Source organism: Theropithecus gelada, chromosome 11 (genome assembly GCF_003255815.1).
Source record: "Theropithecus gelada isolate Dixy chromosome 11, Tgel_1.0, whole genome shotgun sequence".
NCBI classification, from domain to species: Eukaryota; Metazoa; Chordata; class Mammalia; order Primates; family Cercopithecidae; genus Theropithecus; species Theropithecus gelada.
In genome coordinates, this window is record NC_037679.1 from 101095069 (window position 1) to 101366646 (window position 271578).

General features: G+C 47.2%; 1 protein-coding gene, 2 long non-coding RNA genes and 1 pseudogene across 4 annotated transcripts; 2 read left to right on the plus strand and 2 right to left on the minus strand.

Moving 5' to 3' along the window:
* Window positions 1-15039: 15039 nt before the first annotated feature.
* Window positions 15040-224576, minus strand: PRMT8 (protein arginine methyltransferase 8). 2 transcript variants are annotated; one of them, XM_025402041.1, is made up of 10 exons: window positions 224483-224576; window positions 70294-70479; window positions 61015-61170; window positions 57397-57460; window positions 41361-41503; window positions 40650-40737; window positions 32316-32431; window positions 25760-25910; window positions 16684-16805; window positions 15040-15915 (listed from the first exon to the last, which is right to left on the minus strand). In XM_025402041.1, exons 2-10 carry the CDS (start codon window positions 70372-70374, stop codon window positions 15832-15834), a joined length of 1005 nt encoding a protein of 334 aa, XP_025257826.1. In that variant the 5' UTR covers window positions 70375-70479; window positions 224483-224576; the 3' UTR covers window positions 15040-15831. The 2 variants fall into 2 exon arrangements, with proteins under 2 accessions (XP_025257826.1, XP_025257825.1); XM_025402040.1 differs by lacking the exon at window positions 224483-224576 and adding an exon at window positions 113605-114101.
* LOC112634507 lies at window positions 112483-116374 on the plus strand. The gene is made up of 2 exons (XR_003121783.1): window positions 112483-112570; window positions 115657-116374. It is a non-coding gene; the product is annotated as an uncharacterized LOC112634507 (long non-coding RNA).
* LOC112634506 lies at window positions 136064-136411 on the minus strand (annotated as a pseudogene).
* Window positions 224577-263867: 39291 nt separating the features above from the next.
* LOC112635174 lies at window positions 263868-264666 on the plus strand. Its single transcript, XR_003121868.1, has 2 exons — window positions 263868-264440; window positions 264534-264666. It is a non-coding gene; the product is annotated as an uncharacterized LOC112635174 (long non-coding RNA).
* The last annotated feature ends 6912 nt before the right edge of the window (window positions 264667-271578 follow it).

Consider the following 271578-nt stretch of genomic DNA (forward strand, 5'->3'; position numbering starts at 1 on the left):
CTTCCTCTGGGGAGCAGAAAGAGGCTGCACACATTCCAACAAAGTTTAGTCAAAAGCCATAGGATTTTACTGGATTGCTTATTCTCTCCCTTCTTATCTGGCTAAGGAGAGGGTTAACAGAACACAACCACCTTCTAAACCTCCTCCCCCACTTCCTAACTCTGTTGATGTTTCTATTAATAGACATATTAATTACTAACAATAGCAGTGACAAAGAACATCATAACTCCACCTTTTACACAATTCAGTGGAACCAATTTAATCAAAGTGCCCTACTTAGGGAGAACATTGCTAGAAATGACAGGGATTGGGAAACCATATGGTGCTTGGCAGAGGACCTGAAATCAATGTAGAAACTGAAGAGCTTGGGCAAAGTGTGTCACCATTTATCATTCTGGGGCTAGGGCTGAGTCAGATCCAAGAACTGACCCCTGGCTCTGGTTTGAATGTGGTACTTGCAGGCTCTTGTCATAGGACCAGGAGACTCCTCCCCCAACAGATAAGGACTCCTAGGACCAGTGAGGCCTGTGCTATCATAATGAATTATGAGTGGATCCATCTGACCTATAAAAATAAATACCACCCCTAAACAACACTGCAATGCTAAGCAAAAAGGCCTGAAGAACATAGAGAGAATGGGATTTCTTTTTTAAAAAATTAGAAATCAAAACATGTGAAGCTCAGAATGAATTTGGGAAACATAATTGGAACTGGGATTCATTGAGCACGTGTCTCACAAGGTCAAGGGCAGAGTGTTCGGGTGTGGACCAACATCAGGTGCATGGGCTCCCCAGGCCACTCTGGGCTGAAGCAAGTTGCGCCATTCGGTATGGTGCTTATTCATACACACTGCCCACAGGGCTCTAATGATTTAGATGCACAGGACTGAGCTGAGGGCAGGAGCATTCACCTCTGCAGCCACATGTTCGGTACAGTGTCTCACAAATAACATTTCCCTTGTAGGAACGATTGAGAGCAGAGCATCCTTTCTCAGGAACAAGGCCCACCCCCTGGTCAGCCGCTCCACTGGAGTCCCAGGTCCCTAACCTGTGGCCTAGGTAGACCTTAGGATTTGCCTCACTGGTGCAAATGAGTTGCTGCTTCTTGCTTTTGAAACAAAGTGTTGGCGTGTTCCAGCTGCTGCGATGCAGTTGCCTTTCAGACAGCGTGGTGCCCAACAAAGCATCCGTCTCAACACCCCGCGGCCTCCCCGGCTGCCACTAGTAGCAGTCCATTACCCTCAGGCAGCTCAACAACTCAATTTCCCTTGGGCTCCACGCCTCCACACAAAAGATGCTTCCCTGCCCTGTTCTCCTCCCTCCTGTTGTGAAAACAGCCTTCCTTGCCCTTACCCAGCTGTGGCTCTCTCAGCCGCTTCCTCTAGCCCCAGAGGCCCACTCAGAATAAGGACCTGCACACAAGTTGTGCGGCCCTGGGCAAAACCTGGAACTGCTTGATGTTCTGAGCCTGCTTTCAAATCTGCAAAATAGTGCTCTCTGCCTTACTCCCTCCCAGGCTAGTGTGAAGGTCCAAAGAGAATGCCTGGGAAAGAGCTTAGTCAGCTGAAAGGCTCTAAACAAATGATAGTTATTACATCGTCCTCTGTCTCCCCATGCAAGAGACCAAAACAAAGCAATATACAAAAGGGAGAGAAAATTCCACATTTCTTGGTAACTGGAAGAGCTGAGGCCATGGGTGAGAGCACCTCCCATTTCCCTGGGAAAGGAGAATAAGTAAAACTTGAATCCTTTCAATTAGAGACTCATCTAAGAAGAGTTTCTATCTTCCCACTCTACTTTGAAGTAGGACAGGGACCCAGCATTACAGACTACAGGGTTCTTACCTTGTAGTCCTGGTCTCATTCATTTCTGTATTTATCAAGCCTGGTACATAAACACAGTAGCAGGTGGATGGATGAATTTGCTGTCCAGTCAAGACTTCAGATAGCACATTCCTAATTGACCTGCCTTTACATATGTGGTTTCTAAAACACTTTCACACTGGGATGATGACAGAGTTCTGGAGATGGATAGTGGTGATGGTTGTACACACTATTGGGAATATATTTAATGACATTGAATTGTACATTTTTAAAATGTTAAAATTGTAAATTTTACATTATGTATATTTTACCACAATAAAAAAAATTTAAGAAGAAACGCTGTCACAAACATTTACGTTCCATGAATGAAGGAAGGATTCAATTCTCTTTGATCCCCAGCAACTGAAGCTGTAAGACACTCAGTGTTTGTCTCAGGTTATACTAAGAGATGAGAGAGCTAGAAAGGAAGACAAGCTCACGTACAGCCTTTGGTGCTTCACTGTGCTTGAGGGGAAGAAACAGCTAGAAATGCACAAGCATAAATTAACATGCCGTACAAATGCCTCTGCCATAACTCCTGCCTTCCTTCCCCCGAGGGCCTCACCCCACCTCACCCGACTCTCAGCTCCGCAGCGAGGGTGCTCAGTGCTCCTGGGCCTTCTACCCCTGCCTATGAACACGCCTCTCTGTGTGACCCGGCACTTGTAGACGAGCTTCTGGTTGACAGACCCTCACATCCTGTATGCCGACAGGAGCCCCTCGCCTAGCCCGAGTAGATCGCCAGTGTGTTGAATGACGACAACAACAAAAACAAGTGACAAAACTCTTTTGTGGTTCCTGGAATTTTGTTGCATTGACTATAGCAGGAAATACATTAATTAACACCCAGAAATGTGTTGCTTTTGCGTTGTGATAATTGACGGTAAAGACTAGAAATCAGCATAGAAGGATTGGCATTGAAGAGGGAACCTGAATATGCAGTTCAAGGATGAAGGGCTGACTTCGGCTTTAAGCTGATTCTGAGGGCCGGATTAGAACTGGGGATGGCAGAGCGAATCCCAAGGGAGGAGTTTATCTCCAACAGCGCTGTCCAGCAAGAAGACAGGCTGCCTCACAGGATGAACTTTCTGAAGCTCTGCTCTTAGAAATGCAGGTGGGAAATTAGGTGCAAAGGATTAAAAGGCCCCCGTCTACACCCCACAGCCCTGGACCTGAGGGCGAACTGAGAGGATATAGCACCGGCAGTACAGGGAGTCAGGATGGCCTGAGCTAGGAAGCTTTCCAGGCTCAAGAGGACAGGGGGCTAGTTCATTTCTCAAGTTCAGTTTCCCTCCTTCAACGCGTCTCTTCGCTTTCCCCCCTGCCCTACTTCTTCCCCCGCTTCCCCGCCATCCCTCCTCCTCTCTCTGCGTCCCCATCAGGGAGGGGAAAGCACCTGGCTTGGAAGTCTATCTAGCCCAGAGCGATTTGCTCGGCAGCTTCCCTGGCGAGGAGGGAGGTGCTGGATCCTGGCCAGAGCCCTGCCAGCTTCCCTATTGTGGCAAGTGAAATCATCAGCTTCACACTGCGGGTCTATTTAAATCAGCCTTTCATGTCTGATGGATTTAAAAATATGCTAGGAGTCGGCATCTTAAATACAAGAAACACAAACAAGCAGATGAAGCTGCATTTTTCCTTCCTCTGTGCCCTCCCCGCTCCCTCTCCCCTTCTTTCCCCTTCTCTCCTTGCCCCTCCCAAAGCAACTTTCATTCATAAGGCCCATCTCCCCTGCTCTCCCCTTCCCTGCAGCCCACTCAGTGGCCAGGAAGCCTTTAGTCTGAGGAGTGGCTGGGAGCACAGGGGTCTGGGTTCCCTCAACTCTGCCAGAGACCAGTAAGTACCCCTAACCTCTGCTGAGAGAGTGAATGCTGGGCGCCCTCACTCTAGCCAGTCCTCCCCTCACCCCCACCCCCAGCCAACAGGGTCCTCTGCATTGACTAGTGTGTACAAACAAGCGCTAGGCTGGCTGCGAACTGGCTCACTACGCTTACTACGCTCCCTTCTCAAATCACAGACAGGAAGGAGACTATGGCCCAGGCAGGAGGAGGGACGCGCCCAGGCTTTGAGGTCAGTGAGCGGCCAAGCTGGTCCCTGGCCCGTTGCCCTTGCTGTCCACAGCTGGCTCCACACAAGCCTTGCAACATCTTCCCCCTCAGTGCTGGGAAGGGGGTTCACTGCACCCCGAACCCTGCAACTCCAGTAATGCATCTGTGAGCGTTCCACAGCTTCCATGGCAGCAGGGTTCCTACTCTGTCCCCACATCACAAAGGATGGATATTCACTGGGAACCCTTCTGGGGCTTTGATCTAACCCAGTCTTCTCCTGCTGTAAATTAAGCCACATCCCCTCTAATCCCCACGCATCATCCCTTTGAGACTTGCTAAGTGGCCTCTCGTATGCCCCATCTCCTGGCAGGTGGCCGGCTGCCTGGCCAGCACTGCAGTCACTGGAATCATGTTTAGGAGCAGCTCCCCAGACACGGCAGTACTGCCCTGGCCCAACTGCACTGTGTCCCAGCCCACATGAGCCCCGGTGAGGGGCTACCTCGGGTTCTCAACCGTGGATGCAGGTTCAAATCACGTGCAGGGCTTTTCTTTATTTTTGGCAGTTTATTTTATTTTACTTTTATTTTATGTTTTAAAAGCAGGTCAGGTGCAGTGGCTCACACTTGTCATTCCTGGCCCAGATGGTAGGATCACTCGAGGCCAGGAGTTCAAGGCTACAGTAAGCTATGATTGCACCATTGCAGTCCAGCCTGGGTGACAGAATGAGATCCTGTCCCTAAAAATAATAATATCAACTCTTGCCCCCGCTCCCCAACTGCTGCTGGAAATTGTGATTTAATTAGAAGCTGGAAGACCTTTATTTTTCAATTGTTTAACATTACTATTATTAGTACCAACAGCAATGGAATGGAATAATAGCAAAACATCTCACAAGCTTGCAAGCGTTTTCTTGACCTTAGATCTGCTCTTTGGTGCCTCTTCCTCTTTGACCGCACAGCCTGCACTCTCTGAATCCTTTAAGAGAACGTTGATGACTTGCTTAGGGCCACACAGCAGGTCATTAGTAAAGCAGAGATCCCAATAGGGTGCTGAGGCCTCCCCAGTACTGCCAGACCCTCTCAGTGGCCCAGACAGCAGTCAGTGCTGATTGTCTACACCCAAGAAGGAGGTGGGCTCAGGGGCTACAGTGACTCATCCTGTGTCTGTGGGTGTACAACACACACATACACACACACACTGATGAAACCACACACACTACCCATTCTGATTTCATCCCTGACTCTCCTCTTTAGTCCTACTGTTAAAGGCCTGAAATACTTTCCACCCAAGTTTCAATAGGTGCTGAGGTGCCATGCCATACCCTATGCTCTTAGAACATGAAAATAAAGAAATCAAGAATCAAGGAGCTCCAAGTTGGTGAAGGATCTATATCAGCAAACAGGTAGAAAACAATGAGAGAAGGGTGATGCAGAATACAGGATGAGCATCCCTAGCTGGAAAATCCACAATCCTCCAAAGTCTGAAACGTTTTGAGCATTGACTGGCATGATGCCACAGGTGGAAATTCCATGCCTGACCTCAGGCGATGAGCCACAGTCAAAACACAGCCAAAACTTTGTTTCATTCACGAAATTATCAAACTATATAAAATCACCTTCAGGCTATGTGCGTAAGGTGTATAGGAAACACAAATAAATTTCATTTTTAGACTTGGGTCCCATCCCCAAGATATCTCATTATGTGTATGCAAATATTCCAAAATCCAAAAACATCCAAAATCCAAAAAAATCCGAAACCTAAAATGCTTCTGGTCGCGAGCGTTTTAGATCAGGAATATTCACGCTGTGCTATGGACATTGAGAATTGAGTGGGACTCTGGGTGGGGGCACGGGGTTGGGGGGACTCCTAGTTCTAACAAAGGGGTTCATGATTCGTGGGGGAAATAACAGAAGGAAATCAGGGAAGCAGGAGAGTGAAAGCTGACGGGGTCCAGGCGTGCGGGACACACGGCTTGTATGGCCAGGGGACTGCATAGGATGAGGACTCTGGGGGTGGGGGACATAGCTGGGACTTTGACAATGAATGGGACATGGGAGACCAGAGCTAGACAGCCTACCCCAGGCGAGCAGGAGTTTCAGTATCGGCCTGTAGATCACAAGGAGTCACTGGTCGGTCGTGGTGGTGGTGGGGTGAGGGGGTGGGGTTTAAACAGGACAGCGACATGAGCAGATTTGCAGTTGTGCCTGAAGAAAGAGGAGTGGAAGGATGGGGCGGGATGGAAGGCCGGAGGCGCTTCGAGCATCACCCTCAGGCCAGCACAGAGTAGTGGGTGCGGCCAGGGTGTGTGAGGATGGAGGTAAAGCAAGAAACTGCATAAGCAACAACCTCAGCTCTAACACGTACGCGTTTGTCTGCCCGCCAGGCCATATCTTCAATCTCAGTCTTCCCACAGTCCAGCGTGCTTCCAGGCTCCTCAGTTGTACGTCCCCCATCCCAGACTTCAAGTCATTAAATCTCAAACACTGAGTTTTTGAAACTGAAATCCAGACAGCCTCAGATTTCTGAAAATGGGATTTCTCAGAATGAGGTGAGGGCATGGGGATTGCACACTACAAGCTTCAAGTCAAATTAAATTTTTAGATTATTCATTACTTGAAATTCTCCAGGCCATAGTTTTCTCCACGAACGTGAATATTTGAGGCCAACTGTGGCTTGTGGACTGGGAGGGAATAACACAAAAAGCTACGTGTGTACAGCCGTGTAGAGTTCACAGGTCACTTCTGCAGCACGCCCTGTGGAAACAGACCCAGGCAGACGGACGACCAGGGCAAGGTTGGGGGTGGCAGGGCCAGGGCTTATCTGGCCGCAAGACCCCTGGATTCACTTTGTGCAGACGTGGAACGAGGTTTGCCTTCTCGATTGGCCATTGCTCCCCAGGCCTCCCTTGATCCTAGACACCACCCAGCTCTGCTCCCCACTCCTCTTCCCTCACAGAGCCCCCAGAAACCACATTTCCAGAGGCCCACTCAATAGAAACACTTTGCAGAGAAACACCTGAAAGAAAATCTTATCAGAGATCATCAATAGGCAACATCAGAAGAGACAAAGTAACTCCCCGTGTGGATGAGAGCCAAGCGGTCCTGGCCAGGCGCCAGCCAGCATCCTTAATCCCGTTTGCTCTCAGTTATTAAAACGGTTTTCCAAGAAATGGGCCATCTCTGTAGGGTCGCACACTGACGAACGGCAGTCAAGCGCCGGAGAAACCTCCCATCGTGGCGGTTCAGCCTCCATTCCTCCGGCGACTCACTGGCAAAGCCTCCACGGTGTCTGTCTGCAGCCCGGGCAGGAACTTCTTTTCTTCTTCGAGTGTTTACTTCTCACTCCTACCCCCAACTTCCACCAAAAATAAGCCATTCTACTCTCCTCCACTACACAGTTGGGGGCGGGATCTTCTTAGAAAGCTCTGAGCCCAGGGTCACAAAATAAGAGCTGTCGAATCGCAAAAATCACCGTTTCTTTAAGCCGAGTGGGGACCTGAAGATCATTCTAGGCGAATACCTTCCTCCCATAAATGAGAATACCGAGGCCCAGGGCAGGGCAGTGAATAGCCCCAGGTGAGAGAGTAGGTTCGGAGATTAGGAGCAGTAGGCAGGTTGGAGACTGCCGTGGGCACCATGGCATCCAGTCAGCATTCACTCATTTGGAAAGATGTATTAAGCACCTGTGATGGGCTAGGGACTTGCACTTGCCACTGACAGTCGGCACAAGTGGGATGCAGAGCCTGCTCTCAAGGAGATCACAGTCTCCCGGGGAGACAGACACAAAAACAGATACTGAAAACGCAGCCTGGCGAGTGTGGGGCACAGATGGTGGGCTTCGTCCACCTCCAGAGAGCACGGGAGCCAGGCTGTGGGGCTCAGAAGAGCCAATGTGCCCGAGTCCTGGAGGTGTGCAAAGCCTGGCAGAGTTCCCAGGAGGAGCAGCTAGTCTCTGTATTGCTCATCTCATACCTGGCATGCTTCTCATTTAACTCCTACCCAGTGCCACAGGGTAGATAACAGGATTCCCACCGTTTGTAGGAAAGGAAACTGAGGCAGAGAGAGGCTGAATGAGTTGCTCAAGGTTACACAGCCAGAAGTGGGAGAATCAGGGTTTGCATAGGCTCCTCCGGCTCCAGGGTCCACACTCCTAACCACTGCCCTGTGCTGCTTCTTATCTCAGGTCATTCTGGGTCCTCAGTCTAGGACACCATGGGAAAGCTCCTGCCGACTGGCCCGTTCCACACTCTGCAATAGGCAGCCTCAGGCCCCGAGTCTCGTTTAATGACCTCAGATGCCTGGAAGTCCTGGCCCTGCTCTGAATTCCCCTTGCATTTCTTTTTTTTCTTTTTTCTTTTCTTTTTTTTTTTGTTTGAGATGGAGTCTCGCTCTGTCGCCCAGGCTGGAGTGCAGTGGCGTGATCTCGGCTCACTGCAAGCTCCGCCTCCCGGGTTCACGCCATTCTCCTGCCTCAGCCTCCCGAGTAGCTGGGACTGCAGGCGCCCGCCACCTCACCTGGCTAATTTTTTGTATTTTTAGTAGAGACGGAGTTTCACCGTGTTAGCCAGGATGGTCTTGATCTCCTAACCTCGTGATCCGCCCGCCTTGGCCTCCCAAAGTGCTGGGATTACAGGCTTGAGCCACCGCGCCCGGCCTTCCCCTGGCATTTCTAATCTAGGTATCTCCAAAGCCACCTTTGGAATCATTCGCAAGCAACACAGGATCCTATGCCTTCTTTCTTTGGCCACATGAAGCCAGCACTCCGACCCACTGTGGAGAGAGACTCTGCTTGCACTTGTTTTTCCTTCTCTCCCTGGGAGAGCCCAGAGTCATCTGCATGTTCTTGTCTGGAGCCCTCAGTTCCAAGAAGAGAAAGAGCTGCCGTTTATAAGCAGCTGCCTGTGCCCCGGGGTGCATTACCATGTGATCTCACATGATCTCATTTAAATCCTTCAGTGTCATTTGACACTGGCAGCAACCCTGGGAGAAAGGTGTTATTATCCTCCCCATCTAACAGGGAAAGAATTCACACAGAAGCAGCCAATTCCAGTAACTCGCTGCCAGTCTCAGCTACTCACTGGGGGAGCCAGGCTCAACCCCAGGCCTGTTCGTCTCCATGGCTGGCTGGAGTTCAAGACATCTTCCATGCCCATGCAACAGAGCTGCGTGTCTATGAAGCCTGTGCCTTTGGCTTGAAGTTCGATGCTCTATCCAACAGAGGTAACCAGCCATGGCCAAAAAGCAGTTGTCATGATATCAGAAACCCATTACAACCCACGGAGCCTCTGAAAGATGCTTCAAGAATATGTGCTGTGAGTTGAAAGTGATGCCAAGCATTCTGCTCCCCTGGAAACAGCTGCCCAGGGCTTGAAGCAACAAGAGCAATCCCCAAACGCAGATCCAGCCTTGCACCGACCCTTCCACCTGCCTTCCCCCTCCCAGAAGATGACATACTCTGAGCCAAGAGGAGGCTGTCCTCCTGGGAACAACAGTATGACATGACACCAGACAGGATGATGCAAATGATCTCAGAGTTGCACAAACTGGCCGGCTGCAGATTCCCTCTGGGTGAACAAGGCAATCCTAAAACGAAGCGATCTGTATTCAAGCCACTGTCAACAACAGCAACCAAAAGAAGCCTCAGTCCCCATCCTTCACTCGTGGTTCCTAGAGGTTCTGCCGGTGCTACAGATGACCTGCTCTGTGGTTGATTTTCTGAAGTAGGCAATGGGTTAAGCGTATTACCATTTTTCCAGGGAAACAATTGCCAAATTGAGCTCGTTAGATGGTGAGCATGTGTGGCATGCAAATCTGGTCCTGTCACTTTCAGGACTAAAAAGCCTTTAGTGTTTTCTCATTGATTAAAAGCCTTCAGTGTTTTCTCACTGCCTAAGGAAAATATGTCCTTGACATGGTTTGCAAGGCCCTTGACCATGGAGCCCAGACTGTATCTCAGGCCTCCCTTCTCTGGGTTCTCCCCTGGTCCTCTGCGGGCTCCTCTTTTTCAGTTGTGCCAAGCTCTCTGGACTCCTTTGGGCTGGGCCCCGGCACTGGCTATTTTTGCTGGATCCTTCCTCCATCTCCCCCTCCTCTCCCAGTTTTTAAGGCCTGTTTAAAGTCCTATCTTCAGGGAAGCTCTGTTGTTCTCAGGCTCTAAATAGCAGTCTCTTAACTCCCTCAGCCTCTGCTTCCTTTTCATAATATTTATCCGTCTTGTTTAGTGTCTGCTCCTCCAGCAGCCAGTAAATTCCAAGAGAGCAGGCTGGCATCTCTTTTGTTCAGTGCTGTATTCCCAGCACCTAGCAAGAAGTCTGCTACACAGGAGGCACCCAAGAAGTATGTATGGAGTGGAGGATGTCAGGAGAGACCACTCATGTAGTGCTCCTAGTTCCAACTGGGTGCAGAACCGGGGCCTCGTGCCGAAAAAGAAGTAGCACCCCAAGTTTCATCTGCACGCCGTGCCCAGCATGCAGGTAACAGGTGCTGAGTGAGTGTACCTCCCTCCTGCCTCCTAACAGATCTTCCATGTTTCGTGGTGACACCGTATTCCCAGACCACAGAGCTGGGAATATACCAGCAGAGAACATACCGTTTCCACGTCTCTAAGTTCTGCTGCCCGTTCCTGCACAGATGTTTTCTCGGGAGGCCCGGTCCTTCCCTGGGCACAGAGAAGGACCCTTACAGTTCTGTTCTTCTGTTGCCTTCTGACTCAACGCCGTAGTGGAACGTGCCTCTGACACAGTAATGGCAAAATTTCTGACAGTGGGGAGTTGGTTGGTAATTTCTTGATAAGTGTAGCCAAACTAGTCTTAAGCATTGATGTGGCTGTTGCTGTCATCAAGATTAGGCTCTCAGTCTAGTCCCCACCCCGTTCCCCTTGCTGGTCCCCAGAATGTGCTTCCAAGCCGCTAACTCCGGCCATCAAAGAGAATAGGTACTCCAAGGATACACATTCAATAGATTATTAACTAAAACTAAATATGCTAAAGGAATAATTCTCCCAGGAAAAGCAGCATGTGTTGAATTCCAAAGTAAAATAACACTTTGGATTATCTCCTGCTCTTCTCCCTGGTATGCAAAGCAGGCACTGGGCTTAGTACGCTAGGCGCAGTCTCAAGGTCACCAGCAAGTTCTCGTGATTAGAAACGGATGCGGAGGCAGCCAGAAGGTGAGGCCCTGCCCAAGTGCCCCAGGTGCGTCTGTGGCTTCTCTGCAACTGAGGATCTTTTCATTCTAATGGAAAGACATACACCTATTGGTGCCATGGAGGGACATACTTGGATGCCAGTTAGTCCCAGCGTGCCAGAGGGCTAGGAGATGGGTTTTAAGATCTCCACAGGCCACTCTTGAAGCACTTAAAGAGCCAGTGAACCGGACCCCTGAAGCAGGCCACTTCCGCCCAGGGCTTTTGGAAAGCTCTGCAAGCCTGTCACCTGAAGTGCTGCCCCAAACTGACTGTGGTGCCTGCTGCCCTCAGGGCCTTTGCAGATACATGGGGTTCCACTCGGTCATCTAAATGTGCCTCTCAAGAGCAGAATTGCAATCCAGAGCAGAACGGCTATTGAAGCAGCAGTTATCACTAGAATCTCATTGTGCTTTGCATTTTTCAAACACATTTTATATTCATTTCATTCTGAGTTGTCTCCTTTTCAGCAGAAGAAGCTATCGAGTCTCATAGTGACTTGCCCAAGGTCACATCGTCAGTAAGCAGCTGTGCTGGGAGGTGACTAGGTTCCTTGGCTCTAAAACTCCTGTCATGCAGCAGAGCTGTGCGGCGGCTGATGGCTGCCTTTGGAAATGGGGACAGCAGGGGCCTGGGTCTGGTGACCCGCATGCTACGGCTTTCTCTGCCCCGTTTGCTCCAGCTGCTCTCCAGCCTTAGGTGCCAGCTAATGGTTGGCACACTCCCTTTGGCACTTCTATTGTGAGAAATGACCTACTGCCAGCTTTAAAAAGGGCCCTGGGCCTCCCGGAGCACTGTCATTCTCTGAACATGACAGGCTGCCCCCCGCCTCACCATGGAATTCACAGAGAGCAGAAAATTCAAGCATGTTCTCTTTCTGTTTCTAGGGCTTAGTGACTGAGATAAGCCAACCAGCAACATAGCTCACCACCTCCTCTGACAGAGGTTGGGTTGCAGAGCTGGGCTAAGAACGGTGGCTGGCCCTCGGGGTGAGATGGGTAGAGCTAGAGCTGGTAGGCAATGGCAGAGGGACCTTATTTTCTTGAGATCTGGACAAGAGCAGGCCCAGCCTAGCTAGACACTAACAATCGCCAAGTTCCATTATGCCTGCTGTCTCTGCTATATTGCTGCTTCCTAGGTCAGTGCCTGGAGCCTCGTAAGTATCCAGTACTGGGATATGTTGTGTCTGAGCCTTGGCTGCATATGAACTAATTGCTTCCAATGGGACGGGGACATTGGAGGCTCCAGACCTGGAGCTCAGCACATCCACCGTGAGTTAGACACGTGCTGAGGAGACAGATCACCTGTCTTCGGGAAGTCAGACTTAGGTTGGAAGTCACCAGACGACAAAATAAGGGTCTGGGTAAAATATGCCACAGCCTAGGGTTCTAAGGAAATCTAGATGCCCCTAGGTAGGGCTGTGCTCAGAAACAAGGTATCCAGAGAGATGCTAGTCAGAACCCCAGGCAGGTAGCAGGGATCCTGAAAATTGTTTCTTCAGGAAGAGGGCTCCAAAAACAGGGCTGGGGCCCTCGGTGTGGTAGGGAGGGGGATTTGCAAGAGCAAGACAGAGTCCTCATACTATGTGAGACCAAGGAGATCAAGGCAGGGCACATGCCGGGTAATCAGAACTGCCACTAGGCCGGGGACAGACTCCAGGCCAGGTGAGCACGGTGCAGAGACGGGCCAAGATGTCTGGCTTAATTTCATGCCACTACTGAGGTCTGGAGTGAGGTGGAGTCTGTAGGTGGGATTGCAGGTATGACGTCAACGGGAGAGGGAGGCTTCAGAGATGGGTTCAGGGAGGGCCTGGCTAAGACCTCATTTCCGCCCATAGAGTTTACAGAGGCTTGTGTCTGTCTAGGGCAGATGGCCTCCATGGGGTGGTTTTTATGAAGTAGAAAAAAATATTGGCATCTCCCAAGGAGCACAAATAGAAGAGGCCGGAGCCTGCAGGTCCTGGGTGGGGGGCAGGGGCTCATGGGCACATATCCATGGGAGTCAAGCAAGTGCTGGGTCAGCTGCCACTCTCTTCCCAGCCACCCTCACTCTGCTCTCTTCAGGCAGGTCCCCGCCCTTGGAGCTTGTGGTTTAGGAAGGGAGAGAAACCATGCCTCCATGGACTTCAGAACAAGCACAGAGAGGCCTCTGTACAGACAAGCCCAGATGCAGTCACAAAAGAGGACCACGTTTTGGGAGAAGCGAGTTGGGAATGGAAGGGCAAAGTTCCCCGGAGCAGGAGAAGAGTGACAGGCGAGAAAGTCTCTAAAGGGTTTTGTACAATCTCAAAAACGAAAAAGAGGCAAAGAGTCAAGGAAAAAACAGGTTCCATCAGTGAAGTCATCTTCATAGCATCTCTGTTGTCGTCCGAGACCTCATCTGAAGCACTGACTTCCATTCAGAGGCTGTGGGAAGCGGAGATTGCTTATTTCCCACTGAATCGGAGGGAGATAAATGACAATTCCCACTGGAGCATTCCCCTGAGCAGGCGGGAGGAGGCTGCTGTGAAATTGATCCCTTATGCATTGCAGGCTTCCCTTCTGCAGCCCAGGGGCAGGGAGGGGTGACGGTGCGGCACCCCAGGGGTTGCACCGCTCCAGAAAGCTAAAGATGGGGGTGGGTGCAGCATAGGCCCCTGGGATGACCCTCTTCTCCTGATGGCCAGAGAGGCCCAAAAGATTACTGGGCCTTTGCTCAGTCTGGTCCTCCCCCAAGCCTCTTGCCCCAGCAGCCTCCCCAGGTCCTGGGGTGTCAGGGATGCCTGCAGACCCCAAATGCCTGGAGCACCCAGAAGGCCATCATTCTGACTGCTCCACTGGGCTCCTGACAGTGTGGGATTTTGCTGGTTGACCATGGATGGGATCCTGCACCAGGCTGAATCCGCTTCCTGCCCAAGGCTAGACCAGGTCAGTAGGCAGAATCCAGGGGACCCCAACTCTCACCACAATGGAAACCTACTCCTGAGCTCTCCTCGAACGCCCCCCGAGGAAGCCCCCACTCCAATGTCCTCCTTCAATCTCCTCTCTCCTCTAGCACACTTGCTTCTGTCCCCTCTTAAGTTTCTCTATTTTTCTTGCCCGATACATCTACACAGAAAGCATTAAATAATTTTCACTGTGTTTTTCTCTAAGTATAAAAAAGACAGTCTTAGCCTCTGGGCCCGAGGCTCGGAAGAATCAGTGCAGGGCAGGGGAGGGCACATTAACTGGGAATTGAGACCTTGGCCCAGCTCACCTCAGCTACCAAATGGCTGGGGTAAGGCCTCTGTGTGTAACTCCCAAGGCTTCACGGAATTGACAAAGTCCATGGACATCAGAAGGTTATGGAACTGCAGAGGCCATTGCCATTGGGTTCAGTTGTCATTATCCAGGGGCCCTGCCATCACCAGCACTCCCCACCCATGTAAAGCCAGGCCCGAGGTCTCCCCTGCACCTCCCCATTCCTGGATCCCATCAACTCCACCCATCATCTCTAAATGGCCCCTTTTCCTTCCCCCACCTGGAATGTCTCTTTCCGGGGAGGTGACATAGATGAGACTCATGGTCTTGGAAGCTAAAGCATAACTCAAGACCAGACCAAACCAAAACACTCCACCACGCCCTGCAAAGTACATTGTATTTCCATCCTTCATAGATTCCACTGTTACCTCGCCTGGACCAAGGCTGGGCGTTTTCCTAACAGGTCTCCAGGCTATGCATAGCCGCCAATTCTGGTGCACTCTTGGTTAGCTCCTGTCCCCAGTCCCAGCTCCATGACTTTCTTCTCACCCTCTAAAGCAGGACCCCTCAGAGACCATGGGAGAGATGCTCTTAGGCCAGCCTTGACCTCTCTGCTGAGGAGCAAACGTGAACCCACGTAGGTGCTGCTGCCCTTGAGTCTCTACACCATGGTGGCCTCTGGCTTTCCCCCAGCCCTCCCACTTCACAGCACAAGGAACCAGCCATCCCACGGTTTTGTTCTCATGTGTGTTTATTGAGCGCCCACGGAGTCCGTGGTATATGCTCAGGGTTCAGAGCCACAGTCCAGTCAAAAGGAGACCAGAGCTAGTACAGAGAATGTTTCATAGCTGCTTAACATCTGGTAAGGGGTGGGGAAGGGGCGAACTAATCACAAAACAAATTCCTATTCAAAAGCAACAGAATCTCCTCTGAGAGTAATATATATTCTAGGCACACGCGCACGCACACACGCACACACCCTTCTGAGTGAACACCTAGGTCTACCCACTTGGTTGTTGTATATGCATGCATATACAGGTATCTGTGGGTAAACATCAGCTCTGCTGCTCGCATTCACACGTGCACGCACACACACGCCACCGCACACAGATAGTCTGGCTTATGCTATCAAAGATGCTATGTCTCCAGGTTCTAGTAGAAGCAGTCTGTCCTAGACACCCGCAGCATGCAAAACTCGGAAGACCCGGAGAGTCACAGTTAAGGAGGAGACGGGGAGACGCGAATACGTTTCCACCCTCGGGGCCCAGCCACAGCACGCGAGGTCGCTCTTTGTTGGCAACACAAAGCCTTCGTGAAGGGCTCCCAGGGCAGAGCGGAGGGGCTGGAGGCCTTCTGTCCAGTGGCGGAGTCCGCGGGAGCCCTGGGGAGTTCACCAGTCTTCAAGGCAGAGTTGAAAACTCTGGTTTTCAGGTGTGTAGTCCTGCAAACGGTATTCTTTGGGACGGCACGGCAGATCGAGGCTAGAGTTCCTTTTCTCCTTGCTCTCTGCAGCTTCCCACGTGTGCTAACGCATTTTGTAGTCATTAGATACAGATGTTTCACACAGCTGTCCCTTAAAATCCAAGTCTACTGTGAAATCGAGGTCTCGCTGCAAGGCAAAGAGAGAGCGAAGGGTCAGGCAGCCGTCTGGGTACGAGGCCACAGCCCCACTCTCTGGCACCGCCTGCCCCCGGCACCATCGGGATGGGTAGCACCGGCGTCTTAAAGCTTTCTGGCTAAGGGGTTCCCCTGAACAGCCCACAGGAATTCATTCTGCTCCCTCCTTGTCTTCACAGGAAGTTCTTCCATTTCTCCCTAAATCCTTCCTGCTCTGATAAAAAAAAAAAAATGTTCCGAGTTCATCCTGGAAGTAAACTGATGGGTGGTTGAGTGTTCTGTGAGGTGACCTTCCCAGCATTTTGCAGATACTTTTAGCGCACGTGCCCACACGTGGGGCTGCCCAGAAAGCGCCAGCCGGTCTCCCTCGCTCTAGGCCAGCTGAAGAGATGCACGCCAAACATCCTCCAGCCACCAGGAGCTTATCTCCTGGCCCAGCTCATGCTAAATGAGGTAGGACCCATTTATTTGAAAGCCTCTCACAGAAAGAGCTGGAAGCGGTCTTCAAAGCCAAGACAGTCCAGAATTGGACCCAGGGAAAACCTCTATTTGCGGAGTTTGAGGGATCAAGCCTGAGTCCCTCAATGAGGCCCAGTCACGTCCACATGTGGCTACCAACTGCCTCCCTCAGTAAGTTTCTGATTGTTCACGAGACACTTAAGAACCTGGGCAAGTGGGTCCTGAGTGAGCCAGCTCCGTGGGGCCCTTCTCCCCTATGTCCCTGGCCCCACTCTGTGACACAGGTGGCCTCGGCACTTACCACATTTTTGGCATTTGGCTTCATGGATATGGTCCCGTAGATTTCCTCCCCCCTCCGGACAGTGAGGTAATCTTCCAAATAGAAGACGGTCTGCTTCCAGTGGGTGTAAGGAGCGTCGGGGGCTGAGGGGTCAAAGAACAGGGGAGGTGGGAAGAAAGAGTCAAAGATGATGTCTCCAAAGGGATGAGGCTGGGACCCTGCATAGAAGTTACTGGGCTTCCCCTGGGACTCACTGAAACCACCCGCCCCAGCACTCTTGTTGGGTCAGGTGCATAGTCCTTATAGCCCGCCTCCAAGCCCCATCAGAACTCCCACTCAGCCCCAGTGGCCTCTCCTCCCATCACATCTCCATCCCCTCAGTACTGATCTTAGCTGGGGATCAGAAGACAGACAACCTGATACTACAAGTTCATAGCAAGGGATGGATGATGAATGCCTTGTCACCCACTCAATGCATCAACATACATGTGTCTGAACATGCTGCTGTTTTTAATTAGTTCAACAGAATGAAGATGTTCAGACAGTGTGGGGAAGGGATTTGTAGAGTAGGCCCTCCTATCTCCCCTTAAATGTCATCGTTCATGCAAACCCCACAGCTAAACCAGTTTCCCCAGATCCACTGATAATGGCAGGTACTTGGTCCTCAATCTTGCAAATAGCTTTCCCTGCTGGGCACACATAGTGGCTCATAGCTGTAATTCCAGCTACTCAGGAAGCTGAGGCAGGAGGACTGGTTGAGCCTGGGAGTTCAAGACCAGCCTGGGCAACATAATGAGAAAACTAGCTGAGTGTGGTAGCTCACATCTGTGGTCCCAGCTACTCAGGAGGCTGAGGCAGGAGGATCCATTGAGCCTGGGAGTTCAAGGTTGCAGTGAGCTATGACTGTACCACCGCACTCTAGCCTGGGTGACAGAGTGAGACCCTGTCTCAAAAAAAAAAAAAAAAAAAAAAAGCTTTCCCTGCCTGCTTCTCTATGCATGGGGAGCTAAACCTAGCACCTTGGCCCAGGGTTTCAAATGTATCTTCCTAACTGGATCAGAAAGAAATGAGGGATGGTTCTTGTCCCACAGCCCTAATGCTGGCCCACAGCTCATTCATCCTGCATGACCCAAAGCCATAGTGGTACTTGCACCTCCCCCATGTCTGCCATTGAGTCTCTTCCCTTCCCTCTCAGCACACGACATATTCTCCCATTAAATGTGACGGATCCTGCCTCACAGGCCATCATCCTCGCCAGCAGCTGTCTCTGAAATTCTTCCTCTCCCTCCTTTCCAGCCTCTCACTTCCTCATCCTTTCTCTGGGAAGCCTTGCCTGACCCGCAAAACCTGGATTGAGAGCTCCCAAGGCACCCTGACCTTCTGTTATTGCAGAGTGTGTATCACACAAGATAAATGTCTTTCCCCCACCCCCATTTGTCTGCACCCTCCATGGACTGCAAGCTCCATGAGGGCAGGGACGGGGTCAGCCTTGCTTCCTCGTGCCTGCCTCTGTGCGTGGTAGATCTATGAGTATTGAATACATGAATGATGGTAAGAACCCAAAGAGCAAGTGTCTATGGTGTTTCAATGTACTCGTACGTGTCCGGTTACACTGGGGCCCTTTGGAATCTAGACTGTAGAAGAACCCATCTTATTACAGGAAGTTCCTCTTGGTTTGGGCTGTTGCATTCCTCTACCAGAATTTCCCTTTTTTTTTTTTTAGGACCAATGATAAAGATGAGAAGACTTGGGGATAAGATAAGGGTCTCCAAAATACTTCAAAAGCTGTCACATGGAAAGACTTACATGTGGCCTTATCATGGCTTTGGGGGCAGAACAAAGGCTAGTCACTAGGAATCATTAGAAGGCAGATTTTTAATTTACCAAGAAGAATTAGAGCTGTCCCACAATCGTATGAGCCACCTGAGGTCCATCCTGGCAGGTGTTCACACAGCACCGACTGGGGCTTTATCATGCACTGACTCAGACCTGGTGACCTCTAAGAGCTTTCAAAACCCCAAGGCCTATTTTAGCAGCACTGAAGAGTCTGTGTTTCTCTGCCCTTCACAATGAACTGGCTTGATCAAATGTCAGTGGTTTGGAGAGAGACTCAAGTAGCCCTCCATGTGTGCATTTGGGAAATCGATGCAAACTCAAGGTCACGGGGAGAAAGTGCAGCCTGCACATTTGGAAGGGGAAGGAGGATCATGAAGGTGCAGTCTGTCCCTTTCAGACCCTGCCTGGGTTCCTGAACACATCGAGCCTTTCTGGCCTCCAGGGCATACTGCTGTCTGCAGACAAAGTCCACCTGCTCCCAACAACCTTCTCTGCCAGCTACCTCTAAATAGTCAAAAGATAGTTTCTGGTTATGTGTGGAGACTGTCAGTGTATGACTGACAGCACTCTCGCCCCCACTTCCACCTACACCAGCTCAGACAGGTGTCTCTCTCCTGTTCCTAAAGAACTTCAGGCAAGGGAATTCAAGCAGCCTCCTTCTGTCACCTAATCCGATGCCTTATGAGACCCCCAGAGACTTCCTGGCCCAGATTTGCCAGCCACTGGGTCTGCCTCCGATGGTAGTCCCCAAAACATGCCGGCTTTGAGCTGGAGGAAGATGATTATTTTCCTTGATATCAGCATCAAAGGGTTAAGAACATCCATAAACATCTCATTTCCATGATGGGTCCATTAGCCATGAAGTAATTGTCTAAACCCGTTTTCCCAATCCTGGTTCTCCATCAAAGTGTCCAGGAGAAACTTAGTAAAAGTCAGTATTTTGATTCTACTCCAAGAGATTTGAAGTCAGCAATTCTGGGGGGCGTGGAGGGGCAGGTGATGTAGACACACAGCCATGGCTGAATCCCAGTACATCTCCTGACCTCCTTTGGGAAGGTAGAGTGGGAAAGACATTTAATTAGGTGACAATAGCCCAGTGTCCAGTCTCCGCTTTGCCACTGACTAGTGGTGTGACCTGGGGCTCCTTTTCTGCATCTGCAGAATATGGGTCATGATATTTATCTCCTGAGGCATTATGAGGATGAGATGAGATGAGAAGGGGAAAGGATTATAGACTAAGGATGACCAGACCTCCTGCTGTGCCCAGGACAGTTCCAGTTCACATCTGTTTTCCTGGCATAATGATTAACAGCTCTTCCCTTCACCTGCAAACGTGTCCTTAATGGAAAGAAGAGTTACACAGCCACCCTACCTAAAACATATTAGGCCCGTGTTAGCGACATACCAAGCCATTGCATCAGGCAAGTCTTTGGTCATTACAGTGGTATATGATTTTATTAGTTCATCAACTATGGCTCTGGCCTGCAAAGGTATGCCGCCTCTCTCTAGTGGTGGAGAATGTACTGAAAAAGATCCAGAATGTCACCATGCACAAGGGTGGGCACTCAACAAAGGGTTGTGGGCAACATCTAGAGTTCTCCTTGTCAGGGAGGAAGGCTTTCCCTTCCTCCACCCCACGCCCACCTATGACCATCCAGATTGTACAACCGGCTCTCAGCCTTCCCTATTCTGAAGATGCCTCCCTGCTCTTAGCACTCCGGCCCCACATACCCCTTTTCTCCCCCCCCCCCACAAGTCCCTTCCCCATCACAATCTCTCTGATTCTAGGCTTTAGGCAGCTTTTCTTCTACATTTTGAAGTGAGCATGACCAGTACCGCCTGCGGCATTCCCAGTGCCGTGCATCCATTCACCATTCCACAGACTTCCACTTAGGATGCCTGCCACAGGCCAGGTATGGCTCTAGAATTGGGGAACAGCAAATGGGATGAACACCACGTTGTCCCCTCCTCCCCCGATCATACAGCCTCAGTGAGAAGACATTCAGGCAAATAGTGAGAAGTAGGGTGGGTGCTATGACCAAGGATGGGGCTTGGGAATACAGGGAGCTGAGGGTGCGAATGGCAGGGCCTGGCCTCTCACCAGAGTTTTCCTGGTGCTTTTGGGAAGGGAATGGAATCCTGCGTCCCACCTCACTGATCAATGACTAAGTGCCTGGTCATCCTTTCTGGGATATAATTTTTCTAGCTGTAACTTTGGAATTATGTTCCTTAGAGAATTCACAGGCCTTTTGGAGAATGGAGGACTATGCACCAAGAAGCTTCTTCAATGTGGGAAAATGACTCAATGTCATGGGATGTCAATGGCAGAAAGGGGCCACCTGAGCCCAAGGCCCAGAAAGTAACTTGCTCAAACTCATCTCCAATGTCTGATCTGCCTACCTTGATGATACCTGAAAAAACTAGGGCTTGCACCCAGGCCTGCGTCTGCTGGGGCTCCTGCCCTTCCACCGGCTACCTGACTTTCCTGGATTACACAGCAGCCCCAGAGGCCCCTGTTCCCACTTCTACTCCCACCCCACTGAGGATGTGTTGTGGTCGGGGGGCACTGTGCCCACGGCCTGCCACGGCCTGGAACCCTGGGTGTCTGTGCCTATTTGTGACAGATTCTGCCTGGAGCTGCAGAGATGTCAGAGTCATTAGAAGGGATCATTTTTCAGGTTGTGTGGTATGGAATGTGCTTCTAACTGGCCCGCAGAGCGTGCTACTGCTGGGCTGAGACAGAAAACTCAGTTGGGAGTTGATATGGAGGGACCACACACAGCAGGCTACACTTTGCATCAAGTTCAAAAACAGCTGAGACCAAACAATACCTTGGTTAGGCACACACATCCATGTGATCAAACTTTTCATAAATAGCAAGGGAATAAGGGACACAAAATTCAGGATCATGCTCATCTATACGGGAGGTGGGATGGGGTGGGGCATCCAGGAAGATGCAGAGGTGTAGCAGCATTTCAGTCATTGAGTCAGGGCATGGCTCAAATTAATAAGTGTAAGCAAATTAATGTGAATATGCATTAATTTATTTATACTTAATTATAATTGTAATCATTACAGTTATTACCATGGTCTTTCTAGTTAATATTTATATTTTAGTGAAAAACTATTTATTTTTAATATTAACTGATGTATTTCCCTTCTAATAGTAATACTAATACCTTTATTTTATTTATTAGTTTTTATTAATTTATTTTGTTAGTATTTATTAATTTATTCTAGTTACTATTTTATGTTCTAGTTAATAGTAATTAATTTATAATCTGGTTGCTGAGTTACATGGTGAGTTCATGGATATTCATTGTATTAATATATAAATTAGCAAAAAGTGAACCATGAATGGTCCAATGATGACATATGGCATGAGCCAAGAATTAGATTAAGTCTGTTCCTCTGAGATCCACAAAAACAGAAAGCGTTACTCAGTCGGTTGTCAGAGTCTAGATGGTCTGAGTATACCCCACTGCTCCCCCACATTAACTGGGAAAGAAGTTGGCTACCTGCTAGAAACAGAGCCCCCATGCTGATATAGGAAGGTGGCTGAGAAAGCAACTCAACACATTATTCTCCCACCCCCATTGCTACCCATATAGGCATGTGCCAAGAAGAGGGATCTACATCAGCCAGAAAGCAAAGAGTCTTGGTGAGGCCTGAGGGTATACCTGAGTGAGGAGATGGAATAGCCTTTCCGGAAGAAAGTCAACATTGGTCAAATTCTCAGCCCTCTGGTTCAGGGCGGTCTTGCACAGAGGCAGTGGGCCTCAAGCTGGAACATGCATCGCCATCACCTGGAGGTCTTGTTAAGACACAGACTGCTGGCCCCCACCCTCAGAGTTTCTGATTCAGGAGGTCCAGGGTGAGGCTTGAGAATCTGCAACCCTAACAATTTCCCAGGTGATACTGATGATGTTACCCGTCCAGCGACCACACTTTGAAAACCACTTCCCTAAGGCATGACAAACTGGAGACTGGAGGACCTCCAAATGTCTTCAGATCCTAAGCATGTGGAATTCTGTGCAAAAGGGAGGAGGCATAACACCATAACTGCAGAAAGACAGAGGAGCATGCTCACAGCTGGGTTTAGATCTGTGGTCTTTGAGCCACGTGGGACTGTGGTGGGAGTGTGACCAAAGACTAGGAAGGAAAGCCACTGGGTTAGAGCCTTCAGCACTCAGGGCAAATCCTCACCATCTTTCAGGCAGCCTAGAGCTGATGTCTTGATTCTGGATGTGAGCTTAATCCAGGCTCCTCCACATGGGACCATGAAGAATGTCATCCCTGACACCACAGAGCCAGGGAGCCATCTCTTGTCCAGGAGCTGTTTGCTTGATTTTGGGGGCTAGAAATATTAATAGATCATCTCAAGGAAAATAAAACTCTGGCTGAGAGCTGCAGGGATGGAGCCTGGGCTTTGGAAACTTAGAACTTTTTCCAGAGTATCCTTGCCCACCGACTTTCTCATCACCTACAGCAGGGCAGGCCCTGGGTTAGACATCATCCTGGTGATTGAATAGGCAGAGCCAGCTCCTGTGATTTCACCCCTAGCTTCCAATCACAGCCACTGTCCCCAAGAAGGCTTCTCCCCAGCTCCCTCACTACCCCCACTCTCACCATTGCTAGGCATAGTCCTCTCAATCCTTCAAGATCAAAGTGAAACCCGCCTTCAGCCTCCTGCCCTGCTCCTGCCCACTGGGAAGACATGTACTGCCCCTGTGAGGAGGGCAGCAGCGGATAATGACCCAGATCAAGGCAGGAAAGCACCAGCACTGCCTGGCTGACGGAAACCAGAAAATCCAATCTCAGTAGTCAAGAGGCACTGGTTCTGGGAAAAGCCTTTCTGTGAAGAGATTAATCTGTCTCTTGCCTCTCTTTCCATAGGTAAAAGGGAATCATTGAGACCAGCCTGGACAATGAGGCAAGACCCCATCTCTACAAAGAAAAAGAAAATTAAAAATTATCCAGGCATGGTAACATGTGCCTGTAGTCCCAGCTACTTGGGTGGCTAAGGCAGGAGGATCACTTGAGCCCAGGAGGTGAAGGCTGCAGTGAGCTATGATTGCGCCACTGCACTCCAGCCTGGGAGACAGAGTGAGACCTCATCTCTGAAAAAAAATGAAAAAAAGCATCATTGTCATCATGGCTTCTGGAAGTAAAGAATCATGTCCTCGATTTCTGGTAGAACTCACCTCCCCACTCCCGCTGCTAGACATGCAACTACTCACCTCCTCACCCCCTGATGACATGCTCCCAATTCCCAGGAAGACTCAATAGGAACACATTCTCAAGGGCAGGGTTCGTATCATCATACACATCTTAGAGCCATTTGTTAAGAACTGTGCTTTAGAAGCCTAGAATGCAGAGATCACTGAGATCTGATCCCTACTCATGCAGGAGACTGACAGTTGCAAGAAAGAGTGAAAATGCTGAATAAACAGTGGCATAGGCCCTGTGTTGGAATCCTGTGTGGTTGTTTAGAAAAAGAAGCTAGGTATCTCTGTGAGGCTATGAGAGTATCACCAAGATAACATTGTTAAATAAAGAAAAGGTAGCCGAGGGCAGTGCGGAGGGTAGGATCCAATCTAAGTTTTAAAAAATCGTGTAGTTTTGATACTGTACTACGCTTACATAAGACACCATCAATGGGGCAGCTGGGCAAAGGGTTCACACAACTCTGTGTACTATTTTTACAACTTCCTGTGAATCTATAATTATTTCAAAATAAAAAGCCAAAAAAAGAGGCGTCTATGGATATGCATGTGCTTGTGCACCCACTGAAATCTGGTGGAATGATACAAAAGAAATCATTAATAACAATATTTGCCTCTGAAGAGTGGGAGTGGGATGGGTTGGGAGTGAGAATGTTTTCTTTGACTTTTTATGCCCTTTTGTCCTGATTTCTTCTTGCTGTTGTGCATGTGTCTCACTTGAAACATCACCATGACAGGCACATGCACGGGATGTCAGGGAGCCCTGAGGACATCGAACCTTGACCCAAAGGGAAGGTGGGGATCAGGTAACCCCTGAGCTGAGACAGGAAACCAGGTGAAGAGATGGGGCAGGGGTGGTGTTACCACCTGAATTGTAACCCCCTTCCAAATTCATGTTGAAGTCCTAATCCCCAGTACCTGAGAATGTGACTGTATTTGGAAAAAGGGCTTTAAAAGAGGTGACTACTTTCATCCAGTCTGACTGGTGTCCTTAGAAGAGGCAATTAGGACACACATGGAGCCGCCAAGGGTTCATGAGCCTAGAGGAAAGACTACGTGAGGACACAGCGAGAAGGTGGCCAACTACAAGGCAAGAGGAGATCCTTCACCAGAAATCCACCCTGCTGACACCTTGCCCTTGGACTTCCACCCTCCAGAACTGCATGTGTGGTTAATCCCCCAAACCTGGGTAATTTGTTATGGCTGCCCTCGCAGACTGACCCAGGAGAAGAGGGGATGATGAGAGCCTCTGACAAAGGCCCCTCCCACCTCCAGGACACACCTGGATGGACAAGGACTGGTGTGTGCAGAAGCCATGGCCCAGAGGATGAAGAGGCCTCACTGAGTTGAGAAGTCAGCAAGGAGCTCAGTGAAGCTGGGCCATCTGTGGGGTAGATGGGACAGGGCTCGGCCAAGAGGGGTGGTAAGGAATGAGGCTGGAGAGTGGACCAGGGCCAGGCCATGGGATCCCCATTTGCCGGGCTTATCTACTGCAGGCATCGAGGTACCTCGGAAGTGGGGCTGGGATTTGGGAGTGGGGTGATCTTGGGGGAACACCATCAGAGATTTAATGAAGGATGGGTTGGTGTGAAAATAAGGGAGAAGGGAAGGAGACATAGAGACCAGTGTGCAGGCTGCTGCAAGACAGGCTGTGTCCTGCACAGAGGCATGGCAGTGCAGACTAGGCTTATTCAACTCTATCCACACCCACCACACAGAATGTGCTCAGAAAATGCTATCTGAACAAATATGCATTTGAAGGGTCTCAGGACCCCTTCATGAGCCCTACCTCCTGCCTCTCCCTCATCCAACACACTCTCAACTTGGGCTGTAACAACCACGACATTATTTACCTTCCCCTCGGACAGCACAAGTGTAAGGATGCACAGTTCCTCCATGGTAGGAGAGGTTGATGGGTGTCACCCAGCTAACACCCAGCTCCTTCTCCCCAAGTCAAGGCCAGCTCTGGTCACCCCACAAAGACTTGAGGAAGCATGGGAGAGGGAGGAGGCTCTGGGAAGCAACAAACAGCTCACCTGTGGAAAACCCCATTTTCTTGTGGCACTTGGTAAATTCAATATTAAAATAGGTGACCAGGGCGTGGACGTAGTCGTTGCGCTGTATCTGCAGGCAGAATGCAGATGTGAACGAGAGCTCTTCCGTCTTCACTGTGTAAATGTCCACCTCCTGCAGCCCAGAGAAGAGAGAATGCCGGGAACTTATCGCCTCCACCAAGTCTGGGTCCTGGTCAGCAGCCTCGTTCTATGAGAGACTGTGGTCTGTCGGCTCTCTGAGGGATCTTGGGGTAATTTCTCAGGCTCCCCACCACCCTCCCAATCACCTCCTCCATCCTTTCTAGGGTAGAGTATGCTCAAGCAATGATGCAAATGGATTTGAATCAAAACCTGAGGGGAGCAGGATTCAGAAGGTAAATCTGCGGGGGTTTGTGGTGACAGGGGGATGATGGGGAAGGGAGAGAACAGGAGGATTAATTAGACAATGCATCCCTTCACCTGTCAGAGCAGCCTCGAGTGGTCCACCCAGGCACTGCTCCATCCATCGTTCTTAAAATGTGGTCCCTGAAAGATCAGCACCAACAGTACCTGGGGGAAAATTCTGAGGGGGTCAGACCTGCTGGATCAAAATGGCAATCTGTGTTTTATCAGGCCCTCCAGTGATGTGGATGAACCAGACTACCCCTTCCCCAATTTTTTGATACTCAAGTTCCCAGCAATAGGAGGTCTCAAGGATGACTTTAGGAGTAAGGACCTGAGCCTACAAAGTCACAGACTGAGCTTAGGAAAGTTCTGCTGGCCATTTTTCACAAGGCTGGACTGTTTTCAAAAATAAATAAAAGGGGAAAATAAGAAGTGAGAATTTTCAGTTCTGACCGGGGAACGTGGAACATGAAGAACTAATAACTCTAAGAATTTCAACTGGAAAATGGCTGAAAATCAATCTCGCATGGGGAGCAGGTGGAATTGAAAGACGTCCGCATTGTGCTGTTCTTTTCTATAGAAGAATGCTGACCTGCTGCTTGCTGGCCCCGTGAGGCAGGGCAAACCTACCAGAGCCCAAGATGCATCCCGACAGATTCTAGGGAGGCCCAAGGAAGAACTTCCCATTAGTCAAGGTTGCGTGGCAAGGACCTCTGTCCTGAAAACTCTGTAAGAGCCAGAAGGCCATCTGTGTGCCTGGATGGTTCCACAGGGACCTCCTGAGGCCCAGAAGATGGAATTGTTAGCAGGAATTAGGAGAGAGGGACCAGAGGGTAGGAAAACAAGACCAACAAAGCGATTAAAAGGCTTTTGTCTCGATGTATTTCTAAGATAAATAAAGGAAAAACAGATGCAAAGTATCCTGGGGCCTTCAAAGAGAAGTCCTAACTCCACCAGGGTGGACAGAGAAAAAGTGGTTAAGGGAACCAATCAGACGAGAGTCCTGCTGGGATCTGGGGTGTGCAGCCATGACATCCTCTGTGGAAGCTGAAGCTCTCTGACTGTTGATTGGGAAGAAGGTGAGATTACAGGTTTAGGGGAATGTGGGAGGCCCTTGGTGAGGTCACATTCAAATGCCAATTACACTGTGTGTCTACAGCCCAAAGATAGGGAACAAGAAGAAATTGAATGGTGAGCCCTTGGTCAAGCATGCAGAATTTGATGGGATTAAAAAGCCCATCTTCTTAAGCTGAGCCTTTTATCCAAGGCAAGAACCTCCTCTCTAGTGGCCATCTAGAGCTTGCTGAGCACCCATCTAGAGCTTGCTGAACACTCATCTAGTGCTTGCTGAACACCCATCTAGTGCTTGCTGAACACCCTTCTAGTGATTGCTGAACACCCTTCTAGTGCTTGCTGAACACCCGTCTAGTGCTTGCTGAACACCCTTCTAGTGCTTGCTGAACACCTATCTAGTGCTTGCTGAACACCCGTCTAGTGCTTGCTGAACACCCATCTAGTGATTGCTGAACACCCGTCTAGTGCTTGCTGAACACCCGTCTAGTGCTTGCTGGACACCCGTCTAGTGCTTGCTGAACACCCGTCTAGTGCTTGCTGAACACCTATCTAGTGCTTGCTGAACACCCATCTAGTGCTTGCTGAACACCCTTCTAGTGCTTGCTGAACACCTATCTAGTGCTTGCTGAACACCCTTCTAGTGCTTGCTGAACACCCATCTAGTGCTTGCTGAGCACCTTTAGGGATGGAGAATTCACTATCTGCCAGGCAGATCAGTCCATGTCCTGGCATGTCTAGTCATTAGATCCTTCTTCAAAACTAATGAAGAAAGTTCACACTCATCCCTCTGTAATTTCCACCCACAGAAGAAGCCAAATATCCGTTCCAACTCACACAGTTCCCTTAAACCTTTTCTTCTCCAATACGAGCTTTCTCTGGCTTTTTATTCATTCCTCATAAGTCATGATGTCTGACCCCTCATCACCCGGGCCTTTCTCCTCCAGGTGGGTCCTGCTACTTGCAAAACTGAGATTTACACTGACCACACCAGGTCCTCCATTTCCCTCCATTGGCACATACTTATAGCAGCCTGTATTCCCAAAGAGCACACTGCTGGCTCAGCCTGCATTTAGGTCTGCCAAGCCCCTTCCTCCACCACAGCCCTCAAGGGTAGGGGTCCTTCATTACATGTCATCTGTTAGTGTGGGCCATTGCTCAAATCTAGGAAACTTTTATACTGAGTATCTGTCAGCTTTCATAATGCTCATTATCCTTCCCAGCCACATGGCCACATGGTGTCCACAGGTTTTCCTCCAGCTCAAAAACTCTTAGGACAAGACTTGGTTTCCTGTATTGTTATTAATGGCATCACAGTGTCTTACCCTTACTGACTTTTCCATCACCTTCTCAGGGCCAATCAGCCAGGCTCCAGGCCCTTTCCAAGATCCCTGGTATCTTTCTTTCTTGGTTCCCTTGGTCACCAGTGTAGCACAGGCTTCCGATCTCATCTCAGCAGCCTCACCACCTTCATGCTTGCCCTGGCCGGTGCACTGGAGCCCTTCAGTGGCAGAAGCTACACCTCATTGGCTTGTATCCTCAGTGCACAGCAACACCTGATACACAGCAATATGTGTTGACTCATCAATCATCTTCTCAGAACAGGTCTCCCTGCTTGAAGACTTCCTTCTTTGCTCAGGCCCCTCTTTCATAACTAAGGTTCATCCAGACAGTGTCACTCTCTGGATCTATAACCTTCAATGACTCCTTATGGCTTACAGTCTAGACGTGGTTACTTTCTCCTTCTATCACGTGTGTGCGTGCACACACACACACACACACACCCCTCAACCCATCTGGCAGGAATTCCACCTCTAAAGGATCTTGCTGTCAGATGTCCATCAACCAAATGTCAGCTATCAACTCTTATAGCTGACAGCGTTCAATAGATCTCTGAGACATTTGCATCTTAATAGAGGCCTCTGATGGAACAAAAGCCTTTAGGACCAAAAGTATTGAAGCCGCACATTATAATGGCAACAATAAAGGCAGGTGGTCTTTTGGAGCGGGGGTCCAGGCCATCTGTGAGGAGGGGATCAGCTGTAGCTAGGCTTCAAAGACAAAAAGGTCCTCTGGGCTTAGGTCTCCCAACCCCCAACCAAAGTCTACATATCAGCTCCAGTTACCCTGACTCCCCAGAGCCCGGCCCCTCGACTAGGAGGCTTCCTCTTTTCTGCAGCAGAAACAGCAGCTCTGAGACCCAGGGAGACCCACTGACTTGGCCTCAGGTGACCCGCTTGAAACAGAGGGCTCTGCCAGCATAAATTACTCAGAAGTACCCCTGGCCGCTGCGATCCCCACCACTAAATAATGTTACAAATGGATGTCTCGGAGCAGAAGTCTGGTCAAAATAGAGTCTTAATTATAATAAAGTGTCACACTCTGCAATGTTAATAGCGATGAAAATAGCAATTAAGTGTGTGAAGAAGGGCAAGTGTTTTCCCAACAGACTCGGCAAGACGTAGCTTAGCACATTAGCAGGAGAGAGCTGGTGGAAGGGCTCTCCTGGAGGCAGAAGCAAACACAGACAATCGTTCTCCTTCTCAGGAACACGGAGGAAGAAAGGGACCAGCGTGGGACAGGAAATCATCACAGGTCGCGAGTCCTAAGACAGAACCAGAGCCCCGGGAATTTTCATAAGGAGTGTACAGAACACGCACCCCTCCAGCCACTCCTTGGCTGCTTTGTGCCTGGATACACTCAGGTCTAACCAAGTGAAAGGCCCTGCTAGTTCTTGCCTGGGGAGTGGAGAGCCAGGATGGTGGCTGACGTGTCCGGCAATGCAAACAGAAATGCAGTGGCCAGCACTGCCAGTGGGGGCTGGGTCGGGGCAGAGAGCAACCTGGGTCCAAGAACATTGAAGGAATTTTATCCCCAAGCTGAAGCCATTACATGCAGATGCCTACTGGTAAATGTCACTGCCACATGTCATTTCGGCAAATTCAGTTGCTCCAGTAGACTTCTATCTATTCTACATTTACAGAAGTGCCTTGCACTATGGGTGAACTTCTTGTTGGGGGCATACTTCCCTTGCTCTTGTTTAGGATGACAAAGAGGAAGAGGCTTCAGGGACAGAGGGACTGGTATGGAGAAACAAAAGGACACATTTGCTCACAATTAATCCTGCCTGGACCCAGAAAAAAGGCTGAATGAAATAGTGAGAACCCTGTGAATGGAGAGTCTGAGGCTTAGACTCAAAGCCAAACCTCTCAGGCAGGATGTTACTAAAGAGAGGGGGCATCTGATGGGGTCTGATGAGGTTCATTCTAGGTTTATTTGCCCTGTGAGGTCCTTACTGAAGGCCACAGTGACACTCCATCCCAACGGGTGCAGTTCTTCCTAGCAAGGCTTGTGTCCAGGACAAAGGACAGTTTCCATGTGGGCAAAGCAGCAGTTGTACCAGTCTTTCAGAAACCTCCCCACATCCTTAGAGGCCCTGAACTCCAATTCCTTTATCCTACTCTAAATATTCCAGCTCAGTACCCTGCCCCGACACTTTCAGCAAAAGAATGATGCGTGCAGGAGCATAGTAGGCCAGCATGTTAGCAAATGAGACTCAGGTGGGCTGATTTTTAAATTTAAAAACTAACCTGGGCTGGGCGTGGTGGCACATGCCTGTCATCCCAGCACTTGGGAAGCTGAGATGGGTGGATCGCTTAAGCTCAGGAGTTTGAGACCAGCCTGGGCAACATGGCCAAACCCCATCACTACAAAAACAAAACAAAACAAAACAAAAAACAAAAACAAAGCAAAACAAAAAACCATGCCTGGTGGCACGTAGCTATAGCTTCAGCTACTCAGGAGGCTAAGACAGGAAGATCACCTGAGCCTCAGTGAGGCTGCAGTGAGCCATTATCACACCACTGCACTTCAACCTGGGTGACAGGGAGAGACCCTGTCTCAAAAAAAAAAAAAAAAAAAATAGCTTGAGCTACATGAAACTGTTCAGTTAGTCGAGACTGCAGCGAGCTGTGATTGTGCCACTGCACTCCGGTCTGGGTGACAGAATGAGATTCTGTCTCAAAAAAATTTTTTTTGGTTTGAATTATATGAAATTGATGTCTCTCTTTATTTTAAAAAAAACTGTCAAATATCAATAGTTTTATATTGTTCAACATAATATATTAGCATATATAATGCAAATGCATACAAAAAGGACTGGCAGAGGCAACCCAGCCCGTGAGCAGTGGTTACCTCTGGAGGAGGATGGGGCTGGAGGGGCAGAGGGCACCTTTCACCTTTACTCTATCTAACTGGACATGTTTGAATTTTTAATAAAAAGCATGTACTAGGGATTGGTGTGGCAAAGATGCTGACTAGCTCTTCTTCATCTGCACTGAAGGAAGCCTTGGGAAAAGGTGTTTAGAGCAGGGATGTCTAGTCTTTTGGCTACCCTGGGTCACACTGGAAGAACTGTCTTGGGCCACACATAAAATACACTAACACTAACGATAGCTAATGAGCTAAAAAAAAAATCCCACAAAAAAGTCTCATAATGTTTTAAGTCTACGAATTTGTGTTGGGTTGCATTCAAAGCCATCCTGGACCACATGTGGCCCAGAGGACGCAGGTTGGACACACTTGGTTTAGAGCTTGTGCAAACAGGGACGCTCAGGAAGGGGCAGCTGGAAGCTCTATCTGACAGGCCACCAGGGCAGAGGTGTGCTTGGAGGCGGGAGCATGATGATGACTACACAGCATATTGAGGTCCTGGATTTCTTTCCTAAGAGAGACGTCTGCCTCTGAATGGGCCAACTGCCCCAAACCTGAGCATGCTCTTCTCTTCCAGGTGTCCTCTCCTCCATGCCCCTTCCCTCCCTGCACCCCCACCCTCCTGCACGCCACCGGGGCCCCTGTGCTGGGGCCCTCCCTCATCCGTGCCACCATGAAGCCACTCTCTCAGTGGCTGTGTCCAGGCGGACTGCCAGCTTTTGACTTGTGCTTCTGGAGCACCGCAGGCTCTGGCCAAGGCGGCCTTGCCTCACCAGGTGGGGGCTGTGCAGGAGCCGGCATTGCCTGGACTCCAGGGTGGCACAGCGGGGCTCCCAGCACACCCAGGTCCACCCCGGATGAGTGTCCAGACCTTTATTAAACAGGCATTGGTCACCACTTGCTTTGGATCCACGATGTCCACTAGAGGCTCCTTCATGGCCACGTCCCGGATGCAGGTCATGTCAAAGCCATAGACATTCTCCCACCCTGTGGGAGCAGAGCAAGACGTGAAGGCAGGCGCAGGACCCCCAGAAGCTCACCCAACCCCCCGAGTCCTAGAGCACAGCGTGCCTGAGGGCTGAGTGGCAGCTCGAGTTCCCTTGCATCAAAATTGAGGCAGAACTGCTCAGCGGGGGGCACTTTGCAATGTGCCAAATGCTCACCCCCATTTCCCATTTCGACCATGGGAAAACGTAAGTCCCACTTTGTTGTTAGGTAAACTAGAGCTCAGAGAGGCTGGGAAACTGCTCCAAGCTCCTACAGCTAGAGTGCGGCAGGGCAAAGACTAGAACCCAGGCTAGCTGACTCTTCCTTTTCCTGTCCCCAAGCCGGCAGCGTCTCCTATGAACTCCCTTATCTGTCTTCTACGTTCTTATTCCTATGCTGGCTCCAGCTGTTCTCCACACCTAGAAGACCTAGAAGGCCCATCTCTCTCCCTTTTCCTGTCCCCGTCCACTGAACCTTTAAGGCAGCACAGAGAATCATGGGCTCTTACAGTGAAATCAACTACAGTTGAAATTCCAGCACCACCACTTACTGGTCAGCCTTTGTACAAACGACCTAACCTCTCTGAACCTCAGTTTTCTCACCTGGGTGGGTCCAGGAGCATCTCTGCCTTCCTCATATGCCAAGATCCACCCCATGAGAAACTACCCCAAGTGGAACACAAACCCTCTCAGCCGTGCTCCTTGTCCTCTTTGGGCTACTCGTAAGATACTTTGTTGGGGAGGGAGAAAGATTTAGGAGTTGGTGAGAAATTAATTCAAGTCTGATGACCCAGGATCACCCTTAATATGGTAATAATTGCTCTTTTATTTATTTATTTATTTATTTATTTTGAGACTAGTCTGGCTCCATCGCCCAGGCTGGAGTGCAGTGGCCCAATCTGGGCTCACTGCAACCTCCACCTCCCGGGTTCAAGCGATTCTCCTGCCTCAGCCTCCCAAGTAGCTGGGATTACTGGCACCCACCACCACGCCCGGCTAATTTTTATATTTTTAGTAGAGACCAGGTTTCGCCACGTTGGCCAGGCTGGTCTTGAACTCCTGACCTCAGGTGATCTGCCCGCCTCGGCCTCCCAAAGTGCTGGGATTACAGGCATGAGTCACCATGCCTGGCCAATAATTGCAATCATTGATTGATCATTCAGTCCAGGCTAGGTTTTTCATTTAATCTACCCGGCAACCACATGAGGCTATTGCTATGCTACAGATAAGAAAACTGTGGCTGGGAGAAGTTGGCATCTGGCTCACATATAATATCTGGCCCATGATCACACATCAGGGAAACAGAGGGGCAAGGGCTCAAGCCCAGCATGTCCCCTAAATCCTTCACCTGCCATGGCCCATCCGTGACAGCAACCAGGAATGCAAGTTTTCTCCCCCTACAGTGCAGAGAGGATGCCCTAGCAGACTCTTTAGTTTCTGGGCACCTGAATCTCATTCATCTGTTTTCTCAACGGGTTTCAAAATACCTTGAAGTAGAAATGCTTTTCTCTAAAATCTTACAGGATTAAATTGTATTTTAAAACATTCATCAAACAAACAGGACCTTAGGGAATGTATGTCCCTGTGTGTGTTTAGGAGAGTGGGTGCGTGCGGCAGGAGGTGTGGATGGTCAGTGACAGCTTGCTCCTTTGACTCTGATTCTTTTATACCGCACACAAAGAGCTTCTTTCTTGGGAAAAGAAGGCAGAGAAAATAATCCCAGAGGATGAGTGCTTGTGAAATTCCGGTTTGAGGAAAAGATGCCCATCGAATCCCATTAAATCACCCGAGGCTGGTGCCAAACTCCCAATTAAAACCTACTTTGTGGGGAGGAGGCTGCTTCGTTGGCAACAGGGCAGGTTTCAGAGAAGACTTCCCTCTAGAATGTGGAAATAGCTGTCCACCCTCTGTGTATGTGTATAGCTATCCACACACACACTGAAACACATTGCCTTCTGTGTCTTTCTCAAGAGACTTGCAGCTATGCACCTGCTCTTTCCTCCCTGGACTCTGCCTGGAGTTTGAGTTCACTGCTAGTGCTAAGCAGAAGCCTGAGAGTCAATGTGTGTCATGGTTAAAGGCCTAGGCTTTGGAGTTCAAATCTGAGCTCTGCCACTTCTTTGCTGTGTGATCTTAGGCACAAATGTAACCTTTCTAAGCCTTGGTTTCTAAGGATTCTTTAAAGTGGAAATGATGATAATGATGGTGATCCCATAAGATTGTTATGAGGATTAAATGTGATAATATATGTAAAGTGCATAAGACAGGGCCTGGCACACAGAAAGCACTTGACACATAACAGTGGTTATCATTATGTGGTTTGAGCTCTGGCTTTGCTGCCATGCAAGCTGTGTGGCCATGTGCAAATCAATCCCTTTTTCTGGGCTGACTTATAAAATAAGGACTTGGGTTCGGTGGTTCTGTGTTCTAGAATCACCTGCAGCAGTTTTTAAAATGCAGACTCCAGGGCCCACGCCAGACCTACTAAATCAGATTTTCCAGATTTGAGAGCCAGGGAGCTGGAGTTTTACAAATCTATACAGACAATTCCAACCAGTTTGGAAACCTGTGAGGTACATGATCTTTAGCGTCTTCAAGTCCCAAAATGGTGATCTTAATGTCTCATGGCCTTTGTGAGACCTTCTCTAAACGCTCCTGACCATACAACCTCTCCTGCACCCTCAACACCCACAGTACAGCATTTGGCACGGAATAGGCCCACAGATAATGCTTTCTGAATTGAGAGTCATTCCCAGACATTTAATGCCTGCACTGTTTTGCAATGCCTGGTGTCTTAGTTACCTTTATATGGGTTAATTTGGGTCTCATCTCCTCAGCTGGACTGCCCCACCTTCAGTCATTCAGAACACAGATCACCCAAGGCATTAGATGTTTTTCCTCCTTTCTGCTAGCCACTGATTTCCCAGTAGCCCTTTTTACCAGAAGTGGAGCAGAGATGGAGTAGGATACAAATCAATCACATTAATTATTTGTTGCAATTGTATACCGTATGCCAAGTAAGTGTATGTGGGGTAAGAGCCATTGGTCATCAAGAAATATAATGATTATCTAGAAATTTAAAAAATTCTATCAGAGAGACCTGTGAAGCTTTTGTTAGTGGATGAAAACAGACTCCTGAAAGGGACTATACTATGGCATAATGTGTATAATTAAAGCAACAGCAAAGCCCAAATCTGCTATTACTACAGGCTGGATTGACTCACACCCTCATTCTAATAGCCTGGCAGAGGCAATGCTCTCTTCTGGGCATAGATGTGATTCGCCTGTCTCTGCTGGTCCTTTGACCCACAATGTCCAGCATTAATGAAAAATTATAAGACACAGGAAAAAGGGGCCGGGCGCGGTGGCTCAAGCCTGTCATCCCAGCACTTTGGGAGGCCGAGACGGGCGGATCACGAGGTCAGGAGATCGAGACCATCCTGGCTAACATGGTGAAACCCCGTCTCTATTAAGAAATACAAAAAACTAGCCGGGCGAGGTGGCGGGCGCCTGTAGTCCCAGCTACTCGGGAGGCTGAGGCCGGAGAATGGCGGGAACCCGGGAGGCGGAGCTTGCAGTGAGCTGAGATCCGGCCACTGCAGTCCAGCCTGGGTGACAGAGCGAGACTCCGTCTCAAAAAAAAAAAAAAAAAAAAAACAAAGACACAGGAAAAAGGGAAAAATATGACCTATTTTCGTAAGAAAAAAGTCACAGAACAAATTTAGAGATGCTCAGATGTTAGAATTATCCAACAAGATTTTAAAGTATCTATACTAAGTATGTTAAAGAAGCTAGTGGAAAAGGTGGACAGTGTGTGTAAATGACTGGAGAATTTCATTAATGAGATGGAAACTTTTTCAAAAAGCCAATGGAGATGCTAGAAATCAAAATAACAATGTAAGAAAAGAAGACTTTTTAAAATGAACTTATTAGCAGAATGAATATATCAGGAAATAACCAATGAAGTTGAAAACAGGGCAATAAAAATGATCCAAACTTAAACACAAAGAGAAAAAAAAGAGTGAAAAAAGTAGAGGATCCAAGCTTCATGGGATAATATCAAACAATATTTCATATAATGGGAGTTCCTGAAGAAACAGAGAAGGATAAACAGGCAGAAAAAAAAATTGTAGAAATACCGGCTGAAATTTTTCTAAACTAACGAAACAATCAATCTACAGATGGAAGAATTCCATGTAACCCCAAGCAGGATAAATAAAAAGAAAAACACACCTAGACACATCAGAATCAAACTGCAGAAAATCAATAAAGAGAGAAATCTGAAAAACAGCCTGAGGAAAAAAAATTAAGTACCAGGGGAGAAATGTGATTTCTGATTGGAGAGAACTGTAGCTGCATCCTCCCTCACCACCCCAGCCCCAACCATCTGAGTTTCTCTGTTGAGGCTAATGGGACTGCCTCACAATGAGGTCAGGGGAAAATAGAACAAGTGCCACCAGATGCTACTTACAGATTCTTCTCTGGGCAGAAGGGAAAGTGTTTACAATAGATCGACACATTTTAGGCTCTCAGGAACAAAGTGGAATCCTTGCATAAAATGGGCTGGAGCCAGAGGAAACTCTGGATGTCATGAGTGGAAGTGAAGCCCACAGACAGCGGCTGAGCCATCCAAGAGGGCTGCCCTTCAATCATCAAGCTGTAAGCACTGCCACCTCTGCGTGAGGTCTTTCTTCCAGTCTTCTCATCAGCCAAGAAACTGGTGCCCATCTCTCTCATTCTCTACGGGGTGTAGATTCATGCACTGGGTGCAATTCATGTATTGTGCATGAAATTGAATAGAATATCCACCAAGTTGCCTTCCATTTTTGAAATTCTGTGTATCTCCTTTATAGTAGAAAATGTTCGTAAAATGATTGCTCCTCTCTAAGAGTTAAATACTACACCTTGCACATCCCTCTGCTGGTTCTCCTTCCTCCTTCCCTCCCTCCCTCCCTCCCTTCCTTCCTTCCTTCCTTCCATCCTTCCTTCCTTCCTCCCTCCCTCCCTCCCCCCCTTCTTTCCTTCCATCCTTCCTCCCTCCCTACTTCCCTCCCTCCCTCCTTCCTTCCCTCCCTCCCTCCCTCCATTCCTTCCTTCCTTCCTTCCTTCCTTCCTTCCTTCCTTCCTTCCTTCCATCCTTCCTTCCTTCCTTCCTCCCTCCCTCCCTCCCTTCCTTCCTTCCTTCCTTCCTTCCTTCCTTCCTTCCTTCCTTCCTTCCTCCCTTCCTCCCTCCCTCCCTTCTTTCAACAATATTATGTATTGTGAGCCTAGTATACACCAGACATGCATCTCTCTCTCCATGTGGTCTCTATTCATTGGTGAGCAAATGGAGGGCGGGTTCTGCATTGTGCTCATTCTTACACTTCCATGTTGCTGTGTGTGGTTGAGAAAGAAGAAGAAAGGAGGAGAGGGAAGGGAGGCGGGAAGGAAGGAAATAAAAGAAAAGGAAAGGAAAGAAAGCTCTCCCTCTAACAATTTACTTTCTGAAAGGGACTGAATGTGTCTCACTCTCCTGCCTCATTTCAAAATGTTTCCTTCTTAGCTGGTTCTTGAGCCAATAGAAAATTGCTTACAATTGTTGCCTTAGCAACCAGCAACCTTTGTGCTTTACTTCTGATTTAGAACTCATAGTAACCAAAATCTCCATGTATTTGAAATGAATTTGTAAGTGGGTTTGCTTCCTTTACAAAAAAAAAAAAAAAAAAAAAAAAAGATTGTTTTTAAACATGTAAATAGAAAACAGTATTTTAAATACATTTTAAGTGTCTGTTTCTTAGTGTTCTTTTGGGGTGGGGAGGAGGTTGGTATTTTTCAGAGACTCTAGAATAGGCACAAGAAAAGATGGTGCTAACCTTCAGATTTTTTTCCTTTTCCAGAAGGTATGAACACCGCAATGAGAATCAAAGAAATAAATCACATGATCTCCAGTCTGGGGCCAGTGCCTTAGGAGCCCCTCCCGGCCCCAGGCTGGCTCATTGCAATGTGCAAACCTGCAGCGGTTCCCGACACAGGCATCTTTTGTTGTGGAAATCATGAGAAAGTTTGTTAAAGAGGTGTGCCTCAGGTTGGAGCTCAATAAATATTTAAGTGAACGTGAGAATGAAGAATGTACCTAGAACTTTTCCTCCTCAAAACACTGTTCAGTACAATTGCACAGCAAGAACTCCAAATTGCAGCTCCAGGGCAAAATATGTCCTATTTATACATGCATTTGATCAACACTCACTGTTGAGTTGTGTCTGCAATCTTCCATGAGAGTATATCTGTCCTAGATTCTGAGCCACCAGGGGCTTGGCAGTCAGGCTCACTTGCCAGAGCCCGTGGCAGAAAGGGGCTTAGCTACAGTCAGAGACTAGATCCCATCTAGTCCCATTATAGGACCAAGAACTGTCATGTCCTTTAATATACGTCATCTCACTTAATCCTCATGACAAGTCTGTGGGATTGAGAAGATTATCCCTTAACTGAGGCTCAAAGATATTAGATAATTTGCTCAAGGTTACCCAGTTAGGAAATGGCAAAGCCAAGATTTAAACTCAGGGCTGGCGGTGTGCAAAGCATTTAACCTGGGCCCCCCTACCTCTCACTGTCCTCATTTGGTATTTTGCCTCCTTCCCCCAGGAGGTCAAATAGTAGAAATCATACCAGATTGGCTGGAGGCAGACAGCAACCAGAGAGGGTTTCCAGGTCACAGAGCTTCAAACAGCCGTCCCACTTTTGTCTTCTTCTGAACCTGGCTCTGAACTTCGCACTTTGATTTTGTATTTCCAGAAAGGGATGAACCCAGACAAATACACACAACCATAGCAGAGTCCAGCTGAGTTTTCATCAGTGCCACTAACAACGATTAGATGGCAATTGTTTAAATCCACGGAGCCTCAATTTGTTGAACTGTGGATGGAGTCTTAGCCTCTTGGAGGCATTTATTCTTCTGTTCTATCTGTGAGCGCCTCCACAGTAATCTGCCAAATAGGAATGGACCGCCCTGTTGGGGCAGGAACCCCAGATGTGCCCAGTCTGATGGACAGGTTGGAGCTGCTGCCTCTTGCTTTAATTTGGAGTTTTGGGGGTTTGCCTGTTTGAGGGGCGCTTTTCTCCTTTGTTGTATTTGGTTCTGGTTGAGGAGACACAGCCATGTCCAACTTTACAAAAACATGTTTGGTTTAATCTCATTAAGGATCAGGCCTGTGTCACAGAGAAGTGTTACCCTTTACGAGAAATAGGAAAACAGCCCTTTTCAGACCAGGTTTTTTGGCTTTATTGTTCTCGGAGAACCACACGCTCCTAGCTGATAAGGCATTAAGAATACACATTTAGATATGAGCCCCTGCCTTGTGCACACATGCACATGCACACTCGCCTTTTGTCTGATTGTTCAAAGCAAAATCTCCACTCTTTCCCACCCCCTCTGCTACCTATTCCTCAAAAGAACCTCACATGATATGTATTTGAATATGAAGGAGAATCAGTATTATTTTGATAAGTTGGAGTGGAATCAAGGCAGGATTCGAAACAATTGGCCTGGCAAGAGACCTGCCACTCCTGACCTCTGCAGTGGACTTCTGGGCTAACGGAATCTTCCCAGGTTTCAAGCCACTTGCCCCGCTGATCTCTGCAAAAACTCAGCTTCTGCTGCCTCAGTCCAATTTTTTTTTTTTTTTGAGACGGAGTCTCGCTCTGTCGCCCAGGCTGGAGTGCAGTGGCCGGAACTCAGCTCACTGCAAGCTCCGCCTCCCGGGTTTACGCCATTCTCCTGCCTCAGCCTCCCGAGTAGCTGGGACTACAGGCGCCCGCCACCACACCCGGCTAGTTTTTTGTATTTTTTAGTAGAGACGGGGTTTCACCGGGTTAGCCAGGATGGTCTCGATCTCCTGACCTCGTGATCCGCCCGTCTCGGCCTCCCAAAGTGCTGGGATTACAGGCTTGAGCCACCGTGCCCGGCCCTCAGTCCAATTTTTAATTCACATTGCATTCATGCTTTCACCCCAGGACATTTCTCTCATCCTAGCCATATGGCTTATTTTCTCTCGGTAAACCTCGCACCCTCGGGACTAGATAGAAACATTTGGAGAGCAGGCTCCAGAAACGGTCCCAGATAAGCTCCTCCTCAGGGACAGCAATGGTGTTCATGCCACTGCCTGCTCATCTTGGGCCCACTGGAGTGCCTCCCACCCCAACTGTGCGGTGGAAGTCCACAGGAGAAGCAAGAGGGGACTTACAGTGGATTTTGAAGTCCTTGTACTGTCTGTCTTCAATCGCTACCACGTACAAAGCTGCCCGGTCTGGAAACATAAGCCCTCCAGGTTTCTGTTGATGAATTGTGGGGAAATGGGTCTCGTAATCTATTCACCTGACAAAGACATCACATTTTGAACCGCACATAGAGTCACCAGACAAGCACCCCCTTGCCAGCATCTCTCATGCAGTGGACTGCCACCTTGTCTGGGGCGAGGGCTGGGACAGCAATGCTCAATTTTTATTTTGGAGCAAGGAGAATTTAAGGGACCTAAGTGGAGTCAATGGGACAAGTGAGGTGGGGTGAAGGTAAACCCAGTGAGGAGCAGTGAGAGATGTTATGACTTTGGCCTTGAGAAGCCCAGATGACTAGCACACCTGGTTCTGGCAGCCATGCAAGTCCTAAGTACTTCTTGACCAAAACGGACCTTTAACTTGGGAGAATGAATGTCTATTATTGCAAAAGAGGCCGAGGTGAGACCCACAGAAGTCCACTCTGATGGTTACACATGCTGGACCCAAGATGACCATTCTAGTCCCTGATACAGATCTGCTCTAAAGAGAGGGGCCTGGGGCAGTGACCTCCTAGCCTTAGTCTTCTCTGAAGTCCTCGTATGCCCCCTAGGCTGCAGGCCTTGGGTAGAGCAGCAGGATAGCCAGCCGACCAATGCAGGGACAGCATGCAGGACACTTACCAGCCACTTGTCCCTGGCAAAGATCACCGTGTTGAGCATGGACTCATAGAACAGACAGTAGCCCATCCACTCGCTGATGATGATGTCCACCTTCTCCACAGGCAGCTCCACCTCTTCCACTTTACCCTTAAATATGGTGATGACTGGAAAATAAGAACCCCAGGGCCATGCTTTGCAAGGACCCCACCCAGGAACCACAGGCACCTCACTTCAGGGCCAGAGATCCAGATTTCAGCCCTATTCCGATTCTACTTTTAGGATGTGACATAGCTCACCCTTCACCAAGCTAGTTTATACCAACATAATTGAAAACTACCTGCATGTTTTCCCTGTAAAATAAATCGAGCCATTACTATGTGCCTGGCATAGCTCTAAGCCTGTTACATGCACAGTATTACATCATCCTTCCAACAGCCCTGTGAGGTAAGCACATTACAGTTGACCCTTAACAACTCGGGTTTGAACTGCACAGGTTCACTCATACACAGATTTTTTTTTTTTTTTTTTAATTTACACCAAGTGTGCCTACCTCCCCTTCCACCTCTTCCACCTTGGTCACCTCTGTCACTCCTGAGACAGCAAGGCCAGCCCTTCCTCTCCCTCCTCCTCAGCCTATTCCATGTGAAGGCAATGAGGACAGAGACCTTCATGCTGATCCACCTCCACTCAATGAGTAGTAAATATATTTCCTCTTCCTTAGGATTTTCCTAACAATTTTCTTTTCTCTGGCTTACTTTATGATAAGAATACAGTCTATAATACATATACGAAATATATGTTAATTTTTTTTTTTTTGAGACGGAGTTTCACTCTTGTTTCCCAGGCTGGAGTACAATGGCAAGATCTTGACTCACCACAACCTCCGCCTCCCAGGTTCAAGCGATTCTCCTGCCTCAGCCTCCCAAGTAGCTGGGATTATAGGCATGTGCCACCATGCCCGGCTAATTTTGTATTTTTAGTAGAGATGGGGTTTCATCATGTTGGCCAGGGTGGTCTCAAACTCCTGACCTCAGGTGATCCACCTGCCTTGGCCTCCCAAAGTGCTGGGATTACAGGGATGAGCCACCACACCCAGCCAATATGTGTTAACTGACTATGTGATCAGCAAGACTGCTGGTCAGCACTAGGCTGATAGTAGCTTAGTTTTGTGGGAGTAAAAAGTTACACTTGGATTTTCAACTGTGTGGGGGATTGGCACCCCTAACCCCTGTGGTGTTCAGGGTCAACTGTTACTTTTGTTTACAATTAAGGAAACTGAGGCTTAGAGAGGTTGAGTAGCAGTAGTGGAAACAGAGCCCAGATCCGATAAGACATGACTCTAAAACTCTTCTCAAGGCCCCCACCCTATGTTAGGTTACCGTGACCATTCAAACCCAAAGAAAGCATAGATGCCTCCTCTATTGCTTTTGCATCTGTTCACAGCCAGGCTCAGTACCAAATGGGTGCCCTTCTAGTGTTTGTGAGGGAGACAATTGATATTTGATGAGAGCATGGGCTCTGCAGTCAGGGAAACCTAGGTTTAAGAGCCAGACCTTCTCACCATTAGCTGTATGACTTTAGACAAGTTACTTGACCTAACTAAACTCCAATTCCCAAGTGAAGAACCAGGAAAAGCAATATCTATTAGAGAGTGATTGTATTGATTAAATGAAATAACACATGTGGAGTGCCAGGCCCACAGCTGAAGCTCAACAGAAGGTGGAGATCATCTGACATATTCCTGCTTGTTGATCCACAGATGGAAAGGGAAGCAGATAGGGTCAGGGTCAAAGCCCCTGTCCCGTGGCTTCTGCTTATGAATCATCTCCAAGAGCTTCAGGTTCCTCTGTGGGAGGAGACACTTTTAGTTGAGGTTTTGATCAACTGACATAAACATATACAAAATTTTGAGGTCCCTTTTTATATTTGTTGCTGTAAAGATCTGAGCAAGCTAGCTTCGAGACCACGGTGAAATTGGCGGGCCGATGTACTGGTCGGCTTGTTCTTCCTGAACTTTTCCTTTGACAGGTTACATATATTCATGCTCTGAAACTCTCATTCTGCAATATCCTCTGAAAAAAAACCTCACGCCATGCCCGAGCTTTGCTGGGAAAAATGAACAATGGCCTGTACTTAGGAGTAGAAATCAAAAGAACCACATCTGCTTAGAATCTGAGTTTCATGAAAATTAATTTGGACTGCAGGCTCCTGGATGGCAAAGGACACACCGTTTGCTGGCTTTACTTAGTGTCTTCACAGTGAATAATGCAGGTGATGGAGTGTCCATTAGCAGCTTCTGATGACAGTTTACTCTCCACTATGTGGTATTTAATCAAGCTTTAATCAGATACAGCCTGTTCTACAAGGAGTAAGGTACTTTGTACACGTGCATTGACCCTGATCACTCTACAGTGAGGCTCAGGCTTGTGTGGCCCTCCCGATTGGTTACTACTCATCAGCCCCTACCATTAAAAAGTAGGAGCAGGAAGAGCTATTCTCCAAAAGGTCTGGAGGGACTGGGAGGGGTAGGTGTCGAAGTTTCTCTGGGCCTCAGAGACCCCAGAGCAGGAGGTCACCTGAGAGCAGGGCCCAGGTTGCACTAAGAAAATTCAGAGTGGGGTAAAGGATTTTTAAACATGCAAACATTGTGCCTAATTTACTTCCTATTTTGAAAGAGAACTGACAAATATATGCATGACTCACCTGCCGAATCATTTGCACGCAAAGCCTGGCTTGTCTTAGTTTTGTAAACTTAAAAATTGTCTTTAATGGCCTCCCTTATTTTTTTTTCTTTGTACATTTCTTGAAGGTTCCTCCCTAATGTCTGCCTGTGTCTGTGTGGCTATGGGTCAGGTATCCCTTATTTTTTTTTTCTTTGTACATTTCTTGAAGGTTCCGCCCTAATGTCTGCCTGTGTCTGTGTGGCTATGGGTCAGGTCCTCCTCCTGCATTTATATCATGACCTCCCTGCAGCCCTGGAAGATGTTTTCTCCTGCCTCTGGGGCCTCATGACCTCCACCCTGAGTATTTAGAACAAGGCTCCACCCTTGACAGGTTTTTAGGACAGGACTCCATTAGGAGCTGCAGGAAACAGACAGGCAGTAATCCATTATCTAGTCTAACAACAGGTACGTGTGAAATATTCCTCGGGTGTCCCCCAAAGACAGTTACTGCTGCTCATGTTCTCTGTGTTAGCCCTCTTATCCATTAGTTGCTGTATCCTCATCAATATGGATTACAAGAGATTATTGATAGATGGACAGATGATACACATAGATGATATAGAAGACAGATGGATGATAGATAGATACAGTGGTCACAGAATAGCAAAAATCACAATCTCTGCTTGCAAAAAGGAAGAATCAGTTAACCCTATAAAATGCTCAACAGTCTGGACTTCTGTTCTCTTAGCATCACCCTTCTACATCTATTCAAGTGCAAACATTTCTCAGTGTGGACATGGCCCCACAGTTGCCTTGGTGAGGAGATGAGCCCTTTGTCAAAGGAAAAGGAGACATCTCCCTTCAATCCAGTGCTGGACTGGCTTTCAGACTCCAGTTATTCCCTTTCGCCGGTGCTTTTGTGCTCAACCTGCACAACTTTATCCTGGAATCCTAAAAGGCAGCAACTTATGCTCTTGTTCCCACTGACAGCTAATCTCGATCAACTATCTCCTCTCTTTTATTTTCCTCGTTAGGAAAATAAAAAAGAAGGGAGGTTGAATCTGAAATTCTTTGCAGTGTCAGAAAGCTGTGGTTCTTCAAATATGTACTGAACACTTGCTCTGTGTCAGGCATTCTGCGAGATTCAGTGGTGGAGACAGCTGGCATCAATAAAAAGATGGTGCCCGCGAGTTCCGGTGTGACTGTCATTTTCAACACTTCCTGGGTCCTTTTATTTTTATTTTTAAGAGGTCACATTGTTTCTGTGCAGCCAAATACAACTGTCCAGCTGAATCACCATGGATATTCTTCCTGTAGTCTGTAGTCACCACCAGCAACCACTTAAACTTCCAGATGCAATTTCCAAACCTACAAAATGCTACCTCTCATGTTGGGGCTTATGCCAGCTCACTAGGGGCTATTGGCCAACATAGGGCATTAGGCTGGTTCAAGGAACTGTGTGGGCACACACAGCAGCAGTCTTCCCTTCTCCTCCATGCAAAGGATGTTCAAGGGAGTCTAAGCTATTGATATTAAGATTCTGAGCAGCCATAGGCTGCAGAGCTCCATGCCCAATCTGGACCCCACGTCACTCAAACTGCCTCAGCTCAAGGTTGCATTGCTGTCACTGTCCGGATCCATGTTTTTATTCCATAAAGATGATGGAAAGTTCGTTCAACGAACTGTGACAGGACCCTGGCTGGTAAATTTTAGAATGATTAATCATAACTAAATGCACAACGGGGAGCAATCGACTCCAAAATGGGAAAATTTCCCCTGGAGCTTCAAGTTTGTAAATTAGACATCCAGGATTTTAATAAATGGTTTTGAGTGGAATTTTTTTTTTTCTTTGTGGTGTGAGTGGTTCTTACAGAAATCTAGTCATTCTCATTAATGGTCTTTTTTGTTTTTAAACAAATCAGGCCAGCTCAACCTCATTTGAGCCTCCAGTGCGTCCATCAGGGTCAGCTGGTGCCCGTAGGATCTGCAGTGAGTGATCATTTTTAGGGTCCTCACAGATCCTGTCCCACAGAAGAGGAGGAAAGAGGGTCATATGCGTGGGAACAGGGAACACATTATGAGCCTGTGAAGCCCCCTGAACCCCCCGCCAGCCCCACTGCAGCAAAGCCCCTTGCTCGCCCTCCCCACTCCCTTGGTCCTGGCTCACACACCTATTTTGGTGACACCCACGCTGGCTGCCTTGCACCTGCGGAGGGCCCGGCTCACCTCCAGCGTATGCACTCCTTCTCTTCGTTGTCTATTTTAGCTTCCTATTTCCAGGATATAGTGGAGCACTTGACTCCTCACAAACAGTCAAAGTCATTACTGAATGAACGGATGGATGAATGAGCAATTAAAAAAAAAAAAAGGGCATCGGGTTAAGAGACAAAAGATATTCAAACTAGTCCTAATTGTGACAGTAAAAAATTACTAGCATTTGAATAGCAGCTTGCAGAGTGATGTTCCGTGTGTTACTTCAGTAATCCTCCTAGGAACTTGTGTGTTTGGTTTCGTTATTCTTTGAGCCTAAGGAGAGAACTGGAGTTTAGAGAAGTCAGGTGGAACCTAGGCCTGTTGCGCACGTTTGTGCCTCCCCGTGGTTCCTTTCCTCACCCGGCGAATGGGTGACCATCTGACCTCCCTACTACCTGGGATTCTTATGGACACAGAGCAACTCCTTGGGATGTTGAGAGAAAAGAAGTCAGAGAAGGCAAAGGACTGACCTACCCTTCTCCTGCAGCTGGTCAGGTTCGTTGGCAGGCTGAGGGGAGATCCAGCCATGGAGAGCAGCCAGGGTGGGGCCAGATCCCATCCATCTCCCTTGATGTCAGCCCCTGCCTTGCCCCACTGCCCTCTCCTTCTCCGGCACCCAGGTGCATGGATAAGCCTCTCTCATGAGGTCAGAACCTGCCCATTCTGGAGCCCATGGTGATGGGAAAAAGGATGTCCGTATCTCTACCCTCAATGTCTGGTGGGACTGGGACTATGTCCCACAGCAAACTGACCCTGTTGCCGGAGTGGCGTAAGGGAGCCTTGGGTGTCATGGAGCCTCAATGTGGTCGCTTCCACAATATAGTACTCCTCTCCCTGCCCAAATCCCCCATTCACCCACGAACATGGGACTCGAGGATCTGCCTTGTGCCCACTGTGTCTTCTGCCTGGCTTCATGTTCTAGCCTGCTCTGACTCCCTTGAGGTCTCAGGGCTCAGTGTGCTTGGCTGGAGCTCTAAAGCCATGCTAGCTTTGCCAGAGCCATTCCCTAGCCAGAGACCCTGCCTGGTTTCTCTCCTCTCTTAGGCAGTGGCTGGAGTACTCAGTTAATCAGAACAATACCAGGACTCCTCCCACCCCAAATCATCGCCCACCACTTAGAACAACACCTGTGGTCCAGCCTGGCAGATACCCGACACCGTGGCCACAGGCAGATGATCATGTGGGCTTGGCCGAAGGGAAGCAGGGGTTATCAAGAATGCACTGGTACTGGGTGAAGTGGGTGACGTCCACGGGAATGTAAAGGGCAACCAAAGCTTCCCCAGGGCTCAGGTATCACTCTCTCCCTGCAGGAGAAGCTTCCATGGGACAGAAAGTATCTCCCACCTGAGGGAATGTGTACAGGTGGGTAAAACACTCTTCCCACTGCTCTCAGCATGGCCCTGTCTTCACCTTTAGGTCTCCAGAAGGGAAAACAAAACAGCTCTGGTTTGTAGCACCTGCCCATGTCCGTGGTGTAAATACTTCCACTACAGCCAATTTTAAGCTAACGCCACCAATGATGCCATTCAAGGCAGAGTTGAGAAGAGATGAGTGCATGCACTCGACTCTTGGCAGGCAGCACATGACAGTAGCATGCCCCTGCGACCACCCAACTGGAAAAAGCACATCCCCATTTTCTCAATTACTCCATGCTGTTTTTTTCTAAGCACTTTCACAATTTGTGATTATGTCGTGATTTTGTTTGTTCGCTTGCCTTCACGTCTGTCTTCTCCTTGAGACTGTAAGCTTTATGAGAGCAAAGATTTTGTCTGTGCTAGTCACGCCACAAACACAGGACCCAGTACGTGGCTCAATAATACTCAAAGGGATGAATACATGAAACTCACTTTGAAGATTAGTAATGGGTTGTTTCTTGAGCAGTTAGGGAAGGAAGTAGCAGTTGCCAGCAGTCACTAGTACAGGCTCATTAAAAATAATTATGTATGATTGGTCTCATTTCTTTTTTTGACATGGTTATTAGTCAAGGTAATAAACGGAATAATCGTAACAACCGCTAACGTTTATCTGTTACTCAGTGCCTACCGGATGCTGTTGTGCTTTATACAGTGGTGTGCTGGTGATACTTAACAACTGGCTCCCCAGGAGGCAGAAGCCTGGTTTGTCACCTTTGCTGATTTCTGTGGTATAAATACTTCCACCGTGGCCAATGACTGCATCCATTCTGCAGATTTACTGAAACTTTCACAATCAGCTCTCAGGATCCCGTCAGGGGCTGGCTCCAGAGTGCCACAGTTTTACAAACAGCAACTAGGCAATCCCTACAGTGGCCCTGGGAGGTATGAACCACTATTCCCATCTCATAGATGAGGAAACTAAGGCACATAAACTAAGTCATCCAAGAGCACAGTCTACTTCCGGCAGAGCTGGGTGTGAGTCAGAAAGTTTGACTCCAGAGCCCGCGCTTGCAGGATGTCACGTGGGACTTCACCAAGGACGTTGACAAGGCCCCACCGCCATGGCATCCTAGGAGAGAAGATGACAAAGTACTGTGTGGATTCATGAGTTGGCTGCATGGCCCTATTCCAAAGAGCTGGTTAAGAGCCTAGTGTAGAGCAGCCTACAGGAGCTTCCACCCTCACCACAGGACACCCATCACAAAGCCAACAGCAATGACTCCCAGGAGAGTGATCATCTGTAGGGCGTCTTAGTCATTTGTGATAGAAGACCAACTCTAACAACATGGTGTTGAATACGAATAAAAACATGTGACTCTCAGTGTGGATTGATTCAAAACATCCACCAACCAGATATAGGTTAGGAGGCATCACTTGGCAGCAGCATGTGGATAGACAACAGATTGTAGTTGATCTCCAGCTAGGAATAGTGTGACATGGTGTTTTCCACAACTGCTGGCAGGCAGAAACTGGAGCTGCATTGCCACAAGTGCAGCATCTGGGCCCCTCCCATGGACTGGCTGTGTTTATTTCTTAGCACAACCCTCTGCTGGTGAAAGAGATGCTAAAACATGGCCAGAGGAGAATGCTCCAACCACAGCCCTCCTGAGCAAAAGGGGAAGGAACTGGGGATGTGTAGCAGTTGTGGAAATCCCACCAGGAGAATCATCCCAGGACTGGGTGGCTGCAAAGCACAGAGGATTACTGTCAGAGCACCGAACTTATTGTCACCTATATAAGGCTGGGAGTGTGCGGCCAAGAATCATCAAGGTGTAGGGCATTACACCTGAAATGACCTGTAGCTGACATTTGAGCACCTACTGTATGTGAGGCCCTATATCAGGCACTTGACCTCCACAATCCCTAAGCCCCTCATAACCCTACAAGCTGTGCACTGGTCTATCTCCTCTAAAGGGGGCAAAAAGAGGCTCAGAAAGGGGAAGTGATTTGACAAAGTCCTCTCTACCATTAAGTTGCGGAGGCCCAGCTGTCCCTTGCCACTGCCTCGTGTCAGGCTACCTTAAAGTCTCTTCTAGCTAGGACACTGATGCTTTAGGTCATGCAAAAGTAGGAGAAGGACAAGGAAGAGGGCACGCTTTTTTCCTTGAATTTTCTAGGAAGTAAACGGGTTATACATTTTTTGTTTCTAGAGTTATACCGATGCAATCAACCTCTGAGCTCCTATGTCAACCTTCGCAATGGATCTACCTTTTTCGGCATCTCGGCAGCCCACTGGTTTCCTCATCAGATGGAGAGGAAATAATAGTCGTTAGTGCTGAAGTCAAAGAGGAGTCACTGAAGCGTGCGTGTGGGCCACACGTGTGGAAGAAGCCATGTGAAGGCTGCGTGCCTGCTGCAGGTGGCTTCCTGTGGGTGTGTGTCTACATGTGAATAACTTCATCACGTACGGAGGTGGAGAGGGAGAGAGGCTGATTGCTTCTGGGAAGCAGGTATTCTATGCCCCGTGTTGTTATTTATGTCTCTACACCTACGCTCCTGAGACCCACATGGCTGGCTGTTGCAGCATTTCAAAAGCATTTCCATGGAAGCATCCGTGCAGCCAAGCTGTCCTCCTCTGAGTACACACCCGCTGCTGCGAGCGGGTGCAGCAGCCAGGGCTCTGGGTGGCCTCGGTGGCTCCACCCACCTGTTGCAAACCCTGGGAGGAAGAAGTAAAGACCACTTGGCTCTATGGAGGCCCCTGGACCTGGAGTTCCCTCCTCTCTGGAACAGGTGTGTTAAGGGAGGAATGGGCACGAGGGCAGCTATTCCCTTGGGGACAATGGTTTGCCCTCTTCAAGCCTTTGCCTCGGTAGCATAGAATCAAGTCTGAGCCATCAAAACCCAGAGGATGAACGATTCTATGCTAAAGCCATGAGGTGGGGCTGAGCAAACCCAGGAAATGGTGGGGGTGTGGATGCCACAACGGGTCAGCATGGACCATGGCAGTCCGGCTCCCCAAGCAGAGGAGGGTGCCCAGGTGGGACGCTGCCCAGCAAGGGTGTCAGATCCCAGCACGGGGTGACAGACATCTGCCTGGGGCAGGAGGTGGTGACAATGGGAGATTGGTTACATTCAGGGGTATGTAAACATATTATAAATGAGTAGTAAGCCAACATATTACCAATAATGAGAGTCTGGTTTTTCTGCTAGAGAAAGGAGTTAGAAATGTGGAAAGGGAGGAAATGAGAGGAAACTCCATGGTACTGGTTAACACTGGAGTGAGTTAATCATGTGAGTTCCTACTTGATTGACAATACGTATAAATAGATACAGTAATCGAGACCATCCTGGCTAACACAGTGAAACCCCATCTCTACTAAAAATACAAAAAAATTAGCCGGGTGTGGTGGCGGGCGCCTGTAGTCCCAGCTACTCGGGAGGCTGAGGCAGGAGAATGGCGTAAGCCCAGGAGGCGGAGCTTGCAGTGAGCCGAGATCGCGCCACTGCACTCCAGGCTGGGTGACAGAGTGAGACTCTGTCTCTAAAAAAAGGAAAAAAAAATAGATACAGTAATAAAGATTGTGTAAATGTGTCCACTCACACAGAGACACACACTCCCCAGCTTTCCCCAGTGAAACAGCCTGGTAGCATCAACATTCTAAAATCAATGAGCATCTAGCCCCCACCTTAGTTTCTAAATGCTGTGGTCCACTAATTAGAATCAGGCAGAAATGACTGATTCTAGAACAGAGGCGTGGAGACACAAGACAAGCCTGGAATGTCTTGTGCTGGAAAGTAAGGAGGCTTGGGAAAAGGGAAAGAGGCATTTCAAAGGGACACAGAAGCCAGCTGGAAGGGCATCAGAGACGAAATCAGGGACAATTTGAGTATCGGAGCCAGTAGTGATAACAGCTGTAATCTATTAAATAAAATAGGAATCTATAGTGAAATGAATGGACAGATCAGTAGATGGATGAACACTAGGTGGCTGATTGGATGGATGGATGGATGGACAGAAAGATAGCTAGATTAGATAGATCAGATAGATAGGATGGATAGATAGATAGATAGATAGATAGATAGATAGATAGATAGATTAGATAGACAAGATACAGAGAGAGAGAGAGAGAGCGCTGGATTAGTTAGGTAGGTAAGTAGATAGGTAGCTAGCTAGCTAGCTAGATAGCTAGATAGATAGATAGATAGACAGACAGACAGATAGATAGATAAGGTAGGTAGGCAGGCAGACAGACCAACAGACAGATGGATGGACTGACAGACGGATGGATGGATGGATAGATAGATAGATAGATAGATAGATAGATAGATAGATAGATAGATTAGATAGACAAGATAGAGAGAGATGGATTAGTTAGGTAGGTAAGTAGATAGATAGATAGATAGATAGATAGATAGATAGATAGATAGATTAGATAGACAAGATAGAGAGAGAGAGAGATGGATTAGTTAGGTAGTTAAGTAGGTAGGTAGGTAGATAGATAGATAGACAGACAGATAGATAGATAGGTAAGGTAGGTAGGCAGGCAGACAGACCAACAGACAAATGGATGGACACTGACGGACAGATGGACGGATAGATAGATAGATAGATAGATAGATAGATAGATAGATAGATAGATGGGTATATAGATAGATAGATGTTAGTTTGATGAGGAATGAAATATTTACACGGTGTCAAAGTACCTCCCCCAGAAAATCTTACTAATTACAAAGGGAAAAGAGCAGCTTTCCCAGCAGACACTGCCTTCCCCAAGTGGTCTAAGTGATGCTATCTGTAACGAGACAGGCCGAAATTGCATGCAATGAGAACACAGCATCCTGTCTGTGATATTTCTACCCAAGATGCAGAACCTGAATTCAATCGTGAGGAAGCATCGCACAGTCTCAAACTGGGGAACATCCTAAAAACACTGGCCTGTAGATCTTCCAGTGTGTCAAGACCATGAAAGTCAAGGAAAGTCTGAGTCGGCCAGCTTGAAGGGAACCAGTCACAACAACTAAATGCAACGTGTCATTCTGAACGAAATCCTCGTGCTACAAATGATGTTGCTTAGACAATTGACAAAACATGAAAAGGATCTGGGCATTAGGTAATGATGACGTGTTACTTTCCTGACGTTGATGGTTGCATGTGGCTGGTAGAAAATGTCCTCGATGGTTTGAAATGCACATTAATGTATTCAGGGATGACGGAGCATCACATCAACCACTTTCTCTCAAAGGATTCCATAAAAAACCCAGCTGTATGTGCGCTTTTTCTGTACGTTGAGTATTTCAAAGGTTAAAATGAAGAAGGGAAAAGGGAGGAGAAGGGGAGGAGAAGGAAGGGGAGGAAAGGGAGAGCCCTATGGTGTGAAGTAAAGCAGGATGATGAGGGGGCTGTGTGGTTCCTTTCCCGGCAAGCAGGTAGGAGATGCCTCAGCTGGAGTTAGCCACCTCCCCTGCCGGCCCGCCCCACACTCTGCTATGAATGGCTGCAGGGCAGTAGCCCCTGCAAGCCTGGGGAGGAGGGACACCAGGGAGGCTGTGTTTCCAGAGCCCCAGACACTTACTGGGGTGGGCTGGCACTGAGAAGGAGATGAAGAGTCAGAGGCTGGGTCAGAGGTCAGGAATTATGGCGCAGATGAAACCTGTGCAGAGGGAGGGGAATGGTCGAGGTGTTGTTTGAAAGCCCCTCAGGGTTCACGGATGAGACTCAGGACCACTGAGAGGACATCTGATCCTGCTGTGCCCGCACACAGCCTCCCCTCCCAACAGACTTTCAGGCTCAGCAGCACTCCTGGTGCTTCTGCATCCACACAAACACACCTTAGCAAAGGGCACCGGAACCAAGCCCAGGCTCACTCAGCCACCTCTCCTAGCCTCAGTTTCCACACCTGTTAATGGGGAAAACCATTTGCCCTATTTCACAGGCTGGGGAGAAGGATGCCAGGCTGTGTCACCCTCACAGAGAAAGAATCGACCAGTTTTCTTTATCCATCTTTAGTAAGCAGATAGGGAGCCGGGTCAAGCACTTCTCTGAGGAGGGCGCAGAATAGACCCAGCTCTGCTTGGTGAGCCAAGAGAGGCTGGACACCAAGCCAGAAGTCAAGGGGTCTGAGCAGCATTCCCCTACTTGGGCCTCAGGATCGCAGCTCCACTTGTGGCCACTACAGATGTTGCCCGCCCATTGCCTCAGCCTTTGTCACAACCACCACTGCCCTTCCCCGCTTCCTTCCTGGCCCAGCTTAGATCCCACGGTCCATCACTATTGTCAGCTTCTGGCTCCCCCTCCCTCCGCTGCATGTTCCCAGCAAAGCCCTGATCCAGGCAACCTTCCTCTCCAACCACACCCAAGCTCCTGAGAGTGGTAAGACAAAGATCACACAACAGGGAGGATGGGACACACTGCGCCTCTATGGTCATGCATCTCTACAGGCATCAGACGGTGTCGCAGCAGTCCTCACTCCCCCAGCCTGTCTGCTGCCCTCCCTCCTTCCCTCCCATTCCAGGACTCACTTCCCTCACCTTCTGTCTTTTTGACATGCAACTGCCTCATTCTTCACTGAGCAAATGAAAGCAGCAAAACTGAGGCTTCCCGCCACTGGCACCTCCATCTGGACCCACACTCCCCACTTTCCCCCACTTCTACGGCTAAACTATCCCTACCCTAAGGCAAAGGCCGCCACTCCACCTCTGCAAGGCAAAGAACGCCCCACAACCTGTGCAAGGCAAAGACCACCCCTCCACCTGTGCCAGCAAAGACCACCCATCCACCTAGGCAGGGCAAAGGCCACCCCTCCACCTGTGCTCTGGAACCCACCCCCGACACACACACCTTTGCTGCTGAATTTACTTTTTCCTGCATCTGCAATTTTTCTGTCCCTCTACTACACCAGTGAATCACATACACATTTTCATATCTCCTATTCTTAAAAAACAAACAAACAAACAAAAAAACTTCTTCCCTTGATGCCACCTTCCTTTACAGCTACTGTTCCATTTTTCTATTCCCATCGTTTCTGGTCCTTGCCTCACAGTCCCTCCTGAACCTACTCTGAATAGATTTCTCTCCCAGCCCCACACTGAGCCTGTGCTTGTTAAGAACACTGGTAACCTCCATGTGGCCAGAGTCAATGGTGGTCACTTCTCTGTTCTTACCAGAGCTGATCCCTCCACATTCCCTAGAGTTGAGCTTGCTGCCTCCCTGGGCTTCATGGTCCTCCTCTCTCCTGAATGCTCTTCAACCTCACCAACTGCATCTTCTCTGCCTCTTTGCTGCCCTTCTCCCCTGCTTGACCTCTGAATGTTGCATTGTAGTGCCCTAGAGCCCCATCTTTGGTCCATTTCTTTCTTCTAGCTACACACCATCCCTAAGTGACCACATCCTGTGGCTTCAAATACTACCTATAGGTTGATGACGCCCAAGTGGAGGTCTCCTGGTCTGGCTCTTCCTGAAATTCTAGACTCACATATCCAAATCTGACTCAACGCATCTACCTGGATGTCCGACGGGCATCTCGGACCTAACGCATGCAAAAAGGAGCTCTTGATTTCCTTCTCACTCCTGCCACCCCTATGAGTACTTTGCCTCCATCCACCCAGCATCCACCCAGTTGCCCAAGTCAAAAACAATCCTTGCTTCTCTCTTTTTTCTCATCCCCACACTCAATCCATCTTCAGGTCCTGTGCCTCCATCTCCAAGCATATCCACAGGGGTCACTTCTCTTCATCTCCACTGCCGCCCCAGTCCCTGCTGCAGCCCCTCTCACTGGAGCACTGCAATAGCTTCTTCCCTTCTGTCTGCTCACACTCTTCCTGCTTGCAACGTATTCCAATCCATCCTCCATAGAGAAGCCACCTCCCTTGCTTGAAATCCTCCAATAGACTGCAGCACCTGGAGCATAAAATCTAACCTTGTTTTCCTGGTTACAAATCCTATGTGATCTGGTCCCCTCCTCCCTCTCTGATCCCTGTGTTTCCATGCTCTGGTCACGTGGTATGATCTTCTTTGTGTTTCTGGGGCATGCCAAGCTCAGTCCATCCCGGAGGCCTTTGTACTGGCTGTAACTTCTGTCGGAGATTCTCTTCCCCTCACCTTTGTCAGCCTGGCTCCTGCCTGTCATTCAGATCTGAGCTTCACTGTGACCTGCTCAGAGAGCAGCTAACCTAACGCAACCATGGGGCCTCTCTCCATTCTGTCAGCTGACTTTGTGATCTGCAAAGCACTTATCACCACCTGATATTTTTCTTTGAGTGTCTGCTTCTTTATTTTTTATCTGTAACCCCTGCCCCTAAATGGAATGTGGATTCCATGAGGTCAGGGACTTTACCTGTCTGGTTCCCTGCTCTGTCCCCACAACCTGGTTCATGGTGGTTTGCAGAGAAGTTTGTTGAGTCAGTAAGGCTCCTGCCTTTGCAAAGAGTCTGCAGCAAGTGGGTCAAGCACCAGACAGGACAGGTGGCAGGGCTGAAGCCACACGGACACAGGTTTGTAGTGGTGTGTGCAGGCAGGTACCACCTGGGCCTGGGGACTCAGGTCAGACCCAGAGGGGTGACAGGGCAGCAGGCACCCTCTAGGAGGGCAGAGGAATTCTGGCAGATCAGCAGGGAGCATGGCAAGGGCTGCATCCATAGGGCAGAGGCTCACACAGCACAGACAGGGGAGGCTGAGCTGACTCCTCGGTGCCTGGGATTTGACAAAGCCCATCTGCCGGACCTCCCTGCCCAGGCTCCCTCAGGAGGGACACTGAAATCAGATTTCTTCTCAACCTCGCCTCTTTTTCCCCTGCCCCAGACTCCTCAAGGGAACGTCCTTCCCTCCCAGCTCCAGCCTTCCCTTTCGGAAGGGAAGAGTTCCCTTTCGGAACTCTGCAGTGAGCTCTGTCTTTTGGAGCTGACCCTTCGCAGCCCTCTGCTGCAGGCGGCCTCTGTCCCACTGCTCCTGCCAGCCCTGTCTGGCTCCAGCTGTCTCTCTGTATTGCAACTTTCTGTCTACCAGTTCCTCTCCCGGCCTCACTGCAGCCCCAGCGCAGTAGGACAGGATGCCCACACAGAGCTGGTACCCTGTCTGCCTTTCCGATGCTCTCCCCAGCACTGAGTACAGGGCCGGGGACTGCTTCTAATCCTGCTGTCAGATGCAAGCTCCAAGGACGTCTCCTGATCAGGGACCCTTGCGGGTCTGTTTCCAAGATGGGCTCCAGAGAGGAGGGGCTGGGAAATGTCACTGTCCGTGGGAAAGGTGGGAGGGGAGGAAGGGAAGGGACACCCCTCTGTATAATCAGACTCCAGCTGAAGAAGGGCCCACTCCCAAAAGCAGCCTCATTCCCAAAAAAGCCCGGCAGTAACAGGGCTTGTGGGCAGTGGAGGACCACATCCTGGGGTCTGCCAGGATGCCCCTGGGCAGATGGCAGGGAAAGATTGGGCTGGGGCTCATGGAGAGGGAAGAGGAGGAAGAGGAGGAGGAGGAGGAATGTGGCCATTTTGCAGAACGCAGTAGGTTGCCCACAGCTGGGGACAAGCAAAGAGTATGGCAACTCAGGATTTAGCCACAAGCAGGACTTGCCAAAAACTGAGAGGAGACGGCCGCGATCCTTAACTTGCCTGGTGGGGGTGGGAACATCAGCACCCATGGCCGCAATCCTGCTGGCAGGGGCCTCAGCTGGGTGCACCACCTCCCCAAGTCCAAGTGCTCTGTGCTCCTCCCGCTGTGCCATCCCAACAAGCAAGTGTGAACCTCCCGTCCCCTCCACCCAGGAGAAAATACTCAGAGGTAGGTCTTACTGTTGTCCAGGTGGTTGGCCTTAATGATCTTCTCTGAGTAGTCAGAAATACTGGAGCATTCGATCTGGAAAGGGCACAGGACAAAGGAGCAAGGCGTCAAAAAAAAAATCACGGCAACACCGATGCAATGGATAGAGACACTGAGTCCCAGACAGGGGTGGTGACTTGCCCACGGCTGCATCACAACTTTGCGGCAGATTGAAAACCGAAACCCAGCCCTCCCACCTCCAGGCCAGCGGCTTTCCATGAAATTGGGCTGCCTTTGCAAAAAGCCTGAGATCCAGCCGCCCTCTGTGATGGAGGGATTGATCTCTGTGCTGGAGACTCAGAAGGGGCTGGCAGACCTCATGCTCCCGGCCAGCAGAGAATGGCAGGAGGCAGCACGTCCTCACTCTGTGGGGGACCTAGGTAGGCAGATCCAAGCCAGAGTGGCGACCCTCCCTCAACATGATCCTCCCCACCGCAGCCCAGCCCTTCCAGGGTAAACGAGGCGCGTGCCAGGACGGGACCATCTGGAAAAAGCCAGGTCAGGACCTCACGGCTGGTTTAAGATCTTTCTCTTCCCCTCCCACCCCCTACATTAGCTCTCGCCGCTTCATCTTTGAAAGAAATTATTCCTTTTAATCCAGACGTCTTTCCAGGCTCTCCAGACCTCCTAAGCAAAGGGCCAAGGTACTTGAGAGATGAGTGGACCTTCCCTGAGTGCAGGCCCTCGTGGGAATGGTTGGAAGCCAAGCTCCAGCCCAGGGTTAGCATCTCAGGCACACTGCCAGGGGTTCTGGACACGGAGGGGCAGCTGCCGAGAGCCGTCCTCACCTCCGGAGCTGGCCCTCTTACGGAGGCTGGCCTGTGCTGAGGTCCTGGGCTCTACTCACCTCCACACCTGGGGGCCCCTCAGACTACCCCCGGGCCTCGGGCAGGGACCATTCCCTTGAGAAGTACTCGCAAAGGGGCACTGAGGGAGTTTCTGACGCCTCTGGCCACGCCTTGAGGAAGGGTGAGGGCACCTACGGGGTCAGAAGGGGTCACTTGGTTAGAGCTGCATCCAAGGAGCCGACTCCGGCCAGGCTGCAGGACCCAGGAGAACCGGCCCTTTCCCGGGCTGCCAGGTCCCGGGCCTTCAGGCCGCACTGTCTGTAGGGGTGGGATTCCCTCCTCTTCTTCTCCCCCTCTGGCCATGTCATCATCTGATTTGCAAGAGGTGACCACGTTGAGTGATGAGGAGCATGAGACCTGGAGCCGGCAGCCCGGATTTATGCCTGGCCTCTGCCCTTCCTAACTGTGCCTCAGTGTCCTCCCGAGAGAAGCCGAAGCCCCCGATGCATACGAGTGTGTGAGGGTGAACTCAGCCGAAGCTTGCTCAACCCTCAGAGTGCGGGGCGGAGTCCTTCCCACCTTGTTTTCCTTTCTTCCATCTTCTCCTCTTCCATTTCTTCCCTCTTCTGTCTTTACCACCTCTCTTCACTTTCCTGATTTTTTTTTTTTTTTTTTTTTTGAGACAAAGTCTCGCTTTGCTGCCCAGGCTGGAGTGCAATGACGCGATCTGGACTCACTGCAACCTCCGCCTCCTGGGTTCAAGCGATTCTCCAGTCTCAGTCTCCCAAGTAGCTGGAATTACAGGCGCCTGCCATCATGCCCAGCTAATTTTTGTATTTTTAGTAGAGACAGGGTTTCGCCATGTTGGCCAGGCTGGTCTTGAACTCCTGACCTCAGGTGATCTGCCTGCCTCTGCCGATTCTTTTCTTTTGTGCTTTCCCGTCTTCTTTCTGCTTTTCTAGGCCCCTCTCCCATTTTTCTAGCTTTTCTCTGCACCTTTCTCTCTCTCTCTCTCTCCTCTCCATTGCTCTTGTCACATCTGTCTCTTTCTCTGTGCCCGTCTCCACTCTGGGACGATGGTCTTCCTCCCTCCCTCTTTCTCTGTCTCTCTCTCCCGCCATCTCATCTCCCCACTGGAGGACAGCAGTGGGTGGAAGGGGGTCTGGAACAGGAGAAACTGCGAAATGAGCCATCCGGAAAGGAGCCCAGCTAAATGTGGTGGAGCCATTTATAAAAGAGCTGTTAGAGAAAAGGGCGGGAGGCAGACAGATCGCGCCAAGTCACCGCAGCTGGAAGGCGCCAAGTGGGAGCCTCCTTCTGACAGCTCCTTGGCTGGAGCCCCCGGATGACTCAGGCGCCAGGGACACCATGCTCAGCCCTGTCCCCCACCAAGGCCGGCGCTGAGACGGGGCCTCCGTGCTGCGAAAGAAAGCACGTGGGGGTCACCAGAGGCCTCAAGTCCAGCTCTGATGCCCTGTGACCTCACTAAGACCCTTGCCCGAGGTCTCCATCCTGGAGAACCAGCAGTTATACCAGTGTTGATGACATGACCTGCCCGGCATCCGGGTGGGCCGCTGCCCTCAGCAAGTGCCTCGGCTGAGAACGTCACAGCTTTTCCTGGTCAAAGTTGCACCGGAGGCAGCTTGAGGGCAGCCCAAGCTTCCAGAAGACCCTGGGCAGTCGTGGCCCAAGGGTTTTCCAAGTCAGGCTTGGAGGAGGAATGCTGCCCTGCTGGGCGACTTAGGAGCAGGCCCCTGGAGGCAGCAGGTGGCCGGGGGGATCTAGCCAACCTGGGAGTCAGTGGGTGGGGGAGTCCCCAGGGCTGGCTATGGGATGGCTCAACCAAATGCTTGGGAGCAAAGACCCACTGAATGCTGCTCAGGTCGCTGCGGCCTCTGCAAATGGGCCAGCTCACATGCAGGCTGGGAATCTCATTGTGGTTTGCCTTTCATTTTGACCAAGATGAATGCTTGTGCTCCAGCCCTGGGCCCACTGCATTTTTCAAATGTCAGCCACATCTCGCAGCTCTTCTTTTTTAGTTTCTTTCCAGCTCTGGACCCTCCCAGGCCCTCTGTCATCAGGCTGTGCAAAGCTGCCTTGGGAGAGCCGGGGGATAGGTAGGACGCTTCCCAGAGGGTCAGCCTCCACATCTAGCCTGGAAATGCTGCCACAGCCAAAGCAACAAAATTTAAGTTGACCGACCGATTTGCCTTTTAAAGAAAACAAGAAGGAGATTTTCCCATTATCTCTAGGGCCCCATCTCAACTATAATAATAAAAACCCAGCATTTGCCATATGCTGGGCACTGTTTTAAGCAGTTCACATGTGTATTAAACTCGTTTAATCCTCACAAGCACCCTATGGGCAAGGGACTGCTATTATGCTCATTTTATAGATGGAGAAAAAGTGAGGTACAGGGAAGTGAATAGTCCAAGGTCACACGTCTAGTGAATGGAAATGCAGAGATTCAAACCAGAGCTCCCCCACGTAACCACCTGCACTGCCTCTGAAGCTGACCTTGGGGTTAAGCACTGAAAGGTCATGATGACATTGGAATGGCCTCAGGAAAGCCACAATTCCTCTGCAAATGTCAGTGGTCGCAAGGATCCAGGAGCCATGTGCGGGGGACAGGCAGCCTGCCCTCCTTCCTGAGAGTCACACCTGATTTCTTCTACTCCTCGAAGGTGTGACCCCAGCAAAAGAGATGGACCAAATTTTGTACTTCTAGGAGGGCAGGTGGAGGCAGAGGGCAAGGGGCTGGCTCTGTGGAAGCCAGTGTGTGGGAGGAAGTGGCGTGCTCACCCCAAACACCTTCTTGGCCCCTGCCTTGGCAGCGAACATGGAAAGGATCCCAGTACCACTCCCCACGTCCAGTACCACTTTGTCCTTGAACACGTGCTTGTTGTGGTACATGGAGTTCCGGTAAGTGAGCGTCCGCACCTCATCCTTCAGCATTTCCTGTGGTGGAGGGAAAAGAAACATCAGTGAACTCAAGATACCTGGGAGTACACCATGGCTATGGGCCCCTGGACCACCCCTGGTGACCCTTCAGGAGACCCAATAATATCATCAGGCAGAGCCACAGAGGACAACAGTGGGGCAGCTGGGCCAAGTGCTACCAGCATCATTCCAAACTTCCCCTGCCTTAAAACTCTACTCAGAAAGATAGCTATGCACCATTAGAAGAGAAACTCATGTCCAGACCCGGGAAAGCTCCAATTTACTAAAGGACCAAAGGAAAGATCAGTACAACACACCATAAGAGATTTAAGTTAAACCCGAAGCAGAACTTTCTGTCATGGTGAGAGAATTGTCATTGAACAAGTCATTCAAAGAGGTTTTTGTGAGTGTATATTTTGTTTTGTTTGCTTTTTTTTTTAAGACTAGAAAATGTGTTTCTCTGTCCAGCATAAGGGATTTTTAGTGAGAGAGAAACAAGGTTACTTGTTACAATGGACTCTGACCCAAGGAGAAGATGCTAATTCTGTGTATGGTAGTGAGGTAGGGATCTTTGGCCATTCAACGTATCAGCAAATGCTTTTAACTAATTTATCATCAAAAGTATTGGGGTGATTTTTTTTTTAGAAATCAACACTATTAAAGTATAATTTGCACACAACAAAAAGCCCAGGTTTTAAGCTTCTGGATCAGTAAAAGGGCTTTGACAAATGTACACCTGTGTAAGCACCACCATAACCAAAGTCTAGAACATTTCTATAACCCCAGAAAGTCCTTCGTGCCCTTTTGTAGTCAAATTTCAGCTTCTCCCAAGATGACAAATGATCTGATTTCTATCACCAAAGCTTCCTTATGCCTATTTTAGAACTTTATATAAATTGTGCAACAAAAAGTTTTTGAGATTCATGTATGCTATTACACAGATCCAAGGTTTGTTCTTTTGTTATTATTGTTGTATGGTATTCCATTGTATGACCATATCACAATGTATTTTTCCATTCACTTGTTTGTGGGATATCAGGATTGCTTCCAGTTGTTTGCTATTTATTCATAATAGCAAAGGATATGTTTTCATTTCCCTTGAGTAGACACCTAGAAGTAAGTTTGCTGGGTCTTAGCGTAGGTACACGTTTAACTTCGTAAGAAATTGCCAGAGAGTTTTCCAAACTAGTTGTACCATTTTACACTCCAACCAACAATGTGAGAGAGTTCAAGGGGCTTCACAGCCAGGCAACTTAGTGTTATCCATCTTTTAATTTAGCCATTCTAGTGGATGCAAACTGATGTCTCATTGCAATTTTAATTGCATTTCCCTGATTATTACTGAAGTAGATAATTTTTTTCATGTGCTTATTGGCTATTCATATATATCATCTTTTGTAAAGTGCTTATTCAAGTCCTCTGTTCATTTTTGTCTTGAGCTGTTTGTCTTGTTCTTACTGAATTGCAGGAGTTTATACATTCTGGAAGCCAGTCCTTCATCAGACATACTGCATATATATTGTGAATGTCTTCTCCCAATCTGAGATTTGCCTTTTCATTTTCTTTTTTTTCTTTTTTTTTAAAGCGGTTTTTAATTTTGATAAAGACCAGTTTTTCCATTTTTTCATTTATGATTGGTGCTTTCTGTGCCATGTCTGATCTTTGTCTACCCAAGTCACAAAGACACTCTCCTTTGTTTCTTACCAGAGGCTTTATGGCTGTGGCTTTTACACATCAAATTAATTTTTGTGTATACTGTAAGTTAGGGGTATGAGCTCATTTTTTCTTGCAAATAAATGGTCCAAGCACCATTTCCTCCATTGATTACCTTGTCACCTTTACCAAAAATCAATTGACTCCACATGTGTGGCCTCTCTGATCTATTCCGCTGATATACAAAGTCAACACTGACTTGACTGCTGCTCCTTCTTATTAACTTTGAAATAAAATAGTGAGAGTCTGCCAGTGTAGTTCTTTAACAAGATTATTTTTTGTTTTTGTAGGCCCTTTGCATTTCCGTATAAATTTTAGAATCAACTTATTAATTCATACAGAATAGCCTCCTGGCATCTATCAGAATTGCATTAAATCTATAGATCAATTTGGGGAGATCTGACATCTTAGCAATTTTGAGTTTTATAATCCAAGAACATATTGCAGCTCTCCATTTATGTAGATCTTTCATTTATCTCTGGAATGTTGTATAGATTTTGGTATAAAGGTCTTACATTTCCATTAAATTGTTTTATTTAGTTTTTCAACAAATTTTATCTTTTTATTTATTTTGAGACTGGGTTATGAGACTGACTAATTTTTGTATTTTGGGGGTAGAGATGGTGTTTTACCATGTTGCTCAGGCCGGTCTTGAACTCCTGGGCTCAAGCAATCTGCCCATCTTGGCCTCCCAAAGTGCTGGGATTACAGGTGTGAGCCACCATGCCTGGCCCCATTCAACTACTTTATTTTGTGATGCTGTATATGGTCTTTAAAAATTTTTGTTTTGCAATGGGTTGGTGTCCTTGTATTTTGCAGCCTTGTTCCCTTCACATATTAATTCCAGTAGGGTTTTTTTTTTTTTTTGAGATTTCTTTATTTTTCTATGTAAGAAATCTTGTCACTTGTGAATAAAGACAATTTCACTTCTTTTTTCCTGTCTGTATGCCTTTTATTTTTTGGTTCTTTCCTCTTGCTTTATTGCCCTGGCAAAGACTGCCAGTAAAATGTTGAATAGAATTACAGAGGACAGACATCCTTCCTTTGTTCCAATAATATATCCATTAAGTATAATTTAGACTTTCTATAAATGTCTTTTATCAGACTGAAGAAGTTCCCTTCTATTTTTAACTTGGTGAGAGATTTTACCATGAATTGGTATTTAATTTTGTCACATGCTTTTTCATTTATTTAGATGGTATATGACTTTTCTCCTTTATTTTGTTAATGAGGTGAACTTCACAGATCGGTTTTTAATGTTAAATGAACAGTTTGTCATGATGTATTACCCTTTTAAAATATTACTGGGTTATTTTTTGCTAATATTTTGTTGCATATTCATAATTATGAGAAACATAGATCTGTAACTTTGTCTTACCTTTTCTTTCATAATCAAAGTTATACTGGGCTCATCACATAAGTTAGGAAGTGTTCTCTGCTCATATATTTTCTGCAAAAGTTTGTTAAGTTTATTTCTTCTTTAAATGTTTACTATAATTCACCAGTAAAACCATATATGCCTGGAGTTCTCTTATAGGAAGTTTTATATGAATTCAATTTCCCTAATTAGTAAAGGGCTATTTTAGTTTTCAATGCATTTTTTGTTGGTTTTGACAAGGTATTTTTTCAAGGCATGTATCCATTTTATGTAAAATGTCAAATTTATCAGCATGACATTGTCATAATATTCTCCCATTGCCTGTTGAGTATCTGCATGATCGTCATGAGGTCCTTGCTTCCATTTATGGTATTACAATTTGTGTTTTCTCTTTTTTTCTTGATTAGTCTAGCTAGATATTATCAATTTAATTAGTCTTTTCAAAAGGCAACTTTTGGCTTTGTTGATTTTCTCCACTGTTTGGTTACTATTTCATTGACTTCTGCTTTCATCTTAATTATTTCCTTTCTTCAACTTACTTGAGTTTGATTTATTCTTTCTCTGGCTTCATAAGGTAGAAGCTTTGATCATTGATTTTATGCCTTTTTTTTCCAACATAAGCATTTGAAGCTATAATTTTCCCTCTAAATATTGCTTGAATTTCCGCCCCCAAATTTTAATATGTTGTATTTTCACTATCATTTCGTTTGGGATAGTTTCTCTTTCCTTCTGTGACCTCTTCTCTGACCCATCGGCTATTTAGCAGAGTGCTGCCTACTTTCCAGTTATTTGGAGATTTTCTGGATAGTTGATTGTTTTCAGTTTCTAATTCAAATCATTGTGATCAAAAAACATACTCTGCATGATTTAATCTTTGTTTTGTGACCCAGCAGAGGATCTATCTAGTGAATGTTCCCACGTGCACTTGAAAAGAACATGTCTTCTGTAGTTTGGGGATGAAATGTTCTAAAAATGTCAATTAGCTCATGTTGTTTGATTGCATTATTCAAATTTTCTACATTCTTACTGTTTTTTTTTTGTGTGTGTGTGTGTATTTGTGTGATCACTTACCAAGAGAGAAGTGTTAAAAATATTCAACTATGAGTGGGGATTTGCCTTTTTCTTCCTTTTTGTTCTGTAGGTTTGGCTTCATGGTTTCTGGAGTTTCTGTGTACCACCTTGGGAGGCTTTGTAACGTGTCACCTTAGCCACGTGTTGCTACATTTCCCAAATTCACTTTCTCTTATGTTTCCAGTTAGGGCGTCACAGAGGAGATTCAGGTGAGATATGGACGGTGAAAAGGAGGCAAGAACCATTCTGAAGCCCAGCCATCACTTCCTGTGCTGCCCCGGGGCTGATGTCTTTGATCTTATTAGAAGTTGAATAAGGTGAGGGTTTGGCTGGATTGAGTTCAATTCTGGCTTTACATACTTTGAAGGTGAGCCGAAGCCTTTCCCTTTAGGAGATCTCGGACCAAAGACGACAAGACAGATGGTATATCCGGAACCAGGCATGGGGCATGGCACATAACAGGTGCTCAGTAAGCCAGAAAACCATGCAGCACAGTGGTTAAACACACAGACTCTAGAGCATTCAAGTCCCAGATTCCCGCATTCAGATCACACCTCCACTGTTTGTGAGCTCTCCGACCCAGACCAGCTTTCAGCTGTCTGTGCCTCAGTTCCCTCATCTGGAAACTGGTAAAAACATCATCTGCTTCCTAGGGTTTGTTATGATGGTTACACAAATGGAGTAAGTTTCCCAAAAATGCTAGTTCTGGCTCTTTGTGATAACTACAACCCTTTTCTTCATCCATGCAAGGAAATAGCTGAAGTGAGCAGGGAATGGAGGCAAAATAACGACAAAGGCTGCAGAGATGTTTCAATCACAACCACGATTACAAGTCTGAACTGCCTTTAGTGGATGGAAGTGGATTGGCTGAGTACCTGTTTGTCCAAACTGCACCATTTTGTAAGCTCCCAGCTATTTTGCAGACCTTGGTCAAAGTGAAACATTTCACGGGGGTTCGGGCCACAAGAGACGTCCTGCCTAACCACTTGACTGCAAGGCAGACAAAGGCCCAACTAAAGAAACATCCCTATCGTATCTTGCTGGACAAGGGTCCAAGGAACACTAGGACGACATTCTGCCAGAACAAGGGCCAGGACCGCCTCATCACGGGAACACTTTAATATCCTGCCGGGCAGAGAGCCAAACTGCCCAGACCCCTCCCGCCCGTACCTGTAAGTACCCCCAGCCTGTAAGTAGCGGGGAGCTCTGACATTAGGCCGGTTCCCCACTTCTGTAGATTTTAGGCTGTACATAAAGCCTGTATTTGCTGTCGAACTGCACTCTTTCTGTGGGTGTGTCTTTCTTTAACCCTTGCCTTCCCTTCAAAACCTAACAGAGCCTATGTTTGCTAATGGGAAGGCCCCCCCAGCGGCCACCCTTTAGTTGATTGCCTTTGTCGCTTTTTTGGCCGATTCTCCTTTCCTGAAGGTCCCAGACCCCAGGAGTTAGGTTGGAAGGTACAAGTTCTGGGAGAACAGAAGTTGTGACTTAGCAAGGCTTCCCCTACCTGACTTGCCAAAAGAAGAGATCCTCTCTCCCCTTCCTGGGAGAATAACCCAAAGAACTCCCAAGACACTTCAGACAGGAACATGCCACCCTGTTGCAGACAGTTCCCAGCCTCTAGCTGTGGATTCATGTGTGTCCCAGCTTTCCTACCTATTGAATACATGATGGCCCCTTGACGAATTGTTGGGAAATGAGGCCCGGAAGAGTCTGTTTCAACAGAACCTGCAGCAAGAGCATCAAAGGAAGGGAGCCGGCCGGGAGTGGGACTGGCACCCAGAGCTCAGGGTGCTGCAGGGACGGCCACATTGGCACGTTCTTCTCGTGGCTGAGGCACCAAGCCCAGCGCCGACTGTTAGAGAGGCTGAGATTTCAGAACTGGGATCTGGGGGGTCATGGAGCCTACCACCTCCTCTCTAGGTGGTGGCCTCAGGAAGCAGACATCTTCCACTCCAGCTCCTTTTCAAGATTCCATTCTTCTCAGAGAGGCCTAAATTGGAAGGCCAGGGTCTTCCTCTCGCTGGCCCCTGCCCTCTGGAGGCTGGGAACTTGTTGGAGCCATGAAAGGAACCATGGGATGAGAACAGAAATGTCCAGAGTCACCCCCTGCTGTCTCTCCAGCCCCAACAGTCCCCTGTACTCAGCACTTCTTGTTTGTATTTACAGACTAATCAAACCCAATCCATCCGCACCGTGTTTCCTCAACACTCACTGATGGCTATTAATCAGCAGGCCAGTGGTGCTGCTCCCCACTGTGTGAGCGTCTTGTTAATGATGGGGAGAAGACTGCCAAATGACCAGCGTGGCTCCAGATGGACGGAGAAATATGGGTCTTGCCCAGACCAAGGAGGCAAGGGCATCACCACCATCCGTCTGGCATGGAACAGAGATCCCTGGTGCTTGATAACAAGAACTGGGCGGACCTTCTCTCTGCAAAGAACAGTGTTAAGAGTTCTTCCACGTGCCCCCCACCTCCCTTCGTGCAGATGATCTGGGAAACTGAAAACAGGGTAAAAGGAGACCTCGGTGGGGAGGGAAGGTTACCTAGCTGTTCCTGCATTAAAGGACCTATGAGATGGTCTATAGCAGCGGCAGGAGGGATTTAAGCTAGATGTCCAGAAGTATTTCCCGATGAGAAGGCTGCTAAGCACTCTCCCAGGACAGGAATGTGATCTATGACTCGCAGATCTTCTACTCTAAGTCCCCTGCTCAACTTGCTCTATGTTTATATACATGCATGCACAAGCTTGACTTTTCCATCAGTACACACCATTGAAGGAACCTGGTCTAGTATTTATTTGGTGAAACTTGGTGTCCTCTCCCCTGGGTGCTGGGTCATGCTGCTGACCGGGCATCGCCTGAACTAGCTGGATTAGCACACATGTCAACAAGCCTTTGCTATCCAGACAATGTGCCAAGCTGTAGGTAACAGGCTGGGGACGCCAAGTCCCAAAGGAATTATCAAGATCAGTAATAGCCTAGTGGAGCACACTCTAAATGCCAAAGGTGTGGCTCAGCAGGAACCTAGCAACTCAAAGGGAGGTGTCCAAGAAGCCGATCACGGAGGCTCCGAGTGAGGAGGGAGCTTGCAGACCCGGCTTGAGGTGCACTTCATAGTTGTTTGGTTTCTAATGGAGGAGTTTTGGGCAGGCCCAAGAGGGGGCATTTTGGGGTCCCTGGAACTGCTCTCTTGTCCCCAGAATCTGTCCTGAAATGGGTACCCAGAGCCACAGGTTTGTTAGAACTTGTCACATGGAGAACATGTAGGGACAAGGTCTTGAGGAAGGGGCGTTCGCAGAGTCTCTTTTGCCCCCCAGAGCCTCTCACAGGCCAAGGACAGGGCTCCGGGGATCCCTACCCCAGTGGAAAGCAGGGTCGAGGAAGGTATAAGAGTTCACCCATCGGCCCTGAGATGGCATTTTATCTCCCAAGAGCTGCAGGCTCCGCTGCCCAGGCCCTCCTAGGCCAGGACCTTCTGGACTGAACACAGGCCCCAGTCCTCCTCCCCTGCAGGCCCAGGCTTAAGGGTTTTACATAGTGAGCAGTTCTCAGGGACCCAAACCTTGAGCCTCCCTGGATTAAATGAGGCTGAGTCCCTGAGTCTAGAAGTAACTGAGGGGCCTCCTTCCACCCTCTACCTCCATGTGGGGCTGCGGAAAAACCAGCAGGAACAAACACGGCAATTTAATTTTTACGGTTTCCAGATGGAAAGAAAGGAAATTTGTTTTAAGGGCTGTGTGGCATGATGGTTAGGAACAATAGGTGAAGGTTTGATTGCTAGCTCAACCATCTACTAGCCTGTGGCCTTTCACACACAAAAAAAAAAAAAAAAAAGAAAGAAAAACAACAACAGGGATGAATGAGGGTTGATTTGATTCTTTAGGGCCTAAATCATCTGGAGAATGGGGACAAGCAATAACACCAACCTCACAGGGTTGACCTGAAGAATAAATGAACCAATAATATAAAATGCTTGGAATAACACCAGCGTGTAGTAAGCGCTAAAAAGAAAGAAAGAAACAAACAAAGAGCTGGCTATTATTACTCAACACCCTTCCGGCAATGGCAGGGTCATCATTTCCACATAGGAAGAGATTACAGCAGTGCGTACGTGGAAGGAAGATCTTCAAGACTTGTTTTGAAAACAGATTTGCATAGCAGGCAAACTTTTGTTCCTTTTTCAATGTTTTTTTTTTACACTGTAAGAGGATCAGGGACATAGTTTCTTCATAGAGTTTACATGAAATGATATGTATAATGTGCTTAGAACTGTGCCTGACACTTAGCAAGCACTCAGTAAATGCCACTTGTTTATTTGGGGTGGCTGGAGAGAGTGCTGGAGATTATAGTGAAAGATATACAGTAAGGGCACCATTAGGCCCCCACTATAGACAGGATGCCTCTTCTTAGGAGGCTCTGCTCTGTTCCATAGGCAACATTAGTCTTCCCTGCTATGGTGTAAGACTGGCATTTAGACATAAGAATTTCCAGACAATCAATCAGGGTGTCAGACCTGGGCCAACATCCCAAGAAAGCTTCCTGCAGCTCTTCCTCCGGAGGTGCTCATTGGTCTAAAGAATGCACATCGTGACCTCTGAAAGGTCCTTGCTGCCTCAGGACTCTGACTGCAAGCATTTGAGCTCCTGGTCCAAAGACCAGCGCTATCCAGCCCACACTGGATGAGCTGGGTTTATGGCTGGGGAGCGACACGGGAGCTGGAATGTAAAACAAACAGACCGTAAGCACCTCATGTGCTGTCTCTGGCCGTGGAGCTTACAGACACACACTTTCCCCTGCTCCCCTGCTCCAGGCCTGGCCCGGCCTCCCCCGGATTGGAGAAAGGGTCAGAGGACTCAGGGACACTGGGAGCACTCACTTTACCATGGTAAGGAGTTGAACGCACTATGCTGCCTCTGAAAACAATGTAACAGCAGAGTCAAACTCGCCCCATTAACCACCCACTCGGGACACTTTACCTCGTGGATCCCAAAGTGGGCGTAGGAGTCGAAGTAATAATCTCTCGAGGTCATCTCCTCCGGGTTCAGCAGCTTGGACATCTTGCCCCGTCCCGGGCAACTGGGTTGAGTGGACACATGATGGACGCATTGCACTGGCTTAGCAGGGACGATGGGCTGAGGGGGCTGGGAGGGGGGGCTGTTCACCTGAGGGGAAGAGAAGGGGGTCTGGTGTTAGGAGAGACAATGAGGTCCTGCCCTTGGGGCTTGTGGTCCTCTTTCCTTCCCCCTCCCTGAGCCCAGCCTCAAGCAGCCACAGCAGCCCTTCCTGAAAGACAGGCAGGTGAGCCCTTCCAGCTCCCGGCTCCTGGGCTCACGGCTGTGATCTGCCCAGAGCTGGCAGGCCACTGAGGAGCCACGCAGATCCAGATTTCACCCACTTTCATCTCTTATGAGCTACTTGACCTGAGCAAATGCAGGCCTCAGTTTCCGTATCTGTGAAATGGGGAAAACAGTACCTTCCTTTGGAGGCAAATAGGAAACATTCAGTAAAGGGAAATGCACAGCACAGCATGGTGCCTGAGAGTGTAGATTCCGGAGCTGAATCCCAGCTCTGCCATTTCCTAGCTATACAACTTTGGGCAAACTTATGCACTGCTCAGTGCCTCAGTTTCCTTGTCTCTAAAATGGGAATAAAATAGTCCCTGCCTCCTAGAGTTGTCCTGAGGATTAGACAAGTTTGTATTTCAAAGTGCTTAGAAAAGGGCCAGGTATATAGTAAGAGTTTGTTAGAGGAAACGAAGTCCCACCTGCATCCTCAGGAATGTGAACCCATGGGCTTCTCTTCACTCAGCAGGCAGCATCAAGCTACAAGAGGATATGGCTCCCAAAATGCAGATGCCTTAGGTTCTGCTGTCTCCTACCTGTTGTCTTGCCCCCTAGTTTCTGATTCACAGTTCTACCCTGAATTCAGCACTGTGGATACCCACACTGATGGCCTCCACATGACCAATTCTTGCTATTTCTGGGTGCCCCAATCCTGAGGCCCAGCCCAGCTCTATACCCACTGCTGCTGCCCATCACTGTCGGTTCCCTGGTCCTCCACAGGCTAGGAGGAGCAGGGAGAAGGAGATGGGGATCCACAGAGCTTCTGGAGCCCAGAGACAGCAATTGGAGCCCAGAAGCTCAAACGCTGCAACAGAAGCAGTTAGGCCAGGAGACCTCCTCTGCCTGGAGTGCAGAAGACCCAGATGTGCAAGGCACAGTGAAGGCCTCAAAGCTGGGTAGAATTAGAAAAATCAGAAAAGGAGTATTATCTAGTAGTCAGTCCTCTAGGACTGGGAATCTGGGCTTCTGGGTCCTATCCTGGCTCTAGTAACATTGAAAATAGGTTCTAGGAGGCAGATAGCAAAGTGGCTGAAAGTACAAACCTGGAGCCACTGCCTGACTCTGAAACCCAGCACTTGTTGGCTGTGTGACCTTGGGCAATCAGTTGTCATCACTGTGCCTCAGCTCTTCCTCCTCTAGAGAACGCAAATCATAATGAAACCTACCTGGAAAATGCGTCCACACGTTTGGAGGAGTTAATATATGGAAAGACGTTAGAACAGGCTGGCACGTAGTAACTGCTTATCATTACATAAATCATGTCCTTATTCTACATCTCGATTTTCTTGTCCGTGAGCTGGGTCAGCTCAGACTTACTGTCTCCTTTCTAGCAAGGGAAACAGGGGGACCCTAGGACACAGCGAGATCAAAAAAGTCAAGTGATTTCATCCCCTCTGTGAAATCATTCAGCACAGCCCCCAGACTGTCCTGTGTCCAGGGCTGCAGGGGGGTGAGCTGGGGGCAGTGGGATGGTCCCATTTTCCCAGTGTATCTAGGCTACCGCCCTTGAGAAATAAACACACTTCCCAGTTTAGCAACATCAGATTTCAGGTCGGTGAGATCCCGGGCGGGCTGGCAGAGGCGAGTGGGGCTGCCTCATTAGAATGCAGCAGGTGTGCCCACCCTCAGCTTGGGATGTTGGTCACGGTCTCTGAGAGGCTATAAATAGACTGTGTCAATTGCACACTCCTGTGCAGGCTGCAGAATCACCTCTAAAGCCGACGAAGGCTCTGTGTGTGAAGCTGACCCCAATATTGACTCCATTTAAATATGTTAAGGAGACGATAAAGTCCTAGCTGGTCTGGGCATTGTGCACGGTCAAGGTCACAGGGGCCTCCCGCACCCCTTAGCTGTCACTCCACTCTGGTTCCAAGGCTCCCTTTTCCATGTGCTTCCTGAGACTCCACAGGCTAAGACTCCCAGGAGGCTGGGAGTGGGTGGGAAGCAGCCGTGGCCTGTGATCCCTGAACATACAGCTACATGGGGTGATGTTTTTAATTCCACAACTGCCTACTGAGAGTCTGTAACAGCAAGGCACCGTGCAGGTCCTGTGGAAGAAACAGACGTATGGGAACTGCCCTCCCAGGACCCTGTTTTCTAGATTCTAAGACCCTTATTGTCTCTGATAGATGCTGGAATAAGGTTTGTTCTACCAGGGAAGTTCAAGCAAATTGTTCTGGAGGTTCACAGGAAAGAGAATTCACTTTAATGCAGAGTCAGGAAGCCCTCGGATGGCAGGAGGTGGGGTGAGGTGGGAGCTTTTTGAACAGATTTTGGCAGGTGGAGGAAGGGACGGCTTGAGCAACAGAGGCGGGAGAGCAGTGACTTTGTTTGGGAGCAGCTTGACTGAGATAGTGAGAGAGTCAGTTGAAAGGAAATTATGGCCAGGCTAAGAGGTTGTAATTAAATACAAAAGACAACGGGGAGCTATTGCCAGTTTGTAACCAGGGAACCAGCTACTTCTGTGCTTGGGCTCTTCTTTAGGAAGATAAATGTGATAGCAGCACACAGGAGGGGCCAAGGAAAATAAGGGAATGGAAGAGAAACAAGGTATGAACGTTGGAGGCTATTTTCAAAGTCCAGTCAAGAAATAACGAGAGCCTGAACTACTGGGGTGTCCGAGGGGCTGCCTGACAGAGAAAGTGCAGAAATAGACTTTACAGGCTTTGGCAACTGACAAAATGTAGGGGAAGAGAGAGGAGCTGGAATCAAAGATGACTTCAACATTTCAAGCCTGGGTGACTAGGGAAATGGTGGTGACATTAACAAAAATAAGCCAGTCAGCAGGCAGAGCAGGTTGGGGTGGGGGGAAATAATGAATTTCAATTTGGATATGCAGAATTTGAAATGTCGTTGAGTCATATAAGAAAAGATGTTTAGCAAGAAGACATTAATGCAGTTCCAGACAATAAATATCATAAACAAAATTAAAAGGCAAATGATAAACCGAGAAGTACATTTTAACATATATGGCAGACAAAGGTTAATGCCCTTCATACGTAGAAAGCTCTTACAAGCCAATACAAAAATAGATGAACACCCACAATGTAATATTGGGGAAAGGATTTGAGAGTCTGTTCACATGAGGCAAGTACATGTGAAATACAAATGGCAAGTTAATGTGCAGGAACAATGTTTCACCTCCCTCGAAATCAGGTAAATTCAAATTAAAATAAAAAACTTACAGCTTTTAAATACCAGATAAGCTCTTCTCCCACCAAAACTGCCAAAGCTCTGCATATGTAAGAGCTGCAGAGAAACTGATTCTTTCACACATTTCTAGCGGGAATGAAAATAGGTCAAGACTTTTAGAAAGGCCGTGTGGTAAAATGTACTTAAAGTGTTAAAGAGCACAAACCCATTCACCCAGCAATTAAAGTTTCGTGGACTTTATCATAAAGAGACAATCATGGATAATCATGATGATGTATCTGTTAAGAATTTCATGACAGTGCTGTCCTCAGTGACAAAAGATTGGAGTCAACTTAAATGTTCCACAACGTGAAACACTAAACTGTGGTGTAGCCACACGACGGAATACTACGCAGCCATTAAAGGTATTATGGGAAGAGTGTTTGATAACACAAAAATATGATCGTGACAAATTGTTCCGCCACTTCCAAGCTGCCCTTCCTCCGAGGATGTGTGGCCCGAGCATCGCACTCCAGTGTCCAAGCAAGGGTTCTGGAACAAAGTCAACCTCCATCCAGCTTGGCTGGGGCCCTCCGAACTTCAGCCACCGGGGAGGACACTGCTCGAGAAGCTGTGCAGATCACCTCACTGCTGGGGCTGAAGAAGGCTCTGTGCATGAAGCTGACCCCAGTATTGACTCCATTTAAATATATTAAGGAGAGCAAAAAGTCCTAGCTGGCTTGGGCATTGTGCACGGTCAAGGTCCCAGGGGTCTCCAGTACCCGTAAGCTGTCATTCAACTCTGATTCCAAGGTTCCCTTTTCCATGGGGCTCCCTCAGACTTTCCCCAACAGCCAACTTAGGAAGCGTCTGCCACGTGCCACGCAGGAGGCAAAAGGATGCATGGATTTGGGGGCATTCATTTCAACAGCCACAGGTCATGGGGACAAATAAATGACTGGCCCAGACGCTGGTCCACAGCCTGGCACTCTGCCCATTGACTGACAGGCGTGCCATCTCCCTGAAGGCTGGGAGTGGGTGGGAAGCAGCCGTGGCCTGTGATCCCTGAACATTCAGCTACATGGGGTGATGCTTTTAAATTCTACAATTACCTACTGACTTCTACAACAGTGGGGCACTGTGCCAGCCCTGTGAAAGAAACAAGAGACATATGGGCATTCTATGGATCCCATGCAGGCAAATTGGAACCCTTATAGGAATCCAGATGCATCTCCGAGAGATACAGATGATTGTTCAGCTGCAACTGAAGGCTCTTGAGACTTGAGGAGCACAGGGGATGGGTCTTGGGAGATGACAGTGGTCTCCTCCATAAAGTCAGAAGGCTCAACTCCTCCCTAAGCCACACTGGGCAAGCAGAGTCTCTGAGTGAAGGTAACTTGCAAACTCCAATCTTGTACACATAGGCTGAGAAGTCAGCAAAAGGATTTGGAATCACACTCGGATGGGCAGCTGGACTCTCAACGTCAGCGCCTTGGTCTGCCCATGGCTGCAGCTATCTCAGCTCCAATTCGCTCCCTGTGCCCAAGTCCCTCCCCACTGGACATTCCAGTGCCCCCAGTCACCTCCAGGGTGACTGTGCCCACATCACCCTGGAGGTCTGGCCCTGCCTGCTCTGCCCTGGAGTCGGTTCTGGTACCTGTTTCTGAACCATTGCCTCCAACCTTGTCCTGCCAGGTTCTTGGGCCCCAGGGCAGAGAAAGCGCCCTGCCTTGCTGTTTCCCCACCTCCACCCAAAGGCCCAGGCCCAGGGCCCTGCTACTTGCTGGAGGTCTCCTGATGTTGTCTGCCTCCCTGAGATGCTGAGAATCACCCTCCACTGTCAATACTTGTGATTTGCCTTCCACTCTCCATGCCAGCAGTTGATCAGGACTCTCCCAACACAGTGTTCTACCTCCGGACTGACCTTACCCAGGGCAGCTTCAGCAGCTTTTCTCCCTAATAAATAAAGTGCGATCGTCTTAATCTACCCACTCTACTAGGGTGAACAGGCCCTGGCCCCACTAAATGCAGAGATGGAAGGTTGTGGAAGCAGCAGAGCTGGAGACAGGAGGAACCTGGCTTCCTGACGAAGGGGCATGTGAGCTTGCGAGCTGGTCCTTAAAGGGCGGGTCGCATTTCCACAAGCAGGGGTGGGGATTCGGGGGAGCACGTGTGACCTAACCCACATCCCTTGAAAATGCAGGTAGATGGCAGATGGTGATGATGGTGATGAGACCTAACATTGACTAAGGGCCCACTGCACCCCAGGCACTGCTCCAAGCACTTCACAGATAGACACCATCTCATGAAATCCTCGTAGTAACTGACATTTACAGATAAGGAAACTAAAGCTCACAACATCCAGTCATTTGCCAGGGCCCAGAGATAGCAAGCAGCACAGCCAAGATGTCAACCAGTATCGGTTTTATGCCAAAACCTGTGCTCTTGAAACTGATGCCATGGTTAGCTCAGTTCAGCCCAACCAAGCTTAACTGAGCTACTGCCAGGAGCCAGGCCCTGTGCTCAGAAAAGGGTAACACAGCTGGCCCAGGCAGAAAACCCAGTCTTGAGGGCAGAAAAACAGTCAACAGGCAATAACTAGACAGAGGAGAGCGCTTCTGTGGAGGTAGGCACAGGCAGGCACCTCTGCAAGGTGACAGAGTTTAAAGAGAGCAGACAATAGGTGTCAGGGTGCAGATGGAGAGACTGAGGCCCACAGAAGGAAAGGAATTTGTTTAGGCTCACCTAGGGGAATCTAGGTCCAGAGGTGGATCTGGAACTGGAACCTCCAAGAGAATAGGAAAGAGGTGGTGGAGGGGAGGAGAAAGAAGCTTTAAGGGAGGAGAGTGAAGGTGCTGGACATCTAAAGCAAGGAGGCAGCCTACAGAGGGCAGAGGGAAGCCAGCGCTCTCTGCACTAGGCAGCCAAAGCGAACCTAAGCCCTCTGGGCTATAAATGGCTCCTGCTGGCACCAGCCCAAGCTTTAAAATGATTTTCCTGAGAACAAGCGGCTCCACTAGAGGAGCCAGATCCTGCTCTGTTCTCCAAATGTCAAGAGAGCTTTTTCTAACCTGAGTCGTCTGTCCTCAGCAGCCACCTGCCTGGCCTGGAGGGCCCATGGAGGGAAGAAAGAGGATCGCAGTGGGAGGGGACACAGTAGGGGTGGCCGGAGGTGGCTTCCAGCCTGGGCCTCACCCCACTCTTTTGCCCACCGCCTTCACCTTCTTCCCTCCTTGCCCATCTTCGCGCCAGCCCCTCGGCCCAGTGTCGCCCTTAGGTACTCACCACACCTCTCTTCAACCTGTGTTTACTCACCAGGCTGTGATCTAAGCTGTGGCTCCTGTTGAGGATAATCACACAAAGGGTTAGCTCTTCTAGCACCATCTGCCTGCCTTTAGATAGGGGCCAGAGGTTTGCAGAAAAAAAGAACATTCTTATGTGAAATGTCGGGCAGCAGCAAGACAAGCAAGGGCTCTGCTGGGCATTGGGACCTCTCCTATCGCCTAAGAAAGTAAAAGTACAGCTTTATTGTCTGCCTTTGGCCAGGATGGCCCTACATACCCCCTCTCTCTACTCTCCTGCACCCCTGTGTCTTATGGTCGGGGCTGGAAGATGAAGTCAGCCCCCTCAGAGGGGTGTGCTGTGCTAGGGTAGCTAGCTCTAGCTTGCTGCTTCTTACCCTAGGGGCTGGAAGCCCAGAGTCTGGGGGCAAAGGGGAGGAGTGTCAGGGTTGTCCAGGCTTCCCTGGACCACCCTGGAAGAAGAAGAATTGTCTCGGGCCACCCAAAAATACACTAATAATTGCTGATGAACTGAAAAATAAAAATCAAAACAAAATCTCATACTATTTTAAGAAAGTTTGTGGGTTTGTGTTGGGCCACGTTCAAAGCCACCCTGGGCTGTGTGCAGGCCGCAGGTTGGACAGACTTGGTCTAGGTGTTGCCAGTCCTGTGAGATGGTGTTGCCTTCTGCACGTGGACTTCCGGGCTCCCCGGCTGGCTCCGGTTTATTCTTCAGTAGTCTGCCTCATGCCCTTCACAAGACTTGGTTTCTTAGGCACAGACACTCTTCAGATCTGCCTTTTCCAGGCCTGGATGTTGGGGGCAAGCCACTGATGCCTGTCACAGAGGGTCGGCTGTCCCCTATTTGGAACGCCCTGTTTTATAGTATCTCTGACTCTAACTCTGGGATCTTGGCAGAGCTCATCCTCACACAGGGTTTTCTTACCTTAAAGTCAAGCCCCCTCAAGGCTGTGTTTCCTGGAAACCCTTTCTCTTAGCTCCTGCTGCCCACTGCTCTCAGTCTCCACCCTCCCACTCTGGGAGGCCTCCCAGGACCCTCAGCTGAGCCAGGGTTTACAGAGGGGTCTAGGGCAGTGGTTCTTGAAGTGTGGTCTCCAGACCACCAGCATCACCAGGGTGCTTGTAAGAAATGCAAATTCCCAGACCTTGCAGGACAGAAACCCATGAATCAGAAATTTTGGGATGGGACCCAGCAGGTGATTCTGATACACCATAAAGCTTGAAAACCACTGGTCTAGAGTAACACTTTCCCACACTGTATACCACAGAATTGGTACTCCTAGCAAAGGGTTCCATGGCAAATAGGTTTGGGCAGATAAGCTAAAGAGAGAGCTCTTTTTCTTTTTAGATGGAGTCTCACTCTGTTGCCCAGGCTGGAGTGCAGTGGTGTGATCTCGGCTCACTGCAAGCTCCACCTCCTGAGTTGACGCCATCCTCTTGCCTCAGCCTCCCAGGTAGCTAGGACTACAGGTTCCCGCCACCACGTCCAGCTAATTTTTTTGTATTTTTTAGTAGAGATGGAGTTTCACCATGTTGGTCAGGCTGGTCTCAAACTCCTGACCTCAGGTGATCCACCTGCCTCGGCCTCCCAAAGCACTGGGATTACATAAAGAGAGTTCTTAATTGCAATACTTTTAAGCCTTTACAATGCTAAAACAAATGATTTTATTATAGTATACATATTAAATATATTATATAAATATTATATAACATACATCTTCTAAAAGGAATTAGGACATCTACTACTATCACATTTATGGCTGTGACACACTTTTTTTCTGAGATCTATAAACATCTCTAGAAATTAACGTTCTGAGAGAAACAAGCTGGGCTCCGATTTCAAACAGTATTTCTGTTTTATATCCATCTCGGCCATTGCTGGTGGATCTCCAGTCCACCGCAGACCGATGAAATCAGGGTGGGGCTGAGACCCAATGCTGTGCATGTTAACAAGCTCTCCAGCTGGTGCCTAGGAACCCTGTCCTGACAGTGCTGAGGACAGCTTCAGGCCTTCTCTCTTCCTCTCTGAAGCCCGGAGCTCTGTCGTAGCTCTCAGATGGTGCTGCTTCAGAGCCAACCGAGATTCCCAGAGCCGGGCCAAGGACATCTGGAAGACAGGCACCCAAGGCCACAGAGAGCACTTTAGCTCTAACAGTAGAGGGACTGGGATTGGGTGTGGGTACTGCCACCTTCAGGCTTTGTGACCTTGGGCCAGTCACTGGTAGGGACTTGCAGTCCTGACCAGAGTCACTGAGAGGCTGCACGTGAAGGCCGCCTTCAGCAGCTGCACACTGTGCACGGGCGCCTCCTGCCAGCCCTGGCTGTCTCTTTGTGGTACAACAGCAATGTCTGCTTCAAATCAAAATGGCATTGCACCCACACAGCACTCCCTGTGTCTCCTGGATCTGTAAGTGCTGAGAGGGAATCTATCGGATTTGTTGGGCCTGACCTATTTTTTAAATAAACTAGGGCTGTTTTCCACTATTAGTCACTTGCCTCCCAAGCCTCCACATATTAAATTCACTTCTTGTATCCTCAGATATTTTGGCTGCAAGAGATGTCAGGTTAATTGGATGCTTGGTTCTTCCTCTTTAATGGGCTTAAAAGCAGACTTCCCTGTGCATTCCCCTCCTCTTCCTCCCTCTTCCCTCCCCAAGACAAGGGAGCCTCTGCCCCTCCTTTGACTTGAAGAGAGTTACGGAGCCCTGGCTTCCCTCTCCACTCTCTTTTCCAGGCAGATGTGCAGAAAGACACAGCCAGTGTCCTCTCTTACCCTCACCTTGCCTGCAGTTAGACTACACTTTTAGTCCCAGATTCGGATCAAATCATCCCTGTGGGACCTGTGCTACGTTCATGACTCTCTTCACCCCAGGCAGGAGTCCTCAGAGGAGTTTTTCCTGTACCTGCTTCATAGGCACACAGCCAGAGACAGCACCGGTGGGTTCTGGACTTACTTCTCTCCTTCCCTGTTCATGTCACTGTGCAAAGGCCATTGAGCCTTCCCTATCCTCAGTTTCCTCTTCTACAAATGGCAAAGATTTTCTGACCCGCCTCTTTTGTGGGGCTTTGGTGATGACTGGAAGACGCTGAGTGTGTAAATATTCAGAGGAAATTCTAGCGTGTGGTACAGGAGTACGAGGCTTCCTGCTCTCGCCAGTCTGATTCTATGCCAGGGTGCTATCTTTAGTTGCTCTCTGGGCCCTTTCCTGGCGTAGGACATGGTGGCTTTGGCTGCCCGTAGAGCCCTGTTCTGTTGGCTGCTTGGCCCTGGCCCCTGTCCTTACACATTGTGCACTCTCAAGCCTTTGGTTCTGCCCTTTCTCTTCTGAGCTTTCTGGGCATTATGGGATTGTTATCTTTAGGAAGGTAGCCATCATGGAAAATCAGTCATTTTCTCCAGCCCCTGATGCTTGGGTCTCTCCTGCTCCTATTTTGACCTCCTATGGCATCTGCTTATCTGAAACTATGGGCTATGTTCCCATTTATTTTGTTGGCAGATTGTCTCCTGAAGATTACCTCCCAATTGTAGGTGTTACTTCTACAACAAGAAGTGAATTCCTTAAGACTAGTAACCAGATTTTAAATGTCTGCGCTTCTTGCTTAATACTTAGTATAAAGCTAGATAATAAAGATGTGATAATGGCACCCTTACACTTCAACTGGGTCAATGTTGCCCTTCGTACACTTCAACTGGGTCAATGTTGCCCTTCGTACATTTATTATGGAAGTCAAGTGATGGAGGCCCTTTCCCACCATATGAGCAGAGAGCATTCACTTCCCTTGAGAGGGCAGAGAGGTGGCAGGAAGAAAGACAAAATTGGGAAGAATAATCTTCAGAATCCCAATAATACTCAATACTCTTTGGAGGGTTCAATGGTACTCTAAATGTCTTTACCAAGAAGTGTCTTTTCTCCTGGGAAATAAGGAGATTTCTAGGAGAAGAAAATATCTTGCAAACATAGAATGCAATTATTAAGCACCCACAATCCCACACACTACCAGTGGCTTCAAATATAGATCTAGGTGTATTTGTTAGACATTTTCCAACCATCTCTTTGCACCAGTGTAGTACAAGTACTCTCTGCAGGTAATGATGCCACGGTTCAGAGAAGCTGACTGACCGATTCAGCCCATATAGCACAACTGGTGAGGAGCCAGGAGCTGACTCCTCATAGAGTCTCAGGCCTCATGATCTGGCCATTGAGCTGATGGTGGAGAAAAATAAACTATAAAATCATGTTACAAGACAGAAAGAAAATCACAAGTTGCTGGCCAACATCATAGCCATGGCAACTCAATCTAGATTCTCACCTGGTTTCCACAGACTCTTTCTAGACACCTTCCACCTAATTCTAGCAAATCCATCTACTCCAAATAAATATATTTCCACTCATATTTTTAGAAGAAGTGACTGACTACTTTAACTAGAAATTCCAATGTACATACTCGCTGAAAATATTGGCATTCCAGCTAGAGAGGGAATAACGTCAGGCACTGGGTAATATGCAGGTCTGCTCCAAAGGTGGCCTCATATTAGCCAATACAGATTCCAAGAAACTGGATTTTTTAAAGCAGTCTCAAGCAATCCAACAATGAGTTAAAAAGCCAGATAAAAGATAACAAATAATAGGTTTTGAGATACTGAACATCAGGCAATAGAAAACCATGATCCCTGAGAGATAACAAATAAATGAGGTAAACCCTAAGATTACCCCAGCTTACTGCTTAGAAGGATTATCCGGGCTACCATACAGAGAATAGGAACCCAGGCAGAACCAGTAATCTCTCTCAGTTGAAGGTGGGAATCTGCGAACAGCAAGACAGATAAAGTTTGCAATGCAGAGTTTTGTAGATTAAAATACTATACAGAGAAGAGCCTTCAGAGATCTGTAAAGAGTTCCCTGCAAGTCTTCAGCTGAGACTGATCAAACCATGGATGTGAAAAAACTACCAGAGCCTGGGAAAAGAACTACTGAAAAGACAGAGGGACTTCTCTGTGGTGCTCACAGAACCAGAAATAGTTCTTGTCCTCCCCAGCCAGAGTAAAAACTTCATAATTCGTGAATACTCAGAAGAGGTATTTTGTTGTTGTTCTCCTCAACAGTGGAAAATTAGCTCCAAAGACAGCTCTAATCCCACCAAAGCTTAAAAGCAAGATCTAAAAGGATTGAACTGTCTAAATTAACTGCATCTCAAAACAAAGCTTAGGAGCATAAAATATCTAAAAATATCCACCACCCAATGAGGTAAAATTTAAAATGTCTGGCATCTAGTCAAAAATTACTAGGCTTGCAAAGAAGCAAGAAAATACTACCTGTAAAGAAGAAAAAAAAAATCAATCATACAAAACTGAACCCAGAAATGATACAAATGATGAAATTAGTATGTAAAGACATTAAAGTACTTATTATAACTGTATTTTATGTATCCAGGAAACTGGAGGAAAGATTGAGCATGTTAAGTAGAGGTATGGAAGATATTTAAGTGACCCAAATCGAACTTCTAGAGATGAAAACTATATGAAACAAAAAGGAAACACACTGAATGAGGTTAATAGCAGATTAGATATTACAGAAGAAAATATTAGTGAACTTGACACAAGGCAATAAAGATTATCCAAAAAACACACAGAGAAAAAATACTGAACAAAAGTTAAACAGAGTATCATTGAGCTGAGGGACAACTTCAAATAGCCTAATATGCATGTAATTGTAGTATCTGAGGGAAGAGGAGACACAAAAATATTTAAAGAAATATGGCTTTAGAGTTTCATCTTCCAAATTGATGAAAATAATAAACCCACAGATCTGAAAACCCCAACAAACCCTGAACACAAGAAGCAGCATGAGGTAAGGGAGGAGACCACCCCTCATATTGTCTTATGCCCAATTTCTGCCTCCAAAGAAAGAAGAAGTAAAAACTAAAAGTTAGAAATGAAATCCACAGGCAGACAGCCCAGCGCCGCACCCTGGGCCTGGTAGTTAAAGATCAACCCCAGACCTAATTGGTTCTGTTATCTATAGATTACAGACATTGTATAGAAATGCACTGTGAAAATCCCTATCTTGTTTTGTTCCGATCTAATTACCGGTGCATGCAGCCCCCAGTCACGTACCGCCTGCTTGCTCAATCAATCACGACCCTCTCACATGCACCCCCTTAGAGTTGTGAGCCCTTAAAAGGGACAGGAATTGCTCACTAAGGGAGCTCGGCTCTTGAGACAGAAGTCTTGCCGATGCCCCCAGCCAAATAAACCCCTTCCTTCTATAACTTGGTGTCTGAGGAGTTTTGTCTGCCACTCGTCCTGCTACGGAGGGAGTAAAAATACTATACCAAGGTACATAATCAAATTGCTCTAAAGCACTGATAAATGGAAAATCTTAAAAGTGGCAGGGGTAGAGGGGGATGGGGAAGATATTTTACAAAGGAACTAAGATAAGAATAACAGTCAGCTTCCCATAAGAAACAACACAAGCTAGAAGACAAGGTAGCAACATCTTCAAAGGAGTGAAAAGATAAAAGAAAAAACTGTCAACTTAGAATTCTATACCCAGTGAAAATATCTTTCAGAAGTGAAGGCAAAGTAAAGTATTTTAGAGACATACAAAAACTGAAAGATTTTATCATTCACAGGCACATACTACAGAAGGAAAACAACACCACGTGGAAATCTGGGTATGCACTAAGAATGAAGTGCTCTGGAAATGGTAACTATATGTGTAAATATAGAAGGCTTTTTTTTATTATTTAAATCCTTTTAGAAGATCATTAACTATTTAAATTTTTTAAAAATCTTGTAAGAATTATAAATATGTAGGAATAAAATCAATGACAGCAATAGCACAAAAGCCAAAAGGGGAGGAATGGGGATATAACATTGAAGGTTTCTATACAGTAGTCTCCCTTTATCTATGGCTTTGCTTTCCATGGTTTCAGTTACCAGATATCAATCATGGTCTGAAAATATTAAATGGAAAATTCCAGAAATCAACAATTCATAAGTTTGAAATTACACACTATTCTCAGTAGTAAGATGAAATCTTGCATCATCTCACTTTCCACCTACTGAGGAAATGAATCATCCCTTTGTCCAGCATATTCATGCTGTATATACTACCCGCCCATTAGTCACTTAATAGCTTAGCTGTCTTGGTTATCAGATAAAAAAAAAATAGTACCTATCTGGTTCAGTGCTATCTCTGATTTCAGGGATCCACTAGAGGTCTTGGATTGTATCCCCTGCAGCTAAGAGGGATTACTATATAAAAAGTGCTGTAATATTACTTGAAGGTAGATGATGATGGTAAGTTCAATACACATACCATAAGCCCTAACATGGCCACTTTGTAAAAGTGCAAAAGGTTATAGATTGCCCCCAAAATGCAGAAAAAGAAGATAGATATAACAAAGAACAGATAAGTAATAGAGAAACAAAGAGCAAGATGGTAGGTTTGAACCCAACTGCATCAATAATTACATTAAATGTAAATGGTCTATACACTTCAATTAAAAGGCAGGGGTTAGAGGTTATCACTTTAGATTTTACAAACAGCCATATGCCACTCTATTTAAAACTTACTTTAACGTAATAAAAGCTTAAAAGTAAAAAGATGACAAAAGATATATACCATGTTAATTCTGATGAAAGGAAAGCTAGAATAGCTATATTAATATCAAACAATGTATATTTCAGAACAAATAATATTACTAGGAAAAAGATCATTTCATAATGATAAAGGAGTCAATCAAGAGGATATAACAATTCCAATTGTTATGTTTCACATTATGTTTATTCATCTAATGAAAGAGCTGCAAAATATATGAAACAAAAACAGATAGAACGAATAATTAGGAAAATGCAAATCCAAACTTCAGTGAGATACCACTTCACACCCAGAAGGTGGTTAATATATATTTTTTAAAAGAAAGACAATAACAAGTGTTTGTAAGACAGTGGAGAAATTGGAACTCTTGTGTACTGTTGGTGAGAATGTAAAATGGCACAGCTGCTGTGGAAAACAGTATAATCGTTCCTCAAAAAATTAAGGATAGTATTACCATGTGATCCCGTAATTCCATTTCTAGATATATACTCAAAATAATTGAAAGCACATTCTTAAAGAGATGTTTGTACACCCACGTTCACAGTAGCATTTTTCACAATAGCTAAAACGTGAAAGCAAACCAAGTGTCCATTGATAGGTGAAAAGATAAAACATGGTATATACACACACTTTAATATTATTCTTTCTTAAAAAGGAAGAAAAACCTGACATATGCTACAAATGAATGAGCCTTGAGGACATATGCTAAGTGAAATAAGCCAGACATGAAAAGACAAAGACTGTAATACTTTACCTATAAAAGGTAGCATAGTCAGTATCATACAGATAGAAAGCAGAACAGTAGTTGCCAGGGACTGGGAGGAAGAGGGAATGGAGATTGGTTGTGTTTAATGGATAGGATTTCAGTTTTGCAAGATGAAAAGAGTTCTGGAGATGGGTGGTGGTGATGGTTGCACTGCAATGTGAATGCAATTAACACCACTGAATGGTGTATCTAAAAACGGTTAAGATGGAAAATTTATGTTATGTGTATTTTATCAAAATAAAACAATTGGAGAAAAAATCTGATAGAATCACAAGGAGAAATAGACAAATTCATTTATTTTGGTGGTTTTAAACCACTGAAATCAGCAATCCTTAGACTTAAGGCCTACGAAATCTAGACACAGCATTTCCCTTTCCATTCTTTCTATCACTTCCCAAACTCTCAGATCAAAGACTTTTAAGCATTTACTTGTCATATAAACACTTTTAATGATGGTTTTGCAAGACTGGGTGTTCAATAGGCAGGCACACCCAGCACAGTTTTAACAAGCAATTTATCCCCTGGTGTGCAGGTCTCTCCCCCGTTTCCTTATAGACTGAATACATGGGGTCACAATTTTCCCGGATGTCACCTATTGATTGTTGGGTAGGGGCTTTAGGTGTTTTTTTGTTTGTTTTGTTTTGTTTTAGGGTTGTCTTGCTGCATTTTGTTGTAGCCCACAACGCATTGCAATCCTAGTTAGCTCAGGGGCTCTTCAAGGATTTGATTTATGACCTAAGTAGCTGGGCAGGCTGGTAAGAACAGACAAAACAAGCTATTTTGTAGGCTAGTAAACTCATCTTAGACTAAACTTCTTTGGTTCCAGTGAGGGCAAATAAGGGGCGGGGAAGAGGGGGAAGGTGGGGAGGCTGACAAGCAAGCATAGGCTATCGAAGCAGGTGCCTAGTATATCCTGTTTCTTCTGTAGTTTGTTGACCTAAGCCAATTTAAGGCACTTTGTCTTGGAAACGGACCACTGTATACATTATTTCCTTGTAATCCCAGCACTTTGGGAGGCCGAGACGGGCGGATCACGAGGTCAGGAGATCGAGACCATCCTGGCTAACACGGTGAAACCCCGTCTCTACTAAAAATACAAAAAACTAGCCGGGCGAGGTGACGGGCGCCTGTAGTCCCAGCTACTCGGGAGGCTGAGGCAGGAGAATGGCGGGAACCCGGGAGGCGGAGCTTGCAGTGAGCTGAGATCCGGCCACTGCACTCCAGCCTGGGTGACAGAGCCAGACTCTGTCTCAAAAAAAAAAAAAAAAAAAAAAAAAAAAAAAAAAAAAAATAATAATTCCCTCTTCTTTTTCTTTTTACTCCTATTGTTTCCATTTCCACATTTATTTTTGTATTATTTGGTTTTTAAATTTATTAGGTACTCCTTTAGGAACTCCTATTGAGTTAATATAAATGTTGGGATTAAAAGAATTTGTTAGATTTTTCCAACTTTGGTGGCCATGTGGATTCTTGGGGATTTTATGGAATGCCAAGGTGAATGGAACGGCCAATTCAACTAAGGCACAAGTTCCAGTCCAATTGGACAGTAACAGGTTACAGACATTTCTCACAGCACCACCAGACATTAACCCAGGGTATGTGAAGAGCCGAGTAGTTGCCTTTGTTTGACTCATCAGTAACGTTTAGGATGTGTGTACAAGTTGGGAGTTTTCTCATTGGCTTATTGAACTTTGCCCCTGCCTAGAGAGGCAGGAGGAGCAGTTTGTATTCCCTGTGGAGAATGAGGGGATTGCTCTAGAATTTGACCTGCGAAGGTGGGAAAGAGCAATGATAGACATTTGTAAGTCTTATTTCCCATGCATTTCTGTTTTAGTATGGAGCCAACATGCAATGCATTCCTTTGGGATTGGCATTCCATTTTAGGGGAAACAGAACTACCCTGTGCCTGAGGCCGCCCAGCAGAACATGTGTAACAGTTGCTCTTATTAAGAGCTAGTATTGAAAATTTGACCCATTTAACCCAAGCAAGCATTTACACCCCCATGTTTAGTCTTAACTTAAAATTTGCCTTAAGTTAGTTATTTTATTTATTTTTACTCTCTTAGGGTTACTGTCTGGTGGGTTAAAGGTACTAGTGGGATGGGGAGTTATAGTAATCCTGGGAGGGCTTGTGGGGGAGTTGGTGACTTGCCTAAAAGCTAACTATCCTACAGGATCCCTTCCTGAGGAAGGGATTTATTCCTAATCCATACCTCCAAGGTTCCTGGTTTAGAGTAGCTAGGTTGTTTATGGTAATTAATATAGGATTGCATTCTAAATTTTTACAGTTAGGTGGCGTAGGGCCCTTATACAAATGTATTTTATTTTTTAAGGGTTAGTTTTTGGAAGAGTGACTCACCCAGCCTTGAAATTGGGTGGTTTACCAGACTTCATTTCAGCTAGCACAAGGCTTTTCCCAATAGAGACCTGTGTTAGGACATAGGTATTTGTTTGCTTGTGACAGCTGCCTTTGGTTTTCTAAGTTTTCACAATGTAAGACTTGGCAGGCATTAAACTTTATGGTTTTGGGGGGTGGAGGTTCTAATTATGCTATTAGTTTGATTGGATATTTCTTTTTCTATCAGGCTCCATTTAATAATTGTGAACTCCCTTACCCCTAGTAGTAGAATGAACTCTAACCACATCCACCCCCAATGATGGAGCCTGCTTATAGCTTCCTTTTAGGTTTTCCTTTGAGTCAGCTTTAAGAGTTTCTTAGGTGATGTGTACACTTCCCACTTACCCTTTTCCCTTTCTTTCGTTTTGTTTGTTTTTTCCAGTTTTTTGACCGAAGTGTAATGTATTTACCCTTGTTTAGCTCTTTGCACGGTGTTCTGGTGGTTAGGAGCACTTGATGGGGACCTTCCCAGTTTGGGTGGAGCTTGTCTTTTTTTCCCCTGAAACCGAGTCTCACTCTGTAGCCCAGGCTGGAGTGCAGAGGCGCAATCTCTGCTCACTGCAAGCTCCGCCTCCCAGGTTCCAGCAATTCTCTGCCTCAGCCTCCCGAGTTGCTGGGATGACAGGCGCCCACCACCACGCCTGGCTAATTTTTGTATTTTCAGTAGAAACAGGGTTTCACCATCTTGGCCAGGCTGGTCTCGAGCTCCTGACCTTGTGATCCACCCGCCTCCGCCTCCCGAAGAGCTGGGATTACAGACATGAGCCACCGCGCCGGCTGGAGCTTGTTTTCTTTTTAAGTTGTAATTAGCACTGAGCTGCCAGGCTGGAAGTGGTGAACCCTGAACTTAAGAGGCAGTGTTTGAGTTAGAAGTCGTTTTAACTTAAGGAATGACAGGGTGGAGGATGTGGCCAGTATATCATTTTTTTAAATTGGTTTTTGGGTTTTATAGTAGGAAAGTTAGTAGTCCTACATAACTACGGGAGTGCATATAACAACTTGTAAGGGGACAATTTCAAGTTTTTGGGGAGGGCTGTCTTAATCCCAAGGAGTGTTATTGGGAGACATTTGGTCTAAGGCGTTTTAGTTTCTAAGATTAGTTTAGTAAAATACGCTTTTTGAGAGTTTGATTTATTCTTTTAACTTTTTCAGAGGAAGGGGGATGCCAAGGGGTGTGGTAATCCCATTTAATGTGTAAACTTTCCGTAATTTCCCTTAGTACCCTGGAGGTAAAGTCGCTCCCATTGTTTGAATTAATATTTTCTACCAGGCCAAATTTAGGTATAATTTGTTTTAAGACTATTTTGACCACATTCAGGGCGGTGGCAGTTGGGAAGGGGAAGACCACCCAGCTGAAGAGGTTGCCCACCATTACCAGTAGGTACTTTACTCTCCCTATTTTGAGCATTTTTGTAAAATTAACTTGAACGATTTGAAATGGCCTTAACTCAGGGGGTCTTTCTCCGGTAGTTTGTTTTCTAACCACCTTTTTGTTTATTTTTTGGCAGGTTACACAATTTTCACACACTCGTTTAGCAAGGGTATAAATTCCTCTACCCCTATAATTCTTGTTTTTGTTTTTTTGAGACGGAGTTTCGCTCTTGTTGCCCAGGCTGGAGTGCAATGGTGCGATCTCAGCTGACTGCAGCCTCCACCTCCCGGGTTCAAGTGATTCTCCTGCCTCAGCCTCCTGAGTAGCTGGGATTACAGTTACCCGCCACCGGGCCTGGCTACTTTTTTCTATTTTTAGTAGAGACGGGGTTTCACCATGTTGGCCAGGCTGGTCTTGAACTCCTGACCTCAAGTGATCCGCCTGCCTCGGCCTCCCAAAGTGCTGGGATTACAAGCATGAGTCACCATGCCTGGCCCAGCCATAATTCTTGAGTATTGCCTCACACGTGTCCTGGCGACCCCAGTGACTTCCCTTATGCAGTGTGGATGTTAGTTCTCTTAATATGGGTTTGCTTACTAGTTCTGTCCCATCAGGGAGCACCCACATCCCATCCTCAGTTTGAGTGGCCCCTATTTTGCCCAGCTTTTCCTTTTCCTCTTTAGACAATTGGGGTTTTAACACCACTTTAGGGATATCTGGGGTTAGGCTAAACAGTTTAACTTCTTCCTCCAGGGAGGCTTGCTTAGCAACTTTATCTGCAAGCCTGTTCCCTACAGCTTTTATAATGTTTCCTTTTTGATGGCCGTTTACATGAACTATGGCTATCTTTGCTGGGAGCAGGAGGCTTTCTAGAACTTGTTTGACCAGTTTCCCGTATACCAATCTTTTCCCCCTGCTATTTATTAGGCCTTGCTTTGTCCAGATTTTTCCAAAGGTGTGTACTACTCCACAGGCATATTTGGGATTAATACATATAGTGTCATTGTGGCCTTATAGGAGCTTCAGGGCCTGGCTAAGAGCATGTAGTTTACAGATTTGGGCTGACCAGTTACTAATTTACCTTTTTTACATAAGGATTGTTTGTTTTCACTGATGACAGCATAGCCATTGTGTTTTTCACCATCTATTACTTGGGATGACCCGTTTACAAACAGCCTTATTCCGTTATGCAGTCGAGTTTTTTAAGGTTTGGTTTAACTTTAGTTTGATATTTTATGATATTTAAACAGTTACAGTTTGATGCCTTTTTATTCTCCTCTCCTTTTTATAAGAAACTGGCTGGAGTTAGGTTAGGCACCTTCCCAGGGCCCACTGGGAAACGTGGGGAGGCAAGGGACTGACCAGCTGGGCTCCCAGGGTGCCTTTGGCTGGGTCCTGCTAGGTCTGGCTTTGGGCCAAGAGCTGCTGATTTGAAGAGCTGTCAGCCTGTGGCTCCTTCCCTGATGGGCAGTCTCATCAGCAAAGGCATCCCTGGCTTCGCTCTCCCTTCCCCATTCTTTGCTTCAAAGGCACCGTTGGTTTTCCTGGCAGGCCAAGAGATGCACTGTTTGTTTTACGTCGCCCCTTCTGGTGACCTAGCAACTGCAAAGGGTCTCCGGTTTGTCCCCACTCTGGGAGGGGACTCAGTGGCTTTTCCTCCTCCTCAGCTGCAAGGATCCTCCCCTGGCCCAGCCTGGCCCACCTCAAAGCGTCTTGGCAGACTTTTCCCCAGCATGGGCTCTCTCTCTTTCAGAGATTGCAAAGTGGCATCCTCTTTTGCCTGTATTGGGTCTTTAAGTTTTTTGAACTGATGACCAGCATTTAAAAATTATATTTTGCATAACAAATTAGATTTTTTTGCCAAATTTTGTTGACAATTTGGCAACACAGGGCTGCACGGAAAGAGCAGCCGAGCAGCCATGGCCCCTGTGACAGGGTGTGCCCTCTTCAGTTGGTCAGTCCCCAGCCAGCCCTGCAGCCCTCTTTCTCACCATTTGCTGGCCCTGTAGTCCTTGGAGTTTACAACCCTAATTTGGATCTTCCTTATGTAGCCCCCAAGCCTGTCTGCAGCCTTACTGACAGCTGCCCCTGGTGGACTCACAGCTTCTCAGTAAAACAACAAAACCTTGGAATGGTCATCTCATCCATTTCCACATCCTGAGTCCTTTCTACCCGCTCCTGACAAACAGCCGTAGGCAACCCACTACTCCTCAAGCAGCCTGATCCTAAATTCTCCTCCACATCCCTTTCTCACTTGCATCCCCCAGTTCCCGGGCCCTGTCCCTCCTCAGTGGCCGCACTGCACCCTTTCCCGGCACCTCCTTGTTGCTTGAGCCTCTAGAACCTTCCCCCAGCCCCGCCAACCTCTTTGCATCCTCTCACTTCCTCTTGTACTCTTTCTTCCTTTTGCATTATTTTTCTCCCCATTCTCACCTTCAGTGTCTCTCTTTGATCTCTGTCTTTTCCAGTCTCTATCTTGCTCATTTTCTTTTTCTATCTCTCTCTGTCATTCTGTTTCCTTTTTCCCTTACGCTTAGTTTTTTCCTCTTTCTCTGGCCACGGGCTGAGCCGTGCTGGGCCCTGGCTCCTCTCTGTCCCTCTGCAAAGATGAATAGTTCTGCCAAAATGACAAAGATTTAGCAGTAACTTTTACTAACAGCTTTTTTTTTTTTTTTTTTTTGAGACGGAGTCTCGCTCTGTCGCCCAGGCTGGAGTGCAGTGGTGCAATCTCGGCTCACTGCAAGCTCCGCCTCCCGGGTTCACGCCATTCTCCGGCCTCAGCCTCCCGAGTAGCTGGGACTACAGGCGCCCGCCACCTCGCCCGGCTAGTTTTTTGTATTTCTTAATAGAGACGGGGTTTCACCGTGTTAGCCAGGATGGTCTCGATCTCCTGACCTCGTGATCCGCCCGTCTCGGCCTCCCAAAGTGCTGGGATTACAGGCTTGAGCCACCGCGCCCGGCCACTAACAGCTTTTTAACAGCCAGCTTCCATATACAGCTGTGTGGCCGGCTCTCCCCTGTCTTCAGGGTCTGCAGCTAAACTCTTTTTTTCTCTTCTTATAAAAACCTTTTGAGCTTCCTTTAGTAATTTTTAATTTTTTAAACTTTATTTGTTCATTTTTTTGGAGTTCCTCAGTAACATCAGGCCAGCTTTTAGTCACAAGGCCTTTAAAAGGCTTTGCCCTACCGGGTTTTCTGGATTTAATCCTGAATATTTTCTTATTTGATCCCCGAGCCTCTGCAGAAACACAGAGGGAGTCTCCTCTTTTTCTTATTGGAGTTTGAATGTTTTTGAGACATTCTGTGTTTTAGGAGAGGACTCTTTAATCCCTTTAATTATTATGAGCTTTCTAGGGTCCTGCATTTGGGCCCAATCTCTGAGGTTATTGTTATCCCATCTGGGATTTGCATTTGGGAATTTCTGCTCAGCTGGCAGGACTCCTTGCCTGGGAGGATGCCATTTTTCCCAAATGGTTATGGCTGCCCTTTTCATTATTCCCCTCTCTTCTCTTCCCCAGCAAACAAAATATTCATAATTGACATTACCGTAGCACAGGTATAAAAATTGGGTTCTAAAAGTTGATTTCGCTGCTTTGTTAAACTGAGGGGATTATCCAAGAGTGGCCTTTTATTTGTTTGTTTATTTTTTAATTCCTAACCCTAGTACTTGTTAAAGGCACACTCACAAAGTTAACTTTTGGCCGGGCGCGGTGGCTCAAGCCTGTAATCCCAGCACTTTGGGAGGCCGAGATGGGCGGATCACGAGGTCAGGAGATCGAGACCATCCTGGCTAACATGGTGAAACCCCGTCTCTACTAAGAAATACAAAAAATAGCCGGGCGAGGTGGCGGGCGCCTGTAGTCCCAGCTACTCGGGAGGCTGAGGCAGGAGAATGGCGTGAACCCGGGAGGCGGCGCTTGCAGTGAGCTGAGATCCGGCCACTGCACTCCAGCCTGGGCTACAGAGCGAGACTCCGTCTCAAAAAAAAAAAAAAAAAAACAAAGTTAACTTTTCCCCGTCCCATAGAGAATTCTCTAAGAGGGCACACATTAGATGCCTGCTGTTTAGAAGGAATAGGGAAATTCTTAATGTCCTTCTTGCATTGTTCTAATTCTTGCGTCAAGTTTAGATAAGGATTTAAGGGAGCATTGGGTTTAGCTTCTTCATGCCCACCCCCCCGATTCCTCTCCCTCTGACCTTCCTGTTGCCCCCTGATCCCCCTGTCCTCTACTTTGTGAGATGTGTGGCGAGGGGGCAAGCGTGTTAGGGAATCCCAGGGCTTTTCACAGGACAAGGGCTTTTTACTACGCTTTTTTTTCTCTCTTTAAGGGGGAAACATGAGGGTTAGTTCACTAATCCAACAAAGAGCATAACCCGTCTCCTCCTGTGAGGATGCGATTTTATTATTCACATAGAAAATTAAAGCTGGGCACACACAACCCTGATCTGAGCCGAACTTAGGCCAAAAGACTGAAGGCTGACAAATAGGCTCTTTGGGCCAGATAAAATGGCGATACTTTATTTTTTTGCTTTTCTTTGCCCCTGGTTTGAGGATTATCCCTTTAAATCTGCAACATTCTCCCCAGCAGACTATCTGGGAGAATGTTAGAAGGTGTTTTTTAGTTCCCTCTTTCCCTTGTTCCCTAGGCCTAGAATTTCAATTTCTCATTTTCAGCTGGTTTCTGTGTTTGAGCTTTTCCCTGTGTACTCAGCCTCCCTAACTGGAGGTTTCTTGCACAGCCCTGTGTACTCAACCCCCCTTACTGGAGGTTTCTTGCACCCCCAAGACCTCCAATGATGCCCAACCACCAAGGCAGTACTTATAGTTCAATTTTCCTACCTTAGCTCATGCATGAGGTTACCTGGTTGCCGCAGTGCCTGCTTTTCTCCCTGTGTCACTTTCACTGTCTCCTGAATAACAGTGTTGGGTTTGTCTATGGCTTCTGCAGGGAACCAGGACACCTGGACAGAGTGGGCCACGTAAATCAAGTGGGACGTGTCTCCCCTCTTGGCCAGAGACTCACTCCATGCGGGCACAGAGATCCCTGTACAGGCCACCAGGTTGTGAGAAACAAACTCACCCATCCAAACCCAAAGAATGGACTCAGAGACCCGGAGAACAGCGAAAGTGAGACTTTTAATGACGATTTTACAAGATCAAGTGTCTGATGAGCAGGCACACCCAAAACAGTTTCAACAAGCAATTGATTCCCTAGTGCACAGGTCCTCATAGGCTGAGTACTATGGGGTTACAGTCTTCCCAGATGATGCCTATCGATTGTTGGGTAGGGGCGTTAGGTGTTTTTTTATTTTGCTTTGTTTTGTTTTGTTGTTGTTGTTTAGGTTGTCTTGCTGCATTTTGTTGCAGCCCACAATGCATTGCAATCCTAGTTAGCTCAGGGGCTCTTAAAGGATTTGACTTATGATCTAAGTAGCTGGGCAGGCTGATAAGAACAGACAGAAGTGAGCTGTTTTGCAGACTGGTAAATTTTTATTTTAGACAAAATTTTTTTGGTTTAGGTGAGGGCAACTGAGGGGCGAGGGGGAAGGTGGAGAGGGGTAGGCTAACAAACAAGCATCGGCTATCGGCTATTGAAGCGGGGCCTAGTATATCCTCTTTCTTCTGTGGTTTGCTGACCTAGGCCAAATCAAGGCCTTTTGTCTTGGAAATGGACCACGGTATACATTATTTCCTTTAACCTCACTCAAGTCTTTATTCAAATGTCACCTTTTAAGAACGCCCTCTCCAGACTACCCTCTCTGCCAACGCCGCCCCCTCTATCACATTCCATTTTCTTACTTGCTTTAGTTTTCTTCAGAACTCTCTTCAGCACCTGACACCATTTCATATACTTGCTTATTGTCTGTTTCCCCCATAAAATGAAAGCTCTGTAAATGCTGGTAGCATCAGGCTCCTCAGTACTATAATCCCAGTTTCTAGAACTGTCTCTTACACCGAGTGAATGTTCATTACATATTTGTTGAATGCAGTGCATGAGTAAATGAACAAATGAATGAATGGATGAATGAACCCCTTAACAAATCACTGAGAGGGGACAGGCAAAGAAAACAGCAGAGAAGCACAGTGACAGAGCAGCCGCAGTCAATCCTGGAGACCCGGTCTGCCACATGCCAGGCAGCTCCACACCAGAGAGGCCTAGGGCCCATGGTAAAGAGAGGTGTTTCCTCAACTGCCCAAGCATGGCCCTGGCCCCATTCAATGCTGCGCTGAGATGCTCCCCCACGTGAACGGCCCACCCTGACTTGCTTTATCTCAGAAGGAGGTTGGGCACTCCAGAGTCCAAGAAAGCTGGGTCAGCTGTTGGCGGATACTTTATCCACGAGGCCAAAATATAAGCTGGAGCTCCCAGAGACCTTACAGGTAAAGTTCAATTCATCAGGGAGAGACCAGTGAACGGCAGAGCCAGGACAAACAGGTACACAGACCTGAGAAGCCAACCACCGGGAGAGTCCGGGCTTCTGGCTGGCCGCAGTCACCAGAAGATGGGAAATAGGGACCGCCACAGCCAAGGGCAATGCGTGGGTGCCGAGGCAGCCTGTTTCCCAGAGCCAGCTAGAGAATGGGGCCCGCGCTGCTAGTTCAACCACACCAGGCTCAGAGTGCAGAGACCATGAATGCCCCTGCGGGAAAGCAATGTGCTTCTACTCATAGGGCATGTGGGTGGGTTCTGTGCAGTGTGGTGGCTGTCAAGCCAGCATGTCCACAATCACCTGGACAACAGATTGCCGCCCCCCCCCCCCCCCACCCCAGAGGTTCTGATTCAGCAGGTCTGGGATGGGCAGACAGTTTGCATTTCTAACAAGTTCCCAGGTGACGCCAGGGACCTGGCGTCCCAGGGACCACACCAGTGAGCAGGTGGAGGGTGGACCTAACTTTGCCAACCAGGCCTGCTTTTCTGAATTCATGCAGAACATGTGAGCAGATAACAACCCTAATGAGCAGTCGCCACCACAATCGAAACAGCAGCCACCATGTGTTGACCAGACCCTGTGCTGAGTGCCCTCTGGAACAGGACTGCTTTTGTTTGAAACCTTGTTATCCTGGGAAATTTACTGAACCCGTCTGTGTCTTGGTTTCCCCATTGTAAACTGGAGATATTAGTATATCCTTAGGGGATTTTTTTTTAGGACATAAATGGGAGAATTCATGTAGAAAGCTCTGAAAAGTGCCTGGCACATAGCAAGTGCTTGATGAATGGCATCCATAATTTTTGACAACATAGCTTAGAGGAAGCAAACCGGCAGTCGCCTGGGATTGGTAAGAGAGGAGCTCCGGGATGAGCCCTAGGTGTAGGAGGCAAGAGGGGAGAAGTTACTGGAACTCAGAGGCCGTGAGGGAGTATGGGGGCTGCTACACGAAAGTTTCAGGTCAGGGAAAGAGCAGGTCGACAGTGACCGCCCCCCCCCATAGGGAGGGGCTGAGGGAATCAATGCCCCTCCCTTCCCCACCCTCCCACTGGTGCTCCTGTTGTAGCTGCCCACAGGCAGAACCCAGCCGGAAGGGACAGCTTTGCAAGGAAAGCTCTCCAGAGTGCAGGGTGCAGACAGGTGCAGAGTGAACAGAAGGGCAAATGTGGGATGCCGGCATGTTCAGAAAAAAGTCTCCACGTGTTATTTATTTACACTCCACTTGGAGGCAGAGTGACCCTGACCCACTTATACTGGACATCTTCAGTGGAAGTACGGATGGATTTGGAGAGGCTCTGCAGGCCTGGGTGAGCAACCCCTCTCTAAACCACATCTTGGAGCCTGAATGCCAGCCACACCCCAACAGCAGTCTGGTGCTGACAACCCCCACAAGGTGAGCCAGAGGGTCCTGGTGCCAGCCCAGCCAGGGCTCTGACACTGAGCCAACTGGATACCAACCTCAGAGGAACCAGAACTGCTCAGTGTTCCGTGGTGAACAAAAGAGCACCTTAGGGGTAACAGAAAAAGGAAAGGTAGGAAGAATTCAGAGAGACCAGAAAATCTGCACAGCGGCCTGGCACATGGAACAGTCAGGGCTCACAGGCTGACTTTGGCCCTGCGGCCAACTCTCGGACCCTGACAAAGTCCCCTCCTTGGAGCTTCCCTCTCCAAAGGACAGTCACAATCACTCCTGCCCCTGCCCCCTGCCTCTGCCCAGATCTGCCTGATCCTTCAGTATCCGGGGGTTCAAGAAGGATTCCAAGATGTGCTAAGTCACTGTAGGCTCCTAGGAGGAAGTCACTAGAGCGTACCTGGTATAATTTTTATTACTCATTATCTAAACTCGAACAGGATAAAGTACCACAAAATAACATACTGTAGGGAATGGATCTGCTGAGGCAATGAACTGAACTAAAATGGTTGTTATTAAACATTTTTCCATGACTGGTAACTTCTGATGCTCTCTATCCCCACATTCTGGCTCCCATCTCCAGAACTCTTGAAAGAGGCTGAGGACGGGAAAAGTGACATGAAAGAGCCACATAGCTGGCTTTCCAGAAAGATCCAGATGCAACGAAGTAGAGAAGATTTGGCAGGGAACTCACCACAGACAGAGAAGACTGCACTCTCCCTTCACTCACTTTAGGGAGCGCACACATTCCCTAAAAACTACAATCGGAAGGGTAGAAGTAACAGAAGGAAGCCCAGAAAGGAACACATTCCAAGATGTGCTAGAATCTTGGGCCCCAGCCCCTGTCTTCAGGTAAGATGTCATTACGCAGGCTCGAAGGATCTAAGGGACTTACTGGAGGCCACACAGTCAGCTACTCAAACTAGACATAAAATCCCTGTTCAAGCCAAAATGTAAGGGAAACTGAAATAGGAGTTATCTGTTCAGCAGGTACATCCTATATTTGGTTTAGGTGTCCGGGCTCTGCAAAGAGGCTTCCAGAATCCCCAAGACCAAGCCCTCTTTGTCGTGAGGAAAAGAGGAACAGAGAACTTTCTGAGAGGACTGGGTGACGCTGGGGGATTGAACAACGTTGTGCGTTAAGAAACTAGCAAGATACCGCCTTACAGATTCCGCCGCTTCTCCAGCTTCACTCTCTCTCTCTCTCTCTTTGTCCTTCTTCCTTTCCAAGGAGAGTGCTACATGGTAGACACAGAGCCACTGAGACACTCAAACCCTTTGATCCCTGGTGTTGCAGTTCTCTCGGGGACAAAAATAGTCTCAAAAAGGACCTGCCACATGATGAGCGAGTTACAGAGCCTGGACAACAGCTTCGGTCTCCTGAATCCTACAAACCTTGTTCTAAAGTGGATTCATTCACAAGCAACTCACTGAGGGTAAATGAGATGAAGAACGGTGACCCCTGAGGGTAACTCACAAAGCCAAGCAGCTGCGGAACGACCACCCTGCATTATTCCCTGGAGCAGGCAATTGCTACCCATAGTTCATTTGCTTATTCATTTATTCATTCCACCAACATCCACTAAGTCGTCCTGTTGCCCAGGCATTGTGCTGCAGTGCGGGGAAGAGACAGGCACAGAGCAAGAGCTGGGAAGAAGTTAATGAGTGCTGACCTAGGGCAACGGGGATAGAGAGAAGGAGATGGACGTAAACCGTGTTAAGAAAGTAGAATTAGCAGGATTTTGTCATAAATCATCTGAGATTGGGGCAAGGGAGGTGAGAGTAAGGGAGTCCTCTGGTCTGATTCCTGACTTCTGGCTGGGGTGAAGGGGAGAATGGCAGTGCCCTTCGTGAGACAGGCAGACAAGGAGAGAAACAGATGAGCAAATCGGAAGGAAAGGTGAGGAACTCAGTTTGGGTCATGCTGAATTTAAAGTGCCTGCAAAACACAAAGGAAGAGAAATCCAGCCAGAAGTGCAGAGCTGGATGTCCCAAGATGCAGAAGAGGATGAGATCACCCAGGGACAGTAGGCTGGAGGCAACATCCCTGGGTGAGAAAGAAGAATCCACATGAAAGCTTGAGAGAGAACAGTCAGGGAGGTGGGAGAGGCAGGAGAAAGCAGAGCTTAGAAGCCCAAAGAGCAGTGGGTATCAAGTCAAATACAACAAGCAGCAGTGTCTATTGTAGCTGGCTGACTGGCCAGGTGAGATGAGACCAAGGAGAGTCCACTGCAGTGGATCGCAAGGGGGTCTCCAAGGCCACTGTCAAGAGCCACATCAAAGGAGAGTGACTGCAGGGATGGCCATGGCATCACTTCCCACTGCCCCCGCCCCCCACACTCCCAAGGCCCCAGTGTGAAGCTCAGCTGCTGGCACCAGCCATGGTACCCAAAGGAATACAGCATCCTGGCTCAGGCCTATGTCCTGGGAGATAAGCCAGGCCCCAGCACTTCAGCAATAGTGGCCCAGCACTACACACTTAGGAAGCCAAAGAAGGATGGCTTTAATTGATTTGAAACTCAAATCTTCCCCCCTCCTTTTTTCCCCCTTTAGCCCTTTTCATATTCAGAACAGGCTAGATCCTTGACACCTATGTAAGGTTGCCCAGTCAAGCAGGCACCAATGGAACAGCTGCCTGGGGCTGGATTCTCTCCAACACCCAACACCCAGGCTCACACAGCCCAGAGCCGAGAAGCTGGGGCTGCCACTTGGATAGTGAGCCCCTCACAGTTTCTCCTGCTTGGAAAATGAAGAGCTCTTGCTCTTAGATGCATAGAAACCCAGGCTTGGGCAGGGAAGAGAAAAAGGAGAAGACTGAGCCAGCAGGTGAGAAACAAAAATGAAGGCAGAGGTTTCTGGAGCAAGGTTTCTTCCCCAGACAAGCAATTGCCAGCAGGCTGCCTGCAGTGAGTCACGTCCTTTGTCCCAGTCACAGACCCAGAAAGTTCAGCTTTGTCCAAGTCCTTTGTCCAAGTCACAGCCCGTTACATTCTCTGTCCAAGTCTTCCTGCTGTTCCCCAAACCTCCACCTTCTATGCTATTTGCTGCCTAACGGGAAAACGTCTCTCCATTTTCAACAGCACAGACTCAGCACCCATGGGCATGTCTGGAAGGGGCAGCCATGTGGAGCTGGCATCCAGCTCCATCAACGGCACGATAAGGGAAGACAGGCATGGAGCTGCCTGGAGGCCCCTGAGAGAGCAGGGTTATAACAAGCAAAGTGTAAGGTTATAAGAGCAAAGTGTAAGACCTGCACACAACCTCCTACCTCTTAAAGTCCTCATGCCCATTGTCTCCGTGTATTTATGGGGGCAAGCCTACAGACTGAGATAGAGGGGGATCATTTCATCCACTTTTCAACTCTCTGCAGCAGGGTCAGGATCCCGGGTTCTGGCTCTTGATTCTTGACTTTTTCTATGGTACTTGGTATCAGCCGAGGGCCCGAGGAACGGGAGCGAATGTGTCAGGAAAGTTGAGGCAGCTGCTCCTTGGGGCTCAGGATAGGTCCCTGCTGCCTTGAGTGTATTACGTGGAGTGCATTCCCGAGGTGGGGGTGGACCTGAAGAGCTCTGAAAACTCTGATTTCTGCCGCTGAGGCAAAGCTGTAAGAAGAAAGTGGGGTGGGGTACAGGCTTGCAGCCCTTCAGTGAAGCCTCCAAGGAAAGCCACCAGAGCTGACCTTGTGGACAAGGCCCCAGGCCCTGCAGTACTGGCAGTCCAAGCCATTGGTTTGGTTTTCTTTACATCGTGGAGTAGGGAGCAACTTATTTTTATCTATTTTTAAAATTCAATTTATTTTTTTCATTGACAAATCGTAACTGTACATATTCATAGTGAATATAGTAATATTTCAATACATAGGATGTATAGTGACCAGGTCAGGGGAATTAGTACATCCATCATCCCAAACAGTTGTCGTTGCTTTGTGCTGGGAACATTCAATATCTTCCATCTAGTTATTTGAAACTATATAGTATATTGTTGCTCACTGTAGTCATCCTACAGTGCTATATATAGAACCCTAAACCTTATTATAAATAGAAGAGTGCATGGCTGTGTTGGACCCACAGTACACATGAGACAAGGCCCCTGGACCAAGCTGGGAGCAGGGGTCATGTCCACTCTGCAGAGCCACCCCACCCCAGAGCAGGACCCCAGGTCCCTGAGTGCTCGCAATTAGGAGCCTTGGCCTCAGGACCGTTCAGATCTCTGGTCTGAGAACATCCCCCACTGCATCTTCTGCTCAGAGCAGCCAGTGATGGTGGATCAGGGAAAATATATTGGCTGCTCCAAACCCGAAAACACTCCTGCCTCAAGCAAGGTTTTTCAGGCTCTCTGCTGCCACTGCCTAAGCATAAGGCATTCTTGATTGTCTCAGGCAAAGCCCTCCCTCCCCTAGCCCTTTCGGAGACTTATGTCGTGCCGGTTACACTTGTCTATGCGAAAATCTCCTCTTACTCAGTTTGCATTGATTATAAACCTCTGCAACTCTGACTTTGCCTGACTTTGCTCTTCAGCAGTGAACATCTAACTGGGACAGCTTAACTGCGGACTTGCTTTCGGTCAGGTGGACGGTGGCTTTGACCTCAGAGGTATACTCTTCTAATGGGATCCTCTGTGACTGACAGAGCCTCAATCGGTGAATCAGGAAGGGAACCAACAAATATTCATTTAATTGCTAGCATCCATAGAACATTTTTTTCATACAGGAAAGGTACATGTGGCCAATGATAGTTCACTGAACAAACAGTTTTAAGTCACTAGCAGGCACCGGCTATCGTGGTAGATGCTGGGGTTCAGTGGTGAAGAGCATGAACAGTGTCTACTCTCACAAAGTTGATGGTTGACTTCTAGATGAGGAAATAGGGAAGTAAAGCACAGGGTGATACATGCTGAGATAGCAGGCATTGGTGCTATAGGATAACATAGGAGGAGACTTGGATCTGAAGGTGGTGGCAGGAAAGCCTTCTTGGAAGAAATGACATCCACACTGAGACCTGAAGACAGAGTAGGAGCAATGAATTGAGGAGGGGAGGTAGGCAGCTGAGTGTGGCTGGAGCAGACGGAAGGGCTTGTAAGAAATGAGGATGGAAGAGGGCTCAGGGGCCTGATTACACAGGGGCTCCTGAGCCTGGGTGAGGAGTAGGTCATGATCTTAAGAATAATGGAAAAGCCACTGATGGGGTTTAAGGAAGGGAGAAGCATTATCGGGTTTCTATTCTAGAATGCGCACTCACGCTGCCGTGAGAGGAGAACCAAGCAAGTAAAGGGAGGGTGCGCAGAGAACATCCAGAAGATCACTGCAGAGATCCAGCTCAGAGGTGAAGAGACACGAACAAGGACGGCCACAGTGGGCCTGGAATGTGGAGGACAGATTCAGCACAAAGAGGAGAAACATTTCAGATGTAGAATCTCCAGGTCTTGTTGTGGAGAAAGGAGACAGCAGAGTCCAGGCTTGTGATTTTGGTGACTTATTACTAAGAAAAGTGAGAACGGCAGGAGCTGGGAAGAGGGCAGGATTCTGGAGGCAACCCAGTGAACCTGAGGTGCCTATGACATCTCAGTGAAGATGTCCTGCAGGCAGGCGGACACGCCACGCCAATCTCAGAAGAGAGATGTAGGCTGCAGTCTGAGGATGGAAACTGGTCATGATGCTGAGAGAGCGGATGGGGTCACCTGGAGACGGCACGCAGAGAAGGCGACCACAACCCTGCCCGGAACAAGCCCACAGCACCACAAGTCACAGAATCAACGAAGCATATCAGCTGCAAAGTCAAGGCTGCGTAACGTCTCTGACCCTAAAACTCAGATCTGTCTTTACAAGACTCTCCCTCAACTATTCCCACGCCCGGCCTCACCTTAACATGTTTCTCACAGGAAACACGCTCTCCCGCATTGACATGTCAGACCCTGCGTGTAGCTCAGAAGCTCCAGGCCAGTAATTAAATGTGTACCTCATGTCTCACATATTATGAACTATAAATCACACAGGACGTGTATGTTTGTGGATGAGCGTGTTCTCCTGCATGACGGACCTACTGACTCAGAAGCGTGTGCACATCCTCACATAGAAACATCGCGACACCTTGCAGTCTGTCTGGAATAGGTCATTTGTATCTACTTTCAGCGAACATCAGAGTTGACTATTCCCATTTTGAACTCTAAATTTTCTCCTAAAAGTGAAACAACAACTGGGCAGAAAAAAAAAATCTTAAAAGTTGTAACAGTAGGAAAAAGAAGAAGACATCTGCCAGCTTTATGTCGTATCCCATTATCAAATTTAATCCTCATGGCCAGCCTATGAAATGGGTTTTACAATCCCACAGGGATGAAAGTGAGATCCAAAATCAGATCTGACTACCAAACTCCCCCCTACACCATTCTGGGTCAACAACTTTAATTTGAGAAAAAAGGGGAAAGAATACAAAAATTAGCAGGGCGTGGTGGCACACGCCTATAATCCCAGCCACTCAGCAGGCTGAGGCCGGCGAATCGCATGAACCCGGGAGGCGGAGGTTGCAGTGATCCGAGATCGCGCCGCTGCACTCCAGCCTGGGCCACAGGGCAAGACTCTATCTCAAAAAAAAAAAAAAAAAAAAGGCCGGGCGCGGTGGCTTACGCCTATAATCCCAGCACTTTGGGAGGCCGAGGCAGGCGGATCACGAGGTCAGGAGATCGAGACCATCCTGGCTAACACGGTGAAACCCCGTCTCTACTAAAAAATACAAAAAACTAGCCGGGCGAGGTGGCGGGCGCCTGTAGTCCCAGCTACTCGGGAGGCTGAGGCGGGAGAATGGCATGAACCCGGGAGGCGGAGCTTGCAGTGAGCCGAGACTGCACCACTGCTCTCCAGCCTGGGCGACAGAGCGAGACTCCATCTCAAAAAAAAAAAAAAAAAAAAAGGAGAAGAAAAAGAATTCTTACAAAAGGAATAGCATGTGCTATATACAGGTTTATTTTCCTGACTCATTCAATAAGAGTAGTCATCAATTTTCTACTATGTACCTGTGGGCAAAAACTGAACTAATGCATGTTAATAGAGAACATGCCTTAATTAGGGCCCTATCTACACTTCTGATGGGCTATAATCGTTTGTGGAATTCTTTGACTGAGCCTCCCCAGAGAATTACTGTCATAACTGCTTGTCAGAGAGAGATGAAATCCTTGAATTTAATGTGACTATGGGAATTAGAGTCTTTCATTTTCTGGGAGACCCAGGCTTGAAAGGCCACCACTTTACTTTAGCTAACAAGAGATGGTCTTTCACAATAGAGTGACAAATGGGGCCCTAATTGAGGAATTTGTTAACAGCCTTCCCTTTATAGTGGCATTAGCCCCATTTGGCCTTAGCTGTGCCACTCACACAGCTTATATTCTGTGGGATTTAGTGCCAAGAAGACAGGAAATTTAACTCAATAATTAAACCTCCAATGTGTCATGTCAGCCTGGGCATCTCTCTCTCCTATCTCCTATCCATGCCTCAGTTTCCCTCAGTAGGAACGCAGGGGAAAGTCACCAATCAGTCCGGTAATCAACATGTAGGAACTGAGCAAGGCTTGAGGGGGCGTCAAGCCCAAGAGAAGCCTGAGTTAGCATTGTCTACCCCCAGGGAGCCTCCCGTAGAGCATGACCACTTCTCTTCCATACCCCAATTCCCTCACACCTGTAGGAACTCCATCAGGCTTCATTTTCATCTGATAGGTGTGGACAAACACCTGAGTTCTACATCCCAAAGCTGAGAGTGAGCCTGGAGAGTGGCAGGCAGCCTGTGGGTCACAAAGGCTCCCTGTTCCTCCTATAACTGGGGCCCTTCACATGGCACAGTGGACCTCTGGGCAGGGAAGCTAAAGAGCCCTGCCTTCAGCTGCTTTCTTGACTCTACCTAGCTGACCCGAGAATGAATTCCCTGAATCAAAGGTGCTTTCCCTCAACTGCTCTGCTCTCACCCCTCCCAGTGTCGATTCCACAATGTCACCAAAAAGGCCCTGTACTTATCTGTTCTCCTTTCATACACTGTTGGGTAAGCCCAGATTACTGATAAAGCTAATCTTTCTCGAGTATTTACCATGTGCCAGACATGTGCTTTATGTGAAATAACTCACTTAGTCCCTGTGATAACCCTATGGGATAATGCACCATTACCCATACGTAGCATAGGGGATGAGTCCCACACACAGGTAACTGCAGTAAGTGGTACAAGCTGGGAAGCAGCAGAGTTGAGCTTGGACCCAACTAGTAACCCCACGCTAACCCCAGAGCCTACACAATTAACCCCCACACAAAACTGCTGCAGGCTGAGAAGTCGGTGGCCTACACGGCTTATTCATTGTCCTTCCTACCCTCCAGAATAGCCCTTCAAATACGTTGCTGATCAGTGCCCAAGTCTACCACTAAAGTAATTCCTCTGACAACTACAAAGCAAAACCGCTGGGAGGATGAGGGGATCTAACCCAGGGAGCCTATTACAGAGCCACAAGCTTCAGTCAGTTACAGGCTCATTTCCACACCTGGAAGTGTATCTTCCAAATCTCCAGGTGGGTCGGAGCTGGTGTGGAGCAAAGGTTAGGACAAGCTTGGGGTTGGGAGTGTGGACAAAAGAGAGGAAGAAGGCCATGTCAACAGCAGAGAGCATTCCAGCTCTGCTACTTACTGGCTCCATAATGTTCATCAGGATAATTAAACTCTGAAAATTTCCATTTCCTTAATTGCAAAACAGAATTAATAAGAGCTGCTTTGTAATATTGTTGAGTAAATGAAAGAAGGCAATGTTTACAAAGTTTACACGGCACCCAACGCTAATATGTATGTTAAAACGGTAACTCTTGCTATAGTGATTGCTACTGCCCAAGGAAAAAGCCATGATAAAGACCCTGGGAAGCCAGTGGGTACAGTGTGCAGCTAAATGAGAAGCAGGAAAGGGATAAGGGAGAGAGATCACTTTCTCGGACTTTGCAACTCTTCTGAGGCCATTCATCAGCCATTTGCTATATGGCAGGCACTGTGCTGGGTAACGTCATGGGTTGAATTGTGTCATCCAAAAAGATGCATTGAAGTCCTAAACCCCCAGTACCTGTGACTGTGACCTCATTTAAAATAGGGTCTTTGCAGATGTTATCAAGATGAAGTCATATTGGATTAGAGTGGCCCCTAATCCAACAAGACTGTTGTCCTTATAAGAAGATGTATAGACACACACAGGAAAGAATGCCCTGTGAAGATGAAGGCAGAGACCAGGTGATGTGTCTACAGCCAAGGAATGCTGAGCATCGTTGGCCACCATGGGAAGCCAGAAGAAAGGCAAGGAACAGATTCTCCATGAAGACTTTGAGAGGAACCAACGCTGCTGGTGTCTGGATTTCAGACTTCTGCCTTCCAGAACTGTGGAAGAAGACATTTCTCTTGGGTTAAAGCCACCCAGTTTGTGGCATTTTATTACAGCAGCCCTGGGAGGGTAACACAGGTGATGAAACTACAAAGATAAATTTTAAGAAGCAAAGTGCCTGTCCCAGAGCCTTCAGTATTCATTTTATCCCAGTAAAGTAGCTGGATGAGAGTCCAGACCTAAGACTGATGGCCTAGGGTCAAGCTTCCAAAGAGCTATACTTTGTTAGACCAGTACATTGTCTACTGGGTCCAGCTAGGAACCCAGGCCTAGGGATAGTTTAGATGCACAGGGAGAGTGAGGTGACGGCTGTCCCTGCCACAATTATGTCAGACCCCTGTCACCCACACGGCATAGTATTGGAGACTGTGAAAGTGAGGATGGCAAGATGGCGGTGGAAGCAAGAAAAGAAGTCCTGGAAAAAGGAAGGCGGGGCTGGTGTCTCTTCCTAGGTTTCTTCCAAATTCACCATTCCACATTCTTCCTCCTGTTAATTTCTCCACCCTTTCTCTTCACATTTTAAGTTTCTACTCTGGTTCTTCTCATGCCTTCACAGCCTAGCGGATGAGAAAAAGCATTTTGGCGATTAGAAAACCAGACTTTGAGCTCCAGCCTCATCATTTACCAGCTGTGGGATTTTGAGCCAATAACAGTAACTCTCTGTGCTTCAGTTTATTAATCCAGCAATGGGGATATATGTAATTCACAGCATTACACACAATGCAATGTATTAAGCGAGCGTTTTAAGTTCTACAAGAAGGAGAGAGCTCTCACTATGCACGATTCCTAGACCTTATGGAGAGAAACACTGGTCTTAGACAGTACAGATCAGGATATACCAGAAAGTTGGCACAAAAAATAAAAACAATAGATGAGATGCTACGTTTAAAGGAGGTCTAAAGAGCACAGACCCAGGAGTCCACAGGGTCTCGACCCCAACACGGAAGAGCTCTGTGATATTGGACAAGTAGTTCCTATCTCCTGATTAAATGATTTGAGTTTCCGCCCAGCTTTAAGATTCTATGACTTTATGAAAACATGCACATCAAGCTGTTTGCTCAATATAAAATTACACTTTAAAAAGAGATCTTTACTTATGGGCTACTCATTACAAATATGGGAAAAACTGTGATGCTTGAGGGAATTCTTATAACAAGTGAAGTAAGAAAAGACATTTGATGTGTGAAATATCCAGTGGCTATTTTGGCTGGATAATACTGGAGAGGCAAATCTCAAACACTCCTCTCTTAGCTATTCCTATTAGAAGTCTAATATCAGAATATCAGAAAAAGGGGTTGGAATCAATTGGAACAAAAACTAGTAAAAAGGGTGGGACAACCCCAAATGGAAAGGTAACCAGCCAGTTTTCATCTCTTTTCAGAATAACATAAACGAAGGTGACTCAGATTGCAATTGAAGAGTTTGAGCTCAGACGTCAGGGAGAACTTCCCACTACTGAGACACTGCAGGGGTTTGGGGAAATTCCCTTCTCTGAAGCTTTTGAACAAGAGACCGAGTGGCCAACAATGCATCTTGGGTTTGGTTCTCAGAGACAGAGGCATGGACAGAATGACCTTTCAGAGGTCCCTTCTAGGCTGTGCTCACTCTATCTTGTGACTAAGCCAGTTCACAACAGCACCACCTGCTTGCTTCTCACACACAGAGGCTGCTTTCAATTACCTTGGCTGTTCACATATTTTCAGGCTGCCCATTTTCCCCCTGCTGGCAGAGTAGACTCCAAGGTGTAAGGACTGTTTTTACAGATTTTTGCATGTTCCACACTGGTATGTGATAATCACTTCACGTCGCAGTTAGCAAAGAGGAAATGAAACCCACTCCTGAATTGGAGGCAGGAGTGCTGTGTTTCACCGTCTTTGACAGCCAAAAGCCAATTTAGGACTCTCCGAAAAGCCAAATTCGCCAGGCAAAAAAAAAAAAAAAAAAGTGGGTATCTTCTTAATTCTCCTGAGCTCACTTAAGGACTGAAATCGGTGTTTGCAGAAGGAGGAAAAAGTGACATGGACTGGGGCTTTATGGATCATTTCAGCTACAGAAATGAGAAAGTGGGAGAATACTTTCAGTTTGCACTTTTTTGGCAAGACTCCTAAAAGCTAACAGGATAATAATCATAAACGCTTATTGAGAACTCACCATGTAGAAGGCAATGTTCTAATTCCTTTGCATGAATTAACCCTTTTCATCATCACAGCAGTCTTAAAAGGCCCAGAGACGATAAGCAACTTCCTCAGTGTAGCAACACATCTACTAGGTCCAGAGCTGCATTGAAAACCAGGAAGTCTGTCTCCATAGTCTACTAGTTAGTGTACACACTCTGCAGAAACAGACATAGATGAAGACCATCCTCAAAGAACTGGGCCTGATTCTTCCTCTTCCTCAATTCCCTGACCCCTGTAATAATGGGGCCACGTTCTTCAGCTGAAAGCACCTTCCTGAGGAGAAAGATCTATTAGCCAAAACCACCAAGATACACCATGCCAGAAGTCAGCTCAGTTATCCCCATAACTCACTGCAACCCCTAATCTCACTGTCACATTGTAGGATTTTTTCCAACCTGTAATTATTCCCTCTCCCTGGGCCAGCAAGTCAACAGAACATTAAAAAAAAAAAAAAAAAAGTCTCCAAAGTGACTCTTTGCTAAAACTGTTTCCTGACTCCTGGGGGCTCTTCTTTGAGATGATAAAACCCTAATCAGGGAGTCATCACCATAAATAATGCATCATGCATCAGACTTTCACCAAGAATCAGTAAAGCAAGCAGTAGCTCAGGAGGGTCCATTATCCCCCATGGTTCATAGTTAGGAATTGTGATTAATCCATTTATCTGCTATTCAGATGACTACTCCATAGTAAGAGTCAATCATTACTGAATATTGAATAGGTACATGAATAACCAAAATGTACCCGTGATTTGACTGGCTTCAGCACCTTGATTCCCAGAATATTTACCCATTTTGAGTTTCAAAAGTCCACAGCAACACAAGTACAGCAGACGGGTGGGGTGGTGGGAGATAGGAATCCCAATTTCCAGAAAGCCATGAGTGACTAAAGCCCAGAAGCCTCAACAGTTTGTTTACAATCACAAACATCAATTCAGTCAACATTTATTAACATTTATTACTTACTGTGTGTGAGGCCCAGTACTAAGAACAGGATATTCAAAAAAAAAAAAAAGTGCATTATCTAATAGACATATAAATAGACACACAAAAAGCCAATTATCTTGCAATAGGAAAAGTGAGAGACAGGCGTTAGGAACACATAAGAAAGAGTAATCACCCTCCCTGGGGAGAGAGGATAAATGGCAGATCTGGGAAGCCTGCCCAGAGGAGGTAACATTTGAGCTGGGTCTTGCAGGTTGAAAAAGATTGTTTTCCAGAGAGAAGAGGGAAAGAGTGGCACAGGCAGAGGGAAAAGCATGCACAAAAGCATTCAGGTATGCAGTCAGAGGTCTTTTCCGAGATTTGCATGATGCAGGTATTAATGGGCTATGCGCACCATGCTAAGGAAACTGGGCTTTATTCAGTGTCCTGTAGGCAATAGGACAACTTCCTAAGCTTTTAAAGAGCTGCCTGATCATGAGCAGATTTGTGCTTCCAAAAGCTGATCCAGTACGGTAGGATTATGAGGCTGGATTTGAGAAGAGGACCAGCAGTTCAGAGGCAAGTGCCTTAGTGAGGGCAGAGGTGAGATGACCTGTCTTGGGCACTGACAATGGGCTGAAGAGGAGAGTGGGACTGGAGGCTTTGCAAATATTCCAGAAGGCCACAGAGGAGGTTTCTGATGACACCCAAGGAACAGGGGAGAAGGAGAAGAGGCTGGCAGGAGAATGGTGATTCCCTTAGCTGAGGAAGAGAAGCATAGCTGAGTGATCAGGAGAAAGCATACATGGAATTAACACTACTGCGTGTTTGTCATGTGCCGGGGGCTCTCCTGGCATTTCCTTACACCCATACCTGCCCTATTCCATGAGGAGAATCAGCTCAAGTTAACAGAGAAGGGAACTGAGGTCAGAGTGGTTGAAGAGTGCCTCCGGGGCCACCCATTGCCAATAGTGCCCAGCAAGCATGTGAAGTTGATGCTCTCATGCCCTAGCTGGCTACTTCACTTTGTGGAGGGAGGCTCTGGTCACAATGTAAGTAGTTTTATTCTTCACTTGCTCCCTTCCTGCCCAATGGTTGGAGTATCTCTCTGTATCTTTACCTTGTGAACGAATACCTCCTCCCATCCTTGCCCACCCCCATCACTGCATCTCTCCCTTCCAAAGTATTCCTCTCCGCCCACTCCTCATCTACTCCCATTCACACATGGCATCTTGTTAGAAATAGCAAGGGTAGGGCAAACAGCAATGAATCAGAAGTGGGGGCAATCTGTGTTTCAGGGCTGACTTAACCCACCAGATGACTTTCAGCTACTGCTTGACCTCAGCCTCGGTGTCCTCAACTATAAAATGGGGATAAGAAATGAATACTAATCTTTGCTTATCTCGCAGGATTGTTGTGAGGATGGAATGAGATAAACAACAAAAAGGAAAAGGTGGCTACAGGATTATCCATCAGAGTTGTCCATGAGAGTGTGAGCCCCTCCAGAGCAGGGACCAGGTGGTCCTCATGGTACCTAGCTTTCCTGGTACAGAGCCGGCGCTTGATAAAGAGATGTGCAATTCAGAACTAGGACCACTACCACGCTCCGCACCACCCACTGACACACATGGAGGCGTGCTCCTGCCGCTCTCATCCACCATAAATGCAGGCAAGCCCACAACACCCCACTTTTGGAAGTGCTGCTCTAGTCCTGGCTTATTCCAAAAACAGCCAGTTCCTGGAGGGAAACCAAGTGATTGTCACGCTGCCTGGATGCCTCCGCTAGGCACGTTTGACCAAGTCTGGGTTCTACCCCTTCTGCAGGGAAGTTGCTAAGAACTGATCCGCCAACCTGGCTCACACCCCTCCAAGGAGCCCCAGCTGGGTGCTTCCCTCCCCGCACTGCCTTGGTGGCCCGCACGCGACGTGGTTTTTTGTTTGTTTGTTTTGTTGTTGTTCGCAGGAGCCCGGCCGCCCCTACTGCTGTTTTCATTGATGCCTTGAGCAGAGCTGGCATGTGCAACTGCTGAGAAGGGGGAGCGCGGAGCGGCGGGGGAAGCAAGTAAAAATAGCCTGGCGCGCGGCGCTCTGCCTGCTCCGGACGCCTTTAACCCTCGCCGAGGTTGGGAGAGCGCAGCAGCCGCCGCTGCACACTGCGGAACCTGGCAGGGGTCTGCACCCAGACCCCAAGCGGCAGCGGGGGTACGAGGCAAAGGGGCCAGCCAAAACTTTTTTTTTTTTTAGAAAAATGAGCCGGGCGTGGGGCGAGGTGGAAATGCAGGGAGGGAGCGCCTTCTCGCTTCCAGGGCTCCAGCCACCTGGCAGAGACCGCTACGTGCCCGCTCGCTCCACATTTCACAGAAGCGCGGCCTTGAAACCCTGGGCTATTTTTAGAAACCCTTTCGGCGGGTGGGCGATCAGAGCGCGGAGGGTGAGGGGACTGGTAAGGATGGCTTTCTTCTGGGAGGCTAGCCGCCTCGCACTGCACATCATTCCGAACGTCTGCTCTCAGGTGGGGGCTGGGGAGGAGGAAGTGGTGAGGGGACGGCAGGCATGCAGGCTTTGCCCTAACTCAAGGAGACAGCACTCGCTACTGAATGCCCCACTGCTTTCAAGTCCCGGAGCGTGTTTGTTTTGAAATCGACAGTTGCCAGATGCATGCTGCTTCTAGTCTCTCAGAGGATGGGGATTGATAAAGCGTTGCTGCCTACGCGGTGGGGCAGGGGTTTTAGCAGCAGAGTTAAGACCTCAAGGGAAGAAGACCAGGAAGGGTCTCTCTACCTTTTTGCATTCCGGCAAGACAGAGGGACAATCCCCGCGCCACACCCCCGTCCCCGCCCCCCGCTGCATATGGGTAACCATATGTGAAATGTGCGGCAGCCCCACCAGACACCCAGCTATTAATAGAGCCCGGGAGTTTGCTCTCTGTGTCTTTTTCCTGCCACTGAGTAAGGGATGATCTTCACACACATGCCCCACTCCGCCCCCACCTCGGCGCACCGTTTCTCCAGGAAGGTAAGGGGCCTGCCCACGCTGATCCCCTTCGTGACTACAGGTGCCCAGAGCCTACGGAATAGTCCGGTTGTTGTAATGACAGCGGGGTCAGGGCGAGGCGAGGGATCACAGCCTCGAGTCTTGGGACACAACGCCCAGCAGGGCTCTCTGCGGCTCAGGGCCAGCTGGAGAGTAGAGAAAAAGGCCGCCGAAGGCGGGGGCCAAGAACGCAATTTGCGGAGCTACAGCGACCTCCTCAAAAGCCCTTGCGGGACGGGCGGCTGCAGACCCGTTTCTCACTGCAGCCGGCGGCGCGCAGCCCCCACAGTCCGCGCAGGCTCGGCTGCGGCAGGGGCGGACGCTGTCCCTGGTGCTGAAGGTGGCCGCGGCCCGTGTGCCCTGCCGGGTTAAGCGCCCCAGAGGCGGCTCTGACATCTGACGATTGCAGACTTCTCTCTGGCCCAGATCTGGGCCGGAGGGTCTGTAGGAGGTGCTCAAGCCCTCCCGCCGGCTCGGCCCCCGCGGCCGGGAGCTCTCCGCGCTGCTGCGGGGACGGAGAGCTCGGGGACCGACTCGAGCTTGAAGGGTAAAGCTGAGGCAGCGGCAGGAGATGGTCAAGACACTGCAGGGAGCAGACCTGGCCCCAGGATTACCCACCCCAGCTCTGCACAAAGCCGGGACCCGGGAGCCCTCACGGAGCCCAAAGGAGAGGGCAGGGGAGCGCGGCTGCCCAGGGTTTGGGACTTGGGGGCAGGAGAAGGGAGCAGCGGGCGGCAGGAGAGGGTGATGGGGTGAGAGTGACTGTTTTGCATTTTCAAGAGGGAGGGGACCTGAGACATGAACTTCCCCCCCACCCCCCACCAACACACACACACACGCGCACACACACACACACACACGCGCACACACACACACACACACACGGAGGCCGGCAGAAGCAAGCGGGATGAAGCTGGGGAAAGTTTGGCACTCGGTGCTGAGCGGCGGCGGCGGCGGCGCGGTGGTCCGGGTGGGCGGCGGGGTCTCCGAGAGCCCCTGCTCGCTCGCCTCCTTACCTCGGTGTTCTCGGCCGCGTTCTCCGCCATTTTCCTCCTTAGGAGCAGGCAGCGGGAGGAGTGTTTCATGCCCATAAGAGCCAGCAAGGATTTGGTGATACAGAGATAGTAGAGAAAGAGAGAGAGCTGGTGTAGCTTTAAAAGAGAGAGCGAGAGAATGGGAGAAAAAATTCCAACCCAGCCCCTCTGCTGGAGCGTCAGCCGGCACAGTCAGCCACAGTGGAGTCTGTTCTGCAGTCTCCACTTTGTTTTATTTTCCTCCTTTCTCATCTGCTCCGGATTCCTTCACACAGTTTCAAGTTCTTCTCGTGCCCCCGACCCCCCTCCCCGCCCCTCTCCACCCGCGCTGCGGGCTAAGCGCGAGGGAAGCCGCCCTGAAGGCTCCGCGGCGGCGGCGGCGGTCGCGGATCCTCTCCAGGCTGCTCGCAAAGTCCGGCCGGCCAGAGGCAGCCGCCAACTCCTCTCAACTTCTGCCGATCCGCTGGGCGAAGCAACACGCTTCCTGCGCGTCTCTCCTAGGGGCTGAGCCGGGTGAGTGGGGGCGGGGTAGGAGGTTCGGTGGAGCAGGCGGCGGCTGGGCGCAGACCGAGGGCCCCCAGCGCCCCCGGGCCCGCCCCCTCCCCTAGTCTCCGAGGGTCTTGGCCGCCTCCACTCCCTGGCGCTGCGCACAACTTGCGCGGAGACCAGGCCCGCGCTGGGGGCCCAGAGAAAGCAGGCGCCGGGCAAGGCTCTTGCAGGTTCTCAGACCCGGTGCGCGTGCTCCCACCTAGGGCGAGCTCCGGGCGAGACCGGGCCACAGTTAACTCGCACCCTACCCACCCCGTCCCACCCCAGCTCTCCCGCTCCTCTGCCAGTTCCTGGATCCTTCCTTGGCGAATTATGGTTTGGGGAATGAAAGGGTGGGTGTCTGGATGGGGGAGGGTCCTTAACTCCTTCAACTCTAGGGGTAAGTGTGGTGTCATTCTTTATCCTTCTCTCCCATTCTCTGTACCCAAAGCCCTTGGGACTCCAAGCCCCTTTCAGGCTGAGAGGCAGGGGCAAAGGTGGCGGCCAGGGTGGCTTGGGAAAGAGGGTGGGAGAAAGTCAAATGCGAGACTGCAGTGCCCGCCGCCCCCCCAACTCCAGTCTTCCCTGGCAGCCCCCTGCCCACGCATTTCTCTTCTCCCTCCTCACCCTTCCCCCACCATCGCCAGATTTTGAAGTCCCTTTTATGGGAGAGAGGGAGGATGTCACGCACCCATCAGGATTCTCTTGATCCTTTTTTAAGGGAGTTTAGGCGGCAGCAGGGGGTGTGAATTTTTATACAATGCATTCCTGTCTTCACTTTGAGAGCTGCTTTTTCTCTGTCTTACTGGCCATCTGTCGGGCAGTGGGAGATAGAACAAAAGCGGGGGACCCCACTCTGCCTCTCCCTTTGCAGCAGGACACTCAGGCTGACTCCTTAAAGCAGCTGCACTTTTAAGCTTTCAGCCTACAAGTCAGGGACTGAGACCTAGAAGATGCTGCCTGAGCACCCGGCTGTCTTCACGTCATCTCTGTACTTGTTTGGGGAGGTCCCTCCCAAATGCCCTATTTGCTTTTATCATCACCTTTGATAACTGGGAAGTGTGAGCCTGACTGTCCTCAACTAACCCCAGAGTCCATTGAAGAAAAGGGCTAGAATCTTTCTCAGTACGAAATATGCCTCCATCATCTGGTCCTCGGGGAAAGAGAGGATACATTGCACTAAGTAGAGGTGAGAAGTGAGGGATAGAGGAGAGGATGAAGAATGAGAAGGATGAAAATGTAGCAAGAGGCTTGAGTTAATGAGACTGTGTGTGTGTGCATGTGTGTGTGAGAGAACTTGAATAAAAATATGGCCTTAACCTCCTTAACCTTTTCCCTTCTCAGAACACAGACCTGGGTTAGAGCTGGGGGTGAGTGCGCAGAGTCCTTGACAACACCCAGTCGTTCTTCCCGTTCACATCCTGCCAACGTGCAGAGAGTGGTAGGGAAACAAATGATGTGAATCTGGAGGATGACTTTTACCCTATTGAATTCCTTTTTCTCTAGGCATCTTCTCAGAGACAAAAGATTCTGAGAGACATCTAATCCCCTACCAAAAGTGTCTCGGTGTTTGTGCAATCAAAGGAAATCAGAAAAGAAACGATTCTCACCGCTCTGTGGTCCAATCCTCTCATTTTACAAATAAGGACCCCAAGATTGGACAGAGGAGGACATTTGTCCATGGTCCATCAGCAAGCCGAGGACCCAGCTCCCCAGCCTCCTGACTTTCAGTCCGACACTCTGCCCCCACCCGGCACTGCTTCTGCTTGTGCATCCCTTCTGTGACTAACCAGGGAGGAGGGGAGCTGAAACAAGCTCCCACCGGAATAGGCTGCTGCCTGTGCGTGATTATGTTGCTATGAGAACCTCAGTGGGTGTGTTTCCTCCTTTCGCTGTTGAAATCTTTTGCTTTGCTTGGCTTCTCCCCAAGCACAGACACGTCTCCCTTTGGAATGGGGAGTGGAGAGGCTGAGATGAAGAGCTATATTCTCATGGCAAGAGTTTTCTATCCCAACCCATCCAACCCAGAGCCAGCCTGGGGCTGGGAGTGAGGAGCCTATGCCACTAGGGTGGTTCCATAAAGGCTGGAGTCCAGGAAGGAACTGTTTTGAAAGTGGATACTCTAGCCCCCTGGCGAGCTGTCTTAGAACAAAGAGGTGCTGTTCCTGCTATGTAATCACCTAAGAACAAAGTCACAAGCAAGCTAATTATCACTTTAAGAGACTAAGTTTGGGGTGATTTGTTATACACCAAGAGATGACCTGAACATTCACTTCTTATGATGGTGAAAAGTGCCTAGCACAGAGTAGGTACTTTGTAGAACCCTTTTCTCAGCATCCCCACCATTCATGTGAATTCAGTCTTTCTCCATCTCTTCTGCAAAAATACATTAGCGTAGTCTTTTACCAGGTTCATTAGTTTAGTCATGCCACAAACAATTTACTAGGCATCTCTTAAATGCCTAGCTCATTAATAGGCACTAGACTTAACAAGAGGCAACAAAACATATTGAATTGACCATTGATGATCTCTTAATTTAGTCATGTTGGATACTTTTAAGGGTACACATCTTCTGTAGAATTCTTAAGGAGATTTTCATGGGAGGCAAGAAAACACGTGGGATGATAAGGGGTTCAGAGAGTTCACTAGGGTATGAGTTAAATGGGTAGTTTGAAACAATAGACCCTACCAGGTAAAGAGGTTCTGAAGACGCATTTTATTTACATAATTTTTCTTATACGAGATCTTCAACGCAACAAAAATAAAGTGCATAGAACAATGCCTATCTTATGGCAAGTGCACAAATATTATGTCAACATTCGCTAGGCCCTGTCCTAGGCACATGAGTTAAATTTTATATAACACTTACTAAATTTTATAGAACACTTACTATATGCCAGAGACTATTCTTGACCTACATGTGTTCTCATGTAGCTGGTTCAACAGCTCTTTGAGGTAGATACTATTATCCCTATATAACAGATGAGAAAACAAAAACACAAGAAATTGCCCAAGTGGTAGAGGCAAGATTCAAATCTAGGATGCTTGATTCCATAGCATAAACCCCAAGAAGTTGACCAGGTTCAGGGAGCAAGACAGTGGTTCTCAACCTTGGCTATACAGTGGAATCACCTGGAGAGCTTTAAAAATACCAGTGCTTTGGTTCTACCCCCAGAGAGTACGATTTAGTGAGGTTTGGGCATCAGGATTCTTTAAGTCTCTAATTCTAAGGGACAGTGATGGTTGGAGGACAACTGGACAAGAATATCTGTTGACAAAAAGACCTACAGAGGAAGAAGATCTCTAAGTTACAGAAGATCCAAAACAAGAACCCCACGCTGTAAAGAGGTCTATCTCTAACTCAGAGGTTCTTCAGAGGCCTGGACTGGAGGAAAGCTGTGTTGGTGGTTGAGATGAGACTCTTGGGGAGGGTTACAATTAGAAAGGTTATCCAGCTTTGTGAGATGCTGCAGAAGTGAGTTTCCTATTACTGGAAAGGCTCAGATTAATTGTGGGCATAGATGATGTAGAGGCCCCACAAACACCAGAACCAGAAGGTTGAGCAAGCCCTCTGAGTTTCCACCTGCCTTGTGTTGGGACTCTGCTTTTCTGTCTCTTGCCAACTCTGAGCCCTTGCTGGAACCCCAGAAGGTGAAGATTGTACCATACTTCATCTCTAGGGGCCAACCAACCCTTCCTTTTGCTGTTGCCCAAAATTAAAGGCCCCTAGAATCAGGAAGCAGTATTCCTAACCTGTGGACCATGCTGCCTGGAAAATCTCAGGCTCTAGCTTGTTCCAATGCTGGTTGCTGCTAAAAGGGGGGATGTATTATGTGGTTTTCTCCTCCTCCTCCCAGGGGACCTCACACATGGCCAGGGTTCACATATGGCCACGGCACACTGCAGTGAATCCATGGCTCCTCAAGAATCAGGCCACAGCCGTGATCCATCACCACCTCATGGCAGCTAACCCAGCAGTGTTCTTAGTGTCTTCCACACCAGATGGGAGCCACACCAAGGCTGCAGCAGCCAGCTACCTGGCTGAACCTCCAGGCAGCCCCATACCTGGGCCGTTCTCTTACACAAAAGCCTCTGTGGTCCTATTCCTCCCTAACCCAAGGCCCAATATTCCAAAGAACAACTTGCTGAGTGCCACCAGTACCGGCAAAGCAATTTGAGGTGGGATTTTTTTTTTTTTTTTTGTACCAGAACCAGAATGTTATTTCTTCCTTGCTCTGATAATGTCTGATTAAATCAATTCACTGTGGTTTTGTGCTGAATATGATACTATTTGCTTTAACAATATCTGGGAGGCATTTTCTTAGTATAATACTTCTGCATTTATAGCTCAATCCTTGCTGTTTTATTCTAAAAAGTTGAACTCTCTTCTTACCTACCTTTCTCTAAGGATGAGAAAGACCCAAAAGATTCTGTTGTGCTGCCACAACAGAATTAGCTTTTTCTACTGAGTGGAGGTTGTACACTCCACCCATTTCCTCCTTTTTAAATCTTTCACAAAGGCTTACCTTTTTATGGGAAATCTCTCCAGAATCCCTGAAAGCCACTGGAAGCCCTTCAATCTATCCAGTGCAATAACTTAATACATATTTTTTTCTATTAACCTTATGTGACTGTGGGCCAAGCATGTGCTAAGTATTCTGTACTAAAAGGTGAAGAGACTTATCTCTGCATTGGTGACCCTTATCTTCTGGGAAGAGTTGGTTAAATGACTAACTGTGATATACTAAGCGTTATAATAGATTTAGGTACTACTGGGGGTCTTATGCATTGGTTCTCATAGGTTAAATATAGCTATAATCAATGGCTTATAGTCAGGTAGGTCCTGCAAGCAGTATCTATTGATATGGACAGGGAGACCCTGGAGGCTACAGGGCCTCAACCAGAAGCCTGGTAGATTCCAAGTGTGGCTGGAGACATATTCTTTTTATCAAGATACCAAAGTTCTTGTATGTGTTGGAAACTTTCACAGATGAGAAGTTTTATAGCCTTGACTCTCTAAATACCCTGTTTACCAATATCACTTGTGGCATAACACATTGTGATCTGCTTTAGCATAGGGCTGATCTCTGGTGCGTCAGGGCAACCCGACGTGAAAATGCACAATGAGTGGAGGTGGTAGAACAAAGCTGTGATTGAGTCCACCTTTTCCTTTCTGGACCACGTAACCATTCTGATCCCTTTCTTCTCAGGGGATTTTATTTTAATTTAAACTTTGTTAGATTTTTCTTTCATTTAAAACTTCACCCTCTTAAGGTAATATTAACATTTTACTGTGTACTCTTCTCTATTTTTTGCTCATGCAAATATATATAAGACCTAAGTTATATATATATATATAAAAGTGTGTGCTGTTGGTGTATGCTGTATATAAATGGAATCATGTTATATACATTACTCAGAAACTTGCTTTCTTCATTAAACACTGTATAATGGGCCTCTTTCCAGGTTACTACATGTAGATCCAAGTTATTTTTAAAAGCGTATAACATCTCACTGTATGGATAAACCATACTTTTCAAACAATTCACCTATTGATGAATTTTCAAATTCTAAGCAATATTTTAATAAATGATTTTAAAATATATCCTTATGAACAGAAGCTTTTATTTTCATATAATAGTTTCCCCCGAAGTGATATTACTTTAATATCCATTGCCAGTTCCTCACCAAATTGTAATTTCTAAGACTGTAGCTGCAACAATCGGAAGGGGCAAATCTAATTTTCCTTCCCTTTCCTACCCTACATCAAGTGCAAAAATACCTGCTGCATTCAAAGCCCTGGATTACACACTTGAGAAGGAAGATCCATGAAATAAAAGACGTAATCTTGTTTTAAATGTGTTTCTACAGCAAGAGCCTTCCAATGCCTGGGGAAAGGCTAGTGAGAGATGCTGAGACCTGGGGCATTCTTTCCTAGAGGTCTTTACAGAGAACAGATCGCTTCCAATTGCAGGACAACAGAGCATGGATTTAATGCATGAATTTAATGTCAATACATGAATGACGAAGAAGTACTGTGATCTGAAACACTTAAGATTTTCTTAATTGGCATCAGTTACCTGTCTCTTGGGTAGAACTACCACAAAGGATACTCAGGCCTGAGATGCACCCTCTGTTTCCTTTCCTTCCAGAGGCTGTGCCTGCAGGAAAGCCTGGATTGATAGCAGCCTGCCACCCCTGCCATACCAGTGCCTAGTAGAAGTCCACTCCCTCAAAAACCACACTCCCCACTTCCCAGAAGGCCTTGTTTGACTCTCTTTCAGACCAACATTTTCTGTATTCAGACTTGCCTGTAACAAATGACCTACCCATTGCCCTCAACCCAGGGAAGCCTTGCCATTTAAAACCTCCCAATGGAGCCTATCAAAGGGTGCTTCAAAGTGTGAGGGAGGCTGAGGGAGGAAGTAAGTGAGATGAAGGAGGCATTTAACAGAGCCTAGCAGAAAGAACTTTGTGGTCTTAAAAGAACAGTAAGTTAACCTCTCCATCTGTGTACAAACAGCTTAACGGTGATCACTGCCTGGCTAAGGGGTTGTGAGGATAAAATGAGCCAATGCAGATGAAGCATCTGGCACCGTTCCTGGGACATAGTGTTGTTAACACAGGTGAGTTTCCTTTTCTTCAGCTCTTCCTAAAAGACCGTATCTAACCGTAGCAGACAAAGACACAGAGTAATAAGGAGAAAGAGCGTGGCGGCAGGGGTCAGCGTGCCTGTGCACTACTAGTCCCAGCTCTGTCTTTCAGCAGCCGGGTGGCCTTAGGAAAGTCACTGAACCTTTCCGGGCCTGTTGCCTCCTCTTTAAGGGATTTGCCTGAGAAAAACCCTACATCCTCCTTCCGTTTGCCGTTTCATTCATGGTGGGGATTATGATGCTAACCACCTCCAAATGATGGCAAAGACTGGTCAGAGGCGTCTCAAACCAAATTTCAACTCTGATGGCCAAAACAAAGGCTGAAGAGCAGAACGCCCTGTCCCTCCCACTGTAAAACTGATGGGAAGGGAAGTTAGCCTGCCATCAGGTCAGGGGTTTACAAAGGAGGCCTGTAAGTAACGTTAATTACTGTGTTCACTCCAGCACTGGGCTCTAGTTTGGCTTTTCCACAGGTCAAAAGAGGTGCCATTTTTTAAGAGCCCCATTGGACTCCAGCAGCCTCAAAAGTAGTAACCAAGCAGCCATTATAAGTAGGCATCGCTTGATTTCCTCATCACTTGTCAGGAGGCAGAGCTTGATGGGGACATCAATGAATTTCTCAGCATTACAAGCTACTGGGCTGTAAGTCAGCATAACCCCATATCTCTCAACGATCCATGTCGATACATGAATCACACAAATCAGCAGATTATTGGAAAAAAATTGCTCTTTGACTCATTGTATGTATTATGTATTTTACATGCAAATAACGTTTCTACCTGTCGATTCTTGACTACAAAATATATTCAAATTAACGTGCTGCTCAGACATACACAGTGATGGCGACAGACCATAGTCCCTAAAGCAGGGGGCCAGGTTGCTGGGGAAGCCAGCCAGAGTCCTCATCTTACCAGGCACAATCTATTCTGTGGCTAACTCACCTACGGAGAAACAAAAATCCATGTTTATCCCAGCGTAGCTCTCAACCTCAAGTCTAAATAAAGTGGGGTTAAGGACCATTCAAGTTATTCCACAGGAAAAAAAAAAAAAAACCATAATGGTTAAGTGACATTTTAAAATCACACAGCAGGAGAAGAGTGGTTTCCGTTTCTTGGATCTTCCAGGTATCCATTTATTTCCCACACAGCTGTCATTTACAAAGGGAAGGGCTTCCTTCTCCAGGGATGGAAACTCTGCAGGCAAGTCTGAGAGCTGTCTCCTGGGCTGTGGTTCTTTCCGCGCAGGGCCTCACAGAAGGGAGAGGGAGCCTGGTGTCATCAGGAGAGTGACCACTGGCCACCTACCCACTGCGGACCAGCTGCTGTGCTAAGTGTGTTCCCCATGGAGCACACCCACCGATCCCCACACCAGACCCAGGCGTTAGTTACATGGTTACCCCCATTTTGCAGATCAGGGAAGGATGGCTCAGAAAGGTTACTGAACTTGTCCAGGTCACACAGCAAGGTGCAGGTCGGAACCCTGCTTCAAAACCTTGTCTCCTTGACACCATCAATGGCACAGACCTCAGAGCCACGCAGACCTGGCCTTAAATCCAGACTCTGACATTTAACTAACTCTATGATCTTGGACATGTTGCTCAACCTCTCTGAGCTCCAAAATTCCCATTTGCCAAGAGAGATGGGCCTGGTAAAACCTACTATTCTGGGCTGCTGTAAAGTTCCTAACCCAAAACCAGGCTCATTGTGGACCTCAATAAATGGGAGTGATGACATGTGGCGTGTGGCTGGATGTGACAGGCTCAACCCAGCAAAACTGCATGTGTTGTTCAACTCTCAGGCACACATTCAAGTGTAAAAAGGACACCCCAGCCCCAGAGGCCAGAGTCTCTGTCAACCTGACAATGGCTGTCGTCAGGGCAACTCCACTTAAGTGACACCTGTCAGCCTGTGTTCTCGCTGTAGCTCTTTCTGTCACATCCACTTAGTAACTTCTCTAAGTGGTGTCACTCCAGCTTGCATACCATATTTGCAGGTGTTGAAGACATAGCTTTTTATTTTTTAACTTCTAGAACACTGAGCTTACATGTAGACCAGATATGCTATGCAACGACATCAGGACTTAGTTAATGCATCCTGAGCAAATGTGGGCTTAATCACAGGAAGGAAGGAAAGATCCAGCACCTTGGCAAGTGGCTGGTGGAGGAAGGAGGAGGAGAATGGTATTAGAATGACTTTGCATATATGCCCCAACGCTTTTCCAACCTACAAAGATGGTCTTTTCTTTTCTTCCTTTCGCCTTCTCTTTAAAAACCTATCTATAGTCATCTCCTGCAGGATAGTCCATGCTACACTGGGATTAATTTAAACTGAACATCTGTACCTTTTCCTCCTGGCCTGTAAAACAAGCCCTGGAGGGTTCAAGTCAGAGTTTGTGACTGGAGGACTCTGAGCAAATCTTGCCCTTTTCCTTCAGCCTCATTTCATCTCAAGTTAGCTAAGGCAAAGATTGGGCCTCTCCCTTCCTTCCCCTGATTGGATAACAGAGTCCCTGAAGCCATTCTCATCACTATCCTTTTGCAGACAGAGTTTGGCACAGACTTTCTAGTCCTGTAAAATCATAGCCTAAATTTGGTTGCATTTGAAGGGAAGAGCTTGGGCCCGTGAGCTTCTGGGCCACTTTTGTCCATCAGCATCTCAGGCGAGCTTCTAAGGATCTAAGAGGAGCTCCAGTATCACCAGGCCATGACAGCTAGTGTCACACCATGTACCAATTGTCCAAAGTTCCTCTTCTGGGCCCCTCTTGAGACACAGAAGCCTTTACCACCCTTCTCTCCCTGTAAAGCTCCCTGCTACCAAGGATTTCCAGGAGACTCTGCAGGACCACATCATAGGTTCACGTCTTCTTCACCTCTGGCTGCCCTCAGTCAATATTCCATAACCTCGAGGTTGCTTTCAGAAGCCCTGCTGTTGCCTGCATTGACAGTGTCCCTCATGAGGTGGCTGAGGGCTATGCCAGGGCTGCTGCATCCCAGCACTCCCAGAGCTGGATGTTGTGCGGAATCAGATGAGCCCCAACCTCCACTCCTTGTGTTCAGAGTTCCAAGGCTTCTGGAGAAGCGCCCTTTCAGTTTCTGGCCCTAACTCTTCCATTCCTCTGTAAGGGCACAAAAGCCAGTGTCAGGGTGGAGTGCGGCTGACATCCTCTCCCCTCTGTTGTCTAGGTCTTTTGCCCCATCTTCCACTCATAGGATAATAAGACACACTTCTCCCCGCTTGAGTCATAGACAAAAGTGCCCATAACGGTCAATCCATGTAAGTGAAGCCTTGGGAGAGGAGAGAGGGCACCTGTTACAGAGAAAGCACTGGGCTGGCTGCTCTTCGATAGTATGTGGGGTGGGCAGCCCTGCCTCTCCCTCTGGGTTTCCTTGGGAAGAGGATTTCCCAGCCACGTGCCTGGGTCATGGTCTGTCTTCTGTATTTGGCCAGGCAGGTAGTAGCATTTATCAAACATCTACAAAAGAGCGGACCCACCTTCACATCAGTCGCACATGCATCCTCCCATGTGAGCTCTCTGTCCCGGCCCCCGCTCTAGACAGCCATCACCCCTTGTGGGTATCAACTCTCAGAGGAACAGCCCTTCCCGTTTATTAACTATCAACACTTAGCTTTCCCAAAGGGATTTCTGTTTCCAAAGGAGATTCTGGAAGAAAGCCTCCTAAGCTCAAGTTACTAGAGAATGAATCTCTAATGGTAGAAGGTCAAGCACCAGTTACAGGCTGGTGTGAGCATGATTTTTGGGGGCAGAAGTTCACCCTGCACTCTTTAAAATCATGTTATACTGGTGTTTAATTCTGCCTGCCAGTAAGTTATGCCCTGGACTATAGGAATCGGAGAAAGCAAGAAGCTATAGGAAAGGGGGGGTGGGAAAGCACTGAACTAAAGTCAAGAGAATCCAATTCTAGTCCCAGCTCTGCCACAAGTTACTGGAGACCTCAGGGAAAGTGGGTGTCAAGAAAAAGACCCCTGAGAAATGGGGGTGGGGAGTGGTTAAGGTATGCTTCTGCCCTTAAAGTCCCTCACATTCCTGGTTTTCATTTCTTCCTCTATAATGTAAGAAGTTTGGACAAGTGGAATTTGTCACTTTCAACTCTTCCATTCTAAGAGTGTGAACCCTGTGACTGGTATTCAGAGTACAGATACTGTACCCAGTTCTCGGAACAAGCAAGAGGGAAGGAGGAAGAAGCGTTGGGAAAGCGTCTGCTCTGGGGCTCAGGCATTGGGCCTCGAAAATAACCGACCCTACCTATCTTCCAGGTTGTTTTTCTTTAAACACAAATTTTTAAGCTTTAGTATAAACACTGCCTTTTCCCCATGAGGAGCTCAAATGCCCATGGTCTTTGGGCAGAAATCATCTGTTTTAAAATATGGCATTCAAGCCAGACTTGCAGAGAAGGTCTTTCTAAATAAACATTTAAAAGAAATATGCCCATCAGGGTTTATCCGTTATCCACGTCCACGGAAGAGGCTTGCTGATGAAACGCATCTGTGGGCTGCTACTTCTGGGTATCATTTTGCAAGGCGACCCCAAACAACAGCCTGTTCCTCTCCCACCCTCCCCTTCACACCTCTTAACCTTCTCTACTTCTACCATAGTTTCCCCTCGTTCTGCTCAGCTGGTTTTAAGCGGGTATATAGTGCCTGAGGCATGAAAAAAAAAATCTGAGAGTAGAAACTGTCACTAACATTTAACAAATAAAAATTCTCTACAGCAGGTTCTAGAACCAAGAGGCCTTCTCATTCCTAGGCAAAGATGGCGTGAGGCCAAGTGCATTCGGTGCCCTTTATGGGGTGGGGAAGATTCTCAGGCTGGCCCTTTCCATGAGTCATAGTGGGTCTGCAGAGGAGTGACTTCACTGTTCTTGGTCCACAGCAAGAAATGCAGGAAAGCCTTCCCAAGAGATGCTACAGTAGCCGTTTCTTTAGGGGAGTACTTTTTTTTCTTAAAAAACTGAGACGATGGCTATCTGAGGAAACTGGTTCAAACTCCATCCTCTCCAGAGCCAAGAGACAGGACATAACAGCTTCAAGGGCTTCTAGGCTGTACAGCTTATGATGACAATAAAAGGACTAAAAAAACATTAGCCAACTCCATGGGGCTTTTTTGAACACAATTAGGCACAGTGTCCAGTCTCCTTCCTATCTGGAGAGCCAAGGGGGTAATGGCAGAAGAGCAAAGGGACAGATGCCCACCCAGGTGAAGGAAGATCGAGGGGGCTCTGCTCCAGAGAGGGTCAGGCCTGAGTGAGACCTGGGGAGCCATGGGGAGGCATGAACCTGTGCTGGGAACATTAGCCCCACTTGGTTTTCTCAAACCCAGTTAGGCAGAGGACAGAAATTTGAGGGGGAAGAATTACTTTAATAACCTACAAATTTTTAAGGAGCCTCCAAACTATCCTCTGTGCAGAAGCCTGCCAGGGAATCCAGGCCATTTCCCAGTCAGAGCCTGCTGGACCCTGACTCTGACTCTGGTCACCTGTGAGGCCGCCCCATGGCCTCCTCTCTCACGCACCTGCCCAGGAGGCTTACCCAGGTGCTTACAGCAGCAGGCACAGCCTCCGACAGCAACTTTTATTTTCTTCCTAATGCTTCCCTGTAACTTTTATTTTTAAAATTTGAAAACTGTGGAATCATTGACCAAGTGACTGATTTCAAGTAGATGCTGACCTTGGCATCTGATGGTGATCTCAGGCCCCAGGAGGGCAGCTTGCACTTTCCCCTCTCTATTGCTTCAGATTCCCCAAGGATTGATAAGCTGGAGAAAGACCCTAATATTTTCCATTAATAACAGGTGCCCACATGAGCTAACACCCATTGGTGGCTCCTGACTTCAACTTTTTAACCCTTCTGAAATAGTAGGAAAATTCAGATTCTAGGGAATGGAATAGGCCCTTGTCAGTGCAAGAAGAAAGTGAATCTTCTTCCTCTGCTGCCTTAGAAGCACCTAAAGAAACTCAGGAATATACGGTCTCCTTTCCTGTCGTCTGAGGGAAAGCCAAGGTACAAGGTTCTCTTCTGCAATTCACCCTTTTACCATCAAGGAAGCAGTCACAACCAGAAATGAACCACAGCTTCCTTCAGAAGGTGGAGGGGCCCAAGCCAAGCCAAGGTTCTGTAGAACAAACCCCTGCATGGCCTGGCAGGGTGGACCACAGGGTATCATCTACAACTTCTTGATTAGATAGACAGATAGATAGATAGATAGATAGATAGATAGATAGATAGATAGATGATAGATAGATAGATAGATGATAGATAGATAGATAATAGGTGGATCAATAGATACAAATATATGATAGATAGGATGAAGACTCCATTTGTTTCCATTGAAGAGTTCAGTCTACTCCTTTTCATTAATTATGTGACTACTTCCTCTCAATTCACCCAAGCCCTGTCCTGTCCTCAAAGTCCAATTAAGTTTCCAAACCTTTCCTGGAGCCTCCCAACCCATAGGATATCTTCTTTTTCTTCTTTGCACTCTTAGAGCATTATAGATGGTGCCACCCATTCTGACACCTCATCTTATAGAGTACCATCCTCCCCTAGCCAGAAATTACATCCAACTATCCAACTACTGTGATTATACAGAATGCAACCTGAGAGAAAGGAAGGAAAACACCCTCCGAAAGGTAGGAGAATATTTATTCCATTATTCATGCAACACTCAACCACCAAACCAGAGCTTATTAACCTTGAGCTGGATATAAAGGTAAGCTTGCTCATAAAACAGTTCTCTTCTTCCTCCAAGTCAAGCTTCAGTCTCAATGGTTACAGCCCATTCGGGCACAGGAGCAGTGGGAACTTCATGTAATGAGAAATGACTGCCAGTGGTTTGGAAGGAAAAAGTGCCAACAGTTCGAAAAGGTTGAGGGATATTCAAGGAAGGGCGGGTTTGGCCCAAACCATCAAAAAGAGATAAAATTGTGTTCTGTGAATTCTTTTTTAGGAGGCGGAGGAGGGTATCTTTTTAAAAATCTCTATCAGAAGTGTTCAAATAAAACGTTTCAGAACTCAACGTCAATAAGACTACACGATGCAAGAAAATCCAGGTGCTTGAGGCACCTCACGTCCAAGCCAAGATAAAGAAAACTCAAGCCACCTCCCCCTTCCTTGCTATACAGGTGCTTGGCTATTTCAGGTTATGCCTCTTGGTTTCTCACTGTAGGCTCCAAAGGAAGGGCCATGCCTTCTGTTACACTTCCCCCTCAATGCCCAGTCCAGTACGGAGCACTTAGAAGGTGCCTACACACTCGTTAAGTGAATAAATGAGTGAATGAACACGTCTCAGTTCTGATTCCTTCCTCTAATATTTTAGTCCCACTGGCTTTTATTACTTTGGAGAATGACCAGGAAACAGATTTCTAAAAATAATTTTTGAACTAGGTAGCCTTGTTACTAGACCACAGTTTTAAGAGCGTCCGTTGGTCTGCAGCCCCCCCAGTCCTCATCACCCCAACCTTATGCTTCTCCTCATTCCCATCACAACAATAAAGAAAATTAGGTCTCGCCTGTAGTCAATCACACTCCAGGCTGACCCTACAAAAAGAAGTTCCCTAACAAAACAGTGCAAGATATTGATTCTCTCTAAAATGCTTCCCAATTTCTCCATGACCTGGACCTTGTGGGCCCAGTTCTTGAGGGGCTCTCCTCTCTCCAGCACCCACTAAGTGGACAGACTCGGAGCTCAGTGCCTACTTAGCTCACAGTCTTGCTGCACGCATAGATGCTGACATCCAAACACACAAATGTAGCTGCAGACACTTTGACAGGTAGACCAGGAGAAAGAATACAAGAGGCTGCTGTTGAAGTTCCCAGGGAAGGCCTCCTTCCACTGGCTATTCTGATTTAGCCCAACCTGAAGAGAACTCTGCCTGAGAAAGCTTTTTGTGCAACGACTCATCCAGTTCGCCTTGTCTCATGACCTTTCTGCAGAGCGAGGAGCAAACCTCCCACCTCAAGAGAGAGAGATGGGAGAGGCAGAGGGAACACATGCACGCTAATGAGCCAGGGATGAGGCTCTTGTTGAGAGGCCTAGAGCACCTGTGGGCCTTCCGGACAGATGCAGACCAGCTCGCAGGCACTTCCCTGGTTCACTGTTTATGTACCTGCCAATAACAAAACCTAATTCAAGCAGAAAATCAGATTCCTTGAAAGAAATGGTCTGTCTGAGACCAGCAGACGCAGGCTCCCAGTACCCAGCAAGCCCACATGTCTGGCATCCTACCTAGATGAGAGCTCATCCTGTTTTAAAGACCTCTGGGGAAAGGTTACAAACTCTCAGATTTCCAAAAACGTCTTGACTCCTAGCAAGAAGTGTTGATGTGTGTCTGGCCTAAACCACTCCCACTTAGAGCTGAAGTGCCTTTTCAGATTGCTTGGTTCCCAGTAGGGCTAGAAAGTGTCTGGCTCTCTGCTCTGGAAACTCAGTGTTCAAAGGGAAAATGAAGTCATTTTTATTATCAGTCTTAGAACCTGTAACTCAAATGAGATCGTCCCTCTATAAAGGTGTCCAGATCCTAAAGACTGCTGAGTTTCCAACCCAACTTATTTCTTAGCAAATTATAAGAAAGGCAACTTTGAAAGCTCTGACATGGAAAAGGTGTCTGAGGCATAGAATTCCTGACTCCTCAGCCCCTTCGTTCTCCACATACATCATACACCCACAGGATGTAGAAGAGAATGAGCATAACAAACAAGAGTGTTCTGAGACACCAGGTGGCCCTCCCCTTCCCTCCCCGAGAATCAGCAGCCAAGGGCCCCCATCCCTACCCTCCCCCTCCACACCCCACGGTACTGGAAGGGAGGCCCTGCTCAAGCCCTTTCAGGACAAGGAATGGGAAGCTATCTGCAGAGAGAGGCCTTGCAATCTGCCTCCACTTCTGTGAGAGACCAAAAGTGGCGAATACCCCAGTGATGTCTAACAACTCAGGAGGCAGAAGCATTCTCTAGACATGAGGACACTGCGGGCAGAGGGCTGGTGAGCCAGACTGACCCGGATCTCCCAAGGCAGAAGAAATCCCCAGAGCTCCCTCCAACTAAAAACAGGCAGGCTCCCTTGCCAACTGCTGGAAAGTGATGTTCTGAGACTCTCTGACCTGCCTGAAAACTGATTTAAAAACAAAATCTAAAACCAGTTTGGTGGTAAAAGTCGGTCCTTATCTGACAGTCCCCGGGGCAAATGTCCACAATTATCCCAGCCAGCCAGAATAAGAAATCGTGCATTTCCTGTGGGACTTTGCTCTGCCCTTCCCCTCCCACACTTCCCTGCCCACAGTGTGCTCCCCTCCTTTCACAACCGCCACCATTCCAGGACCTCCAAGCTAACCCAAGATGCTCCACAGCCACTGGGTTTGGTTTGCACTAGGCTACATGAGGACCCAGCCTCCTGTTAGACTTCCCTTCTTTCAGCGGCCAGGCAGGCAGCCACAAGATATATGATGAGAGTCACCTGTCTGCTAATTCTACAGGTCACCACGCTGCTAGGAGCCTGCCCTCAGGGAGCCTCACAGTGTGAGGGGGGGCTGGATGACAGCCACTGTGCCTGAGAAGAGCAGAACAATAACCAAGAAACAACAAGAGCAAGAGCGTTTGAATGCCATCTGGATTTGAATTCCACATTTGTTTGTCCATCCAGCAAATGTTAACTGACAGCCTACTATGTCAGGTCCTATGCTAGGTACTGGGGATATGAAGATAAGTAAGACATGATTCCTACCCTTGAGGAGATTCCTTGCAAGGGGAAGAGCACTAGAGAGGGAAAGTAATCGCAAGATGAGAAAGTGAGGGCCTTATGGGGACGTGCAGACTGCTTTGGAAAAGTTAGGAGCAGCAGCTCATCTTGCTGTGCTTAGGAGAAACTTCGAGCAGGTAATTCCCGAAGGGAACCTTCAATGACCGTGAGGAGTTAGTCAAGCAAAGAGGAGGAAGGCCAGGGGAGAGCATGGGGGCTGCGCAGTGTCAGCAGGTGGATATGAGGCAAGGCTTCTCTGGGGAGGACGAGTCCCTCAGGATGGCTGGAGCAGAGAGCATCGGGTGAAAAGCCAACAGCAAGAGACGGGGGGGACGGGCTGGGAGCAGAAACCATGGGTCCTGCCTGCCAGGTGGCTGCAACGGAGCAAAAGGCAAATGCAAGAACAAAGGTGCAAAAGTGTGCATTTTATCTTCTCTACACTCGTGAAGCAGGCAGGGCACCCCCATTATATACAAAGGAACACGGAAGCTTACAGAGGCTAAGTAACTTACTCAAAGTCACACAGCAAAAACGCTGCCAGGATCTGAACCTGGGCCTATCTGAGCCCCTCTCTCCAAGTGCAAGCCCCTCACCGTATGATGTGAAGGGACTTGGATGCCCCACTAAGGAGTCTGGACTTTATCCTGAAGGCAGCGGGGTTACCTTGAAGAATCTCAAGCAGGAGGAGGGCAGGGCATGAGCCATTGTGCATTTGTAGAAGCTCATTCAGGCAGCTGTGTGGAGAATGGACTGGAGGAATCCACAAACCCAGGAGAAGAAGAGTTGAGTGGCCATTGTGTTAACCCCAGCAAGTGATGGCAGGGTCTGGAGTGGATGGGAGCAGGAGGGATGAAGAGAAGGGTGACCTCCACAGAGAGTGGGCCGATGGGATGATGACACAAGGATCAGGTGTCAGCCTGAAGGAGAAGGAACCACCCAGGATGAGAGGAAGAAACAGGGAAAGTGCCCAGCTAAACTGAGGCAGGGCTGGGACTCATGTGATGATTGATTTGGCCAACTGGGTGGTTGGAGACAATGTTTACCAAGATAGGGAATAAGGGAACAGAATGAAGGAGAGGATTTGGGGGTGAGAGATGGAACTTTGTTGTGGGAGGGGCCACAAGGAGATGCCCAGGTGACAGGTGGCTGTGCAGACCTGGTCCTTAAGAAACACACCTGGACTTTAGATCCCAGTGGGGAGTTGTCAGCAACACAGGGGTTGTTGGAGAATCAGCTCACCCAAGGAGAAAGTATTGACTGGGAATTGCAGAGAGCACAGGACTCTGGAAAACCCCAATCTTTAAGTGAGGTGGGCAGAGGTAGAGGCTCTCAGGAAGAAGGCTGAAGAAGACCAGCTAGAGAGGCAGAGGAGAACCAGAGGCAGCACCATTGGGGAAGTCGAGACAGGAGACCCTTCGGGGTGGAGCGATCAGCGGCATCCCATGGAGAAGCCTGGAGGTCCGTGAGGCCTCAGAAGCCGTGTCCATTGGGCTTTATGATCCGAAGGTCAGCAGGGATTTCAGCCCAAGGGGTTGCATGGAATGTTCTTGGGGGGAGGGAGGCTGTGAAAGTCAGATTGTGAGGGCTGAGAAGTGAGGGAGGGGAACACAAAGACAGTGCATGCAGGTGATGCTTTCAAGAACTTTCTACTGTATATAGAAGTGCTGATGAGGCTACAGTTTCATAGGGACAAAGGGCTGAGAGGAGGTCTTGTTATAATTCCATTGAAAGAACCTGGAGCATGTTTGAATGTCAGTGGGGAAGAGCTGGAGGCGGGGTGGGAGAGGGGTGGTGAGGGAGCTATAAAAATATGAGAACTGGTTGGTTCGGGCACCACTGGTAGAATTCGCCTCGTATTGGATCCTGGTCCTTCCCAGAGCTTCCCCAAGACCTGGCTTCTGGAACACAGCCCCTGCCTGCCAGACATTTTAGTTTGGTCCTGGCTCCACAGCCTCCCTAGTTCCCTGGTTGGTGAAGAGAAGACATGGAGCTTTGGACCTCCCATTTATTTCCCTCTCTCCACCACAGTCAAGCAGCTAAATGTCCCAGGCTCATCCACGCACCCCACATACGGGGACCGAGATGCTCTGACCCTCCTATCCCCTTGAGCCAGCCTAATAATTACAGCCATCGAAGCTCACTGGGTCAGGCCCTGTGCTAGAAAATACAGAATCACTTGGACTTCCCAAAGAACTTCGAGGTGGGCATTATCCTAGCCTTGCAGTTGAGGGAAAGGAGGCTCAGAGAAGTTAAGTAACTTGTCCCAATGTCACACAGTTTGCAAGCAGCAGAGCCGGGATTCAAAGTGAGGCCTTTCTCACACCAAAGCCAGGGACCTTTACCCACTCCTGTCCTGCCTTCAGTGAAGGACTGCTGACAAATTCGTGTTTCATTTATTCATCCATCCATTCATTCATTTATCAAACAGTTAAGCATTTACCATGCTCACAACACTACTTGGAAATTTAGAAATGTAAAGTTTAGCATAACAAGGGAAAGGCTGAGGCCAGCCGGAATGTCAAGCAAACAGAAACCCTGGGGAAGCCATTTTCACAGGGTCATCTGTGGATCACCTCCTGTAGCCAGAAGGAACACCACACACCTGTCCCATCACCTTTTCTTGTTCTCAGCTACAGAACCGCCTGACATTGGCTGCAACCTGGTGGGGAGATCTGACTCAAGAAACACTACGATGGCCATTGATGTCTCACCCACGCACTCTGTAGAAGCCTTCAGAATCTTTTCAAAGCACTGCCCCCACCCACCTCCCGAGAGCATCATGACTTCTGTTACTGGGACAAAGGTTCAGACAGGCCAAGTCTTGGGAGACCCGCTTTTCCCTCATTCAACATTCCCCTACCTTCACCCCTCTACCTTACCATCAGTGTAAGCAGAGAAAGCCCCTCCACAGGGCAAAGAAGGCCATCCTTGGCAAGCCCACCATCCCAGCTGCAGCTGATTCCACCAGGGACGGGCGCCTGCCTCCAGCACGGTTGTGTCTTGGCGGCCCAGCATGGAAGTGGGTACTTACAAGGGCCATGGTGACCAATCGGTATCATTAAATTATCTCAGTAAGTGTGAATGTGAGAGAAAAGGCAGCTGCTAGTGTGACTAGAGGCTGAAAGTCACACAGAGCAGAGCCATGAACAAGCGGAAGTCGGGGTGAGCAGACGCCCCCACGCTGGTGGAGGGAACCCAGGGGTTGGGGGGCTCAGGGCCAAGTCGGGTGACTGAGGAGGCATCGTGCTGGGAAGATGGGGAGACGACCAGATCCCCGGAGCCCTGAAGACCCAGAGTCCTGGTCCAGGCTCTGAAAACAAATCTGCCCTTGGTGTTTATGGAAACCTGAGGATTGGTGGCCTCCTAATTTCCAGAAATATCCTTAGCATAAATCCCCACTGCTGACAGTAGCTTGGGAGGGCCTCTGTGGCCCTGAGGGAGTCTGACTGATACTTAGGCTCTAAGCACCTGGGGTTTGCAGAGAGAGTAGGGGAGAGCTGGGAGCAGAGCAAGCCACCACACTCCCACTCTTGACTGTTTTCATTCCACTCTGCCCTTCTCATTCCTGCCACAGTGACAGACTGCACCCACCCAGAAGGAAGCCCTGGGTCAAGGATTTGGGTCTCAGCCCAACCTCTTAAAGCGAAACCATTGAGACGGGCACCTCGGTCACTACCACTTGCTGCTCCATGAAGAGCCCACCGCTCCTTCTGCTCCTCTGAGCCCTGTGTCACTTGGTTCCAGGCCCCTAGAGTTTAAGACACGGTCACCATCTCTTCATTTTCAGCCCCCAGGTTCTGCCCAGGGTGGCCTGATGGAAAGCCCCACTATCAGAGTGGGAGTCGTCTCATTCAGCCTGTCTTTTGCAGGAGCAGGTTTGAATTGTCATCTTTAAAAACTCCAAAATACTTATTTTACAAAGCAGGCCCTGTGTCCCTGAGCTTGCAGCCAGTGGGGACGTTAGATGACGTTGTCTGAGTGTGGAAGTGGAGATGCAGGGCTGAAAAGATCATCTGAATTCACCAGGCTGGTGTGGAATTGAAAGCGGGCCCCGGTTCTGTCCCTCCCTCCCTGAGACCCCTCCCATCCCCCCTGGACACCCTGACCAAACAGGCAGTGCTGTGTGCCAGCCTCACTCCTGCATATTCTGGAGACACACTGTTCCAGGAAGGAGGTTTCCCCACACCTGCCCCATGCCTCCCAGCCAGCAAACTCAAGTGGGCAAAACCACAGCAGCAACGGCTTCACAGCCAGGCCCCGGAGGGACGGAGCTCACAGACCTCCCACTTACTGAGAAAAACATGGTAGACAGCCTGGGGGAGGGCGGCAGGTTCCAACAGAGCTCCCACCACATCCCCTGCCCAGCCCCCACCATCCGACCCCTTCCTCCGCCTGGACTCAGCACCGTCCTGAGTCCCAGTGTAAGAGAACGTTGAGTCCTATGGAAAAATAGCAACAATGAGAACAATTGGTGCAGTTGCCACGAGGCCATGGATGCCCAGAGGACTGGAGGCTTTGACGCCCTCTGACTCGGCCCCTCTCAGGGCATCCTGAGGACTATGGGGATGTTTGCCTCTCCACACACACAGAGGATCCCATTCCCTGGCTGCCACTCCACATGGATTACCTTCCTACACCAGAGGTTTCAATATTTCTTTAAAAGGTTGGCAATTTTGAAATCGTTTTTTGTACATGTATTTCTTAGAATCCACTCCACTGCTTTCTTATAATTGAGCATTTTGAAAATAATTTAACCTTTTCATCATGACTCGCGGTCCTGATGACGAACACCATTATTGTGTGGAGGTGTCATTTCCCCCAGAGTGCAGGGACCACGTCTCAGTCCTCTGCGTGCTCCTGGGCTCCTTGGCCAGCACGTGGAGATACTGTGTGTGCGTCTGTGGCTTTACTCTGGCAGAAGCCCACAGAGGCTCTGGCATGGAGGCCGACAGAGCCCTGCTGCTCTAGGCGGCTCTGCTTTGTGAATACACATTCCTTAGTGTCTTCCGGATCCTCTCTTGCTATCAGGATATGAACTTCTCAGATCCTGAGGCCCTTCTTCTTTTTTCCACTTTTTAAAAATTGAGATATAATTCATGTATCATAAAAATCACCCTTTTAAGGTGGTTTTTGTATATATTCACCAAGGTGTGCATTCATTACCACTATCTCATTCTAAACATTTTCAACAGCTCCAAAAGGAAATTTCTGGCCCTGGTCACTCCCCACTCTCCCTTCCCCTAACCCCTGACAACCACAGATCTACCTTCTGTCTCTCTGGATTTACCTGTTCTGCCCGTTTTCATGGAAATGGAATCCTGGGCCATGCGGTCCCTTGAACCTGGCTTCTCTCATTTGGATCATGTCTGCAGGGTGCACCTGTGCTGTAGCGTGAACCAGCACTGGAAGCTCTTCTTGCTCCTGCCCCTAAGCCTTCCTTCACTTCTAAGGACAATTTCCACTTTATCTTTCTCCAGAGGATAGTCTGCCTTCAATCTTAAGGACTCAGCTCCTTACATGGGCTTTGGTGGGGGTCGTGAGGCAGCATCTGAAGGTCTAAATTGGGATGGGGGTGTTTGGTCCTTGCTGGCTTCACTGGATGGATTCCTGACTACTTTGCTGTGAATTGCACACTCACACAGGAATGTAGCTTCCCCTACAGCTTGGGAAGCACATAGGCATAGAAGACACTCGCTTCAGAAATGTCCCTGACTGCTGCGGCCTCCGCTACGTTTCAAATGATGAATTTCTTAATGGCCTTGTCCTCAGGCACGCATCGGGCACAGTTCATGCAGCGAATAGACAGCGCGTGGCCATGGCCCCTTTTTGGCACAACACTAGTTCCTTCTTTTGTTTGTCATCTTGGAGGCACGGACTGGAGAGAGGAGCCTTCCTTTATTTCTAATATTCTATGAGCAGGATGCCAAGGCAAGCGAGAAATGCGTGCAAAGCAGCATACATAGCGCTTGTGTAAAACTTTGAGTTCTTGTAAAAATGTGGGGCACTGGGGGACTTTTATTTCGGGTGTTTCAGAGACATAGCCTGCTTGCTGACCATTTCTTGCCCATTTTCTCAATGGCTAAGGTTTCTGGATAAGTGGGCCCCAGGTAAGAAAAGTATCAATCTAAGACTCACTCATTTCATCTCCCTTGTGCTCTACATTTTTACAAATCAACTTTCATAATTATTCTCTATTTTGAGTCTTCCATCAGGACTCAAGAGTCGGTGTAAGGAAGACACAGAAAAGCAGCCTCTAACGTCCAGGAACTGGTCCAATGCCAACGACTGGGCCTCAGTGTTGGGAGGAGCTGGCGTGGGCACTGGACCTTGGTGTTCTGGGGCACATACACAATCCCGTGGGACCCATATCAGAGATGGGCACTCTGTGATGACAAAGTGAGAGAAAAAGCAAGACTATAATCTCGTCTCAGCACAGACAAAAACAAGGTCTCTGTGCACATCGCAGAACCGTCTAGCATCTCCTCCTCCTGGTTGATGGGAATGGCTGCTGCATCTTTCCCATCCACATCTTCGGTCTTGCTTCATTTTTTCACGTCTTCTAGGTAAGAATCATGAGGATACACGATCACAGTAGTGCACCTGCTTACACACACTATCCAGCCCAGAGAAGGCCCCGCTTCCTAAGCCCTCCTGAGACCAGCTACGAGCTCACATCTATTCTAAGTTCTTTCGAAGGCCCTCTTTACTGCTGGACATTCTTCCTTTGTGCAACAAGTCAATAAGCCCAACTTGGTTCAGCTACAGGGGAGTTCTTGATGGTTTTTAACTTAGGAGGATTGGCAGAAATAGAGGTTCCGAGTCAGCCGAAGGCCTCCCTCCTTGGACAAGAGCCCCTGCCTCAGCTGAGACACACAGGTTGTCTCTGCCTGTCTGAGGCACCGGGTGGCCCACAGCTGGGAGGCAGCTCGGGCTGAATGGAGTCTGATGTTTCTTTGAGGTCCCTTCGCTTCACTTCAGGTGCGTTCTGTTCTAGGAATGAGGTGCTGTGAGACTTGTCCTGGTGATCTGATCAGATTTGCCCCGCTCCTCGGTGAAACTGCTTTCTAGCCTTCTGAGAAATGCTCCTATGTCCATCTGCTGGTTGAATGTTATACGTGTTGTGTCTGAGTGGAAAAGTCCACGGTCGACAGGGGCCTGGATATTCTGTCCTTAAGCTGGTCTCGGAGGCCACAGCACTCAGGAGCTCTCCTCAGACCAGCATCCATTGGAACGAGCTTTGCTGGGGATCACCAAAGGGTTTCCACACCTAAGGGTGGATTTCCCTCCACCTTGTCTCTGTGCGATTCCTGAGAACGGCTCGCTTTAAACTCCCTCTGCCTGGAATCAGGAGGATTGGGGACAATCAGCCTGTGGCTTCTGACTAAGCTCCGGAGGCAAGAAGTCTCTTCTCAGACTGCTCGGGTGCCCGTGTGACCTTCCTCATCGGAAGTGGCTCTTCCCCGGGCCAAACACCTGCTGCTTCTAGATTTCCTCACTGTCGTGTGAACTCATCCTGTGTCTCTGACACAATTTCTTTTTTTTTCTTTTTTGAGACGGAGTCTTGCTCTGTCGCCTAGGCTGGAGTCTGGAGTGCAGTGGCACAATCTCGGCTCACTGTAAGCTCCGCCTCCCGGGTTCACGCCATTCTCCTGCCTCAGCCTCCCGAGTAGCTGGGACTACAGGCGCCCGCCGCCACCGCCACGCCCGGATAATTTTTTTGTATTTTTGGTAGAGACGGGGTTTCACCCTGTGTTAGCCAGGATGGTCTCGATCTCCTGACCTCATCATCCACCTGCCTTGGCCTCCCAAAGTGCTGGGATTACAGGCGTGAGCCACCGCGCCCGGCCGTCTCTGACACAATTTCTTAAGAGACCATTTGAAATGACAGTGGCCACTCGGGGGAGTTTTCACATGAATGAGGTTATTCATTTGAGAGGTTCCGCACAGCAAAAAGTGAAGGAGCCCAGTGAAGAGCTTGTCTTGTAGAAAGGAGACATCGATTTGCTTAACGCAGGAGACATTAAACAAACTTCTTCCTTTGTTTCTACGCCTCAGGGATTAGTAAGTGCTGCTTTCTTGACAGATTGATAAAACTGTCAAGGGCCCAAGCTATTCTCCAAAACAGGGTAATGTCACTAACTGTTGAACGTATTTGCCAAAATCTGTTATTCTAACTTTTCTTTTTTCACAAAATGAACCCAATTAGCCTGAGAGTGATAATGTCATACTTATTGGAAGCCAGGTCCCTCTAATTTTTTGTTTCTATCCCTCCATTTTTCTTGGGCTAGAGAACATGGACTCATTATCTATTTTTTCAGAAAAGAAAACAGAGGCTCAGAGAGGTTAAGTGACTTGCCCAAGTTCACACTGCTAACCTACAGCAGGACCAGGACTCAGCGCCGACTGTGAGACCTGGCCGGGGCTCCAAACAAACGCACATCTCATCGTGTTGCCTCCCTCAGCACCAAAGAGAAAGGAGAGAAATGTGGGCATCGTCAGACCGGCCACACCAGAGCTCTCAGTAGTCTCATTCAGTCCCACAAGCCCACAGGATGTCAGCACTCAGATGGATTTTGGAAACCATCCAGTCTCACCTCTCAGTTTACAGACGCAGAGACTAAGGCCCACAGAAGAAATGTGACTTGGTCAAGGTCACACAGCAAATTAGTGGCAATGCCCAGACTTAAACCGAGATTGGCAGAGCTAGGCACAGTGCGACATCAGCCTCCTCCTCCACAGCAGGTGCAGGGAGGGTCCATCCTTCTGGTCACTACAGCATGTTACAGTTTCCTGTGTCAGTGCCCTTCCTCCTAGGAAGAAACCTCTGGGCTAAGTGGCTTGCTCCCCACTTTCAGCTATGTAGAATTTCTCTCTGGGCATTTGAGGCAGGAGTGTTGACTACATTTCTTAGGTGTCTGAGGCTATCTCAGTTAGAGAGATGAATTACGAAAAAATCAACCCTCCTGCGTATGTGTGCAGAGTTCTCCATGCAAAATAAAGTGTGAGTGAGAAGCAACAAATGCTATTAGCAGGAGGGCAAGCCAAACCTGCTATGCCCTTTGAAATGTCCTCAAGTCGTCCTCAAACCCACCCATGTAATTTATAAGTTCGTTTCAAAAAATGAGATTCTAAATTTCAGTGTCTATTTACAGCCAGGTGACCATGGCTCTCCCCTGCTCAATAAGCCTCGATGACTCCCTATGCCTTCAAAATAAAGTCACAAATCCCTAACCCATCATCCAGGGCCACTTGTGATCTGGCTCAAATCTACCTCCAGTAGAACTGCCCACTCTTTCCCTTCCAGGCACTCATCGGATTTCCTAGAAATAACTGCTTCTCTTTCTAAACCCCACCAACAAAAGTTCCTGAAAAAAGAATTTGGAGCAAAGAGATTTTATTCCAGTGGACAGTTTGCACACTCGGGAAACCCAGCCTTAAGTGTAAAATGTAGGTGTGTTCAAGGGAACGAAGAGAGGAGTAGGGTTTATTTTATTTTTATTTTCTATATATATATATATATATATATATTTGAGACTGAGTTTCACTCTTGTTGCCCAGGCCGGAGTGCAATGGGGCAATCTCGGCTCACTGCAACCTCTGCCTCCTGGGTTCAAGTGATTCTCCTGCCTCAGCCTCCGGAGGAGCTGGGATTACAGACGCCCACCACCACGCCCGGCTAACTGTGTATTTTTAATAGAGACGGGGTTTCTCCATGTTGGTCAGGCTGGTCTGGAACTCCAGACCTCAGGTGATCCACCCACCTCGGCCTCCTGAAGTGCTGGGATTACAGGCGTGAGCAGGAGTCGGCTTTGGTAGCAAAATTTCCTGCCCATGTTTCCCATGAGGTCTATTTATGCAAATGAAAGATGGAAACTTGCTTAGTTCTGATTGGTTGATACAGTTGAGCCCTGATTGGCCAGGGCAGATGAGATCTGATTAGCCAGTATCCAAGCTCCAAACCATATAAGTCTGTTAGATGTTTTCTTTCAGGGGTAGAGGCTACAGATAGCGGGGTATGCGTCTTTCCTTCCCTTAAGGGCAGGGATTTATTTTTGTTAGCCCCATCTAGCAGACAACTTGGCACACGATAAGTAATAAATATTGAGTAAATGAATGCATGTGTACTTGGAAAATTTACATTTACCCTCCCCCACTCTATACCTGAAAAAAACCAGCTACTACTGAGGAGAAAACGAGTCATGTCTTGAGATTTTCTCGAAAGAATATAAACATGAAACTCAAATTAGATAGCAAGTTGAAGAAAGTGTGACACTGCTTTATTTTCAGGGTTTTTTTTTTTTTTTTTTTTTTTTTTAAGGAAACGCAGCACATTAGGAGTTGAGGTGAAGGTACTGGCTGCCTTTGTAGTTAGGGTGCAGTTGTTTTGTTTTGTTTTTTTACCAGGATTCATAACTGGGGAAATAAAAGCACCTCTTTGCCTGCATAACTTTGTTCCCTTCCTTTATTGCTTTAAATAGGCAAGAGGTGGTTTGCCTTCCTTTCACTGCTAATGTTTGCTTTGTGTTCCTTAACAAAAATAACTTGCCGTTCATATTGCTCTTAAAGGTCGCTAAAGATCCCCTCCCCCCTTACTCATTCCACTCATAAGATCCTCAGTGCTGCTCACGGGAGGCTCCCTCAGCCCGGTATCTTCTGTGCATAATAAAAGCAGTAGATGGTGGGTCCAGTTACATTAAACATCAGGTAATATTGGTACTTTTAACTTTGCTATGAGAGTCCTCAAGATTGAAGCATTATCCTCTGCTTACAATTGCTGTAGGCAAGAATGTGCACCAACCCTCCCAGGGGTATAAGGATCATCACCATCACCATCACCATTGTAAGACGACAGCTTTTTACAGTTCACATATCTTTGTCCTGGTTATTTTCCCTCTTAATCGTTGAGAGTCTTGTGGCCAGGTGTGGTGGTTCATGCCTGTAATTCTAGCGCTTGGAGAGGCCAAGGCAGCAGGATTGCTTGAGAGGAGGTGGAGAATGCAGTGAGCTATGATCTCGCCACCACTGCGCTCCAGCCTAGGTGACAGAGCAAGAGCCTGTCTCGAAAATTATTTTAAAGGAGTCCTGCAAGATAGGTGTGAATTCTTCTAGAGCGCAGCTGAAAAGTTAAATGGCTTGTCCTAGAGTACACAGCTCAGCAGAGCCCAGAGTAAAATTGAAATCCAATGCTTTTCCATCTATGCTGCATGAACCTCCACTAGAGTTTTATGAAAGTCCAGCTTCCTGGCAATAGGGAGAAAAAGCAATTATAGCCTTTCTTGATATTTAACCTAGCTAACAACTTCAGCCCAGAGAAAATCTTCCAAAAGTCCAAGACAGACAGGTCTGGATGTGTATACTTTCACCCATCAACCATAACCTTAAATCCGAAGCCAGGAATTAGAAAGAAATTCTCAGGGTAACATGATTATTTCAGTCATGAAGTCTCGCTTCCAGCACCCGTGAGACTAGCCGTGAGACTTGGGCAAATTACTTAACCTTAATTTCTTCAGTCTGTAAAATGGGGATATAATATTGGGTAACACACTAAGCATCATGTCAGGGATATAATTTGGGTGTTTGTCTCCATCCTCCCAGATGTCTTTGATCCCACCGTAACCAAATCCCAAATTGGCCTTCCTCTGCCAATTTCACAGTTTCCGTACATATTTTCCAGGCACTTCTACCACTCACCACCCCCCAAAAGGGACTGAGCCCTAAGCTTGTGCAGTGATTAATGCTTTCTAAGTCTTTTCCATCCGCCTGCAGTTATGCTACAAGATCTCTGGGTAAAGGACTAGCCAGGTCTGTCTAACACATACTTTGGTGTCACTTAACAAACTGGTTTCTACCACTTTCAGCCGGAAGTGACAGTGCTTTTTAATGTTGGTTGCAGGCGGGAGACTGTTGCCCCCTCGCAAGAGCTTCAGCTTCCTTGCACGGCCTCTCCTTGGCTTCTGTCTGTCCCTGCCAGCAGCTCTTCATGGGACCTATCCCGACACGCCAAGAAAGCAGAAAACGGAGTTCCTGATGCAAAAAGTAAAGAGCTTTCATCTGAGGAAGGTGAGTCCTTTTAAATCATCAGGCCTGGAAAGACAGTAAAATGAGAGCAATCATATCCCACTCCTTCTTTTGAGCTATATATTCATTTTTAAAAACTGCTTGCTTTTGCCATAGGTAGCTATAATAATGCCACACTGGACACTATCACTTATAGTTTCATAATGAGTAGCCAGTCATTCATTTAAGTTATTTCTGTAAACCAGTAAGAATTCTTGACAAACAACCCTGTACCAGCCCACTCTGTCCCCTTCTTTTGCCTTTAAAATCCTTCTTGTATCGTACATATACCGTATTTTCTGTATCCCATCTGTCAATGAAGGGCATTTAGGTTGGTTCCATGTCTTTGCTATTGTAAATAGTGCTGCAATGAACATTCGTGGCATAAAAAGGAATGAGAGCATGTCTTTTGCAGGAACATGAATGGAGCTGGAGGCTACCATCCTTAGCAAACTGACACAAGAACAGAAAATCAAATACAACATATTCTCACTTATAAGTGGGAACTAAATGATGAGAACACATGGACACAAAGAGAGGAACAACACACACTGGGGCCTCTCAGAGGGTGGAGGTTGGGAGGAGGGAGAGGAGGAAAAAACTCTATTGGGTACTAGGCTTTGTGCGTGAGTGATGAACTAATCTGTGCAATAAACCCTCGTGACATGAGTTTATCTGTATAACCTACACATGTACTCCTGAACCTAAAATAAAAGTTATTTTTGTTTTGGTTTGGTTTGGTTTTCTAAAAAACCTGCTCTTAACAAAGGCTGTAGGAAGCTCACAGCCAAGGGTACCTGGGTCTGAGTCTTCCCAGCAGCTGTCCTCACTTTGGTTCAAGTAAACTTTAAATTATACTTTGTGTCTCAGCCTCTTCCCTTTAGGTTGACGCTGGGCAGAGTAAATGACTGAATAGCCCCTGCTTCTCTGTCTGAAGCTTGGAGTCCTCATAAGAGGACTTCCTGCTCTGAGATAGGAGGGAGCCTCGCTCAGAAGAAGGAGCTTGTGTCTGCTGAGGACACAGTTCCATCCAATGAGGTCAGCAGGGCTGTTGGCAGCTTCCGTTAATTCCGCTGGGGCAGGCAAGTGGCAAGTGGCAGTTACTTGAGCTGAGGATGCTGGGATGGATTTTTACATGAGAAGTTGGCCCTTAAATCAGCAGCCCAACTTAAGTACCCAAGGAAATGGAACAGCGGGGAGAGGGACATCACACACACCACCAAATCCTCTTGTTAGTCTCTGGTTTCCACATCCTTTTCCAAAACTTCAGGCCAGCTCACAGCCTCACTTTTCCATCTCTTCGCCATTCCTCCAAAGTAGAGCTTCCTGCTGCTACAGGAATAGCTGAGAAGTGGGAAAGATCAAGGGTTGTAAAAGCTGCCCCAGACAATCTACAAAAAGCTTTGCTGGAATTAGGTTGTGCATCTCTGAACCTGAGCTAGATCTGTTGGGTCAGGGACCACGCTTACTTACTGGCTCAAGAATTGACAGAGGAGGTGTCTAAGAAATGCTTGTTGGATGAATAAATAAACCGCTGAGTGAGTGTTTATATGAGCCTGAAAACTGCCTGCACCAGCACAAAAGTAAAACCCCAACACCCTCAGGCCACATCTACCGGAAAAATATATGTCAGCCCCAGAGAAATGTGGGCAACATGAGGCAAGTCTGGAACAACACAGGACACTGCTCTCCTCCTCTTCTGGCCCCTCTTCCCCTGTGATGCTCAAAATCCCATCAAGGCTGGACATCCAATCAGCGGGATGTAAGAGGGTCATTCTTCACTGTGGCCATTCAGAAGTTTCCCGGAAACCTGGCTTTCTCTTGTCCATTGCCCCATGAGCATGGTGGTGACAAGCTTGGGCTCTGAAATCAGACAGCCCCAAGTTTGAAACCTACAGCTTCTTCCTTGCTAGCTGTGAGACTTGGGCAAATTACTTAACCTTAATTTCCTCAGTCTGTAAAATCGGGATAATATTGGGTAACACCCTAAGCATAAAGTCAGGGATATAATTAGTGCTCAATAAATGTATCTCTATTACCCCCACATCCCATTCTGCCATTCCCTTCTTTCTCTTCCTCCCACAAGCCTTCAAATTCATCATTGCCTATGAACAGCCAAAGGGTAAAACAATCACAAAACTGGGCAGTTTTGGACAGCCCAGAAGTTATTTACAAGTCTACGAGTAACCACTGCAGTCTGCCCAACTGCCTGGCCTTTTGAAAAGCACACTTAGAAGCTGGTGATGTCCATGATCCCACAGAATTTCCTAGGAATGACAGGGACGTGTATTTACAAAGTTACTCTTGACTTTTTAAAAGAAGACAACCGTGTTTTGCTCCCATGGTGTCTCAAGGGGCACCTAGATTGCTGGGGGCCTGTTGTCCAATAAGGAATGCCACCTGGAAAAGGAGGTGTGACCGGTTTAGAGTCCAGATCTGAGAACTGGGGGAAGCCACTTCGTGTCTTAGTTCCCTTACTTGTAAAACAGAGGGATTGGACCAGATGATCCGTAAAGAAACTTCCGGGCCGGGCGCGGTGGCCCACGCCTGTAATCCCAGCACTTGGGGAGGCCGAGGCAGGCAAACTACCTGAGGTCAGGAGTTCGAGACCAGCTTGGCCAACATGGTGAAAACCCATCTCTATTAAAAATATAAAATTAGGCCCGGCGCGGTGGCTCACGCCTGTAATCCCAGCACTTTGGGAGGCCGAGACGGGCAGATCACGAGGTCAGGAGATCGAGACCATCCTGGCTAACACGGTGAAACCCCGTCTCTACTAAAAAATACAAAAAATTGGCCGGGCGTGGTGGCGGGCGCCTGTAGTCCCAGCTACTCAGGAGGCTGAGACAGGAGAATGGCGTGAACCCGGGAGGCGGAGCTTGCAGTGAGCCGAGATCGCGCCACCGCACTCCAGCCTGGGTGACAGAGCGAGACTCCATCTCAAAAAAAAAAAAAAAAAGAAACTTTCAATGTTAAGACTTAAAGGGTAAATGGCTCTTTGATAGAGAGGGACCATAGAAAAGAAGATCCACACAGCTTAACCTCCCAGGGGACAATTAAAATGCTTTAATGTGAAGTGAATGACGGTGTGGTAGGGTTTGAGGTGAATGTAATGGCATAGGAAGGCTGGAGGGCTCGGGGGTCCCTCAACCTCATTCTCAGCACCAGATGTGGTGTCTGGAGCATCTGAAGAGGGGCTAAGAGACTCCTCCGTCCTCACCCCAGCTCTGAAGATGCCTCCACCATAAGAAAGAGACAGGGAGCCCCTGACTCTCTCTGCTCCCACGTGGGAAGACAGGGGAGGAGGAAGGCCCCAGCATCTTCCATCACTGCTGCAGACACCACCCAACCCCCTGCCCTTCTCCCTGTTCCTCCTTTTCAACTCTCACCTGGGCCCCAAACAGCTCTCTGCTCCCCTTTAGGTGTTAGCTGCACTTCACCGGCAAAACATCTTTCTTTGCCAATTTTTGTCAAAAATTTTGGCATAGTGTTTGCATACATTTGCAGTTAGGATTCAAGAGACCCTGACTCCAATGGTGTAAGAGAAAATAATCATGATGACTGCACTTGCAATCAAAGGAGGCTTTCAGGAGGCACACTTGATTTGCTACACAGGGCTGGGAGAGGCACTCAGTATGTGAGGCTGGGATGCCGTGACAGGAGCTTCCCCACGATCCAGGAAATCGGAACTTTTTCAATGTTGGCTTCAAATCATGGCTAATAGGCAGAAAAAAGGCTCTTCTCACCATGAAGGAAGACTGGGGAGGTGGGAAGGGGGACAGGGCCCATCTATTCCATCCAAGAGGGGGCAAGGAAGGACAGTGGCAAGTTGAAGTCTGGAGCTGTTTCCTCCCAATAGTGAATGTCTGGTAACTTCACCCAGAAGTTCTGATTTTTCTAGTTAGCCAAACAGGGCTCTGATTTCTAAGATTAGGTTAAATCCAGAACAGTTTGGGGGATGAAGGAATCTGGTTGAATGCTGGGAGCTGGAACCATGGCCCCACCACCAGCAACACCTTAACAGAAACAAATGTCTCTGACCGCTCATCATATCCACAAACAGTTTCAGAGAAGAGAATGTCCCAGCTAGAAAAGCAAGTGGACGAGTGCCAGCCCGATGAGGCCACGGATTTGTGAGTGGAGACCTCTGAGCAACTTGGTAAAGAAAACAGGGTTCAGCCTCCCCCCGAGAAGTGGGGCGCTTGGGAAAACCTCCCCAGATGAACAGACAGGAAGGAGGAGCTCAGTGACAGCCCTCAGAAGGGAGTGTCTATCCACCGGCCACAGTGATGACTGGGGTGACACCCATGCCACAGAAAAACACGAAGTCCACCAAAGCCAGTTAAAGCAGACATTGAGTTTATCATTTGCCAAAGAAGAGGAGGGTCCCATTTCATTAAGAAAGGTCAGGACCGTTCTCCAAATTGAAAGTGAACGGGACAGATATACTGTGGAAAAGTTTTGTTCAAAGGTCTGATTGGCTCAAAAAGCAAGATGTAAACTCTTGGGACTGGCTGCTGTTCTGATTTTGTGTCACAGAGGCACAAGCATGGCTCACAGGAGATCCTGGATGGCTATGACCTGTGGTGCATGGCCCTGGCAGGCTGGTGTCTGTGCCTCCTCTCATCGAGGTGGGATTTTTCTCTGACATCCACTTGGGTTAAGAGTGAGGAGCCTTGGGGCCCTTGGGCCTGCTGCATGGCTCTGTGCCCATCATCACCCGGCTTTCTAATCCTCACTGCCTAGGATGGAGAGATATGCAGCCCTCCTGGCCACAGGGATGAGGAAACCTCATGAAAGCAGTTGGAGAATTTTGTTAGCATGTAGCCATCATATTTTCTAACCATGAAAACTGAGTCACAGGACAGCCAAGCCCCGGTAAGTTGGAGGATACAGGATTAAAACACTGCTGAATGGGTGGGGGGGAACGGCAAACTGGGCCAGGCATGCTCATGCTTATAATCCCAGTACTTTGGGAGGCCGAGGTAGGTGGATCACAAGGTCAAGAAATCGAGACCAGCCTGGCCAACATGGTGAAACCTCATCTCTACTAAAAATACAAAAATTAGCTGGGCATGGTGGTGAGCGCCTGTAGTCCCAGCTACTCGGGAGGCTGAGGCAGGAGAATTGCTTGAATCCAGGAGGTGGAGGTTGCAGCGAGGGAGCCAAGATCCACTGCACTCCAGCCTGGCAACAGAACGCCATCTAAAAAAAGAAAGAAAGAAAGAAAAAAAGCAAACTGCAAAGGCCTAAACCAAAATTAATCACGTCCAAATCTGGGTGGGAGGGTTGCAGATTTTTATTTTATTTTCTTCTTTTTTGAATGGGTTTCCTACGTTATCCTTTGCTATATTGATATTCTGTATTATCCAAATTTTCGACTATGTGTGGTTTTGAAACTACATTTTTAAAAATGTTTTTGATGCAGCAAGGATGAGCTCAAGGTCAAGGTACTATAGACACAAAGGTGTGCACAGGTCAGACGTGGCAGCTCACACCTGCAATCCCGCACTTTGGGAGGCTGAGGTGGGAGGGTCGCTTGAAGCCAGGAGTTTGAGACCAGCCTAGGAAACACAGGGACACCCCGTTTCTACAAAAATTAAAAATTAGCTGGATGTGGTGGCACATGCACCTGTAGCCCCAGCTACTCAGGAGGCTGAGGTGGGAGGAGCACTAGAGCCGGGAGTTTAAGGTTACAGGGAGCTATGATCCCTCCACTGCAGTCCAGTCTGGGTGACAAGGTGAGACCCTGTCTATAAAAAGACAGAAAAAAATGTGCTCAGCAAAGTCAGGACAATTCTCCCAGAAGAGGAGTTGAGAATTGAGAGCTTGTGGCTAAGCCTGGCAGCCCAGATAGGCCTGCCTCTGCCCTCCCACAGCTCTGAGAGCCCAGCAGTGCTCAAGGGCACCAAGCCTGCCCTCATGGAGCTCACTCAGACACTGCTGCTGCAAAGACACCAAACAGCACCTCCCCTTTAGGAGACGCCTCTTCTGCAAACAAAACAAAACAAAACAAAACAACAGCGCTCTTCTGTTCACTCAAACCAGTGGTGGCACAGTAGTCCCAGTGATGGCGCTGGGACTCTATTCCTCCGGCCTTAGAGTTACCGTGGCAGGTGAGGTCAGCCAGGCCAGAGCCTCCACCTCCTTAACACTGCTAGGACATCAGTCACAACAAGAAGAGACACATCCGTCCTCTGTGTTTAAAGTCTTTAAGGGAGCCCCAGCTGCTGTTCTGTTGTTCATCTGCTTTCCTGGCTAGAGGGTTTCGATTCTCTCTGTGTGGTGACGTTTGTTTTTTTTTTCTCTTGTTCAATCTTAGTCAAGGGGGTAAGAAACGGTGGTTGCTCAGGGCGTTTGGCCCCTTCTCACAAGTTCCTCACTGCGCTCCCCTCCAGGCCAAGCCAGCTCACCCCTGCACTGTCCCGCTCAAGGTCAGCTTCCCCACTGTCCACTCATTCCCTCGCCTTTCATCCTTAGCCTGTGGATAATTCAGAAAGATGGTCCCGGGCGTTGGGCGAGGAGAAGGCTGTTGGTGAACTGGGGGATAATCGGGCTGCACAACAAATCGCTCGTGATGCCAGTGTGTGCTCGTGGGCCCTGCCCTCCCACCTGGGAGAGGAGCTTTGCTTGTGGTTTCAGAGTTTCTGGGAGTTCCTTGAAATTCCGTGGAAAACAGTGTGGGTGATGGATATGTGGGTGCTAGGTTTTTTCCCTTGGGAGGGGGATCCACGATCCAGAAGAATGTCGTGAACACGTTATTTAACAGCTCCATTTTCTCATGAACCACTCCCAGAGAAATTGTAGTTTGGGCCATCGAGAACGGTGAGGCTGGAAAAGCTGCAGGCAAAGGGAGGCCGCCACTTCCCTCTCAGAGGTGGCGCTTGGTGTGGTAGCCCTGGCATACCTGGATGTGGTCATTGGAAATGTGGTTTAAGTGAGCAAGAAAAGCACTCTTAGCACCTAGCTCATGCCAGGAGTTGGGCTAAATAGTTTGCATTTGTCTTCCTGCGTGAGCGTCACAGTTTCCCTGTGAGGTGGGACTTATTATCCTCATTTTAGAGATGAGAACGCAGGCGCAGAGAAGTTAAGGGACTTCCCCTGTGTCACATAGCTAGCAAAGAGACAGAGACAGATAGAGAACTAGGACCACGTGGTCAAAGGAATGTGCTGTTTTCACAGCATCCTGCAGCCCTGTCCCATCTATGGTGTGTCACTGAGGGGTGTGCTGGGGGCACTGGCACAGACATGTCACCTGCCCTCTTGGAGCTTCAAGTTCTTATACCTTGAACATGGAAATAAAGTCCACCTTCCTTGCCTCCACTTTCTGGCTATTTGTCAAAGAGCAATTAAGAGAGCCACGAGGACCAAGCCAAATTCAGTTTAGCAGGCTCAACCCTGCCTCCCGCTGACCCTCCAATTCCAGCAGAGGGTGCGGACGTGAAGGCCCTTGGCCAGGTCTCCCAGGACCGAGCCCAGAGAGCAGGCTGGCGTGGTGCCTCCCCCATGCACACACTTACTCCCATGCGTGTGTGAAGAGCTTGCATCACAGGTCAGTGAGTGGCATTTCTTTGTTCAGGGTGGCAGGGGGAAAGGGCATGAGTCAATTCACCTTAGGGAGAAGGAGGGCAGAGCGTAAGTGAGGGCAGCATCCGCGCCTGAAGCAGCTCACCCCTCCCTCCATCCTGTCTGTGGGTTCTCTTGCCCTCCTGCCTTCCACACCCCCAGCCCAGGTTAGAAGGCACCTCCCCTCACCCTCATCCTCCACGTCCAATCTGCAGCCACAAAGCGTGCGAAAATTAATCTGGTGCTTTCGTGAGGGACTGGTGTCATAGGACCAACAGGTTTGTATGCCCACTGCACAGTGGCAGACCAGGTAGCAGACCAGTTACACAGTAACAGACCTGTTATGCTCACTGCACAGTAACAGACCAGTTACCAGTTAGGGCTGCAACAGATAGAGTCTGATGGTCACAGGGCACTGAGCCAAGAGATGGGAGGAGCCCCTAAACTCCATCTCCCCCAGGATTTCTGGGCTGGAGTCTTTAAGGGGATGGTGGAGGACAAGGGACTGGAGAATGGAGCTGTTGATTGGCTGGGGTAAGGGGGATGAATTCATCAGAATGTAGAAACTGCATTCTTTGGTGAGTCAGCTCCTATGGGGTCCTTTAGACAAGCTGACATGGTAATTTCACAGGTATGCAGGACCTGAAGGAATATCTCAAAGGGAAGACTTAGCATTTCGAACTGTTCCAGTTGTTATCTGTAGGACCCCTAGGGTGACTATAACCTTGTAGTGGGGTCTGTGGGATTCTAGGTCAATAGGCAGCAAACAACACGAGGAAGCAGGTGGGAGCACAGGCCGACCTTCGATGGACACGAAGTGCACTGCAAGCTGGATTTAGTTTCCCTTCTCCCCTTCCTCTGTTCCTGATCCATTTTATAAAATTTGTAGGGGTGCTTTCACTGGGAGCGCTGTGCTGCCTTTGAACTTGGTCTCCCACTTGAGAAATGCCACATGTCGCTTTTGCCCGCCCTCTCTTCCCTGGCTCCTGCTCCTCCTCTCTCCTCGAGGGCTGGGCATGAAGGGCTTCTTTTGTGGCTTAGTTTCCCTTCCTTCCTAGACATCCCCCTCCCCTAGAGTGCTTTTACATCACGTGGCCTTTCGTTAATGTCAGTGATTCAAACCTTAAATGTTCTCCCTCTGAAGTGAGTGATTCTTAGAGGGGAGCCCAGGTAGCCGCCTGCCCTCTTGCTCCCTATCGCACCAACACCCTGGTCAGGGACGTCTGAGCCAACAGCAGCTGCCTTGAGGAATCTGGTCCTGGGAATCCATCCACACGCTCCCTCTCAGGGAGTCAGAAGAAGCAGCTTCAGGAGAAAGCAAAATAGAAGCCAAAAGACACACGGCGTGGGGTGGGTGGGGGGTGGCATTAAGCTGCCAGATATTGAAGGGACAGCAGAGGCTAGGAGCAGAGACAGAGCCGAGTCAGATGGGCCTCAGGGTTTGGCCCAAGCCCCTTTGAGCCCTGTGGTGCTCCAGTTCTCTAGAGGCTGGGCTAGGCTGATGCCTGCATTGCTGTGCCTGGCCTTCCTGCAAGCCCTCCGCCCTGAGGTGACCCGAGCACCTCACTGCTTCTTGAAACCTGAAACAGCCCATGGTAAATATGCCATGAGGAACACACGAGGCGCCCGTGTTGAATGCTCAGGACAAGGCTGCACCCAAGGCTGCAGTCATTTTCAATCGCCAGAGCGGGGCTGGTGTCGGAAGCCCAGACCCAGCAGGAGCTGATAAATAGACACAGCGGGCAGGACACGGGGCCACATCAGGACACAGACCCCAGGGTGCCGCAGGAGATGTGCGGGCAGAACAGACGAGGAGATGGCCAGCATGGCTGCACCCCAACATTTGCCCTGGCTGCGAAGGGCAGGCTCCCCTCCTAAGGGTGTCCCCTGACCGCGCTCACCGGTTCCTGACCCAGACACCTCATTCTCAGCCCTACTTCAAGGTCACAATGGCATGCGGAATGCAGCGTCTGGCTTCCCCAGTAGAAAGCAGGGCCTCTGAGGTCAGAAATCATGTCCAACAGCACCGCACAGTCCCAGCAGCAGTAGCCTCCAGGGGACTCACGCAGACTTGGCAGGGCTGGCCTGAGAATCTGCATTCCCCATGCGCTCCCTCACCTGCTAATGTTGACACCCAGCCTCCAGTGCAAACTGTAGCCCTTGGGGATCTGCTGCCAGACTCAACACTCAGGTCCGAGGCCCAGGAGTCCTAAGGGTGGTGTTTGGTCATACTAGGCCTGTTTAAAGGGAGCCGGGACTAGAGTGGGCGAGGGGCGAGGGGAGGGAGGGAACCACGGCTTTCCCGCACCCTTTCAGCAGCTTCCGTGGCTCTTGCTGGCCTTTTCCATCACAGGCCGCTCTTCAGGATGGTCTCCCGGATGGACCTGTCTCCTCTCCAGCCTACCTGCATCCCCGTGCACTGTCCTCTGTGCATCGCTCATTTCATCTCCTTTCACGCGATCCCAGTTCAGGGGTTTAGCTTCTCTCCCCCTCTTAGGCTGTAAGTTCTGAACAGGCAGGAATGCTTTCTTTGTGTGGATTTTTTGTTTGTTTGAAATGCCAAGTAAGTGACCGATCTGCCTGTTGGTCCATGGGACTTGCTGAATAGTCCTCTCACCACCCCACTCGCCCTTAAAGACACTGGCTTCTCAGGCCTACAGCTATTTCCACAGCAGCCTCCTGGCAGCCAGCACTTTCCAGCAGGACCTAAGCTGTGGCTTTACCTCTCCTCTGCCTTGAACATTCCCCAGTCCAGGTCTTCACCATCTGGTGAGGCCTGACCTAGGAGGCCCAACCTGGTGAGGCCGAAGTCCTGGGAAGAGGCCCAGAAGAGAGCAGACCCTGTTACTAGGAAAAAGCAACGTGCTCCTGGGCTGCCCTGCAGGTGACAATCCTGAGATGTGGGGCCCTTAGTTACCATAGGGGATTAGAGAGCTGGAAGGGACCAGAAGAGGCCACCTAACCCAGGCTCTGCTCCTGGACAGCTGATCCCCCAGCCCAGGGCAGCCTCCAAGGAGACCACGCAGGACATTCTCAGATCTATCTGGTGGGAAAATGTATGAAAAATGTGGCTAGAAATAATTCTAAAGTTCCACTGAAGACTTCTACAGTTTCCTGTGCTCTTGCGTGTTGCCAATAAGTGGTCTCCTTGTGGTGGTTTGTTTTTTTTTTTTTTAATTTAGGTTCAGGGGTACATGTGCAGGTTTCTTATACAGGTAAACTTGTGTCACAAGCGTTTGTTGTACACTTATTTCCTCAGCCAGGTATTAAGCCCAGTACCCATTAGTTCTTTTTCCTGGTCCTCTCCCTCTTCCCACCCCCTGTCCTCAAGCAGGCCCCAGTGTGTGTTGTTCCCCTCTGTGTGTCCATCTTTGTGGTCTTTGAAAGCAACTAAGAGGTTCCCCGTTTTCTCAGCTCAGCTCTCTGGAAGCCGAGCAGGGCAGACACTTTCTTCCTAAAGAAAATTGCAGGTTATGGGAGCTGTTTTTCATCTTCACGGTCACTAACAGTTTTTGACTGGGTGTTGTGCAGCTCATTTACGTGGAGAAGCCACATCTATCTTCTCTACTCCTCAACTGCCAGGCAGAGAAAAATGGCGGCAGTTGTCTTCGGAAACACCATGAGGCACAATGGATCAAGGTTATGACTGGAATCAAAGAAATTATCAATGTTAAGACACTCCAGTTAAGGCAGTTTCCCATGGAAAATGTTCCAGAGGCTTCCTTTAAGTGAACCAACATGTAGGTGGAAAAGTAGAGTCCTCACGTCATCATAAACAGCACTGTGGCCTAAGCGGGTGGGAAAATGTATAACTCTTGACTAACCAACTCTATAGAATGTCTAACTGTTGGAGCATGAGAGCACAGCTAAGCACCCATGTATGCCTCACGGCCACTTTGAGTCCCTGCAGGTCAAGCAACTAGAGAGAATCGGCAGCCTCCTGAATGCTGGCTGGGCAAAAGCCAACTTAGCAACTAAGAACAAATATGCCAACAATCACAAAACATTGTTCAACCTGAGTATAGAAAGGATCTTTTTTGCACATGGATGTGTCTTAGACGCTCTACAGAGTGCTTGCAAATAGCAGGATGTGGTAGAAAGAGCACGCTGGCTAGGAATCAGAAGACCGGAGTTCTAGATCTTGTTCTTCCACAGCTAGCTGTGAAACTTCAGGTGCGTCGCTCCCGCTCTCTGGGTTAAACATGCTCATCTGTAAGCTGAAGAGGCTAGATTAAAGCATCTCAAAGGGCCCTTCCAGCCTGAAATCTTGAATCCATGACTACTTCCTTGGCAGTTTGTGAGCCAATCACATAAACAGAGCTCCTGTGCTCTCATTTCTAACTCTGGTGGGAGTTTTAGTTCACCGTCAAAGTAAAACAACATTGGTATAGACCAGCAATGTGTTCTAGGCATCCCTGGGGTCCCAAAACATTTGGGGGGGTCAGCAAGATCAAAACTGCTTTCATAACACAACTAAGATGTGATTTGCCTTTGTCCCTTGTTGACATTGCATTAAAGTTGCAAGAGCAGTGGTGGTGAAACTGCTTTGCTTTAGCACAAATCTAGGCAGTACTTGTGTTACTAGTCATCACGGTGTTTACAGCTGAGTGCTTGCGGAAGCAAAAGAAAGCCAGTTTCATTTGGAAATGTCCTTGACGAAACAGCAAACATTTTAATTGTATTAAATCTCAACTTTGGAGTACACTTTTTAAAATAGTCTTTGTGACAATAAGAGAGCTTCACATAAAACATATCAAAGCAGGATAGCTGTCTTAAGGAAAAGCAGTGTGGAATTGAGTTGCAGGCTAAACTAGCCACTTTTTACTTGGAACATTCTTTTTACTTGAATTAACAATTTATGATCTATGGTTATATAGACTTTGGTGTTTGATAGCTGTTTTCTCAAATTTAAGTGAGCCATTCACTTCAAGAAAGGTAATTGATAGTAATTTGACCAGTGACATAGCCTGAGCTTTCAAGAGGAAATTGGAATTTTGGAAAACTTGCATCTGCTCTTGTATCCTTGATAGCTTTTCAATACTTAAAAACATCTCTAAGATTAACAAATGTAATTTCTCCTGTATAATGAGACTCGTCAACATTTAAAAGAATGACGTAAACATTTTCCAAATGACAAGTATACGATGTTACAAAAGCTCATGTGGGTAAAACATCCAAGATAAACCAATACATCTTAATGTAACAGAGTAAGAAAAGTGTACTGATATGGTTTCAGATTCCACATTAAAACTAACATTTAAGAAACCACCACTTTTTGAGTTTTGGTGCAGTATCAAAGAATAATATTCACTATTATTCTCCTTAAAAGCTATTAAGATACTCTTTTAACTATCTATGTAAGGCTGTAATTTCACCATCCACCTCAACCAAAACAAGATATGGCAACAGAATAAATGCAAAAGCAGATATAAGAATCCAGCTCTCTTCTATTAACCAAGACATTTAAAAGGATTTCCTATTTAATAAATGGTGATGGGAGAACTGGCTAGGCATATGCAGAAAATTGAAACTGGACCCCTTCCTTACAACTTATACAAAAATTAACTCAAGATGGATTAAACACTTAAATGTAAAACCCAAAACTATAAAAAACCCTAGAAGAAAATCTAGGCAATACCATTCAGGACCTAGGCATGGGCAAAGATTTCATGACAAAAACATCAAAAGCAATTGCAATAAAAGCAAAAATTGACAAGTGGGACCTAATTAAAGAGCTTCTGCACAGCAAAACAAACTATCATCAGAGTGAACAGATCTCATAAAGAATGGGAGAAAACGTTTGCAACCTATCCATCTGACAAAGGTCTAATATCCAGATTCTACAAGGAATTTAAACAAATTTACAAGAAAAAAACAATCCCATTAAAAAGTGGCCAAAGGACATGAACAGGCATTCTCAAAAGAAGACATTTATGAAGCCAACAAACATATGAAAAAAAGGTCAACATCACTACTCATTAGAGAAATGCAAATCAAAACCACAATCAGAATGGCGATTATTAAAAAGTTAAGGAGCGACAGATGCTGGTGAGGCTGTGGAGAAATAGGAACGCTTTTTCTCCACAGAGAGTAGTGGGAGTGTAAACTCATTCAACCATTGTGGAAGACAGTGTGGCAATTCCTCAAAGACCTAGAACCAGAAATGCCATTTGACCAGCAATCCCATTACTGGGTATATACCCAAAGGAATATAAATCATTCTATTATAAAGACACATGCACACGTATGTTCACTGCAGCACTACACACAATAGCAAAGACATGGAATCAACACAGATGCCCACTAGCAACAGGCTGAATAAAGAGAATGTGGTACATATACACCACGGAATACTATGCAGCTATAAAAAGGAACGAGATCATGTCCTTTGCAGGGACATGGATGGAGCTGGAAGCCATTAATTATCCTCAGCAAACTAACGCAGGAACAGAAAACCAAACACCACGTGTTCTCACTCAAAACTGGGAGCTGAACAATGAGAACCATGGACACAGGGAGGGGAATAGCACACACTGGGGCCTATGGGGGTGCAAGGAGAAGGAGAGCATCGGGAAAAATAGCTAATGTATGCTAGGCTTAATACCTAGGTGATGGGTTGATAGATGCAGCAAACCACCATGGCACATGTTTACCTATGTAAACAAACCTGCATATCCTGCACATGTATCCTGGAATTTAAAATAAAATAAAATAAATTTTTTAAAAGATCTGCAAAATAATAAAACAGTGGTTCTCATTTAGGGTGATGTTCTCTCTCTCCATCTGTCCAGGGGATATCAGGCAACTTTTTGGTTATCAAAGCAGGAGGAGGGCTTTCTACTATCATCTAGTGGGTAGAGGCCAGTGATGCTGCTCACCATCTACAATGCGCCAGAGAACTTTCTACAACAAAGAAGTATCTAGTCTAAAATTTCAGTAGTGCCAAGATTGAGAATGCTGATACAAAATAATGCCACTCTTCTCACTGATTTTTTTGTTTCAGAAATACGTATGTCAGCTTATTATTTTTAAATGAACTAATTTTTAAACTTTCCTTATTTAAATTTGTAATACAATAACTATCAATAGACGTAACCCGCATAAATAAAAGCTCTTTGGTGCCCTCAATGATTCTTAAGATTATAAAGGGGAACCAAGCATGGTGGCTCATGCCTGTAATTCCAACACTTTGGGAGGTCAAGGCAGAAGGATCACTTGAGGCTGGGAGTTCAAGACCAGCCTGGGCAACGTAACAAGACTCCACCTCTACAAAAAATTTAAAAAAGAAAAAATCAAACAGGCATGGTGCCACATGCCTGTAGTCCTAGCTACTCAGGAGGCTGAGGCTAGAGGATCGCTTGAGCCCAGGAGTTAAAGGGTAAAGTGAGATATGATCGATCATACCACTGCACTCCAGCTTGGGCGACAGAGCAAGATCCTGTCTCAAAAAAAATTGTGAAGGGAGTCTAAGGCCAAAACGTTTAACTCTAGATGTAGACAATTGACCATAGAGATTAGAAAAGTCATTGTGCTGAGCCTCCCTGCACATCAGTTCCTATAAAAATCAGAAGTACAGCAGGCGTGCCCAAGGACATGTAGTTTTTCTCCTCAAGAAAAGAATCATCTAAAGTGAGGCAATGTAAAGAGGTCAGTGCAGGGGTGAACACCCATTTAAGCCTCGATGATGTGTCAGGGTCTGTGATGGCTGCGAGAAATGCAACCACGACTGAAACTCCTCATTATTCCAAAAAAGCTACTGTCTAGAAGGACAGAGAGACAGCTGAGATTTTGATTGACGTGTGGTAGGGAGAAGGGGGATGGATGCGTGGGTAAAGGAGGTCAGTGGGGAGGGGCTTGGGTTAGAGATGAGGCAAGGGGACACGGAAGGCTTCCTGAGAAACAGATGTCTGTGCTGCGTCTTGAAGGATGAGTGGGAATTTGGTGACTGAGTGCGAGAGGCCCTGTAGGAGAAGGGGGGTGCCTCAGCTGTGGGAACAGCATAAGCAAAGGCCCAGAGGTGAGAACCAGCATGGAGTATTTGAAGAAGACATGAAAGCAGGTAGAGAAAGCAAAAAACAGACTGGAGTGCACCCCCCAACAAAACAAATGTAATGTCCCCAATAAAATTAAGATTGTTTGAAAATCAAGAAAGAGCAGCACCGCTGACATCAAACATCTACTCTGTTTTTGGAAGAGAGTAGCTGCTTCATAACTTAGGTGCACGGACACAAGCACCTGTTCTGGAAAACAAAATGAGACTCTGCTCTTGAATCTTGATACAAAGGGAAATGCTCCTGCTGTCCCTTCCCCTTCCAGGTGCTTTTCGGTCTTTGCACGAGTTCTGTCTCTGGCTCACGAAGGCTGCCCAGAGTGGTCACTGTAGGTGAACAGGTCCTTGGGAGCTAAGGGGGAAGAAAGCCCAGCCACTGGGGACTCCTCAGCATGGACCCCGGGACTTCACTCCACATGGTTCATAAAGGGGATGTGTGGTTAGTTCACGGCACACATGTGGAATTGTTTTTCCCAGCAAAGGAGTCGGTCAAGGTGGCTGAATGTTTATTTCGGAAGCAACGGATCAACACCATTCTGAAAAAGCCGTATACTGTCGTAAAGCACACAGAGGCAGAGGGAGGCCCTGTGTGGTACGTCAAATAAAGGAGGAGAGGGAAGAGAAAGAGAACGTTTTCTGATGGTAATCCACACCCACCTATTCCTACCGGCAGCTTTCATCAAAGGTTGAACTCACCCAAAAGACACTCCGGCATTTGCCCAGAGGTCCTCAGGGAGAAGCTGGCCTTTCCAACAGGCATCGGTGGGTGGCAGAAGAAACCTACATGACACACAGCTGGGACTTTGTTTCCAACAGAAGTCTGATTGAAAGCCCTGGAATTAAAGAGGGCTAGACAAGTCCCCAGACCAGGGGCTTGGGTCCCTCAGAAGACCTGTGCAGGCTGGTGGCAACCTCGGCCGGTGTTTGCCAGAACAGCATGTGGCCAAAGGAGCGCAGCTGCAGCTGGAGCAAGATTCTACAGGCAGTCAGGCTGGGGACCGCAGCGGTGCCCACAGAGAGAGCCGGCTCAGAGTAGTCTGCAGGTCGAGAGGATTCTACAGACAGGAGCAGGTTGAGATGGGGCTCTCAGAGCAGACTGGGAGCAAGCAGGAAAGGAATAAGGATTTGACTGGAGAGAGAGGAGGTGAGTCTGCCTTCCAAGCAAAATAATTCAGCGACAGGCCACCTAACATAAAGGATCTCATTCTTAGGGACCTGGTCTTAAACCCCTCTTGCCAGTAATCTGGTGGTCTAGTGTCACTCATGGGCTTTAGGAACATCTATGGGCCAAGGGAAGGAGGGCAGTGCGTGTGCCCAAGGAAGTGAGGGTGGGGAGGGGGAGTGAGCCACACGTCCCCAGGAGGGCCTTGGCTGTCCCTCTCCAGTGATCCAGGATGCTGTAGGAGGCCTGATAGTGAAGGCTTATCAATCTGGTCTCTGAGTCCCAGTGGAATCATATGGGTACCCCCTACCAATGGGGCCAGGAGGTAGGTGGCTCAGGAAGGCTCTCCTAAGTAGTCTGATGGTCTCACAGCTGACCGCAGTAAATATCGCCTTGGTGTTTATTCTACCATTGCAAACGAGTGGCTTCCTGTTTCGCCAACAGATGTGCACTTTGCATACATTATACAACACATGCATGTGTATGTGGGGCCACTGGAGAGTATCTCCTTTTCAGAATCACCAGCATCAGATGTATTTAGTCAGAACAAATGACTGTGTGCAGAGCCGTTCCTTTCACCTTTTCTCTTCACGCCTCTGCATCAGACAAGCAAATGGAGCTGATCCCTGTGGAGTAATACCGAGAGCTATTTGTCTACACAGGCTACCAGAAGTCAGTAGCTGAAACACCATAACTGCAGTAGTAACAATCGCTGTTAGAGGAATGGCTAACAGTGCCAAGCACTGGGCTAAGTTTTACAAATATTAACTCATTTAATTAGCAGTAGCTGATATGGCATTTTATAAGCAACTTTAAATCAATAAAGTGAATTACCTGTGTTTGGCGACTAATCAAACACAAAGGTTACGGCATCAACTCACTATTACACCACACTCTGGGCAGGCCCAGCCCTCCCAGGGAAGGCAGTGGCTAAGCCACAGGCTACCAGGATCGTTCCTCCCCGGCCACCTTTCCCTGGGCACCAGGAGGGTTAGCATTTCCCTGTCTTCATGCTAGTTTTGTTTCAGTAGTGATGACAATGAGGAAAACCCATGAGGCAATGTGGATGTAACTCTGAATTCATTATTTACACGCTTGGTCTGATTAAAAGTTGGAGCAAGTGGTCTCCACACTAGAGGCTGTCTCCAAGCCACAGCTCCAAATAACCTTTTATGCTTCACTCAAAATCTCCCCTTCCTACCAGTCATTCCTTTCTATGGCACAAAGCCCTCGCTTCCCCATCACCCCTAACTTTCCCTAAAGGGAACGGGGGGATCACAGGTGGTCAAGCTCCAGATGACCATGGGCTTCCACTACCCACTTCAGGTTTCCTTGCAATACCATAGCCCCAGGTGGGGTTTGCTGCCAGGCACCCGAAGGGGCATGTGCAGGGCAGCTCCAACGCAGCTTTTCCTCAGCTTGGCCCTCCACATTGGTCCCTTCCACTCTTGCCATTGGGCAAAGGCAATTTCCCACTGAACTGCCGGAGTTTTCTCCTTGTTTGACTCTCTTGCTCCATGACGTCTAGGGGCCTGCACAGTTTCTCTTAAATGTGCCAGCCTAACTCCTTAAATAGAAATTGTGCCAACTGGCATGACCTTGATGCCTTTCCCTTCCCCTCTCATATAGACTTGACCTCTAAATTTCCCCTCTAACCAAGACCTTCGCTCAACATTTACTGATCACAAAACATGTCTAGAAGCAACAGAAGATGACTAGAGTGTCAGGTTTTGCAAAAAGACTAAAAGTGGGTGACTTCAGAGGAAAGCTCCTTGCTCCTCTAGGATTTTGTCCTAGCAAGGCTAGCTCTGGGGCTGCTTAGGACTGTGGTCTCTAGGCTGTTACCTGGGCCAAGTGTCCTTCCCCTTCTTCCTGCTCACCTTAGAGGTCTGCAGGCCAAAACAGTACAAAAAGCAAGGTGGCAGAGTCAGATGAAGTCAATGCCAGGTTTAGAGGCATGGTGGCCAGGAGGGCACTGCATCCAGGTCAGGGGTGATTACTAAGCATTCTGGGACAAGGACTTCTCTTGATCCAGAACTGCTGGAAAAAGCTCCATAGCACATCTGATGAGGAAGGAAATTAACCCAAGTCCTTGGCTGGGTTCTGGGCTAAGAAGAGATAGGACAATGAACCTCTCATCACTGGTCATTTCTATATGTATACAGAAATGCATGAAGACTTTTAGATGGTGTTGTACATAATATAATGAAAATATAACAGGGAGATGTGATAGAGTGAATGGCAGGGGGATCCTTACATCGAGTTTAAAGCGATGATGTTTAGGCTGAACTCAGACAAAAGAAGTTCCTTGTCTTTTGAGGGGCATGGATTACAGGAGAGAGAGCTAATGCAAGTCTCTAAGGCAGGAACAAACTTGGGGGACAGACACAAAAGCAACTGTGGCTGAAACCACATGGGATCCAGGGGCTGGCAAGGCCAGGTGCTGATAAGGTTGGCAGGGTCCAGGCCCTGTGCATCCTCTAGGGAGAGCGGAGTCTCAATTTCATTGCAAATCTGATTGACAAGCTTTGGAAGGTTTAAACCAGGAGGATGATGTGATCGATTTACTTTATAAAGATAACTCCAGCTGGTCTAAGGACAACATCTGGAGGCGGAGAGAGCACAGGCATGAAGACTGAGTAGGAGGCTGCTGTAGTGCACCAAGCAGGAAATGACCGTGGCTTTGGCCAAGCTGCATGTCGTGGAGAGGGAGGGAACTGTATCCATTTGGAAAATGCTTTAGAGGTCTCTTGACAAGACTTTATGGTGAATTGTATGTGAGTTAGACAGGAGAAGGGAATCAAGGATGAACCTCTAAGGTTTTGGCTTAAGCAACACGGGGCAAATAGCGGGGCCATTGAGTCTGGTGGAGGAGAGAGACAAAGCCGGTTTGGGGAATGGGGGAGGCACAGTCATTAAGAACTCTGTTTTTGGACATCGTGAATTTGGGTATTAACAGCTTATAAAGTTTAATGCTATCATAGGATCCATAACACCTGCCAGGAACTGTGGCTTTTTCACTGGGGTGTTAAGTTCCACTGGGAAAAACATCAGCAGCACCCACAGTGTGAGATGTCATCCTCAAGGGCAGCAGAAAATGGCAGTGTCTTAGGCTCACTCACTCATTCATTCATCCCACAAACACACACATGTACGTTCCAGAAAGAAAGTCCCTCCGTTTCAATAGGGGACTTTAGATTCAGAATCTATCATTTTACTTTCTGAAAAAGTATCTTTCTTAGTAGATATGGACATAGAAAAGCACAAATAAGGACGGGAGCGGTGGTTCACGCCTGTAATCCCAGTACTTTGGGAGGCCGAGGCAGCTGGATCACGAGGTCAGGAGTTCGAGACCAGCCTAGCCAATAAAGTGAAACCCCACCTCTATTAAAAATACAAAAATTAGCCAGGTGTGGTGGCACACACCTGTAGTCCCAGCTACTCGGGAGGCTGAGGCAGCAGAATTGCTTGAACCTGGGAGCCGGAGGTTGCAGTGAGCCGAGATTGTGCTGCTGCACTCCAGCCTGGGTGATACAGGGAGACTCTGGAAAAAAACAAAAGAAAAGAAAGAAGGAAGGAAGGAAGGAGCGAGAGAGAGAGAGAGAGAGAAAGAAAGAAAGAGAAAGAAAGAAAGGAAAAAGAAAGAAGAAAGAAAGAAAAGAAAAGAAAAAGAAGAAAGAAAGAAAGAGAGAGAAAGAAAGAAAAGAAAGGTACAGATAAGGCCATCACCTACTTTAGGAAATGCATCCAAGTGGTGGCCCTGGACTGGGCTCCCTAGCCCCATATCACCTCCAGGCCGAGCCCTGGCGTCCCATTCACCTTGCAGCATAGATGGGAAGTTTCTGTTTCCCGTGCCAGGAGAACAGGCAGCCGCACCAGGAGGGACTGGGCTGTTCACATGGGGTTGACAGATCAGGAAAGATGTGACCAGGAGCCCAGGCAAAGCTTCCCCAGCCAGCTCCCATTTTCTCTACCTCCCTACACACAGTTCTGGGAGGCAGGCTCTGAAAAGTCATTGTCCTTCATGCCTTTGTTTTGTTTTGTTTTGTTTTATTTCTCATTTTCAACCTTGTATTTCTCTGCCTTTTCGGTTCAAAAGAAAAAATAATAGCCACCCTGTCATTAGCTCTTTGATTTTATCAAGCCTTTGGATTGTCTGAGTTGCCAAACATCTTGTTCCAATATTATTTTCATTGTTCTGCTTTCCTTGAGTTCCTTTTGTCCCATTTCTAACTTTTTTAGCTTGGTGCTGAGTTGCCCAATTCATTTTCACACTTTCATTTTTAGCTATGTTAAGAATTCAATGCTATTCATTTTCCTCTTTGAATAGCATTTGCTATAAGTTTGGATGTGTTGTGTTTTCATGGTTAGTATTTTCTAGACAGTTACTCAGTTTAGGTTTTGATGATTCCGGAGTGTATTGAGGGGAGCTTTGTGATTTCCACAGTTGCTGTTTTCACTTCAATTTCTGTTACCTGTTTCTAAATGTACCGAAATGTCATTACAGAAAATGATCTCCATTAGAGAATTTTATTTTTCAAACAACTTTTACGTTCTCTTTGTAGTTTAAGGGTGAATTTTGGGGAATGGCTCCTGGTCACCCAAAGCTAAACATGTATTAAATATTCCCAATTACATTCCACGAATATTCTACATCCACAGGAGTTTCGAGCTCTCCCAGTGGAACCATCTGCTGTGCCAGCAGAGCTTCATGAGTGACTCTTCAGCGATGGCCAGTGCTGGCTTTGTCTCTCCTCATTAATTCCCTCATTCGTTCCTTTGCAGGCATGTGGAGCACTGAGCGCCCTCTGTGTGCCAGGCCTTTCCCGGGCACTGGGAAGACACAGGTATGAGGCCCAGTGGTTATAGGTGGTCTTGTGATGGCCACACGGGCAGTAAGCAAAGGCATTTTGGAAACAAAGGGAACAGCAAGTGCAAAGGACGGGGAGATTGGTTCCTCTGGAGAAAGGGAGCCCTGGCAGCATTGAGGAAATGTGAGCTGTTTATTTCACCAGAAACATGTTCTCTCCACTCTCTCAGAAAGCAACGAAAATACCTTGGTTTTCTGTATGTACTTACTAATATATTCATTATGAAACAAACAAAATACTTCTAAAGAGATACTACAAAAGTAAAAAAAAAGTTCTTAATATATAACTTTAGTGATTAATTACACAAAAATGTCTGCTGTCATTAAAATATTATCCATGATCATACTATGTGTGAGAGCAATGTGGTAGAATTTGCATCGTTTTTTACATGCTGGAATTATACTTTGAGATACATCAGTTCAAATATCCCAAATATCAAACTTTTGATACATCAACTCAAAATTTCCATTTATTTTCATGCTTGCTTTTAATGTTTGTCAGAGCTGAAAACGATAACTCACAAGGGTGCAACTGGCACACTGAACAAAGTGTACTGTTAACAAGAGGAAGTAAATCCCTATCTTTAGAGAATTGGGGGGTTTAAGGCAAATTCTTGTCTGATCCAATTAGATCTTCATTGTTTTTAGCTCATGCTGACACTGGTGGAAAGATTATTCCAGGCACAGAAGGAGGGTTGATTCTCCCATTTTCTTGCTGTTTTCTTGTCCTTGCATAATTAGAGTTCTTCAACCCACCCATTTCTTTGCAGGAATCTTTAGAGCACTCATTCACTTCATGGGAGTTCCTTTGGTTCAAACTAAATAACACAACGTAATGGAGCATGGGCAGATTGTGGAACACTGGAATACGAAAGCTAACAAACTAGTCAGGAGGCCACTGTGCACACCTTTGTATGATGACCCTCCTCCTTTCCCCAATAACACAGATGTAATGGGACTATCTGACATCACATCTATGTTACTGGGGAGAGGATAGTGACCAGTAACTATTCAGATAGGTTTTTTTTTTTTTTTTTTTTTGACGGAGTCTCGCTCTGTCTCCAAGATTGCAGTGGCGCGATCTGGGCTCACTGCAACCTCTGCCTCCCAGGTTCAAGCAATTCTCCTGCCTCTGCCTCCCAAGTAGCTGGGACCACAGGCGCGTGCTGCCATGCCCGGCTAATTTTTTTTGTATGTTTAGTAGAGACAGGGTTTCACCATGTTAGCCATCTTGATCTCCTGACCTCATGATCCACCCGCCTCAACCTCCCAAAGTGCTGAGATTACAGGCGTGAGCCACCACGCCAGGCCCAGATAGGTTTTTAAAAATATAATAATCAATTATCAAGATCTAATATCTTCATTTTGCACCTCAATGGTCTGTGTGGAGACCCCCGTGTAAAGACCATTATATTTGTTTTCCAGATGCGAAAGATGAGGCACAGAGAAGGGGCAGCCTGCTCCAGGTCCCGTAATTATTACAGTCAGGATTGGAGTCCAGACACCCAGTGCTCTCTCCATACTACCGTGGTGCCCGACTCCTACTTCTACCACAACTGCCCTCTCCATTTCTGGCCCTGTTTGAAGCCCCTAATTCTCACTGAAAACAATAAATGCTCCAAAATTAAGACAACAATTTCACACACAGAAGAGCAAATGGGTGGATGAGAACACGTTTATCCAGCAGCAAAGACAACAGAGCCACTTTGTGGTTACCATTAGGTTAAGGTTGAGCCCCCTAGAGACACCCCCGCCTTTGTTTCTCATGTGAACCCCTCTGAGTCAAATGGTAACAACAGTAGTTGCTGTGACTGGAAGTTATAACATTGAACTCCTGACTCTCGAAAAGTGTACATTGTGAGAGCAGTTGTTGGGAATGAACACCGTTAGCAGGGAGCTAGCAAAGGAGGTTTTCTGCTGCTGAGTCCATCAGGAAAGTCACTGGGATGTAAGCTGAGAAAGGGAGAGGGTAAGGTTTCAGAGAAATAAGGGAGTCATTTAAAAATACATTGATTTGGTTTGTTTTTTTTTTGTTGTTGTTTTTGTTTTTCCAAATTTTTACTTTTTGTGTACCCTAGAACTTAAAGTATAATTAAAAAAAAAAAAAGAAAAAAGAAAAATGCCACAAAATAAATAAATAAATAAATAAATAAATAAATAAATAAATAAATAAAATAAGTAAGAGTATAATTGGCTTGTAACAGAAAGAAAGGGTAAATGATTTGGTTTGTTTTTAATGGTTACAGAACAATAGACAATAGAGCCAGCTGAGCCAGGTGACATCTCTCAAGCTTTCCCAAGGCATAACATGACCGAGAGTCCATTCTGTTGAGACCGTCAGTACCCAGGAGAGACAGGGAGAGAAAGACGTCACCTGGAATAGTGTCATCTGTCCAAATGAGAACATTAAAACAGATGGGTGGAAGGAGCCAATGAATCTAAGACTTATTCAAGTTTAAGTGAAAACAAGTCGTACAAAGTTGAGATAAAATATAGAACAGAGTTAGATTTGTTTTTACTGCTTTTATTATCTAGATCACAAAAATTATAAATAAAATGTAAACTACACATCAAAAGGTATGCATGAAACATAAAATTAACTGGCATATGGCCAACTGTGATTTTCTAGCAAATATTTTCCTTAGGGATTAATGTTTTTAAAATACATCTTGCAAATCAATGTGAAAAACATTAGCATCCAGTGGAACTGTGGACAGTGCTCTTGAGCAGAAAATCACAGAAAGTAAAATATTGTTGAAAATTAAATGTTTCCATTTGAAAAAAAGGAAAGAAAAAAGAAAAAGAAATGACCATCAGTTTTAAAAGGACATGTAATGCCAAGAAAGTAATCCCTGAATCCCAAAGGGCAAAGAGCATCCCCGTAAATAGAACATACTTAGCTTCATGAAACTCACTACTCTGTTCTTATTTTCCTCATTTCACTGCTAGCTGGTGACTGAAGTCAGTCTGGGTCACTATTCGAACTACTGACCTAGAAAGTTCTGCATGCACAGATAAGTAAGCCTGTGCAAATGGATGGAGGGGTCCTAATCCACATAAACACTCAGGATTGCTGGGATCACAAAGGAATTTGCCATCAGTGCATTTGTCTGGTGGCCCCGAGGCCTCGTGGGAGAAACGGAAGACGTTGGGACTACCCGCCCCACATCTGGACCCTAGGATGAAGAGGCTCTACCCAAAGACCATGTTGATATCACAGCAGGAAGGGAAGCTGCCCATGAAAGCAGGTGTCATGAGAAGAACGCTCTACCCTGGAGGGGGCAGCAAGCTGTCAAGGCTGACGGCCCGACCCCACGTGCCCTAAGGAAAACTGCCAGTGGCTCTGGTCACTTCACACAGGGTGTGGCAGTGGCTGCAGCCCACCAGCCACATGGGCGAGAGCAGGGTCCCTGAAACCGCAAATGACTAAACGGGAGACGGTCCTTGCAGGAGGACCTTGCATAAGACCCCCTCCACCAGAGGAGCCTCCCTCCGCTTCTCTGAACACAATGCCCCCACCTAGGATAAGCCAGATGCCTCACGGGTGCGCCGGCAGCTCACAGACACAGCAGAAGCAGGAGGCCCACTTCCTTCCTGAGGCTGTTCCGGATTTCCCCAGGCTCCCCACTCCGAGGTGGCTGTGCCTTTTTCTGCGGGAATCATAGACTCGGGGCAAGCTGGATCTGCATTTCTCCAACAACTTCCTCCTTGGGACCCCAGACCCCATAAGAGTCCTGTTCTTCAATTACAGCAGTGAGAAGTCTGGCAAGATGAAGACCCCAAACCCCAAGTTACTGCTAGAGCTAATTGGGCCCTCACCTTGTGTCAGGCCCTGCATTAGACACACTCAGTGTACATCACCTCATTCCATCCTCACCGCATGCGTCACCGTGAGCTGTTTGCTGCTGTCATTTTGCAGCTGAATGCCTTGAGGCTAGAGGACCTTAGAGAACATCCCTAAGGTCACACAGTAAGTGGTCAAGCTGGGATTCAGGCCCAGGCCTGTCTATGCCAAAAGCCCCTGTGTTAGGTGTACTACACTCCCAGAAAGAGTAGCTGAATGCAACATATATATATATAGCCTGAATGCACATCAGAAAGGGAATGATTACATAAATTTTAAGATACCCACATGGACACAAAGAAGGGAACAACAGACACTGAGGCCTACTTAAGGGTAGAGGGTGGGAGGACGGTGAGGATCCAAAAACTGCTTATCGAGTACTTTGCTTTTCACCTGGGGGCTAAAGTAATCTGTACACCAAACCCCCAAGACACACAATTTACCTATATTACAAACCTGCATATCTACCCCTGAGTCTAAAATAAAATATAGAAAAATAAAATAAATTACACAATACCCATACTACATAACTGTATGTAGCTATTATAGATAAATGAGCTAGATTTACCTGTATTGAGCTAGATTTACCTGTATTAACCTAGAAACTTTCAATGTCCTATGGTTGAGGGGAAAAAAATGAAGTTGCAGAATATATATTCTTTTGATAAAAGCCCTGTGTATAAGTTTCTAGAAGCATCAAAAACTTGTGGAAGCCTACAGTGCAAACTCAATGTTGGATACCCCAGGAGGGTGGGGTTGAAGGGGTAAGGGGCGGCCTTCCAGCTGTCATTTGAATTGTTAGAATTGGAATATTTCTTTTTCATAACTTAAAAGATAAAAGAGGACCCTTATTCTGTGTACTTCGGAAACAGCAGGAGGTGAGCAAATGTTTGCCAGATGGAATCAAATTGAACCCACCGAACTCTCCCCATCCACTGGGACACTCCTGCTGCCCAGAAGCAGGAATGCAGAGCCTGTACTTGCCCTGCCACAGAAGCCACGGCATCAGTAGAGAGAAGTAACAGCCTTGCCGGCTGGATCCGTTTCTCGCGTCACCCAGGCCTCCATGCTGTCGGGGAGATGCTGAAAATCGATCCGCTGGAAATAACTTCACCTTGATGTTTAACTGACTCATGGCTTTTGCGTTTCCAGGCAGCACAATCATATTAGCAGCTCCGTAACCCAATTATGGCCACACACCCAGCCGAAACTTCTCAACGCAAAAGGCGACAGTGCAGCCCAGTCGGCTGCATTCCTGCCTTCTCTTAGAAAAATTACTGGCGGCATGAAATCTTTAGTCTATTAATAGACATCTTCTGCACGCTGACAATAGCAGCTCATTAAAAAAGAGAGAGAGAGAGAGAGAAAGAGAAAAGAAAGCAAGCAAGCAGCTACCTGGGTTCTGAGGGATAAAACCAGAATTTTAGTCACAGTAGCTCAGCCCCTGGTTTACTTAGGGCTGCTGGTGCTAAAAAGATGAGGAGCTTTTGCCTTTCAAAGGCATGAACTTGAAAGTCACTCACTGTTTCTGTGGTAACTGTATTAAGATGTTTGAAAAGCAAGTGAGTGTCAAAGACGAAGGTGAGGGAGATATTCAACAAGAAAAGCGAAATATTTCTCCAGGACTGAGATGAACTTAGTGCGTGATTGGATCCTAACCATCCTCACAAGGTCACGAAGGGCGGGGGACAACTTGACTTTTTTATAAGTAGGTAAGCAGGGCGTGAGGCACCCAATAACCTTCAAAGTCACAGGGCAACCAGAGCCAAGCCTTTGCCCAACCTCACCACAGGTGTGAGCTCTCCATCCTGAACACATACCATCTCCCCTTGCCCCCTATAATCACCCCTCCTGAGGAGGGACAAATTGGACATCAAGCCTCAGTTTCCTTGCGGACACAGGGTGTCATCAGGGACCAATCCCTCAGTATCCTATAGATGAAATATATCAAGCTTAATCTGCCATCTTAGGACTAGGAAAGGACCCACAAGCCTGAGCGCTTCAGAGAAGGTGTGGATCAAAACACATGACGTTGGCTGGACGCCATGGCTCACACCTGTAATCCCAGCACTCTGGGAGGCCGAGGTGGGCAGATCACGAGGTCAGGAGATCGAGACCATCCTGACTAACACGGCGAAACCCCGTCTCTACTAAAAATACAAAAAAAATTAGCCAGGCCTGGTGGCGGGCGCCTGTAGTTCCAGCTACTTGGGAGGCTGAGGCAGGAGAATGGTGTGAAACCTGGGAGGCGGAGCTTGCAGTGAGCCCAGACTGCACCACTGCACTCCAGCCTGGGCGACAAAGCAAGACTCCATCTCAAAAAAGCAAAGCAAAGCAAAGCAAACTTCACTGGGGACTCCTCTACCTCTGAGATGTTTGCCTGGCCTGAGAGTGAGGAACTCTGTGGAGCCACAGCAGTCAAGCATTGTGTTGGGAACACTTTCCTCCTGAGGCCCTTCGATCCATCTTGCCTTTTCCTTGTGGCCTCATGTAAATAAACTCTTGCACCTTGTGAGAGTCCCAGCTGGAATCTGAGTTTAAAAAAAAAAGTGGGGGCTTCATTCATGTTCACCATCTCCCCTCCAACACACACACACACACACACACCCAACACACACAGAACACTTGCCCTAGGCACCAGTTTTTGAAAACAGCCCTGTCATCGGCTCCATTTCCTGGGGAACTCCTTCTGTAACTTCCTCTGCCAGCCATGTCCCATTGTGAGAGGGAAAGACACTGATGAATCTGTAGAGGATCTGGACGCTGTGCCATTTTATGGTGTGTGTGTGTTTAAATAGCTCTTGCTCCCTAATTTCTTGTTGCTTAGGGTTATGTTAAAATTAGTATGTTCAGGAAATAGCAATGAGGAAAGGTGGCCCAGAAACCTTTTTTAGATAGCAAGGAGAACGGTGGCCTGCTTTTAGTTTTGTGCATGTGGATAGACTACAAAGTGAATGGGAATTGACAAAATCTACATTTTCCTACTATCTTTTCTTGCTTGTGCCTAGTAGCCCTCAAAAAAACGGGCTCAATTGCAGGGGTTTCTCTGGAGCAACTCAGCTTCAGCCTTCTCCTCTCTGGGCTGCCTTACCCCAGATTCCTCAACAGTCCCTCAAGGGTTTTAATGGTGGTGTTCTTGTTAATGACTAGACCTCGAGTTCACAAAGCTCATCATCCTCTCCAGGTCATAACAAATAATTTCATTGTTGTGGCCAAGGCTCTTCACATTCCTTTTCATTCTCCCTTCCCACTCCCGCCTATAGGGACCCACTTAAATGTGTTTTCACTAAAGCATATCTAACAGTTTTTTTGTGAATGTCTGTGCTTTTAAAAGAGTAACGTTGGGCTACGCATCTCACTGTTTCATGCACCATGAAATCTTTTTAAAATCTTGTCACTAGGCTGGGCATGGTGGCTCACACCTACAATCCCAGCACTTTGGGAGGCTGAGGCAGGTGGATCACCTGAGGTCGGAGTTCGAGACCAGTCTGGCCAACATGGCAAAACCCCTTCTCTACTAAAAATACAAAAACCAGCTGGGCATGGTGGTATGTGCCTGTAATCCCAGCTAGTAGGGAGGCTGAGGCAGGAGAATCACTTGAACCCAGGAGGCCAAGGTTGCCGTCAGCCAAGATCACACCACTGCACTTCAGCCTGGGTGACAGAGCAAGACTCCATCTTAAAAAAAAAAAAAAAAAGAATCTTGTCAGTAAATCTAATTCATGGTTTCTAACTTCCACTATGTCTATGCCACCATATCCCACTCTGCCACTTACCAACTCTGTGATCTTGAGCAAATTACTTAACTGCTCAGTGCCTCGGATTCCTGATATATAAAATGAGACAGTAGGAGTGTCTACATTGCAGAGTGGTTACGAGGATTAAATGAGTTTTGAATGTATGTATCTGAAGAGCATTGAGAAATCGTTTGCATATAAGTGCTCAAAGAAGAAAACCCCCAGCTAACATTGTTAGCATTACTCCTCCAGTCCCCTGGTGAAGGGCATGTCTGTCAGAGAGCTCTCTGCTACTGCAAACAATCCCGCAATGGGCATCCTCTTATATAATCGTCCATGGATTTCTCTGGGACACAGACCCAGCAGTGGGAATGCTGATTTACAGAGTATGTAAATGGCTTCACAGGAAATGCCAGACTGCTCTCCAGGATGTGCAATTTACAGCGGTCCCAGTGGCAGTCTTGAGAGATCCCGCTCCCCACATCCTCTCCAATGCTTGGTGGTAACTTACCTCCCAGTGTGCTGCTAATCGGATGGATGGAAAGTGGCATCTTGTTTTGTGTTGTGTGTCTTTGATCAATAGTGAGGTTAGCATCCCTTCGTACATGAGTTAGCCTCCTGTGAATTGACATCCTTTGTATAATTTTCTAAAAAGCTTCATGTCTTTTCCTTCCTGATTTATGCTACTTCGTGGTATATTCTAGAAATTTCTTTGTCAGTTTTAAAAGTTGAGATATCTTCAGATCTATTACTAATATGTCATGTTGGTGTATGATGTCCTTTATTAAACAGAAATTCTTAATATGGTCACATGCATCCATTTTGTCCCTTACGATCTGTACTATTTTGAGTAGTGCCTAAAAATTTTTTTCCACATCCGAAGTGCACATACATACACACAGGCACACGCACGCACACACACACACACACACAAGCTCTTCCATCTTCCTAATATCATAATTTTGCCTTTCACATTTAGGTCTACATTTGGAGTTTATTTTTGTATATAACAGACGACAGAAATCTGAATGATTTTTCTCCAATAGTAAGCCAGTTCTCCATATATCATCTATGTATAAGCCATTCTTTCTCCACTGATGTGTATGCCACCTCTCTCATATAAAATGACATAGAGTCTTGAGTTTATTTCTGAAGCCTCTGTTCTGTTAAATTGGCCTAATTAATCCTTCACTGGTAGCACACTCATTGTATTAGTGTGGAATTTATAACATGTCTATGATAGATGGTAGGGTGAATAACCCTGTTTTCTCTTTTTCACAATGGTCTTGGAAATGTGTAGGTGTTTATTATTTAATATACATTCTAGAATCATTTTGTTAAGTCACCCCCCAAATTTTACCTTAATTCCTTTTGAAATTTTATAGAATATATGGATTAATTTTCAGATAATTTACAATTCCTGTATTGTTCTAAAAACAGTCTGCCTCTCCATTTAAGTCTTACAATAATCTTTGATAGATTTAAAATGTTTTATCTTTAAAGGGCTTGCACATTCTTTGTTAGACATTTTCCTAGGTACTCCATAATCTTCGCTGCCTCTGAAAATAGTATCTACCTTTTCTTATTCTGTATTCTAGTTGGTTGTTTAAAAACACTATTGATTTGTTTAAGTTGGCTTTGCATCCAGTAAATTTGTTGACAGTCTCTTATTCATTCTAATGGTTTGTCTCTTGATTCTGTTGGGTTTCCATGTCTGTAAATGACTTTTCGTCCCTTCCCTTTCTGCCTTTATTCTTCTTATTCCTTTTTCACATATTATTGCATTTTCCAAGACTTCTAGTAGCATATTGAAAAGTAACAATGTTTTGTAGGCACCTTGTCTTGTTCCAGATCTTGAATTAATTGTTTCTCTGCTAATATTAAGTTCACAGTAAATTCTTGGTATATCGATTTTTATCAAATTTTAGAAGTTTTTATTTTAGTTGTATGATAATTTAATAGATTGTGTAGATTTCAGTGGTCCTTGCATTTCTACAGTAAAATCTGCTTTTCCACCACACATATATGAACACATTCTTGGATTTTGTGAGTTAATATTTAATTAAGAAATTCAAATGAAATAGACTATAATTTTATTTTACTGCCCGTATCTGATCTTGGAATGAAGGCTATACTAACCTTATAGAAATAAGTTAGGCAAAGTGCTCCCTTTTTAAAATTTTCTGAAACAACTTGTATAAGACAGAGATTCTTGGCTTCTCAAAAGTTTGGTGAAACCTGTAAAACTGTGTGGATCTGGGCCTTCTTTTAGGGAGGATAGGGCATGGTTTTGATTACTTTTTAATATCTTCAGTGGTTATTCTTCTGTTCAAACTGCCTGTTTCCTGTGCAACACATATATATTTTTAGGTATAAAATACATCCAACTCAAAATTGTATGTGGGTTTTCGAAATTGTTGCTTTCTAGTTCCTAATATTCTTTTGATATTTTTAATCAATTACTTAGGCCATTGTTTCCCCTTTTGAATCCTTCATTTTGTTTGACTGTCATCTATTCTTTATCATTTTTGGCAGAGGTTTGCTTTTCAGAGAGCAAGCTTTTAGTTTTGTTAATCATTTCTGTTGTTACTCTTTTCTATTGCATTATTTATGTCCCCATCTTTATCTCATTTTATACTATTTGCACAATGTAAGTCTGTTGCTGTTTTTCTAAATACACCTGAGTTGAATGTTTAGCTGATTTGTTTTCAGGTTTTTTTTATTAAGAAATGTACTATTTTAAGCTATACATTTTCCTCTAAGTACTGCTCTAGCTATATCTCCCAAATTTCAACCTGTGGTGCTTTCATTATTGTTCATCACTGTTTTGCATTTTCCCACATGTATTTCTCTTTAAATAGAGATGATTTTCATACGGATGGGAACTTTTGTAGCTATTTATTAGTAAATATTAATGTCATGGCATTATGATTGGAGAATAAATTCTCTCCACACACATTCAACCATGGTAGAATCCTCTATGGTTATAGTATGAAGCTGCCAATGGCTAGACCTTACATTCTAAGTTCCTTTTAACACTTTGAAAATATTATTTTGTTTTCGTGAAATCAGTGTTTCTATTGAGAAGGTGTATATCAATTCGATTCTTGGTTTTTTGTGGGTTACTTCTAGCTTTGGCTGTGACTGCCCAGCCCCATGGCCCTCTAGGTTGGGGAGGGGAGGGAGGAAAAATCAAAGAGGATTTAACAATCATCTCTTCCTTTTCTTGTCACTCCCATAGAGCTGGTTTCATCTCGATGCTAATGTTAACATCTCTCCTCTGCCGCTCCTGGGTGGGGTCTGCTGCTTTCTGCCTTGTGCCTTGGGCAATGCTTTAGCCAGGGCAACAACAGGAGAGAATATGACTCACATTGAAGACCTCCTTCCCTCAGCCTATGCCCAATTAGTGGCATCTGGCCTACCTACTCTCTGTCATTCCCTTCTTTTACCCTGTCTTAGCCAGTTTTGCGTTGCTATAAAGGAATAGCTAAGGCTGTGCAATTTATAAAGAAAATAGGTTTATGTGGCTCACAGTTCTGCAGGTTGTACAAGCGTGGCACCTACGTGTGCTCTGCTTCTGGTGAGGCCTCAGGAGACTCTACTCATGGCAGGAAGCGAATGGGGAGCAGATGTGTCACACAGTGAGAGAAGGGGCAAGAGAGAGAGGAGGAGGTTCCAGGCTCTCTTAAGTGACTAGCTCCTGTGTAAACTGACAGAGTGGGAACTCACTCATCACCATGAGGACAGCACCAAGCCATTCATGGCGGATCCGGATCCACCCCCACGACCCAAACACTTCCCACTAGGCCCCACCTCCAACAATGGAGATCATATTCCAACATGAGATTTGGAGGGGACAAACATTCAACTATATATCATTCCCCAACCGAGATCTCATTTCCTTCTGTCTCCCCCAAAATTCCTTGGACCTTCACCAACCTCCCCCTGATGCCTCCTGCCTCTCCAGGTTGGTTTTGGGACAAGGGGCCAGTACCTCTGCTGGCTGGCCATTTCTTCTGGGAATAGGACGATCCCTTCCACCTGTTGATTCAATGTTCCTGCTCTATTTTTAATCCATTTCCACACTTCCACCTCCTCACTTCATATGTTGAGTCCCAAGTCACTGCATTGCTTTTTTCAAAACAAACAACAGCAAAACAACAACAACAACAACAAAAAGAAGACAACAAAAAAAGAATTCTTTCTTGGAGCTAGAGACCAATTTGGATCACATGACCAGGCCATAAAGATGAGCACCTAGAATGGAAGGCCAGGCAGGCACCGAGACCTGCATCCTCTTGCCCAGAGAGCCTTTCTCACCTCTCCTGTTGCTGCTCTCAAGCCTCATTGGCCTCCTGAGCTGTCTCCTCCAGCCCTTCCTGGGCTGGGCAGATTTCCCTCTTGGGAATCTCAGGTACTCTCCACTGCCTTGGGAATACATGCCTTGCATGTCATCTCCTCTGCATTCTGACCCTGTTTTTGTCTTTCCCCAGTGGAATTCCCTGAACTATTATTTCAAAGTGTCTCCATTCTGCCCAAACAAGAGAATTAAGTTCCTTGAGTGCATATCTTACTCTGCAGTCAGCCAGTGCTCCGAATGGCAGAGTCACAGTCCTAGGTTCACCTCCAGAGGCTGAAGTGCAAGGTGACTTGCTTCTTGCAAAATGGAAAGTGAAACCAAAGAAAAGCCCTATCTCTATCCTGCAGTGAGGCCTGTTGTGAGCAGCCCTGTCAGATTGTGACCCACTCCCTGCCATCACCATCATCTCAGCCACACCAGGCCTCTGCCCAAACCCCCTCTGATCTGGCACTTCCACTTCAACCCGGGCCTTCTCTGAGAAGGGATCCCATGTCTCCTCACAACCCCTTCTGTTGCAGGAAGTCAGAGACCCCGAATGGAGGGATCGGCTGAAGCCGTGGCAGAAGAACATAAATTGTGAAGATTTCATGGACATTTATTAGTTCCCCAAATTAACACTTTTATAATTTCTTACCCTTGTCTTTACTGCAATCTCTGAACATAAATTGTGAATATTTCATGGACACTTACCACTTCCCCAATCAATACCCTTGTGATTTCCTGTGCCTGTCTTTAGTCTCTTAATTCCATCATCTTCGTAGCTGAGGAGAATGTATGTCATCTCAGGACCCTGTGATGATTGTGTTAACTGCACAAAGTGTTTGTAGAGCATGTGTATTTGAACAATATGAAATCTGGGCACCTTGAAAAAAGAACAGGATAACAGCAATGTACAGGGAACAAGGGAGATAAGACTTTGGAGTCTGACTGCCAGTGAGCTGGATGGAACAGAGCCATATTTCTCTTCTTTCAAAGGCAAACAGGAGAAATATCGCTGAATTCTTTTTCTCAGCAAGGAATATCCTGAGTAAGAGAATGTGCCCCTGGAGGGTAGGTTTATGAATGGCCCCTGTGGGGATGGCATCTTTTACAGTCGAAGCCGAAGAGATGAAATAAGCCCCGGTCTCCTGTAGCGCTCCAGGCTTATTAGGATGAGGAAATTCCCATCTAATAAATTTTGGTCAGACAGGTTGTCTGCTCTCAACCCCTGTCTCCTGATAAGATGTTATCAATGACAATGCATGTCCAAAACTTCATTAGCAATTTTAATTTCACCCCATCCTGTGGTCCTGTGATCTCGCCCGGCCTCCACTTCCTTTGTGATATTTTATTACTTGTGAAGTATGTGATCTCTGTGACCCACACCCTATTCATGCACTCCCTCCCCTTTTGAAAATCGCTAATAAAAGCTTGCTGGTTTTACGGCTCAGGGAGCATCACAGAACCTGCCGACATGTGATGTCTCCCCTGGACATCCAGCTTTAAAATTTCTCTCTTTTGTACTCTTTCCCTTTATTTCTCAAACCAGCTGAGATTCTTAGGGAATAGAAAAGAATCCACGTTAAATATCAGGGGTGGGGTTTTTCCCTGATACCCTTCCAGGGGGACTTGGGGACACTTGCCCCACAGGCTGAGAAAGAAGCTTCAGCATTCTTTAAACCCTGCAGTCTATTCCAAACTCCTCTGTCTTTAAGCAAAAATTCCTGCTCCTTTAATGCCCTCACTGCCTGCTGAGAGCATTCTCTACCCCTCCTTGCTGCTGCCAGCCAGGTTCCTCCCAGTAGGTAAATATGCTCAAGCCTCAGCCAGCTCCCTGCGATGCGATGCCATATCTCACCTTCTCTTTCAAGACAAGCTTCTTGGAAGAAGAGACTATACATTTCTCCATTTGCTCACCCCCTATTCAGTTCACAACCCTTGGCTCAGACTCTCTGAGGAAACAGTTCTGGCCAATGCCTCTAGAAGGGAGCTTCTCCTTTGATATGTAACATTTTTCAGTCCTTACCTTGCTTGACTGCAGCCTTTGGCACCATGTACTTCTCCTTCTTGGAATCCCATCTTTCCTTGACCTCTGGGATGCCATTCCCTTGTGGCTTTTCATCCTCTCCAGGTCCCTCCCCTCCACCAGCACTGAAACATGCATGTCCCCAGGTCTTGCACTTGGCTCTTCCCCCATGACTCCTTGATCCCGACCTCCCATGCTCCCCATCACGGTGAACATCATCTGCCACGCATATCCAGAGGCCTCTGCCTTCCGTAGGTCCTTCTGTGTCTTTGTTCTGCCTTCAGCCCCACATTGAAATAGTCCCCAAGTGCTAGTAACTCCAGTTTGGTGCCCTCTCTGCTACTGATCTCTCCCTCTCTGTACCCACTCTCATCACTTCGGAGCAGGCCCCCACCCTGGTCAAGTCAAACCACTGCTGTAACTTTCTCATTGGTCTCAGCCTTGCCTCCTCCCAACCCATTATCTGAAATGCAAAAGGGTATTTCTAGAACAAAAATCTATGACACACAAGGCCCTGACAGATCTGGATATTCCTTGCCTCTAAAGCCTCAAGTGTCTAACTCCTGGCTAATTCCTCTCATCTCTCCAGAGTCGACCAGCCCCACTTCCAGGGCACCTGCCCAGCACTGCCCCTGCTTCTGGCTCGAAACTCTTCCCAAGTGCTCCAAGAGGCCCCCCAGGCTCACTGATCTCTGCTCCTGCTGATGCTGTATTAGATTGTTCCCCACCCGGCTATAAACTCCTTGCCTTCAGCTTCTGTGTTTCCAGCAACTACCATAGTGCCTGGGCCTTGCTCCAGAAACGTTGGATGGATGAATGAACGAACAGATGACTAAATGAATGAATGAATGTTCTACTCTGTGGGCCAACCCTGCCTCAAGTATATTACAGTGTGAATAATTCTTGCTGCCAAACTAGAAAGGTTCAGAAAATGTGAGTACAATTAAGTGACGTGAAACTATGTCACTTGACAAGTCTTAAATGGGTAGGGAGTAAGGTAAGGGAAAGGGACTTAAGGTTTATTTGGGAGTTACTTATAGTTTCCTGGTAGGCATTTTTAAAAACGTTATCTTAGTTAATCACCATAAGAATACTCTGACATCAATATTGTCTTCATTTTACAGATTTGGAAACAAGGTATGAAACAACCAACTTGGCTGTAAGGGAGGAGACCACCCCTCATATTGTCTTATGCCCAATTTCTGCCTCCAAAGAAAGAAGAAGTAAAAACTAAAAGGCAGAAATGGAATCCACAGGCAGATAGTCCAGCACTGCGCCCTGGGCCTGGTAGTTACAAATCAACCCCTGACCTAACCGCTTGTGTTATCTATAGATTTCAGACATTGTATGGAAAAGCCTCGTGAAAATCCCTCCCTGTTCTGTTCCATTCTGATTACTGGTGCATGCAGCCCCCAGTCACGTATCCCTGCTTGCTCAATCAATCACAACCCTTTCACGTGGACCCCCTTAGCGTTGTAAGCTCTTACAAGGGGTAGGAATTGCTCACTCGGGGAGCTCAGTTTTTGGAGACGTGAGTCTGCCGATGCTCCCAGTTGGATAAAGCCCTTTCCTTCTACAACTTGGTGTCTGGGGGGTTCTTGTCTGCAGCTCGTCCTGCTACATTTCTTGGTTCCCTGACCGGGAAGCAAGGTGATTAATGGACAGTCGAGGCAGCCCCTTAGGCAGCTTAGGCCTGCCCTGTGGAGCATCCATGTGGGGGACACCAACCAGCCTGAGTGACACAGATCCAAAGAGCACTCCTGGGTAGGCAATTGCCCTGGTGGACCACCTTGCCAGAAAAGTGCGTGGCAGGCCCCCGTGGAGGATCAACACAGTGGCTGAACACCAGGAAGGAACTGGCACTTGGAGTCCAGTCATCTGAAACTTGGTAAGACTGGTCTTTGGAACTTGCCCACTCCATTTAAGTGGAAGCGTGGCCTGATCACCCACGATGCGCCTGTACCAGCACTTTGGTTTTTGTTTTTGACTTGACTTGGATTGTTTGATATTTTGACCTGGCTTGGATTTCTTGATACTCTGATTTTGGTTTTGATTAGAGTTTGGTGTAAACTGTAAAAGTGTGTGTGTGCCCTTTTTACCTGTTCTTTGTTTTGTGGTGTGCGTGTGGTGTGAGCATGGTGCTTTGTCTCCAGGAAGCATGAGTCAGGCACAAAGTAAGCCCACCCCACTAGGAACTATGTTGAAAATTTCAAGAAAGGATTTAAGGGAGATTACAGTGTTACTATGACACCAGGAAAACTTAGTAACTGTGTGTGAAATAGACTGGCCAGCATTAGAGATGGGTTGGCCATCAGAAGGAAGCCTGGACAGGTTCCTTGTTTCAAAGGTATGGCACAAGGTAACCTGTAAGCCAGGGCACCCAGACCAGTTCCCGTACATAGACACTTGGTTACACCTGGTTTTAGACCCCCTGCCCCACCCTGCCCACAGTGGTTGAGAGAACAGCAGCATAAGCAGCTGGCAGAGGCAAGGAAAGACCATCAGAGAAACAGAGAGAGGAAGAGACAGAGAGGAAGAGACAGAGAGACAAAGATGGAGTCAAGGAAGAGAGAGAGAAAAAGGCAGAGAGACAGGAAGAGACAGAGGCAAAAGGAAAGTCAAAGAGAGAGAGAGAGAGAGACAGAAAATCAAAGACAGAAATATACAAGTAGTTGAGAAAAAAAAGTGTACCCTATTCCTTTAAAAGCCAGAGGTAAATTTGAAACCTATAATTGATAATTGAAGGTCTTTTCCATGACCCTATAACACTCCAATTTCACCTTGTTAGAAGTGTAAACAAGGGAGTAGCCCAAAAGCACTGAGGCCACTAACAACCTGTAGCCTTCATATAAAAAATCCTTAACCCAGTAACCCGTGGCTGGCCCAAATGCATTCAATCCATAGCAGCAACTGCTTTGCTAACAGAAGAAAGTAGAAAGATAACTTTTAGAGGAAACCTCATTGTGAGCACACCTCACTAGTTCAGAAGTATCCTACGGGGGAAAAAAAAAAAAGGCAAAATGGTAGCTTACTAACTTAAAAATCTTCAAGTACCAGTCTATTGTGTTAAAAAAAAAAAAAAAAAAAAGTGATTTAACATTAGCCACTGGAAATTCCCTTAACCCAGCAGGTTTTCTAACAGGGGATCTAAATCTTAATTACCATACAAAGGTCCGACCAGACCTAAGAGGAACTCCCTTCAGGACAGGACAATAGAGGGTTCCTCCTGGGTAATTGAAGGGAAAAATAAAAAAGCCATCTACACTAATTCGAGGTTAATTTGGACTAAACAAGATCTGGCTAAAGTTAAAGGGGTATCATCCAGTTTTTCTGTGAAATGAACATTAAAATAAAAACACAATGGGCTTTTCTTAAAGCACTAACCTGCTCTTTAACAAAAATTACAAAAGGTTGAAAAGAGTCTATAAAAATTTTACCTTATGGTCAGACATTAAAAATTAAATAAGTATGTCTACAAAGTTTTATTAAAACTAAGTTTAACATTAATAACACACTAGTATAAAAGTGAAATTTAGCTTATCTGGTATAAAAATCATACAGAAAACATTGTCAAATATAAAATGGTGTTCAGCTTTCTTTGGTCTAAAAAACTAATAAAAATAGATGCTAAAGGAAATTTCTCAGTAAGAAGGCACCAAGGACTATAAAGTCCACTGCTGATGTCCCCACATTTAACACAAAAGGTCAATTTCTCAAAAATTATATACTTGGTTTAGCACACATACCACCCCTAGAATTTCCGGTAAACCAGCACCAGCCCGAAGATCACATTCTCATCAAAAGGTGGAAAGAAGGAAAACTCGAGCCAGCCTGGGAAGGACCCTACCTTATGCTGCTAACCACTGAGACTGCTGTTCATACAGCAGAAAGCAGATGGACTCATCACACCAGAGTCAAGAAAGCACCACCCCCTCCAGAGTCGTGGGGCATAGTCGCAGGGGAAAACCCTACCAAACTAAAGCTAAGAAAAATTTAACTTTCTTTCATCTTTTATATTACTCTTTCTTCCTTCCTTGCTCTATTGCTGACCATCTAGTTATAACATAACCACGTCAATTTTGCCTCAAACTATTGCATTTAATGCTTGCCTTGTTATACCCTGTGGGGACTTGCCAAGTCAAAGGCAGCTCTCTACTTCAGAAAAGTACCTCTGTCCCTCCTGACTCTCCTCAGAGTGGGCATTAGTAAATTAGGACCGTTTAATCCAGGGAGATGTCAATAAAGACCCCAGTGTCAACCAGGAGTCTTGCCCCCTGATGTAAAGTTTTTGTGCCATAGTTGGTCCAACATTCTGTGGACCACTAAAGAGCAAGGATGTACTACCCCAACTGATTTTGGTAATTTCCTAAAATCATACATTCATTTTACTAGAGGATAATAGAAGTTAAAAGACTTAAAACAAACTTTGGCAATTAAGACAGGATACCAAGATGTAAATGCCTGATTAGAATGGATCAAATACTCCGTCCGCATATAAACAAAAGCAATTGCTATGTTTGTGTGCATGGCAGGCCAGAGGCCCAGGTTGTCCCCTTTCCACTAGGGTGGTCCTCCAGTCAATTGGGCATGGGCTGCATGGTAGCTCTTCTCCAATGTTCTACAGCCTAGGGTAACAAGTTCTCTCTCTGCTATATCCCGAAATCTGGCACTCTGTGGGTCAGCCCCCGAGGGCCATCCAGCTTCCATCTCCCAACATTAAGTTCACTTCATGTCTCTCACGACAGCAAGGAAACTTAACGTTCCTTGGAGACCTGAAGGGATGCAGTGAGCTTAAGAATTTTCAAGAGCTTACCAATAAGTCAGCCCTTGTTCATCCCCGAGCAGATGTGTGGTGGTATAGTGGTGGAGCTTTATTGGACACTCTGCCGAGTAACTGAAGTGGCACTTATGCTTTAGTCCAATTGGCTATCCCTTTCACCCTGGCATTTCATCAACCAGAGGGAGACAAATAAGACATTGTAAAGCGAGAGAAGCCCCTTATGGGTCTTTCGACACATCTATTTAGATGCAGTTGGAGTCCCACGGGAAATACCAGATCCATTAAAGCCCAAAATCAAATCGCTGCAGGATTTAAGTCAATATTTTGGTAGGTGACAGTTAATAAAAATGTAAACTAAATAAACAATGTCTATTACAACCAACAGCAACAAGCTTTTCATGAGTTAAAAGAAAATCTCATGTTAACCCCAGATCTGGGGCTACCTGACCTGACAATACCTTTTACACTATATGTGTCAAAGAGAAAAGAAAAAAAAAATAGCAATTAGAGTTTTAACCCAGACTATGGGGCCCTGGCCGAGGCCAGTGGCCTACCTCTCTAAACAACTAGATGAGGTTTCTACGGGCTGGTCCCCATGTTTGAGGGCCTTGGCAGCAGTAGCCCTGCTAGCACAAGAAGCGGATAAGCTAACTCTTGGCCAAAACCTAAACATAAAGGCCCCCCATGCTGTGGTGACTTTAGTAAATACCAAAGGACATCATTGGCTAACAAATAATAGACTAACTAGATACCAAAGCTTGCTATGTGAAAATTCCCGTGTAACTATCGAAGTTTGCAACACCCTGAACCCCGCCACCTTGCTCCTGGTATCAGAGAGCCCAGTTGAACATAACTGTGTAGAGGTGTTGGACTCAGTTTATTCTAGCAGGCCCAACCTCCGAGAGCATCCTTGAACGTCAGTAAACTGGGAGCTGTACGTGGCTGGAAGCAGCTTCACCAACCCTTGCAAAGTGACTCTGAAGAAGATGACAAGTCCTGCTCCAGTCGTGCTCGGAAACTGACTGGTCCACACATGGCCGAAGCATGAAGAAACTCATCATGGGACTCATTTTCCTTAAAATTTGGACTTGTACAGTAAGGACTTCAATTGACCTTCCTCAGACTGAGGACTGTTCCCAGTATATACATCAAGTCACTAAGGTAGGACAAAAGGTTGCTACAGTCCTATTATTTTACTGTTATTATAAGTGTACCGGGACTCTAAAAGGAATTTATGTCTTTAATGCTATACAAGGTAAGTAGCCCAGAAAATGACCAGCCAGATGTGTGTTATGACCCCTCTGAGCCTCCCATGTCCACCGTTTTTAAAATAAGATTAAGGACTGAAGACTGGTAGGGACTCGTAAATGATACAAGTGAAGTATTAGCCAGAACAGAAGAAAAAGGGGTCTCCAAACACATAATCTTGAAATTTGATGCCTGTGCGATCATTAATAGCAATAAACTAGGAAGGGGATGTGGCTCTTTTAATTGGGAAAAAGACTATACAACTGAAAATAAGTGCATTTGTCATGAATTAGGACTCTGTAAAAATGAATGTGGATACTGATCTTGTGTCATTTGGGCCACTTGGATAAAAAATGAAAAGGATCCAGTCCCCCTCCAGAAAGGAAAAAATGGCCCTTCCTGTACTAAGGGACAATGTAACCCCTTAGAGCTAGTAATAACCAATCCCCTTAATCCTCACTGAAAAAAAGGGGAGCGTGTGACCTTAGGAATCGATGGAGCCAGACTGGTTCCTCAAGTAAATATTTTAGTTCTAGGGGTTTACAAATGCTCTCCTGAGCCAGTGTTTCAAACTTTCTATGATGAACTAAATGTGCCAGTACCAGAAATTCCAGGAAAAACAAGAAATTTGTTTTTGCAATTAGCCAACCATGTAGCCCAGCCTCTCAATGTCACTTCATGTTATGTATGTGGAGGGACTGTAATGGGAGATCAATGGCCATGGGAAGCCCGAGAATTAGTACCTACAGACCCAGTTCCTGATGAATTCCCAGCTCAAAAAAAATCACCCTAATAATTTCTGGGTCTTAAAGCCTCAACTATTGGACAATATTGCATAGCTAGAGAAGGAAAAGAATTCACTCACCCTGTAGGATGACTTAGTTGTCTGGTACAGAAACTGTATAATGGTACCACAGAAACAGTCACTTGGTGGAGTTCAAATCACACAGAAAGGAATCCATTTAGTAAATTCCCAAAGTTGCAAACCGTGTGGACCCACCCAGAGTCCCACTGGGACTGGACAGCCCCCACTGGATTATACTGGATATGTGGGCATACAGCTTATGCCAAATTACCTGACCAGTGGGCAGGTAGTTGTGTTATTGGCACTATTAAACCATCTTTCTTCCTACTGACCATAAAGACAGGCAAACTCTTGGGCTTCCCTGTCTATGCTTCCCACAAAAAGAAAAGCATAGCTATAGAAAATTGGAAAGATGAAAAACGGCCCTCCGAGAAAATCCTAACAATATTATGGGGCTGCTACTAGGGCACAAGATGGCTCATGAGGATACTAGACCCCCATTTACATGCTCAACCAAATCATACGGTTATAAGCTGTCTTAGAAATAATCACTAACAAAACCGGCACAGCCTTGACTTTTCTGGCCATACAAGAAACTCAAATGAGAAATGCTATCTATCAAAATAAATTGGCTCTCAACTACTTGCTAGCAGCTGAAGGAGGGGTGTGTGGAAAATTTAGCCTTACTAATCACTGTCTACACATCGAAGATCAAGGGCAAGTAGTTGAAGACATAGTTAAAGATATGACAAAACTGGCACGTGTGCTCGTGCAAGTGTGGCATGGATTTGATCCTGGGACGGTGTTTGGAAAATGGTTCCCAGTGCTAGGAGGATTTAAAACTCTTACAGTGAAAGTTACAATAGTAATAAGAACCTGCTCACTGCTCCCCTGGTTTGCTACCTGTACTTCTTCAAATAATAAAAAGCTTCATCGCTACCTTAGTTCACCAAAATGCTTCAGCACAAGTGTACTATATGAATCACTATCGATCTGTCTTGCAAGAAGACATGAGTAGGGAGGATAAAAGTGAGAACTCCCACCAATAAGTGAGGTTCTCGAAGGGGGAGAATAAGGGAGGAGACCACCCCTCATATTGTCTTACGCCCAATGTCTGCCTCCAAAGAAAGACGTAAAAACAAAAAGGCAGAAATGGAATCCACAGGCAGACAGTCCAGCACTGTGCCCTGGGCCTGGTAGTTAAAAATCAACCTCTGACCTAACTGCTTGTGTTATCTATAGATTTCAGACATTGTATGGAAAAGCATCATGAAAATCCCTCTCTTGTTCTGTTCCGTTCTGATTACTGGTGCATGCAGCTCCGAGTCACGTAACCCTGCTTGCTCAATCAATCACGACCCTTTCATGCAGACCCCCTTAGAGTTGTAAGCCCTCAAAAGGGACAGAAATTGCTCACTCAGGGAGTTCGGTTTTTGGAGATGTGAGTCTGCCAACGTTCCCAGCTGAAAAAAGCCCTTTCCTTCTACAACTTGGTGTCTGAGAGGTGCTTGTCTGTGGCTCGTCCTGCTACAGCTGAGGCTACACAAATTAAATTTGAGGCAAAGCCCAAATTTAAGCACAAATCCCTGCCTGATTCCAAAACCCATGCTCATCCTACTACATGATACCAAAGTTTTGTCCAGGTAACCATGAAGGTTGGCAGCTGGAGCTGGGGAGACAGAGAGAACAGTGGTGAGACTACTGTGATGTCTTGGTGAGTTCAAAATCTCAACAGGACAATGACAGTGAGACTGTTGAGACCCACATAGTTTTATAGGCTCCTATGAGGCAGTGTTACCCAGCTCAATATCCACTTGGACATGCAGATGAGAGAAGGAAGGGCAAGGGTGATTTCTGGGTCAACCAATCAGGTGAAGGTGTCATTTCAAAGAGATTTGTTTTCCATGCAAATTTCCCTTCGAGTATGTTACAGGGAGTCAGATTTCTGCTCTCTACAAGGAAGGACTTTGGGGCCAGGATGACAGGAGATGCCTACAGAAGCAGAGGGAGACAGCACCAGCTCCTTGCCCCTTGGCCAGGATAGTAGATAGCAGAGTGCAAGCTTCCAGAAGGCAGGTGATGAAACCAAAAGGCCTCAACGGGCACATCCTGTCCTTCCCAGTGGTCCTGATTCACTTGAATAAATGTCAAATGGATTTTTAAAAATGCTTTTGCTTTAGCTTTTCCTCAGCCTGCACAGAGATGACAAGGATGTGGGTTTTTAAGGGTGGTTTGAGAACATGGGCTTAAGAGTTGAACTACCAGGTGTCAGGCAAATCAGCCATTGCTACAAGATCTTTGGAGTGTCATCTCTACTTTCTGGCCAGAAACCGGCAGCACCTTTGCCCGAGTTCTGGCAGATGCATCCAGGAAGAATGAGGAAGGCACACAGGTGAAGGGTGAACAAGGCAAAGATGAGCTTTATTAAGTTTAGAACAGCTTAGAGGAGACCCACAGTGGGTAGCTCCTTTCTGTAGGGCAGATCACCCCGACGTCTGCTGCTCTCAGCAAAGACAAAGCCCTGGTGAGGGTTGCTCCGCTCTGCAGCTGGTAGTCCCCACATCTCTGCAGGGCTCTGAAGCTCTGAGCAGAGAGAGTAGTTCCTCTCTGCAGCTGTTCTTCCCATCCCATCATCTCTACATTCTCTGCCTTTCTCTGGCTGAGCCCAGGGCTTTAGTGGACCTCAGAGGGGAGGAAGTGCATGCTGATTGGTCCATGGGTGGCCATGGGCTGGCGGAAGAGGCACCACAAGTCCCCATCCTGGTCTGTGGGACTGGCAGCCCAGTCCCCAGGCTTCAGGCCCTCCCTGGCCTGAAGGAGAGGCTTTACCAGGACCCACCCTTTTCCACCCAAGAATCTGTCTGCCTCCCATTGCCATTCATGGCCCTGGGGCTTGGGCCCAACCCCGCTCCGAGCCTGCAGGGAACAGTAGGGGGAACTTCCTAGGCTCCCAAGGGTGCAGGCTGCAGAGATGCCTGCGTCCTGCACCTGGGAGGGTGGCCACAGCTGCACCAGGGGGAACTCCCACCCCACCAACTTGGAAGGGGCAAGGCTCCCACTTGTCTCCAACTCCTGTCTGCTCCATGGAGCGGGAGGCCCAGGTCTGCAGCAGTGGCTCCAGCTGCACCTGGGAGGGCAGATCCTGCCTTCTCCTGCCACCTCCCACAAGACCACAGGGAGACTTGAATCCACAGCTGCAGTCTGGGTGTCTGCAGCCTTGCCCAGGAAGATGGGCCTCTTCCTGATCCATAGAGCAGAAGGCCTGGGTCTGCAGTGCAGTTTGGGTGGCTGCACCAGCACCCAGGGATCTCCGGCCCCAACTCAGAAGGGGTGTGACTCCCACAAGCTCCGTGGAGTGTGCAGCCCTGGCCACGCCTCCCTGCTGCAGCTGGCATGATGGCAGCACCTGCTGCTATCATTATGACTTCCTTCCCCTTGTCTGCCCCTGTCTGTCCAGCAGGAATACCAACTTTTTGCTTGGAAGGAAACATAGGAACTTTCATATTAACTTCCTTTAAATTCACTGGTACTTTGTGTATAATCAAATAAACTTACTTGGTTTAAATGGAATATTTTTTGGTATAGATGATTTTTTTAAATCAAATTGCCCCACTTTCCCTGCTTTGCACCTTGATGATCTGATGTCTGGGATCCACAGACAGGGTGACTGTGCCCAGGGTCCCTCATCAGTTTGGTCTTAGGCAATAGCAGGTGGCCAGTTGATTTCCAGGTCAGACAACACGGGAGCTGTACCCCAGCTTTGCTTGTTAATTACCAAGATCAACCCATGCACTTTCAGGGAGGCAATTCCCATGAAACGGTGGGACATTTGTCCAGTGGCCTGTGGAGGACCACATTTTTTGCCTGTTGAAATGGTTGATAAAGGAGAGAGTGGCAGTGGCCCAGACCCCAAAACCACAGCCCAGTGGCCTGACACCTCAGAGGCTGGTGGGAAATAACAAGCACCGTAGAAAAGCTACAATTAGAAATGCACTTGGGGATCATTTTACAGGTAAGAAAACTGAGGCCCAAAGAACTGAAGGGAATGCAGGCTGCTAGGCTGCTCCATGACTCAGGTGGACATGTACCCCCTCCAGCATCCCAGATCAGAGCCCTTTCCCTATGGCCCCACCCCACCCACTGCCCCCTGGAACCAGAAGCCTCCATGTAAGCTGGCCCCCGGGAGTGCACTGAGGAGGGGGTCCACGCTGCCCAGAGCTGGAGCCCACCCCAGTGGCAGGCCAGCAGCGCAGCGGTGAGTTTCCCTGCAGCAGCAGAGACAGCCCTTGCAAACCACCTCAGCAGCCTCAGCCTCCATCCCCCTGCTCATGGCTCTGAGTTCTTTGTGAGGTTGATGGCTCTGCTTTTGCATAAGTCAGCCTGACAACCTGCTCTTTCAAAACATTAAAACAAAAACAAAAAGCTATGATTAAATATGGTGTCTTCAAAGTGCCTGTTTCCCAGAGACGGCAGTCAACCGGGAGGAGAGCCAGGGTGAGGACTCCACAGCAAGTCCTATTTGTCCCCAGGGACACATTTCAGGCTCTTGTGTCTCCAAGTTTTCCAGAGTGGCCAAAACAACAGCATTTGGGTAACAGGATTTGAAAACCATGTCTTTTTATGTGTGGCCCAGACCATTTAACGTGACAAATTGGCTGGAGCCCAGTCTCCCACCAGTCCTGGCACCAGCTCCTGAGGACCCGGGATCTAAGCAAACAGATATGAGTCCCTGGATCCGCCACCCCACCGCCCGGCAGGATGCCGATGGCTGGAGAGCAAGCAAATCTGCTTCTGCTGCTCTGCCAAGTGAAGCCCAGACCTTAGCGTGGAATGTGCCTACCCGAGAGGAAGCCTAGGCCGGAGCATGGCTTGCAGGAGTGTCCTTCTGTCCCACCAGATAAAAATGACTTGGGAGGCTGCCAAAGCCAGACTTGAGACCTGACAGGCACGGCACAGAAATAAATGTCTGCTCCTCGATGCTAACGATCTATGGGAATGGACATGTGCCTTTCCCCATTTAAAAAAAAAAAAATTATGTTTTTAAGCTAAATTTAAGACATGGAGGAGGAGGAGTGGGAGGGCTCTCTATTGGTAAGAAAGTCTTATATTTTCCTTGTCCTTTCCAAAGCATAGTCACAATATCGTCTCCTCCCAATGGCATGCCTGATATTTGATATGATTTTTGACTCGGGTTCCAGCTCGATCGAAAACATGCAGTGGACGCTGTGCTCCCCGTCCCAGGGCTTCGCCCTTCCCCACAGAACTGCACTCCAGCTTCACTGAAGCAGCCCCAGTTCCAGGTTCTGCTTCTCCCTCACTGCCCTGTGAGAAGGTGAGTATTCGAGGCAAGACTCCGTTTCATCTATCCACAGAAACGGACTCTGGTCAGCTAAAGAGCACAGATGGAACGTACTGGGAGGAAATCAGGCTGTTCTCAGACATGACTAGAAAGCACGGAAGAAAGAAAGCAAGTTCATGCTGCAGCAAGAGACTGAGCTGGACACCGCAGTGACCGCCCCCACCATCATCGTCACTGCCACCCTCCCAACCCACTGCCTCTACTGGAATGAGTCTCATGGGGCCTGCACCTTTGCATTACTCTTAAGATGCGAAGACCTAGGCATGAACACCTCACTCTCTCACTGCTGGGAGGCTGTCACAGCATCTGGCTGTTTCAGCTTCTCAGTAGGAAGCAGTCCACTCCCACCGTGGAGGCTCATACAATAGGGGTCTCCAGTATGGAAGGGGGTTCATAGACTGTGCAACCAAAACACACAAACAAAAAGACATCTGCACAGCAGGTCAGCTACTATCCCCATCTCACAGACGAGGAAACTGAAGCCCATGGCTTCATGACATTAAGTGACTCACTCAGTATCACACAGCCAGTAAGGAATGTCGCACCAGTTATGGGTCACTGTGCTTTGATCACCAAATCAGAATGAGCTGTCTCGAGGGAGGGAGGGAGAGAGAGAGAGAGAGAGAGAGTTTTGAGTCTGCAGCCTTGCATTGATGGACAACACCCACCTCTGAGGCTCATGCCAATGTTCTTAAGTTGAGAACATCCCATATGAGGTGGGTTCTTCCATGCTGGCCAATGGTTCAGTACAGCCAGGCTCAGCCTTTGTCTCTCTCTCTCTCTCTCTCTCTCTCTCAATCTCTCTCTCTCTGTCTCCCCTCTCTCCCTCTCCCTCTTTCTCCCCACCAATCCCCCCCCACATTCCTGTGATCTTTCTTGGCTCCCTCTAGTCCCATCACCAATGTACTCACAGCATGATGAGGTCAGGGAACTGAGCGTCCTTCTGGCTGGGGAACTGTGTGAGGCCATGCCCTGGACAAGCCAGGGGACAGGGCAGGAGCCTTGTGATCAGATGTCTGAGCTTCATTTAACTCGAGGCCATTGAGAGCTGTGGAAGGATTTTCAGCAGGAGAGTGATCTGATTAGGTTGATAGGAGGGAATAAAGAGTGGAGGTGAAGAGGCTAATTAGTAGGTTGTGTGGTAGACAGAGTGGTAGCGGGGATGGAGAAAAGTGAGCAAATCAAATACTAAACGGATGGAATTCAAGGTCTTGGTGATTGCTTTAGGCATGGGGTGGGTGGCGAGGGGGCAAAGGGGAGAAGTCAAGCCGCTTGGGAAGCTGGGAGGCCAGCAGTGTCATTTTCCAAGAGAGACAGCCCTGGTAGATGAGCAGGTAAAAGAAAGCATGCAGCTTCAGGGTTCGAGGGCTCGGGAGGTAGGTCTGGAAGCAGATAGTTCAGATACAGATCGCTTCCCTTCCCGCCTCTTTGTTCCTCCAGCTGAAGGCTGTAGCCACTCAGCTTCCGCCTTCCTCACCGGGTATTGCAAAGCCAGTTATCTAAGCGAGGCGGAAGCCCCTGGCAGGTAGCAGCACAAAGCCAAGACACCTAGTCTCTCCCGTCGGCTCAGCTGCAAACCAGCTTTGTGACCTTGAGCAAATCCTCCCTAGGTCTTGGTTTCCTGGCCGTCACTACCATTCGAGGGTTTTATGGACGAATATTTGAGGAGGTGAAGTGCTATGTAAATGTTTACTGCTAATAACAAACCATCCACAAAACGTCTGTGTATCGCCTGGGCAACCCAACGGCTTTAAAAATCTTAAGTGGCTCTTGTTCCTCTGATTCATCGCATTCTATGCATTTAACTTCCAGAACAAATTTAGCCCTCAAAATATCTTGGTACATTTTCTACCCACCCTTTAACATTTAAATCCTCCATCTTCCATGCCACTTCACCATTTCTGCACACCTGTTCCCCCAACACACCCTCATCCTTTTCCTCTTCAAGCAACCAGCCCAGCCCCACCCACCCCTCCTCCAGAGGAGGCAAAAGCCACCAAAGACACCGCTTTCCTGGATCTGCTCCAGTCATGACCTGAAAGAGACACTGACAGAGCATCTCAGGTGGAGAGGGGAAGTTAGGACCCAGTAAAGTGGGGTGAGGTAGCTAGAGTCAAAGTTGACAACTAGAATAATCTCGGCCTCCACACACACAACGGGCCTGAAGCCACAAGATGGGGGGAGATTGCTGCAGGATGCCCCTTGCAGCATCAGTATCAAGCCTTTCTGATGTATGGCTAGAGCACTGGCAGCAGCAGCCATGGGCTGGACCAGCTTGGAGGATAGGACCAGCCCATCCTGTCGCCCATGTGGAGCAGAAGTTCATCAAAGAGTGACGAGAACCAAGGCTGGCACCATCCTGCCAGAGTATTTGCCTTAACCACACTCGGGCCATGCCCCCTTTTCTTTTTCAGCAAAAAATAGAAACGCCACTAAAACATCTCGCAATTCCAAGTTCTTAAACACGGGGCTTAGAATAAGCTGTGAAGGTTGCTCAGGAAAGGGCTGAAGAGCCTTTCAAGGTGTTTGCAGTTGAGAAATGGAGAACTCAGAAATGACTGCTTCCCCTGGCAACCTCAGCCTCGAACTCTTCTGCACTTGGCTGGAGGCTAGATGGGAAAATCTTTCAGAACAGCAGATGCTGCCATCCTGAAAGCTAGTAAGAATGATAGAAAATGTGTATTGAGTACTTACTATGTGCCAGGAGCTATTCTAAGTGTCTTGCATGCATTCACTCATTTAATCCTCACAACCTATAAAGTAGGTATGACCATTTTTTCTTCATTCTACCAATGGGGAAATCCAAGTACAAAAAGGTTAAGTAACTGGCCCCAAGTCCCCCAACTGGTAAGGAGCAGAGTCAGGCTATGAAACCAGGCAGGTGGCTTCAAATAAGGCCTCTCTGAAGATAGAGCACACTCAAGCTCACTCTCAAGGCGAAACAAGTCGAGTGCATGGGATTTTTGTCTCTTCTTCACCTCTTCTCTTCCCAGGTGCCATTCAAAGTCCCTTCAATAATGGGGAAAATAATCCCATAAACCTCACTGGAGGGAAGTACGAGTGACGCTATGGAATGAAGACCTGATGGTGAAGTTTCAGGAACTGAGTACCTGAGTACAGGTCATATTTTAAGCTGGGGTCAAATTACCAACCCTCTTTAAATTATATTACACTATTTCAGTGATATATAAGGTTCCTCCTGCCCTACCCAGCTCCTCTTTCTCACCCACCCCAAACATTTATGTTACCAATGTGAGATGCTTTGGATGCCTTTTAAAAGCTACTTTCAAAATCCACAGGGTCCTCATTCTTTTGTGAATAACAGGAGAGCTGAACGCTCCTCTGCATTCTCAATAATTCCTTGAATTAATTCATGTTGCATGGCTACCTTTTCCACAAATTAATTCCTATGAGCCCAGCCTCTGAGAATCTGCCAGAATCCCCCAGCCAAGGAAGCCAAGATGTGTCCTCTCACCCCATCCGTGTTGCTGTCTGAAATCTGATCATAACAGCAGCTAATTCTAATATGATAGACTTCAAATCCTTTCCCCCAAATAAACCTCCGTGTGGCAACCAAGATACTCCAAAACTTATGAACTCCACATTTCTCATTCAAATATCCTTGGTTTATAAATCTCCTTGGCTTCCCCATTCTATCACACGCCTCTGCGCAGGCACTCAATGGAAGTCATCAAAAACCTGAAAAACTCTGGCTTCAAATCAGTATAATAGTTCCCTTAATAAGGTTCCCTCTGCTAAACTGGAAGTTACCCCTCTTTCCAAACCCAAGCACATTGGCTTATCATTATTTGCCACCAAAAATCTCACATACTGTTTGTTCTCTGCCCAAACTCATATTTCAGTTCTTTGTTCTCAAGGCCAGCCTGCCCCACATCTGAGAAAATGTGCTTAAGCCTGCAGCAGCCCAATCTCTGTCCACAGTTTCTACTCTCTCCAGACCTGGGTTTCCACTGCTGTGCTTCCTCCTGACATTCTTTCCTCAACAGCACAACTTGTTTTTCTCCTTCGAATATCTGCTCCCTCCTGACTCAGGGTCCTAAATCTTTCTGAAACTGACATCAGAATCAAGGGAGGAAAAGCAGCCAGCAGAAAGCCTTTGACAGGCTCCTATAACGAGTTCTGTGCTGCCCACTACTCTTCAGAATCCTCTGTCAGCTCCTTCTGGATGTGCCCCAGCCTCTCACACATTTCTTTCCAACAGCCCACCAGTCACTCCACAAGTGTTTACTTAGTGCCTGCCTCATACAAGACATTTTCCTCCATGCCTGGGAGCACGCCACCAAATGGGAGAATTGATTCCTGCCTTCCAGACCTTAGCATCTCTGTAAGAATACTGACACCAGCCAGAGAAAAATGAAAAGCCTGGAGGATCCTCTCCACATGAGAGACTTGGGCTCCACCAGCTAAAGACGGTGAGGATTAGAATTACACCTTGAGAGGTAGGTAGATTTCAGGTAGGAGAGAGGGAGTGGAAAAGAATCTCTTGAAAGGGGACGATGTCAGCAAAGACACAAATATATTTGGGGCCAGTAAGGTCATAACTCAGCATGGAGCCACCAGAACAGAGTTGAGGGGGGATTACAGGAGTTAGAGGAGAGACCCGTGGAGCGAGGAGACCTAGACAGGCCGAGGAGGCTCTTGAGTGCTATGTTAGAAAGGCATCGTAGACACTGCCACCCCTGTTGAAGCTCATCTCTTCCCAGCAAAATGGAGGGCCTCCCGCTAACAGCCATGGCTCTGGCGATTCCTCTACCTGAGAAGGTCTGGCTAGATCAAGTGATCCTGCACTGGCAGCCCTAGTTTGTCCCAGTCCTGCAGGGACAGCCTGTGATTACCCCAGCTCACATTTACTCTACAAGCTCCTCTGGAAAGAGCACTAGCCTGGGAATCAGGAAACCTGACTCCTGACCCAGCACTGTCACTAACTCAATGGCAAGCCATGTGGCCTCATGAGCCTGCGTGTCTGCATGCCTACAATGACAGTGAGGGGTTTGGAGAAGATGTACCGAGTCCTTTCCAGCTCTTGGGCGTTCTTTTGCAGTCGCCTCTCTGTAGACCCACCTTCCTTCCTCCACTGTTCTGTGGGTCTCACGGGAGATCTAATTTTTCAGTTTCTGGTGCATTGTGATATTGTGAAATATTTATTTGGTCTTCATGCAGTTTCCTGACATGCAATTCCTAAAATCCTGGAAATCTCCAAAGCGATGTATTTTTGTATGCTAATGATTGACTGGTGGCTGGCAGCCCCTAGGTAGCTTCAGGATGGGGCTGGTCACTCAAACCAAGGCAGGATTAGGGAGTCGGGACTTTCAGCCCCACCCCATGACCTCTAGGGAAGGGAGAGCGGCTGAAGGTTAAGTTGATCACCAATGGCCAGTGATTTAGTTAATCACGCCTATGTACTGAAGTCTCCATAAAAACTCAGCAGGACTGGGTTCGGGGGGCTTCCAGAAAACTTAACAAGTGGAGGCACCTGGAGGGTGGCACCCAGGAAAGGCATGGAAGCTTCATGCCCCTTCCCCATGCCTCGCCCCATGCATCTCTTCATCTGCATCCTTTGGGATCGCCTTTACAATACACTGGCAAATGTAAGTAAGTGTCTCCCTGAGTTCTGTGAGCCACTCCAGCCAATTAATCAGACCTAAGGAGGGGGCTGAGGAAACCCCAATATATAGCTGGTGGGTCAGAAGCACAGGTAAACCAACCTGGGGCTTGGGTTTGGCGTTGGAAACGGGGGCTGGCTAAACCCCACCCTTAAGCCTGGAACTTCGGCTGTAAGTGAAACAGCTGACCCAGTTTTTCCGCCCAAATGTTGCTGTTTTGGCCTGCCATGCCCAATCCTGTGCTCATAAAGACTGCAGCTGGCACAGTAACACAAGCCACTGAGCAGCGGGGATACAAGTGGCCGAGCGGCGAGCAGAGATACAACAGAGATACAAGAGACTATGGAGAGACTCACCTAACTTCAGGTGGTGCAGCTGCAGGGAAAGATCACCTTCTTCTCACACCATCCCCTTTCCAACTCCTCATCCCACCAAGAGCCTCTTCTATCGCCCAATATCATCCTCTGCATACACTGCCCTTCAATCTATTTGTGTGACCTGATTCTTTCTGAATGCTGGACAAGAACCCAGATACTGAAAGAGCAGGGGCTTGGATGCTGCTGTGGGGCCCGAACAGAGCCTGCTCCAGCCAGAGAGGAGCAACTGACCGGTTCCACCATTCCATTCACTCCGGTTCCCACACTCACTTGCTTGCAGGCTCCCTCTCAAGAAAAGTGGCCAGTGGCAGGCTGAGTGAAACGAGCCACTCCAGTTCCCGCCCACTAAGAGCGTCAAGGTCAAGGGAATTATCCCATCTCAGATAGTGTCAGAACTGAAATGAACTGGAGGACACCAGCTGGTGTCCCTGCTGGAGGATGGTTTGCTTGTGGATGGGGAGAAACTCCCAGATGTCTGGAGTCAAAAGTGCGGTGAGACTGTTGGAGAGTGTAGCAGGAAGCAGCCAGCTTTGTTATTCCCATATTATCACCTTTTTCTCCAGTTTTCTTCCCTTTTCTGCCTTTCCTGATCGACTACTATTTGCTGGCAGTCATCTTTTACAAACTTAGCATTTTTTAAATACAAAATACCTATATTTATTATAGAAAATTTGGAAAATACAAGAAGCACAGAGACAATAAGTAACTCACCTGAATTCCAATCATTCAAGAGAACCACCACTAACAGTTTGACCTAAGTCTTTTTGGTCTTTCTGTACATAAATCAGTCATCCCTCTGGATCCAGGGGGCATCTGGTCCCAGGACACCTGTGAATACCAAAATCTGTCATTGTTCAAGTCCCTTATATAAAATGGTGTTGTATTTGCATATAACTTACACACATCTTCCTGTATGCTTTAAATTATCTCTAGATTATTTATAGTATATAATATAATGTAAATTTTATGTAAATAGTTGTGATACTGTATTTTTAATTTATACTGCATTTTTAATTTGTTTTTTTTTTTTTTTTTTTTTTTTGCCCCCCGAATACAGTCATGTACCACATAATGACACTGGTCAACAATGCACCACATACGGAATGGTAGTCCCACAAGACTATAATGGAACTGAATAATTCCTATCTCCTGGTGACATGTAGCCATTGTAACACTGTGGCACAATGCATTACTCATGGGTTTGTGGTAGTCCTGGAGGTATTCCAGAAGAAGGCATTATTATCATAGGAGATAACAGCTTGGGGCATGTTATTGCCCCTGAAGAGCTTCCAGTGGGACAAGATGAGGAAGTGGAAGACAATGATGTTTATGCTCCTGACCCTGTGTAGGCCTAGGCTAGTATGTGTGTTTGCATCTGTATTCATTTGTTCTCACGCTGCTAATAAAGACATACCCAGGACTGGGTAATTTATCAAAGAAAGAGGTTTAATTGACTCACAGTTCCACATGGCTGGGGAGGCCTCACCATCATGGCAGGAAACAAAGGGGAAGCAAGACACATCCTACATGGCAGCAGGCAAGAGAGCTTGTTCAAGGGAACTCCCATTTATAAAACCATCAGATCTTGTGAGATTTATTCACTACCATGAGAACAGCCTGGCCAATATAGTAAAACCCTGTCTCTACTAAAAATACAAATAATTCAGCCAATTCCTGGCTGAATTGAGGTGGCTTACCCTTGGACTAGCTAACAACCAGAAGCAAGCATATATACTTTCTGGAGGAAAATCACATCACATAGAACCTCAAATTACCCCTATATTTTTCAGACACAATGTTTAGAACTCAAAAATGTAAACTAGAGAAGCCTACAGGGCTTGTGCTACCAGGATTGCTACAGCAGACCAATGCCCCATGGAATGTAATTAGAAAAGCAAATAAAATACAGCTGGGATTGGTGGCTCACGCCTGTAATCCCAGCACTTTGGGTGGCCAAGGCGGGTGGATCATGAGGTCAGGCATTCGAGACCAGCCTGGCCAATATGGTAAAACCCCATCTCTACTAAAAATACAAAAATCTTGTATAAGGGAACTGCATCCACAATTCAGTTATCTCCACCTGGCCCCGCCCTTGACACATGGGGATTATTACAATTCAAGGTGAGATTTGGGTGGGGACACAGCCAAACCATATCAGCTTCTTAGTTTTTTGTTTTTTGTTTTTTTTTTTTGAGGCGGAGTCTCGCTCTGTCGCCCAGGCTGGAGTGCAGTGGCCGGATCTCAGCTCACTGCAAGCTCCGCCTCCCGGGTTTACTCCATTCTCCTGCCTCAGCCTCCCGAGTAGCTGGGACCACAGGCATCCACCACCTCGCCCGGCTAGTTTTTTGTATTTTTTTAATAGAGACGGGGTTTCACCGTGTTAGCCAGAATGGTCTCGATCTCCTGACCTCGTGATCCGCCCGTCTCGGCCTCCCAAAGTGCTGGGATTACAGGCTTGAGCCACCGCGCCTGGCCAGCTTCTTAGTTTTTAATAAAAAGGTTTAAGAAGAAAAAAAAGAGAGAGAATTTTTAAATAGAAAAATGTTATCGAGTAAGATATAAAGAAAGAAAATATTTTTGTACAGCTGTACAACATGTGTTTTAAGCTAAGTAATATTACGAAAGAGTCAAAAAGTTTTTAAGAAATTAAAGTTTGTAAAGTATAAAAGTTACAGTGAGCCAGGCGCGGTGGCTCATGCCTGTAATCCCAGCACTTTGGGAGGCCGAGGCAGGCGGATCACGAGGTCAGGAGATTGAGACCATCCTGGCTAACACGGTGAAACCCCATCTCTACTAAAAATGCAAAAAATTAGCCGGACGTGGCGGCGGGCGCCTGTAGTCCCAGCTACTTGGGAGGCTGAGGCAGGAGAATGGTGTGAACCTGGGAGGCGGAGCTTGCAGTGAGCCGAGATGGTGCCACTGCACTCCAGCCTGGGCGACTAAGCGAGACTCCGTCTCAAAAAAAAAAAAAAAAAGTTACAGTGAGCCAAAGTTAATTTTTTGTTGAAGAAAGAAAAACACTTTTTATAACTTTATATAGCCTAAGCATACAGTGTTTATAAAGTTCACAGTAGTTCTAGACCTTCACATTTACCCACCACTCACTCACTGACTCACACAGAGCAACTTCCAGTTCTGTAAGCTCCATTCATGGTAAGTGCCCTGTACAGGTGCACCATTTTTAATTTTTTATACCATATTTTCACTGTACCTTTTTCATGTTTTGATACACAAATACCATTGTGTTACAATTGCCTACAGCATTGAGAACAGTAACATGCTGTAGAGGTTTGTAGTCTAGAAGCGGTAGGGATAGCCTAGGTGTGCAGTCGGTTATGGCATCTAGGTTTGTGTGAGTACACTCTATGATGTTATTACAATAAAATCACCGAACAACGCCCTTCTCAGAATACATGCCCATTGGTAAACAATGCATGTCTGTATCTTCAATCTTTGATTGGTTGACCCCACCAATGAGGAACCCATGGTTAGGGAGGGCTGACTGTATGTTTAGTCCATTTTCTAGTGCTATAAATGAACAGCTGAGACTGGATCATTTATAAAGAAAAGAAATTTATTTCTTAAGTTCTGGAGTCTGGGAAGTCTAACATGAAGGTTCTGGCTTCTTGTGAGTGCCTCCTTCCTGCATTACAGCATGGCGAGAGGGCAAGAGCGTGCCAGCTCAGGTCTCTCTTTCTCCTCTTATTAAGCCACCAGTTCCACCATGGGGCCCCTTGACCCATTAGATAAGATGACTTTATCTAATTCTAGTTATCTCCCAAAGGCCCCACCTCCAAATATCATCTACATGTGAATTCAGGGATCAAGTTTCCAAAACATGAAATCTGGGGGACGCATTCAAACCACAGCACACATCACATGCTTTTAGTTTTAACCAGGCTAGTACCATACAGCACATACAGGGGTTTTTTTTCCCATGAAAAATTGTGTATTGTTGGGAGCTCCACCTCCAGTATGTACTGGCTAGGTTGGTGCTGAACTTGACTCCCTGGAGAACTAGAAAAACTAGACAACATACAACAATATTTGCTTGAAGGCAACTGAAAGATGATCAAAGCAATGAAATTTTGTAATGCTACAATCTGAAAGAGGAAAGAAATCATGATAAATGAACCCAGAATCTGAGGCCTCTCCACCCTTCAAAGCAGCAGGTAGACTCCATAAGCAAGAAGAGTGACTGAGGATCAGGAGCTAAGAAGTGAAAGACCCTTTAGCGGCCTTGTCAAACCGCTGTAACCAAAATGGAGGGCAGGCTCTGCCAGGGAGGAGGAAGCCTGGCAAACACGCCAGGCATTCAGCCGGGACCCCAAAGGGCTATGCTCTAGTTACAAGAGCAAACCAGCCCTCCAAAGACTGAAGCCAAGCCTCAAAGCATGCCAAGTCCTGGCTGAATTGAGGTGGCTTACCCTTGGACTAGCTAACAGCCAGAAGTAAGCATATATACTTTCTGGAGGAAAATCACATCACCTGGAACCTCAAATTGCCCCTATATTTTTCAGACACAATGTTTAGAACTCAAAAATGTAAAATAGAGAAGCCTACAGGGCTTGTGCTACCAGGATTGCTATGGCAGACCAACGCCCCATGGAATGTAATTAGAAAAGCAAATAAAATGTGACTGGGTGCGGTGGCTCACGCCTGTAATCCCAGCACTTTGGGTGGCCGAGGAGGGTGGATCACGAGGTCAGGAGTTCAAGACCAGCCTGGCCAATATGGTAAAACCCCATTTCTACTAAAAATACAAAAATTAGCTGGGCGTGGTGGCGCATGCCTATAGTCCCAGCTGGCAGGCTGAGGCAGGAGAATTGCTTGAACCCAGGAGGCAGAGGTTGCAGTGAGTCGAGATCGTGCCACTGCACTCCAGCCTGAGCGACAGAGCAAGACTCCATCAAAAAAAAAAGAAAGAAAGAAAAGCAAGGAAAATGCAAGGGTCATAGTTACAGGCATCAGAGATCTTGACAGCCAATGGGACCTATGCAGGATTTGATTCTCAGGAGGGGAACTGCAGAGAGGAAGCTGGGAGCCTCTGTCAATTCTGTGAATAGGTCAAAAGCTGAGAAAGCTTTACCCAGGCAGTGGGTCACTGCCAGGGGACTGAGAAACCACCAGAACTTCAGAAATCTCTGAGGTGTAAATGATAAAAATCGAAAACTTGAGGAGCCTAAAAAACATGGTTTGTTTTTTCCTCGATAAGTTTGCCAAATTCTGTAACTGCACATGGCAGATGCCTCAAATTTCAAGCAGAGAATTTTGGGCAGTTTTATGGTGCTGAGGAGACAGATTAGAATTCAAGACCTTCCAGAAAAAAAGAGTCTTGGTGAACATTCCAGAAATTCATTTTGAAAACTTGAAGGTCTGTGCTACAGGATCAGGAGCTAACCAGACGTAACAGGCTGCCAGAGGGCCAGAGTCACTCCATCCACCCCTCCCAGTTGCTGCTACACCCTGCTTCTCTCGGCCTGAGCTGAAGCAGCACCCCAGCTCTGGGAAAATCAAGAATCAATGACTTGGCTACCCAGAGCAATCACACCCCCTGGTGCTGAAGCTAATGTGGCACTATGTCTCCCAGGGAATCCCTGCCTTAGCTACCCAGAGCAGTCACGCCCCCAGCACCTGAGCTGAGGTGCTCCCAACCTCCCAGAAAATAAATGCCTTGGATGAGCTGAGCAGCTGCACCTCCCAGGGCTGAGCTGATGTGGCATCCCACATCCCAGGAAAACAGAGCACTGACTGACATGGGACACCCCACCCCCACCAGGCCAAACAAGTGGAAAACCCTGCCTCCCTGGGACTAGACTAGCCGCCCAGATTCGGAGCTGCTGAGGCACGCCACCTCCTCAAGGAAGAGAGTCATTGCTGTGCTGCTCCATGCTCCCTGAGGCCCAAGCCACAGCTGAATTTCACCATTCCTGGGTCCTTGCTATCTTGCTGAGCCTCAGATACTGCCATGTCCCACCATCCTAAGGTCTAGAGTCACCACTACATGGTGCCTTATACCCCAGGGCCTGAGTTGCTGCTGTGACCTATTGCAATGCTCCAGCTCCTGAATTACAGCTGTGTTCTGCTCACTGGACCTGAACCTTCACAGCTCTCCTTCTTCCCTGATGCTGGGCCAGTGCTGTGCCCTGCACCCCAGAGTCACAGTCATAGTTAAAAATCCAGCTGGGCCTGAGCTGCTGGAGTGTGCCTCAGAGTCACAGACACCAGCTTTGTGAGCCATCTGCATTCACCTGTGCCTGACACAGAGTGAACCTTCACCCCAAGTCCCAGGTGCCACAGTAGGTTTGTGAGCGTCTGGGCCCAGGACTTGGGCTCTACAGTCACTCTGAGCACCTGCACCCTAGAACCCGGCACCACTGCAGCTGCTCATGGGCCATATCTAACCCAACACCAAGAAGGATACCCTCATCTAAGACTCACCCTTGTGGATAAAATGAGAACAGGAGAACCCCAAAGGCTCTTGCTACTAAGAAGAGCCTACACTACTGCCACAAACTTCTGCAGCCTAGACTACTGAGGCACTCACAATCATCCCTGACATTGATTACAACTGAAGAAACTGCACAGGGGCCATACTCCTGCATCCACTTCAAACCAGAGCCACCACACCCTGCCCAACCGGCACCTGAAGACCCCTCTGCAGGTGAGTCCCTATGAAAGCCACTCTGTTGGGTTTTGAAGAGGTAGCTGTTCCACCAGATGCACAGACATTAATGCAGGGGCAAAAGAAACACGAACAAGCAAAAAATAAATGACACCATCAAAGGAACAGACCTCAAAATAAATAAAATTTATTAATCACCTGAAAAGGAATTCAAAATAATGTTCTTCAGGAAGTTCAGTTGGGTGCAGTAGTTCATGCCTATAATCCCAGCACTCTGGAAGGCCAAGGCAGGAAGACCACTTGAGTTCATGAGTTCGAGACCAGCCTAGGCAATATAGGGAGATCTCACTTCTACAGAAAAAAAATTTATTTAGCCAAGCACAGTGATGAGTGCCTGTAGTCCTAGCGACTCAAGAGGCTGAGATGGGAGGATCACTTGTGCCCTGGAGGTGGAGGTTGCAGTGAACTGAAATCATACCACTGCACTCCAGTCTGGGCAAAAGAGTGAGATATGATCTAGAAAGAAAAGAAAAGAGAGGAGAGGAGAGGAGAGAGGGAGGGAGGGGGAGAGAGAGAGAGAGAAAGAGAAAGAGAGAAAGAAAGAAAAGAAAGAAAGAAAAGAAAGAAAGAAAGAAAGAAAGAAAGAAAGAAAAGAAAGAGAGAGAAAGAAAAAGAAAAATATTAAATAAAGATAAAAAGGAAAACTCAGCAAGACATGAGATTCAAGCTACAGATAGGTAATTCAACAGAATCAGGGAAACAATTCATGATCTGAATGAGAAATGCAACAAAGAGATATCATAAAACAGAACCAAAGAGAAACAAACAACCAAACAGAAATCTTGAAACTGAAGAATTTAGTGAATGAAATGAAAAGTACAATGGAGAGCTTCAAAAGCAAACTAGATCAAGCAGAAGAAAAAATCTGTGAACTTGAAGATATGTTTTTGAAATTATCCAGTCAAAGGGAAAAAAAGAAAAGAGAATGAAAAAAGTAAGACAGCCTACAGGACCTATGAGGCACCATTAAGCAATGAAACTCTCACATGATGGGAGTTCCAAAAGAAGAAGATACAGAGAAAGGGACAAAAAGCTTATTTAATGGAATAATTGCTGTAAACTTCCCAAGCCTTGGGAGAGACATAGACATCCAGATCCATTAAGCTCAAAGGGCCCCCTGACCAACTCAACCCAATGAAGTCCTCTTCAAGGCATATTATAATCAAATGGCCAAAAGTCAAAGACAAAGAGAGCATTTTAAAAGCAGCAAGAAAAAAGCATTAAGTCACATATGAGGGAATCACCATTAAGCTATCAACAGATATCGCAGGAGAAAAATTGCAAGACAGGATAGAATAGGATGAGATAGGCAGGATAGAATAGGATGAGATATATTCACAGTGCTAAAAGAAAAAACAAAGTCAGCCAAGAATACTAGAACACTTTACCCAATAAAGCTATCCTTCATGATATGGTTTGGCTGTGTCCCCACCAAAATCTCATCCTGAATTGTAATTCCCATAATCCCCACGTGTTGTGGGAGGGACCCAGTGGGAGGTAATTGAATCATGAGAGCAGTTACCCTCATGCTGATGTTGTTATAGTGAGTGAGTTCTCATGAGATCTCATGGTTTCATAAGGGGCTTTTCCCCCTTTGCTCAGCACTTCTCCTTCCTGCCACCATATTAAGAAGGACATGTTTGCTTCCCTTTCTGCCATGATTGTAAGTTTCCTGAGTCCTCCCCAGCCATGCTGAACTGTGAGCTAATTAAACCTCTTTCCTTTATAAATTACCCAGTCTTGGGTTTGTCTTTATTAGCAGCATGAGAACAAACTAATGCAGTAATTGGTACCGAGAGTGGGGCACTACTATAAAGATACCCAAAAATGAAGAAGTGACTCTGGAACTGGGTAACAGGCAGAGGTTGGAACAGCTTGGAAGTCTCAGAAGAAGACAGGAAAATGTGGGAAAGTCTGGAACTTCCTAGAGACTTGGAGGGCTCAGAAGACAGAAAGATATAGAAAAGTTTGGAACTTCCCACAGACTTGTTGAATAGCTTTGACCAAAATGCTGATAGTGATATGGACAATGAAGTCCAGGCTCAGGTGGTCTCACGATGAAGATGAGGAACTTCTTGGGAACTGGAGCAAAGGTGACTCTTGTTATGTTTTAGCAAAGAGGCTGGTGGCATTTTGCCCCTGCCTTAGAGATCTGTGTAACTTTGAACTTGAGAGAGATGATTTAGGGCATCTGACAGAAGAAATTTCTAAGTGGCAAAGCATTCAAGAGGAAGCAGAGCATAAAAGTTTGGAAATTTTGTGGCCTGACAATGCAATAAGAAAGAAAAATCAATTTTCTGAGAAAAAATTCAAGCCCACTGCAGAAATTTGCATAATAAGGAAGAGCCAAATGTTAATCAACAAGACAATGAGGAAAATGTCTCCAGGGCATGTCAGAGACCTTCACAGCAGCCCCTCCCATCACAACCCCAGAGGCCAAGGAGGGAAAAATGGCTTTGTGGGCCGGGTTTAGGGCCCTCTGCTGTATGTAGCCCCAGAACTTGGTCCTCTGTGTTTCAGCTGCTCCAGCCATGGCTAAAAGGGACCAAGGTACAACTTCAAAAGGTGCAAGGCCATTGCTTCAAAAGGTGCAAGTCCCAAGCCTTGGCAGCTTCCAGGTGGTGTTGGTCCTGCAGGTATGCAGAAGACAAGAATGAAGATTTGGGAACCTCAGCTTAGATTTCAGAGATGTATGGAAATCTTGAATGTCCAGGCAGAAGTCTGTGCAGGGGTGGAGCCCTCATGGAGAACCTCTGCTAGGGCAGTATGGAAGGAAAATGGGGGGGTGGAGCCCCCACACAGAGCTCCACTTGGGCACTGCCTAGTGGAGCTATGAGAAGAGGGCTACCGTCTTCCAGATCTCAGAATGGCAGCTTCACCAACAGCTTATACAGTGTGCCTGGAAAAATCAGACACTCAATTCCAGCCATGAAACCAGCTGTACCCTGCAAAGCCACAGGAGCAGAGCTGCCCAAGGCTATGGAGCCCTCCTCTTGCATCAGCATGACCTGGATGTGAGACATGGAGTCAAAGGAGATCATTTTGGAACTTTAAGACTTAATGACTGCCCTACTGGATTTCGGACTTGCATGAGGCCCCTTTGTTTTGGCCAGTTTCTCTTATTTGAGACAGGTGAATTTACCCAAAGCCTGTACCCTCATTGTATCTAGGAAGTAACTAGCTTGCTTTTGATTTTATAGGTGAAAGGGACTTGCCTTGTCTCAGATGAGACTTTGGATTTGAACTGTTGAGTTAATGCTGGAATTAGTTAAGATTTTGGGGGACTGTCAGAAGGGCATGATTGCATTTTGAAACGTGAAGACGTGAGATTTGGAAGGGGCCAGGGGTGGAATGACATGGTTTGCCTGTGTCCCCACCCAGATCTCACCTTGAATTGTAATTCCCATAATCCCCATCTGTCATGGGAGGGACCCAGTGGGAGCTAATTGAATCATGAGGGTGATTACCCTCATGCTGGTCTCATTATAGTGAGTGAGTTCTCACAAGATCTGATGGTTTTATAAAGGGCTTCCCCCTTTGCTGGGCACTTCTTCCTGCCACCATGTGAAGAAGGACATGTGTGCTTCCCCTTCTGCCATAATTGTAAGGCATTCCTGAGGCCTCCCCAGCCATGCTGAACTGTGACTCAATTAAACCTTTTTCCTTTATAAATTACCCAGTCTCAGGTATGTCTTCATTAGAAGCATGAGAATGGAGGAATACATTTCATAAATCAAAAAGTGGAAAAGATATCCAAGGCTAACCAAATGAAAACTGTTATGGCTATCCTAATACAGGAAAAAAACAGACTTTAAGGCAAAAACATTGCTCAGGATAAACAGAGGTATTTCATAATCATAAAGTGGTCAATTCACCAGAAAGCTACCACAATTATAAATCTATATGCATACAACAACATAGTTTTAATATATTTTAATAAAAATTGACAAAATTAAAAGGAGATACAAGAAATCCCTACTCATAGTGGGAGAGTTTAATACATCTCTCTCAATCACTGATAATGGACTCAATAAAATCAATAATGAAGGAGAAGAACCAAGCAACTTAATTAAAAATTGAACTAATTGGCAAATGTAGAGCACCACATGATTCCTACTATACAATGTTCAAAAACAGGCAAATTGATGCTATTAGAAACCATGACAGTGGCTACTTTTGTAGGGAAAAGGATAGTTGTTGGAAATGGGCATAATGGAGAGTTTCTGGGGTACAGATGCTATTCTATAATGTTCTATTTCTTGACCTGGGTGATAGTTAGATGAGTATGTTCACTTAGAGATAACTCATTAAGCCATTACTATTCAGTTTTAAAAGTGTATTAAATATGTTTTTGTAGTTAGAATACTACATATAGCAAGAAAAATTATGTTATCTACATATATCAAACTGGATACAATCTTGGAAATTGTGTTGAATGAAAACAGCACATTGAAGGAAGCTAAAATGGTTGTAAATTATAAAAATGCTATATATTTTATGGAAATACAGATGTGTAGTAGAAGTATAACTTCTGAACAGGAAGAATACATACCAATTTCAGAAAAATAATTATCAGTGGGAAGGTAGGGAAGAGAGGAGTACAAAAGGGGCCTCAACAGTATCTACATTTCATTTCTTAAAACATTCTGAAGTAACTATGACAAAATGTCAACATTTGTTGAATTTGGCTAAAGGGCATATGGATGTTTGTTTTATTTCCTGTGATTTTCTACAGAAAATATTTCAGTATATTTTTAAGTTTAAAAAATTATAAATATGTTTCCATGTCATCAGATATTCTGAAATAGCAATTTTTAAAGACTGTATTTTTTTTTGAGACAGAGTCTTGCTCTGTTGCCCAGGCTGCAGTGCAGTGGCACGATCTTGGCTCACTGCAATCTCTGCCTCCTGGGTTCAAGCGATTCTCCTGCCTCAGCCTCCCAAGTAGCTGGGACTACAGGCGCACACCACTATGCCTGGCTAATTTTTGTATTTTTAGTAAAGACGGGGTTTCACCATATTGGCCAGGCTGGTCTCGAACTCCTGAGCTTAAGTGATCCGCCCACCTCAGCCTCCCAAAGTTCTGGGATTACAGCCATGAGCCACCGCACTCAGCCTAAAGACTGCGTTTCTCTACTATTATAAATATTACCATGATAAACATCTTTATCTTATTTATTCTATGTGTATTATTTTCAGAGAAATTCCTAGATGCTGGATTCTTTTTTTTTCTCCCTCTTAACTTTTATTTTAAGTTCAGAGGGATATGTGCAGGATGTGCAGGTTTGTTATATTGTTAAACGTGTGCCCTGGTGGTTTGCTGCACAGACCATCCCATCACCCATCACCTAAGTATTAAGCCCAGCATCCACTAGCTATTCTTCCTGTTGTCCTCTTTCCCCTAAACCCTCCAACAGGCCTCAGTGTGTGTTGTAGCCCTCATGTGTCCATGTGTTCTCATCATTCAGCTCCCACTTATAAGGGAGAACATGCAGCATTTGGTTTTCTGTTCCGTGTTAGTTTGCTGAGGAAAATGGCTTGCACCTCCATCCATGTCCCTGCAAAGGACATGATCTCATTTCTTTTTTTTAGGTTGCATAGTATTCCATGGTGTATCTGTACCATATTTTTTTTATCCAGTCTATCACTGATGGGCATTTAAGTTGATTCCATGTCTTTGCTATAGCAAATAGTGCTGCAATGAACATACACGTGCATGTATCTCTGTAACAGAATGATTTATATTCCTTCAGGTATATACCCAGTAATGGGATGGATAGGTCAAATGGTATCTCTGCCTCTAGGTCTGAGAAATTGCCACACTATCTTTCACAATGGTTGAACTAATTTACACTCCCACCAACAGTGTTAAAGTGTTCCTTTTTCTCCACAACCTCACCAGCATCTATTGTTTTTTGACTTTTTAATAAGAGCTATTCTGACTGGTGTGAGATGATATCTCATTGTGGTTTTTATTTGCATTTCTCTAATGATCAGGGATGTTGAGCTTTTTCTCATATGTTTGTTGGCCAGATGTATGTCTTCTTTTGAGAAGTGTTTGTTTGTGCTTTTTGCCCACTTTTTAATGGGGTTGTTTTTTTACCCTTGTAAATTTGTTTAAGTTAGTTATAGACTATGGAAATTAAACCTTTGTCAGATGGATGGATTGCAAACATTTTCTCCCATTCTGTAGGATATCTGCTCACTCTGATGATAGTTTCTTTTGCTGTGCAGAAGCTCTTTAATTAGATCCCACTTGTCAATTTTTGCTTTTGTTGCAATTGCTTTTGGCATTTTCATCATGAAATCTTTGCCCCTGCCTATGTCCTAAATGGATTGCCTGGATTCTCTATTGGCTGGATTCTCTTCTATGGCTTTCACAGTTTTGAGTTTTACATTTAAGTGTTTAATCCACCTTGAGGTAATTTTTGTATATGATGTAAGGAAAGGGTCCAGTTTCAATTTTCACCATATGGCTAACCAGTTCTCCCAGTTCCTATTAACTAGGAAATCCTTTCCCCATTACTTGTTTTTGTCATGTTTGCAAAAGATCAAATAGTTGTAGGTGTGCAGTCTTATTTCTGAGTTCTCTATTCTGTTGCATTATCCTATGTGTTTGGTCTTGTACCAGTACCATGCTGTTTTGATTACTGTAGCTTTGTAGCATAGTTTGAAGTTGGGTAGCATGATGCCTCCAGCTTTGCTATTTTCGCTTAGGATTGTCTTGGCTATTTGGGCTCTTTTTTGGTTCCACATGAATTTTAAAATAGTTTTTTCTAATTCTGTGAAAAATGTCATGGTAGTTTAATGGGAATATCATTGCATCTATAAATTACTTTGGGCAGTATGGCCATTTTCACGATATTGATTCCTCCTGTCCATGAGCATGGAATATTTTTCCATTTGTTTATGTCCTATCTGATTTATTTGAGCAGTGGTTTGTAGTTCTCCTTGAAGAGGTCCATCACTTCCTTTGTTGGCTGTATTTATTCCTAAGTATTTTATTCTTTTTGTAGCAATTGTGAATGGGAGTTCATTCATGATTTGGCTCTCTGCTTGCCTGTTGTTGGCGTATAAGAATACTAGCAATTTTTGCACACTGAATTTATATCCTGAGACTCTGCTGAAGTTGCTTATCAGCTGAAGAAGCTTTTGAGCTGAAACAATTAGGTTTTCTAGATATAGGATCGTGTTATCCTGTATCAAAGAGATATAGAGATAATTTAACTTCCTCTCTTCCTATTTGAATACACTTTATTTCTTTCTCTTGCCTGACTGCTCGGCCAATACTATATTGAATAGGAGTGGTGAGAGGAGGGCATCCTTTTCTTGTGCCAGTTTTCAAATGGAATGCTTCCAGCTTTTGCTTATTCAGTATGACATTGGCTGTGGGTTTGTCATATATGGCTTTTATTATTTTGAGGTATATTCCTCAATACCCAGTTTACTGAGAGCTTTTAACATGAAGTGATGTTGAATTTTATCAAAGGACTTTTCAACATCTGTTGAGATAATCTTGTGGTTTTTGTTTTTAGTTCTGTTTCTGTGATGAATCACATTTATTGATTTGCCTATCTTGAACCAACCTTGCATCCCAGGGATGAAGCCAACTTGATTGTGGTGGATAAGCTTTTTGATATGCTGCTAGATTCGGTTTGCCAGTATTTTATTGAGGATTTTTGCATTGATGTTCATCAAGGATATTGGCCGGAAGTTTTCTTTTTTATTGTATCTCTTCCAGGTTTTGGTATTAGGATAATGTTGGCCTCCTAGAGTGAGTTAGGGAGGAGTCCCTCCTTTTCAATATTTTGGAATAGTTTCAGTAGAAATGGTACCAGCTCTTCTTTGTACATCTGGTAGAATTCAGCTGTGAATCCCTCTGGTCCTGGGCTTTTTCTGGTTTGTAGGCTATTTATTACTGCCTCAATTTCAGAACTCATGATTGGTCTCTTCAGGGATTCAGTTTCTTCCTGGTTCTGTCTTGGGAGGGTGTATGTGTCCAGGAATTAATCCATTTCTTCTAGGTTTTCTAGTTTATGCGCATAGAGGTATTTATAGTATTTTCTGATGGTTGTATTTCTGTGGGGTCAGTGGTGATATCCTCCTTATCATTTCTGATTGTGTTTGTTTGATTCTTCTCTCTTTTCTTCTTTATTAGTCTAGCTAGTGGTCTATGTATTTCAGTAATTTTTTTCAAAATAACAGCTCTTGAATTTGTTGATTTTTTGAAGGGTTTTTCGTCTCTTCTTCTCCTTCAGTTCAGCTCTGATCTTGGTTATTTTTTGTCTTCTGCTAGCTTTGGGATTTGTTTGCTCTTGGTTCTCTAGTTCTTTTAGGTGAGATGTTAGGTTGTTAATGAGGTCTTTCTAGTTTTTGATGTGGGTATTTAGTGCTATAAATTTTCTCCTAGATGCTGGATTCTTAGGTCAAAAGCTATGAGCATTTTTAAAGCCTTCAATAGATTTTGACAGTTGTCATAACACTGTTACTCATTAACCAAGCCAAAAAAAAGTCTCTTCTATCTGGCCTTGGGGTATAGTCATAGATCCACTATGAGTCAGACTCACATGCCCGCTTTAGCCTATGCCCTTCTCCAAATCCTTGTATTATTATGAAGACAATCTTTACAATCTGCATCCATGATGAAAGTTCTACTGGTTGTCCAACTTAAACTAATCTCCAAAGCATATAAATTGCATGTAGGTAGTGAGCCTACATCATTGATGGCCCTCCCAAGGGAATGAGGGAGGAGAGGCTGTAATGGTTGTTCCTAACTTCACTGTGAGGGACAGCACAATTCACAACATTGGCTCCTCCAAGGACATCATTTCAGGTAGAGGTCTATTCCTGATGTGGTTTTCTGTACACAAGAGGCTCATGATGTCTCTGGGGCCCAGCTACCTTCCAGCACATCATTTTAGTAAATTATAGATGAACCTGCTGCATCTCAGCAGAGGAATACTGGTTTTTCTTCCCTGCATGCAGTTGAAAGAAAACTGGGGATACTGGTAGAAGTTTCTCCCTCTGCTCCCCAAATTGCTGACTTCTTATTTAAGCCCTCTGAAAGCTTGAGACTAGGGGTTCTCTGAGCCACTCTATTTTTGCCCCTCTCCAGCTCCTCTAATCCCCAACTTTGAAAGCTATGTGCTGGTAAAAAGGTTGCTCTTCTGCGTCTGTGTCCTGTGGGTTCATGACACCTAAGTGTTCCATCTAGAGTGAGTTATGGTGACCATAACCCTAGGCTGAAAACACACTAGTGAGTGGTGCCCAGGCCTGCTCCACAATGAAGCAACAGAACTATGGTGGGGAGAGTCAATGAGCCCTTTCAGTTAACTGAGACTAAGTCAGAGTGAAAAGGTGAGAGGGTGGGCCAGTCTTAGCCATGCAGAGTCAAGGCTGGAAAGTGGACACCTTAACCTCCAACCTGGGAACAAGCTCATTCCCTCAAAGCAATGGCTGACAGCTTTCACTTTGACATGGACTTCCATCTCCATCCTCCCAGGGCCATTTCCCCCGACCATGAGCAGCCCCAGCGCATACTTAGAACCCAGCATAGTTCATTACCAAATCTATCGGATGACCTCAGATGACCGCCTTTGCATTCCCTCTGCCTGGTGAGCCTCCTAACATCATCATGACTGATCCCGGGCTTCCAGGCTAAATAGTAATGGAGCTACATGCCACCCAGGGGCACAACAGGTCATGTCTTGACTCTACCAACCTCCTCCAGCACAGGAGAAGAAATGAAATGAACCCGGGAAGCTTATGGCTGATTGATTTTACATAAGGGCTGGATGGATGGATGAGCAGCGTAATGAAGTCATTACCACTCCTGAGCTGGACACTAAATGCACCTGAGTAAACCACTAAATCTTTCACTGTGCAGTGTCTTAGGGTTCCATAAAGGGGAATCCCCAAAGGCTGCTGTGAAGTATGAGATCAACTCTCCTTCTGAACGTGACAGTATTTCTACACACATAATTGACACAATAAACAGTGCCGTGTTGTAGCCACACTGTGAGGCACTGCCTCCCATACACAGAACCACTCTTGGTTTTCTCCACGGTCCTCACCAGTTGCAAGCCAAAACCTAATGGACTGAATCCCCCGCCTTGAAAATGGCCCCACACCTGTAAAATCCTGCAAAGGCTCCCCATTGCCTGCAGTATAAAATCCAAATTTATTAGCTTGACATGTAAGTCATTCTATGATCTGGCCCCAGGCTGTAATTCTGGCCTCTGATGCCACTGTGTGCCTCTTCTCATCCTGCATACCAGAAACATTTGTCTATTTGGTATTTTCTTAATTTGCCCTGCACTTTCATGCCTCCAACTCTTTGCTCCCATTCCTTGTTCAGGAGCAATATCTTTCCTCTCTCTCTACTTGTGGATAGGCTTCTCTTTCTTCTAGTCCTAGATTAAAAGACACCTGCTCCATTAAATGCCCTTCATTCATCAACTCAGAGTGCATTTATCTACCCTCTGGGTCCCCATCTGCACCCTAGTTCAGTTGGTTTCATTCTGCACTTGGTTCTGCATTTTTCATATGCTCATTCATTTGATAGCCATGTATTGAAACATCTACCATGTACCATTACTGTGCTTGGCACTGGGAATATATACATGGTCCCAGTGTTGACAGCCTCACAGACTAGAGGGGGAGACAGATACGCAAATAGCTGTGGTACACGATAACATGGAAAGTCAGATCACATCCCTCCTCTGCCCAAATCCTCTAGTGACTTCACATTCCACTCAGATTTAAAGCCAAGGTTACAACTACGACCTACAAGACTTCACATAGCCTAGCTCTGGTCACTTCTCCAAACTCTTCTCCCATCACTCCCATCTCTCGCTCCAGTGACCTCCCCACTGCTCGTCCCACACACAGCGTGATTTTGCCCTGGGGCATTTGTGCTGGCTGTTCCCTCTCCCTGAGGCATTTGTATGGTTGCCCCCTGACTTCCTTCTAGCCTTTTGTCAAATGCCACCTTCTTAATGAGGGCTTTACTGGCCACCCATCTCCCTGACCCTTCATATCTACCTTCCTAAGCATGTTTTCTGTTGTATGCACTGCACATTTTGCCTATTAATTGCTCATGGTTTTCCCCTCCAGTGGATTGCAAGCTCTGTGTCAGAGGCATTTTTATCTGCTTTGTTCCAGTGAACTACCTGGAATAGCATCTGGCACATAATAGGTGCTCATTAAAGATCTGCAGAATAAATGAATCACGGGATGAGCGCATGCTATAGGAGATGGGGGCAAGGGCAAAAGAAGGAACAACCCTGGTGAATCCCCCCAGAGCCCACTCCTTAGAGCCCAGATAGTCCCCATAACTGAACAATTCAGACTCAGGGAATGGCCTATACTATTGGCCTCTCCTGCTAGTGTAGTTGGCAAAATACTAAATAGGCTACGTGGCCTGATCCAGAGCTATTCGCTCAGCCCAAAACATGAACGAAGCATCTACTATGTGCTAAGAGGTGCCAGGCTCCGGAGGCTCCGTGGCGAACAAGTCTGCCTGTTCCCTGACCTTAGGGAGCTTATAATCTAACGAACAGCAAAAGAAATGAAGGACATGACCATAAATTGTAACAAGTGCTAGAACTCCTGCCCAAGTCACATCCTGCTGGGGCTAAGAGGTAATTTTCCTTAGCAGCGAGGAATGTGGGCTCAGAAGTCACCCTGCTTGATTCAGTATTAGTGCCATCTTTATTAGCTGTGTGACCTTGGGTAAGTAACTTACCTTCTCTGAGCTTCTGTTTCTTCCTGTGCAAAACAGGAACCATAATGGTAGCTACTATTAGGGTTACTGTGAGGATTAAATAGGTGATCCATAAACAGACTGGCACAGTAAAACGTCATTCAGTTGTCACAGTTGTTAAGGGAAGGAGGGCTCACTTGGGAGGTCCAGCATAGCCCAAAGCCATGCTGTATGAAGTCATTACATCAGTTCACTGACAGGTAAGCAGATGTGTCCTCATTGGCCTGAATTGTGCCATCGGTCAGCAGCAGGAACAGAAAAAAGCAGCCAGAACTTTGCACTGCCTTGGTCTAATCAGTATAGCATACTCCTTCCTTCCAGCTTGTGATGTCATTATTCCCTTGCGCAGAATAAGGCTCAGGCTTAGTTTAGATCCCATAACTAAGTGCCCATTATGCAGTGTACTGAGCAGCAAGTGGGAAGAGCACAGGGCCTCCTGCAGCTGGAGCTGCAATTAGTGCCCTAGGGCAATTGGGTCCCAGCTTCTCAGCATCCTCACCAGTTTTTCTCCCTACTCTCTCCCATCATGCTGGCCTTCTCCCCCATGCCCAGAAGCACAGGCAGCTCTGGACACTGGGCAGCCTTGGAGAAGGCTCAAGCTCTCTTAACTGAGCCAAGCCAATAATCGGCTTTAGGCTCCTAAGGGCCTGCAGCAGATGCAGCCATCCAGCTGCACCAATTAGTCCTGAGTCTGTGATCGGGTGTGTTTCTGGGTCCCTTTAGAAATCCCCCAAAACTCATCAACCAGCCATGTCCTGCCCTTCCTTTGCTTCCCATACTTGCCCTCCCTTTCATCTGAGAAGACTAGCAAAAGGAAAGGGAATTCCAAGAGTATTCTGAGTAATGGAGCTATGCTTTGGGAAGCTCCCCAGCAAACTCGCAAGCAGCCACATAATTTCAAAGCATCCTTCCCTTTTCTGCGTCCCCAGGGCAGTAGATGAGCGTTGCTCTAGTGCTTAGCACATCCGATCATGGTGTGGGATTATGTGCTTCCCCTCCCCTCACCTAAACAGTGGCCTCCTTCAAGGCTGACACTGTGTTTCTTTTTGCTTCATACCCATTATGGCCAGCACAGGATCTGGCATATGGTAGGAGGACGATAAATGCTATTTAAGAATGAACAACCCAGTGAAGGAAGAAAGGAAGGAAAGAATGAGCAAATGCCTTCCAAAGGGCAAGTCTGAGAAGGGGAGGGTGGGGAGCGGCAGCAGAGGACCAACGGCTGGGCGAGCAGGGCTAGACAAGAGCGTAACCTTAGGGATTTTGCAGCATGATAAGCATGGAATCTGTAGTTCCAGCCCCAGATCTGTCTGTCACCAGTGTTGACCCTGGACAGTCCACATACCAGTCTAGGGCTCAGTTTCTTCATCTACAAAGGAAGGGAGTTGGGCTAGGTGAGCTCTTCCTTTGAAACTAATAGAAAAATACATTCCCCACCTCCATCTCTGCGTACCCTCAAGCTCCCCTTTAGGAAAGAATCCATCTCTCGGCTGGGTGCGGTGGCTCACGCCTGTAATCCCAGCACTTTGGGAGGCCGAGACGGGCGTATCACAAGCTCAGGAGATCGAGACCAGCCTGCCTAACACGATGAAACCCTGTCTCTACTAAAAACACAAAAAATTAGCCGGGCGTTGTGGCCGGCGCCTGTAGTCCCAGCTACTCGGGACGCTGAGGCAGGAGAATGGCGTGAACCCGGGAGGCAGAGCTTGCAGTGAGCCGAGACGGCGCCACTGCACTCCAGCCTGGGCAACAGAGCGAGACTCTGTCTCAAAAACAAACAAACAAACAAAAAAAAACCCAGAAGGATTCACTGTAATCCTCCCTATGAATGTATGTAGTGGTCTTTCTCAAACTGGAATGGATGATTCCAGAATGTAATTACATCCCAGTGTGGTGCTGGCAAGCAGGTGGTCCTGGGCACCGTGGGATGGAATCATAATTTATTCACCACATTCCAGGTTAACAGTCAGGGAAGAGTGACAGGCATTAGGCTTTGGGGAAAAAAAGTGCTTAGGAAGTAAAAGGAAAGAGACTTGTTGAGAGATGAAATAAATTGTGTCTTACATGATCTCAACTATCACTTTTTTCTTGTCTTGCCTGGAGCAAGTGAGATAAGAAAGTCTACTTTCAGTTAGTGCAGTGTAGTAGGTAGAGCACAGGCTTTAGAGACAGCCAGATGTGGGCTGAAATCTCAGCTCTGTACCTTATTAGCTGTGAGACCTCGAGCGAGTTTCTTCATCTCTCTAAGACTCAGTTTCTTCATTGTAAATATATGGGTCATAACAGTGTCTACCTCACAGGGTTATGGTGAGACTCTAAAATGATAATAAACACTTATCATCAGTGGATACTAAAAACATTAGACGAAAGCCTGATGGGGGTATTCACACAAACTCAAAGTATCACTCCACAGATTACTTGTTAATTACATAGGAAAATGGTACTTCCACAATGTAGAAATCTGGCAAACACTGCCTTAGCCAAGTGGTCATAGCATCATGAGTGATGGGACACATTAACATTTTATGTCCCCGATGGGATGAATTGAGAAGGACACAATATCACTTATTTAATATTCTTGCTAACAATATTTAACCTGAATCTTTCCATGAGGAAACGTCACACAAATCTAAGCCAAAGGCATTTTGCAAAACAAGTAGCTTGAACTCTTCAAAACTGTCAATGTCATGAAACGAGGTTGAGGGGGAAGGCTGGGAAGTGATTATAATTAAAGATGACTAAAGAAATATGAAAAGTCAATGCAATGCATCCTCGATTAGATCCTGAATTGAGAGAAAGGGGAGAAAGACAGACAGGGAGGGAGGGAGGGAGGGAGGAAAGGAGGGAGGGAAGAGGGAGGAAGGGAGGGAGGAAGGGAGGAAGGGAGGAAGGAAGGAAGGAAGGGAGGAAGGGAGGAAGGAAGGAAGGAAGGAGAAGGGAAGGGAAGGGAGCGAGGGAGGGAGGAGTTATTGAGAAAATGAGGCAAATTTGAATAAAGATTATGTAATAGATAATGAAATTATTTTAATGTTAACTTTCCTGAGTGTGGTTATTGTATCTTAGTTATGTAAGAGAACGCTCTTCTTCAGAAGAGATGTATGCTGGAATATTTAGGAGCAAAGTCATAATGTCTGCATGTAATCAATATATTCAAATATATTTAGAGAGAAATAAAACAAAAACGTGAAACTAAGTGTAAGAAACTAGGTGTAAGAAATAAATCAATTAGTGAAACTAGATGTTTCATTGTATATTCTTCCAGCTGTTTGCAGGTTTTAAATGTTTTCAAAATAAAGACTGGGGAGAAAGGTTAATGCACATAAAGTTCTTGGCACATAATAAGGGTTCGATGAATAGTTAATAAGATATTCTGGTGATGGTGATCTCTTGATTTGATTGAAATAATTAAAATCTAAACATACTTATTTTATGCCCACCTCTCAGTGTCTGCCTTGCTATGCGAGATGGCTCAAGCCACTAGCCCATTCTGAAGTTTAGTTTTCCCATCTACAAAGCAGGGAGACATCAGAGCCATATGTGAAATACCAAAGAGAAAAGTGATGCTGAGAGGATTATACACATAATGAGGAAATCAAATTCCTCTCAGGGGCTGGCATAACTCAGTCCATGTTGCTGTAATTATAATGGGGACATCCTCTGATTATTTGTGTCAACTCTACCCTGGTTTTTCTCTTTTGACATCGTCTTTCATCTGCTGATGAAATTATTGTTGCTCTGTGCTTTTCAAATGTTCTATGAAGCTTAAAAGAGGAAAAGCAATGCCTGTTGAAGAGAAGGCAGGCCCTATTGCATGTAGAGTGCAATTCTACAGACATTGACTGCATACTTTCCTCCACCTTCCTTTGTGTCAGGCACTTAGGATGCAAAAAGAGCAATAAGATTTTTGTCTTTGCTTGAAGGGCTCATATCCTATTGGAGGAAACAAACACATAATCAAGGAAGTAGGCCAGGCACGGTGGCTCATGCCTGTAATCTCAGCACTTTGGGAGGCCAAGGTGGGCAGATCACGAGGTCAGGAGTTCAAGACCAGCCTGGTCAACATGGTGAAACCCTGTCTCTGCTAAAAATACAAAAATTAGCTGGGTGTGGTGGTGGGCACCTGTAATCCCAGCTACTCGGGAGGCTGAGGCAGGAGAATTGTTTGAACTCGGGAGGCAGAAGTTGCAGTGAGCCAAGATTGCACCTTTGCCTTCCAGCCTGGGCGACAGGGCAAGACTCCATCTCAAAAAAAAAAAAAAAAAAAAGAAAAGATAAAGAAGGTAGACAGGCATATGAACACCTTGTTGAACACTGTGTGGCCTGTAAAACTTAATAGGGTCACAGTAAGTAGGTATTCACTAAATCATTGTTGAACGAAAGAATAGCTAAGCAGATGGATAAATAGATGGACAAACAAGCAGACAAAAGAATGAAGCGGATATGTGAATTGACAGAGAGAATGACTAACTTCTTATGGCGACTTCAGTAGGTTGGCGAAAGGTTACTAGTTTATTGATATTCGAAGTGGGCATTGAAGGCCAAAGAAAATTTAATCTGGGATGAAAAGTAAGAGGAATGGCAAAATGTAATAAATAATTTTTTACTTTTTAGTAAAATCTGTCCTATCATGAGGACGAAACCAGAGGAATACAATGTTAGTGATGTAATCACCTAGGTAAACCTATCCTGAATCAAAAGAGAGATGGTAGCATTTCCTGGAAGAGGAACCACACCACTTTGTTCCATGAGTATTACTGAGCATGCACCATGCTGCAGGCATTGTTCAGCTGAAAGACACAAAGACAGTAAGATACCGCCATGGACCAGAGGGGCCCACAGCCTGGTAGCAAGATCTTTTCTATAGATTTTTCTGTTCTGAGCCACAAAAGCAAAAGATAAAGAACAAGAGAAAAGCAGTGCGAAACTAAAAACTAGCCCTTGAGTAGAAGTCATTGCTGAACATTGTGTGGCATGTCAAATATAGAACAGTCATAGTAAGTAGGAATTCAGTAAATCACTGTTGAACAAAAGAATGGCTGAGTGGATGGATGGATGGATGGATGGATGGATGGATGGATGGATGGATGGATGAACAAGCAGACAAAAGAATGGAGAGCCAGTCATGAATAGCTTCAAATACAGGCAAAATAGAAATGTCCCTTCTTAAGAATGTGCGTACACCAAAGCTGCCAGTGGCTGGGTTCCTGGAAGCCTTGCACAGGCAAAAGAGCTTTGCAATGCCTGGAATCACTTAGAATATGTAAAAGTGTAAAGAAAGCCAAGACTTAGATAAGGAGTTACTGAAAACAGTACTTGAGTGCGACAACGTATACTCATTGCCATATTTTAATTTTGCCCTAGTCATATCTTTGCTTGAGAAGTGTAAAGCCTAGGTTATAATTAAGACACAGCCTAATAGTTAACGTGTTGATCTAATAAGGAGTTTTCTTTTTAGAAAAAGCAAAATAATATGGCTAAATCATGCTTTTCATCTCTTATCCCTTCTCTGCCATACATAACTAGAGTAAATGCATTCATCTTCCCTCTATAATTCCTCCAACTGGAGGACTGAAATTGTGGGTACGGTCTGGGAAGAATCACCCAGCTTTTGAAGAATGTCTTGCTACCACTCAGAATAAATGACAGCAAAAGACAACAAAGACTTATTTTCCTGGGGAAACGGTATGGTGTAGCAGTTTATGCTGATTCTGGGATCAGACCTTGGGCAACTTCCTTAATCTTCCTAGGCCTCAATTTCCTCATCAGTAAAATGGGGACAATAAGAGTGCATATCCCCTAACGTTGTTATAAAAAGTAAAATGATAAAGGATCTAAATCAATTAGCACACTCTGTCTCATAATAAACACACAATAATTATTAGATGTCACAGTGATGAGAAATAAAAGCAGATAATTGGGAATTCAATATATAGTAGTAAACTAAACCTCTCCTGGCTTGGTCACTCCACTGGCTGACCTTGGAGTGAATCATAATTGGTTTAAACCAATGGCTCTCAATGAGAAGTGGTATTGCCAGCCCCCGCCCCCTGCCCGCCAGGCCCAGGGGAAGTTTGAAAGAAGTTGTCACCATGACTGGAGGGCCCGCTGTCGCTTAATAGGTGAGGGCCTATTAATAGGTGAGGGCCTTAATAGGTGAGGGCCAGGGATGCTAAATGTCCTGCAGTGAGTAGGACAATCCTGCACAACAACAAATTGTCATCGAACACACCAGGAGTGCCCCTGGTAAGAACTACTGGATTAAACTATTCATGGCACTCCGCTCCCGTTTCCGTTCTTTTTGCCAGACTGGTTTAGGTTTGGACATGGGCTCACTTTGGCCAACAAGACATAAAAACCTGTTAGGATTCTGAGAAAATTTTTCCTTGTAATTAAAAAAAAAAAAAAGGAGAACATCCCCTACTAGCGGCACCTGGGACCTCTGTAGCTGACTTACAACCACGAGGGGAAAGCCCAGAGAATCGCAGAGAACACCTAGAGCCCTGACAATACTGAGATGCTGAATTAGCCAACCCTGGAACTATCTGCCTCCAGATGTCTTGTTCAGGGAAAAAAAAAATACATTTCTTTTAATTTAATCACATTTTAATCTGGTTTAATCTATTATTTGCAGTTCAAAGTATTCTGAATAGTATAAATAGTATATTGTTTGGCCTAAAGCAGGTGAAAAGAAAAGAAAAAAAACATGATCGTTGCAATTGAAGCAGAAAAACATTTGACAAAATCCAATACCCATTCATGATTTTTTTTTAAAAAGGAACTCTCACAAAAAAATAAATAGGAATAGAGGGGAACTTGCTCAGTCTGATAAACTACATCTCCAAAAATATTTACAGCTAACGTTACACTTATGGGTGAAAGACGGACTGTTTTCTCCTTGAGGTCAGAAGCAAGGCAAGGCTATTCTCTCTCACCACTCGTATTCAATGTAGTCCTGGAAGCTCTATTCAGTGCAATAAGACAAGAATAGGAAATAAAAGGTACGTGAATTGGAAAGAATGGAATAAAACTCTCCCCACTTGCATATGACAAGATTGACTACGTAGAAAATTTCAAAGAATGCAGAAAAAGCTTCTAGAACTAAGAAGTAACTTCAGCAATGTTGCAGGATACAAAACAAATAAACCCACAAAAATCGGGTGTATTGCTATATACCAGCATGAACACAGACACAAAAATTAAAAATACAATACCACTTACAATCACTCAAAAAAGAAAGGAAACATTTGGATATGAATCTAACAAAACATGTGCAGGGCTTTGTCTTAGTCCATTCAGGCTGCTGTAACAAAATGCCCTAGAGTGGGTAAAACAACAGAAGTTTAAAACAACAGTTTATTTCTCATGGTTCTGGAGTCTGGGAAGTTCAAGTTCAAGGCACCAGCAGATTCAAAGTCTGGTGAGCACTCCTTCTGTGCTTCATAAATGGCATCTTCTTGCTGTGTCCAAGTAAACAAACTCTTTCAGGCTTCTTTCACAAGGGCACTAATCTCATTAATGAGGGCTCTGCCCTCATGACCTAATCAGCTCCCTGAGGCCCCACCTCTTAATACCACCACACTGAGGATACCACAAAATTCACAATGTGAATTTTGAGGGGACACATTCAGCACACAGCAGACTTTTATGCTGAAAGCTACAAAATACTGTTGAAAGAATCAAAGCTCTAAATAAAATAGAGACTCACTGCATTCACGGTTTAGAAGCCTCAACAGAGGAAAGATGATAATTATCCCTCAAATGTATATGTGGATTTAACAGAAGTCCTATCAAAATCCCAGCAAGATTTTTATAGATATAGACAAGCTTATTTTAAAATTTATATGGAAAGGCAAAGGAACTAGAATAGCTAAAACAATTTTGAAATAGAAGAATAAAGTGGGAGGAATTAGTCTACTCAATTTTAAGACTTATTATATCAAAATATACAGCTACACTTACCAAGACTAGATGGTATTGGTGGAAGGATAGACACATAGCTCACTGGAACAGAATAGAGAGCCCAGAAATAGACTTGCACAAATACGCATAAGCGATTTTTTGGAAAAGGTACAAAAGTAATTCAATGGAAGAATGAGAACCTTTTCATCAAATGGTACTGGAGCAATTGGATTCCTACAGGAGAAAAAAACTCCCTACCCCCAAGTCCTACATGGTATACAAAAATTAACTCAAAATGTATCATGGAATTATACACAACTATAACACTTTCAGAAAAGGCACAGGAGAAAATCTTCCTGATCTAGGGTTAGGCCAAGAGTTCTTAGATTTGACACCAAAAGCATGATTCACAAAAGGAAAAAATGATAAACTGGACTTCATTAAAATTTAAAACTTTTGTTCTGTGAGAAATCCTGTTAAGAGGATGAAAAAAATAACCCACAAACAAGGAGAAAATATTTGTAAACCACATACCTGACGAAGAACTAGTATTTATAATACGTAAGAACTCTTAAAACTCACCATTAAAAAAATTAGAAAACGGGCAAAAGATATGAACAAACATTTCACCAAAGAGGACATACAGGTGGCAAATAAGAACGTGAAAAGACGTTCAACATCACTAGCGATTAGGAAAATACAAATTTAAGCTGTTAAGCTACCTTACACACTTATCAGAATGTCTAAAATAAAAGGTAGGGCCAGCAAATGCAGGTGAGGACGCAGAGAAACCAGGTCTCTCATAAATTGCTGGTGAAAATGTGAAATGGTACGGCCACTCTGGAAAACAGTTTGGTGGTTCCTCAAAAAACCACATATGCAACTACCATATGACCCCACAATTACGCTCCTGAGCATTTATTCCAGAGAAATGAAAACTTCTGTTCACACAAATACCTGTACACAACTGTTCATAGCAGCTTTATTCCTAAACGTCATAAACTGGAGACAGCCCTTATGCACTTCAGTGAGTGAATGGTTAAACAAATGATAGTATACCCGCAAGATAGAATACCATCCAACAGTTAAACAAAAGGAACTATTGATAACAGGCAAAACTTGGATGAATCTCCAGAGAATTATGCTGAGTGAAACCAAAAAAGTCAATCCCAGAAGGTTACATACTGTATGATTCCATTTATGTAGCTATCTTGAAATGACAAAATTACAGAAATAGAGAATGAATTAGTGGTTGCCAAAGATAAAAGAAGGAGTCCCCTCTTTTAGGGAGGTGGGAAGGAAGTGGGCGTGGCTATGAAGGGCAACAGAGGGATCTTCTGATGGAATGTTCTGTATCTTGATTACATTAAGGTCAATATCCTGGTTACAATATGGTACTATAGTCTTGCAAGGTGAGGGAAAACTGGGTAAAGCATAAATTCTTTAAAGTAAAGAAAAAACTGGGTAAATTCTCTCTGAATTATTTCTTACACCTGCAAATGAATCTACAATTATCTCAAAATTAAAAGTTTAATTGAAACAAAAGCACCAGTATACGGTAAACAAGACTATGGAGCCGCACAGCCCAGAGCAGTATGGTACGGACTTAGAGACATGAGCAGGCTCTGCAGATGAAAAAGAGGACAACAGACGATAGGCCCACACGGGGTCAAGATAAATGTGCACTATTTCACTTGCGGGAAGAAGAAAGGAAAGAAATTACCAAAGAAGCTGACTTACAAAAGAAACCTCTTTCAGCTTGAAGCCATCTGAAGCCTGAGACTCTATTCAACCTGGCACACATTCAAATAGCAAGCCTCCCTGGTGCAGAAATCAGGCTCTCCAATCCAGACTGAGTAACTCGATCCATTTACTCCAAGTCAGCAGTTTGGACACATGTTTGCAATCTGAAGGCTTCCTGTGAGGTACACAGACCCTTAAAAATTGGTTTTCTTACAGGAACTTCCTGGTTTTCCATGCCAGGCCAGGCTGGAGTTGGACTGACCTTGTGGCTGTACATAAACAAGAGTTTTAAAGGTCGGTTCTCCAGCCAGCAGCCTGGACTGCACGGACCATGAGTGTCGGGGAGTGTGGGAAACTGTTCTCAATGGGTTTTCTCAGGAAAAGATCGTTTGCGTGTGCTTCCCTTGTATCAGAGAAGAAAATCCCCAGAGGACTTTTCCACTTTGCTCCTGCATCTGATGGGGGAACAGGAGATGGCACAAAGCCCCCACCACACCGTCCAGCCCCAATTCCCTTAGTCCAGGTCCTAGGAGAAATGCCAGCACACATGATCCCACGTTAAGCCAAGCCTCTGCCTCTCCGCCTGACGCCTTAGAGAGCTGCTGTACCCTGCACACCCTGACCTCTGCACGGGGCCCATTGTACATGAGTCACTCCCAAAGGAGCAATTCCCTTCCTAATGTGCTGCTTAGGCATTTCAAGGGATTCTTTAAACCACACACTAAAAAACTCATAATGTTCTAATGTATTCGTTTGACCGATATCTCATCTAATCTTCCCCTGCTGTTCTCAACTTATTCTACCGATCAGAAAACAGAGATCTGGAAAAGCCCATTCTTTCTTACTTAACACTAACACCCCTTTAACAATTTCATCTCCTCCTTCTGCTTCAGGAAACAAAAATCAGTTAGAAGGGGACATTCTCTTTAGCTACAGACACAAACACTGCCTCTTTCTCTAGCCTTTGGCCTGGAGTCCTAAGCTCTCCCCTATGCCTCCCTCTCCAGGTGGCTGTCCTCAAAGGCCAGGTGCGCAGGGGCAAAGGAAAGTTGACTAATTGGCAAGAGGCCTTGACATGGATTCCTTTTCTCCAAACTTCCAGCTCATCTGTGGCCTCTCCAGCCCCAAACACTGGAAGCATGTAGGCTTATAGGGAGAGTATGAATATGAGCTTCTTCCACAGCAAATTGGTCTTTCTCATTTCAACAGAGGCTGAAGAAGGGCACAGACAGAAGGAAAGCAAGAAGCAGGATCTAAAAACAGAACCACCATTTGACCCAGCAATCCCATTACTGGATATACATCCAGAGGAATAGAAATCATTCTACCATAAAGACACATACATGTGAATGTTCACTGTAGCACTATTTACAATAGCAAAGATATGGAATCAACCTAAATGCCCATAAATGACAGATTGAATAAAGAAAATGTGATATATATACACCATGCAATACTATACGGTCATAAAAAGAATGAGATCATCTCTTTTGCAGGAACATGGATGGAGCTGGAGGCCATTATCCTCAGCAAACTAATTCAGGAACAGAAAACCAACTACCACATATTCTCACTTATAAGTGGGAGCTACCTGACAAGAACACATGGACACAAAGAGGGTAACAACACACACTGGGGCCTCCTTGAGGGTGGAGGGTGGGAGGAGGGAGAGGAGCAGAAAAAAATAACTATTGAGTACTAGGCTTAGTACCTGGATGATGAAATAATCTGTACAACAAACCTGCACATGTACCCCTGAACCTAAAATAAAAATTAAGAAAATACAATAATTTTTAAAAGCAAGATCAAGAAAGCAAACTGCCCAAATAACTAAGAAACCTGATGCCAGAATGGTCGCTGAACTCTGAGGTCCTGGCTCCCAGCTCACAGGCTTGAATCTCTTGTCCTGGTGTGTTTTGGGGCAGTGTCCTTCTGAGCAGAGGAACAGGAAAACGGCATGGCTCATTACTCTTCACAGCCATGCCATGAAGGTCACACACAAGGCAGGAACACCAACGGAGCAGATGAGATGTGGGGTCAAGAACACTGGAGTTGGAGGCCCTCACTATGGGCTCGGCCTCCATTTATGACCCGTGTGATTACACGCCAGGGAAAGTCCACTGAACTTCTGTGCCTCAGTCTCCTCGTTAGAAAAATACAAATATTAATGCCTCTCTCAAGAAGTGATTGTGAGGAGTCCATGGACTTAGGAGTGTGTTTTGCTTGCAACTAACAGAAAGCCCAAAAGCTACACCTAAAAGAATTAGGAGTTTGTTGTTCTCACGTAAGAAGTCCGGAGGTAGATATTCCAAGGTTCAGAGACACCTGTTCAAAATCCACATCTTTTTCCCCACATTTTAATGTCTTGGGAATCTAGCTATGTCTTTTTCTGCACGATATTTTCATTAATTTTATTTTTTAATGGACAAATTATAATTGCTCACATTCATAGGGTACTAATGTTTCAGTACATCTAATGTACAGTGATAAGATCGCATAATTAGCATCTCCAGCATCTCAAACATTGTAGATGTGTCTTAAAAACAATGGCAAGTTGTAGTTTAATTAGCAACACTTTATCTGTCCTAATGGTACTGAGAGGTGAAGCCACCTGGACTTCCTGGGTTGAGTGGAGACTTGGAGAACTTTTCTGTCTAGCTAAAGGTTTGTAAACACACCAATCAGCACTCTGTAAAAATGCACCAATCAGCGCTCTGTGTCTAGCTAATGGTTTGTAAACACACCAATCAGCACTCTGTAAAAATGCACCAATCAGCGTTCTGTGTCTAGCTAACGGTTTGTAAATGCACCAATCAGCACTCTGTAAAAATGGACCAATCAGCACTCTGTAAAATGGACCAATCAGCAGGATATGGGTGGGGCCAAATAAGGGAATAAAAGCTGGCCACCTGAGCCAGCCGGGGCAACCCGCTGAGTAAGGGTGCCTTACGTGCTGTGGAAGCTTTAGTCTTTTGCTCTTCACAATAATCTTGCTGCTGCTCACTCTTTCAGTCTGCACTACGTTTATGAGTTGTAACACTCACTGCAAGAGTCTGCGGCTTCATTCCTGAAGTGAGACCACGAACCCACTGGGAGGAACAACCAACTATGGAAGTGCCACCTTTAAGAGCTGTGACACTCGCTGTGAAGGGCTGTGGTTTCATTTCTGAAGTCAGCGAGACCATGAACCCACCAGAAGGAAGAAACTCTGGACACATCTGAACAAACTCCGGACACACCATCTTTAAGAACTGTGACACTCACCATGAGGGTCCGTGGCTTCATTCTTGAAGTCTGTGACTCCATTTCTAAGAATATATCCTAAAGAAACAGTTGAATAAGTAGGCAAATATATACATGAAAGAATGTTTCATAACCACATTGTAAAATATTTTAAAAATTAAAACCATCCTAAATATTCATTAATAGGGGATTGATGAAACAAATTGTGGTATATCGAAATATTACATCAAAAATGATGTAATATATTCTTAAATCCATTGACATAAAAAGACGTCTAGAATATATTCTCAAACTTTAAAAATTCGAGTTACAAACACATTAAACACACACACATCATTAAAAGGATATTCACCGAAATATAGCAAGACAGCGATTACTTCCGACAGATAAGATTCCAAGTGAGTTTTTACTTTCTTCTTTAATATTTTATACTGATCACATTGTCTGAAATGAACATATATACATGTTACACTTTTGAAAACATTTGTAAAAACCTTATTCTCTTCTTTCCAAAAAATCTTAAATCTTAAACAGCATCGATGTTCCAGGAAAACTTGTGATGTTTATCCAAAGACTTCTCTTTCTCCCCAGCAGGTGACCTTGGATCCAGAAGACCTGTCCGTTAGTTACAGAAGCAGGTTTTTGAAAACTTCCTGGAGATGAAAGAGGATTAGCAGTATGTGCTGCACGTAGCAGAAATCTCCAGCTGTAAATATTTAAGTGTCATTTCGGGTGTTATTTATATATTTGCTCAGCTGTCTGTACTTATGTTATCTGTATCCTAGATGTGTTTTTCTATGTTTTGCCTTAACTAATGCTCTCCTGGGAAAGAACCAGGCTGTGAAGTCCTTCGCGTAGAATGCCAAGAGAGCATGACAAGCAGTTGGACATTTGAGCAATGCTTTTGACACAGATGATGAAGATCAATAATTATTTCAAGCACCAATTAGTGCAACTGATGTTCTTAGTGTCATTGAAAGCGTGCCTGAGAACAGCTGGAAAGCTCCTATTTCTGGTGTAACATCCTTCTCATGGGAATTACACCTGAGATCGTGAGGTTCGACTCTACTCTCATTTCTTTACCTATTAAGCCCCAGGAATTGTTGCAAAAAATAAGCAGCCTCAGTCATCAAGTTCTTAGTCAAATGCAGATTGAATTTAAGCTAATTCTAACTGATCAATATTTAACCTGTGGTCATTCCTCAGTCCTGCTAGAAGAGAGAAAGGTGCTGACAAGGGGCTGTTTAGCTCTATTTTTCACATGGATGAAGAAACCAAGGCCAGTTTCCACTCTGTAAGACTGTAAAAAGAATCTTAGGAGGAGTTTCTCTCCATTTTATTTTATTTTATTTTATTTTATGTATAGATTTGGTTTTGGTAAAGACGAGGTCCCCCTGTGTTGCCCTACCTGGTGTCGAGCTCCTGGGCTCAAGCGATTCTCCTGGGCACATAGCTTATGTGTAATCCTAGCACTCTGGGAAGCCGAGGCAGGAAGATCTCCCCATTTTAAAGATGGGGAAGCAGGCCGAGTCAGACAAGCTGTCTCTGATGTGTGTGCTGAAGGCATTGTTTCCTGTCTCCAAGAACGGAGCTGTTTTTCCCAGGAATGGCTCTGTCAAGAGTCTATACACAGAGTACTTATTAAGGCCACGTCATACTTATTAAGGTCACATCAGGACAGCAGCTTAACCAAGCAGGGATGTCAGGGAGGCAGGAGTAAAGGTTGTCAAGGGAAATTTTGTTATCTTGCAACTCTTCTAGGTAATGGTCAGAAATTGTTTTGAAAGACAGGCTTATGCCCAGGGGATAGAGAAATCCAAGTTTTACAGCTCCTGACCTTGAGGGTTTATAGTACAACCTGAACAGTAAGCTAATGTGCCATGTATCCTGGGGACACCAAAAATAACAGGTCAGGCTCCTCCATGCCGTGTGTGTGTGTGTGTGTGTGTGTGTGTGTGAGAGAGAGAGAGAGAGAGAGAGAGTGAGTGTGTATGTGTGTGGTAGCCATCCTCAAAACAAAGCCACAATTACCATGGTATTTTCTGCGACTCCACTTCTAGGGATGGTATAGAGACTGCTGCTCCATGGAAAGGCTATCAGGCCCTGTGCTGGCATGCAGGAGGTCTCACAAGATGTATCCTGAACCTCCAAGTAGCAAGAGATGTAGGCCATTTCAGATAAAAGCAAGGATGCCTAAGTATTATTATTTTTACATTTCTAAAGGAGTCTCTAGAACTTCCCTTCCTCCTGCATACCATGACAGATGTCTCCATCAGATATAAAGGCAGGCAAATGGTACCAGACTGTGGACCGAATGCAGAAGCTGCTGGCACCCAGCTAGGGACAGCAGATGAGCTACAGGCCTGGCTGAGAAGCACCGGTCTCCAAATGTGGGATTTCCCTGGCCCCTCCTATTTTTCCAAATAAGGAACTACTCTCCCAGTTTGCAGATGCAGAAAATGAGGCCTAGATATAGCAGCTGCATCCACCTGTTTGTGACGCAGCCAGTGCTCAGAGTTCAAGGGAAACTACTAATACTAAGACGGGAGTTTGTGCAAGCAAGAGTTGCCCCGTGCATTATCACAGCACACTCTCAGTTCACTCTCTGGGGCACCCAACCTGGCAAATAAACCTTGTTCCTCCTATGAACATAGAACAAAAATCAAAACGGGATACTTCCAACTCATAGCTCATCTCCCTCATACCTTTTCTAATCCAAGTCAAAGCTCCATTTCCCTATTCATAGACAGACTCTCAAACTTCTCCCTCCTCTTCTTCAAATGAGTTTTGTGAAATGAGATGGAACAGATGAGGATTTTTTTTAGTGATACAGCACTGGGGGTAGGCAAGCCCATTCCTTCATAGAAAATGAGGACAAAATAAAGGCCAAGATGGGGAAAATCCATTTTACATGCAATACATGTAAAATACACACCAGAGTTGTAAGACTTAGTAGGAAAAAACGTAGTAGGAAAAAAATGTACGTCTCATTTTTAATTTTTTATATGGACACATCAATTTTAATGATATATTTTATTTAAGACATATCTAAAATGTGTTAAATAAAATACATCATTGAAATTACTTTCACCTATTTCTTTATGTGTGTAAACATGATTCCTGGGAAATTGTTAACTGCATATTCTATTTCTGTTGGTTCACTACTCCAGACGTTTAACGTTCCAGGGATGGTGCTGCAGAGGGAATATCCTGGTCCAGAGTTTCATTCATCCCTTGCCCTCTCATCTTGCTAAAAGGTCCCTCTAGACCATTTTCCAACTTTCTCTTTCCTCAGTACTGTTTTAATATTACTAACTTCAGGGAGTATCAGCTTCCCCTCACCTTTATCCCACTGACAGCATTCCTCTCCTCTGCCTCCTGGCTTTTGAAGACACATCTTCTACTACGAATAACCAGCATCTTCACTCCCCATTCTCAATATTTTCATTTAACACCACCTTCTCTGGCTTTTTCTGACAATTCCTATCTCTTGAAATAGCTTCCTTGGAGATCAAGGGGGGAGGCATCAAATCACACACCCGTTCCTTCCTGCCTCTCTCCCACCATCACCCCTTCTTGTTCCCGCTGGGTGATTTCCACCTCTGTTCTTTCCTCCATCCCACCTTTTCTCTGTTTCACTCACCCTTTCTCCGTGCTGCCGGATCTCACGTTGGATTTCTAGGATACAGACTCTGCATGGGGATGGAGATCTGCCTGCAAGGGGTCTACTGGGGGCCTGACCAGCTCATGCCCCCCAGACCCGGCAGGTCTCCCTGTGGCATTCACTCTGGCAGCAGGGCCGAATGGCTAGGTTGTCTCAAGCCACCTGTGCCCAGGTTGCTAAGCTGTTCCAGGCATTCCAGGAGGTCTACGGGGGACGGGGGGATGGGGGGGACTTTCTCCCGTAGACCTCACTCACCTTGAGAGAGTGAGGAAAACAGGATTAAGCAGAGACTGACTTGAACTGCGTTGCTTTCCACAAGGCCTCATCAGATCTGTCTAGAAGCTGTGGAGCTGGGGAGGCCCTTCAGAGTCCCCCTGAAGGAAAGCAAAGAAATGAACCTTTGTATCCCTGCATCAACCAACTGGATCCAGGATCCTGATGCCCCCCAAGGAGTGGCAATCTGGTCTACACAACCCACCACTCAAATAATTCTCTTGAAAGTCCCCAAAGATCTCCTGATTTCCAAATCCAAACCTGTTTTCTTGGGCACCTCCTTCCTGGTGTCCCTGTAGCCCAGGCCCCCACTGAGCACGCCTCTTCTCCTGAGTTCTCTCACTCCCCACAGTCCCGACCCTCCCACATGGTTTCTCTCATGGATTCCTTCTCCGCCTTAGACTTAGCTTCTGTCTCAGCCCTGTTCTATCTTTTCTATCCTCTCACTCCATCTCTTCTCTTGTCAGCCCAACTTCTTTCCAGATGATTCCAAAATTCGCATCTCTTGCCTCAGCCTCTCTCCTAAGAACCACAGGTCATTCCCACTGCATTTGCTGGATGCGTGCCCCTGGACGAAAGTGGCCTGCTTCTCAAAGCCAGCTTGCCCCACACGAAACTCAACCTCACACCACTCCAGGTCTCCTCCAGACTTCAGGTTTTTACCCCCTCACCCCCAGCACACTCCTCCTGCACCGCGCACAGCAAGCTCTGTGCACTCCTTCGCGGCAGCTTCTGCATTCAGGTCTTCATCTCAGGGGACTATGGCCGTCACCTCCTTCCCGCATGGCCCTTTGTGAAGCCTTTCCCAGCGGCCAGCTGCGGCATTGAGAGAACTGGGGCTCTGAGATGCAGTGGCGTCGTTCGCGTTTTCTGCCCCCCAGTAGCGGCCTCCCTGACCTAGCAACGTGGTATATGGATAACCTGGCTCGCTGCAGTCAAGTTTTAAAAGAACATGGTTGGACAAGCACAAGGCCACCGTTGCTCTGCGAAATAACCCATAATGCGCGCCCCCTGCTAGGGCAGACCCACTTAGGGGCAGCTTTGCACCTCCACTGGGTGCAGGCAGGGACAGCTGGGCCCTACCGTCTACTCTTTTTTCTCCAGATTAGGAGGAATCTTGCTTTTCCCTGGGCCCAGGGAATGTAAGGCCCGTGGTCCCCAGGACTCTGAGAGGGACAGGGCCGTGATGGGAGTCTTGGAGCAGAGGATAAGGGGAGGGGAGGAAGGGGGAGTGAGGAAGCTCTCGGTCATCAGACCTTGTCCCTAAAGTCCCTGGGAACCTCCAGGGGCCAACCTCTCCCAGGGGTCGACCTAGGCAGGGGACAGAGGGATCTGAGAGGGCGGGTAGGGTGGGGGCTGGGGGCTGCGGAGGGCGGGGAGGTTTGAAAGTGGCTCAGCCGCCCCTTATCAAGTCCATCCCTTCCCGCGCTCCCCGCAGGTTTTCCCCAGGCAATCGCACAGCACCCTTAACTGCACTTAATTCTCTCCGCGTGCTCTGAATCACAGAAAGACAAACTTGCTGACAAAGAGGCGGCCCGCCCGCGTGCGGGGTTCCTGGGCGCGTCCCGCCGGCCAGGTGAGTAGAGCCGGCGCCGGGCACCGCAGCGGGGCGCGGGGCGCGGGGCGCGGGGCGGGCTGGGGGCGCGGGGCGGGCTGGGGGCGCGGGGCGCGGGGCGGGCTGGAGGCGCGCGGACACTCCCCCGGCCGGGAAGGAAGGGGCGGGCCGAGGCGCGGGCCCTGTGCCGCTGGGTGGCCCTGCGAGCCGCCGCTCTCCGCCTCTCCAGGCTCAGCTCCCATCACCTCGTAGCAGAGCCCTGTGTCCGGGCCGGGTAGGTGCCGGCGGCGGCAGCGGGAGAAGCGCGCCCGCGTGGGGCGGGGCGCCGAGGGAGGGGAAGGGAGGCTGGGGGTCCCGGCGAGGCGCAGCCACCTCCGCCGCTCGCAGTCCCTGATGGACGGTGGCGGGACCGGTGGGCAGGGGGACGCTGGCTGCGGATAGGAGTGGGACAGTCATCCCGGGGCAGTCGCGGCGGATGGGAGCACGCGTTGGTGTGTGCAGGGACCCGCAGTAGGGTGTCCGTAACCGCACGCCTGAGTCTACCTTCTGCACTTGTGCCTTGGGAAGAGCTCTGGGCCTCTGAGGGCCGTGTGCCCTCCCGGGACATGGCTGTCCCTCTTAAAATGCCATTCTCTTTGCCCACCCTGAATTCCAGTAGCTGCCTCTTGTGCATAAGCTTAGGCGACAGGCTCAAAGTCGGCTTAGCTAGATGGACAGGCCTTGGCTGCCTACCCCATGCAACACAGGGTTTGCTAAATGCTGGCCCCTGCTGTGTGTGGCTCACGTCGCTCTTCTCAGTGGGTCAGGCTGCCTGTGCAGGGGTGTCCCGTGTTCCCTGGGCATGCCTGTGTATTTGTGGCAACATGATTCTGCAGGCCCTGTCACCCGTTTGTGTGCCCATCCCTGCGCATACAGCTGGTTGGGTCCTATGAAACAAGGCGGGTGTGGAGGTTTTGGGGTGTATAGCTTTCATAGGCGATATGTGCATTGTTGACGTGTGCATTGGCTGGAAAGTGTGAAAGGGAGCCAGCTCAATTGGGTTCGGCTGGACAGCATCTTAACATGGGTCTCAGCTGCGTATGTGCAGAAATAGTGTTCCAGGGGTCTGCAGTGTGTGGCGAGTGTTCTGAGGTGGGGTTGAGAGAAGAGGCAGTTTCTGGAAAATGTCTTAAGTGCACTCTGGGGCATAGGGTGTGTGCAAGTGGAGGGTGGGGTGGCAGGAGAATGAGGGTGGTATTAGGCCAGGGTGTGTTCAATTTGGGGGCAGCTGGCTTGTAGTGAAAAGCAGCAGCCGGAGACTGGAGACCTAGATTTCAATTGGAACTTAGGGGTTGTCACTGTGCCATTCACTTTGTTGCCTGGTAAGGTCGTCTGGAGCTCAGTTACTTTGTGTGCAAAATGGGATTAATAATCACCGGCCTATCTCCCAAGGAGGCTGGAGGCTCCCATTAGTTAATGCCTGGAAGTGCTTAGGCAGCAGTAAGGCTCCCAGGGCCAGGGGCACTGCTGGGCCACAGGTGCAGAATTGGTGGGCTGGGGAGTGCTGGGGTGGCCTGGAGCTGTTTGGTTTGTGGATAGTAGGGGAGCCATTTGCAGGCTGCTTCCTGCCATAGTCAGCAGAACAGGACTGTCTGACTCTTGCGTGTAAAATATGTACAGACCTGTGTAGTTTCTCGTAGTTCTTGTATGAACGCCTTCTACAGCACAGGAGGAAAACTAGCTTTGATGTCTTTAAATCACCCTGGAGCACTTTGCCTTTCCAGAGAGCCGTCCTCCAGATGAACCAGCGGGCTTATGCCCGCCATCTTGCTTTTGCCTTTATACCAAATGAAGCAATAAGGAGTACCCTGCTGTTTGCAGCCGGAGAGGTAGGAGATGAAGAAGCTTTCCCAGCCAAGGTCACAGGTCTAGGGTGTCAACTGCAAGGCTCTGTCTTTTGTGGTATAGAGCCTTCAGATCCAGGGCCAACTCTGGCCCCAGCTGAGGAGGGGAGGGGAGGGAAGAGTCATGCCAGACAGCACCAAACAGCAGGCCGTGGTTTGGTGGTTTATCCACCCTTGTATGTCACCTGTCACTGAAAGTTTTTTTTTTTTTTTTTTTTTTTTTTTAGACGGAGTGGTATTACAGGTGCCCACCACCACGCCTGGCTAATTTTTGTATTTTTAGTAGAGAAAGGGTTTCACCATGTTGGCCAGGCTAGTCTCTAACTCTTGACCTCAGGCGATCCACCCCCCTTGGCCTTCTAGAGTGCTGGGATTACAGGTGTGAACCATTGCGCAGGGCCCTCTGAGACGTCTCTGTATGTGGCAGCTGTTTAGTATTGTCTGTGAAAGCAAACAGCCCTGGGTGGAGGATGCTGGAAACCCGAGTCAGGTTCCAGCGGTGTCCCCGCCCCCCATGTCCTGGGGGAGGTTGCTTTGCCTCACTGGGTCTGCTTCCTCATTGGTCCAAAACAGGGCATCTTTCCAGATCGTCATTCTGATCTGAGCTTGTGTTTCACTTCCTCAGACAGGCCTGTCCTTATCCCCATCTAAAGTGGCCACCTCCTTGTCATGGTCACATCACTTCCGTGATCTGTTTCCTCTGTAGCACTGGCCACCCTTTCTGAACTTCCCTTTGCCATGTCCTACTACAGTGTGAGCTTAATGAAAGCGGAGGCTGCGTTTGTCCTGTTGCCCACTGACTCACCAGCACCTAAACACAGTAGGTGCTCAAGAAATATGGTTGTGTGCATGAGTGAGCGAAGAAGTTAACAAGGGGCTGGGGGTGATGCATGCTTGTTTTCCAAAATGTGCTCCTAGGAGCTTTGGAAGGGGAGAGCAAGCCCCGTGGCCCTGGATCCCTCACACCAGCAGCGTGGGGTTAATCTAAGTTACATGTCGGCTTCCAGGCGGGATTTCCTCTGAAGAAAGGGTTCTCCCACTAAAATAAAACTAGAAAGCCATTGCACCAGAAGACTTCAAGGGGTCTTTTCATCTTTTCAGCTCCAAGTTGAAACAGTTGTACTGCCCCTGGAAGTCATACACACTTGGCCTTCTGTGAGGGTCACAGGCAGGAGTCACACACGCAGGGTGGTTGTTCCACAGCTCGTTTCTGTTTGGCCATGGAAGTCATCCACGGCTATTTTTATGCAGCTGATTTAATTTCCTGAATTTTTTGGAGTTTATATGAAAACAATTTTGCATGCAATACAGCAGCAAGGGCTATGTGGGAACTCTGATCTGTGGGAGAGACAGGCCCTGGACAGGGAAAAAACACAAAACCTCTGCAAGGTGGAGAAACCATACGTGGATATTTGATAGCTCCTTATTTAAGGTGACTGTGTTTGTCGTCGTCCTCTGGTGGGTGTGTTCCCAGGCAGCCTGCCCAGATGTGCCTCATCCCCAGGAAATGCCCACTCAGCTTGTCTTGCTTGAGTAGTTGGCAGTGCAGGGGTGCTCTGCTCTCTGGGCGAGTGCTGAGCCTACAGGACAGCCACGTGGTGTACCAGCCTTGGCCTGTTTTTACAGCAGCCATGCATCCTAGGGCTTCCAAGCCAGTCTCCACGTAAAACATTGTCTCGTGCTCTTTTTCTATAAATACACTTGGAAATGGTAGGGCAACTGCTGTGTCCAACACTGTGCCCAGGTTTGGGGCACAGAACCTAGGTTTACCTCTCCCTTTTCTAAGCCCCATGCAAGGAGCATTAATGGCCATGCCCACGACAGAGAAGGAGGCATCATTGTTTTGTTCGGTTGGTTAAGAGGGCTGTTAAGGGAGATTGTGGAGACAAATGGACAGAAGATGGGAGTGGAGAACTGGGCCCTCTGTTCACTCCTTTTGACGCTCCCTTGCTTCTTATACATGGCCCCGCTCTGGCTGACTTGGGTGTGTTTCTGGGTTCACACACCACAGTGCAGATAGAGTTGCAGAGGGAGCAACAAATAGACACTGTGCACAAATATTCACCAAGTGTCTGCTATAAGCTTGAACCTCCAGGCCCTGAGAAATGCGTCAGGACCCAGCCTCTGAATGCTGAGTGCTAGTTGTTGAAGAGATTAAACTCACACCCAGGAATAGGTGAGAAAACAGCCGAGTGTAGACTGAGCGGCACCCACCAAGCCACACCAGAAGCTCCCAAAAAGGAAAGGTGAGCAGAGCCTGTAGGTGGAGGCAGCAGGCAGCAAGAGTGGCCGGAGAGCTCAGTTCTGAGGGTAGATGGTCCAGGCGTGGATCCTGGCTATGCCCCTTCCTCTCCTGAGAACTTCCCTGTGTTATACGACCTCACTGAGCTTCAGTTTCCTCATCTGTAAATGGAGAAAATGACCTGTAACTCCTAGTGAGGTGCCTGGATGCCTGCCTGAGCTGAACTCAGTAGACGGTACAGAGCACCCAAGTGTCTGATGACCACAGTGAAGTGGTTTGGAAAAGGACCCGTGGTGGGGCGGGGGCTCTCAGATGGTGACCGCTGTGGGATTGTCTGATGCTGGTCTCCTCTGTCAATAGTCCAGAGGTCTGTGACCTCCTGCTGGTTAGGCCCCGGGCCAACCAGGCACCCCCTTTCTTCCCTTTCCAACTGTTACTTCCATGCTATTCCCCACACACAACTACGGGAAGGAAAGTGTCCGTGCCCCAGCAGCCTCCCCTCCCTTCCTCACCACCCATGTACAAGCGCATGGCCCTGCTTAGAAGCTGAAGTGTCCTTGTTGTGAAATGCCGAAAATTGAGGATGTTACAGAGGCTCGGGAAATGTTCAGGAGAATTGCTTTGATGGTTCCCCAGTGTGTTGTGAAGCATTGAGTAGGGGCCCCGCACTGCTGGTGGCGTGGGATAACCCCCCGGTGGCTCTCAACCTCGTTCCAACTTACTGTTGTTAAACATGGACTTCGTCATTTGAAAGACTTTTGTCAGCCAGACTTCCATATAAATGAGAATTTGTCTCTGTATCTTAAAAACATTAATCGAAGGCCATATCACTAATAGTTTGGTTTTACTATCCAGTGTCCAGCTTTCTGCTTTATATCATTTACATTTTTAAAAAATCAGTTTAGATCATTTGCTAGCAGAATTCTGGTGTGTTTAAAAGGCTCAGAAAGGGGCTGGGTGCAGTGGCTCACGCCCATAACCCTAGCACTTTGTGTGGCTGAAGCAGGAGGATCGTTTGAGCCCAGGAGTTCAAGACCAGCCTGGGCAACAGAGCAAGGCCCTGTCTCCACAATAATAAACATAATTCTATTCTCAAGTGGTGTTGAGGACTATTATTCTGAAACCAGGTTATAGGACAAAGGTCAAAACCCTACTACTTATCTATAAAAGGCAGCTATGAAAGAGAAATCTCTTTATAGTATTTCAAGAATATTTATGGAAACTTAAACTTCTACTTGCCAAAAAGGCTGCACCGTCTAGCTACCATACCAGCTATGTGGTTAAATAAGATAGCGTAATTTTTTTTCTAACTGACTTACTGACTTCAAACAGGACAACACAGCTCACCCCTATCCTTTGTACTTTTTTCTTCTGAACCTTTTTTTAAAAAAAAAAAAAAAATTTTTTTGAGTCTCACTTTGTCACCCTGGCTGGAGTGCAGTGGCTTGATCATGGCTCACTGTAGCCTCAACTCCCCAGGCTCAAGCCATCCTCCCATCTCAGCCTCCAGAGTGGCTGGGACTACAGGCATGTGCCACTACGCCCAACTAATTTAAAGAATTCCTTGAAATGCCTAACAATAAGTTAGGAGGATGAAAGGAAAAGGGAACTATCCATGACCCTATTTTTTTTTTCCTTCTATGTCATCATTTTGGTGTAAGTGGTTGGTTAAAGCAGGAAGCAACACAAATAAGAAAGGATAGGCTATCACAGGTTTCCTTGGTTGCTCATGTTTCTTAGAATGTATATCTTTCAGCATTTGAACAAAGTTCTGATTCCAACATACAGTATGGCTTTTCAGGGCTGTGAACGACCTGTTTCCTCTGTCGCAGAGATCTTGTGTTGGGCTCACTTTGAGGGTCTCCAAGCTCCCATGCACTGTGGATCCCTGGAATTCTGTGCTCACAGGCATCATGAACACCGTGTGCAAATGGAGAGCAGGGAGGCATGGACACACATATGCACGTATCTTCAGCTAATGTTCATGTCCCACTGTCCCATTGGACTTCACTTAGGAAACACAAGTTCAAAGATGAAATTACGAAGAATTTCAAGATGCCAACAGCAGGACATTAAAACCAACTGCAGGGTCCTTCCAAATGTGAGCCTGTGAGCCCACACAGGTTGCACGCCCATCAGCGCTTTGTGGTCACATTTTTAGATGGTGGCCCAGTTAAGGCAACACAAATCCTTTCAACGGGTGAGCCATCCAAGGGCCCTGCGATTCAAGTTAGTCATTTGTATGTTTAGAAAATGTTGGAGGCTTCCATTTCTATTAATATATCCAGAGCTCCACCCTCCTGCTTTAGGTCACTTACATTTTTAAGAGCTTAGGTGTTTTACTCACAGGTTCTAACAGAGCAAATGATCGGAGTAGAGGTGGACTTGTCCATTTTGTCTGAGGTTTGGAACAGATTGAAAAGCAAAAAACTTCTAGGAGTTCTTAGGCCCGCTCAGATACTCACTTGCTGTTCTAGGCATGATGTTTTTTATACCAAAGCTGAGCAGATAGGTTGGGACGAGGGAGGGAGGGAGTGGCTTAGTTATCGAGGGAGTACTCTTTGGGAGAGAAGAGAGGCACAAGGAAGAGGATGTGAGAAAGTGCCAGATAACTCCGCATTTGGGGATCCTTTTTGTACACGCAGAGGCTTAGAGCAGCCAGGCTTTCGAGAAGAAAGAAACTCCTCTGTGTGGGGAGAGAGGGTGAGACAGGAAGTTAGAACTAGAAGCACTGGGAGAGAATGAAATCCTAGAAAGGCAATTAACACTTTCTGTTAATTGCACTGAACAGAGAGCTAAGAGCTTTTAACTCACACGTCCTGGGAATCAAATACTACTACAGTGAACCAGAAAGGGGGCGGAGGCGGAAGGAAACCCCTCTCCTCTTTTTTAGAAAGGAGAACTGGGTTAGAAAGAGCAGTGATGGATAACAGTCAAAGTTTAGTAAAGAGAAGCCACATTTGCATTGTACCTTTAAATCCTTTAAATTATCTACATTCACCTTGGTTTTAATTTATTGTATAAATAATGCTAATTGAGAGTACCTATTTTCATCATTAAATTTGACAGATACGTGCCTGGCTGATGGAAATTCTCCAGGGCTCCAAAACTGTGTTTACACTATGACCTGAAAGCTAAGAATTATTTTTTACTTATTTGAAGATTTGAAACAAACAAACAAAAAGCAAAGAATACACTGCAGAAATCATATGTGGCCCACAAAGTCAAAAATATATACTAACTGGTCCTTTAGAGAAAAAGTTTGCTGACCCCTAATCTCTCCAGCATCAGCCTGGGGTTATCAACGGCTAAGTGAGCTCAGTGCATGACACAGAGGTCTGAGTACCAGCCTCTGAGGTCCCAATTTAATTTGCCTGGGGTACAGCCTGGGAATTGATTTGTTTTAATCCTCAGGTGGTTCTAGTGGACATCTGAGGTCAAAAGTAATTCTAATACAGTGGTTCCCAAAGTGAGGTCTGGGACCAGCAGCGTCAACATTGCTTGTTAAATGCAAAATCCCAGGCCCTACCCCAAACCTGCTGACTCAGAAACTCTTGGGTGGGGTCCAGCAGCCTACCGGTTGCATTCAGGTGATTGTGAAGCACATTCAAGTTTGAGAACACTGCTCTAAGGCTTGATCTTTCAAACTTAAAGGCCGTGTTCATGGTTGCTCATGGCAGGCAAAACTCACAAATGGGTCAGGTTGAAAGCACAGGAGGAAGGGTGGAAGCTGACAGAGGGGAACCGAAAGGCTTCAGGTCTGAGCCTGGAAATAACCGCAGTTGTTTCCTTACACATAACTGAGGCCCTGGGAGGTGAAGTGAGCTGCAGGAACCAGAGCCTGGGACAGAATAACTCCACCAATGATAATAATGAATTTCTCCCTAGAAAATTATCATTTATAATACTATCATACTTTTAACATTGGGCTGTATTTTTCATTATTACATGTGTATTTATCTTTTAATGTTAGTATATTAATTTACAGAAGGTACTCACTTGGTAAACAGGGATTTAAACACAACTTTGGACTCTCTTGAAATAATTTAAATAAATGTTATACGTGCCCGGGAAGTAGGAAAATTGGACTGCTGACCTTCACCTCGTAACTGATGGGTGAATTCTGTTCTCCCAACCTCCCCACTACGGAGAGGACAGATTCCCACAGGGTACTTGGCCCCAATTTCCTGCCCTCCAGTGATGTAACCTGTGGGGCAGTTATAGGAATGTAATAAGAATTACACTGCAGGTCTACCACGTGCCAGACGCAGAATGAGGTGTTAACATACATTATCTCCTGTAATCACTACAACTCTCTAAAGTCAGCATTATTATCCCCATTTTATAGCTGTGAATGTTGAGGCACAGAGAGCTTAAAGACCTTCCCCAAATCCCAAAACCAATAAATGGCAGAGCTAAGATTCAAACCCAGGGAGGTCTGGCCTCAAAATAGGTGGGATTGGAGGTAGGGAAGCTTGCCTGTGACCAGGTGTGACGTGGCATTTCAATACATCTACACTAGTTGGGCTTATGAATGTGCAAAGTGATCATTCCCATCCCTCCCAAGTCTTGCCCATTTTCCCGGGTTTCCTTGGCAAGAAGTGAGTCCACACCATACAAAGATTGAATTGCTGACATGCCCGTCTTCGAATACAAGGATCAGAGGCACTTGGAGCAACCAGAGCTCTTCTGTCCAGGTTGTCTAGAATGCCATTGCTACCAGCAGAGCCGACTGGGTCCTTAAATTCCTCCTTCTTCATTTTGGAAATGAGCCGTCAAGGTGATGTATAAATACTACACATTATCCTCCTCGTCAATAATAACGAGGCAGCCTTTCAGAGATCTTCTTGTCTCCAAAGCGCTGTGTGCTCATTCGCTTCTGATGCCTTAGTATCGTTATCCTTGGTTACAGCCACAGGCAATGGGAGCACAAAGACCATGGCCCCGGGGGGTAGCACTGTGAGTCCACAGTCCCCCCCGTAGCCTGCAGCACCGGACTGAGAATCAGAGATAGGGATTTGCGTCTCAACTCTCCTCAGAATTGATCAACTTGAGAATGGAGAAATGACATCCACCCTCTTGGTCTCTAGCCAAAATATGGGAGTGAGCTGATTGCTCAGGTTCCTTCTCCATGTGAGACAGGCAGGCAGCTTTCTCAACCTTGGAAACAATGGAGCGTGAGTGATGGTGGTGGCGGTGATGTGATGAGTACATGATGAGGGAGCTGATTTGGGCACTCTAGGGTATTCTGATGCCAAGTTGGTTTCTATAACATCCTCCCTCAATAACTCATGGAACTAAAAATCTTCCTTTTTTTGGAAAGAATTGGGGTAACAGTGTGGGAGTCGTTGGTTAGTTGCCATGTGCGTGCATTATTTCCTTGCCCAAAAAGGTCAAGCATCTTTTTAACAGACGAGTATCTGTGTGCTTGGCTCTCCTGCAAGCAGAAGATTCTAATGCTTTCCAAAGGGTTTTCTAAGCCCCTAAAAAAACATGTTTTCACAGACCTGAGATGGAGAAACATGGTTTATTTGTCAGGGAGCTTAGCAACTTCCAAGCTCTCTTCAATAAATTACATCACCTTCGGACTTAAGACCTCACAGATTTACATCCAAGTCCCAAAGTGAACATTGGAATTCAAATCTGGATGCCTGAGTGTTCTCTCCTTCACCCTCATCACAGATCTGTCAGCCAGGGTGGTGTGGGAGGAGGCAGGCTGGGCCAGCAGTCTGGACACCTGGGCTACCTGGCTTCTAGGTCCACCTCTGCTTCTGGTAACATCTCTGGAGCCCACTGGGTTTCTGAGCCTGTGCCGGGGACATAGTCCTACTCTTGGGAGTTGACAGTTCAGGCCTACACAAAAAAAGAAGGGTTGGAGGTCAGTGGTTCTTACCCTTTTTGAGTGAGGAAGTCACAAACCCCTTTGGAGATCTGCTAAAACCTGTGGAACTGGAGCACATAAATAGTAAAACTTTTCATACAATTTCAGGGGCTCCAAAGTTATCATTCCCTGCAAGGAATGGTCTTTTAGGCTTATTGCTAAGCCATGGTATCGTGTTCCGGAGACAAGACAGGCACTGTTTTGAAAGCAAACGAGAAATTGTACAAATCCTTCTGTCTGGGAAAGAAGATGAGTTTTTAAGTTATTCGGACATCGTTTATCCAATTCCTGCTGCCAGGAAGGAAATGTCGCTGCCTTTCCTATTCCCAGCAGGCAGGTTATGAATATCCTTAAGCACAAAATGTCATGCATGAGGAGCGCTTTTGTGGGACAGCTCCCCCTTCCACCCCGCAGCAAACTCTTCTCCAGCCTGGCCGATCCTGCCAAAGCCACAGAACATCCAAACTGCTGCCCTCCCTTGCTGGGCTGCTGCTGTGGGCTGGGGAGGGGCCGCTGAGCAGCAAGGGAGGGCAGCACTTACTGAATTCGGGCACTGGCTCAGGCATCTCCATCATTCTCCCGGGAATCCTCAGCCTCTAATCCCCACTGGGCAGAGGACACTGGCTCAGGTAAGTCCGATTACCTGCCCGAGGTCCTGCAGCTGGCAAGGGTTACACTAATTTCCCCTCCGTGTATGCGACATCCCAGCCCCCAGAGAAAACACCAGAGAGCCAGGCTCACATTTATGTTCACCCTCCTCCTGGCACCAGGGATGGGGAAGGGGACAAAAGCCACACTTCTGCCTGTGCTCAGGACGGTGCATGAGCGGCCCCACAGAGGACCTCTCCCTGAAGCTTGTGGGTGTCCTCTGCAGCATCCAACCAGAGGGCATTTCCCAGCCAGATCTGAGAAACTGTCAGGTCAAGCAAACAGTGGTGTCAGCTCTAGTGGCTGCAGCTGCGGACCTGGGGGGTGCTGCTCTGGAGACCCCACCGTAGAAGGGGCAGCAGTGTTGTCGATTACCCCATGTCCTAGGCTCTGAGTCTTCTGCATCAAGCCTGGTGGAGAGCTCTTGGTTCAGACTGGTCTGAAAGTGGGATCATTGTTCATCGGGGGCATGGACGTGCCTCCCACATCCTCTAGACGGCCTTGAGGATCCATGGTCTCTGTGCCTTCTCTTCACACCTATACACGCAGTGAACACTCACCTTGGCCCTGGAGAACACGGACGCACATGGGCCTCCAGCTCTAGTCTGGATCCTAAACCCAAGCCTGGGGGGCCACTGGGCCTGCAGTGTCGTCTGCTTCTGCCTGGCTTCCTGGGGGACTGCGGATGTTGCTGTCAGCCTCATGGTTACCCAGCCCTCTAGTCTTGAGTTTCTGCAAGGCACCAGCCCCCAGCTACTGGCTGGACCAGCTTGGATGGACAGCAGAATGACAGGGAAGACCCCCTTCAGATGTTTCTGTCCAAGCTCCAGGTCTGAGGAGGCAGAGCAGAGCTGACCTGAAAGAACTGCCTCTCTGGACCTGCTGTAGTTGGCAGGGTATCCACCTTGTCATCCTCAGCTCCTGACGCCCAGGTACGGGTCCCAAAGAGCCCTCGAGTCTGGCTGAGTATGGGGTTCAGAAAACCATGTGCACCGTCTGAGTCCAACGTGTTGGGCGGCCTTGGGATGGGGCAGTGAGCTGGCACTGGCCCTCAGCCCAGGTCCTCAGGGCGCAGAATGGGGCTGAGCAGAGGTGCTTCTCACCATCAAGCAGGAGCTGGGCACTCGTCAGAGAAGCCTGGTGCGGTGATGGAACCTGAAGCTGAAACGCCAGGCCTCGGGAAGCAAACTAGGACATGTTCCTGAGAGGCAGGCACCAGGAGCTGGGCAGGGGAATCTGCCAGACTGTGTCCAAGCCGGGAAGGGCTGGGAAGTCTCCTGCGGGGCAGTGCAGGGAGTGGAGCGGAACGTGGGTTTGTTTTTCAGATGAGGCCATGAGTCCTTGAATCAGTTCACCTATCTGTGAAGTGGGGACCCCAAGACTGCTCGCACTGCTCACACGGTATCGTCATTCCCATCATCTGTGCAAGTCACCAGGGAGCTAGCGCCTGGACAGGCAGACACAGCAGGCTGTCCTAGCCAGCAAGCAGACACTCCTGCTTCTTCCTGGGAAAGGGGAATTGGGGGAACGGGGCCCACTTCCCCATGGCAGACACTATTTAAAAATTAGGTGAGACTGTGGATACGTTCAACATAGAGTTACCATGTGACCCTGCACTTCTACTCCTATGTATTACACAGAGGAGTTGAAAACAGGTGTCCAAACTAAAACTCGTACATGAATGTTCATGGCAGCTCTGTTGGCAACAGCCCAAAGGTAGCATCAACCCAAATGTCCATCAACAGATGACTGGATTAGCAAAAAGTGGTATATGCATATAATGGAATATTATTCAGCAATAAAAAGGAATGAAGTACTGATGTATGCTACAACACGGATGAACTCTGAAGACGTTAGGTTAAGTGAGAGAAGCCAGACACAAAAGACCATATGTGTGAGTCCGTTGACAGGAAATATTACGAATAGGCAAATCCATAGAGACAGAAAGCAGATGAGTGGTTTCCAGGATCTGGGGAGAGGGGGATGAGGAGCGACTGCATCATGGGTATGGAGTTTCCATGTGGGGTGATGACAAAGTTCTGGAACTAGATAGTGGTGGTGGTTGCACAACATTGTGAATGTACTTAATGGCACTGAATTGTACACTTTAAAATGGTTACAATGGTAACTTTTATATTGCATGTATTTTATCCCAGTCAAAAAAAAAAAAAAAAATGGAAAGTGGTTGGGACCAAGTTGGAGGTCAGCAGAGGCTGAATATTGTCTATGAAATGAAGGGTTTCTCCGTGGTCTCGGAGGCCACCTTCAGTTCTAAAAGTGTCTTGTGAGTCTGTGATACGGTCCCCGCTCTCCCCACATTTTAACCATAAGCAAGTGTGGAGTGATGATATGCAATTGAAGAATGGAAAAGCTGCTGGCTGCCTGTTGGTCTCCTAGAGTGTCCGAGCAGGAATTTTGTGGTCCCAGCTTTGGGGTCGGTGGCGGAGGGAGACAGTGGTCAGAGGAGCTTCAATGAGTGGAGAGCGGCTTAACACACGCCTTCAACAGGAGGGGCTCTGCTTTATCTTTTTTATATATTGAGGATCTACATAAAAACTTATTTGAAAGAATCTGCTAGAACACCAACTTTCTCATTGTACAGATAAAGAAACTGAGGCACAGAGAGGGGTGGTGACTTGCTCAAGGTGCTGGCAAGTAGAGAAGGCCTCCTGAATCTAGGCCCCATCCCCAACACCTGGGCCTTTGCTTGCCCCTGCGATAGTGTCTTCTGCCTTTATAAACACAGCACATCAGTTAGCGGATGGCCCTGTCCCTAGCATCACTTTGGCAATTCCCCTTTCTTTGGTCATCATGGGAAGTGAGGACTTCCTCAGCCCCTGCCCCTCCCCTGGGATCCAGGAGCACACATTCTTCCCCAACCAAATTCCCTCCTGCCAAGCACTGGCCTTCACTCCAGGGCGAGGAGGGGAGGTGAGCAAGCAGCTCCCACATGGACATGGACAGGGCCTCTTACATGTGGTTCCTCATGGGTGAAGGAAAGGTGGGCTCTTCTTCATGGAAATCATAGACCCATTCTCCAAGTGTGGGAAAAATTATAGACTGTATTCTTCCCTATATTTAAGCTCATTCAAGGGAGCAGCAGGTAATATTAGTATAGTTCTGAAAGGTGTTTTGAAGACCCAGTGTGTCAGAATTAAAACTCTGCGCTCTTAGTGCAGAAAAGCAGTGATTTTTGTGAGTGAGCTTAGGGTCTGTCTTCTCACCATCGACCTCCTCTGGTCCTCTAGCTAGGTCCACCCCAGCAGGTGGGCAGCCTGGGCCAGCTTCCATGGACTGACTGCAGGGCAGACTGGACAGCCCTTGACTATCCTAGACAACTTGGCCTCCACTGTGGTCTTGCAGAATCACAAGAAATTGATTAATACATGCCCGATTCTCCCTTCAGATAACTGGGCTGCTAAGTGTATTTTTAGAATTCATTTAAATAAATGCTCATTCCCCAACCCCAGACTCTGGTTTATAACCCACTGGGCCATTTGGATTTCTTTCATTTAACCTCAAAAGTGGTGACTCTAATTCTCATAACTTTGCTTACAAAGTCCATGATCATGAGCCTGGACCATACCTTCCCTGTCACCTTCTTTGCCTAATTCCGACTCATCCTTAAAAACCTATGTCCATAGTTCCCTCTTCATCCCTCCTGCACATGTTTCTCCCTGAACTTCATCCATTATGATGTTGATGTGTCCATCTTCCCAGCTGTGAGCTCTTGGAGTTCAGAGACAGCTTCATTCATTCCCTTCTCTTCATCTCCAGCACCTGTGCCACATATTGACGCCTGGGATGTTCAATAAATTAATAGATTAATTAACTAGTAAATCTCAGAGGGGAAAACAGATACATGAACCACCAGCAGACCCTCTGCAATGCTAAATGAGGAGGGGAGACGCAGGCAGGGCAGCAGTGAGAAGAGTGCAATAGGCGGATTTGCAGGATGTTCTTTGAGGAGAGCTGCAGAACGGGATTTCTTGGTAAGGCATTGCGTGTTGGGGAGGGAAGTGGTGACACTGAGAAAAAGGGGTGAGCACTGCACAGGTGATGGAGTGTCACTGAGATTAGGAATAGAGGATAAATGGGTCGCAGGGAGATGTTGTTGACTTCGTTTTGGGCGTTGTGAATGGGAGGGACCTGCAGCCATGGGAGGGAGCCTACAGCTGAGCAGGGTTTTGAGTCATCAGATTGTTGGAGGTGGATGGGGTTGGGCATGAATGGGGGTGGCAAAGAACAAAAAATGTTCCCCACCTCACCCTGGAGGGAGTGCCAGCCTTAAAGGGGTAAGCCAGGAAGAAGACGAGTGGATAAGGCCAAGGAAGAGAGGACAAAGCTGGAGACTTGGAGGTCATGATGTTCAGATCAAGGCAAATTGGAAACTCAGGAAAAGAACCAGGTGAGAATGTACCGTGAAACCAGCAGTGGAGAGGGGCTTCAAAAGGAAGACATGATCAGTGTTTCAAATTCAGCAGAGGTGAAGCAGGAGGAGGTTTGAAAAGCCACCTTTGGCTCTGGCAATTACGGTGACTTTGGGATGAGTAGAGTGGGCAAGGAGGTCAGATAGTGGTGGGGTGTAGGATGACTGGACAAAGAAGTGAAGCTTCAGAGGAAGAAAGATCTGGCAGTAACTCAAGAGGGAAACAGGATCCAGGAAACTGTGGGTGACTTGAGAGACAGCATGCATCCTGATGAGGCTGAGCTTTGCAGTCTTAACAGCTGAGATTCTATCCCGGCTTCATGTACTAGTCTGATTAAGGACTAATTTGTTGCTCCTAGAGCTGGAGCTAGAGTAGGATCTTTTTTCCTTTTTTTGAGAGGAACATTTAAACAGAGAAAACTCTGACCCCCAAGGATACGATTCAGTTTAGAGCAAAGCCTGAGGTGCCAACTCAGAGACGCAATAGGACAGTGGCTTAAAGAACAAAGTTTTTCTTTCTCTCTCTCTCATCTAACAGTCAGGGTAGGCAAGCTGTTCAGCTCCACGCAGTCATACAAGGATCCAGGTTCCTGCCATCTTGTTTCTCTACCATCCCCAAGGGCAGCGTGTGTCTCAAAATGTGGTCCCCAGACAAGCAGCACTAGCATCACCCAGAAACTTGTCAGAAATGCAAACTTCAGGCACCACCCCAGATTTACCGAATTAGAATATCTGGGGGTGGGGCCAGCTGCATGTTCAGAAGTCCTTCAGGTGATTCTAATGTACCCTTAAGCTTAGAAACACTTCTCTGAGGTGCTGTCCTTGTCTGCATGGTTGAAGCTGATTTTAGACATATTTGTGTCCCAGTTCTCAGGAAGGAAAAAGATTGTAGTGATGTGTAGGGGCAATGTTTTAAGGTCCAGGCATGGAGTGGTGCTTCCGCTCACATTCCATTGTCAATAACTACTATATGCCCAGATCTACCTGCTTGAAGGGTTGGGAAATGCAGTCACTGGTTAGGTGGCCACGTACCCAGTTACAGCCCCATTATAATGGAAGAAGAGAAGAACAAATTTTGGGAGATCACTAGCAGTCTTGGCTACTTGAATCAAACTGGAGTGTAAGTTTAATGCCACCTCCCATCCTTTGGAAGAAAGAGGAGATCTACCTACAGATCACAGTTAAGGCCTATCTGTTTAAAGGGATCTGTGAGGGTTTTCTTGTCAGGTGTGCCAGCCTCCAAATGTCTGTCTACCCTCACCGGAAATGAGCAGCCCAACCCTTAGTCACCTACCTTATCTGCTCATCAGCAATACCTTGAGGTGCCCAGTTCCTGGTTGGGAACTTCCAGTAAAAGGATTTCATCCAGCTGGCCCCATCCGAAAGAAGGCACCCAGGCTTGGAGGGAAGGATGAGTGGTAAAGAAGGGTGTTGGTTTAACTGGAAATCAGAGCTAGAAGGAAGATAAGCAGCTTGTCCAGTGAGCAGCTAGGTACTTGCTGGGCATTTATGCATACCTGCACAGACTGTGCACTGCACAATTCCCAGGGCAGCCATTCACAGTCACTCTGATGTGGATATCTCCCCCTGGAGCAGGGTGATGGAGGCACCTGTGTCTCAGCCATGTCCCACCCTCTGCTGAACCCCAGCACCCTGGGGTCTTGGGCATTCGTGTTGCTGCTGCTCATTGCCTTACAGATCACGGTGAGCTCTGGCTCACCCTGAATGGGCCACTCCATCCTTGCTCTGAACAGCTTCTTAGGAGGTGTCTCAGTGCTCCATGGACCAAGCCTGGGCAGAGAAATCAGTTCTGCATGGGGGCAGCTTTTCTTCCCTCCTCCAAGTCTACTAAAAGCCCAAACCTGAGAGGCCTTGACCTTGGCATCAGCAACACCTGGGCTTGATTCCTGGGTCTGCCAGCAGAGCCTCAGCTCCTCATTTATAAAACAGAAGCGATAGCAACTGCCTTAGTGAGTTATCGAGACAGTTAAATGAGAAACCTGACCCAGATGAGGGTCCCAGCACTATTTATGGCTGAAGCTGCAGGGGGCCGGGCTTTCCAACTACTGGCCAGAGTCTGGAGGATATGCCGGGGGCCAAGGTGGCTTCTCAGAGCCCTAAAATACCTTCTCTGCATGACTGGGAAATTATACATTTCTGGAACAGGCAGGGTGACCTGCCTTCCTTGGATCTGGCATGTGTTTACTTAATGAGCTACTTTCAGATCCGACACACGCACACTGTCTCTCTCTACCAGCTGTCTGTGATGCTGGGTTCTGCAGCAGGAGAAGGAAGCCACTTGTGTTTGCCTCACTGAGATCTCACGGTTGATGAGCCTTAGGAGCACTGGGTTTTCCAGCCTCTGCTGTGGGTCCATTGTTAAGACCTGGAGCAACGGCACAGAAAGAAGGTGTAGAGCTAGGAGAAGGGGGTCGACTGCACGTTCTTTTCCGATACCTTTCAGAGCTGTCCCCTCCTGCTGCGGGTTTCTTCTGAGGTCTGCCTCCTCTACAGGAGTGTCTGATTATGCCTTCAGGTGTTTCCCATCAAGGAGACTGTCTTGTTCCCATTTGTGCCTTGTTTGGATTATTTTCAAAAAGATATTCTACTTTGACGTACAATGGACATAGGTCTGTGTTTCTCATCTAAGGCTGACATTGAAGAAAGAGGGGAAAAAGAAGAAGATGCTAAGAAGGCAGAGAAAGCTCAGGGAGAGCTCCTCTTGCTGTTCTCTTTGACTTAGGTTTCCTGAGGAACCGGGTGAGAGCGAGATGGGGTGACAGGTATTTACGTAGCTCTCCCGGAGTTCACGAGCATTCACGTGACTCTTCAGTGCATTTGCTCATTCGTTCATTTATTCATTCAGCATCAGACACCCAGACATGGGGTGCTGTGTTGGGTGCTCAGGACCCCAGAATGTAGCTCAGATGTTGTCAAGTAATGTAGTTAAGGGGCATGCCTTGGGCTTTATTCATGGGGGTTGGTGACCCTGGGGTATAAGAGCATGAAGTGGATTGGAGATACCTATAGAGTATGGAGGAGATGGGGCAGAAAGATTCAGAATGTCTTTGACAAGCAGTGTAAACATAGTGATGAAGAGTTAACACCCTTATCATAGAGTTAACACCATAGTGATGATGACTTAACACCCAGCCGGGATGATTTTGTTTTTTTTTTTTTGTTTCGTTTTTTGTTTTGAGATGGAGTCTTGCTCAGTCGCCCAGGCTGGAGTGCAGTGGCGCGATCTTGGCTCACTGCAAGCTCCGCCTCCCAGGTTCACGCCATTCTCCTGCCTCAGCCTCCCGAGTAGCCCACCACCGCGCCCGGCTAGGTTTTTTGTATTTTTAGTAGAGACGGGGTTTCACCATGTTAGCCAGGATGGTCTCGATCTCCTGACCTCATGATCTGCCCGTCTCGGCCTCCTAAAGTGCTGGGATTACAGGCGTGAGCCACTGCGCCTGGCCAAGCCGGGACATTTTTGAAGTGAACTGGAGCACTGCTCTTAATTATGTTGACAATAGGTGCAAAGCAGGATTAACCTCTGTCTCTCTTTCCCCTTCTGTAACATGGGGAAGATGTGTGTGCCTACCTCATGGGGTTGTGAGGATTAAAAGAGATAATGCTTACAAAGGACGTTGATCCTTGAATAACACGGGATTGTTGAACTGCGCAGATCCGCTTCTATTTTTCAACCAAATGTGGATGGAAAATACAGTATTCACGGGATGCAAAACCCAATGATATGGAGAGCCGACTTTTCTTGTATGTGGGTTCTGCAGGGCTGGCTGCAGATCTTGAGCATGTGTGGACTTTGATATACAATGGGGTCCTGGAACCAGTGCCTCATGTATACCAAGGAACAACTGTACTAAAACCATACCTGACACACCACAGTTATTCCTGGGCACACGAGGAAATGCACAAAGATTTAGGTGATGCAGCAGTGGCCCACAACTCCTGCACTTGCAGTAAGTCTTAGAGTGAGGAAGCATCTTTACCCAACCAGGGAAAGAAGACAGTCATTCCAGTTTTATGGATGAGAAGAGCCAAGGCTGAAAGTCACAAGCAAGTTAGAAATGGAAGTGGGACCAGAACCCAGGTCCCTGGATATAAGCTCAGCCCCCCTTAGGGTGCAAGACTGGGGACGGGGTTGATCAGAGGAGAAGGAATGTGTAGGGTGACCCAAATACCAAGACAGCTGTCACCTTCTGCACTCAACGACCTCACTAGCCCTGCTGGGACGGCAGAGGCTCAGGTGCTGCTTCCTGGAGCCCTACCCACAAGGAGCCCCACCTGCAGCCCCACCTGGGGGCCACCTCTTCCCACCCCCTGCCCCAGGATATCCTTTTGCAGTGCCTTGCTGTCATGTTGAGAACAGAGATGAGGTGTGTAATGTTCACTGCAGCCGTGGCCTTTCTTCTCTTCTTTTAAAATGGCTTTTCTGTCTGAACCAATCTGCTTTGTTAAATTGAGGTCTTGATTTTCTGCAGGTGAATTCTTCACGGCCACCTGGGGACAGGGTCCCCTCTCAATCATCTGTGTAGAGTCCACTAAGCAGGCTGAGAGGGTTGAGGGGCAGAGTCCCTGAGACTCCATCCATAGCCATCAGACACAGAGCCTGGCCGGTGTATTATCTAGGGTTACCCAGCCTTTGCCTGTTGTCCTTCATTTGGGAATCTCTTGGAGACGTGGGTTTCATCATTACCCTCGTCTGGCAATGAAGCTGTAAAATTGCAGTATACATAGTTCTTGCAACTCTCCATCCCATTTCGTCCTCACAGCCACCATGCAAGGGAGACAAAGCCGGCCCAGTGTCATCTCCATCTTACAGAGGGGGAAGCTAAGGCTCCAGAGGTCACAAGGTTTGCCCGGGGTCACACTGCTGTAGGTGGCAGCTGGTACTCACACCCGGATCCCCTAACCTGCTCACTAGTGCTGGGTTTGTGTTTGTTTGGTCACTGATTCTTGTCACAAGCGCTGGAGAAGTCCTCATTTCATAGGTCAGGCAGCATTAAAAAAAAAAGTGGGGGGAATCTAGGAAAAACACAACAAAATGTGATACCTGTGTATGGCACCTCCAGAGACTCCCTGTGTATGTATACACCTAGAGGATGAGAGAAGCTGAACCACTTGCCTGACGGTAGAAGCAGAATCCTGACTAATACAAAGAATGCAATTTGGTACTTGCAAATGAAGTAAAAATAGTCATGTACTTAGGAAACCATGTCTCTCAGGGCATAAAGACTAGGAATTCTTAGTGCTAGGGTTTTAATTCAAGTTCCACCTACAGCACCATCCACATGACTCTATAGTTAGCAATCAAACTCTAAGTTTGGTCCAAAAGAGTTGCCTGTGCTCATTTACCTGCACACAACAAACACGGTCATGTAAAGGAAAAGGCCGCTGCCGGCCAGGCGAGGTGGCTCACGCCTGGAATCCCAGCACTTTGGGAGGCCAAGGAGGGTGGATCACTTGAGGTCAGGAGTTTAAGACCAGCCTGGCCAACATTGTGGAACCCCGTCTCTACTAAAAATACAAAACTTAGATGGGCATGGTGGTATGTGCCTGTAATCCCAGATACTGTGGTGACTGAGGCACAAGAGTCATTGAACCTGGGAGGCAGCGGTTACAGAGAACCAAGATTGAGCTACTGCACTCCAGTCTGGGTAAACCCTGGAAAGAAGAAAGCGGGGGAGGGAGGGAGGGAGGGAGGACAGTTGCCCAGAGACCCCAGCCCAGCCTGTGCCTCAGTGTGGCACTGGCGGCCGCTGGATCCTCAGCCTCAATGTCACAGAGATAGAGGACTAGGGAGAAGGTATGGTTCACTCCAGAGGGTTCTCCAAACAGTTGGTCTCTTTGTACTGACAGCCATCATGGTCTTCCTGACCCAGGATCCTTTCAGAAAATACTGGGCCCTGTGCCTCTCAGCCCCCAGCTGGGGTCTCTGCCCTGGACAGATCCCCCAGCTCTTAGCTTCCACCAGAGATCCCCAAGCTACCAGAAATCCAAACTAGACCTCTGCTGGGAAAAGTCAAACATCTGCTCTACACATAACTCATGTGCCCGGCTCTCCGCTAGTGTTCTGTGCCTCAGTTTTCTCCTCTGTAAAAGGGGAAGATAATCCCATCGTGGGATTATTATAAGTTTTAAATTAGCTAATGCACATATGGCACTTAGGTTCGTGCCTAGCATGAGCTAGCATTTAGTAAATGTTTATTATTTTATCAGCCAATCAAAATCTTGTTGGTGGCCATGGAAAAAACACTGGCCTGGGAGACAGGAGACCAGGTCCTCCCCTGCCACTGATCTGCAGTGTGGCTTTGACCACAGTGTGACCTCCTGGTCCCCCACCCCAACTCCCACCCCACGAGGGCTCAGCTGCCTCAGTTTTCAAAAGGACTGAGCTCAGAATCCTTGTGGCTCCTTCCAGCCGCCCCATTTCGAGGGCCTGAAGAAGTCCTACTTCTCTGCTTCAGAAGGACAGTCACACTCTACACCCACCACAGACAAGTGGAAATGAAGCCAGAGGGAACCAAGGGCACAGAAGGTCGAGGCTATCCAGATGGAGAGGGGAAATCCACCGTGCGGGGACTGTCGCCAGGTTCCATTAGAACCTGAAATGAAGTCATAAATTCAACCGCATAGACTGTTTTTTTCCTTTCCTACTGTTTTTGCCCATCAGGCAGGCGTGGCCTCTTATTGGCCAAAAACTCAAAGGTGCAAACTGGCACTTATTTAACTGAAGGGGCACGGGTGTGGGGGGTGGGGAGTGGGGTGCTGGTTTTGTTGGGGAGGGGGTTCTTTATTTTTACTTTCTGAAAAATAGATAAAATTTTAAGTATTTACTGCGTATAGCATGGTATTTTGAAGTATATATACATCATAGAGCGACAATCTAGCTAATTAACATACGTATTTCATGTATTACTTTTAATGGCAAAAGCTGCAATTACTTGTGCACCAACCTAATAGCATTTTAGGGTGAGAGCATATATCATCACTCAGCGTTTTTTTTTGTTTGTTTGTTTGTTTGTTTTGTTTGAGACAAAGTCTGGCTCTGTCGCCCAGGCTGGAGTGCAGTGGCGCGATCTCACTGCAATCTCCGCCTCCCGGGTTCACACCATTCTCCTGCCTCAGCCTCTCGAGTAGCTGGGACTACAGGCGCCCACCACCACCCCCAGCTAATTTTTTGTATTTTTAGTAGAAACGGGGTTTCACCATGTTCGCCAGGATGGTCTCGATCTCCTGACCTTGTGATCCGCCCGCCTCGGCCTCCCAAAGTGCTGGGATTACAGGCGTGAGCCACCGCGCCCGGCCCACTCAGCATTTTTTAAGAATACAATGTGTTGGGTGGGAATTGAACAATGAGAACACCTGGACACAGGGTGGAGAGCGTCATACACTGGGGCCTGTCGTGGGCGGGGTGGGGGAAGGGGAGAGGGATGGCATTAGGAGATATACCTAATGTAGATGACTAGTTGGCGGGTGCAGCACACCAACATGGCACATGTATACATATGTAACAAATCTGCACGTTGTGCACATGTACCCTAGAATTTAAAGTATTAAAAAAAAGAATACAATGTGTTATTAACCATATACAGTCCTGATGTGCGATAGATCTCTTGAGCTTATTTCTCCTGTCCAACTGAAATTTTATACCCTTTGACCAACATCTCTTCCCCTCCCCACTTCCCCCAACCACCATTCTACACTCTATTTCTATGGGATCAACTGTTTAGATTCCACGTATGAGTGAGATCACATGATATTTGTCTTTCTGTGCCTGGCTTATGTCACTTAACATAAGATGCTACTGTGTATTTATCCAAAGGAAATGAAATTAGTATGTTGAAGAGCTATCTGCATTCCATGTTCATTTCATTACTCTTCACAGTAGCCAAGATACAGAATCAACCTAAGTGGCCATCAGGGGATGAATGGGTAAAGGAAACGTGGCATATATATTACCTGGAATGCTATTTAGCCTTAAAAAAGAAGGGAATCCTGTTGTCTGTGACACGTGGATGAACCTGGAGGACGTTATGTTAAGGGAAATATGCCAGTTTTGTTTGTTTGCTTGTTTGTTTTCAGAAACATCAGGCTCCCCAAAAGCCCTCCCCTGGTATGGGGTGCTCTTCCCTTAGGGAAAGGAGAGTCAGGGCCCTCCCAACCTCAGCTTTTGCTAATGGGAGCAGACAAAGAATAAGAGGTTGGTGAGATCCCAGGAGTAGAGAATGTGGGGAAAAGGGGAAAGTCACAACTAAGTGAGGCCAAGCTTGTTCCAGGCCCTAAAGTGGCTTCCCAGCCCTTCCTGCCCCCCAGGCCCACCAAATGCCCGGCCATTCCTCCGGGTCTTTGCTCACACTGTCCCCTCTCCCTGGGTAGCCCTCCCTCCTTTTCTGCCTGCAGAAACCCTGCCTGTTTTTAAGGACCAAAGTAAATGCCCCTTTCTTTCACCACCCACCCCCACGACCCTCGTCTGGCAGAATCAATGCCCGTCCCTCTGCGCTCCCATCAGGATGGGCCAGCATCTCTGACAGCGCCCTCTAGTGTCTGGAAGTTGTTTGTATGCTTGTGCGCCACCCTCATGACTGCTGTGACCTCCTGAAGGAGCAAGTCCAGTCGTTCCAAGAACCAGGCCTGGCACATAGCAGGGACTCAATGCATGTTTGTTGAGGGAGTGAAGGATGCAGCTCACCCAGGGCCTGAAAATGCCATGTGTATGACTGTATGATCTATACAGTCAGCTACCACCCCTTGCTCCCCATCACCATTAAAGAACTTGGTCTTGCGCATCAGCCAACACTTGTGGTAACCTGTGCTCCTGGGCGCTGGCCCTGGCTGGAGCCTGTCCTGCTCACCAGGACTCCCGGCACATCCGGCCAGCCAGCTGGGCTCTTCCTACACATCCTGCGTCTCTGTGCTTTGAGGCTCATCTACTTGGAAGAAGGGGGATGCAGTAGGAGAGACCATGATCCCCAAGTCTCAAAGCCATGTCGTTACACATCCAGCCCTGATGAAAGTCCCCGAAATACATCACTTCACCATCAAGGCATCTGTGGTTGCCTTTCTGAGATGTCCTATGGCATGGATCCTGACGATGACATTCACGGCCCCCGCACCTGCTGGTTGCCCCTGAATCCCACCTTGTGCTGCAGTCAGAACCTCTTCCTGGGGGGAAGACACCCTGAGGCTCATTGAGGGGCAGTCTGGGAGATCTTCATCATTTCAACAGGAACTGTGTCCTAAATGTGAATTTGCATGAGAGGATGTGCCCACCCTGGTGCCTCACCCAGTTATGCCGGTTTCAGCTGTGAAGGGTACTTATACTGCAGGGGGCCAGGGACTTTCAGAGTTGGAAGGGACCTTAGAGAACATTGACTCAAAGTGTGGTCCCAAGACCAGCAGCACCTGGGAGCAGTGACTAGCCCTCTTGGTGTCCCAGGATTGCCCAGGTTTAATCCTGAACAGCACTCCCGTATCCCAAGAAATCCCTCTGTCCCGGGCAAGTGGGGATCATCAGTCACCCTGCCTGGGAGCAAATGCTGCAGGGTCTCACCCTAAACCTAATGAATCAGAAACCCTGGGGATGGGCCCTGAGATCTGTATTTTAACAAGTCCCGGTCCAGGTAATTCCTAAGACCTGAGCAGGAGAACCACTGCTTTTCCCTGTAGGTGGGAAACCAAACATCCAGGGAGGGCAGTAGCTTGCCTCACCAAGCACAGGCAGCAAGTAAAGGGCAGAGCCAGAAAGAGGGTCGGGACCCCGCTGTGTGGCACCGCTGCCCCAACTCAGTCCACAAGCTCGGGAAGTTAACCAAATCAGTCAGCCTGTTAAATAAGATGCTGAGAAGCACCCAGGCCAACTGCTGTGGTCTGTGGATACTGGGCTTTGCCCTGGGGGTCTGGGAAGGTGGGAATAACCACCTTCAGAGAGGGTAGAGTCCCCCTGAGTCCTGCAGTATTTGGACAGAGTAGCAGGGGTTTCAGATTCAATCCACAGTCTGAACAAAGGACCAAAGGGAGGACAGAGGCGTGCCTTTTAGAGGCCAAAGAAGAGATCAGCATCATGAGGCCAGGGATCTGGGAGGGATGGTCCCTGTCCTTTGTCCTCAGAGGTTTGTCCATGATTCTGCATCCAGCGTTGGTTAGCACCCACAGTGGGAGTCTCTGCCTTGCCTGCCCCCTGCTGTTTAGCTGGTGCCCCTCAGGAACACTTCCTCCAATTAGTTCAGGAGCCCAACTCCCAACTGCTATGAGTAGAAATAACACCCATTTAGTAAGGTCAGTCAGCTTCCCAGCAATCATAAGACACTCAAAGCTCAATGAAAAATGATTTGGGGAATTATCCAAAGCCCTGGCCCCTCCATTCGCTGGCAGATAAGCTCACATCAAGTGACTTGTGTTTGCTTTTCTCCTCTCCAGGGGCAGCTGCAGCCATTGCCACGCTCCCCCACCCACCTCCCCCGATATATCACTCTTCAGGCCAAAGAAAATTGGGGTACAACGAGGTTCTAGAGAGGGGAGTCCATTGGGACTGTCGGGAGGAGGGCTGGAAGTGGTGGCTGGAGCTCTTCTGCTCACCTTCCTTCAGCCCTGTCCCCCTCCCCGGAGGCAGCAGAGCTAAGCAGGCTTTGGAGCCTTTCCCAGTGCACTAGGCATGCCCGAGCCTCCCTCCCTCACCACACAAAAGCACTTCCTTTCCCTGGCCTTCTAGCTGCTTCCCTTCCAGCCTTCTCATTTGAAAATATTCACCTCCAGGTCTCCGTTTCCTCTCCCTTCATGATGCATCCCTATAATCCTTATGCATCCTCCATGGACAAAAGTGAGCCCTTGCTTGGACCTCTTAGCAAGCAAGCAGTACTGTAGCCCACCCCATCCTCCTTGGCTTCCTGGACCCCGCACTCCCCTGGTTCTCCTTCTACCTCCCTCCGTTTCAACTTCCCACCTGACTGCTTCTTCCTCTGCCCACTTCTGGGGTCTTTCCTCCCCTGCCTCTTCCTGGAGCACACTGCTTGTCTGATGGGGCCTCCCTGTGTGCCAGTCAGGTGGCTGTCCCCTACTCTCCATTCCTCCGCCATCTCTTTCTCGAACTTAAGCACCACCTTCCTGGAGTTGGCATCACTTTCAGGACATTAATTTAAGTCCCCGAGCTTCACATGTAAGGCCACTCTTGACCTGACCCCTCCTAACCTTCAGTTCTCACCCACTCCATGCACACTCTGCACCAGTGGTCTCCGAGGTGGCAACAGACACTATATTGGGATACAGGAAAAACTTACTGAAATCCCTATCCCTCATTATTTTTTAACTTTAAAAACTGCAAAATGAAGTTTCGATGAATACCTGCTATATAGATGGACAATAGGACATGAATACAAATTATAAATAAGAAATTTGAGGGGGTGTACAGTCAGAAGAGCTTGGCAACCACTGCCTGCCATGGCCTCTGGTCTTACTGCCCCCACTGCAGTGCCTCTGGCACAAACATGTAGCTTAAAGAAGCTACAAGTTTGTTGTTCTCTCATGTAAACTAAGTCTGAGGTAAGCAGCTCAGGGATGAATGGCAGCTCTAAAATCATCTGAGACCCGGAATCTTTGAGCTTATTGTTATTCCCTTTTCAATCCATAGTTTTCAGCTCATGGTTCAATGTAGCTGCTTCAGCTCCAGCCATCACATCAGCATTCCAACCAATGGGAAGAAGGAAAGGGTGAAGAGAGACATGCCCCCACCACTCTAAAGATACTTCTAACTGTTAAAGACAGACAATTACATTATTAATGACAAAGGGATTAACCCACCAGAATAATATCTTAACTCCAAATCTGTTTGTATGCCATAAAATATCTGCAAAACATATGAAGAGAATTAAATGAGGTATAGACAAATTCACACTTATAGGGAGAGTCTGTAATAGGCATCTTTCAATAGCCAATAGACCAATCAGACACCAGATCAGTAAGTATGCAGAAGATATGAAAAGTGCAGTTAACAAATTTGACCTAATCGACACATACAGAATTCTGTACCCTACAATGACAGGATTTACATTCTTTTTTGTTTTGTTTTGTTTTTGTTTTTGAGACAAAGTCTCGCTCTGTAACCCCGGCTGGAGTGCAGTGGCATGATTTCGGCTCCCTGCAAGCTCTGCCTCCCAAGTTCACACCATTCTCCTGCCTCAGCCTCCCAAGTAGCTGGGACTACAGGCGCCCGCCACCACAAGGATTCACATTCTTTTTGAATGAACATGAAACATATACCAAAAAATGATCCTTCTAAAAAGTTGCGTACACCACTTCTGCTTACATACCACTCGCCGGCCAGCAGTGAATCCTGGCTATGCCTAGCAGGAAGGGAGGCTGGGAAATGTCTTTTGCTCCAGGTGACCAAGTACCCAACTGAAATGGAGATGCTCTATTCCCAGTGAAAAAGGGGAGAACAAATATTAGGGAAACTGTCAATCTCTGCCCCCTGCCCCTTCCTCCCTTGCCCTGGCAGCTCTGGTCCTGAGAGTACTGCACAGTGGGTAAGAGCTTGAGGTCAGAGCCAGGGATTCCTCATTTAACTCTGGCTTTGCCGTTTACTTGCTACGTGACTTTGGACAAGTTACTTAACCCGTCTGAACCTCGGTTATAGTGCAAGGTTATAGTGCAAAATGGGACTAGCCCTACTTCATAGGGGTATCGGAAAGATGGACCAAAATAATGCACGTAAAGCACTTAGTTCTGCGTCTGGCACATGAAAGGGTTCCATAAATGTGACCTGCACAGAGAGGTTAAGTAACTTGCCCAAGGTCACACAGCTAGTAAAATGGCAAGGCTAGCTTTGAGATTCAGGCATCTGGCTCCAAGCTTTTTTGGGGCCTTTGCCACTCCCAGCACAGGGACCCACATGTGGTGGGATATTACAGGAGATGGAGCCTTGAATAGTGGGGGATAGAAAACTGCAACCATCGATGACAGACTTCTAGAGAAGTCATTTTAAAATGTGCATCTTAACTCCAATGTGCAAATTTCCTCATTCTATCTGCAAAAGATTGAATTAAGTGAGCCCCAAGGGTTCCCATTAACCCTGACATTCTGTGTTTCTATCTTTGCTACCAATAACGGCTACAATTTTACCATTAGAATTACGTTTTTCTTTGTTAAGTCCTATCTTCTGCCTGAAGTTCTTTTTTAAAAATACGATTTTCCTTTCAGGGATCCTGATCCCTTGGTTTGAGTGAGTGAATCGTGCCCTTTGCTGCAGATCGAGAGAAGGTTCTGTGTTAGGAGTCTAGTGGGACCTGGCTGGGAGGAGAGGGATGTGCAGAGGGAGGGAGACTGCAGACAGGAGCGCCCAGGCCCCCACAAATCCCTCAGCTTACTAAAAACCAATGGCGCCCAGAGGACGCTGCACCCAGTCTCTTGTCAGGGCCGACTGCAGAATGGCCACCAAACAGCTTCTGCTCCATTGCCTGGCCACCCCCATCCATCACCGTTCTTGACAGGCTTCCTTTTTTTCTCCTATATTTCTTCCACCACCCTATCTCTCAAACTAAATTGAAGAAAAATGGGTTTTGTCTTTTTTTAATGAGAAGACTAACAGTCTTAAATTACCTTCTTCAAGGTCTGCAAATAGAAATCCCAAATAAGACAGCCACCTTTTCTTTTCTCTTTTCTTCTCTCCCTGTCTCCGTGAGCCCATAAGCTTGAAATAAAAGGCAGAGCAGTGGCTCAGGGAAGTAATTTGGGCTTGGCCCAGCACCAGCCAAGGAGGCAAGAGCGAGGGGGAGGAGGGCCCGATGGGGGTTTGGGAATGATAGAGGAAGAGGTCATGGGCAAAACCAATGCCTCATTGCGTATGTTTCTGAAATAAAAGAGGTTCCCAAAATGGGGACAATTTCTTAAAGAGCAACTACTCCGTGAGTGTGCAGGTGCCCAGGGGTACAAGTACGTCCAGGTGAAGAGGAAACCACAAAGTCTTCAGACTTACTGAGGTTCAGACCGACTAGGAAGCAAATGGGATTACTGAGTACAGTGGGCCTTCTCCGCCTTTATCACCACTGTTGACGTCATACTCCCTAGAAAGTCCATTGATGGGTGTCAGGACAAGAGACAGAACATGGTGCTGGGGCAAAGAGTGGAGTTTTAGGACTGGGGTCTTAGGTTCTAGCACCAGCTCTATGGCATGTAATAATAAAAGCTAACATTAAATACTTACTATGTGCCAAGGACTGTGCTAAACACGTCACATAGATTATCCCATTTAATCTTCAAAACAACCCTTTGATGTAGGTATCATTATCTCCATTTACAGATGAGGACACTGAGGGATGGGAAGTCGTGTCACTTGCCCAAAGTGGCACACATCTTGTGACAGATCAGGGTTTGAACCCAGGGAGTTAGACTCCAGAGGCTCTTAGACTTCTTCTGCCAAACAGTCTGGGCCTGTCTGGACCTGCTTCTTCATCAGGGAAGTCAAGGGGTGTAGAGGCCAGGTGGGGTGGACTGGGTCATCAGTGAGGGTCTTTCCAGCACAGATGCTCTGATCTGGGATTCCTGCCACACCTGTGGAGGTGGAGTACAGGTTTCCACTGCAAAGTAGCCATGCTGAGTGTGTGTGTGTGTGTGTGAGAGAGAGAGAGAGAGTGTGTGTGTGTGTGTGTGTGTGTGTGTGTGAGAGAGAGAGAGTGTGTGTGTGTGTGAGAGAGAGTGTGTGTGTATGTGTGAGAGAGAGAGAGAGAAACAGAGTGTGTGTGTGTGAGAGAGAGAGAGAGAGTGTGTGTGTGTGTGTGTGTGTGTGTGTGTGTGTGTGTGTGTGTATGTGTCTATGACAGATAAACTTGTGTCTGGCAACTGTGATAAGACAGGGAAAGAGAATAAGAAACAACAAGGCCAGGGGAAATCTGTGGAAGATTTGTAGGTTCGACCTTTATCAAGAGGACAAAACTGGCACCTGAAGGTCTGGAAAATTCTGCCCAAGTTCACCTCCACTAAGGCATCCAGTAGCCTTTGCGATTCCCTGATCTCTACTCTCTGCTGCACACCCACAGCCTCAAAGATCCCTGGCAGGACAGGCGAATAAGCCCTTCAAAGGGAACCTGGTCGAGGCGCCCTGGCTCCTGGAGGGGTGAGGTGGCTCTCGGTGATTCCCCAGCCCTGCATGTGTGCCTTCTCTAGACCCAGCAGCCATGGCCCTTTACAAGACCGAGCAGGATGACTGGCTGATCGTCTACCTGAAGCATTTACTCCTTGTCTTCAACGTCCGCTTCTGGATGAGTGAATTCTGCACACACATCCCCTTTCCCGAGCACTGAATGAGTCTAGCCACCTTTGTTTTTTGTGAGTCACCACTTTGAAGTTGATTTCTTCCAAATCAAAGACCACCCATGGGCAAATTCTGCCTACTTGAAAGCAAATGTGTATGTTTGCTACTGAGGGGGAAGAAAAGAATCCGGTCTGCCGGTTGGCGTGGAGTCCGTACCACATGGCGTCTGAATAGAGGCACGAACATCACAATGAGCTTTGTGTTCTGGCCCCTCGGTACAAAGGCTCGGCTTCTTTCTTCCCTGCTAACTTGTTGCACAAGTGCCTTGTGGGAAATGTGGCTGCCTGAAATAGTGGCTAATAATGGCTTGTTTCCAACCAAAGCCCATTTGCCTTTCATGGTTAACATTCTCCAGGCCTAGGGCAGGGAAACAGAAGTCCTGGGAGCTCCGGCTGCTGCTGCCTGCGATGGAAATGGTCTCTATGGTGATTCCCCCCAGGAAACCTGCCTGGGTGATGTCTTCCACAGGACCACAGCCTGTCCACTTGGGGCAATTATCTGGACCATTAGGAGCCGAATACCACCAGTTCCCAAAAATAGCCAGATGCCAGAATATAAGTATTTTGTATTACAGTCTCAGTAAATTTGGGAAGGTAGAAGAGTAAGAGTGAAGGCTTTGCAGGTCGCTGGACCTAGGCTCTGCCAGCTGCTAATGGTGTGGCCTTGGGCAACTTAAGTTCGAGGAGCCTGTTTCCCTGGCTGCAATTCAAGGATGATTGGTGTTGCATTCGATAAATGCAACATTTTGAATATCAGATATCAAATGCCTGAAAATACCACCAAATCAACCCTCGGATAAGGCAGCCGGGTTTCCTGCTACCATGGTAAGGGAGAAGACCCTTTACAGAGTCTTAGAATCATCTCAGAAAAGCAAATGCAAATGGGATATGTCTGAGTTTTGAGCATCTTTCCTGCAGGGACTTGATCAGGATTGGGAAGAGCCATGACCTAGGAGTTTGGGTTGGGAAGACATGGCAAGGCAAGAGTTTTTGAAGAGTCTTAGCCAAAAGACAGTCATCAGATGCTATCTATTAAAAAATGGTACAATCTGCTGTTTGTGTAAATATTATTTGCAAAGTCCCCGAAACGAACAATAAAATTATGTGCAGCTTTTATCTTCCTGGGCAAGAGTCTCCTGTGAAATAATAAAGCTGTGTTGATGAGGACGGTAAACTGTGTGGCATAGATGGCTTCGACTCTCAGGGACAAATCCAATAGTACGCTTAGGATTCCTACTGATGAGCAGTTCTTTTTAAGAATGACTATGTTTTTCCTAATCATAAAAGTCTTATGTGTCCACTACAGATCACCTCTAAAATATTGAAAAGTATACTAAGAAAATGAAAATTGTCCACATCTCCCTATGTTAGCTTCCTAGGGCTGCTGTAGCAAAGTGCTGTAGACTGGATGGCTTTAAGCAACAGAAATTCACTCTCTCACAGTTCTGGAGGCTACAAGTCCAAAATCAGGGCATCAGCAGAGCTGTGCTTCCTCTGGAGCTTCTAGGGGAGGGACCCTTTGTCACCTGTTCCAGTTTCTGGGATTGGCTGGCAATTCTCAGCACTCCTTGGCTTGCAGCTGCATCCCTCCAATCTCTGAGGCTTCTGCTGTCACATGCTGCTCTCCTATGTGTCTCTGTCTTCGCGTGATGTCTTCCTCTTCCAAGGACACCAGTCATGTTGGATTAGGGTCCACCCTCTGACCTCATTGTAACTTGACTACATCTGCAAAGATCTTATTTCCAAATAAGACCACGCTCACAGGTTCCAGGGGTGAGGATTTCAACATATATTTGAGGGGACACAGTCCAACCCATAACACTGGCCATCCCAGGAATGGCCACTGTTGACATTCCCTCTAGACTTTGCACTGATCAAAGTGAAAGATGGTAATGACCTGCACTGTGGGAATGACAGTGGGGATAGAAATACTTGGAGTCAAGGGATTTAGGAGGTGAAATTGACAAGATAGAGGTGCCATTGGCTGGAAGAGGTGCCTGCCTGGGATATGAATCTCCTAATGGATGGTAGGAGCTCTTCATTGAAACCAGAGACTGAAGAGAGAAGTTTGGGGTCACATGGTGAGGTCAGATGTAGACATGGTGACTTTTCGAGGTGCCAGGAGATCTCCGAGCAGAGATGCCCTGTAGGCGGTTAGCTTACAGGTCTGGATCTCAGGAGAGAGTCAGACTGGCACCCCAGACTTAGGGATTGTCCCCACCCCAATGGCAGCTGCAGTCACAGAAATAGGAGAGATCCTTTAGGGAGAGCATGGTGATCGAGAGGAAACGAGAGGCAAGAAGGAGACAGACATGGGTGTCCTCACAGGTCAGGGTGAGTCTAGGGCATCCCCACAGGTCAGGGTGAGTCTGGGGTGACCCACAGTCCCAGTTTGCCCTGAACTGAGGGAGTTCCCAGGATGTGAGACTTATAGTCTAAAACCAGGAGAACCCCAGACAAACTGATCAGTGCTTACAGTTTGATCAGGGGAGCCTGGGGCAGAACAGTCAGTGAGGTGGGAGGGAAGCCAGGGGCCCAAAAAGGTCAGCGATGTTGAGGGGTGAGGCAACATCCAGTGTTCTGAGGCCTGGAAAAGGCCACTGGGCTTAGCAACAGAGGGGCAGCTGTGGGGAAAGTACTTTCAGGAAAGCGCAGAGACGGGAGGGTAGAGGAAGTGGACTCCGTGTAGACACCACCGGCTGGGCACCAGGAGAGGACTGCGCAGTAGCAGATGGGGCCAGAGGGTCATCGGCTCTTTCATTCCCTAGGGCTGTCATGAGGTGCTCTGCCCAAATATTTGTGGAAGGTCTCAGACCTTGAGCTCCTGCCTGTGCCAAGGTCCCGTAGGTGGGAGTGGGCAGCAGACACAGTGACCACGGTTGGGGAGGACTCAGGGCCTGTTTGGTGTGTGCATCCTTTTGGGGTGGGAAGGAGAGGGGCCTGTGGGTGGCAGTGCACGCAGCTGCACAGCAAGTGTGTTACTGGTGCAGTTGCCAGCAAGGGGAGCTTCCTTCATGCAACGCTCCCTGATTCCAGTTTAAAATACCCCTGCCGGGGGCCTGGCTGGCCATGGACCAGCTTCCCAGGGACCAGCTCAGCTCAGACTTTTATCCCTGGTGGGGGATGGTTGGATTTTGAAGGTTCAGGCCTCAGTCTCCAATGCAGGGGGTCCTGGCGTCCAATCTCCGAGACCTGCTGCAACCTCCTCAGGGGTAGACACTGGGCAGCCTGCCAGCCCAGTCCCTAGGGACAGAGCACCAAGTCCCTAGGAACTCACCAGAATTCCCCAGGGAGGGGGCGTTGGCCAGTGAGGATCCCTCCCAACGAGAGAAGGCTCCCTCCCACACAGACACCCCCAGCATCCAATCGCTGTCCTCCTGGCTGAGCCTGCTGAGGTGTGAGGCACAGCACAGGGAAAACACAAGCTTCCTTTCTCCCCCAGAACAAGGTCCTCTCTAGTCTATCACCCTGCACTCTTTATCGAAACCCAGCACAGAGAGGGAAACCTGGGTTGGCCCCATGCGGTTCTGAGCCCAGCATTTGTCAGGTGCTGTTGGATGGTCCATGTCATTATTATCCTCATTTTTCAGACAGGGAACGGAACAGGCCACCCAGTTCCGAATCTCACCCAAGGTCTGACAGTGATGATAAAGCTAACACTGACACCCACGTGTTCTAATACCAGGTCAGTGACGAAAATGACAATTTAAAAATTAAGTCCACAATTTGTATGAAGCACCTAGTGAGTGCCAGATGTGGGTCTGGACCCATGGGATCTATCAGTAAACAAAGTTCTCAGTGTTCCTGGAATTTACTATGGTGGGCCTCTGTGCTTGTCCTTGCATGTGCGTCATCCTGTTAATCCTCCCAGCCCTGCCTGAGGCTGTGAATTTCTCTTAGAGCCCTACATTAGGAATGGGAAGCACTTTGCCTTGTCCTGGAGCTGTAGCCCAGTGCTGTCTAGCCCCAAGCCTGTGTGCTTGGCCACCAAGCTTTGCAGCCCCAGCTCTAAATCCCACACATTCCCAGTGTCCTTGGGGGATTCATGAATTAACGAGGCAGCACGGCATGCTGGGAAGGCTCAGACTAAAGTTTGAGTTCAAATTCAGACTCCATTATTTATTTGCCCTGGAACATTAGGTGCTACAGATTGAATTGTGTCCCCCCAAAAGTTATATGTTAGGCCCTAACCCCCAGTGTGCCTGTATTTGGAGACAGGGAGGTAAGTAAGGCTAAATGAGTCCATAGGGGCATGGTTCTGTCCTGCTAGGATTGATGGTCTTCTAAGAACAGGAAGAGAGGGAGAGCTCTCTTTTTCTCCATAGAGCAGGTGAAAACAGCGCAAGAAGGCAGCCATTGCCCAGCCAGGAAGCGAGCCCCACCCAGAACAGAATCACCTTGATCTCGGACTTCCCAGCCTGCAGAACTGTGAGACAATTAATTTCCGGTGTTCAAGCCACCCAGACTGTGGCATTTTGTTACGGCAGCTTGAACTAAGACACTAGGCAAATCACTTAATCTCACTGAGCCTGTTTTTTCATACGCTAAATGAGAATACTGATACCTGTAAGAATTAGAGGTTAATATTTAGAAAAATAGTACAATTTGTGACACGTACTTGGTGCTTAGCTATTATGCATGACTATTATGATTAGACTAATGGGCATGCCTGGTCTCTTTAACGACTTTCTCTGTCCATAGTGCTGACTTTAAGACTTTTCTGATGGTGACTCATGATATGCATGGAAGCGTAAGAAATGCTTACATGAAACATTCACAAAACTAAACTTACCCTTACAGTGCATGATGCTGTGATGGTTAATACTGAGTGTCAACTTGATTGGATTGAGGGACGCGAAGTATTGTTCCTGGGTGCGTCTGTGAGGGTGTTGCCAAAGGAGATTAACATTTGAGTCAATGGACTGGGAGAGGCGGACCCATCCTCAATGTGGGTGGGCACCGTCTAATCAGCTGCCAGCATGGCTAGAATAAAACAGGCAGAAGAACATGGAAGGACTAGACTTGCTGAGTCTTCTGGCCTCCATCTTTCTCCCACGCTGGATGCTTCCTGCCCTCAAACATGAGACTCCAAGTTCTTCAGCTTTTGGACTCTTGGACTTACACCAGTGGTTTGCCAGGGGCTTTTGGGCCTTTGGACACAGCCTGAAGGCTGCACTGTCGTCTTCCCCACTTTTGAGGTTTTGGGACTCGGACTGGTCCACCACTGGCTTCCTTGCTCCTCAGCTTGCAGATGACCTATCGTGGGACTTTACCTTGTGATCCTGTGAGTCGATTCTCCTTGATCAACTCCCTTTCATATATACATAGATCCTATTAGTTCTGCCCATCTAGAAAACCCTAACACAGACGCACGCTGATATTTTCTCTACTAGTTTAACTCACTCTTTTTAATGTAGGTTACAACCCACTAAATTTGTTTTATCACCCAAATGGGTCACATTCCAAAGTTTGAAAAACATGGAGCAGGATTCAGGTGGCAATCCTTCCCCGTCACCCTCTCTCTGACTCCCACCGCCCCACCCCACCTAGGGTTTCAGTTAACCCACTGTTTATGGGATGATCCTGCTGAGCAGGGGAGGAACCAAAATGCCAACACCTTCATGCCTCTTTCACGACCCTAAAAAGAAAACGTGGCCCAGGCTTTCCTAGGCAGCCACCTAGGAGATGTGTTTCTTTCCCCTCCCTCTTCCTCCACGGCTCCCTGCAGCTCCCATTACCCCTGCAATGTTTTTCTCTAATTTATTATTTTAATTAGCTGCTTGGCTGTGTTCATAATCAAAACTTTTCCAGCCTCCCAGGAGCTCTGCCAGGCAATGGGAAGCACTCCGTGACTGGAGAGCCTGCCTTTGCTCCTGAAGCAGAGACCTTGCTCCTTCCCGGGGCGCCAGGAGGGCTCAGCCTACAGGGAACCGTGGGAGCCCTTAAAGGAGGCATGGGACCAAGACAGGTGGCAGAGAAGATGGAGGATGGAGCCCGGCAGGGGAATGAGGTGGCTTGGGAGCATCACTTCAGGACCCAGGGAGGCCCTGGTGGGGCCTTCGGCTCACCTCTTTGCCAGAGCTAGAAAGCCCTTCACCTCAGACAGCATCACCCCACTGAACGTAGCCTCTGCCCCTTCCTGGGCTTGCCATCTGAGGAAAAACAGGTGAGGGACCCGGTAGCTGGTTTCTCTGCTGCACTGCTTCTTGAGATGCTGAATGGCATGGGACTCCCCACGGCCTTCGGGGCACCTCTACGCCTCTTGGCTGTCAAGGTCTGCTGGAGGACAGGGCCATGGCTGAGGGGTGTATTAGTCCATTCTCATGCTCCTATGAAGAAATACACGAGACTGGGTTATTTATAAAGAAAAGAGGTTTAATTGACTCATGGTTCAGCATGGCTAGTGAGGCCTCTGGAAACTTACAATCAGGGTGGAAGGGGAAGCAAACAAGGTGGTAGGAGAGAGAGAAGTGCCAAGCAAAGGGGGAAAAGCCCCTTACAAAACCATCAGATCTCATGAGAAGTCACTCATGAGAACAGCATGGAGGACCCGCCCCCATGATTCAGTTGCCCCCAACCAGGTCCCACCCACGACATGGGGATTATGGGAACTACAGTCCAAGAGGAGATTTGGGTGGGGACACAGCCAAGCCATATCAAGAGGGATATGCGTTCGGTCTGCTCAGGGCCGTGGCGAGTGAGGCAAGTCAGGATGAAGCTGTGGTCACCCCTCCTAGCTGCTCTTCTGTAGCTCAGGGACTCTAGATCTGCCATAGCCCAGGCACCGCAAAACTTGCTTCCTGGGCCAAGCAGCTTCGTGTGGGTCAGCAGCCCAACTGGTAAAATGGACACTAAAGTGAGCATTAGTATTCTTGAGTTCTAGACTCCATGCTTCCCCTGGCTAGCTGTGTGACTATGGAAAAGTCACTTTTCTCTGGACCTTAGTTTCTCCATCCAGAATATAAAAGGGGTTGAACTCAATTTCCTCCTCCCTTCCTTCCTCCCTCCCTTCCTTCCTTCTTTCTTCCCTCCCACGTGTAGGACTCCATTGAAGATGCTAAGATGAATAAGGTTTAATCAAGAGGCTAAAAGAGGAAACACAAGGTAGCAAATAAAACAAATAGGCAGTGAGGAGTGTAATTACAGAAACATATGCAAGACATGGAGCTGGTACAGAGGACAGAATGGTTTGCTGAGGGTGGGGTAGGGAGAGACAGCTCCAAGGAAGGTTTCCCCTGGGTACTGAGCTGGGTTTGGAAGGCGATTTTATGTTCCTTTCCAGCTCCACCCCTCGGTATGTCCCATGAGATTCTGCTCTTGTTATAAGGGTAGATGGGATTGGGGAAGAGAGAGGGAGAAGCAGTGCTCTGATTTATTTTATCAAGTGCTCTTTAAAACCAGAGAGCCAAGAAAAGAATGCCTCAAAGTGGAAAATGGTCCTTAGCATGACTAGCCTGTCCTTGAAGATTCAGTCAAACCAAGGCAACAGCAGCATGGACAGAGCCGGGGAGAAATGCCTGCCTGGTGCTCAGAAAAAGGTCACTCACGAGCAGGGTGAGCAATGGTGGCTGATGCATGCTTGCCTATGCCCTCCTGGAGAGCTCGGAAGCTCGGGTGTGGCACTGAGGTGCCATCTACCCTGCGTGTGAGTGCCAGGCTCAGCAGTGCACTATTGGGACTGCAGCCCGGGGTTCAGCTGACCCTTCTGATGTGGGAACGGGGTACCATTCTTTAAAAGCAACCGAGCCTTGCTCAGATGTGGCCTCCCAGTCCTCTCCTGAGCCCCAGGCTGTGTTTGCCAGCCCCCCTCCCTGAAATTAGACCCATTCTCCTCTCTTTCTTTTTTTTTTTTTTTTTTTTTTTTTATATGGTGTCCTCCTCTTTTCCCCCGGCTGGGGGGCGTGGGCCGGGCTCCCGCCCCCCCCCCCCCCCGCCCCCCCGGTTTCCCCCCTTCTCCTCCCCC

What these genes read in the sequence shown, in the direction of transcription:
- PRMT8 (XM_025402040.1), bottom strand. Translation starts at nt 113,679, where the DNA reads ATGGGCATGAAACACTCCTCCCGCTGCCTGCTCCTAAGGAGGAAAATG. An exon ending in CCAATGCCTGTTTAATAAAG is followed by an intron (nt 25,911 to 32,315) that starts GTCTGGACACTC and finishes TCTGGGCTGCAG; the next exon opens with GAGGTGGACATTTACACAGT. An exon ending in GAAAATGGGGTTTTCCACAG is followed by an intron (nt 16,806 to 25,759) that starts GTGAGCTGTTTG and finishes TTGACCCCTCAG; the next exon opens with CCCCCGACGCTCCTTACACC.